This window comes from Salvelinus fontinalis, chromosome 30, assembly GCF_029448725.1.
Source record: "Salvelinus fontinalis isolate EN_2023a chromosome 30, ASM2944872v1, whole genome shotgun sequence".
Classification (NCBI taxonomy): domain Eukaryota; kingdom Metazoa; phylum Chordata; class Actinopteri; order Salmoniformes; family Salmonidae; genus Salvelinus; species Salvelinus fontinalis.
The window spans coordinates 32,404,337-32,692,694 of NC_074694.1; the positions used below are offsets into that span (position 1 = coordinate 32,404,337).

The 288,358-nt window shown below is 43.4% G+C and overlaps 8 protein-coding genes, 1 long non-coding RNA gene and 1 other non-coding gene across 22 annotated transcripts; 6 read left to right on the forward strand and 4 right to left on the reverse strand.

Moving 5' to 3' along the window:
- Window positions 1-7,943: 7,943 nt before the first annotated feature.
- On the reverse strand, window positions 7,944-8,016 carry trnaa-agc (transfer RNA alanine (anticodon AGC)). The gene has a single exon. It is a non-coding gene; the product is annotated as a tRNA-Ala (tRNA).
- Window positions 8,017-9,722: 1,706 nt separating this feature from the next.
- Window positions 9,723-13,928, forward strand: LOC129829056 (BTB/POZ domain-containing protein KCTD21-like). Its single transcript, XM_055890514.1, has 3 exons — window positions 9,723-9,901; window positions 10,036-11,426; window positions 11,557-13,928. The coding sequence occupies exons 2-3, from the start codon at window positions 11,007-11,009 to the stop codon at window positions 12,031-12,033; spliced, it is 897 nt and encodes a 298-aa protein (XP_055746489.1). The 5' UTR covers window positions 9,723-9,901; window positions 10,036-11,006; the 3' UTR covers window positions 12,034-13,928.
- Window positions 12,567-15,080, reverse strand: LOC129829057 (uncharacterized). The gene is made up of 2 exons (XR_008755330.1): window positions 14,804-15,080; window positions 12,567-14,072 (listed from the first exon to the last, which is right to left on the reverse strand). It is a non-coding gene; the product is annotated as an uncharacterized LOC129829057 (long non-coding RNA).
- On the forward strand, window positions 14,056-44,858 carry LOC129829055 (LLGL scribble cell polarity complex component 2-like). 4 transcript variants are annotated; one of them, XM_055890512.1, is made up of 27 exons: window positions 14,057-14,311; window positions 26,992-27,101; window positions 27,237-27,334; window positions 27,997-28,078; window positions 29,082-29,197; window positions 29,459-29,617; window positions 29,795-29,957; window positions 30,035-30,167; window positions 30,306-30,360; window positions 30,500-30,654; window positions 30,737-30,948; window positions 35,612-35,679; window positions 35,851-36,004; window positions 36,216-36,320; window positions 36,930-37,025; window positions 37,163-37,359; window positions 37,492-37,639; window positions 37,788-37,935; window positions 41,099-41,215; window positions 41,332-41,498; window positions 41,640-41,904; window positions 42,027-42,177; window positions 42,285-42,307; window positions 42,573-42,617; window positions 42,953-42,995; window positions 43,080-43,138; window positions 43,274-44,858. In XM_055890512.1, exons 2-26 carry the CDS (start codon window positions 27,027-27,029, stop codon window positions 43,135-43,137), a joined length of 3,033 nt encoding a protein of 1,010 aa, XP_055746487.1. In that variant the 5' UTR covers window positions 14,057-14,311; window positions 26,992-27,026; the 3' UTR covers window position 43,138; window positions 43,274-44,858. The 4 variants fall into 4 exon arrangements, 2 of the variants coding, with proteins under 2 accessions (XP_055746488.1, XP_055746487.1); XM_055890513.1 differs by lacking the exon at window positions 42,573-42,617 and having other exon boundaries at window positions 14,056-14,311; XR_008755328.1 differs by lacking the exon at window positions 43,274-44,858 and having other exon boundaries at window positions 14,056-14,311; window positions 42,573-42,995; window positions 43,080-43,136.
- A 1,969-nt stretch (window positions 44,859-46,827) lies between these two features.
- Window positions 46,828-84,817, forward strand: LOC129828509 (unconventional myosin-XV-like). Its single transcript, XM_055889536.1, has 59 exons — window positions 46,828-49,194; window positions 49,402-49,578; window positions 50,136-50,200; window positions 50,717-50,780; window positions 50,907-51,016; window positions 51,213-51,287; window positions 51,410-51,607; window positions 51,724-51,787; window positions 51,886-51,999; window positions 52,154-52,315; window positions 52,534-52,647; window positions 54,155-54,213; window positions 54,334-54,457; window positions 54,647-54,742; window positions 54,877-55,134; window positions 55,236-55,313; window positions 55,409-55,557; window positions 55,656-55,701; window positions 55,796-55,920; window positions 56,131-56,245; window positions 63,301-63,476; window positions 63,606-63,696; window positions 70,661-70,732; window positions 70,870-70,927; window positions 71,137-71,357; window positions 71,680-71,915; window positions 72,212-72,381; window positions 72,557-72,803; window positions 72,972-73,152; window positions 73,354-73,417; window positions 73,522-73,554; window positions 73,712-73,893; window positions 74,103-74,147; window positions 74,250-74,405; window positions 74,645-74,723; window positions 74,837-75,095; window positions 75,695-75,782; window positions 75,969-76,239; window positions 76,411-76,514; window positions 76,618-76,677; window positions 76,761-76,836; window positions 76,963-77,081; window positions 77,180-77,298; window positions 77,453-77,594; window positions 77,717-77,828; window positions 77,942-78,272; window positions 80,044-80,180; window positions 80,443-80,519; window positions 80,650-80,726; window positions 80,817-80,947; window positions 81,158-81,252; window positions 81,341-81,418; window positions 81,507-81,603; window positions 81,803-81,951; window positions 82,085-82,209; window positions 82,416-82,549; window positions 82,696-82,829; window positions 83,006-83,146; window positions 84,166-84,817. Exons 1-59 carry the CDS (start codon window positions 46,828-46,830, stop codon window positions 84,253-84,255), a joined length of 9,717 nt encoding a protein of 3,238 aa, XP_055745511.1. The 3' UTR covers window positions 84,256-84,817.
- Window positions 84,818-88,381: 3,564 nt separating this feature from the next.
- On the forward strand, window positions 88,382-123,549 carry LOC129829058 (transmembrane protein 94-like). 5 transcript variants are annotated; one of them, XM_055890517.1, is made up of 30 exons: window positions 88,382-88,525; window positions 89,603-89,987; window positions 100,504-100,623; window positions 100,957-101,084; window positions 105,868-106,004; window positions 106,182-106,396; window positions 107,173-107,324; window positions 107,845-107,947; window positions 108,043-108,129; window positions 108,296-108,412; window positions 108,505-108,561; window positions 109,817-109,921; window positions 113,923-114,099; window positions 114,529-114,729; window positions 114,850-115,159; window positions 115,273-115,446; window positions 115,640-115,742; window positions 116,064-116,272; window positions 116,962-117,143; window positions 117,437-117,652; window positions 117,761-117,860; window positions 119,195-119,303; window positions 119,503-119,692; window positions 119,761-119,838; window positions 120,015-120,100; window positions 120,194-120,275; window positions 120,675-120,933; window positions 121,120-121,213; window positions 121,353-121,523; window positions 121,780-123,549. In XM_055890517.1, the coding sequence occupies exons 2-30, from the start codon at window positions 89,964-89,966 to the stop codon at window positions 121,850-121,852; spliced, it is 4,059 nt and encodes a 1,352-aa protein (XP_055746492.1). In that variant the 5' UTR covers window positions 88,382-88,525; window positions 89,603-89,963; the 3' UTR covers window positions 121,853-123,549. The 5 variants fall into 5 exon arrangements, with proteins under 5 accessions (XP_055746492.1, XP_055746491.1, XP_055746494.1 ...); XM_055890516.1 differs by having other exon boundaries at window positions 88,382-88,521; XM_055890519.1 differs by lacking the exon at window positions 88,382-88,525 and adding an exon at window positions 88,572-88,959.
- Window positions 123,550-149,621: 26,072 nt separating this feature from the next.
- Window positions 149,622-172,819, forward strand: LOC129829059 (protein mono-ADP-ribosyltransferase PARP9-like). Of its 2 annotated transcripts, none has more exons than XM_055890521.1 (8): window positions 149,622-149,825; window positions 163,489-164,415; window positions 164,599-164,814; window positions 165,022-165,240; window positions 165,482-165,587; window positions 165,694-166,166; window positions 166,271-166,430; window positions 171,470-172,819. In XM_055890521.1, exons 2-8 carry the CDS (start codon window positions 163,528-163,530, stop codon window positions 171,748-171,750), a joined length of 2,343 nt encoding a protein of 780 aa, XP_055746496.1. In that variant the 5' UTR covers window positions 149,622-149,825; window positions 163,489-163,527; the 3' UTR covers window positions 171,751-172,819. The 2 variants fall into 2 exon arrangements, with proteins under 2 accessions (XP_055746496.1, XP_055746497.1); XM_055890522.1 differs by having other exon boundaries at window positions 149,623-149,825; window positions 165,482-165,557.
- A 17,546-nt stretch (window positions 172,820-190,365) lies between these two features.
- On the forward strand, window positions 190,366-209,157 carry LOC129829060 (MBT domain-containing protein 1-like). Of its 2 annotated transcripts, XM_055890523.1 has the most exons (17): window positions 190,366-190,651; window positions 191,623-191,824; window positions 192,143-192,276; window positions 192,441-192,561; window positions 192,727-192,809; window positions 192,954-193,071; window positions 193,290-193,424; window positions 193,567-193,655; window positions 196,437-196,662; window positions 196,769-196,824; window positions 196,944-197,048; window positions 197,563-197,710; window positions 197,942-198,024; window positions 201,027-201,261; window positions 202,947-203,018; window positions 203,721-203,882; window positions 204,382-209,157. In XM_055890523.1, exons 1-17 carry the CDS (start codon window positions 190,631-190,633, stop codon window positions 204,498-204,500), a joined length of 2,109 nt encoding a protein of 702 aa, XP_055746498.1. In that variant the 5' UTR covers window positions 190,366-190,630; the 3' UTR covers window positions 204,501-209,157. The 2 variants fall into 2 exon arrangements, with proteins under 2 accessions (XP_055746498.1, XP_055746499.1); XM_055890524.1 differs by lacking the exon at window positions 203,721-203,882.
- A 1,005-nt stretch (window positions 209,158-210,162) lies between these two features.
- Window positions 210,163-216,595, reverse strand: nme2a (NME/NM23 nucleoside diphosphate kinase 2a). Of its 4 annotated transcripts, none has more exons than XM_055890527.1 (5): window positions 216,389-216,595; window positions 212,090-212,219; window positions 211,078-211,179; window positions 210,678-210,790; window positions 210,163-210,462 (listed from the first exon to the last, which is right to left on the reverse strand). In XM_055890527.1, exons 2-5 carry the CDS (start codon window positions 212,213-212,215, stop codon window positions 210,348-210,350), a joined length of 456 nt encoding a protein of 151 aa, XP_055746502.1. In that variant the 5' UTR covers window positions 212,216-212,219; window positions 216,389-216,595; the 3' UTR covers window positions 210,163-210,347. The 4 variants fall into 4 exon arrangements, with proteins under 4 accessions (XP_055746502.1, XP_055746500.1, XP_055746504.1 ...); XM_055890525.1 differs by having other exon boundaries at window positions 212,090-212,262; window positions 216,389-216,592; XM_055890529.1 differs by lacking the exon at window positions 216,389-216,595 and adding an exon at window positions 212,987-213,119.
- A 34,560-nt stretch (window positions 216,596-251,155) lies between these two features.
- LOC129829062 (E3 ubiquitin-protein ligase TRIM39-like) lies at window positions 251,156-256,726 on the reverse strand. The gene is made up of 2 exons (XM_055890530.1): window positions 256,627-256,726; window positions 251,156-256,137 (listed from the first exon to the last, which is right to left on the reverse strand). The coding sequence occupies exons 1-2, from the start codon at window positions 256,718-256,720 to the stop codon at window positions 254,510-254,512; spliced, it is 1,722 nt and encodes a 573-aa protein (XP_055746505.1). The 5' UTR covers window positions 256,721-256,726; the 3' UTR covers window positions 251,156-254,509.
- Window positions 256,727-288,358: the final 31,632 nt, after the last annotated feature.

Genomic DNA, 288,358 nt, shown 5'->3' on the forward strand with positions numbered 1-288,358 from the left:
CAGCCAAGACAAAGGTCTTTTTTTGTGAGCGAAAGTGCCCTCTCTAAAAGGTTTTTGTGAGCATTCTTAAAAAGTTACATTTGACAATACAGTATTTTTTTCAGCAGACTCTTAGAGGGCACTTTCGCTCACAAAAAAAGTATAGTCCAATCATCTAGTCCTTTACAAAGCTTTGGGGAAACGTTGTGACGCACATGCAGCCCTGCAAAAATAAAGGCTTTTCAACGAGGGACGCCATTGGTGTTGCCTGGCAACCCAACAGATCGAGCCGTGGCCGAGACACATCATTAACCTTCAGGACAGGAGACATTTCCATGGCAACATGAGGTCTCTTTCTCACACCCAAACACAGCTTTGGTGGGAGGATAAAATGAGATCAAATGTAGCTCATTTTAGTTAACAGATAGCTGAGAGCAAAATCAAATGCTAAGGTTTAGGGCACCTTCTAAATTGCTACTTTTTATCTAAATCAAGCAAACAACTGTGTAAGAGTCTTTATTTTTATGTGCACATGCACTGTTAGCGCAGAGACACAATAGGCAAGTTCAATTGACTTCAACCTCCCAATTGTCCAACTATACTTATCTTGAGTGAGCACAGCCCACTGTGCACACGTCTTTTCAACATGGAAATGTTGGTCAAATTTGGTTGAGCCTTTGATCAATAAGATTTAAACCTTTGATTCACCCGCTCAAGAAGACAGGCAACAGTGGTTTTATTTCGCTACTATCGAGTTTGGAAACTACACTCAACTAATAAACTACGTTTAAATATTGGAGTGAAGTTCAGAACACATTGTGACCTGATTTGACCAAAACACACCATGAATTCAACAGGGATTATCACCAATCATGAAGTGTGTTGATTAGATGTTTAGAAGTAGTTGCCATTTTGTGATGTAGGCTTCTTACATTAAATGAGGATAAGAGCCTGAGGTAAGAATATGAAAACAAACTGTATCAACCAGGACTTTCTGTTGTTGCACACTTGAACAGCACCCTGATATGTATAATACAATTCTACTCATGGTGCAAAATGTATCTCCCAGACTTAGGGACTATACTACTGTTGGCTATTGTCATTCTGTGTAACACAATTAGAGCAGTAACTTGGAACAGCATTGTATAAACTTTTGCCCATGTCAAAACTGTTAAGCAAACAAAGTCAAGAATGGTTGAAATGAAAATGTATTGCAACACAAAAAAAGCTGATAAAAAAAAAAAAATAAAGGCAAAAAATTCATTTCTGGCACAGGCTTCGGGAAACACAAATTAGATAAACAAGAAAAGGCATGGTCAGAACAGGCTTTTCATTTCTTAAGGCAGGTTGACATCGCCTGTAGTATTTCTGCCCCTGTAGCCTTTGATTCGCCAAGACTCACACCTGCTGTAAAGGGGAAAAAGAAGATATTATCTAGAGAAGGTATTCAAATGTCATGTAAAATGTCATGATTTGAACTCCACTGTAGACATAATCACGCTGCAAAGGTTGGAGTCCTCAAAAGCCCTCTTCCCTTGGTTTCCATTCATATTCATCGTTGACATGAGGCTATTTCTCAGGGTTCTGTCTAGAACACAAAATATGTACTTTACAAGCAACCCACCATGACCTCATTTAAAGGTGAAACAAATATGGTAATAGTTTACCGGTGCTTTGCTCTCTTCACACGGTATGGGATGTCTTCCCCCTCAGAGACATGTCATTTTACACATGCACTGGATTTTTCCATCCAGTACTACATGGCAATATGCCATTCAACTCATACCAATGAAAATCATTCCCCATTAGCCATTCTTTCATCTTGAATGAATCTTCCTCCGTCTCATTCAGGTTGAAGTCAAATTTCCCCTAACCACCAGTACCTTGTGGCTTGCAGTTTTTTTTTGGGACTTTTGCTTCTTAGTGACACTGGCACAGGTTCTGGCGCTTGGGAGCAGAATTTAGTGGGAGTTGGGTAGGCCTAAAGACATAAGACACACAAGTGTAAAATAACATCCAGCATTTTTTTTCCCTAAACACATGTGTAAGCCAACCTAAAAGGCAATCTAAACACAATCTAATTTCTAACTGACATTAAAGCCAAAATTTTAAATGGAGAGTTTCATACTTGCGTCTCACAGGAAAAAGGGTCTGATCCTTTGCAGCGATTTGGTGAGGGCAATCCCTCAGTTAAGAAGGCAGAAGGAGACTTCGAACCCTCGTGCTCCAGGGTTAAGCCATGTGAGAAACCAAGATGATTCTCTGCAATAAAAGATTGGACAACATCATGCCAATAGTTCTTACAATTAGAATACCTTTCTCAATACAACGATCAAGAATAAAGAGTTGAGTTCCGTTGTGAAGGATGCTGCATTGTAGCCTTTTGCTTCTTGGTAGCAGTGGCACAGGTTTTCTGGTGCTTCTGGGCATATGTTGGTGGGGGCTTGTGTAGACCTTTGCCTGAAAATAAACATAAAAGTGTCAAATAACATCCAGACTTTTTCTACACACATTTGCCATTTGTTTACGTTTTATTGAAGTGGAAGAAGAACTTTAAAGTTTGGTAATGTGTTGAGGTAAAGTCAAATTCTAAAACATGCCAAAGGTCACCTCTCGAGCCCCTACCCCCTAGCTTCGAAATCCAGACTGATTTCAGTTCAGTTTCACATTTGTTTCACTACACTAACAATGGTGAAACATGGAGTGATTCCATCTGGGTTGAGGCTACCTTCCCACTAGCCACACTCGTCAATTTGAAAGGACCAGTTCAAGTAACACAGGAAATGGTCCTCCCAGTCGATCAAAAGGCAAGGTGGTTGTTCGGTGGCTAGGGTTTAAATGACTTGGAGGCAGTAGTGGCTGGAGGTGGGAGATTACATTCCTCATGCGATTCTAAACACACAATATACAGAATAAAACCATGCCAAGTGAATTGAATGTACGTAAACTGTCAATGTGTGTTTAAACATACCAGTTATACATTATTTGAATGTAATTCTCCTTCGGTTTCTCTTGGAGTTCTCCTCTGCTTCACTGGCTTCGGTAATTGACATCTTCACAATACTGTTTTGGTTCTGAATGGTAGGGTGAGGGTTCGAACAATTTAACAGTCATCTTTAACAACCAGCAGTTTATAGCATTTTCAGGTATAATGTATCTGCTATTTACCTGATGTCAGTTTTATCCTGAGAAGCTGAAATGACTTCAATTTCAGAGAAGGTGAGGACCAATCCTTTATTGCTTTGTAATATTTATTTGGGGGCCTTCACAGTTTGGTATTTGTTCCAGAGCTCTGGAGTAACACCTTTGACTTCCTCCTTTTTTCCATCCACATTGCTCTGGCCCACTTCTGAGATTATAACCTTTGGAAATAGATATTATTAGACAATATAATATAAGCCATAATTGCAAACCAAACTATTCCAATAGATCTGATCTTACTTGGCAAAACTGTGCAACAGAGGGATCAGTATGTATTGCCTTGCTGATGAGGTTCTCGGAGAAATAATTTATATTTTGCATTTGTGGATATTTTGAATACCTGCGATTTTGAAGTCTTTGGAGGCACATGAAAGAAAGTTGTCAGTTTGAGTATGGTGAATGGCATCACTGTCACGATCGTCTAAGGTGGAAACAGTAGACCAAGGTGCAGCGTGGTGAGCATACATACTTCTTTATTATAAGATGTCGCCAACAAAACAATAAACATCAAAACGAAAACGTGAAGCCAACGTAGTGCTCACAGGCAACTATACATGGACAACTACCCACAAATACAGGTGGGGAAAAGGCTACCTAAGTATGGTTCTCAATCAGAGACAACGATAGACAACTGCATCTGATTGAGAACCACACCCGGCCAAACACCAAGAAATACAAAACATAGAAAAAGGAACATAGAATGCCCACCCAAATCACACCCTGACCAAACCAAAATAGAGACATAAAAAGCTCTCTACGGTCAGGGCGTAGAGAGCGGAGGCGCCGGGCTGGAGGCCGTCTCTGGAGGCCCCGGGCTGGAGGCCGTCCCTGGAGGCCCCGGGCTGGAGGCCGTCCCTGGAGGCGCCGGGCTAGAGGCCGTCTCTGGAGGCGCCGGGCTGGAGGCCGTCTCTGGAGGCGCCGGGCTGGAGGCCGTCTCTGGAGGCCCCGGGCTGGAGGCCGTCTCTGGAGGCCCCGGGCTGGAGGCCGTCTCTGGAGGCGCCGGGCTGGAGGCCGTCTCTGGAGGCGCCGGGCTGGAGGCCGTCTCAGGAGGCGCCGGGCTGGAGGCCGTCTCTGGAGGCCCTGGGCTGGAGGCCGTCTCTGGAGGCCGTCTCTGGAATAAAACGTATCGGTGCTCATTAGCCATTGGACAAAAACATTACACAAGTTGTAAATCGCAAATTCAACAATGAACGCCTCGGGTTCGATCCCAGGCTGTGTCACAGCATTGTCTGGGTTAGGGGATGCAAGGACCGACGCTGGAGATGAGAAGCAGGTATGGGGAGTCAAACGTTTAATCAGGAACAGGCATGAAACAAGACATGAACAGCGTCAGCACACGGGTATACAAGGACATATGACAATCGATGCTGAAGCGGGGAACAGAGCAGGGGGAACCAGACAGATATCGGTGAGGTAATAACAGAGGTGATTGAGTCCTGAAGCGCATGACTGTGGGAGGCAGGTGTGCGTAATGATGGTGGCAGGAGTGCGTAATGCTGGGGAGCCTGGCGCCTTCAAGCGCCAGGGAGAAGGAGCGGGAGCAGGCGTGACAGGGGAGGGTTTGGCCGGCTGGGATTTAAGGAGCCCTTTGGACCTAGACTTGGCGTTCCGGTACCGCTTCCCTGTGCGATAGCAGAGAGAACAGTCTTTGACTTGGGGGACTGGAATCTTCTACTATTTTTGACACCGTCTTGGATGGCAGGAAGCTTGGCCCCAGCGAGGTACTGGGCCGTACGCACTACCCTCTGTAGCGCCTTACGGTCGTGTGCTCTTCAACTGTACTGAGCAGAAGGCAGACAGGGTGTATGGCGTTATGTGGGCGAGTGGCTTGCTGATGTCAATGTTGTGAACAGAGTGCCCCATGGTGGCAGTGTGGTTATGGTATGGGCAGGCATCAGCTATGGACAAAGAAGACAATTGCATTTTATTGATGGCAATTTCAATGCACAGAGATACAGTGATGAGATCCTAAGGCCCATTGTCGTGCCATTCATCCGCAACCATCACCTGACGTTTCACCATGATAAAGCACGGCCTCATGTCACAAGGATCTGTACACAATTCATGGAAGCTGAAAATGTCCCAGTTCTTCCATGGCCTGCATACTCACCAGACATGTCACCCATTGAGCCTGTTTGGGATGCTCTGGATCGACGTGTACGACAGTTGTTAATTGTTAATGTTGTAAATGACTATTGTAGCAGGAAGCTTGGCCCCAGTGATGTACTTGGCCGTTCGCACTACCCTCTGTAGTGCCTTGCGGTCGGAGGCCGAGCAGTTGCATACCAGGCAGTGATGCAACCAGTCAGAATGCTCTCGATGATGCAGCTGTAGAACCTTTTTAGGATCTGAGGACCCATGCCAAATATTTTCAGTCTTCTGAGGGGGGATAGGTTTTGTCGTGCCCTCTTCACAACTGCCCTCTTCACAACTGATGCTCTTAAATTACTTTTTACTTTAATTTCTTATTCTTATCTGTATTTTTTTTTTTAAATGCATGTTGATTAGGTTCTCGTAAGTAAGCATTTCACTGTAAGGTCTACACCTGTTGTATTTGGCGCATGTGACTAATAAAATTGGATTTGATTTAATATTGAGTTGCACCCCCTTTTGAATTCTGAACAGCTTAAATTCATTGGAGCATGGATTCTACAAGGTGTCGAAAGCGTTCCACAGGGATGCTGGCCCATGCTGAAGCCAATGCTTCCCACTGTTGTGTCAAGTTGGCTGCTAGTGGATCTCTAGCTCGTTCCTTCTCATCCCACAGATGCTCAGTTGGATTGAGATCTGGTGACTGGGCAGGCCACTGCACTAAGCTGAATTCACTGTCATGTTTGTGGAACCATTCCTGGACTATCCTAGCCTTTGTGCCATGGGGCATTATCCTGCTGAAGAAATCCATTCGCAGATGGATACACTGCTGCTATGAAGGGATGCACCTAATTGGCAATGATGTTCAGATATTCTGTGGCATTCAAACGTTTCTCCACTTTTATCAAGGGGCCCAATGTATGCCATGAAAATACACCCCACACCATCACACCACCACCAGTCTGAAATGTTGACATGTGGCATGATGGCTGCATGAACCCTAGTCCATACCCTTGTCCTCCCATCAGTGTGAAACAGCAGGAATCGGGATTCATCAGACCAGGCAATGTTTTTCCAATTCTCCAGTGTCCAGTGATTTCACTCCTTAGCCAACTGCAACTGCAGTTTCTTGTTTTTTGCTGAAAGAAGTGGAAGTCAGTAAGGCCGTCGGCTGCCATACCCCATTCGTGTCAAGGTACGACGAGTTATGGATTATTTTATGGGTCTTTGGACACCAATGTTGTACTGGACTGTAAGTTGACTAACTGTAGCCCATCTTTTGCTCTGCAAAATGTATGTCAGCCTCCTTTGTCCTCTTTCATCAATTACCCATTTTCAACAACTGGCCTGCTCTTGGCTGGATGTCCTTTGGGTGGTGGACCATTCTTGATACACATGGGAAACTGTTGAGCGTGAAAAATCCAGCAGCGTTGCAGTTCTTGACACACTCAAACAGGTGCGCCTTGCACCTACTACCATACCCCGTTCAAAGGCACTTAAATATTTTGTCTTACCAATTCACCCTCTGAATGGCACACATAAACAATCCATGTCTCAATTGTCTCAAGGCTTAAAAATCAATCTTTAACCTGTCTCTTCCCCTTCATCTACACTGATTGAAGTGAATTTAACAAGTGACATCAATAAGGGATCATAGCTTTCACCTGGTTGTCTATGTCATGGAAAGACCAGGTGTTCCTAATGTTTTGTATACTGTTGAATATAGGATGAAAACAGAAGGTGATTAAACAGTGAGAATAAGAAAAAATGTCAACGTCTAAAATATGATGAAAATGTGACATGGATCTGATGTTGCATGTTCAAGGTATTTACAACACCACATGACATGAATTGTGTTGCAGTTTCCACATAGATTCTATGTGAGATTTTTAATCATTCTAGGTGGAATATTCAACGCAATTTGAAATGAGATTGATGTAACGACCTGTTAGTCGGGTTCAGTCATTGTATTTAAATTGAAGTTTTACCCTAATTTCAGTGGGAACCTAGAACTCTTCCTCCTAGGCTACTGAATCCACTAGGCCAGATCTCTACATCCTGATTTAAACAAGTCCGAGCTTCACTTTAGAGAGGACCTTTCCAAGAACTTAAGTTGGTTTGTATTTGTACCAAATGTGTAATTTAGCTGGGGGAGTGTGTGTGTGTGCGTATGTTCATGTGTGTATTTAACATTCCAGACAGCATAGCAATGGTGAGAGACATACCCATGGCAATGGGACCTATTTGCGCCACTTCTTCTCTTTCCGTCCCTCTCCCTTTCTCCTTCTACTTAATTTTTTTTTGGTGCAATAACACTACTTTCCACAATCATACATTGTTTTAAGGGTTAATCATGAACTACCTGTTTATGAAAATACATTTGATATAGGCCTGAATAATGATCAACACTGGTCGAAATTGCACAGGTTCTATCGTTATTTTAGATTTCATGTAGTTGGATGAGAACATACCGCCCTCTACTGGAATAGAGCGTCGAGAGAGAAAGCAATGAAAGCAGTTGGACATTCATGCTGTAGAACATTGAAGGCAATGCAATTATATTCCAAGTAATAACTTTAGAATATTCCGTATTTATTGGACAGAAATATCCACCACACAAATATTGTCATTGAATAGACCACAGAAATCTCCTTAATAAATGCGAAAATTATTGGAGGATGCGGGCATCGATCCCGCTACCTCTCGCATGCTAAGCGAGCGCTCTACCATTTGAGCTAATCCCCCGGCTGAGCAACTTAAAGGAGGTTTAGAGTACTTAGACTCGGATGCAAATGCTTACAAAACTGTTACGTTTAGTCTATAACCATGGTTTCAACCAATTTTCATGCGAGTACAGTCATACAAACTGTGATGGAAACATGACATTTCGATAAAAAAATGTAAATGCCGACAGATATTTGTTCGTTCGACATGGTGGGATCTTTTTGTGTCGGTAACGCTGGAGGAAACGCCTTTGTACAAAAATATTGATAAAACAAACATCATATCTATACTGAACAAAAATATAAATGCAACATGCATCAGTTTCAACGATTTTACTGAGTTACAGTTCATAGAAGGAAATCAGTCAATTGAAATAAATTCATTTGGCTCTAATTTATGGATTTCACATAACTGGGCAGGGGCGCAGCCATGGGTGGGCCTGTGAGGACATAGGCCCACCCACTGGGGAGCCAGGCCGATTTTATGTATTTCTCTAAATCTCTAAAACAACGTTGGAGGCAGCTTATGGTAGAGAAATGAACATTCAATTATCTGGCAACAGCTGTGGTGGACATTCCTGCAGTCAGTATGCCAATTGCATGCTCCCTCCAAACTTGAGACATCTGTGGCATTGTGTTGTATAACAAAACTGCACATTTTAAAGTGGCCTTTTATTGTTCCAAGCACAAGTCGCACCTGTGTAATGATCATGCTGTTTAAACAGCTTCTTGATATGCCACACCTGTCAGGTGGATGAATTATCTTGGCAAAGAACATATGCTCACTAACAAGGATGTAAACAAATTCCAAAGGAGGCTTTCTGCTAATTCTGTTCTGAGGCATTTTATGAGCACCACCACAGTGAATGGGAAATTGATTCAAAGGGAACTCCCTCTGCTGGGGATTTGCTGAATGTGCAATCCTAAAGGAGGGCTATGATTGGTTAATGAAATATAACACGCACTTATGTATAAAAATGGGTCATGTCATTAAAAGTACCAGAGAGCAAGCACACTTTGACATTCCAAACACCAAGCTAAATCAAAAAATGTACTTTTGAGATATTCTCTTTATATGTTGAATAAATGAATGTGAAAATGTGTATAACATCTAGACATACTCCATATTTGAGATCACACTACAAGGAGTATACTGACACTAAGACATCTGTATCATGTATGGTTCACGGATCATAGGCTCTTACAGGAGGCAAAAGTGGCTAAAATTATGTGAGGATTGCCAGAACAATCTGAGATACCCAAAATATCTTCTGCCTACGCAGGTGTCGAATCGTCCTACAGGCCAGTGGTTCCCAAACTGTGGGGGGCACGGGATGTTCCCCAATGCTGGAAGGGGGGCCTGAGTGAAAAGGTTGGGAACCCCTGCTATAGGCATATGCTAATGGATTATGCTAAAGTAAAGCTAAAGCTTAACTGAAAGTGTTGTTTATTACTGTGTTATGACTGTATTATATACTCTTGTTGTTTCCTCACATCACTGGAGGCAACTCCTGTCCCTCTGTCTTACTCAGGCCTGGTCATCCTCATCCGTAATTACAACGTCAAACATTCTCTGATGGGCAGCGAGTACCATGGCAGATGAAGACAGTGTGAGGAGGCAGTCGCCATCTTGGAAAAGGCCAGCTTGAGAGATGCCACACTGAAGGACCAGGAGGGTGAGAACAAGAGGATATTATATTCTGTTCTAATCTGTTCTTATACATTCAAGCATTGTGTTATTTTTTTAATTGTTCCAGATGCTAAGAGCCGATTGGACGATGCAACCTATCGAGGGCTCGTCAAGTGATTGAGGAGATAGAGCTTACAGCTTAGGCAGCAGAGGCCCTGAAGAAAGGGGCCTACAAAGAATTTGGCAAACTCATGGTGGAAAGCCACAACTCAATCAGGTGAATAAAGAACACCCTTAAAGAAATCATCAAAGCAGTCAATGCACTGAGGGCAGATTCCTGTTTTAATCATCCACATGTAAAATATGATAGAAATGTAAAGTATCCATCCATAATGTGTTCCCTACTGTCAGGAACCTGTATGAGATGAGCTGTAAGGAACTGGATGAGCTGGTGTCTGCAGCTGTGGATGTGGAAGGTGTGTTCGGCAGCAGGATGACAGGTGGAGGTTTTGGAGGTTGTACTGTCACACTACTGCAGCCTGGAGCCATAGACAGAACCATGCAGCACATACAGGTGAGGAGGAATACACACACACACACACTGCGTGGAGGAGACTTGGGGACAAGATTGCACAAACTGGTCACCGTGGGTAAAAGAGCTTTTAGAATCTCTACTGTCACTTTAAGACAAACTGCTTAGTCCCCTGTGTCTTGCCCGAACAGCCTCCAGAGAGTACGTGTATGTGTGTGTGTGTGTGTGTGTGTGTGTGTGTGTGTGTGTGTGTGTGTGTGTGTGTGTGTGTGTGTGTGTGTGTGTGTGTGTGTGTGTGTGTGTGTGTGTGTGTGTGTGTGTGTGTGTGTGTGAGACAGTAGGGGTTACGGCAGAAGAATAAAAGCTAGCAGCGCCCCTTTATTAGCATTCCAGTCCTTCTCTCCCGCCTCGCTGTCCTTCTCTCCCGTCTCTCTCACTGCCAGCTGCTCAGACACAAACAGTCTTATGCAACTAACCAGGCCTCAGCTCACCAACAGGAATCCCACACAGCATAGGACCATGATGGGGAGAAACAAAACTACAGATAGATAAATCCACCTGCGCCGGCTTTTTACAGATCCAGCTTCCAATCTTTTCTGATATTTTTGTTATTTCATCCTTTTGGCGTCTTTTTGCTAGTATCCCGGTAACAACTTCGTCCTGACGCCTCTGAAAGGAAAGTCTCTTCAGGCTAAAAAAGACACTTGAAACGTATAACTTCCTTTGAACAGTCCGCTGAATTCCATAGAAAGGGACAGAGAAGTGATATGACAACAGTTCTACCATTTCCAATCTTGAGTGTTCTAATCTAGTGTTCTAGCCTGAGCAGAGGTCGTTTCAGTGCCTGAGGATGCTGAACCTAAACTCCTCGGACAGCAACACTAACAGCAACAGTAACTCCTTGTCGGACCCTGTGTCTCTCAACGTTGGCGGTGAGATCTACACCACGACTCTGGACACTCTGACTCGCTACCGAGACTCCATGCTGGGCGCCATGTTCACCGGACAGATCTCTACGCGTAGGGACAAACGTGGAAATGTTTTCATCGACCGCGACGGGAAGGTTTTCCGCTATATCCTGAACTTCCTACGTTCCAGCTCCCTGGACCTGCCGGACAGGTTCTCTGAGATGAGGCTGCTGAGGAGGGAAGCAGATTTCTTCCAGATCCGCCCCCTACTGGATGAGATACAGCGACACGTTGAGGCCGGACCGCTCAGCCTGAGAGATGCACCCAGAAGAGCCTTGCTGCTGGTGGACGTGGACTGCCAGGTGTGTGTGTGTATTGTTTGTGTGTTTGTTAGTATTATAGTGTAAGCATATCTGTTTGTTGTGGAATGCAGATGTTCTTTCACACATGCATCATTAGCACTGCAGCATCAGCTTGTTTGTCTCATTCCAGGTGCGCGTGCTACATTTCAACCTACGGCGTGCTCCCGAGAACTACGAACTCCACACATGCTCAGTGTGCATCCTCACCGTCGAAATCTTCTGTACCTGGTGTGCCTTTCTGGTTCTCCTCTGTGAGCGTTTCTCTTACCGCACAACCCAGGGTCTTACTTCCCCCCTCCCCAGTGACCAGCGCTACAACCGTCTCAAACTGGAGTGGGTTCCCCGGCCAGACGAACTTCCCCAGGACCAGTATGAGAAACAGCGGTACAGAGGACTCGTCGTCTCGGACTCTCGGGCCACACAGACCCACTTTGGTGACCTCTGTGATGCCATCATCCCATGCCGCAGCCCCTGTGAGGTCAAAGACATGCACAGGTTTTTGGAGGAGCTGCTGACGGTGTCTTTGGCAGAGGGTTTTAGGGTTGACTCCGTGACCCCTGACTCCATGGACGTTTTGAGCTGCCATACTCTGCAGCTTGTACGGTAGTAATGTAGCTCATTCCAGCTCACCACTGAATCACCAGTTATGGACTTAATCAGACTAAAATAACAAAGGTCACCCTATAATGTTTACAACCTACTGCACATGACTGCTTATGGATGGTCAATAATTAACATACTTTACTAATACTGTAAAGTTCAAAGGTCGCTCTATGATGTTTACAATCCTCCCTTTGGTGTGAAGCTGAGACTGATCCTGCCATCTGAACCCTCTAACGAATTCTAACCTGGGTAGCCCTGCAGTGGAACAGACTGTTCTTGACGTGTTGTAGGCTGTTCTAAAATGTAGGGTAGGCCTACATCTGGTTTTACAGAATAGACCCTGTCCCCAACGATAAGCAATGGTTGTCCGCTCATCCTGTTGATTATCAGTGCAATTCTTAAAGAGGCAGAGAGAGACGTAGACCGGGTGTGTGATTAGACTGAGTGTTTGGTGGGGTATCTGTGAGAATGTAGGAGGGGTGATCCAAACAGTCCAAAGAGTGGGTATCAGTACTTCTGCTGGTATTGTTTTGTTAAAAAAATGTGTTAGAGAACTGTGTAACAAACTGACCAGTCTGTAGAGTTGTTTACAGCACATCAAGTACACTTTAATACACACCACTAAATGAAAGGTATTACTCCCTGAACCCCTATCAGTCAGACTGGTGCAAGCTCCTGTCTGGTAGGCGGAAGCGGGATAAGATGTGTACTTTTTTAATGGAGGAAGGAGGGAAGAAATATGTGAGAGGAAAAGATGAGTATGGGAGAGCAACAAGGAGGACTGTAGTGCCCAAAAACCTGTTTTAGCATGGGCAGCACCACTGAGGACTTTCACAATTTTTAAGTAGTCAACTGGGTGGTACTTCTTATGTGTTAAGGAAGGATCACATGATTCCATACGGGTCATCAGGAGGGATCAGCCAATTAATTATATTCGTCAACCTTGGCTTTATACCTGTTCACAACATGCTCTAGGTGACAGTATGCACGCTTTCAGCTTGTTTGCCAACTCATAGAAGTAGAAGAACAAGAAAATGGACTACTTCAAAAATGGAGATGGCCTCAATGGCGCTGCCCATGCTCAAACAATTGCCAAAATGGGCCAGATGCAATAATGTGATGTCTATCTAAGTATATGGAGAGGAAAGATGCCCGGTTGGAAAACAACCTCTAGCCCCTTCCTCCTTCCCCCATCTACTCAGCTCGCAATGCATCTGTAACTTGCAGATCCAAAGGAAACATATAAAGTATGAGGTAGGATTATGGTCATGGCTTTACTATTATCCTTCCAATACTGTTTTCAGTGTTTTGAATGAACTCAAAAGCAAATGAATGAATTCACTAGCTGTATATTTATCTCTACATGGGCGATACAGTGGATCCCCAACTTTCTACATCACAACTCCCTCACAAGGAGCTGAGGTCCTGAGCTTATGAAGAGCAAACACTGTGCATTTTTCCATTATATACAACTTGACCACAAAAAAAGCACATTCCTATTGATTTGCAGGGTCTTTTGTTTGCGGATGTAGCAATGTTTAATCAAGCAGATGGGGTTGAAATGAGCAGGTAAAGCAATCTTTTGTATGACTTTTCTTCAGAGTGCCTTAAACTATCATGATTCTAATACAGTTAATTATTGCCAAGCACTAAATCAAGTGAAGTATAATCTCTTGTGGTTGCATCTCAAAGACTGTTATGTTGTATTATACAATTACTCCGAAAAGTGCCATCAATATGAGATTATTGTTTACACTAAGTAATTCTGCAAAATAAACAGAATGAGTTTGATACCTTATACTTCATGCAACATCTGTTCCCAATGTAACATTACTTTCTGAAAATGTACTAGGGGAAATTCCAAAGTTTACTTTAAATTAATAAACATCTGAATCTTTATATTTGGAGCCAAACCTATTTGTATGGTCATGCTTCACTCCCTTGCTGATTCGTATTGCGGAAGGGGATGTGAAGGGAGGAGTCTCAGCGGAGGCTAGCCAGTCAAGTTGCGCTTTGCGGGTCTGGGGCATCATCACCTCGAGGCTGCGGAGACAGGGCAAACGAAAGATAGGTGGACTAGCGAGCCTCCAAACAAACCAACACAGGATCTGCATTTACATACTTCAATACAAGCAGACGACGTGCTTCGGATTCTGATTTGAAATTGGTTTGGGAAGTTGAAACGTGGCAAACTGGACGCCGACCAAGCTTAGTGAATTAGCGGGCGAAAGCGTATTGCTAAGTTATTGGACACAGCTGGGGCAACGGCCGTTGGGAGTCAGGTGAGTTTCGAAGGGCCCGAGCGAGAGAGGAGTGTCGCTTCTACAGGTGTTGTAGCATGTCGTTAGTTAACCAGCTAAAATGCTAATACTTAACCTTACTGCTGAAGTTTAATTTAACTGGATAACACTCGCTAGTTAGCACGTCAACAGGGCAACGTTAACCTCTAGATATTAGTTACTGTGTTAACCTGACTAACGTTAGCTAGTTAGCTTGGCAGTGTTGTTGGTGAACCGCTGCCAAGCCTTTCAGATTAATTTCCTTTCGACCAGGAATTAAAGGGTCTATACACTTTAGACATAGATTAAATAATCATATTAACTTTTGGGTACACCGGACTGAAATACAAGTACCTATTAACGTTAACTTGCTGCACAAGTTTATGAAATAGCTAACGTTAGCTAGCTACCTAACGTTAGCTAACTCAGAACGCTACTGTAACAAACTCGCTAGCAGTCGCCATGTCTGTCTATTAGCCAACTAAAAATATTCACCGTTCAGGGCCATCAACATCATGAACCATTCACCACGTTTTTAGTCAGCTGAGCTAGCTAACTGTTGCATAATGATGGAAAGGTAAAACTTTGGCAACGGGAAAGAGTAGGTGGGAGTAAGGTGTCTTCCTCGTCTCGCAGGTAGTTTGAGGCAACGGTAGAGTAGGGTTTCATCAATGAGTAATTGTTTGGGGAGGGGGCGTATGGGTTTGTGGTAAGAAGTCATCTGTTAGACCGGTTTGACCGGTTTCGGGAAATTCACGACCAAAATAAGACAATATTGTCTTCTTTAGAAATGTAAACGACTGTTTTGGGTTGTCAAGTATTTAGTCAGTCAAGAGTATGAGGCTTACTGTACCCTTTGGACAGTGTTGGTTTCTGTCCAGGAAAAAAAGACTGGGACAGACCAGCTACTACTGAATGACAGACATTCCACTGACACTGCCCAGTCCTTCATTCCCACCTGCAACTGTGCTAGCCAAACAACACCCCTTTGTTCCCAGCAGACCTCTGCCATTGGGACATGATAAACTTCCACCTGAAACTACTCCCCGGTTTTGAGGCAAAACAAGCACCTGTCCCAAAATGTACAGGTAACTGCCAAAATAAAAAACACGAGTGATACAAAGTAAATTAAAAGCAGGTAAAGTCCCATAATGTTTAGGGTCATGTATAAAAATTCCCAGTATTTTGGTTGCCATGACTAGAAGGAGCATAGGGGGATTAGGCTGTGTGTGTCTGTCGCCAGTGTGTAGGTCAACGAGCCACTGGCATGACACTTTCTGTGAGGAATTGCATCTAGCCAACTCGAAGCATGGGTTGAAAGACTTACAAGCAAAATATGGCCCTCAGAGAGCCTTTTGTTGCCCTTGTGCTGTTGGTGAGACTAGACTTTAGGTTGTTTAGAGAATGAATCATGTGGTCACTGGTCAGTCAGTGTCTTGTAAAAATGCTGTAGCAGTCCCTTCATAACTTTATGCTTTTCCATCATTCTGTGCTTGGCTAAGCAGTAAGCACCCTTATCATGGCCTACTCTAATGAAAACAACTTAGCCAGAGCGATTCGATCTCAATACTTCTTTAGCTTTCCTTATCAAGACTGATCTACAGATAACTGCCAAAATAAAGGAAACACCAACAATGTCTTAATAAGGTGTTGGGCCACCACAAGCCTCCAGAACAGCTCCAAATGCACCTAGGCATAGGTTAATTATAGTGTCTGGAACTCCATTGGAGGGATGTGACACCATTGTTCACAAAATTATGGAATTTCTCATAGTGTTTTCCACCACCATCAACAAAACAGTCTCAGGCACCGCTCCGGAATCTCCCATAAGTGTTCAATCCGGTTGAGATCTGGAGACTGAAACACACACAGCCTAATCCCCCTATGCTCCTTCTAGTCATGACAACCAAAATACTGGGAATTTTATACATGACCCTAAGCATTATGGGGATTTATTTGTTTAACTCATGAATGACACCTACGTGGCAGCAGCTGCTTTTAATAAACTTTGTATCACTCGTGTTTTTATTTTGGCAGTTACCTGTACATTTTGGGACAGGTGCTTGTTTTGCTTAAAAACTGGGGAGTAGTTTCAGGTGGAAGTTTATCATGTCCCAATGGCAGAGGTCTGCTGGGAACAAAGGGGTGTTGTTTGGCTTGCACAGCTGCAGGTGGGAATGAAGGACTGGGCAGTGTCAGTAGAATGTCTGTCATTCAGTAGTAGCTGGTCTGTCCCAGTCTTTTTTCCTGGATAGAAACCAACACTGTCCAAAAGGTACAGTAAGCCTCATATTCTTGACTGAGTACGGTCTGCTATCTAGGCCTAATTCCTGTTTTACCTCTACCAATGTGGAACAGTTTACCTCGCAGGAGAAATAGACTAGTTAGCTAATGAGACAGGAGAGGAAGTAGAGTAGCTAACCCTTAACTTAATCTTCAACAGTAACATTAACTTCTCTCGCTTGTTTTACCAAGGCCTCTAGGTCATGTTTTAAGTAGCTAAGTAATAGGGGAGTCAATACAGTTACGTGACATCATTTTTTGGAACAATATTATATTAAGATTTGACTCCTGTGTGTACATGCATACAGTACTAGTCAAGTTTGGACACACCTACTCATTCAAGTGTTTTTATTTTTACTATTTTCTACAGGGTAGAATAATAGTTAAGACATAAACTATGAAATTACACATGGAATCATGTAGTAACCAAAAAAGTAATAAACAAATCTAAATATATTACATTTTTTAGTTTCTTCAAAGTAGACACCCTTTGCCTTGATGACAGCTTTGCACACACTTGGCATTCTCTCAACCAGCTTCACCTGGAATGCTTTTTCAACAGTCTTGAAGGAGTTCCCGCATATGCTGAGCACTTGTTGGCTGCTTTTCCTTCACTCTGCTGTCCAACTCATCCCAAACCATCTCAATTGGGTTGAGGTCAGGTGATTGTGGAAGCCAGGTCATCTGATGTAGCACTCATCACTCTCCTTGGTCACATAGCCCTTACACAGCCTGGAGGTGTGTTGGGTCATTGGCGTATCTCTGCAGAATGCTGTGGTAGCAATGCTGGTTAAGTGTGCCTTGAATTCTAAATAAATCAGTGTCGCCCGCGAAGCACAATCACACCACCACGCTTCATAGTGGGAACCACACATACAGCGATCATGCCTTCACCTACTCTGCTTCTCACAAAGACACTGCGGTTGAAACCAAAAATCTCAAATTTGGACTCATCAGACCAAAGGACAGTTTCCATTGCTTGTTTGTTTGTTCCAAGAAAGTCTCTTCTTATTATTGGTGTACTTTAGCAGTAGTTTCTTTGCAGCAATTCTACCACGCAGGTCTGATTCACACAGTCTCCTCTGAACAGTTGATGTCTGTTACTTGAACTCTGTGAGGCATTTATTTGGGCTGCAATTTCTGAGGCTGGTTTCTGGGGCTCTAATGAACTTATCCTCTGTAGCAGAGGTAACTCTGGGTCTTTTCCTGTGGCGCTCCTCATTAGAGCCAGTTTCTTCATCAGCGCTAGATGGTTTTTGCAACTGCACTTGAAGAAACTTTCAAAGTTCTTGAAATTTTCCACGTGGACTGACCTTCATGTCTTAAAGTAATGATGGACTTTTGTGTCTTTGCTTATTTGAGCTGCTCTTGCCATAATATGGACTTGTTTTTTTACTAAATAGGGCTATCTTCTGTATCCCACCCCTACCTTGTCACAACTGATTGGTTAAAATGCATTAAGAAGGAAAGAAATTCCACAAATTAACTTTCAAGGCACACCTGTTAATTGTATTGCAGGTGACCTCCTCATGAAGCTGGTTGAGAGAATGCCAAGAGTGCAAAGCTGTCAAGGCAAAGGGTGGCTATATAAAATATATTTAGATTTGTTACACTTTTTTTGGTTACTACATGATTCCAAATGTGTTATTTTCATAGTTTTGATGTTTTCACTATTATTCTACAATGTGTCAACTTTTGTCTGGTATTGTAAATATATATTTTTGCTACTCTAGGTAGCAGTAGTCAGCTGTACCTGCACTAAAACTCCAGTATTTGTCACCCTAAAACTTATTTTCTATCTTCTTTTTAAGTAGTGAGGCTGCATGTTTTAAGCATTTTTATTTCCTGGACTGATCCAAGCTCGTTTTCTCAGGCTCTCTGTCTCTCTGCAGTAGAGATATAGTGAGCAGTATGTTTGGCGTATCAAATCGCAATAGAATTACAGTATTGAATCATTATAGAATCGCAATACATATCATATCGTCACCTAAGCGTTGTGACAATATCGGACCTTGAGGCCCCTGGCAATTCCTAGCCCTAAGTAATGCATCAAAATGTATCCCAACAACAGTTAATAATGAACAACTAGGAAAGAATGTGACAACAATGTGTTGTTGCATAGACTTTATTTTTCTATTCAAGTCGGTGCACTTTGTATAGCTTTTGTCCTGACGGTTGCACAGCCTTAGGAGCTGCTTGAAACATGAAACCACAATAAATAAAATCCTCAAGGGGATGATGATAACAGAAAGTGCACTCTACTCCACACAGTAGGTTATGAGCAATAATACAACCAGTAGCATTGTATCTAAACAGCCGTGAGGCCAGTGTAAACTGTTGTCCTGTCTGTGTGATTACAGGAGAGAGGGAAATGACATCCTGTCGACCAGACCCCCAACAATATTTTATTTCTGTCCAGACAGTGGCAAGAAAAACATCTCTGCTCTGAGTCCCATGAATATATTCTTCCTTGAATCCCTGTAAGCAATTATCCTTATCACTGATTGTAGACGTGGAATTAAGGTTATGGTGTTATTGGTGTCACAAATCCAACCTTACTGGCAGATCAGTGATGAGATCCATTTCTAAAGTATTTGAGGAGTCCGGTCCCATCCGTTGATGCTGAGTGTGAGAGGAGTCATCCCTAAGAATAGGCCTAGCCCTGCAATGAGTGGTTATGGATCAGCCTGTACCAGCGTGACAGCCTACACAGCCGCCCTTCCCTTTTCTCTCTTATTCTCCTTTTTGGACGTTGAGGCCTAAATTTAATTTGTGTGCTGCATTGTCATGCAGGCCGACTCAGTATGAAGGTCTTCTAAACTTTCAGTCCTATGCTCTTGCGTCTTAGGACAAAGGTTAAGAGTCTGTTTGCAAATTCACTGAGAAGCGTGACTAAATTATTTGGGGTCAGTGAAACTCAAATGTCCCACTCTTCCATAGTGAGAGAGTGCAGGAGAGGAGGTAGCTGAGCCTCTGTATGCCATGAGCAAGGGAAGAGAGTGGGAGGAGGACGGGAGAGAGGTGTAGTCTCGTCTCAATGTTTTCATGATCACACCACGTTTGCCAACACAGCTAATTCTCCTTGGCTGTTTTGTCTCCTGCACTCGTCAGACAGGTTTTCTTATTGTTTGTGTGTGAGTGAATTAGGCTTTTTAGTTTTATAGACACACTTTTAACACCAAACATGAACTCCCTCTTCTCGGTTAATTAACTACCGGTACTTGTTTTTGCTTATCGGCCGGTTTCATGGGAGTGACTTATTAGTCTTTTTTTTTCTACAAGCTCTGACATAGCTGGTGATTGCATAAGAACATAAGTAGAATATTTCAGATGCCAGGCATTTTTCCTGGTCACTCGGTCTGAATTACAATGCCAGCTATGTTTAAAGACAGGGCTTAATGTAACTGTCCAGTGTTTCCAGAATTCTATGAAATATGACCTATAATTAATTACAATATGAGTGAAATGTTTTCCTTCCCAAAAAAATGGTAATTACATATGTTAAAGCAGCTTTTCTGTGTTGGAATTGTGTGAGCATACCCCAACAACAGAATACCGGTCATAGAAAAATATGAATGTGAGTAGACTGCTGATTGGTCATCCCTGATGAGGAATATTTTTTTTTAACGGTCTGTTTTGAGGTTGGGTTTTTGAAGTGTTTTCTCTCCAATTTATTTGTGATTTTTTTTGGGGGGGGGGATTGATGGTTACATATCTGGATATTCTTTTTTTACGGTATATCAACAATATCGCAATATTTTGGTGCTAGTTGGCTGTACCTGCACCAGAACTTCTTCATAGCTTGTTCTCCTTTTTAAATATGGAGACATTGTTTTCCGCCGTTTTATTTCCATGATTGAGCCAAACTTGTTTTCTCATGGCTCTCTTGTCCCTCTGCAGCAGATATATGGTGAGCAATATGTTTGGAACATCGAATCGTAATACAATCACAGTATCGAATTGCAATACATATAGAATCGTGAGAATCGCAATGCAGATCATATCGGCAGCTAGCCTATGTATCATGATAATATTGTATTGTGAGCTCTCTGGCAATTCCCAGCCCTACAATATATGGTTTGTCCACACATATGAGTATAGAATGAGTCAACAACTGTATTTGAGGACGAGTTAGCCTAACAGAATATGAACTTTTAAAATTGAGATTTTCACTGTAGCTCTAGCAGTAAGTTACTAAGTCTAGTTTACATCTGATGCCCTGTCCAGACACGTTTGTGTGTATTTTCTTCCCTCTGTACATCCCTCTCATCTCTGATGGTTTGAGTTGGTAGAATGCTGGGAGTTTGATGTCACAGGTGAGTGTTAACTTCTCTGGGATAGGTGGGACGGTAGCGTCCCACTTGGCCAAAATCCAGAAAAAATGTTGAGTGCCAAATTCAAATATACACTTCTCAAAAAAATAAAGGGAACACTAAAATAACACATCCTAGATCTGAATGAATGAAACATTCTTATTAAATACTTTTTTCTTTACATAGTTGAATGTGCTGACAACAAAATCACACAAAAATGATCAATGGAAATCAAATGTATCAACCCATGGAGGTCTGGATTTGGAGTCACACTCAAAATTAAAGTGGAAAACCACACTACAGGCTGATCCAACTTTGATGTAATGTCCTTAAAACAAGTCAAAATGAGGCTCAGTAGTGTGTGTGGCCTCCACGTGCCTGTATGACCTCCCTACAACGCCTGGGCATGCTCCTGATGAGGTGGCGGATGGTCCTGGGGGATCTCCTCCCAGACCTGGACTAAAGCATCCGCCAGCGAGACATGTTGTCCCAGATGTGCTCAATTGGATTCAGGTCTGGGGAACGGGCGGGCCAGTCCATAGCATCAATGCCTTCCTCTTGCAGGAACTGCTGACACACTCCAGCCACATGAGGTCTAGCATTGTCTTGCGTTAGGAGGAACCCAGGGCCAACCGCATCAGCATATGGTCTCACAAGGGGTCTGAGGATCTCATCTCGGTACCTAATGGCAGTCAGGCTACCTCTGGCGAGCTACCTCTGGCTGTGCGGCCCTCCCAAAGAAATGTCACCCCACGCCATGACTGACCCACCGCCAAACCGGTCATGCTGGAGGATGTTGCAGAACGTTCTCCACGGCGTCTCCAGACTCTGTCACGTCTGTCACATGTGCGTGTGAACCTGCTTTCATCGGTGAAGAGCACAGGGCGCCAGTGGCGAATTTGCCAATCTTGTTGTTCTCTGGCGAATGCCAAACGTCCTGCACGGTGTTGGGCTGTAAGCACAACCCCCACCTGTGGACGTCGGGCCCTCATACCACCCTCATGGAGTCTGTTTCTGACCGTTTGAGCAGACACATGCACATTTGTGGTCTGCTGGAGGTCATTTTGCAGGGCTCTGGCAGTGCTCCTCCTCCTCCTCCAAGCACAAAGGCGGAGGTAGCTGTCCTGCTACTGGGTTGTTGCCCTCCTACGGCCTCCTCCACGTCTCCTGGTGTACTGGCCTGTCTCCTTGTAGCGCCTCCATGCTCTGGACGCTACGCTGACAGACACAGCAAACCTTCTTGCCACAGCTCGCATTGATGTGCCATCCTGGATGAGCTGCACTACCTGAGCCACTTGTGTGGGTTGTAGACTCTGTCTCATGCTACCACTAGAGTGAAAGCACCGTCAGCATTCAAAAGTGACCAAAACATCAGCCAGGAAGCATAGGAACTGAAGTGGTCTGTGGTCACCACCTGCAGAACCACTCCTTTGTTGGGGGTGTCTTGCTAATTGCCTATAATTTCCACCTTTTGTCTATTCCATTTGCACAACAGCATGTGAAATTTTTTGTCAATCAGTGTTGCTTCCTAAGTGGACAGTTTGATTTCACAGAAGTGTGATTGACTTGGAGTTACATTGTGTTGTTTAAGTGTTCCCTATATTTTTTTGAGCAGTGTATTACTATAAAAATCAATCTTTCATGAAATCACACATGAAAGACACCAAATTAAAGCTACACATGTTGTGAATCCAGCCAACATGTCTGCTTTCAGAAAGGATTTACGGGGAAAGCACACCAAACAATTATGTTAGCTCAGTACATAGCCACAGAAAAACACAGCCATTTTCCCAGCAAAAGATAGTAGTCACAAAAAGCAGAAATAGAGATCAAATTAATCACTAACCTTTGATCTTCATCAGATGACACTCATAGGACATCATGTTACACAATACATTTATGTTTTGTTCGATAATGTGCATATTTATATCCACAAATCTCGGTTTACATTGGCGCCGTGTTCAGAAATGTCTCCAAAATATCCAGAGTAATTGCAGAGAGCCACGTGCAAATAACAGAAATACTCATCATTAACTTTGATGAAAGATCCATGTTTTACACAGAATTAAAGATACACTTGTTCTTAATGCAACCGCTGTGTCAGATAAAAAAAATAAAAAAAAATTTATGTAAAAAGCACACCATGCAATAATCTGAGGCGTCGCTCAGATTTACCAACATTTCTCCGCCATTTTGGAGTCCACAGAAATTACATCATAAATATTCCCTTTTGATTATGTTCATCAGAATGCACTGCCAGGAATCCTAGTTCCACAATAAATTGTTGTTTTGTTCGATAATGTCTTTTACTTATGTCCAATTAGCTACTTTTGCTAGCATGTGTAGTACACGTGTCCAAACGCTCGCGCCGATGCAGGCAAACGTCGGACGAAAACTTCAAGAAGTTATATTACAAGTCGAATAAACTGGTCAAACTTAGTAGAGAATCAATCGTCAGGATGTTGTTATCATTTATATCCAATAAGGTTTCAACCGGATAATTCTTTTCGGTCTGTATAAGTAATGGAACGCATTGCGATATCATGAGGAATGCGTGTGATCAAGAACTGGCAATCTGCCAGACCACTGACTCAAACACCTCCCATCTGGTCCCACATCACAGTATTGGCTTCATTCAGTGTTCTACAGACTGTTGACATCTAGTGGAAGGCGTAGGAAGTGCAAACATATCCATATATTACAGGGAATTGAATAGGCGATGAGTTTAACAATGACCAGTCTCAGAATTCTCACTTCCTGTTTGTATTTTTTCTCCGGTTTTTGCCTGCCATATGAGTTCTGTTATACTCACAGACATCATTCAAACAGTTTTAGAAACTTCTGAGTGTTTTATATCCAATAGTAATAATACTATGCATATTAGTATCTGGGACAGAGTAGGAGGCAGTTCACTATGGGCACGCAATTCATCCAAAAGTGAAAATGCTGCCTCCTATATCAAATAAGTAATCGAACCAGGAGTGTGATTTCCTCCGTAGCCAAGCATTTCTGAAGCATTTTAATATGAATTTTGTTGAAGCCATGACATGCAGCCATATCGCCCCCACTTAAAACAATGCTGCTCTCATTCAGTTTGTTTGATCTTTCATCAAGAATGACATCATTGTTGTATAAGAGCGAGGCCAGGTAATAAATTCACACCAATGTCAAAACTTAATTTTCTTGTAAATCCTTGACCAAGTTTCTTAACACTGTAAACGGCCCTTGCTGGTTAGGATAATTGCTGTGTGAGGTGGGTGTCTGTGTACCTATTTCTCAACAAAAGGTCATTGCCCTGCTCTGTCCAAATGGAATTCCTGGGAAAATCCATGTTGGATTTCGCTCAGTTAGTGTAATAGAATGGCTATACTGTCCACTCACTGACACAGTGGATGTTTGCCACTTAGTTTCTGTGTCACTGACTTCAGCATAGCTTTGTTTTTCCAAGTAATGAACAAATCACTGCCCTTTGGGGACTTCCCCTAAGCCTTATTGCCAGAATACTGTCCACAGGGTGTTATGAATGGAAATGTAGGCTATGTCTGTTTGGATATGTCATGTGACATACTGCACATGATTCCCTGGCTCCAAACCTGTCTAACTGTACTGTAGCCTTGAATAAGTCATTTTCAGTTTGCTCCATTTTCCAAGCCTTTTGTATTCTGAAGAAAAGAGCGCCGCAAGGAAGCAACAGGAAGAGGTGGAACTTGCTGTTTGAATTGACAGTTCTAAACACTACTGTTCTGATAGTGAGGTTCTAATGGGAGCGTATGGGATGCATAATCACTGGGTAGCCCTTGCCTAACTGTCACACTGGTTGAAATCCTACAATTAATCACCATGTTGTCTGTTTCAGTAATGATGTAGGCTATGGCTTCCTTGGGTCTGTGTTTACTTTGAGCACTGCCAAAAGACTGCCGGGTAGTCCTCATATGATGACGCCACGGTCCTGCTTTTCCATACTGCGGTGTGCCTGCATGTGCGTTGTGTGTTCCTCCTACAGCTACCCTCAGTTTTCGTCAGCAGAGCAGATTCTTGTCCGTGCCTAGGAAGCCATTCTGTGTGTGAAGCCCTGAAGAGGACCTCCCACCCAGCCTTTGTTAGCAGGCTTAGAGCACTGAGCTGCTTCTTTCTGCTCTGCTGGGCCCTTGGGTCTACATTGGCGGAGTCAGAGGAACAGAATGGGTACTAGACCAATGGGTACGACACACATTTAACATGGAACTCTCTTCCATGAAAAAAAAAGTATATTACATTTATTTAGCACAGATCTGGGCTCAACTAGGGTAAGCCTACCCTCCCCAAATCCTAAAGCATGCAACTTCATCCCACTCCCTTAGTCTGCAGGATCCAAACGAGGAAGTTTACTTGGTGAGGGTGTGAGTCAGTCCTCCACTATCCCATAATCCCTCACACGCCTAATGACATCTTGCCGCTGATATCAGGGTAATAATAACAAAAGTATGTCTCACTCTGTCTCGAAGACTGAGTCGGCCAAGACAGAAAATACGGTCTCATATCTTATCCCGGCTTGCAATATTATAATTTGTAGTTTTTTTATGAAATCATTGGTTACATTTTTTAACTGTTTACTTTAAAATCATCAAGGACTGAAACACTGGCCTGTTTTTGTGTAGTTTTTTTTTGTAGGTCTTTTGAGGGGAACATTTAATTTTGGTCATCACTTTGGGAGACACAGCTTTGAGGTTGAGTTCAGTCAGAGTAGACTGAGGCTTATATGCTAAACTCAACGCCTGCGTCGCAAAATAAATTTACACATACATGTTATTCAATCATTGCACCCACATTTCTCGCGCGTGGCTGTGTAGTCAGGCTCTAAAATAGAACATGGTTCTATTTGTGACGCTTGATGCACTGCAAGTCCCTCTCCCATCTCCTCGTTGGTTTTAAGGAGCATGTACCCAAAGATGAACTGCGCTCCACACTCCAGTTGATGGTGGTAATGCACCTTAAAGTTGGTTGCCATCCGCCATATCAAGTCTGAAGCAGAAGCCTGGAGGAGGAGAGCTAAAAACTTACTGGGTTTACCGTTTTATCTGTGGAATAATTGTCGGAGTAGAGGACCTTGTGCATTTCAGGTAAAATAACCCAATGTTTATATCCCAGGACAAATTAGCTAGCAACAGCAAGCTAGCTAGCTAAATTGCCAAAAATGTTTAAAGCTTTTTGACATATCCCCAAATTAATATAGTTGTTTCAGAGTTAGTTTAGATTTTTCAACCTGCGTGTCCTGATCGCGTCTGGTGTGGGTGGACAAAAACCAACACGCTGACCAGACCGCTCACGCATGTTGGACCACTGACATTTATGGTCTAACCAACCTGTGGCTTTAACCTCTCCTTCATGGAGTGGGCTAAGGGAATATGTTGGTATGTGTAGAGATTAAGAGAAAGCTATCCAGCACTCTTAGTGAAATGAAAGTCAGAGTCCAGGGATTTTAAATTGTCTGGAAAAGAGAGGAGAGTTGTTTTTAAAAGGTTGTGATCGGGTCATGGTTCGTTATGCCCTAAACGTCGCGCAAACGTTATTGATAAAGGAAAGAATGAAAAGCAGACACTCTTTCTCTCACCTTTCCTCTTTCTTTCTGAAGGGCCTATTTGTTAATGGCAGGTGTGACAGGTGTTTCCATCAGTGTGTAGGAGTAGAACAATGGTCTCTAGTTGAGCCTCCAGTGACCAACCCCTAGCTCTTGTCTGAGATGAGCCTCGCCCCCTCAGGCAGTGTGTGTTGACCATAAACAAGAAAGCGAAGAGTAGGCCATGCTCCTCCCATGGAATTCCTTTCTCTCATCTGCCCGTCTCTGTCAGTGGCCAACACACACCATCTGAGCTGAGTTTTTCCTGGAGCCCTGCTCTGTCTCTTCACTCTCTTTTTCTCCTTTTTGTTTTGCTCCAGGAAGTTTTCTCCATCTCTTCACCATCTCCACGACCACGTTCTTCAGATAGTCGAGTGACTGAGAGCGGAAGAGAGTGGAGACTTGTGAATGCCTGTCGTCCTATTAGGCTATTGCACTTCCCCCCCCCCCCCCTTCATGAATCTCCTCTCTCCCACTGTCTCTCTCTGTAGAGGTGTAGCAGTTGGGCCTGTGTGCTCCTGAGAGGATGAAGAGGTTTAGGAGACATGGCCAGGAGTCCCAGAGAGAGCGGATCAAACAGGAGCTCTACGGGTTCAACAAGGTAAGACCAGTGACAGTCAGTCTGATCTGACAAGGCTTTGGTCTCGACAGGAAGGCTATGATCCCAATTCCAGACAATTATCAGGGAATTTGTCTTGCCAGTTTCCATAATTCTCTCGCTCTCTCACCCACCCAGACAGTGGAGCATGGTTTTCCTCACCAACCCAGTGCTCTGGGCTTCAGCCCCAGTCTACAGCTCCTGGCCATCGGCACACGCTCCGGAGCCATCAAACTGTATCCTCTTCAATAGACACGGGAGAGGTCTGTCTGGTTGTGTAGGAGTGCAGGATTTAAGCGTTCACACGTTTGAACCAGTTTGTCTCAGTCTCCCCTCTGCTATAGCTGTCTGTGGTTAGTGTGTGGGTACATGTGGAGTCATTTTTATATTCCCAGGTTGTTGCTCAACTCTGACTACCAGACAGGCACAGTTGCTGTGTGTCTATCTATCTCTGTCGTAGTGTGTGTGTTTGATTCATCTTACACAATCGTACTCATTGACAGTGTGGAACCAGTCAGTACACTCCCACCATTCACTCCCAGTCACTATGATAACCCTTGTCTCTCTCTGTCATTATAATTAATTCACACAATAGGGGAAATTGTTCTTTTGGTAACACAATAAATTCTATGAATGAATGTATTATTAGCCAAGGGCAGGGCAGCCAGATAAGACACAAAGAAAGACAACAGAAAATCTCTTCTTTCTATAGATGCATGTGGACCGTTTCAGTACAGTAGAAAAATAAGAACCTGTGTCTATGAATGTGTTGGGGGGGGGGGGGGGGGCTGTGTACACATCATGCTTTGTGCGTGTCTGTGTTTGCTGCGCATGTGTGTACACTGTGTGTTGGTGTGCCATGCTGTGTGTGTGTGTCTGTTCTTTAACCCGTGGTCAGTTACGGTGGTCCAGGTGTAGAGTTCATGGGTCTACACGATGAGAACGCTGCTGTCACACAGGTCCACTTCCTGCCACACCAGGTGAGTGACTGCTCAACACACGTTGGCAGCACCTTATCACATGATCCATTCACACCTGCTACTGAAATTATCTTAAATCGAATCGGGCTGGGCGATATGACCAAAATATCATATTACAGTTAAAAATAATAATAATACAAATTACTATTTTATGTTTTTGAATAATTAAGAAACATGAGCTGGCACACACCCAGAAAAATAGTTTGTGTGGAGGTGCTGACTAATGGCGTATAAACTATCAAAATAAAGTCACACATACAAACTCTCAGTAATTTATTGCGTATTTACCACTGTTTCGGCATCACTGTGCCTTCCTCAGGGTAATGTCATGAATACTTGAACCAGGTTATGTAGACAAACAGCACTTTTACTAGCTACGTTTGCTCCGACTAAGTACATTTATTTGCTAACTAACAATTAGAATTAGCGGTAACAGGTTTTAGGCCCCCTTTCTAAGACACACTAGCCTTTTGCAGATGTAAGAAACACAAGCTAGTGGTGTAATTCTGGAATGTTAGTGGATTTATATTAAAAAGCAAAGTGAACATAGCATTGTTATCAACATTGTTGCGTGTTCTGTATTAACCATGCAGACTGAATGCAAGTGTCTTGTAGTTGAGAAACCACAAATGTGCTCCTTGAGTGACGGGACGGGCCTAGTTCTGTGTGGAGAGAGATGACTCAAGTAGCAACTTAAACTATAAAATGGACGTTACACACAGCGTATCACATTTAACAAACCGAACATTCAAATAATGTTATAGAAAGTAATATTAAAAACCCAAACCGGTCCGTGCATCAATATCGCAATATCATAAAATACAGTATACCGCCTAGCCCTAGAATCCAATATGTGGATCTAATCATTGCTGGAAAGGTTAGTAGTAAAGCTGTGGCTAACAGCCCCAAAACGTCCTCCTGACAGTCATAACGTGTTCCTAACATCCTCATAACGTGTTCCTAACGTCCTTTTTAACATCTCTAGTTGCTCTCTATTGAACAGGTGGAGCTGGTGACTCTGTTGGATGACAACAGTCTCCACATGTGGACCCTCAGAGCTCACCATGGTGTCTCTGAGCTGCTGGAGATAGGACGCTTCACACTCACTGGACCCCCGGGGTGAGAGACACACCACCACCACCCCACAACTTCTCTCCTACCCCTCAAGCTTTTTTATTTTCTTCACACACTAGCACTCATTGGATTGCCCCGGTAAGAGCGCCCACTGTGAGACATGCACAGAACTAGAACGAGATTCTATTTCTATGGTGACATGCACACTTCAGTGGCGAACACGTATGCACCTTAAATAGGATTTTTCTGTCTGCCACATTCAACCTGTTTAACTTCATCCCATCTTTCTCTCGTTCCCTCCATCAGTGCTCCCCCCAGTGTAACTCGTGTAACAGCGGTGCTAGCCCACTCTTCTGGGGACCTGTTGTTGCTAGGAACAGAGGGAGGACACGTGTTTGTAGTGAAGGTACCAGGCTTCAGAGAACTAGAGGAGAGGAACATCAGCCTGGAGAAAGTCACCAACAGGTACTAACACACACCACACACACTTCCTTTTCATTGAGTCACTAAATTGGAAATATTGGTATCCTAAACAGACGGAAACAACTATTGATTAATGTTTTAAATGCTTCCCACACACACACACGTCACAAACGTATTTGATAGATAATTGTGCTAAAACGGAACCCCCTCATTCCGTAGTGTACCAGAGGATTACGGAGGTCGTAGGAGCCTGGAGCATGTCGAGTCCTTACAGGAGAATCCCGTCAACCCACGCCAGGTTCTGATTGGCTACGGACGAGGCCTCATGGTCATCTGGGACCTGGACAGCCAATCAGCTGTCAAACACATCCCCGCTACACAGGTATACAATGTGTGTGTCTGTGTGTTGGTGTCTGGATGTTGAGAGCTCTGATCTTGACTCCCTGTTTGCGTCCGTAGCAACTGGAGAGCGTGTGGTGGACGGAGGACGGTGGCCATGTTCTCAGTTCCCATAGCGACGGCAGCTACTGCCGCTGGAAGGTGGCTGGGGATGACCCACAGAGCGAGCAGGAGAAGTCTGAAGTACCGTATGGTGAGGACCCCCAAAAAGTCAACAGCACGTTCCTCTCTGTGGAAGCTGACAAAACACAGCAACAAGGATGTTGTTATTGATTGAATGATGAATCGGTTAATTGATGATTTGATAAATTGATTTGTCTCCTTTGTGTAGGCCACTTCCCCTGTAAAGCCATCTCTAAAATCATCCAGCTGCCGACAGAACAGGGGTGAGTGAGTCTCTCTCTTTCTCCTCCCTCACTCTCGCTCTGCCTGCTCTGTCAATTCATATTTCACATCCTCCATTCTTACACATGAATCCATCTGTAATTGTCTTTTAACCTGGTTCTCCTGTATGTCTATATCCAGGCCTCCGTTCCTGTTCCTCAGTGGCGGCATGCCCCGGGCCAGCTACGGCGACAGACACTGTATCAGTGTTATCCACAGTAAAACACACGTGGCTCTGGACTTCACCTCCAGAATCATCGACTTCTTTGTCATCAGAGACGGACCAGACCATACAGGTAGAAAGGCAGGGGGATACGCGTGCACACACAGGTTCAGAAACACACACACACACAGGCTAACCCCTCTCCCTCTGTCCAGGCGAACCCAGTGCGTTGGTGGTCTTAGTAGAAGAGGAGTTGGTAGTGATAGATCTTCAGACTGAAGGGTGGCCAGTCATCCAGACTCCATACCTGGTGCCTCTCCACTGCTCTGCCATCACCTGCTCCCACCATGTCTCTGCTATACCCCTGAAGCTGTGGGAGAGGGTCCTGTCTGCCGGAGCACTGCAGAACACACACTACTCTAAGAAGGTTGGTGACACACACACTACCCAAGCAAGTTCCTGCACCACACACAAGATTTCACTCCACACTGCCTTCACCCAGGAATACTGATGTAAGAATGCTGTTCATTGACTGCAGCTCAGCGTTCAACACCATTGTTCCCTCGAAGCTCGTCACCAAGCTTAGAACCCTGGGACTGAACACCTTCCTCTGCAACTGTATCCTGGACTTCCTGATGGGCCGCCCCCAGGTGGTGAGGGTAGGCAACATCACCTCTGCCACGCTGACCCTCAACACGGGGGCCAGTCAGGGGTGCATGCTTATTCCCCTTCTGTAATCCCTGTTCACCCTCGACTGTGGCCACGCAAGACGCCAGTACAATTAAGTTTGCTGACGACACGGCTGTGGTAGACCTGATCACCGACGGCGACGAGACAGCCTACAGCAGGGACTTTCAACTATGTTCAGCCACGGGCCAATTTCTTCTTGAGCGTTTGGTCGTGTGGGGCCGGAACGCAATCACAAATTATTTGTGGACTGCAAATTAACCACAAGAAGCCCAAACAGAGATGTTTCCCTGAATCATAATACTTTAAAACTTTTCTAACATTTGTATATGATCACGAATACTTGGGAACAGATTTCTTAAATTGAAGTCACTTGGAGCTGATTTCCTGGTGTTTTTACAGTCCAATGCAAATCCTCCCACCCCCCACCGAAAACTTTGGGGGCCAAATAATACCACCGACGTCAGTGCCAGGACAACAACCCCTCCCTCAATGTCAAGACCAAGGAGCTGCAGTGTAGCGACGTCATTAGGACGACAGGGCTGCAGTAGAGCGGGTCTAGAGCTTCAAGTTCCTCTGTGTCCAAATCACTAAGGACTTAAAATGGTCCGCACACAGTCGTGAAGAAGACGCAACATCCCTCAAATCCTCAAAACGTTATACAGCGGCACCATTGAGAGCATCTTGACTGGCTGCATCACTGCTTGGTATGACAACTACACTGCCCTCAGTCACAGGGTGGTACGGACAGACCAGTACATCACTGGGACCAAGTTCCCTGCCGTCCAATACCTCTATCAAGTGGCGTGAAGGGGAGGACCGGAAAATTGTTCGACTCCAGCCACACACTTAATTTGCTCACACAAATTCATACTGACTCTACACACACTCACATACAATCATCATCATACACTGCCACCACACTGTTAATGATATTGTATATCCTGATGCCTAGTCACCTAACCCCTATACATACAGTACCATTTAAAAGTTTAGACACACCTACTCATTTTGCTGTGTTTTTTTCTGTGTGGTCCTACTGTTTTCTACATTGTAGAATAATAGTGAAGACATCAACTCAATGAAATAACACATATCGAATCATGTAGTAACCAAAAACGTATTTTAGATTCTTCAAAGTAGCCACCCTTTGCTGTGATCACAACTTTGCTCACTCTTGGCATTCTCGCAACCAGCTCCACCTGAAATGCTTTTCCAGTGGTCTTGAAGGAGTTCTCACATATGCTGAGCACTTGTTGGCTGCTTTTCCTTCACTCTGCGGTCCAACTCATCCCAAAACATCTCAATTGGCTTGAGGTCTGGTGATTGTGGAGGCCAGGTCATCTGACGCAGAATTCCATCACTCCTTCTTGGTCAAATAGCCCTTACACAGCCTGGAGGTGTGTTGGGTCATTGTCCTGTTTAAAAACAAATGATAGTCCCACTAAGCGCAAAACAGATGGGATGATGTAACGCTGCATAATGCTGTGATAGCCATGCTGGTTTAGTGGCCTTGAATTCTAAATAAATCACAGACCGTGTCACCAGCGAAGCACCATCACACCCCCACCTCCATGCTTCATGGTGGGAACCACCCATATGGAGATCATCCGTTCACCTACTCTGCACCTGAACAAAGACAAGGTGGTTGGAACCAAGAATCTCACATATAGACCAAAAGACAGATTTCCACTGGTCTAATGTCCATTGCTCATGTTTCTTGGCCCAAGCAAGTCTCTTCTTCTTATTGGTGTCCTTTAGTAGTGGTTTATATGCAGCAATTTGACCATGATGGCCTGATTCACACAGTCTCCTCTGAAAAATGTATGTTGATTTCTGTTACTTGAACTGTGAAGCATTTATTTGGGCTGGAATTTCTGCAGCAGAGGTAACTGGGTCTTCCTTTCCTGTGGCGGTCCTCATGAGAGCCAGTTTCATCACAGCGCATGATGGTTTTTGTGACTGCACTTGAAGAAACTTTGAAAGTTCTTGACATTTTCTGGATTGATTGAATTTCATGTCTTAAAGTACCGTAATTGCTGGACTATTAAGCGCACCTGAAAATAAGCCGCACCCACTGAATAAAAAAAAAAAATGTATTTTGTACATAAATAAGCCGCACGTGTCTATAAGCCGCAGGTGCCTACCGGTACATTGAAACAAATGAACTTTACACAGCCTTTAAACGAAACACGGCTTGTAACAAATAAATAGGCTTTAACGAAACACGTCTTGTAACAAAAATAAATAGGCTTTAACGAAACAGGCTTGTAACATTATTTTTTTTTTTAAATAGCAGTAAACGGTAGCCTACCAAGAAAGTCCTTGGTCACTATCTTCCTCCTGTGCACTGAAACCACTGTCATCTCCTTTGGTGTCGGAGTTGAATAGCCTCAGAATTGCTTCATCCGATGTTGGATCGTTTTCATTGTGCTCTCCTCACTTTCATCCGGAGGCAAATTCCCCGCTGAGTTTATGCTGCCCTCTTCAATACGCAGCAGCTCCACGCTGTCAGGACCCACTGGCAGACTTGACCATAAATCGCTCTTCGCATGCGGCCCGTTTTAGTGAAGGATTTCTCCCCACTTGTCACCCAAGCCTCATTTTCTAGTTTGGGCCATCTGCTTTTCTTTCCTCTGAAAGCTTTTGTTGTCTTTTTGCACTAAGTCATTTTCTCACGCTGCTGTTTCCAACGTCTTTTAATCGACTCATTAAGGCCAAGCTCCTGTGCAGCAGCTCTATTTCCTTTTCAAACAGCCAGATCGATCGCCTTCAAATTGAAAGCTGCATCATATGCAATTCTCCGTGTCTTTGCCATGATGAGGGTGACAAAATGACTACCGTAATCAGAATGATGGAAAGTTTGAGCGCGCTCGATTTACTTCACATTATGTGACGGTGCTCAGTTTTTTGGCGGCATGAATTTGTGAAAGCGGGAAAAATCCATAAATTAGCCGCGTCATTGTATAAAGCGCAAGGTTCATAGCGTGGGAAAAAAGTAGCGGCTTATAGTCCGGAAATTACGGTAATGATGGACTGTTTAGCTTTGCTTATTTGAGCTGTTGCCATAATCTGGACTTCGTCTTTTACCAAATTGTATTATAATTTATTTATTTTTTACTTTATTTAACTAGGCAAGCCAATAGGGCTATCTTCCGTATACCACCCCTACCTTTTCACAACACAACTGATTTGCGCAAATGCATTTACCTCTTAAGAATCGGACCCTTTTTTCAATTTTCTCCTAAAATGACATACTCAAATCTAACTGCTTGTAGCTAAGGACCTGAAGCAAGGTTATGCATATTCTTGATACCATTTGAAAGGAAACACTTTGAAGTTTGTGGTAATGTGAAATTAATGTAGGAGAATATAACACATTAGATCCACTAAAAGATAATACAAAGAAAAACGTGATTTATTTTTTTATCTAAAAAAGGCTATAATGTAAACTCAGCAAAAAAAGAAACATCCCTTTTTCAGGACCCTGTCTTTCAAAGATAATTCATAAAAATCCAAATAACTTCACAGATCTTCATTTGTAAAGGGTTTAAATACTGTTTCCCATGCTTGTTCAATGAACCATAAACAATTAATGAACATGCACCTGTGGAACGGTCGTTAAGACAGTAACAGCTTAGAGGGAGGCAATTAAGGTCACACTTATGAATACTTAGGACACTAGAGAGGTTATCTACTGACTCTGGAAAAACACCAAATGAAAGATGCCCAGAGTCCCTGCTCATCTGCGTGAACGTGCCCTAGGCATGCTGCAAGGAGGCATGAGGAATGCAGATGTGGCCAGGTCAATACATTTCAATGTCCGTACTGTGAGACGCCTAAGACAGCGCTACAGGGAGACTGGACGGACACCGATCCCGTAGAGTTTCAAAGAAGGAAAGACATTCCCCAAATTAACTTTTAACACAGCACACCTGTTAATTTAAATGTATTCCAGATGACTACCTCATGAAGCTGGTTATTACATGATTCCATATGTGTTATTTCATAGTTTTGATGTCTTCACTATTATGGAATGAATAGGTTTCCAAACTTTTGACTGGTACTGTATATAACCACTCCAGTATCCCTGCACATTGTAAATATGGTATTAGCTATATACAGGGTCAGTGCCATCTTACTTCGTGTTCTTCTTTCTATTTCTGTTTTTTTATATATATGTATATTTTAACTTTATTTTCTAGTTCTACTGATATTGATTACTGCATTGTTGGGAAAGCGCTTGCAAGAAAGGCATTTCACTGCATGTGAAAATACATTCTGGTAATTGGAAACTTGAATTGATGGAGCACAAATTGAATTGACTTAAATTCTTTCTCTTGCTTTCATCCTTTTTGTTTGTTTTTTTGCACCCCCTCTCCCTTCTCTCTCCCTCCGTCCAGCCGTGGCCTATGACAGGAGGACAGAACCTGGCCCCAGACCCCCCTCAGAGAGACTTACTGCTCACAGGGTCGGTAGACATTCACAGCTCGTTCATTTCTTTTCAGAGTCCTCATTTCAATCCAAGTTATGATCTACATTTTAATGTTGCTGTATGGGGACTGCGAACAGGGTTTCAAAGAGTCAGTCATGTTTTTGTTCCTCTGATTTGTTGATCCTCACATGTCTTCTCCTCTCACAGGCACGAGGACGGTACGGTGCGTTTCTGGGACGCGTCGGGGGTGTGTCTGTACCCCATGTACAAGCTGAGCACAGCAGGGGTGTTCCTCACTGACTCAGACCCCAATGACAACCTGAACCAGGGCACAGAGGGAGAGTGGCCACCTTTCAGAAAGGTGTGTATCTGTATAAGTAACATGTAAAGCGTTTCCACCATTCGGTTGTGTGTATAATCACATACAGGGAGCACAAAGGTAGAGTGGAGTCCCTGTAGACAAGGTGTAGGTGTGTTTTGTTAGAGAATGTGTCTAGTGAATCAGAATAGATGCACTGTCTCAGTGTGTGAATCGGCTATGAAACGTGTCCCCATCCTCTTCTTCCCTCCAGGTGGGTTGTTTTGACCCGTACAGTGACGACCCTCGTCTCGGCATTCAGAAAATCCACCTGTGTAAATACAGCGGCTACCTGACCGTAGCTGGCACTGCTGGACAGGTGAGTTTACCAGGGGAAAACCAACCACTACCCCCTCTGGTGGCCAGTTAGCCTAACTGCCCTGTCTGACTTTTTTGCACATTTCTGGTATAAATCCAGTCTGTTTTTGTCTTCATTTTACGTTCTTTGGCACGTTCATTTCCTGAGGGTATTTGGGTCACGGACGGTCACACATTCAGTGAACGACACATTTTCCAGACCAGGTCATGGCTGCATAGCTCTCTAGTCATTATATAATGTAGTGTGATGAATAAGCCACCTCCTTTAATCAGAATGTGTGGAAATTTAAAGTGATCTCATTCTTTATAGAGCCCCGGATCATCACCGGGAACTCTTATTCCCCTCTTTAAATTATCATCTGTTATTAATGAGGGTGGTCTGATTTAGTTGGCTGGCACATATATACAAACACACGTACACACAAGAATCAAACCCACTATTCTGGCATTGCAAGCGCCATGCTGAGCTACAGAGGTCCCCCCCCCCACACACACTAAGAGATGTGAATGTCTGAGTGGTTCATAAAAGTGTCCGATAAGACTGCCTGTTGGTCCAAAACATTACATGTGATGTTACGGTCTATCCGTCCCTCACCTCTCCCCTCCATAGATCCTGGTGTTAGAGCTGAATGATGAGGCAGCAGAACAGACTGTGGAGGCCACCGTAGCAGACCTGCTTCAGGGACAGGAGGGCTTCCGCTGGAAGGTAAACGACAACAAACAAAAAAATTACATTAGGAGTGTGTGTTTAAAAACTGCAGTGCAATTTTGATTTAATTGGATTTCGGTTAGCATAAAGAAAAGGGCGATCGATACCTTTCTGTAACAGTCTCTCCATGTCAGGGCCACACGCGTCTGGAGGTGAGGGAGGAGCCGGTGACGTTCCCCCCAGGTTTCCAGCCCTTTGCCCTGGTCCAGTGCCAGCCTCCGGCTGTGGTCACTGCCCTCACCCTGCACTCTGAGTGGAAACTAGTAACATTCGGGACCAGCCACGGCTTCGGACTCTACGACTACCAGCAGAAAAACAACGTTCTCGTCAGGTAAGTGTGTGTGGGGGGGGGGGGCGTGTTGTGTGTTTGCATGTTTCTGCCTGTATGACTTCAAAATAACGGAAGGTAATGGAGATCGTATATAGACATGTGTGTTAACCCTTTCCTGTCACTCTCCTGTAGGTGTACTCTGAACCCCAGTGACCAGCTGGCTATGGAAGGTCCTCTGTCCAGAGTGAAGAGCATTAAGAAGTCTCTCCGCCAGTCCTTCAGAAGGATAAGGCGCAGCCGTGTGTCCCTACGCAAACACCATGTCAACAACGCAGCTAAGGTAACCACTACAAAAATGTATTCTTGGGCCCCAAACATTTACTGCATAAATCTTAATAGAAAGTTCCTAAAGATCACCATTTTTTTGTGCGGTCTGGTTCTGCATTCATCACCAACCCAGTGTATCTAAAACGGGCTTCTGTCTCTAGTTGCAGCAGGCCAATGCTCGTCTAGAGGCGGAGCTAGCTGAGATGGAGTTGGCGCCCGTCCAGAGAAAAATAGAGCCTCGATCCCCTGACGACTCCTTCACCGGCCTCGTGCGCACGCTATACTTCGCTGATACCTTCCTTTCAGACAGTAAGTCACACTAATGATTTTGACTTGACTCTTGAGGTTAGTTTTGGTCAGTGGTACCCACTTTCACTTGAAAGTCACCCAGTAAAATGCTACTTGAGGAAAAATCTGACTTTTTTTGGTTTTAAATCTACTTAATTATCCAAAGTAAATGTAATTCCTGAAATATACCCAAGTATCAAAATAAGTTTAAATTCTTTATTAATTAAGCAAACCAGGCGGCATCGTTTTCTGTTTTTTATTTGATGTATAGCCAGGGATATTCAAACACTCATATCATTTACAAACGCCAGATCAGAGGCAGTAGATGGCCAGGGATGTTCACTTGGTAAGTGCTTGAATTGGAATGTTTTCTTGTCCTGCTAAGCATTCGAAATGTAATGAGTACTTTTGGGTGTCAGGGAAAATCTATGGAGTAAAAATGTCTTCTCTTTTTGAATATAGTGGAGTAAAAGTTGTCAAATTTAAATAGTGAAGTACACAGACCCCCAAAAACTACAAAAGTAGTACGAAAGGTAGTGCCTTAAAAAAAGGTGCAGTGCCTAAAGTATTTACACCCCTTGTATTTTTCCACATTGTTGTCTTACAGCGTGAATTTACACACACTACCCCGTAATGTCAGTGAACTTATGTTTTTCGAAATGCTTACAAATTAATAAAAAATGTAACGCTGGAATGTCTTGAGTCAAGTATTCAACCCCTTGCATGGACTCAGTGGTTAACATTAGTGATTTCTGAATCACTATCATCTATCTATCTGTAAGGTCCCTCATTCAAGCACTGAATTTCAAACACAGATTCAACCACATAGACCAGGGAGGGTTTCCAATGCCTTGCAAAGAAGGGCACCTATTGGTAGAGGGGTTAAAATAATAAAAAGCTGACATTAAATATCCCTTTGATGGTGAAGTTTTTAATTACACTTTGTATCAAAACACAGTCACTACAAAGATACAGGCGTCCTTCCTAACTCAGTTACGGTAGAGGAAGGAACCGCTCAGGGATTTTACCATAGATTTCTAGAAAACCGTAGACTATATTGACTGAAACTGGTGTTGAGAACAACGTGGTGTAGGCGGGTGGCAGCGGAGTGAGAGGAAAGGGAGGAAAACTCACCGTAGTTATGATAAACTGAATGGTGAAAATATTGGAGCTGGGGTTCACATACTTTTGGTTAGTTAGTGTATTTAGTTAATTGATCTCCGGCAGACAAGTAGAGGTGGTAGCTAATTAATTAGTTTGCTCATCTATCACCGATCAGAAACATTTAGCATGCGATACTGTAGCCTAAATCAAGTGTTATTTATCTATCGACTCACGAGCCTAGGCTATTTTCCTATAGTACCAATCCCACTGAATCCTGACTCTTGTTTCACAGGAAAATACCTAACTTTATTCTGTATTCCATAGGTTGCATTATCAAAGTACATCTCACCTATGCATGTCAAAATAATACTATAACTTTCCCCCGCTTCTGCGCTGTCTCGTATTGCTGCCCATGTGAGAGCTTCTGTAAAGAATGTGTGATCAACAAACGGTATAAGAGTACATATGGATATTTTTTTTTTTTTTTTTTTACTGTTACCTTGATATTTAAGCAATTTTCTCTCTTCTCCCCATTTATTCATGAGTTGATCTGATATATGTATAATCATCAACTTGATTTAGCCAAGTAGGAGATATTGTCATTCTTTGGAGGTTATCTAACAAGCTAGGCAACTTTGGTCATTTTTACTTTTGTTAGACTGCCGTTACAAAATTTGTATGAACACTAGCCTACTCTGGGTGCGCTCTGTGTCGCGATGTGGCGGCAGGTAGCCTAGTGGTTAAGAGCATTGGGCCAGTAACCGAAAGGTCGCTGGCTCGAAACGCCAAGCCGGCTCGATGAAAAATCCTTCAGCAAATTCGCTCTGGATAAGAGCGTCTGCTAAATGACTAAAATGAAAAATGCTCTGAATTCATAGAGGAACATAACGCTCTGAATTTATGATCAGCCTGTTTCGCAATTCACAAGAATGTCATAGTCTATCAAAGTTATTCATTACTAAGTATCAGTTTCATTTACTGTGAAATCTTTTCAAAGGGGCGCAGCCAAGCCAACGTTGTGGTGCAACACCAATCTTATTTTGGGAGAACCCTGGCACAGTAACCATATCTTGGGTTTAAACGCTTTAAATGGGCACTTCCAATTTCCGCTGTATTTCCTGGGACTCTGGATAAATATTAATTATTTCCTGTATTGAAACTTATAAAATATTCATCCCTATTGCTGCATACCACTCTCCATATTTTAAAGCATAGTTGTGGCTGCTTCATGTTATGGGTATTCTTGTAATCGTTTAGGACTGAGGAGTTTTCATGATCAAAAATAAACTGAATGGAGCTAAGCGCATGAAAAATCCTAGAGGAATACCTGGTTGTCTGCTTTCCACTAGACACTGGGAGATTAATTCACCTTTCTGCAGGACATTAACCTAAAACACAAGGCAAAATCTACACTGGAGTTGCTTACCAAGAAGACAGTGAATGTTCCTGAGTAGCCTAGTTAGCTTTGACTGCTTGAAAATCTATGGCAAGACCTGGAAATTGTCTAACAATGATCAACAACCAATTTGACAGAGCTTGAATAATTTTGAAAAGAATAATGGGTAGATTTTGCACAATCCAGGTGTGGAAAGCTCTTAGACTTACCTAGAAAGACTCACCGCTGTAATTGCTGCCAAAGGTGATTCTAATATGTATTGACTCAGGGTTGAATTCTTATCTAACTAAGATGGCTTTTATGAAAAATTAAAGCTAACCTTAGTAAAAAATTATTATTCCACTATGACAGAATATTTTGTGTAGACCGTTAACAGAAAATTATAATTACATCCATTTTAATCCCACTATGTAACACAACATGTTGAAAAAGTGAATGGGTGTGAATACTTTCTGAAAGCACTGTATGAACAAGCTTCAGAGCTGAGGGTTTGAAACCTTCCCCCCTCGCATCGCTGTTTTTCCACAGCTGATGCTGGCTATTTAATTGGGAGTTAAAGGGGAAGCGCAGCATCGAGACTCACTGAGGCGGTTCAGACTTAAATTTGGAGCTGTCACAACACACAAAGACAATGGGCAAAGAAACATTTTATGACATCTCATACTGCTCATTCCCCTCATACAGGCTCCCACAACACACCCTCTCTGTGGGCAGGGACCAATGGGGGATCAGTATTCGCCTACCAGCTCCGCCTACCGCCTGTGGAACGCAGAGGAGAGGACCCTGTCACAGCACACCCTGGTGAGAACACGCATGTTCTTACACATCGCTCTCTTGCCTCCCTCGTCCACACTTCCAAAACTCTGTTTTAACAACAGACAATGAAGCACAGATCCATTCTCCCACTCTCTCTCCAGCTAAGGAGATCCAGTTGATGCACCGGGCTCCAGTAGTGGGCATCTTGGTGTTGGACGGCCATGGTTCCCCTCTGCCTGAGCCCCTGGAGGTGGCACACGACCTGGCCCGCTCACCTGACATGCAGGGTTCACACAGCCTACTGGTCATATCAGAGGAACAGTTCAAGGTGAGAAGACACGCTACAGCGCGCGCACACACACACACATCTTACCCACACTCATCTGATGAGGGGACACCCCCCCCCCCAAGGGTTTATAAAGAAACACAATGTGTTTATCCTCCAAGACTATCATTTCTCTTTCTCCAGGTGTTCACCCTGCCTAAGGTGAGCGCCAAAATGAAGTTGAAGCTGACGGCCATTGACGGCTCACGCGTGCGCCGGGTGGGCGTGGCCTGGTTCGGCAGCACCCGTACGGACGACTACGGCGAGAGCGGCCTCACCGTCCTGACCAATCAGGGAGACCTCCACGTGGTGTCGTTGCCGGGGGTGAAATTACAGGTCCAGTACCCCTGTATACGTAGGGAGGACGTCAGCGGCATTGCATCCTGCGTCTTCACCAAGCATGGACAAGGTAGGACGAGAAAGACACACACACACAGTTTACATCTCACAAGCATTTGGCATTTCATGTATTCAGCTTTTTCATTCCTCTCATGCCATCCATTTTTCTTACTTGCGCTCTTTCTCCCTCAGGTTTCTACCTGATCTCTCCGTCAGAGTTTGAGCGTTTCTCTCTGTCTGCTCGCTGTGTGGTGGAGCCCCGGTCTCTAGTGGAGGTGTCCTCTCAGACACCCAGCACCACTCTGCCACGGGCGCCGCCGGACGGGGCCTCTGTGGAGCGCAGGTAGACACACTGTTTTTATAGCTGTATTCACCATCGACTTTGGAAGTACTGTTTTTGGCACAATTACCTTTTCATGTTTTACTGAACAGCTGTGTCTGTCATTCCAGAAATTCCACGAGGGATGGCGTGGGTAAGATAACATCCTGTTTGTACCGTTTTAAAGAGCTAATATAGTTCTATCTATAGCTATGCAAATAATACTAAAACATGCACGTGTCAATGCTTAACAGAGTTCTTCAGCAAGCGCACAGTATGAAATGCTCTGTTAGGCTGTCAACCTTTTTTTGCTTGTGCTGAACGGTCTGCGAACACGATCTACGCTCACTGTGTTGTCATGCCGTGTGCTTCTGTGCCCTGATGTGCTGACTGTGTGCTGCGATGCTGTTCATTTACAGAGAGCTCTAGACGTGTGATGGAGCATGCTTTGCTGAATGACGAGAGTGAGTACCTCAGGAACCACCAGACAACCTTAACAGAACTTAACCTTAACCAACGCCCAACATTTGTGCGAGTGATCCCTGCGCGGTTTGAACCCACAATCTTGACGTTGCTAGCGCTGTGCTCTTACCAACTGAGCCACATCGATATGTGTCTGCTTTGACTGTCCTGTTTGGCATCCGGATGTGTAAACCCGACCAGCAGTCTTGAGTGATTGTCTGCTACACAGTGAACCACAACCACCCCATTGCATGTTTCATGATGACCATCCCCAACTCATTGCAACTCATGTCAATCATCATTGTGCATCTGTGGTCTGACGTGGGTTTTCTTACAGCTGTGCTTCAGGAGATCCAGAAATCTCTAGAAGTAGATCAGACGTGAGTATTCACCTCTGAAACGCAACTACAAGCTCTATTTTTCAGTGTGTTATGCAGGGACTCATTTGTGTGTGTTTGCTACAGGACATTCCTGGAGAATGGGACGAGTGCTCTCGCTGGAGGGAAGGTGCTGAGCAATTGAGGTGAGTTTATGATCACTATCATCAACATGAATCTGCCGGATTATGATACATATCACTATGGTGATGGAATTCAGGTTGCTCATTGTTGGTTGGCTCATCTCTTGTTTTGTCTTTCTCTCTTTCCCTGTTCTTCAGACTGAGCCAGTCATCCCTGTGTCTGAGACATCGTGGAGTCTGCCTAGCGACTCCAGTCTCCTGCCTCGCAATCTACACAAACACTACTATTACTACCACTACTGACCACTTGGGCCCCTAGCCCCCGGAGACTCACCCCTGACCCCTAGCATGAGCGAGCGGCTGAACCCCGGCCCCTAACCCCAAAGACTGGCTTTGTCATAAATGGCACTCTATTCCCCAAGTAGTGCACTGCTTTTAACCAAAGCCCATTAAAGGGGGTTGGTGTAGTGTATGAGGAACAGGGTGTCATTTGAGGCCCACCGCTATAGAGAGATGGAGGGACCACCGCCTGTGCCTAGGGACCAACCACTGTACTGTAATACCCCTGCTACGCTTGGTACCTCTACACCTGCCACACATTAGTAATGATCGTATGGTCATTCCGCTGACGCGCTTATCCAAAGCCTCTTACAGTTCTCACACACAAGCCGTACTTGCATTAAACACACCCTAGTCACTCACCCACCCCGTCCTCACGTTCCCTCCTTATCCCAACCCCAGTCACGGCATTCAGCCTTTCACCCTTGAACTCAAGCTGGCCTGTGAAACTCTGATTCGTCCAGTAACAGCCCTGCCTCTGCACATCCTCGCTTGCCTTAGTCTCCTAGAGAGAGACACATAGGGGGGAGGGGGAAGATATAGGGAGGAGGGGGGATGGACTTGTTTTTTTTATTCCTGTGATTCTTTTATTTGTAATGTAATTTTACCTGTGATTTTGTAACCTTTTGTTTTGATTCTGTGTGATTATTGGAGACGTAAAATCTAAATGGATGAGAAACTTTACAAGGGAGCCAAGAATGTTTTTAGTTTGTTGCCTATGCTGACAAATCATCAAATGTATTTTGGCACTCTAAACAAGGCATTGTTTGTAGTGCGAGAGCAACATGGAGTATCAGTGGAATCAGTACTGTTAATTTTGAACCACACAATATGGTCGAACACCAGCCTGGTAGCCAGACCTATTGTTGTTTTAGCCAGCTTCTCTGCTTTAGCCAACTCAGAAACACATCTGACTACCAGACTAGCAGTTTAAGACCACTGTGCCGTAAAATGTCTCCCCAAGCTTTTGTTGCCAACTGACCTCCCTCCTTACCTCTCCTACCGTCCGCGCATTAATGTGTAATAACCAGTTATAACCTGACGTAGGTATTTGTCCTGTGTAGCACATGACGCTACAACTTTCTATGGTGGCTTGGTTTTTAAAATGTTATGTAAACCCTTTTTTGAACACAGCAATGAGTAATGTTATTTAGGAATGTAATTTTAAGATATTGTAGTCAAATGTTTAATATATATGTACTATATGATTCTCTGCCTGTTAACGGTTAGGTGTGTTTTTAATGGGGGTTGGCTGCTATAGTCGGATCTTGCAACAAAATATTTTGGTACTGTTTCTTGAAATGCTGGGTATTTTAGCATTTCTGTGGTCTCTAGAATATATTTTTGTAGTGAATGATGGAGTATGAGAACCCTACTTTTTTGATTGATAACTTTCACACTACATAATGTCCTGCTGGAAAATGAATACATGTTTTTCACAAGAGTTCACGTGTCTGTGTCTTTCTATGAAGTTCGACTTCATTCACTGCTTGATTGAACTACAGGGTTGCTGCTTCAAGCCTCGCTCTGACTGTTCCCCACTCAACAGTCAAAATAAAGTACATCTGATGGCTCTGCGCTTGGGTTCTATCCTGAGCCTTGTGAGTTTGGTGCTGGCAGGTCAAGTGGATAAATTAGGGATCAGTTGTCATACAAGCACAGCCAAGAGTTTTCAGCACCATTATGGAGCAGTGCTTTGTTCACTTATTGCCTGGGTCACAATCGCTTTGCTGGAACTTTACCTCTCTTATAGGAATGCCCTCAAACACCAGGCAGCTCAAAACAATCTATGTTGGTGGAAAAAGGGAGAAATGCATTTAATTTGTCTGTTCAAATGTGCCAGAAAGCACCTTAGCCAATAGGGACTATGATGATCTATGCCAGAATGCTCTGTTCAGAGTTTATTGTACACCTTGTAGCCAATATAGTGCCTTCACGTTGTTGATACATACCTTGATCATTATTATAATAAATAAAATGTTTGTATAGGTTTTTATAGATAAGTTATATAATGCTATTCAACTGGAAGATTATGAATTTAAGGTGAAATAGAGAAGTGGGAAAATGGAAGGAGAGCATAGCCCTAATTCCAGAGCACTGATGGAATCTCTTTTCTGAGAAGGCACTGCTCTTTCATTCTCCATCTCTCTCCCTTGTCTGTCACCACCTATTGTCAGTGTCTCCACACACCTGCTCTCACATTTCCTCTCCCTCATTCACCAGCTGCCCATATGAATAGCTGTATATCTGAACGGACTGCCAAAGACAGTTAAATTATTCAAATACTGTGTGTGTATGTTGTCTTTGTTTGGGGTTAAGTTGTGTGTGGTGGTTGGTCAGTGTGTGCGTTTGTCGTTATTGGTGGGTCAATGTGTGTGTAGGTGACACCAGTACTTGAGGACAAGCAGAAACACTTTCTGGACCCCCAGCCATGCCTGAGGATCACCTGAGAGGCCAGGTAAGCTATATCACCCTGATACATCCTCTCACTGCGCTACCCCTGCAGGGTAGAACCATTTAGATTGACCTACAGATAAAACATTGTTTAGATCTCTGCAGTGTAACTTTATCCATCTGAGATCAAACATTTATAGCCACTTAGGATGTTTCATTTGTGTTTTGTTTTTCTATATGATAATAATGGTTAACATAAACACAATAACCTTAAATTGTGTTATTGTGGTAGTTAGCCATAGCAAGTACTATGTTGTATTATAATATACTATCCACTATACGACAAGTATGCTAGTACTGTTGTGATACTGTAGCTTATGGGGTCAGCAGCTAATCTGTTTCTCTAACCTAAGACTTGTGTGTCAAGTGGCCCTCCAGGTGTAAAACGCCTGAAACCCTGTCCTAATGCTGACTGACTATGGTTGACAGACTCATTACTTGACCTGGTGCCCTTGCATTTATTTATTCATTGATCGATCTAAACCTTCATGTGTTACCACCAGAGTAATTATTGTGCTAACAGGCAAGTTGAAGGTTTTACTGGAAGTAGAGACATGATAAGAAATATTTAAATGTCAATGAAATCCAAACAGTCATTTCAGGCTATTTCTTATTAAAAGAAATGTATGTCTCATACGTTGTTATTCATTCCTGTACTGTGTAACTTGAACTTATCTACCATATTCTTAGTAGTTATGTTCCTATTCTACAGGTAATCATTTTATTCAAACCAAAGATGAATAATAGCTGATAGAGGACATCCTTCAGACATGTCACTTGTAAAAACCAAAGGTAGGACCAGTAGAGAAAATGAGAGAACCAACACAGGAAAGAAACCGAAGGAAAAAGGACAAAATAATTGTTACAAACCACCACCTGCAGTGACAAATGGAAAAGAAACAGTAGACCAGAAAGAAGAGGTCAATGGCAAAGGGAAGACTAAAAAGGGAGAGAGTAAAATGAAAAAGCAAGGGGAGAATAGCAAGAAAGGTAAAGAGCAGACTAAACAACAGCCGAAAGAGGAGAAAGGGAAGAAAACAGTGAATGGGAAAAGTCAGAATGGTAGATCATCCCCTCAGAAGGAGAAAAGCATGACAGTTGATGGCGGTACGAATAAAGCTATCAAATCTAAACCTGGATCAAAAATACCCCCAACCAAAGGAGGGAGGGCAGACACACCTACACCTATAACAAAGCCTGTGAAAAAAAGAGGTGTCATAGTGAGTGAAACAGAGGAGACTGAGGAATCTGAGAGCGAAGGAGAGAGTTCAGTGGAGGAGAGCGAGGAGGAGGAGGAGCTAGTTTGTATAGAGGAGACAACTGAGACAGAAGGGCTCGAGACAGAGGCGACACAGGATAGCAGCGAAGAGGAGGTTGAGGTGTCAGACACGGAGAGAAGCACAGGGGGGCAGGTAAAGGAAGAATCAGAAAAGGAACCTCCAGTGCAAATCAGGAAACGATGGGAACTTGAAGAGGAGCCAGTCAGTACCAGTGAGGAAGAGGAAGAATCAGTGGCAGTGACCAGCGATGGGGGTGAATCTGAGAAGGTAACTTCAAGGAAAAGAGGGTCGCCCAAGAAGGCCACCGCTGTGCCACCACTCAGTTTGACGACCAGCGTCACTGCACCGGTAGGGGGTCTGAAATCCAAGATGTTCATGAAAAAAAAGGGCCAAGCTCAAGAGAAGGTTGACAAACCTAAGAAAGCCCAGAAACCCACGAAAGCAGAGAAAAAGAAAGCAGAGAAAGCAAAGAAAGCTGAGAAAAAGAAAGCTGAAAAAGCTGAGGGAAAAAAAGGGAAAGGGAAACAGAAAGCTACTCCAGCAGAGGAAGAAGCCCAGCCTCTGAAAGATGTCTCCCTCAGCAAGGCTGACGCTGCAAAACACAAGGCCCAGATCCTGAAGCTAGCCAAACAAACAAAAACCTCCATCAAAGACAAGAATGCTTCTTCTTCCCCATTGGAGTCGCAGGAGGATGAGGCTGCCTCAACTTCATCCAAAGCCCCTAAAGGCCCATCACGGATGATGCTATTGAAATCAAAAGGAAATGACCTCAAAGCCTGTCTGGTTGAAGGAGAACAGGAACAAGCGGAAGAGGAGCAACAAGATGGTGAAGGAGAAACCAAACAGGGGAGCAGGAAAAACATTGGCCTGGTCCTGGGCAGAGTCAAGATGGCATCTGTTCGACAAAGGAGCAATACAATGCTGGTCAAGCCTGGAGAGGAAGCAACTACAGCCGGGTCTACAGATGCAGTCTCAGCCAAACCCACGGACAGTCTCGTTACTCGTAGGAAAGGTGTGACGACTCTACGCCATGTCTCGGGTTGGATCAGGGGGAAGATGCCCAAAGGGTTCAACCTGAGGAGTAAACTGAAAGTAGTGACCCAGGCCATTGGCTTCTCCCATTGGCTCCCTCTCCAAGCCATCAAACAGAGGGAGGGTGCCACTAGCTCCAAACACAGCCTGCTTAAACATCGGATGGCCATGCGTGTGGCTAGTAAGACCAGCCTAACCAGCAAGAAGAACCGAACCTCTGGAAACGGAGCCGAAGATAAGTCTGCTGTCACCCAGAAGAGGCAAGCGGGGGAGTCTGGTGACGACCCCCACTCCACCTCCCCTCCAGCAGCCATCGTGCTCCCCAGGATGAACAAGTTGGGCATGGGAAAGGCCAAAGGAATCCTACCAGCACAGCCATCCCAGACTGCTCAGCAAGCCTCCTCCTCCACCCCAGGCTCCAGCACTGCTGTGGGAGCCACCCTCGAAGCACCCAAGCCCCCCAAACCAGGAGCTAGACTGGTACTCCCGGTCAAACCGGACCTCACCCTCCTCAAGTCCATAAAGAAGCCTGTTCCTGGAGCAGCACCAGAGCTAAGGAGGACTGAAAGTACAAATGGGAGCACAGGAGCACAGAGACCCACACCGGAGACCAGCAACGAGGACAGGAAAAGGGAGGCGGCACTTAAAGGCAATGAGGGTTTCAGCATCCTCCAGGCAGCCAGGGGCAAACTGGGCAACGATCAATTCAAATTGACCAAGCTATCCAAGCCTCTTGCTACTGCTGCAATTGAAGTAGGACCCAGCCGTGGAGCTATAGTCCCAGACAGGGAGACAGGAGCTGCTTTTGCCGGACCCCCCACTGATGGTCCTGAGTCTGGAGAACCTGTCAGACTGACTGGAGAACCAGCCAGAGTTGAGTCTAGGGTGGGGTCGTACTATGAAGAAGAGGCTGATCGAGAGGTGGCCCAGCTGATGGGAGGGGGGGGGCTGTACCCCGTCGGCCCTCTGGAGGTGCACTGGGCTGGGACGACTCGCATGAGCGGAAACCCCCAGGTATGGATGACCTTTTGGTAATGAATTGTTTTCTTTTTATTATAATAATATCTAACAGAAAACATTTAAAATATGTGGATAGGAGGATAGCATTTCAGTTAACCAATTTCCGTAAGCCTCTCGGGTATCACGAAATGACTGATGTCGCGATACCGTCACAATTATAATTGTTACACAAAACTTCACTATGGTCCCCTCCCTCAACAGGACTGGCTGCGAGCGGATACCCTCCTGCCCCACCAGACAGTGGAGAAGCTGACCAAGTGGACGGTGTACGAGGATGGGAACCAGGCCAGGACTGTACCGACCCACAACGGGAGAGGACCCTGGGAATCTGAGGACCCTGCTCAGGACATGCTGGAGAGTCGTCTCAACAACACAACGGTACTGAGATTGTTCTGGCTTTATTTATTGAACTTACAGTATGTACCCGCGAAGCGCTGGACCAACGTCTTCACAGCACGGATAACTTCATTTGGACATGCTGTAGCTTCAGGGTAAGCATGTTTGAGAGCAAAACAGGCAATATAACTACTAACCCTTGTTCACTAAGCATCCCACTTCCTATTCACCGCTGTCAGTCTCTGTGTGTATTGACTAAAGCCTGTAACACAGACCTCTACTAGTTTATTTATTTTCTCGTCAGTACCAATACAATAGAGCATAGCACAGGCATACAGTGTATCAACTATCACAGTGACTCAGCCTTTCCCATGAATACAGATGTATTGGTTACCTGTGGTAGAGGGGCTCTGGGTGGGGTTACGGGACTGAGGGATATGGTTAGATTACAATGAAAAGAGAGAAAAACAGTTACTGCTAGACAAGAAATCTAGCTACAGAAAGAAGGCACAGTAAATGGGTTAGGAGAAAGATCCATTGTACATGGTTCTGGAGGGGGACGTGTGGCTGACATGTGCCTGCTCTGGCTGCACCTTCAGGTAGCGATGCCAGGGTCTGACCAGGCTGTGGAGGTGGACGAGGTGGAGGATCTATCCCAGCTTGAGTGAGTGAGAGAGAGCGCGTGCACACAGACAGGGTAATGGGAGTAACTGATTACATGTAATCTGATTGCATTTTGTTTTTTTGAACTGTGGACTTTACCTGCAAAAATATTGTAATCAGACTAGATACTTTTGAAAAACGAGATGAGTACTTCTTGGATGACTTATAATTCAGAAAGGATGTTTGCGGGAAAAAGATATGTTAGGACACCTTTCTGTTTTCATAATGACATTCAATTCACCATTGAAAGGTGGAAGTTTAAGTTTGTTCCACCTGAGCGAATCTGACAACCAGTCAGAGACACCAAATGTGTTTGATGGCTCCTTTGTCTTCTTCTAATGCTTCTTAAGGGAAAAGTCATCCTAAAGAAAGTAATCACGTTACCGATTTGGGGTAATCAAAAAAATTACGTTACTGATTACAATTATGGACAGGCAACTTGTAACTGTGATGGATTACATTTAGAAGGTACCCTACACACACACACCTCTCTTTGTTAACTGGTGTATGTCTCCAGGGAGGTGTGTGAGAGCTCTGTGCTGCTGAATCTGAAGAAGAGGTTTCACCGGGACTCCATCTACGTATGTAACCTTACAACTGAACACGAGGAAAAACTCAGACTGATCTCTCTCTCCATATAAACATGTATATCTCAGCTCTACCTCTCAGCCATATCAGATAACCATCATCTTCCCTGTGTGTCCCAGACGTACATAGGTAACATGCTGCTGTCACTTAACCCCTTCAAGCCCCTTAACCTCTACACAGAGGACCTCCGACAGCAGTACCAGGGCAAGGAGCAGAAACGCAACCCTCCGTGAGTAACAGCAGAGTAACCCAGGAGTAAATCAAGAGTAAACCCTAGAATTAACCAAAGCCACTGTAATGACAGAATAACACAATTATAACTATGTTGCCAATCTGAGTGACAGCAGAGTAACAAGCACAGAGTAACGCCTAAGGAATCCACCTGTTGCTAATGTAAGTCTGTGGGTGTGTATCTATTTGTGCAGCCATGTCTATGCCATCGCCGATGCAGCCTTCAGCCAATCTCAGAGCTCACCACAAGAACAGTGCATCGTCATAAGGTATGTCAGAGGCACCAGTCTCTTTCTTTCTCTCTTTCCTGTTCTCCTTCTCTCTTTAGAGGACTGTATTGACCTATCATCTTGTCTACAACTGTTCTGAAGTGTATTCTGTCTTTCTACAGTGGTCAGAGTGGATCAGGTAAGACTGAGGCCACCAAGCTTATAGTCCACTACCTCAGCTCCATGTACCAAGGCAGGAACAACAACCTCAGACAGCCCATGGAGGTGCTGCCGATTCTAGAGAGTTTTGGTAATGCCAAGACCATCCTCAACAACAACTCCAGTCGCTTTGGCAAATACCTTCACATCCACATTCTCCAGTATGTCCTCCTCTAGGAACCTCATCTCTTTCACTCTGTAGAGAAACAAAGTTGCGTTCAATTGGCATGGAACTGGAGGAAAAAAATGCATTTTAATCTTTTTAATTGCTCGACAGGGGTGTGGTGGTGGGGACTTCGCTGTCAAAGTACCTTCTTGAGAAGTCACGCGTGGTCTTCCAGGTGAGGTCTTCGTGTGAGACGACTGGGTGCATATTCCTCATAGCCACAGTCTGACACTTTACTCATGGTTTACCTAACTTGTACTGTCTCTGCATTAGTCCGATGAGGAGAGGAACTACCATGTGTTCTATGAGCTGCTGGCGGGGATGAACGACTGGGATAAACAGGAGCTCTATCTGCAGGGAGCAGAGACATACTACTACCTCAACCAAGTAAGCCCCAATTAGTAGAATCAGTAGGATCAAATGAATAGAATCCGTTAGTAGAATCAAAAAACCCTGGACATCCCAGGTGTTCCCTGGACCAGGATTGAGGGAACAATCAGTCGAGCTGAATAGATGACTTCGCCCTCCCTCTCTGTGTCAGGGCGGGTCCTGTGAGCTGAAGGGGAAGCTGGACAAACAGGACTTCCTGTTGTTGGTCCAGTGCTTTGAGACGATTGGTCTACATGCCGACCAGATCTCCACAGTCTGGGCCATCCTCTCCTCCATACTACAGCTGGGGAATATCTGCTTCAGTTCCTACGAGGTGTGTGTGAGAGAGTGGGTAAGGGAGGGTGAGTGTATTCTTAGGGGAGGAGGTATCTGTCTGTGCTCAAAGAGGATGTGAGTTGTTCAGAGTAGTATGCATTTTGAAGTTTGCACATGTTTTGGATGTTTTTCATTCATTTGTATGTTTGATATACCGTATATGTGAGAAACAGACACTAAAGAAATATCTAATACTGTACTTTTGTGTGTATCTAGAGTGAGTCGTTTGAGGTGGCCCGTATCTTCAGTGAGGCGGAGGCCAGGAGAGTAGGTTCTCTCTTGCAGGTGTCTTCAGAGGCCCTACAGACAGTCATCACACACAAAGTCACGGTCAGAACAAACCCTTCGCCATGCCTTCACCCTTTAATCTTCTTGAACTATTCATACATTAGCTGATCTACAGTGCCTTCAGAAAGTATTCGTACCCTTTGACTTATTACACATTTAGTTAGTGTGAATTCAAAATGGATTTAATGGATTTTCTTCTCACCTATCTACACACAACATTCATAAGAACAAAGTGAAAACATTTCCATTTATTGTAAAAGGAAATATAGAAATACAGTATCTAATTTCCAGAAGTATTCACACCCCTGAGACAATCATTTGTAGAAGCACTTTTGGCAGTGATTACAGCTTTGAGTCTTTCTGGGTCAGTCTCTGAGCTTTCCACACCTGGATTGTGCAACATTTGCCCATTATTATGTTTTACATTTTTTCAAGCTCTGTCAAATCGGTTGTTGATCATAGCTTGACAACAATTTTTAGGTCTTCCCGTAGATCTTCAAGTAGATTCAAGTCAAATTGTAACTTTGCCACTCAGGAACATTCACGGTCTTCATGGTAAGCAACTCCAGTTTAGATGTGGCCTTGTGTTTTAGGTTATTGTCCTGCTGAAAGGTGAATTCATCTCCCAGTGTCTGGTGAAAAGCAGACTTAACCAGGTTTTCCTCTAGGATTTTTCCTGTGCTTAGCTCCATTCAGTAAAATGTTTTATCCTGGAAAAACTCCCCAGTCCTTAACGATTACAAGCATACCCATAACATAATGCAGCCACCACTATGCTTGAAAATATGGAGGCTGGTACTCAGTAAAGTGTTGTATTGGATTTGCCCCATACAAAACTCTTTGTATACAGGACAAAAAGTTAATTGCATTGCCACATTTTTTGCAGTGTTACTTCAGTGCCTTGTTGCAAACATGAATGATGTTTTGGAAGATTTTTATTCTGTACTGGCTTCCCTTTCACTCTGTCAATTAGGTTAGTATTGTGGAATAACTACAATGTTGTTGAGCCATTCTCAGTTTTCTCCTATCACAGCCATTAAACTCTTCAACTGTTTCAAAGTCACCGTTTGTTTTTATTTTTACCCATCTACCAATAGGGACCCTTTGTGAGGCATTGGACAACCTCCTTGGTCTTTGTAGTTGAATCTGTGTCTGAAATTCACTGATCGCGTGAGGGACCTTACAGATAACTATGTGTGGGATACAGAGATGACGTAGTCATTCAAAAATCATGCTAAATACTTTATTTCACACAGAGCAACGTATTTTGTTCATTGTTAAGCAAATGGTTACTCCTGAACTTATTTATGCTTGCCATAACTAAGGGGTTGAATACTTATTGACTCAAGGCATTTCAGCTTTTCATTTTTAATTGATTTGTAAGAATGGGAAAAACATAATTCCACTTTGACATTATTGTGTGTAGGCCAGTGAAAAAAAATCATCTCAATTGAATTGAATTTAAATTCAGGCTGTAACACAACAGAACGTGGAAAAAGTCAAGGGGTGTGAATTTTTTTCTGAAGGCACTGTACCTGTCCCTCCTCAGGAGACAACCTATGACAGGATCTACTGCCCCCTGTCTGTGGAAAGTGCCATAGAATCCAGGTACTGACCGAGTCATGCACTGCGTGTGAGTGAGCTCCTCCACCTTATATTTGGAGTTAATCAATACTATCTAGAGCAGCATAGAAAAATAATTAGCTATTATCTATCCCTTTCTCCTAGAGATGCCATAGCCAAGGCCCTGTACTCTGTGTTGTTCGATTGGCTTTTGGAGCAGATCAATGATTGGCTGAGCCCTACAGAAATGGACAGCACCGTGGGGATAGTGGACATCTACGGCTTTGAGGTGGGCGGCAATGAGGACCACAGTAAATGTTTAATGGAGAATGTGCGATTTAATCTAATGATAATATGCTAGATTGTGTGCTAGATTAGGGTTGGAGCGAAAACCTCCAGAACTGCAGCTATCTAGGAACAGAGTTGGGCAGCCCTATTGTATGCATTTATTAAACATATATTTACCTGTGTGTTGTAGGACCTGGGAGTGAACAGCTTTGAACAGCTGTGTATTAACTTTGCCAACGAGCAGCTACAGCACTTTGTCAACAAGGCCGTGGTGACCCAGGAACAGGTCAGTGGGCTAGGGGTCAGAGTTCACAAGTCAAACAATCAGTCATTGTGCGTCTCTAATAGTTAATGGGGTTGACATTCATGAATCCTGATTAAAAATGGTGGCGCTTGTGCGTTCGTGTGTGTGTTCTCCAGGAAGAGTACAGTGCAGAGCAGATCCAGTGGTACCCCGTCCCACTGCAGGACTTCCACTCCTGTCTAGACCTCATCTCCTCCAGACCACATGGTATCCTCCGTATACTGGATGACCAGACCTGCCTACCCCAGGCCACCGACCACACCTTCCTCCAAAAGTGCCATTATCACCATGGGAACAGCCCATACTACACTAAACCCAAGATCCCTCTGCCTGTCTTCACTGTCTATCACTACGCCGGAGCTGTCACGTACCAGGTGGTTCTAGCTTCTTAAGTGTTTAGGAACCACTGAGTTAGGACATGTTTATATGGATGGACAGAGTGATTTTTTTTCTTTACATTCCTCTCTCTCCATAGGTCCATAACTTTCTGAATAAGAACCATGATCAGTTCCGTACAGAGGTAGTTGAGCTGTTTGCTCGGAGTAAACTGAAGGTGAACTTGTAATTCCTGTAGGCTTAAGGGGATTCAATCAATCAATCACTCACTCAATTACCCATTCAATCAATCAATCGATCTCTGTATCTCAGATGGTGTCAGGGCTGTTCCGTAAGGTGCAGGATAATTACCTGCAGCAGAGAGAGTTGGGCTGGAGGGGTAAAGGTCACAGACAACAGCCCTCCACGGTGGCAGCACACTTCCAACAGTCCCTGACTGAGCTCACCACACGACTAGAGAGGTCAGGGTCTTTTACAAGAAGGCAAAATATATTTTCATTTTGTTTGTTGAGAGAAGCAAGGCAGTGGTGGATGACCTGTGTTGTTTCCTTCCATCCAGGTGTAAAACCACCTTTATTCGGTGTTTCAAGCCAAATTATGTCAAGGTGGGTATGCAACATTAAATGTAGCCAATTGCACCTTTTCTAGGCCAAAAGTTACAAACCTATATGATCTCGTATCCTGTCCGTCTGCCCTCAGCTTCCCGGTATCTTTGATGTGGACTATGTGTCAACCCAGCTGAGGCATGCTGGGATACTTGAGACCATCACCATCAGGAAGGAGGGATTCCCCATCCGCATCCCCTTCTCCTTCTTTATGGAGAGGTACTGGACAAACCAACCAACGCAAACTAATATTCATTCACACGGTTTAACCCCCATCCACACACATACAGTACCAACCGTACAGTATACTAGCATCTCACTGGGAGATAGTCAAACTCAGAGCCAACCACCACTTGCTGCTTCATAGATCTAGGTGAGCTTCTCCTCAAATGGTTATTATCCCTCTTGTCCCATCTCCCTCTTACCCAGGTATGGGATCCTCCTGGTGGAGCGACCAGCCACCATGTCTGATAAGGAGCAGACCGTGGCGTTGCTGAACTTTGTAGGGGCTGATGAGGGACAGTACCAGCTAGGACTCACTAAGGTACCTAAGAAGCCACTGTAACGTTGTACAGTTGTTTCATAGAAGAAAAATAAGCTCTATCCAAGCAAGCCAAGTCTAGTATCTTAGACCAGGGTCTAAAGAGTAAACTTGATCGTGTGTGTGTGGTGTGTGTGTGTGGTGTGTGTGTGTGTGTGTGTGTGTGTGTGTGTGTGTGTGTGTGTGTGTGTGTGTGTGTGTGTGTGTGTGTGGCGCTAGCAAAGATCCAACATCTGCTTGCAAATGTGCATATCTCACAGGTTCTGAAGGGAATGAATAACAAAACTGTTCAAGCGGTGAGAAAGTGGGATATGCTTAAACACACACGTGACGTTATCTTCCTGAGCCTAAGAGAGGGGGGTTTGGGTGTCACGGATTTTGAGTGGATTTACACTGCTACCAGACTGACTCACCTGTTGAACATGCTCAACACTGACGACTCCACAGCTGGGGAGTTAGCCAGAGCTTCCCTCCTTCTACCCCTACAGAGGAGGAAGGTCCAACTGGCCACGGACACTGAAGACAACTTAATGGGCTTCAGGCGGAAGGCCAATGGAAAATTGGACACTTGTGCTGTGGCTTTTGGAGTCTGGTCAGACTAGCTGGACCTCAACGACCTGTGTAACAGGACTGGAGTGGAGCTCAGATGGACACGGTCTCATATGCAAACGGAGCCAGTGACTGCCTCTGTAGTTGTGTAAGACCCCTGTGTAGTTGTCTGACCCCTGTGTAGTTGTCTGACCCCTGTGTAGTTGTCTGACCCCTGTGTAGTTGTCTGACCCCTGTGTAGTTGTCTGACCCCTGTGTAGTTGTCTGACCCCTGTGTAGTTGTCTGACCCCTGTGTAGTTGTCTGACCCCTGTGTAGTTGTCAGACCCCTGTGTAGTTGTCAGACCCCTGTGTAGTTGTCAGAACCCTGTGTATTTGTCAGAACCCTGTGTATTTGTCAGACCCCTGTGTAGTTGTCAGACCCCTGTGTATTTGTCAGACCCCTGTGTAGTTGTCAGACCCCTGTGTAGTTGTCAGACCCCTGTGTAGTTGTCAGACCCCTGTGTAGTTGTCAGACCCCTGTGTAGTTGTCAGACCCCTGTGTAGTTGTCAGACCCCTGTGTTGTTGTGTCAGACCCCTGTGTTGTTGTGTCAGACCCCTGTGTTGTTGTGTCAGACCCCTGTGTAGTTGTGTCAGACCCCAGTGTTGTTGTGTATGACCCCAGTGTTGTTGTGTATGACCCCAGTGTTGTTGTGTATGACCCCTGTGTTGTTGTGTATGACCCCTGTGTTGTTGTGTCAGACCCCTGTGTTGTTGTGTCAGACCCCTGTGTTGTTGTGTCAGACCCCTGTGTTGTTGTGTCAGACCCCAGTGTAGTTGTGTCAGACCCCAGTGTAGTTGTGTCAGACCCCAGTGTAGTTGTGTCAGACCCCAGTGTAGTTGTGTCAGACCCCAGTGTAGTTGTGTCAGACCCCAGTGTAGTTGTGTCAGACCCCTGTGTTGTTGTGTCAGACCCTTGTGTTGTTGTGTCAGACCCCAGTGTAGTTGTGTCAGACCCCAGTGTAGTTGTGTCAGACCCCAGTGTAGTTGTGTCAGACCCCTGTGTTGTTGTGTCAGACCCCTGTGTTGTTGTGTCAGACCCCTGTGTTGTTGTGTCAGACCCCTGTGTTGTTGTGTCAGACCCCTGTGTTGTTGTGTCAGACCCCTGTGTTGTTGTGTCAGACCCCTGTGTTGTTGTGTCAGACCCCTGTGTTGTTGTGTCAGACCCCTGTGTTGTTGTGTCAGACCCCTGTGTTGTTGTGTCAGACCCCTGTGTTGCTGTGTCAGACCCCTGTGTTGTTGTGTCAGACCCCTGTGTTGTTGTGTCAGACCCCTGTGTTGTTGTGTCAGACCCCTGTGTTGTTGTGTCAGACCCCTGTGTTGTTGTGTCAGACCCCTGTGTTGTTGTGTCAGACCCCTGTGTTGTTGTGTCAGACCCCTGTGTTGTTGTGTCAGACCCCTGTGTTGTTGTGTCAGACCCCTGTGTTGTTGTGTCAGACCCCTGTGTTGTTGTGTAAGACCCCTGTGTTGTTGTGTAAGACCCCTGTGTAGGTGTCAGACCCCTGTGTTGTTGTGTATGACTCCTGTGTTGTTGTGTATGACCCCTGTGTTGTGTCAGACCCCTGTGTTGTTGTGTCAGACCCCTGTGTTGTTGTGTCAGACCCCTGTGTTGTTGTGTCAGACCCCTGTGTTGTTGTGTCAGACCCCTGTGTTGTTGTGTAAGACCCCTGTGTTGTTGTGTCAGACCCCTGTGTTGTTGTGTCAGACCCCTGTGTTGTTGTGTCAGACCCCTGTGTTGTTGTGTAAGACCCCAGTGGTGTTGTGTAAGACCCCAGTGTTGTTGTGTCAGACCCCAGTGTTGTTGTGTCAGACCCCAGTGTTGTTGTGTAAGACCCCAGTGTTGTTGTGTAAGACCCCAGTGTTGTTGTGTAAGACCCCAGTGTTGTTGTGTAAGACCCCAGTGTTGTTGTGTAAGACCCCAGTGTTGTTGTGTAAGACCCCAGTGTTGTTGTGTAAGACCCCAGTGTTGTTGTGTAAGACCCCAGTGTTGTTGTGTAAGACCCCAGTGTTGTTGTGTCAGACCCCAGTGTTGTTGTGTCAGACCCCAGTGTTGTTGTGTCAGACCCCAGTGTTGTTGTGTCAGACCCCTGTGTTGTTGTGTCAGACCCCTGTGTTGTTGTGTCAGACCCCTGTGTTGTTGTGTCAGACCCCTGTGTTGTTGTGTCAGACCCCTGTGTAGTTGTCAGACCCCTGTGTAGTTGTCAGACCCCTGTGTAGTTGTCAGACCCCTGTGTAGTTGTGTCAGACCCCTGTGTAGTTGTGTCAGACCCCTGTGTTGTTGTGTCAGACCCCTGTGTTGTTGTGTCAGACCCCTGTGTAGTTGTCAGACCCCTGTGTTGTTGTGTCAGACCCCTGTGTTGTTGTGTAAGACCCCTGTGTTGTTGTGTAAGACCCCTGTGTTGTTGTGTATGACCCCTGTGTAGTTGTGAATGACCCACGTGTTGTTGTGTATGACCCCTGTGTAGTTGTGTATGACCCCTGTGTAGTTGTGTCAGACCCCTGTGTTGTTGTGTCAGACCCCTGTGTTGTTGTGTCAGACCCCTGTGTAGTTGTGTCAGACCCCAGTGTTGTTGTGTATGACCCCAGTGTTGTTGTGTATGACCCCAGTGTTGTTGTGTATGACCCCTGTGTTGTTGTGTCAGACCCCTGTGTTGTTGTGTCAGACCCCTGTGTTGTTGTGTCAGACCCCTGTGTTGTTGTGTCAGACCCCTGTGTTGTTGTGTCAGACCCCAGTGTAGTTGTGTCAGACCCCAGTGTAGTTGTGTCAGACCCCTGTGTTGTTGTGTCAGACCCCAGTGTAGTTGTGTCAGACCCCAGTGTAGTTGTGTCAGACCCCAGTGTAGTTGTCAGACCCCAGTGTAGTTGTGTCAGACCCCAGTGTAGTTGTGTCAGACCCCAGTGTAGTTGTGTCAGACCCCAGTGTAGTTGTCAGACCCCTGTGTTGTTGTGTCAGACCCCTGTGTTGTTGTGTCAGACCCCTGTGTTGTTGTGTCAGACCCCTGTGTTGTTGTGTCAGACCCCTGTGTTGTTGTGTCAGACCCCTGTGTTGTTGTGTCAGACCCCTGTGTTGTTGTGTCAGACCCCTGTGTTGTTGTGTCAGACCCCTGTGTTGTTGTGTCAGACCCCTGTGTTGTTGTGTCAGACCCCTGTGTTGTTGTGTCAGACCCCTGTGTTGTTGTGTCAGACCCCTGTGTTGTTGTGTCAGACCCCTGTGTTGTTGTGTCAGACCCCTGTGTTGTTGTGTAAGACCCCTGTGTAGGTGTCAGACCCCTGTGTTGTTGTGTATGACTCATGTGTTGTTGTGTATGACCCCTGTGTTGTGTCAGATCCCTGTGTTGTTGTGTCAGACCCCTGTGTTGTTGTGTAAGACCCCTGTGTTGTTGTGTAAGACCCCTGTGTTGTTGTGTCAGACCCCAGTGTTGTTGTGTAAGACCCCTGTGTTGTTGTGTAAGACCCCTGTGTTGTTGTGTAAGACCCCAGTGTTGTTGTGTAAGACCCCAGTGTTGTTGTGTCAGACCCCAGTGTTGTTGTGTCAGACCCCAGTGTTGTTGTGTAAGACCCCAGTGTTGTTGTGTAAGACCCCAGTGTTGTTGTGTCAGACCCCAGTGTTGTTGTGTCAGACCCCAGTGTTGTTGTGTCAGACCCCAGTGTTGTTGTGTCAGACCCCTGTGTTGTTGTGTCAGACCCCTGTGTTGTTGTGTCAGACCCCTGTGTTGTTGTGTCAGACCCCTGTGTTGTTGTGTCAGACCCCTGTGTTGTTGTGTCAGACCCCTGTGTTGTTGTGTCAGACCCCTGTGTTGTTGTGTCAGACCCCTGTGTTGTTGTGTCAGACCCCTGTGTTGTTGTGTCAGACCCCTGTGTTGTTGTGTCAGACCCCTGTGTTGTTGTGTAAGACCCCTGTGTAGGTGTCAGACCCCTGTGTTGTTGTGTATGACTCATGTGTTGTTGTGTATGACCCCTGTGTTGTGTCAGATCCCTGTGTTGTTGTGTCAGACCCCTGTGTTGTTGTGTAAGACCCCTGTGTTGTTGTGTAAGACCCCTGTGTTGTTGTGTCAGACCCCAGTGTTGTTGTGTAAGACCCCTGTGTTGTTGTGTAAGACCCCTGTGTTGTTGTGTAAGACCCCAGTGTTGTTGTGTAAGACCCCAGTGTTGTTGTGTCAGACCCCAGTGTTGTTGTGTAAGACCCCAGTGTTGTTGTGTAAGACCCCAGTGTTGTTGTGTCAGACCCCAGTGTTGTTGTGTCAGACCCCAGTGTTGTTGTGTCAGACCCCAGTGTTGTTGTGTCAGACCCCTGTGTTGTTGTGTCAGACCCCTGTGTTGTTGTGTCAGACCCCTGTGTTGTTGTGTCAGACCCCTGTGTTGTTGTGTCAGACCCCTGTGTTGTCGTGTCAGACCCCTGTGTTGTCGTGTCAGACCCCTGTGTTGTCGTGTCAGACCCCTGTGTTGTCGTGTCAGACCCCTGTGTTGTCGTGTCAGACCCCTGTGTTGTCGTGTCAGACCCCTGTGTTGTCGTGTCAGACCCCTGTGTTGTCGTGTCAGACCCCTGTGTTGTCGTGTCAGACCCCTGTGTTGTCGTGTCAGACCCCTGTGTTGTCGTGTCAGACCCCTGTGTTGCCGTGTCAGACCCCTGTGTTGCCGTGTCAGACCCCTGTGTTGCCGTGTCAGACCCCTGTGTTGCCGTGTCAGACCCCTGTGTTGCCGTGTCAGACCCCTGTGTTGTCGTGTCAGACCCCTGTGTTGTCGTGTCAGACCCCTGTGTTGTCGTGTCAGACCCCTGTGTTGTCGTGTCAGACCCCTGTGTTGTCGTGTCAGACCCCTGTGTTGTCGTGTCAGACCCCTGTGTTGTCGTGTCAGACCCCTGTGTTGTCGTGTCAGACCCCTGTGTTGTCGTGTCAGACCCCTGTGTTGTCGTGTCAGACCCCTGTGTTGTCGTGTCAGACCCCTGTGTTGTCGTGTCAGACCCCTGTGCTGTCGTGTCAGACCCCTGTGCTGTCGTGTCAGACCCCTGTGCTGTCGTGTCAGACCCCTGTGCTGTCGTGTCAGACCCCTGTGCTGTCGTGTCAGACCCCTGTGTTGTCGTGTATGACCCCTGTGTTGTCGTGTATGACCCCTGTGTTGTCGTGTATGACCCCTGTGTTGTCGTGTAAGACCCCTGTGTTGTCGTGTAAGACCCCTGTGTTGTCGTGTAAGACCCCTGTGTTGTTGCGGAAGCTTCTGTTGCCCATGATGGAACATCTCATCCTACATCGAGGACAACACTCCTTGGTTTCAGATGGATGCAGCTACGACAGCACTGGACCGGCCTGCGTCCCTGATCTGGACTGTGCTGACCACTCTGTCTCCCATTCAATGTAGCACAATACTTTTACTGTTAAAGCGAGGCTGCAAATTTTACAAACAAAATATAATCTATCGCTCTGGTACCCTGCAAACCGTGATCCATTTTTTATTCTACATACATAAAATTCACTAAAGCTCTGAAGCTTATTAAAGATTACTGATACTATCAAGAGCAGTGTGCGGTTTCCTTTTTCATTCATCTTGTTCAACTGTTGCTATGCACCTGCAAAAAGTTTGCTCAGATGTGCGAGTGCCTTTTGAATCAAATGTAATGAAGTCTGTTGCCAATGTTGTGAATGGTTGCTGTTCGTTGATAGTCGTGACCGATTTCGCTACCTGATAGCCAGCGTTGTGAGACAAGTTGTCTCACCAATAGCACATATCCATAAATATTGCTGTCCCTGCTGGTCATCTATGAACGTTTGAACATCTTGGCCATGTTCTGTTATAATCTCCACTCAGCACAGCCAGAAGAGAACTGGCCATCCCTCAGAGCCTGGTTCCTCTCTAGGTTTCTTCCTGGGTTCTGGCCTTTCTAGGGAGTTTTTCCTGGTCACCCTACTTCTGCATTGCTTGCTGTTTGGGGTTTTAGGCTGGGTTTCTGTACAGTGCTTTGTGACATCATCTGATGTAAAAGAAGTGGGCTTTATAAATACATTTGATTGATTGATTGATTGTGTAAGAGGAACCTGGTTTAATGCTGATGTGTTTTCCTGTGTGCCAAATATGGCAGATGTTGTTGTGAGGGGAGGCGCTCATTTTGGAAGTTGGCTGCTCATTTGACGACTGCATGGAGCAGGCCATTGCTGACAAGCTTCTTAATTACCAGCCCCTCGTGGCACGCTCGGACAGCCTCGGGTGTAGGTGCAAGCTGCTGGCGCTGATATTTGGCCGTCTCGACCACGTACAGAGGCTTGCAGTGCGTGGCATCCAGATTGTGGGCCTGCCAAAAACTAGGGCAAAGCAATTGGCTAGATACTGCTCTGTTTCAGCTGTCGTGGTATGCTAGCTGTTTGGAGAAAGAGTACATTCTGTACACTTGAGTGCCGTTTGAAAAGTTTGGATCCTTTTTGAATGTAAATTGGATTGGTGGATTCAAATGAAGTATTTCATGTGTGGCGTGCATGCAGGTGTTTCTGAAGGAGGTGCTGTACCAGTGTGTGGAGGACAAGTGGAACAGCACTCAGACCTGGGCTGCGGTTACCATCCAGAGGAACATCAGAGGGTTCATTTGCAGACGTAACTTTAGGTTCTTCAAACAAAAGGCCATTGTCATCCAGAGCCACATACGAGGACATCAGGCCAGGTATGGAGAGATGAGAGAGAGAGAGAGATGTGTAAACAAGGGAGGAGACAGAAGAAAAAATAAAAATATTGAGATTGCAGTTTGTGTGTCCACCTGAAAGTGACTGACTGGCGCCCCGTCTGTGTACAGGCAGTATTACAAGCGTCTGAGACTGTCCTTCACTCAGTTCTGGGCTGCGATGATGATCACCAGGAACACAATCAAGAGACGACAGTGGAGGGTAAGATACATGTACATGTACACACACACACACACACACACACACACACACACACACACACACACACACACACACACACACACACACACACACACACACACACACACACACACAGTAATCAGCCTATCTATAACTGAGACAATTATTGTGTTACTTGGCAACCATATTATGTTTACAGCCTTTATAGATAGTGCTATAAATTCCTGCCTCAGTCCATTCTGTTGCACAACACCAGTGGTAAAGGATCCCTATCACAGGTGTAAAGAAGGAATGTTTTTCCCCCTTCCCTCTCTCCCACCCTGAAGTCATTACCTTCCATGTTTTGCCTGAATCCTCCTTGAATGCATCTTAATACTGTTGTTGTACCGTAATATAATACCTTACGTAGTCTACTACTGTAGTTTAATCCTATGGCCTTGGACCAGCGTGGGAGCCTGGCTGTTTTTACGTTTATTGTGCTATATTGTTGCCTTGGTAAAGTTTTACAAACTGTATGAATGTTGCTTTGGTATTACCTGTTGGTGTTTGTTACTCATGTTTATATTCACCCCTGCCATGGTTAAATAAATAGCCCGGGTTCCTTTTCAGATTCAGTAGACTTTGGACTCTGAGGAGTTGACTGTGTTGAGAACTTCAGTTTTGGAATAAGTTCAAGTATTTCTCATTGTGTTGACATAGTAACTGTTGGTTGAAACCCATATCTTTGTGTTTGGGGAGGGCCGAGGCGTCCATAGTTCCGATCCGTAAGTTACGATAGTCACTTCCTGTGAGGAGAGACCCTTATAAATACTACAAGGAGTGTTCTAGTTTCCACGGTTACTAAACTAGGATGTTAAGAAGTTGGGACTGATTTTATATCTACGTGTTAATACATATATGGGTGTGGATCCCTTCTGTTTTTAAAGAATATTACTTGACTAAGTAGTCCACTCACTTACCTGGCAAAAACGGGTGACTTTACCCATGTAGTTACAGGAATTGTGTACTTTTGATCCTATAACTGATTTTTGGGATGAAAGGCGTACGTGAATTGAAGTGAATGTGTCGCCAGGTAGCCTGCTGTGCCCTCAATGCGTCACTGCCAGGTAATGGGATGGAAATAGGGTGTGGTCACCCATGTAAATATTTCAGCTCTCTCCTCCTCCAATTTACCTACACTTACCACACCCATTCTCTCTCTGTTTCCTGTTACACACAGACACACACACACCTCTAGCCACATAGTCCTATTGTTTTCGGACTTCAACCCTTATTACTGAAATTAGAGGCTGTAGCATCTCTCGTTCTGCCGGTCGGTCTGTCTCACTCTGGAGTAACTCTTACACCTCAGGATTGTTAACAGGTAGGCTCTTCTATTTATAATTCGTTATCATGTCGTTTTTTTAATACTTTGATATTAGTTTTCTTCAGCTCAATGCTTTATTTATTATTTTGTCGAATGAAGACTGAATGAGAAGGGGGGATTGCGAGGGAAAAGGAGAGAGAGAGAGAGGGTGAAAGTGAGATGGAAGGGTATACTGTTGATAATAGGTTTATAGGTTTTGCTATGTTACCATGGATGCTTTATTGGGAATTTCTACTCTTCCTCTCTTTATACACTATATATACAAAAGTATGTGGACACCCCTTCAAATGAGTGAATTTGGCTATTTCAGCCACACCCGTTGCGTACAGTTGTAAAAAAAACAAATCGAGCACACCGCCATGCAATCTCCATAGACAAACACTGGCAGTAGAAAGGCCTTTTTTTTTTTGAAGAGCTCAGTGGCTTTCAATGTGGCACCGTCGTAGAATGCCACCTTTCCAACAAGTCAGTCACATTTCTGCCCTGCTAGAGCTGCCCCGGTCACCTATAAGTGCTGTTATTGTGAAGTGGAAACATCCAGGAGCAACAACAGCACAGCCGTGAAGTAGCAGCATGCCGAGTGCTGAAGCGTGTAGCGCGTAAAAATCATCTGTCCTCGGTTGCAACACTCACTACTGAGTTCCAAAATACCTCTAGAAGCAAGGTCAGCACAAGAACTGTTTGTCAGGAGCTTCATGAAATGGGTTTCCATGGCCGAGCAGCCGCACACAAGCCTAAGATCACCATGCACAATGCCAAATGTCGGCTGGAGTGTTGTAAAGCTCGCCACCATTGGCGCAGTGGAGATGCGTTCTCTGGAGTGATGAATCACGTTTCACCATCTGGCAGTCCGACTGACGAATCTGGGTTTGGCGGATGCCAGGAGAACGCTACCTGCCCGAATGTATAGGGCCAACTGTGAAGTTTGGTGGGGGAATAATGGTCTGGGGCTGTTTTTCATGGTTTGGGCTAGGCCTCGTAGTTCCAGTGAAGGGAAATCTTAACTCTACAGCATACAATGACATACTTGACAATTCTGTGCTTCCAACTTGTGGCAACAGTTTGGGGAAGGCCCCCATGTTTCAGTGTGACAATGCTCCAGTGCACAAAGCGAGGTCCATACAGAAATGGTTTGTCGAGATTGTTGTTGAAGAACTTGACTGGCCTGCACAGAGCCCTGACCTCAACCCCATCGAACATCTTTGGGGTGAATTGGAATGCAGACTGTGAGCCAGGCCTAATCACCCAACCTCAGTGCCCAACCTCACTAATGCTTTTGTGGCTGAATGGAAGCAAGTCCTTACAGCAACATCTAGTGTAAAGCCTTCCCAGAAGAGTGGAAGCTGTTATAGTAGCGAAGGGGGGACCAACTCCATATTAATGACCATGATTTTGGAATGAGATGTTTGACGAGCAAGTGTCCACATACTTTTGGTCATGTAGTGATCACTGCCTTGGTTTAAATTATTAATCCACATTCTTCTTTTAGTTTCCTTTAGTTTCCTTATTATGTGCTGTTCATTGAATTTCTTTCATTGGGTGTTATTGTTTTATGGAAATTGTACTATGGACGCTCTTGCCAGGCGAGAGAAAGAGAGGCTATTTGTCAGCACTTATCACCCGTTACTTAATACATGTATATTGTTTGATAAGTGATGTTTGAATTTAAACTTTTTTGTGTGTGGGGGGGGGGGGGAGATCAGCTTTAATATTGCAGATAGATTGTAGCTTCCATCAATGTAATTGTCTGCATCATTTCCAATCCCCATATATGCTTTTTGTAAATATATACAGAACCAGTCAAAAGTTTGGACACATCTACTCCAGAGTTCTTATTTATCTTTACTATTTTCTACATTGTAGAATAATAGTGAAAACATGAAAACTATGAAATAACACATGAAATCATGTAGTAACCAAAAAAGTGTTCAACAAATCAAAATATATGATATATTTGAGATTCTTCAAAGTAGCCAACCTTTGACTTGATGCCAGCTTTGCACACTCTTGACATTCTCTCAACCTGCTTCGTGAGGTAGTCACCTGGAATGCATTTCAATTAAAAGGTGTGCCTTGTTGAATTGTGCAATTCCGTTCCTTATTGTGTTTGAGCCAATCAGTTGTGTTATGACAAGGTAGGGGTGGTATACAGAAGATAGCCCTATTTGGTAAAAGACCAAGTCCATATTATGGCAAGAACAGCTCAAATAAGCAAAGAGAAACAACAGTCCATTACTTTAAGACATGAAGGTCAGTCAATGCTCAGCATATGTGGGAACTCCTTCAAAACAGTTAGTAAAGCATTCCAGGTGAAGCTGGTTGAGAGAATGCCAAGAGTGGGCAAAGCTATCAAGGCTTTTTCTCCTGTTTAACACTTTTTTGGTTAGTACGTGATTCCATATGTGTTATTTCATAGTTTTGATGTCTTCACTATTATTCTACAATGTAGAAATTAGTAAAGATAAAGAAAAACCCTTGAATGAGTAGGTGTGTCCAAACTTGACTGGTACTGTACATTTATTTTACAATAGTAATTTATTTTTTTGTTTTTAATCCCATCCTTCAGCTACCCTCAACCCCTCCCATCTATCTCTGAAGACCATATGTTTTTATTTCCATTTAACATATATTTTTAACTGTGCTGTTTCAGAAAAGTATATACATTTTACGGACCCAGTATATTTTACATGAGTTATCTTGTTGTTTTTAGTCCCTTCCTTCAGCTTCACACAACCCCTCTCTTCTCTCTTAACACCGTCCGGTTTTGATTTTCATTTGCCATATATTTTTCAAATGTGATGTTTCACAAGAGTTCTGAACCTTTCTATTATCATAGTTTCTACAGATTGTAAATTAAAGATAAATATTTTTGCTAAAAGTATTATTATATTATTGATTGATTGATGATGACTTTTCAAATCACCCAGCATTGCTATTTTCAGAGTTGGCTCCAAGAGTTGGCTCCAAGCTACATATGGAGAGGACCAAAACAAATGATCTAATGATTCTGTTTCTTTCGCAGCTAAATCTGTGGAGCTGGGATGGTTGTATCCCCCATATATATAACATTCTACTGGTTGCAAGAATTTAGTATAATAATTAAAAACTTCTACGTTTTGAATATGGTGTTTTGTGTATCAGCTCATAAACCATGTGCCATTTGAATTTTGTCGAATGGATGAATAGACATTACCCCCGTGTTACCATAAATGGTGGATTGCAGCAAAGTAATCAAGGATTAAGATAGTTATTGTAGTACACTATCGCTTTAAATCAGTCATCAATACAGACATAGCTGACATGTTTAGTAATCTACCACCCAGCAATCACATTAGTAAATCTCTTAATCAGGAAACTACATTCTATGTGTGTGTGTGCTGTCTAACCCACCCACACCCATCAATACACCTCAGTGAACCTACAGTTAGTCGGAAGTTTACATACACTTAGGTTGGAGTGATTAAAACTCATTTTTCAACCACTACACAAATGTCTTGTTAACAAACTATAGTTTTGGCAAGTCGGTTAGAACATTTGCTTTCTGCATGACACAAGTCATTTTTCCAACAATTGTTTACAGACTCATAATTCACTCATAATTCACTGTATCTCAATTCCAGTGGGTCAGAAGTTTACATACACTAAGTTGACTGTGCCTTTAAACAGCTTGGAAAATTCCAGAAAATGATGGCATGGCTTTAGAAGCTTCTGATAGGCTAATTGACATCATTTGAGTCAATTGGAGGTGTACCTGTGGATGTATTTCAAGGCCTACCTTCAAACTCAGTGCCTCTTTGCTTGATATAATGGGAAAATCAAAAGAAATCAGCCAAGACCTCAGAAAAAAGATTGTAGACCTCCACAAGTCTGGTTCATCCTTGGGAGCAATTTCCAAATGCCTGAAGGTACCACGTTCATCTGTACAAACAATAGTACGCAAGTATAAACACCATGGGACCACGCAGCCATCATACCGCTCGGGAAGGAGACGAGTTCTGTCTCCTAGAGATGAACGTACTTTGGTGCGAAAAGTGCAAATCAATCCCAGAACAACAGCAAAGGACCTTGTGAAGATGCTGGAGGAAACAGGTACAAAAGTATCTATATCCACAGTAAAACGTTTCCTATATCGACATGACTTGAAAGGCTGCTCATCAAGGAAGAAGCCACTGCTCCAAAACCGCCATAAAAAAGTCAGACTACGATTTGCAACTGCACATGGGGACAAAGATCGTACTTTTTGGAGAAATGTCCTCTGGTGGGATGAAACAAAAATATAACTGTTTGGACATAATGACCATCATTATGTATGGAGGAAAAAAGGGGAAAATTGCAAGCCGAAGAACACCATCCCGACCGTGAAGCGTGGAGGTGGCAGCATCATGTTGTGGGGGTGCTTTGCTGCAGGAGGAACTGGTGCACTTCACAAAATAGATGGCATCATGAGGAAGGAAAATTATGTGGATATATTGAAGCAACATCTCAAGACATCAGTCAGGAAGTTAAAGCTTGGTCGCAAATGGGGCTTCCAAATGGACAATGACCCCAAGCATACTTCCAAAGTTGTGGCAAAATTGCTTAAGGACAACAAAGTCAAGGTATTTGAGTGGCCATCACAAATCCCTGACCTCAATCCTACAGAAATTTGTTGGCAGAACTGAAAAAGCATGTATGAGCGAGGAGGCCTGCCAACCTGACTCAGTTACACCAGCTCTGTCAGGAGGAATGGACCACAATTCTTATTGAGGGAAGCTTGTGGAAGGCTACCTGAAATGTTTGACCCAAGTTAAACAATTTAAAGGAAATGCTACCAAATACTAGTTGTGTGTCTGTAAACTTCTGGCCCACTGGGAATGTGATGAAAGAAATAAAAGCTGAAATAAATCATTCTCTACTATTATTCTGACATTTCACATTCTTAGAATAAAGTGCTGATCCTAACTGGCCTAAAACAGGGATTTTTTTTTCTAGGATTAAATGACAGGAATTGTGAAAAACTAAGGTGTATGTAAACTTCTGTAATGTAAACTTCTGACTTCAACTGCACATACATACATTCATATTGCAAGAATACACTATGATACACTTACAGTGCAGTGATATGAGGCAGCACCTTTAGCTGTATGAAGCTCAGGCTGTAAACCATTAGATTAAGGTGTGCATTCTGGACTCTGGTATCTGTGTGGCCTGTTATGGGCGGAGCGATGGCAGCTGGGATTTATAACAGGTAGTGTTTCTAAGAATAGGACTGGACTTTCTCTCTCTCTCGGTCTGTTAACCTGACAGACCTCTAGATACCTGGCCTGAGCAGGTAGGACAAAAACACCTGAGAACAGGTACAGGAGAAACACTTTTAGAAAAAAGTGGAAGGTTTATTCAATACTTGAGAAAGTCTGGATATAATTGAATGGATTAAATGAATTTCAGATTCCTGTTTGTGTAAAGGTTTAGCAGGTCTGTGACCATGTGTTGTCTGTTTGTTTGTTGTGTTATTGAAAGGAGGGGTCCTCACTCCACATCAGTGCTCTGCATGTCCTGATTGTATGAAAACTAGTTAAGATGAGATGTAGATAGCTCAGGGCTGAACTCAGTCGAACCTGTGTGTGTGTTTGCTCTCAGGAACAAGAGAGGAACGAGAGGAGCACGGTGAAACCCACCACTGAGACTGAAGATCACACCTCCACAGGAATGGTAAGAGATCACTACACCTGTACAAAATCTATTCCAATTAAAAGGTATTAGTAGATGTAGAAATCAAAGCCAAATATTTAAAATGAGCCTCTGGTCCAATAAAGTATTCCTTCCTGATAATTCCCTGCCTTTTCCAGGATGTGGGAATGTTGGAGATCCCAGCTGAGCTCTCGGCCAGACTACGCAGCGCAGCAGGTGAGTATGAGCAGCGCTGGGTGGAGATGGGTTGAGGGCATCTGGTATTGGCAAAAAAAATGTATGTAGATAATAATGCTCATATTTAGATGTGTAAACACAGCAGTGGCAGGTAAAGGGTAGACTGTTGCTGGATTGGAACCAGGACTGCCATTGTTCTCTGGGGTCTTTTCTCTGTGTGTGACTGTAGTTATGTGTCCTTGCACAAGGGCGGCAGCATGGCTCTGGGGTAACAGAGGTGGCGCCTCCACAGGTGAAAGCAGGACACACCCTCACCCTGCCCCTCGATATAGACAGCTACCCCTTCTCACGATACGCCAACACTACGCTGAAGGATGGCTGGTGTCAGCCGCAGGGCTACTCCCTCCAGCGACCTCTGACCTATCTGGAGCCTGAAGACGCTTGCATCGCTCTGGAGATCTACAAACTGGTCAGTCCTACACACACACAGACACACACACACACACACAGAGACACACACACACACACACAGAGACACACACACACACACAGACACACACACACACAGACACACACACACACACAGACACACACACACACAGACACACACACACACAGACACAGACAGACACACACACACAGACAGACACACACACACAGACAGACACACACACACACAGACACAGACAGACACACACACACACACACACACACACACACACACACACACACACACACACACACACACACACAGACAATGTCTCATCTCTTTAACCCTTGTCTCTCTCCAGATCCTGCGCTTTGCAGGGGACAGTGATCTGAGTGACTGGCAGGAGCAGCTGTTGGGAAACTACATCGTGGAGCAGGGCCTCACCAGACCCCCCCTGAGGGATGAGATCCTAGCCCAGATAGCTTACACCACCTGGGGCAGGGAGTCAGAGGAGGGGTCCCTACGGGGCTGGTTGTTACTGGCCTGCTGCCTCAGTGCCTTCACCCCTTCCCCAGCCCTTGACAAATCCTTGCTCAAGTACGTAGCTTAGTGGGCAAAATCAGTTTTAAAGATGTCTTTTTTTGTAATTATTGAAAAAGTGTGTTGTGTAGGAATTGAGATTATTATTTTTTCAACTTTTTTAGTTTTAGATACCATAAAAATATGTCCTCTTTGTCGGCCATATTTGGTTATTTGGTTTTGTCTGACATGTGCAGGTATGTAAGTCTGTGTTTCTCTGTCTCACTTGTGGACAGGTATGTAAGTCTGTGTTTCTCTGTCTCACCTGTGGACAGGTATGTAAGTCTGTGTCTCTCTGTCTCACTTGTGGACAGGTATGTGTCTGACAAGGGTCCAGGTGAATATCGTTCTCTATGCCAGCACAAACTCCTCACCTCCCTCCACCTACCCTCCCCCACCTCCCGCCTCCACGCCCCCTCCCAGCTTGAGTGGACAGCCAATCAGAGGAGAGGAAAGATGGTGCTGGATGTACACACCTTCAACGGTGAGGGGGGTTATAACGTGTATAAGTCATCTCTGTGTCATGCTTGTCACTTTGTCTTTCTGATGTTGTGGTTCCATTTGCTCGGTGTAATCAGGATATTTCACCTGGCTGGAGTGGTTGCTGTTTGCAGCACCAGGGTTGTATGTTTTAGTCCCTCGCTTTCTCTCTCTTCCAGAGGAGAAGATTACAGCTGAGGTAGAGTCCTGGACCACAGGAGAGCAGCTGGCCTCGTGGCTGCTCCACTTCAGAGGGTTACCTGAGGCTCCTCGAGGCTGGTCTGTGTCTCTGCTGGCTGAAGAGGGCTGGTCTGACCTGCCTGGATGTGACTTTGTCATGGACCTGTTGGCTGGAGCAGAGACTGATACTACACTGGGGACCGCACACACACACACTGACTACCTGTTCAACAACGAGGGAAACCGGTGAGGCTGGCGGGCACACACACAGAGATGCACGTACGCGTTGCACACACACACACACACACACACACACACACACACACACACACACACACACACACACACACACACACACACACACACACACACACAGAGGACCCCAACTTCACTCTCCCTCTCTCTCGCCATTAGGATGATAACAGATCTAGATGGGTTCATCCCCCCGGCCCCCTCCATGCAGGCCCCTGGTCTCCCCCAGCAGGAGGCCCCATGGAACGGCGGAGACTACCAGCCGTCAGAGGGTTCTCGTGGTCGTCAGATGGATGCTTATCTGGATGACCTCTTTGACCCAGTGCTGGACCAGGGACCAGGGGTCAGCATCATTCAATGTTATATCTAATAGGATGTGCTCTGTAACTGTGATTATCTGTTACTGGTTGGATTGTGTCTTCTGTTCCTTTGTCTTGGATACAAGGCAAGGCTGGGGATTAGGTAACTACAATTTTGTGGACCGTATTACTGTATGTGATGTGTAGATTGTGTAACAAAATGTTCTGCTGTTGTGTGTGTGTAGGACAGGGAGCGTATGGCCATGTTGAACAGGAGGATGAAAGGAGGAGGAGGGATGTATGGAGCAGGTACTGTATCTCTCGCTTGCTCTGTCTCCCTCATCTCTCCGTTTCTCTCGTTATTGGGGCAATGGGTTTTCATTTTAATGTTAAATACAATACCTGTGTTGCAGGTGTCCCAATGACAATGCCAGGGTATTCTATGGGTGAGTGAGGGGAACAATGTAATTACACAAACATTCTAATCGTGTTTTTAAATATTTTTCCTCAACTATGGTCAAGTCATTTATTTTTCTCTATTCACCATTTTCACACTTTTTTCCCCTGCAATTCCAAAATGTCCCATATTTTTTGGTCTCCCAGGAATGCCGATGAACCCGGCCATGCAAGGCTACGGGGCTCAGATGATGCCAAGTATGATGCCAGCTGCCCCCATGCCTATGATGCCAACCATGATGATGCCCCAGCCAGCTGCACCAGCCGTGAACTCCCAGCAGATGGCAGCGCAGCAGCAGGCTTTCATCAACCAACAGGCCCTGCTCATGGTAAGGACAGGGAGACACTGGGGGAAAACTGGTATCCCACATGCCAGGGAAAACAAACCCACCATAACCCTGTCCTTGTTCAACAGTTCTTATGATATTGCCGCTTCTGTTCTAACATGACCACCTAGTGACTGCCCATCCTCTCTCTCCATCCCTCTCTCTCTCTCTCTCTCTCTCTCTCTCTCTCTCCTCTCACGCTCCCCTTCTAGGCCCAGCAGATGACAATGCAAGCCATGACCATGTCCCAGCAGCAGGCTCAGGAGCAGCAGCAGAGACAGCAGCAGCAGCAGCAGAGACAGGAGCAGCAGCAGCAGAGACAGGAGCAGCAGCAGCAGAGACAGGAGCAGCAGCAGCAGAGACAGGAGCAGAGACGCCAGGCTAACCGAACCGTCACACCCCCCCGCGCCCCATCACCCCCACCCCCACCCCACACAAATCCCCCCACCCCACCACCGCTACGCACACCCAGCCAGATGAAACCACAGCCACAGATACAGCACCATATACCTGAGGTGTGAGGGAGGGAGGGGTGTGGCAGTATTGTTTATTTGCTGCTCTGCTTGATTAGTGTCCTTTATGTACTTAGCCAAAAATGTGTAATTTAATTACAAAAGAAACAAATGAATCAACATTAACTTGCAAGCAGACTCAAATGTGTATTTGTCACATGCTTCGTAATCAACAGGTGTAGACTAACAGTGAAACGCAAACTTACCTGTGTCATGTTTTATGTGTACATCTGATTTTCCAGCCGGAGAGGGATGTGGACTTTGCCAGTCCAGGCCAGCTTGAGTCTTTCAAGGTGAAGAGAGAGTTTTTCCAGAAGATTGGTGAGTAGAGCTGAATAAACCTTCCAGATACCTAATCAGCATCCGAGAAGCTGATGTTGAGAGTCTTGTCTTGTTTATGACCCATCTGCCTGTGCTGTCATTCACTCTTTTAGGTTCTCAGCCCAAGCCAGCAGCCAAACCGTTAAAGCCTCGCCCTGCTCCCAGCAGCCCCCCCAAACAGACCCGTCCCCGCACCCCCTCTCCACCCCCAGCCCCCAGGACTTTGCAACCTCCCCCCTCTCCTCCTGCCAGAGACCCATACCCCCCCAGCCCCCCTGCCTCCCCGCCCCCGCCCACCACCAGCATCCGTGACATCATCAAACAATACCAGAACCGCCCCGCCAGTGACCCAAGACCCTTCGAGCCCGTCAGGTCAGTGGGACAGTGGATCCATCTAATTTCTCTCTATTGGGTCTTGTACCATCTATGTACCATATACCATCAACTTAATCTATGTACCATATACCATCAATTTAATCTATGTACCATATACCATCAACTTAATCTATGTACCATATACCATCAACTTCCTCTATGTACCATATACCATCAACTTCCTCTATGTACCATATACTATCAACTTCCTCTATGTACCATATACCATCAACTTCCTCTATGTACCATATACCATCAACTTCCTCTATGTACCATATACCATCAACTTCCTCTATGTACCATATACCATCAACTTCCTCTATGTACCATATACCATCAACTTCCTCTATGTACCATATACCATTAACTTCCTCTATGTACCATATACCATCAACTTCCTCTATGTACCATATACCATCAACTTAATCTATGTACCATATACCATCAACTTCCTCTATGTACCATCAACTTCCTCTATGTACCATCAACTTCCTCTATGTACCATATACCATCAACTTCATCTATGTACCATATACCATTAACTTCCTCTATGTACCTTATACCATCAACTTCCTCTATGTCTTGCTCCTCTCCAGGGTTCCAGCCCGGTCGTTTGTGAAGAAGAATGATCCTAAAGAGGAGGCCTTGGCGATCCTCATGAATAAAGGACCTGTACAACAGCAGGTCAGAGCTTGGCTGGGGTTTACAAAGGGCCAGAAACGCAAACTACAAATATTGATTTGGCAGACAGACTAGGAGTATTGCACACAGAAGAACAGTCTTGGCAATCACTTACTGATGGGTTCATTCATAATGAAAGGCTCTAGTCTTACACTTCTTTCGCTTCCTCTCTCCTCTCATCCCCTCCAGAGAAAGTGGGCCCCTCCTCCCCCGATCCAGAGGGAGCCCCCCCGTCAGAGACAGCCTCCCCCAGCGTGGCAATCCTCTCCTCCCTCCACCAGAGGGCCTCGCTCAATCTCCAACAGCATGAAGCAGAAACAGCGCTCCCTGGCCGACCTCTTTGGCACGCAGGGTCGTTCCAAGAACCTTCCGCCTGCTCCACCCAGGTCCACCCCTCCTTATCCCCCAGCCATCTTTGAAAGCTTGCCAGACCCTCCCGCCAAAGCTGCCCCCACACTCAGTAAGTCCAACTACCTGAAATGCAGGTGGAAAGGTACAGTACGGGTACACATGTTTGTGTTTGCACTGCCTGTCCAGCCGTAGCCTCCGATACACGTTCATAACTCATATACTACAGTAATAACTCCACAGAGAAGTAAAGTAACTCATATTGTTTGTTTGTCCTCCATAGATCTGTCTGGGGAGGAGAGTGTTCGCTCCCAGCTCCACAGGTTCTCTGCCAGCGTCTACTTCTCCAACTCTGCCATGCCTGGCAAACTGTTCCTACGCAAGGAGGTGAGCTGGAGCAGTAGGCGAGAGAACGTTGGTATCGTCTCTATTATTCTACGTGTTGTGTGTTCGCATCACAAGTGAATCCTTATAATCCCTCTGTGTTCAGGTGTTTTACCCCAGAGAGAGGTTCAACCACCCCTACACCCTCAACCTCCTTTGTGAGCAGGTAGGTACTGGTTATTTCCCCGTGGCCCTTTTTCTTCACTGGCTTATACATATCACACCGTCTATTACTATAAATCCTTTCAGATCATGAGAGACACGTACTCTGACACCTGTGTGAGGATCACCAGAGAGGATAGGAGAAAAATGAAAGACCTACTAGGTGAGTTTATTTGTCCTTTTTTTAACCAGGTGAGTCAGTTGGCGAGGCCAGGTTAAAAAATGACTGTTCCCCTCCTCCATCCCGCTCTTTCCTCATGTTCTTCCCATCCCTCCCCTCTCTCTCCAGCCAGTTTCCACGTGGGCACCAGTATCACCTCGCTTCAGGACGACACTATGAAGACGAGGATAGTGATGGCTGCCAGAGACAACTGGGAAAACTACTTCACACGACTGTTCCCTGTCAAAGTGAGTTAGCTTTCTCTCTCTCACTCTCTGACAGACAGACGGACGGACGGACGGACGGACGGACGGACGCTCATCTCCCCTGTGTGTGTGTGTGGTAGGGTGGTACCAGCGGGGACACCCAGCTGTTGGGCGTGTCTCATCGTGGGATTCGACTGATGAAGGTGGCCAGAGCATCAGGCATAAACCCCAAACATCTGCGCCTGCTACGGAGCTACAGGTGTGCCTATTCTTCAAACACAACACCGGAATTAGAGGAACTTTAGCCTTTAGAATTATTGAGTGAGAATATACATCTAGTGTGTGTGTGTGCATGTCCGTGTATGTTCTCTCTGTGTGTGTACCGTGTGTGCTGTGTCTCTTTCTCTGTGTAGCTATGCAGAGCTGCTGTCGGTGGAACTGCGGTCTGCAGACATCGTGGAATTGAGTCTAAAGGGAGAACAGCTACAGCTGCAGAGCAACAGGGCTCCACAGATCACTGCCATGGTCAGCCTGTTCCACCAAGAACTCCTCAATGTAACCACCCTCTTCCTCATCTTATATCGTACAAATGATTGTATACATGTGTTTTCTGGTACACTAAATCTTACTGTGTATGGTATCTTTGTTGTGTCTAACATCCTATCAAACCTTCTCAGGGCTCAGATCATGTGATTGCCCTGAAGAGCTTTGTGACCGACGACAAGAGCCTGCTCAGCTTCCGCAAGGGTGACATCATCAAACTGCTGCCCATTGACGGCCTCCAGCCAGGTGAGGTCATCACACTGACCTCTTTCCCCGCTCTTTCTTTCTCTCTCTCCCTCTGTCTCTGACTCTCTCTCTCTCTGTGACAGTCCTAAACCTGCTCTCTCCTGATTTCTCAGGTTGGTGTTTCGGTTCCATCGGGGGGCGCTCCGGCCTCTTCCCCATCGACGTCACTCAGCCGTCTGCCCCTCCTGACTATCACCACGTCCACCTTGACCGCCTCGACGAGAGGAGGAAGAGCATGAGAGCCCCCAAGCCGCCCGCTGCCACCAGACCCCCAGCTCCCAGGTCCACTCCCCACACTGGCTCAGCACAGCCCAGCCGAGAGAGCGCCATGCTGGGGTCAGCTCGTTCCGTCCAAGTATCGGTCCAGGGCAGTGAGATGAGTGAGGTCCAGACGTTCCTGATGACAGAGTTTGCCATGAAATACTTCAGAGACACTGCCACCAGGTGAGAGGGGTAACAAGGTTATACAATGTACACTGCTCAAAAAAATAAAGGGAACACTTAAACAACACAATGTAACTCCAAGTCAATCACACTTCTGTGAAATCAAACTGTCCGCTTAGGAAGCAACACTGATTGACAATAAATTTCACATGCTGTTGTGCAAATGGAATAGACAAAAGGTGGAAATTATAGGCAATTAGTAAGACACCCCCAAAAAAGGAATGGTTCTGCAGGTGGTGACCACAGACCACTTCTCAGTTCCTATGCTTCCTGGCTGATGTTTTGGTCACTTTTGAATGCTGGCGGTGCTCTCACTCTAGTGGTAGCATGAGACGGAGTCTACAACCCACACAAGTGGCTCAGGTAGTGCAGTTCATCCAGGATGGCACATCAATGCGAGCTGTGGCAAAAAGGTTTGCTGTGTCTGTCAGCGTAGTGTCCAGAGCATGGAGGCGCTACCAGGAGACCGGCCAGTACATCAGGAGACGTGGAGGAGGCCGTAGGAGGGCAACAACCCAGCAGCAGGACCGCTACCTCCGCCTTTGTGCAAGGAGGTGCACTGCCAGAGCCCTGCAAAATGACCTCCAGCAGGCCACAAATGTGCATGTGTCAGCATATGGTCTCACAAGGGGTCTGAGGATCTCATCTCGGTACCTATTGGCAGTCAGGCTACCTCTGGCGAGCACATGGAGGGCTGTGCGGCCCCACAAAGAAATGCCACCCCACACCATGACTGACCCATCGCCAAACCGGTCATGCTGGAGGATGTTGCAGGCAGCAGAACGTTCTCTACGGCATCTCCAGACTCTGTCACGTCTGTCACATGTGCTCATGTGCTCAGTGTGAACCTGCTTTCATCTGTGAAGAGCACAGGGCACCAGTGGCGAATTTGCCAATCTTGGTGTTCTCTGGCAAATGCCAAATGTCCTGCACGGTGTTGGGCTGTAAGCACAACCCCCACCTGTGGACGTCGGGCCCTCATACCACCCTCATGGAGTCTGTTTCTGACCGTTTGAGCAGACACATGCACATTTGTGGCCTGCTGGAGGTCATTTTGCAGGGCACTGGCAGTGCACCTCCTTGCACAAAGGCGGAGGTAGCGGTCCTGCTGCTGGGTTGTTGCCCTCCTACGGCCTCCTCCACGTCTCCTGATGTACTGGCCTGTCTCCTGGTAGCGCCTCCATGCTCTGGACACTACGCTGACAGACACAGCAAACCTTTTTGCCACAGCTCGCATTGATGTGCCATCCTGGATGAACTGCACTACCTGAGCCACTTGTGTGGGTTGTAGACTCCGTCTCATGCTACCACTAGAGTGAGAGCACCGCCAGCATTCAAAAGTGACCAAAACATCAGCCAGGAAGCATAGGAACTGAGAAGTGGTCTGTGATCACCACCTGCAGAATCACTCCTTTTTTGGGGGTGTCTTGCTAATTGCCTATAATTTCCACCTTTTGTCTATTCCATTTGCACAACAGCATGTGAAATGTATTGTCAATCAGTGTTGCTTCCTAAGTGGACAGTTTGATTTCACAGAAGTGTGATTGACTTGGAGTTATATTGTGTTGTTTAAGTGTTCCCTTTATTTTTTTGAGCAGTGTATGTAATCCTATATTTTCCTGAGTGTAATAACTGTCTTCCGTAACGACACATACTTACCTCTCTTTCTCCTTATGCACTTTCTCTTGGACTCTCTCTTCCTCGCTCCATCTCTCTCACTCTTTCATAATCGCCCCTCCTTCGTCTTTCTCCCTTTGTCTCTCTGTCACAGAATGGAGGGTAAAGGTCTGCTTAATGGAGGTAGAAACTTCTCAGAGATGCTTCAGTACACCGAGGTTCCTATTCAGGAATCCCTCATCCTGTACAATGATCCTGGGCTCAATGGCCTGGCTGTCCAGGCCTTCCTGAGTGAGTCCAAACACACACACACACACACACACACATCAGTGGAGGCTGCTGAGGAGAGGACGGCTCATAATAATGGCTGGAACGGCGCGAATGGAATGGCATCAAACACCTGGAAACCATCTGTTTTATGTTTTTGATACAATTCCACTTATCCTCCCCAGTTAAGGTGCCATCAACCTCCTGTGACGCACACTATTGAGGTGTACATTGCATCTCTTCATCTCAATTTCCCCCTTTCCCACTTCTCTTTCGCTCTCTGAAGGTGTGATGCAGTTCATGGGAGACCAGCCTCTTGGGAGGCACACGTCTGAGGGAGACTGTGTCAGCTATATCTTGATGGTGAGTCTCTCCCGTTACACACACACAGCTCACACACAAACACCATCGCTCACCTTGCACTCCTCATGAGGATACAGCTGCTTGAATGGAAACATGGAGTAACGTCTGTCCATTGTGCTTGTGTGTTCAGTTAGGGAAGGAGAAGGAGTTTCTGAGAGATGAGGTTTACTGCCAGGTGATCAAACAGACCACAAACAACACACACAAGTGAGTAGCTGGCAGATTGTGTACGAACCTTTACCTGTGAGTAGTGTACAGAGGGTCAATTCCTAACTTGTGTGTGCATGCGTTATACAGAGAGAGATGTACACGAGGTTGGCGTCTGTTGAACCTGGTAGCAGGGTTCTTCCCCTGCTCTGGCACCCTGAACCCCTACATCACATGTCATCTACAAAACATCAGCCAAGACCCCACACACCTCTACCAAGGTACGCACACACGCATTCTGAACACCTACGTCACACGCCACCTACAAAACATCAGCCAAGACCAACACACCCCTACTAAGGTACAGCCCTGCACCCCTCACACATTGGCGATGCCCCAGAAGAGATCCCTTCAAACATGTATCTGTGTCTGGTACCCCAGAGCTTTTCTGTATCTAATGCAATTATGTATGTGTCTATCCTTTATCTCAGAGCTGTCTCAAAACTGTATGGAGAACCTGTTCCGGACTCTGATCCACGGAGGTCGCAGACACATCCCCTCTCACGCGGAGATGGAAGCCATACTGGTAAGGCAGTGATTCCACATAAGTGTGGAAATCTTGTTGTTACGTAAGATAAGCAGTACAGCTGTCGCTGTGTGTCTGTTCTCTGCAGGCTGGGAGACAATCTCGTCGGTTCCCCATCAAGCTGCCAGGTGGAGTGGAGTTCATCTGTAAGATACGCAGCTTCAGCGTAAGTCAAGTCTCCTTCCCTTTACGTTTCTACTTTCCCCTCCTCCCTTTAATTATCATTATGATAAAGATTGACTCTGTGTAACTAGGTGGCTCTGGAGGTGGTGGAAGAGCTGTGTACAGATATGGGCATCCAGGACCCGTCAGAAGTCAAGGAGTTTTCTATCCATGCCAGCCGGGACAAGGGTAGGTGGACATACAGACATGCTCTATCTATTAACCCAAATGACTCCCCAAAACCCTTTACCTGCAATGCACAATAAGTTGATATTAATTGTGTGACAGCAAAACTAAGAAAATCCTAGTTTTCTATGGCTCTCTCTTCTTTTCATCCCTTCCTTATCACTACCTCCCTCCTGCCTCTCTTCTTCCTCTCCTACATCAGATGGGATGGTGCGGCCACTCCACTCAGATGAGTACCTGTTTGACTTCCTATTGGACGACGGCTCCATCTTCCTGTCCTTCCACCGCGTCATATGGACACACCCACTTCACTTTGACAACGACCTCTACCTGGAGTTCCACTTCCAACAGGTACCATAGTAACGGCCCCTAGAGTTCTGTTATAACCACTGAAACCACCTTGCGTTATGTCAGGCCCTGGGTGACAGCCCTTCTGTCCCCGTAATGAATTAACCCCATCTGGCCCTCTGTCTGTTGCGTGCAGGTCCTGGGTAACTACCTGGACGGCGAACTGCTGCTGCCAGGCAGTGGTGCCGCTGTCGTCCAGCAGACGGCAGAGCTGGCTGTCCTGCAGCACCTGGCACAGGGCCTCACTCAAGAGCCTTCCGTGTGAGTACTACCCCTTAACCCCTATACCCTAACCCCTAGCCTTTAGCCCCCCGCACTCTGCAGCACCTGCCCCAGTGTCTCACTCAGCAGCTCTCACTGTGAGCCACACTGTTGTTTTCAGACCGGACATAAGTGATTATTCTCTCTATCCTATGTTAAGAGTGATATAGTTTCTGATAGTTGTCTCTCTCTTATGTCCCTGTCAGGCTTGAACTGAAGGGGTACCTCCCCCAACAGGAAGGGGGCAGCACCAACCTGGAGCAGATCCACACTATCTCCCTCAGAGAGATAAGCGCCATGCGCTCCCTCAGCCCCCGCGACGCCAAGGCACGCTTCCTCGGTGAGGCACACACACATGCACGCACACAATTACATTTTTGCCTTGCTTGCTGGGAAGAACTTTGTGATAAATGTGTTTGTAACTAGATAATGCATTATAGATACAGTATGAATAAAATTGTATTGATTTGCTCTCTCTATCCCCAGAATGCCTGAGCTCCCTGCCTCTGTTCGGTTCTAATGTCTTCCTGGCTCAGAAGGTCAGCCATCGCAGCTGCCCCTCGCCCTGCCTGGTGGCTGTCAACCAAGAAGGAGTGCTGTTCTGCCATCCCAATACGCAGGTACCGCATTTACACCCAACAACACCATTTATGTAGGGAGGGACACCCCAAACATAGGAAATGCAGGCACCGTGTTTCCCAAAATATGGGTGAAATGATCGATCTTGACTGACTATATGGATCTATAGATGTCTGCTATTATGAATTCTTTATTATAATTTTCCTGTGTTGTTCAGGAGCGGGCATTAATGATCCCACTGGTGGAGGTGCAGTCACTGCGCTCAGTTAAACCCAAGAAAGACAAGAAGGTGCCTGGAGTGGAGATCAACTACGGCAACCCAGGACTCCTAAAAACCATCACCATCCACCTCAAACAGGTGAAGTACAATACACAGCAGTGAACGACGGGGCCACCAACCCCCGGTTGTGTGTAGAACTAGAACAAATTGCTGAACACCCCGTAACTTTCCAGGAACAAAGGTTGGTGACCACTGGTGGATGGGTTTGTTCTTTAGTGTCCGTAAAGTGTAAGGTTACACAGTGAAAGGGATATGGTCACTAAGGGCCATGCACATTACACACACATGCTACCTGGGAGATAAGATTTCAAGAAGACACTTAAACCGTGCATGGCTACTCTGTGGCATCATGCCCATAAGGGGGCACATGCTCCCTCAGATTTATCCTGTTTAAAAAAATAAAATAAAACATTTACTGTTTTTTCTCTGTAATACTAGTAACAGTTGTATTGAGTTGGCTTTAGCTAGCCTAAATAGGTTCCCAACCTCATAACTAGCTACCAAAAAGCCATTTCAGGCTATCAATCAAATTAGAGTATCTAGCTTGTCTAATTATCTTAGCAAGCAATTACTAGATGTACTGAATAAGACTCACAATCCTTTCAATATTTTACGCAGATTTTAGCAGAGATGCAGAGAAGCATGTTCCGTTTCTGAAAAAGGATTACCACCAGTCAGGCAGATACAGACAGCTCAAGAGGAATGCTTAGATAAGCAGAAAAATAAACCTGATTTTTCACATAGAATTAAGCATAATGATTATGGCTCTAGATTGCAGGAAAAGCTGCTTCAGGTGTTTGAGAAATGCTGATTTATCCAACTTACAGACATGGGGCCTAGCCCCCCTCCGGACCACCCCCTAGCCACCCTCACACACTTTGTGCCCCCTTAGATTTTGAGGTGCATGACGCCCCTGGCTACGCTGATACCTTTAGCCAAAGCAACTTCCGCAATAGTCAACTGATGGAAATGGAAATAATGTAGTCAAATGAAGTGAATTGTTCAAAGGCATGACAACACTATGCAGTACAGTACTGTCCTTGATAAAGTGTGCATTCCATTAATGTGTGTGTGTGTGTGTGTGCTCTGCCCTACAGGCCAAGAAGCTGTGCCACATCATTGCTGTCATCATGGAGGAGCTGGTGAGACCACCCATCAATAGCTCTGTCTCCAGCCGCAACCCCTAGACACACACACACACACACACACACACACACACACACACACACACACACACACACACACACACACACACACACACACACACACACACACACACACACACATCTGCAGTTGGATAGGAAATGAGTTCTACAACTGTCAATCATTGATTCATATAAGCAATGAAAGCGAATCCCTTTCCACATCTAACATTCCTTCTCCTGTGTCAGTGATACTTCAGTTGGTGATTGATTGATGAAAATGGTTGAGAAATGAATTCTATCCACTGCAGGTTTCATTTTCTCAATTTCCCAACAAACACGCACTCAGAGAGGGAGCCTATTGATAAGCGGACCTGCACTGACAAATATCAAAACAAATCAATGCCTTCAGATGTTTATCTAAAACATTTCATTATTAAAAAAAACATCACAGCCTTTGAATACCAATGAATGTCCAAATTTGAATATTGCTTAGTACGTGTTAGGTTTCCGTGCAATATATCTTTATATTACCAATTTATCAATGTGTTTCTTTGTAGTAAATATTTTTGTAATTTAAATAAAATTATTTTGTAGATGGATGAAACTGTTCTTGTTTACTTTGTGTATAACTTTTTTAAAGTATTGCTGAATAAGGTATTGTTTCAATTATATGTGGTTGGTTTATTGCTAATGGAAAAACTGTCATATGGAGGTACTGGTTTCCAGCTGTGTTTAATATGATAGGCCTACAAAACCACTCAGTGGCCTTGTGGTTTGATTGTATGCCTTGAAATTGGAAAGTTGGGAGTTTGTTCGCCAGCTGTCATACCAAACACTGTAAAAAACGGACCCAATGCACCTCTGCTTGGCACTCAGAATTAAGAAGCTAGATTGGGGTGAGGTCCTACAATAGACTAGCTTCCTGTCCAGGGGGTGTACTTGTACATCAAGCTCATAGGAGCATGGCTACTTAACTTTGCAAGGCTACTTAACTTTAGAAAACCACAAACTGTCCTTTCTCGTTCTGACTTGACTGATACAGCTAAGGAGTGCACCAACAGGATATTTGTAAGAATGGTGAGGACTGCACAGAAACCATTACAAACATGCATTATGCTAATTTAAAGTTACGAAACCTATAGTTTCCTAGTCATTTGGTTACCTAGTGTTGCAGTTACTATGCCTTGTACTGTAATCATCCAGCCCTGCCTTGAACTTTATGTTCTGAGACTTGTGATTGTTAGTCTTGTGAGTGTGTAGCCAATACAAGGCTGTAAACATAATTTTGATCATTTAATTCAATTGTATTCTATTCAGCCATCAGCCTGGATGAGTTAATTGAGGGGGCCCTGGATGACGAGGGCATACATGTTTGTTAGATGTGCCGTTGTATTCCATCCTCACTCTTTTAAAAAAAGATCATTAGTGTTTTCTAGCAGACACTTCTTTCACATTAGGAAGTTTTACTTTGTACACAATAGTTAGGCTATATCCTGAATTACACAGCTTGACTTTTCCACATTTTGTGTTACAGACAGAATTAAAAGTTGATTAAACACACATTTTGTGTCACTGGCCTACACCCAATACCCATAATGTCGAAGTGGAATTATAAAAAAATAAAAAATGTTTACAAATGTATAGAAATGAGAAACTGAAATGTCTTGAGTCCACAAGTATTCGACCCCTTTATGTCAAGCTTAAATAAGTTCAGGAGTAAAAATGTGCGTTAGTCAAATTAGTCGCATGGACTCACTCAGTGTGCAATAATAGTGTTTAACATGATTTTGGAATGACTTATCTCTGTACCCCACACAAATAATTATCTGTAAGGTCCCTCAGTCAAGCAGAGAACTTCAAACACAGATTCAACCATGTGTTCCTGAATGGCCAAGTAATTTTTAACTTAAATCTCTACTTGAATATTTATGGCAAGATCTGAAAATGGTTGTCAAGCAATGATCAACAACCAATATGACAGAGTTCAAAGAATTTTGAAAAGAATAATGGACAAATGTTGCACAATCCAGGTGTGGAAAGCTCTTAGAGAATTACCTAGAAAGAATCACAGCTGTTATTGCTGCCAAAGGTGTGCCTACAAAGTATTGACTCGGGTGTAGAATACTTATGTAAATTAGACATTTCTGTATTACATTTTCAATAGATTTGCTGAAATTTCTAAAAACATGTTTTCACTTTGTCATTATAGGGTATTGTGTAGATGGGTGATAATTCTGTCTGTAATAAAATGTGGAATAAGTCAAGGGGTATGAACACTTTCTGAAGGCTCTGTACATAAATCTGGATTTATTGTTTTAAGGCTTTTCATCTGTTAACCCACTACCCAGTATTACTCACCTGTGAAAAATATTACCTACAGAGAGAGTGGAGGGTAGGTGTCGTATTGATCGAATGAAGAGCCATGAGCATGGCGACGCAATCAAGGTAGAGGAAGGTGGAAGCAGAAGAGGAACTGGAATCGGATGGTGGTGGAAATGAAGATGAATGGACTTTTGTCCGAAAGATGGGAAAGGAAATGTCTTGTGTTGATAATACCCCTTCATATCTGGTAGGAGTACATTTTCTGGGAATGTTGGGGCCGACTTGTTGAATCTCTTGGAAATATTCAAAATGGTGGGGAAAGGTTTGGATAAAGTGAAGTTGATGAAGATCACGAGGAGTGGACTTATTTTAATTGCTTATGCTTCTGCTGCTCAGAAAAAGAGTATGGTGGGTCTCACTCGATTTGAAGATTATGCTGTGCGTGCTTTGAGCTACGGAGAAGGTCACCTGTCAAGGGAGTAATTTCTGGAGTCTCAGAAGAACTTGACATTGATATACTGAAGAATACTCCTGGAGTGGCTGATGCTTGTAGGATGAATCATTTTGTTAATGGCAGGAAAGAGAACAGTTTGTTTGTACCTTATGTTGTTTGATATGGAGTCCCTCCTGACCCGAGTGCAGATGGGATATGTGTACAATCTTGTCAGAGCTTTTGTATCCAGTCCTTTGCAGTGTCAGCGCTGTAAAATGTTTGACATGTAGTACGTGTCTGCAGAAGAAATAAGTAAAGATGTGGATGTGGGACGTGTAGGAAAGATCACTTTGAAGGAGATCCCGACTGTGTAGCATAAAATAATGGCCAAGCAGCAAAGGGTTGTAACTGTGGTGGAGAACATGAGGTGACATTCTTGGATTGCCCGAGTAGGGTATAAGAGAATGAGGTTGCTAAAATCAGGGCAGTGGTGAGTCTCCAATGCAGAGGCTGTCAAGAGGATAGAAAGAATGAGTATCTTTGAAAGTCCGGTGAATCACCAGTGGACCCAGCGATTGTTCATGTGAAGAAAGTGGACTCTGTCTTTTATAGCGATGGTGGTAAACGGCACTGCGCAAGCGGAAAATAAGTCAAGAAAGATAGACATGACATCATTGTTTCTGCGGCTGAAATATTTCTGGGATTAAAAGATTTCACATCTGAAGAGCTACATGGTGTTGTGTGTGTGCAGTCCCACCCTCTCAAGCCCTAAAGCATGAGCAGGGTAGTTGAGTTGTCGAATGACTGAAGGAATGGGGTATTTATTTTTTGTTAGTTTGTGTAGATTAATGTTATTTTTCCCTCCCCGTAATGGAATTACTCTTTGGAGAAATGTTTACCCTCGTCCAGTTGGTGGCGGCAACACGCCACTAAAGGATGTGGTCTGCCATAAAGCCTCAACGAAGAGGAAGTAGCTATCCTATTTCAAAATAGAACGGTTGACTTGGGCCATCGCCCCGTCCACACACGCCAATCAAAAGAGCAGGACTCCACCTATGGTGATCCCTTCAGGAATCCCAACCTATCACAACCGTGCTTCATCGCCCCCAACCAAAAATGCCACTCCCTCATCTGTTTTGCATATTTGATTAGGGTTGTTGACGTCAACCGCCTGTATTCAGTGGATATGCTATGCTACTAGCCTCATAACATGAATATGCATAGACATCTCGAAATAACTCCAATATAAAGTTTTTTTTCTTAAAGTTCCCGGGATGTCACGTGTCCTACTTATGTCAGTGCGCTTATAACAACTTAAGCATTATGAAACTGCTAATCGATCAAATAAACCTCATATAGCAAATAAGCCATAAACAAAATGTGACACTCTCATTGACCTTGCTTGGTGGGCGAAACAACGAAAAAACGCCACCTGCTGGAGGGAGAAAGATTTTCTGCCGAGTTGGTTCTCTTGCTTCCTCTCTGTACACTTGATATTTGAGAGATGATTTAGCTTTAAACGGGGTGACGAGATACAGATCGTGTTGCAACATGTACGTGAGTATGATAGATATGCGGATATATGGTACAATAATAGTGCTTAGTGTGTATGTTATCGCAGGCTGTTCTTGACATCGCGAAGAAGACGAACCTGGACGTTGGGTTGCAGATATGGAAACGTCAGCTAGCTAAGTTAGCGCGTACTATTCGCGAGATAGCAATGAGTGAGAAACAGTGCTTAAGTAAGGCGACATTGACACTTGTTTTTGTCACAAATGTAGATTGTGTGAAGTTTAGCTTAGTGCATTGCATGCTTTTCCATTGCAGAAAATATGAGCTCGCAACGATAGATTCCCAGTTAGCTAGTAAGCTAATTTGCTAGCATGTTAAACGATGATCTCGATATGCACACAAGAAAGTCACTATAATAACATCGTGTGGGATTTGGCTCCTCGCTTCTCTCCTGTAGACCAGACAGTCTAACAGTACAGGTAAAATCTGTAAATGAATCCAAGGATAAGCATACGCAGAAAGTGATGACATTAAATATGTTGTACGTCGTTCAGCCAGGTGGATTTAGCGATAGACGGGCATCGGACAAGTTTAGTTCTGTTTCTGACATAGGATGTTGTGACTGAGTTATATTAGTTCCAATGACATGTTTCCGTATATGTACTTTAGCTTGCCCCAGTTGCTTTTTGGGGTGTGGTTCCTGTACTACTAGTTCAGGGTGAAAGTGTCAAAGACTCTTGAATGTCTCTCTCCCTCTATATGTATGTCTGTTTCCCTCTGTCTGTCCTCTCTAGCTCTCTGTCTCTGGGTGTCTGTCTGGCTGGCTCTCTTTTTCTCTCTCTGCTGGTAACTTTAGGCACAATGTTGTGTAGTGTGAGCCAATAGAGCATGCTGACTCAGTTGTTTTTGTATAAAAGAGGAAGAAAGATGCTTATAGTGGTGGCGTGTTGTCAGTAGCTTTAGGGCTTCGGACTAACAATGTTTTCAACAGCACTATTGTTTTCACCTCATGTAGCCCACTAACCTATAGTCTACTGACCAACAGCCAATGTATAATATCACTGCAGACTGAATGCCATATGTCATGCCAACGGCATAATTATTTATCTCTTCCCAACCAAGATCTACCCAGCCATTCGTGTAATGAGGACGATTTCCTCAACACAACTTTGACTGAGCATCTAGCCCCAAACTACAGCTCCCAGTGTGCCCTGCTGTGAGTCCCAGTGGGCGTGCGTGGTCCTCCCCTCAGACTGGCAGAGCAGGCTGGCATAGCGGCACCGGCAGGGGGCCAGTGGGTGACGTTTTCCTCCAGCCTAAGTTGTGGTTGGAGGGGGCATCGAGGAAGAGCGTTGAGAAGACAAAGAGGCGTATCAAGACGACACCGAGAGTATCGAGGGGAGATCGAGAGGGTGAAGTCTCTGCCTAGCCTCGTCAGGTGTGTGTGAGGCTCGGAGCATGGTGAGAGGCAGCGCTGGTTGCCATGGAGCTACAGGATAAGAAGCAGGTGAGTTGCCTAGCGCCAAATGACGTCAGCTGGCTCCCTGGAGTGGCGCTAAACGGAGAGGCTCCTTGGGACGTGTGTGTCTCTGTGTGTGTGTCTCTGTGTGTGTGTCTCTGTGTGTGTGTCTCTGTGTGTGTGTCTCTGTGTGTGTGTCTCTGTGTGTGTGTCTCTGTGTGTGTGTCTCTGTGTGTGTGTCTCTGTGTGTGTGTCTCTGTGTGTGTGTCTCTGTGTGTGTGTCTCTGTGTGTGTGTCTCTGTGTGTGTGTCTCTGTGTGTGTGTCTCTGTGTGTGTGTCTCTGTGTGTGTGTCTCTGTGTGTGTGTCTCTGTGTGTGTGTCTCTGTGTGTGCGTCTCTGTGTGTGCGTCTCTGTGTGTGCGTCTCTGTGTGTGCGTCTCTGTGTGTGTGTGTGTACGTGTTTCTGTGTGTGTGTTGACTGATCCCCGCAAACTGCCTTCTAGCTGCTCCTGAGGGCTCCTCCTAGGTTTTTGATGTTGGTCAATAAATGTAGGCTATTCATGTCACACATTGAAACGGATGTTTTTGGTCAGGTGTTACAAAAAACTACTGTCAAGTCATTATCATGAGCTTGTACTTTAAAAGACGTGAGCTGAATGTTTATAAGTTAACAAGGGCCAGAAACCACGGCATCCACTTATTTTCACCTTCTTCATTCTCACCCTCTTCCCTCTCGATTTTCCCGGCGTGTGCTATCAGTTATTGTCAGGGTCAGTAATGCTTGTTAAACATAGAAGTCTAGGAGGAGAGGCATTTCACAGTGAGCTACTGATTCAACAGCAGCCAGGCGTAGGGTAGGGTAGGGATTGGAAAACTGCCAGCCAGTGCTCTTATTCAACAGGTTCAAAGAACACCTCTCCACTTTTATCTCTCTGGTCCCACATACAGTATGTGCTGTGGATTATGTAATGATTAGCTCTTAACAGTCCAGCCAGAAACAAAGCCTACTTTTCTTGACTACTCAAGGAGAGGAGACACACAGGGATGTTCTAGAGACAGTGGCGGTAGATTTGAATCTTCAGTGTTTTTACTGTTTTCCTTTAGGCCTATGCCTTTTGACAATATGCTGAAATGAATGGGACATTGGTGATGTCATGTATTGTAGTTTGAAATGGGGTGGTGGTGTGTATAAAGAGGATCTTCTGAGTGGGGAGTGACCAATGGGTGGGTTTTCCTGTGGTTCATACTTTTATTTTACATCCATGGGCTTATCAGCACTAAATATAACAGTTACATTTGAGAAAAACAATTGCTACACTAGTCCTTCTCTCATGGAATTTGAAAGTCCTTAATATTCCTATCAAGCGTTCCAGCTGGCTTGATATTCTAGTAAGAAACCAAAAGGACACACACAGAATAGTGAACCATTTTTACAAACCGTCTGCTTTTAACAGCCCCAAACAAAACTAAAGGTGTGAACATAATGATACAGAAGAAACTCAATCACCATTCTTGGTAAAGGCGAAGACCAAGAAGGGAGAATCACTTTCCTTAAATGTATCTTGAATGGAAAGAAAATTGCCTTCATGTGTACTTTCCAAATTCATATGATCCTATGTTTTTTGATTGTCTGAACAGCATATTGTTAGAATTAACTGAATTCCATCTGGTTATTGGGAAATAAATAAATGCCATTCTGGACAGATCTAATAAGGCCAAGTACTATCCACAGGCAATCAAAGCTCTCCAACATTATACTTTCTGATTACAACCTCATTAATGCCTGGCTAGCTTATAACCTAAAGCAAAAGAGTACACTTTATATTAAAATAGCACAAAACATTCTCCCGAATCAGCCTATCAAATCATACTTATTTGTCACATGCGCCAAATACAACAGCTGAGTATAAGCCTGTATCATCTGCATATAAATGGACTAGAGAGCTCCCTACTGCTTGAGCTATGTTGTTGATGTAAATTGAGAATCGCTTGGGACCTAGGATCGGGCCTTGGGGTACTCCCTTGGTGACAGGCAGTGGCTGAGACAGCAGATGTTCTGACTTTATACACTGCACTCTTTGAGAGAGGTAGTTAGAAAACCAGACCAAAGACCCCCCCAGAGACACCAATACTCCTTAGCCGGCCCACAAGAATGTAATGGTCTACCGTATCAAAAGCTTTGGCCAAGTCAATAAAAATAGCAGCACAACATTGCTTAGAATCAAGCGCCATGGTGACATAATTTAGGACCTTTAAGGTTACAGTGACACATCCATAACCTGAGCGGAAACCAGATTACATACCAGAGAGTACTATAGATGTCAAGAAAGCCAGTCAGTTGATTCTTGACATGTGTTTCCAACACTTTTGATTAACATGGCAAAATAGAAATTGGCCAATAACAGTTTGGATCAGCTTGATCTCCCCCTTTCAATAAAGGATGCACAGTGGCTGCCTTCCAAGCAATGGAAACCTCCCCAGAGAGGAGAGACAGGCTTGGCAATGATGGGGGCAGCAATCTTAACCTCTCTGGGATATGTGTGAAGCTAGCGTCCCACATGGCCAACATCCAGTGAAAATGCTGAGCGCCAAATTAAAATAAATTACCATAAAAATTTAACTTTCATGAAATCCCACATGCAATACACCAAATTAAAGCTACACTTGTTGTGAATCCAGCCAACGTGTCAGATTTCAAATAGGCTTTACGAAGAAAGCACACCAAACGATTATGTTAGGTCAGTACATAGCCACAGAAAAACAGCCATTTTTCCAGCCAAAGAGAGGAGTCACAAAAAGCATAAATAGAGGTAAAATGAATCACTAACCTTTTGATGATCTTCATCAGATGACACTCATAGGACTTCATGTTACATAATACATGTTCATATTTATATCCAAAAATCTCAGTTTACATTGGCGCGTTACGTTCAGTAATGTTTTGCTTCCAAAACATCCGGTGATTTTGCAGAGAGCCACATCAATTTACAGAAATACTCATTATAAATGTTGATGAAAATACAAGTGTTATGCATGGAATTAAAGATATACTTCTCCTTAATGCAACCGCTGTGTCAGACTTCAAAAAAGCTTTACTGAAAAAGCACACCATGCAATAATCTGAGTACAGCGCTCAGAGCCCAAACAAGCCAAAGAGATATCCGCCATGTTGTGGAGTCAACAAAGTCAGAAATAGCATTATAAATATTCACTTACCTTTGATGATCTTCATCAGAATGCCCTCCCAGGAATCCCAGTTCCACAATAAACGTTTGATTTGTTCGATAAAGTCCATTTATGTCCAAACACCTCCTTTTGTTTGCGCGTTTAGTACACAATCCAAACTGACGACGTGCTGGCAGGTCCAGGGGAAAGTTCAGACGAAAAGTCATATTACAGTTCGTACAAACATTTCAAACTAAGTATAGAATCAATCTTTAGGATGTTTTTATCATAAATCTTCAATAATGTTCCAACCGGAGAATTCCTTTGTCTTCAGAAATGCGATGGAACGCAAGCTACGTCTCATGTGAATGCGCGTGACCAGCTCGTGGCACTCTGCCAGACCTCTGACTCAATCCCCTCTCATTCCCCCCTCCTTTATACACTGCTCAAAACAATAAAGGGAACACTAAAATAACACATCCTAGATCTGAATTAATGAAATATTCTTATTAAATACTTTTTTCTTTACATAGTTGAATGTGCTGACAACAAAATCACACACAAAATATCAATGGAAATCAAATTTATCAACCCATGGAGATCTGGATTTGGTGTCACACTCAAAATTAAAGTGGAAAACCACACTACAGGCTGATCCAACTTTGATGTAATGTCCTTAAAACAAGTCAAAATGAGGCTCAGTAGTGTGTGTGGCCTCCACCTGCCTGTATGACCTCCCTACAACGCCTGGGCATGCTCCTGATGAGGTGGCAGATGGTCTCCTGAGGGATCTCCTCCCAGACCTGGACTAAAGCATCCGCCAACTCCTGGACAGTCTGTGGTGCAACGTGGCTTTTGTGGATGGAGCAAGACATGATGTCCCAGATGTGCTCAATTGGATTCAGGTCTGGGGAATGGGCGGGCCAGTCCATAGCATCAATGGCTTCCTCTTGCAGGAACTGCTGACACACTCCAGCCACATGAGGTCTAGCATTGTCTTGCATTAGGAGGAACCCAGGGCCAACCGCACCAGCATATGGTCTCACAAGGGGTCTGAGGATCTCATCTCGGTACCTAATGGCAGTCAGGCTACCTCTGGCGAGCACATGGAGGGCTGTGCGGCCCCCCCAAAGAAATGCCACCCCACACCATGACTGACCCACCGCCAAACCGGTCATGCTGGAGGATGTTGCAGGCAGCAGAACGTTCTCCACGGCTTCTCCAGACTCGTCTGTCACATGTGCTCATGTGCTCAGTGTGAACCTGCTGTCATCTGTGAAGAGCATCTTGGTGTTCTCTGGCAAATGCCAAACGTCCTGCACGGTGTTGGCCTGTAAGCACAACCCCCACCTGTGGACGTCGGGCCCTCATACCACCCTCATGGAGTCTGTTTCTGACCGTTTGAGCAGACACATGCACACATTTGTGGCCTGCTGGAGGTCATTTTGCAGGGCTCTGGCAGTGCTCCTCCTCCTTGCACAAAGGAAAGGTAGCGGTCCTGCTACTGGGTTGTTGCCCTCCTACGGCCTCCTCCACGTCTCCTGATGTACTGGCCTGTCTCCTGGTAGCGCCTCCATGCTCTGGACACTACGCTGACAGACACAGCAAACCTTCTTGCCACAGCTCGCATTGATGTGCCATCCTGGATGAGCTGCACTACCTGAGCCACTTGTGTGGGTTGTAGACTCCGTCTCATGCTACCACTAGAGTGAAAGCACCGCCAGCATTCAAAAGTGACCAAAACATCAGCCAGGAAGCATAGGAACTGAGAAGTGGTCTGTGGTCACCACCTGCAGAACCACTCCTTTGTTGGGGGTGTCTTGCTAATTGCCTATAATTTACACCTTTTGTCTATTCCATTTGCACAACAGCATGTGAAATTTATTGTCAATCAGTGTTGCTTCCTAAGTGGACAGTTTGATTTCACAGAAGTGTGATTGACTTGGAGTTACATTGTGTTGTTTAAGTGTTCCCTTTATTTTTTTGAGCAGTGTAGTAGAAGCATCAAACAAGGTTCTATAGACTGTTGACATCTAGTGGAAGCCTTAGGAAGTGCAACATGACCCCATTTCCACTGTATCTTGAATAGGCAACGAGTTGAAACACTACAAACCTCAGATTTCCCACTTCCTGGTTGGATTTTTTCTCAGGTGTTTGCCTGCCGTATGAGTTCTGTTATACTCACAGACATCATTCAAACAGTTTTAGAAACTTCGGAGTGTTTTCTATCCAAATCTACTAATTATATGCATATTCTAGCTTTTAGGACAGAGTAGCAGGCAGTTTACTCTGGACACCTTTTAATCCAAGCTACTCAATACTGCCCCCTTTCACAAAGAAGTTAAAGAAGGGTCTAAACCATCTGACCTAGATGTTTTTGGGGGTAAAGTTTAAGGAGCTCCTTTAACACCTCGGACTCGGTGACCTCCTGCAGGGATAAACTTTGTAGCAGGGCAGGGGAAAAAGAGGGAGGAGCATTGGGGCTAGTCCTGTTAGAGGGGTGGGAGATGAGGAAGTGTTGGACGGGCAAGGAGGCATGGCGGAGTCAAATAGGAATCCTGACTTAATGAAGTGGTGATTTAAAGAGTTCAGCCATGTGCTTCTTGTCAGTAACAACCACATCATCAACATTAAGGGACATGGGCAGCTGTGAGGAGGAGGGTTTATTCTACAGGTCTTTATTTGCACGGCAAAAAATAAAATAATTGTCTACATCTTCTGGCTATTGGAATAAAATACATAGTGTGATTTCAAAATGTACCCTGAACAAAAATATAAACGCAACATGTAAAGTGTTGGTCAAATGTTTTCACGAGCTGATATAAAAAAATCCCTGAAATTTTCCATACGCACAAAACGCTTATTTCTCTCATTTTGTGCACAAATTTGTTTACATCCCTGTTTGTGAGCATTTCTCATTTGACAATATAATCCATTCATCTGAAAGGTGTGGCATATCAAGAAGCTGATTTAAACATCATGATCATTACACAGGTGCAATTTAAGGCCACTCTAAAATGTGCACTTTTGTGACACACAAATGCCACAGATGTCTCAAGTTTTGAGGGAGCGTGCCATTTGCATGCTGACTGCAGGAATGTATACCAGAGCTGTTGTCAGAGAATTTAATGTTCATTTCTCTAACATATAAACCACCTCCAATGTCGTTTTAGAGAATTTGTCAGTACTTCCAACCGCAGACCATGTATATGGCGTCATGTGGGCGAGCAGTTTGCTGATGGCAACATTGTGAACAGAGTGCCACATTGTGGGGTTATGGTATGGGAAGGCATAAGCAACGAACACAATTTGCATTTTATCAATGGCAATTTGAATGCACCGAAATACCGTGACGAGATCCAGAGGCCCATTTTCTTTTAAGGTACGGTATGTGTGACCAACAGATGCATATCTGTATTCCCAGTCATGTGAAATCCATAGATTAGGGCCTAATGACTGATTTCCTCATATGAACTGTAACTCAGTCAAAACGTTCAAACTGTAGCGGGTTTGCTTTTTATATTTTTGTTCAGTACATATGGCAAGGTAAGCGAGCCCTATAAAATGAACAAACTTGTAAAGCGGAAAAGATGTAGGAGAACTAGCCATACTAAACTTTTTAAATTGTAATTCCTGGCACTAGCATTTCATCCCATCCTAAATTGGTTTAGACATGGTTCTTCTGGCCCTTGGCTGAGTGTATAGAGAGATATAGTATCTCCTATTGCCCTGGAAGAGGTGGTCTTCACTGGTATATCGATAAACAATGTAAACTATGCTTTGGTCCTATTAGTGTTCTCACAATTTCTATTTGGAGCAAAATTTCAAAACAACGTAACTGTGAATAAAAATGACATGCCCATGCTCCAGTATTTCACATTATACAACATGTGGTTTGGAATTCCCGTTGTTAGAGCCTCTCCTGTCCGTTATACAGTTAATTCAGAAAGTATTCAGACCCCTTGACTTTTTTCACATTTTGTTACATTACAGCCTTATTCTAAAATTGATTAAATATTGTTTCCCCCTCATCAATCTACACACACTACCCCATAATGACAGAGCAAAAACAAATTTGTAGTTTTTTTGTGCTAATTTATAAAAAATTGAATTATGAAATCACATTTACGTAAGTATTCAGAACCTTTGCTATGAGCTCAGGTTATCCTTGATGTTTCTACAACTTGATTGGAGTCCACATGTGGTAAATTCAATTGATTGGTAATGATTTGGAAAGGCACACACCTGGCTATATAAGGTTCCATAGTTGACAGTGCATGTCAGAGCCAAAACCAAGCCATGAGGTCGAAGGAATTGTCTGTAGAACTCCGAGACAGAATTGTGCCCGAGCCACAGATCTGGGGAAGGGTACCAAAACATTTCTGCAGCATTTAAGGTCCCCAAGAACACAGTGGCCTCCATCATTCTTAAATGGAAGAAGTTTGGAACCACCAAGACTTCCTAGATCTGGCCGCCCGGCCAAACTGAGCAATTGGGGCAGAAGGGCCTTGGTCAGGGAGGTGACCAAGAACCCGATGGTCCCTCTGACAGAGCTCCAGAGTTCCTGTGTGGAGATGGGAGAACCCTCCAGAAGGTAAGCCCGCTTGGAGTTTGCCAAAAGGTATCTAAAGGACTCTCAGACCATGAGAGAGAAGATTCTCTGGTCTGATGAAACCAAGATTAAACTATTTGTCCTGAATGCCAAGCGTCACGTCTGGAGGAAACCTGGCACCGTTCCTATGGTGAAGCATGGTGTTGTTTTTCAGCGGCAGGGACTGGGAGACTAGTCAGGATCGAGGGAAAGATGAACGGAGCAAAGTACAGAGAGGTCCTTGATGAAAACCTGCTCCAGAGTGCTCAGGACCTCAGACTGGGGCAAAGGTTCACCTTCTAACAGGACAACGACCCTAAGCACACAGCCAAGACAACGCAGGAGTGGCTTTGGGACACGTCTCTGAATGTCCTTGAGTGGCCCAGCCAGAGCCCAGACTTGAACCTGATCTAACATCTCTGGAGTGACCTGAAAATAGCTGTGCAGCAACTTTCCCCATCCAACCTGACACAGCTTGAGAGGATCTGCAGAGAAGAATGAGAGAAACTCCCCAAATACAGGTTTGCCAAAGGTGCTTCAACGAAGTACTAAGTAAAGTGTCTGAATAAATGTGATAGTATTTTTTTTATATATACATTAGCAAACATTTCTAGAAACCTGTTTTTGCTTTGTCATTATGGGGTATTTTGTTAAGATTGATGAGAAAAAACTAACAATTTAATCTATTTTAGAATAAGGCTGTAACGCAACAAAATGTGGAAAAAGTCAAGGGGTCTGAATACTTTCCGAATGCACTGAAATATGGAAAAACCAAAGCCTGTAACACATTTCAAACTTCACATTTCTCTATTAGGGCCCTATAGGTTGTTTATCGTAATGAACGATATCAGCAAAATGTCAATGATATTTTGGTTGGTTTGGCCAGTATCGATCATTTTTGGTTTGTCGTCCCATCTCTAACAAAGTGTGGAGACCAACAGTTTTTTGTTGTTGAAATATTTTCATTTTTTTAAAGGAAAGTGCAAGGGTGCCAATATATTTGGCCACAACTGTATGTTCTATGTACTCTGACTGTGTTTGACTCTCGTGTTTCTGTGGGTGTATTCGCACGGTTCTACTCTCTTCACCTCTCTGGATCAGAACCCAGGTTTACTGATGTCTCTCTGTCTGTCTCGTTTCTCTCCCTCCATCCCTCCACTGCTGCAGTGTTGAATTATGTGCTGTGTTGGCTGGAACGGAACAAAGCACAACCCTGGATGGGCCAGTTTCTCTCTCTCTCTTTTGCATCTCATTTTTCCTCTTCCTGCCCATGCACTCTTTTTATGTCTTCTGTTCTTTCAGCTTTCATCTGCCTCCCCCCTCTCTCTCTCTCTCTCTCTCTGTCTCTCTCTCTCTCTCTCTCTCTCTCTCTCTCTCTCTCTCTCTCTCTCTCTCTCTCTCTCTCTCTCTCTCTCTCTCTCTCTCTCTCTATTAATCAGTCTTTTTCTCTGGACCTGGGGCCAGGGTTCAGTGAGGCCAGTCTCTCTCCCCCTCCCCTTCTCTCTGTCTCTCTCTCTCTCTCATTCTCTCTGTTGGCAGACCTGGCTTGGTCACTCTCCTGTATCAGCAGTATCATCTAGCCAGCCACTGCACAGAAAGAGGGACATTCAGCCAGAAGAGTCCAGCCGGCACTCTGTATTGGGGTAGGGCTGGGCTAGACAGAGAAAAGCGCCAGATGAGACAGGCTAGGGAGGCATTAGGATGCTGAAGCAGTGTCACCCAGGCTCTAACGTCAGACTGACTAGTCCCCTGGGTGCACTTTCTCTCCGGTCATCAGACGCTCTCCTTCCCTGCAGATCTTTTCTGTCCTCTCCTCTGCTCACACACACACTTTCCACACCTGGATACACTATTGCTCGTTTTAGTAGATCGATGACAGGTTCACAGAGCAGACAACAGTAAGAGAAAGTGAGAAAGAAAAGGAACAATTGTATCATGGTCCTGGATCTGGAGCTGAGAACTTGGTTCCGGAAGAGGGGGACAGTAAGTAAGAAGTCCGAATGGGGATGAAAGGTCCGTAGAGCTGATGGGTGGGGAAGAGAAATGAGAGGGAAAGTGTCTGTGTGGTTTTGGTTAATCCAGGTCAATTTGCTGGTGGGCGTGTTGTCGGTGCTCTGCTTAAAACAGGGTTATGCGCAGGGTGCGTTGGTGTGTTTATCCATGTCTGGAGAATTTTCTGCAGGCTTCCTCACTCTGGAGAATTGTGAGTTATTTATAGCTGTGTGGGATGTAGAGCTTAAAACCAACGCAGAGATGAAGTTGTGTGGGAAAAGATTGGGTTCCCACTGACATGTAGATGTGGTTGTTTCTCTGCAGTTTGCGTCACTTCCGTTGTGCATAGATGAATCATGAAACGTACATCACATAGTCTCTGCTTTATTACGCTCATTAAAACCATACAATCCTATTGACAGCAGTGAGTTTAGCTCCTTAGTGATAGTAAAATTCAGTTTAGCTTATTAACGATTTAACAATGAGTTTTTTGCTTATTAAAACCATATAACAGAAGCGCAGAAAACCTTGGGGCAACAAATGTGAACTTGGGGTAATGGTTGATTATGCACATCTGTTTATTTTGATTGTTGTGCGTGTCTGTACGCCTGTGCGTAAGACCAAGGCAATGCAGCTAGCATGGTACTGCTGTGTCAGCTGTCATGGACCGCCTAGCTATATGGAGAAGGTGCTTTTTGTATCCAGTGTCCATGAATCTGTGGCCTTTTGAAATGTTTGAATCTTTCTTGACTGTAATGGGTTTTCAAAGTAGGTGTTTTTTGTCTGTGTGTGCGTGTCTGTTCCTGTGTGTTTTCAGGAGGGGGTGGGGACCCTTGGTTTGTCCACTGATCAGGCTCTGGGGACACTGAGAGACCAGCTCACCACTCTGCTTGACCAGCACCAGACCACAGGCCGTGGAAAACAACCAACTGCACAGGTAGTTACACACACACACACACGGGCGGACGCATGCGCACAACACACACGTTTGTTTTTCTGTCCTTGTGGGGACCAAACAATTGATTCCCATTCAAAATCATATTTTCCTTAACCCCAAACCCCTAAACCTAACCCTAATTGTAAATCTAACCCCTGAGCCTAAAGTAGCCTTTTTCCTTGTGGGGACCGGCGAAATGTCCCCGCAAATGTTCCTTGTTTTATTATCCTTGTGAGGACTTCTGGTCCCCACAAGGATAGTATAACCAAAAACGGACACACACGCGTATTGAGATGTGTCAAACACGTGTTTTGTTTGTTGATGTTATTATAGGAGCAGTGGGTGAAGAGCTTCCTTCACCATGGCAACCGACACTCCTGTCTCCATTGGCCAGGAGCTGCCCTTACACTGCTGGTGGTGGTGGGACTTCTCTGTTGTTACGGCGACCAGCCGCACGGCAGGTGTGTAACTGTGTGCTTGTGTTAATTAGGGCTCTGACAGTCATGGAATTTTAGTTGATACAGTCGTATGAAACAGTTTGGGCACCCCTCTGAGGCTGCATAATAATTTACTCTGTCGTCACAGAAAATGATCACAGTGGCATGCCATTCATTTTCTAATAAAAGCTGAGTACTGGGGTATTGTCCAGACAAAGATTTTTAGTGTAGCAATATTAAGTTGTATGAAATTAAATCAGATGTGAGAAATAGGCTATGCAAAAATCTGAGCACCCTTGTCATTCTGTTGATTTGAATACCTGTAACTACTTAGCACTGATTAATTGGAACACACAATTGGTTTCGTGAGCTCATTAAGCCTTGAACTTCATAGACAAGTGCATCCAATCATGAGAAAAGGTATTTAAGGTGGCCAATTGCAAGTTGTTGTTCTCTTTGACTCTCCTCTGAAGAGTGGCAACATGGGGGCCTCAAAACAACTCTCAAATGACCTGAAAACCATAATGTTGAACAATCTTTGTTTAGAGGAAGGCTACAAAAAGCTATCGCAGAGATTTAAGCTGTCAGTGTCCACTGTGAGGAACATAGTGAGGAAATGGAAGACCACAGGCACAGTTCTTGTTAAGGCCAGAAGTGGCAGGCCAAGTAAAATATCGGAGAGGCAAAGGCGAAGGATGGTGAGAACGGTCAAAAACAGCCCACAGACCACCTCCAAAGACCTACAACATCATCTTGCTGCAGATGGTGTCACTGTGCATCGTTCAACAATTCAGGGCACTTTGCACATGGAGAAGCTGTATGGGAGAGTGATGCGGAAGAAGCCTTTTCGGCAAACACGCCACAAACAGTCGCTTGAGGAATGCAAACGCACATTTGGACAAGCCAGCTTAATTTTGGAATAAGGTGCTGTGGACTGATGAAACAAAGATTGAGTTATTTGGTCATAACAAGGGACGTTATGCATGGCGGCAAAAGAACACAGCATTCCAAGAAAAACACTTGCTACCCACAGTAAAATTTGGTGGGGGTTCCATCATGCTGTGGGGCTGTGTGGCCAGTGCCGGTACTGGGAATCTTGTTAAAGTTGAGGGTCGCATGGATTCCACTCAATATCAGCAGATTCTTGGGAATAATGTTGAAGAATCAGTCACAAAGTTGAAGTTACGCCGGAGCTGGATATTTCAACAAGACAACGACCCAAAACACTGCTCAAAATCTACCCGGGCATTTATGCAGAGGAACAAGTAGAATGTTCTGGAATGGCCATCCCAGACCTGAATATCAGTGAGAATCTGTGGGATGATTTGAAGTGGGCTGTCCATGCTCGGCAACCATCAAACCTAACTGAACTGGAGATGTTTTGTAAGGAGGAATGGTCCAAAATATCTTCATTCAGAATCCAGACACTCATTAGAGGCTATGGGAAGAGTCTAGAGGCTGTTATTTTAGCAAAAGGAGGCTCTACTAAATATTGATGTGATTTTTCTATTGGGGTGCCCAAATTTATGCACCTGTTTAATTTTGTTTTGATGCGTATTGCACATTTTCTGTTAATCCAATAAACCTCATTTCACTACTGAAATATTACTGTGTCCATCAGTTATTTGATATATCAAAATGAAATTGCTGATCCAAACACCCAATTATTTATAAATGGAAATCATGGAAATTGTCAGGGGTGCCCAAACTTTTTCATACGACTGTAGTTATTGGCCATCCAAATGGCTGTAGTCACCGTAATAACACTTTACTTGATACCCAGTGTCATAACACGGTCATAACCATGTCATAATGTCTGACATAATTTGTCATAATACTCTTATGACCCATATTCCGTGCATTCGGAAAGTATTCAGACCCCTTGACTTTTTCCACATTTTGTTATGTTACAGCCTTATTCTAAAATTGATTAAATTGTTTTTTTCCCCTCATCAATGTACAAACAATACCCCATAATGACAAAGCAAGAAATTGTTTTGGGAAATCTTATGTGAAACTTAAGTAATCAGACCCTTTACTCAGTACTTTGTTGAAGCACCTTTGGCAGCGATTACAGCCTCGAGTCTTCTTGTGTATGACGCTAGTAGCTTGGCACACCTCTATTTGCAGAGTTTCTCCCATTCTTCTCTGCAGATCCTCTCAAGCTGTGTCAGGTTGGATGGGGAGAGTTGCTGCACAGCTATTTTCAGGTCTCTCCAGAGATGTTAGATCAGGTTCAAGTCCGGGCTCTGGCTGGGCCACTCAAAGATTTTCAGAGACTTGTCCTGAAGCCAATTCTGCGTTGTCTTGGCTGTGTGCTTAGGGTCGTTGTCCTGTTGGAAGGTGAACCTTCTCCCCCAGTCTGTCTTGAGCGCACTGGAGCAGGTTTTCATCAAGGATCTCTCTGTACTTTGCTCCGTTCATCTTTCCCTCGATCCTAACTGGTCTCCCAGTCCCTGCCGCTGAAAAATATCCCCACAGCATGATGCTGTCACCACCATGCTTCGCCGTAGTGATGGTATTGGTCAGGTGATTAGCGGTGCCTGGTTTCCTCCAGATGTGACTCTTGGCATTCAGGCCAAAGAGTTCAATCTTGGTTTCATCAGACCACAGAATCTTATTTCTCATGGTCAGAGTCCTTAAGGTGCCTTTTGGCAAACTCCGAAACGCTCTCATGCGTTTTACTGAGGAGTGGCTTCTGTCTGACCATTTTTTGTTGCCCTTCCCCAGATCTGTGCCTTGACACAATCCTGTCTCGGAGCTCTGCGGACAATTCCTTCGACCTCATGTCTTGGTCTTTGCTCTGACATGCACTGTCAACCGTGGTACCTTAATATAGACGGGTGTGTGTGCCTCTCCAAATCATATCCAATCAATTGAATTTACTACAGGTGGACTCCAATCAAGTTGTAGTAACATCTCAAGGATGATCAATGGGAACAGGATGCACCGGAGCTCAATTTCAAGTCTCATAGCAAAGCGTCTGAATACTTAGTAAGGTATTTCTGTTTATTTTTAATACATTTAAAAAAAAAAAAACATTTACAACCTGATTTCACGGTGTCATTAGGGGTATTGTGTATAGATTGAGAAAAATTATTAATTTAATCCATTTTAGAATAAGGCTGTAATGTAACAAAATGTGGAAAAGGTGAAGGGGTCTAAATCTGTTGTGGCATATTGTGTTATTTTATGTCTGGTTATGACACACACACAATTGTCAAAACACGCATTTATTCAAATTAGTTTTTTCCCTGACAAGCATTTTCCTTTCATTTGAACTTTTTTTTTCTTACATCCTTTGTTGTAATGAATTCTTTAGTCATGTTTTTTTAATCATATTTTTAAATAACTTGTAGAAAATACACTTTATGACACTGTTAAGAAGCATTATAACTATCATAGTAATATAAGCCAGATAGGCCTATCACATACATGCCCTTATGTTAGCCATCAGTCAAAAAAGAGGGTGTCTTTGTCCTGCTCCTGATATCTGCTCCTGCATTCTTCCCAGTCATCAGCAACAGAGCATTGGGGTAGGTGCATGTCTGACATCAATGTGTGTGCAATTACAATGAAAATGTAATATGGTAAATGTATATATTTAACATAGCATACCTGCCAACAGTATTTTTATGGTTTAATGGAGTGTTTTGCCTTGTGGTAGGTTTTGTGGGTTTTCACGCTCTTATGTAGGTGTCATAACCAGCCATAAAATAACACAATATATGCCACAAGTGTTATGACCATATTACAGGTTATGTCAGCTGTTATGACATGGTTATGACCTTTATGACGCTGGGTGTCAAGGAAAGTGTTACTGTTTTTTTAAGACACACATTTTTTCCTCCTCCGCTCCTGATTGCTTGTGCTGCCTTAGGAATAGAACCGGCGTCCCCATTCAAGTCAATTGTGGCATAATGGGTGGACTGGTGGCCATTGCCGAATCTGCCCATGAGAGCAAAGCAGGAAGTAAAAGCAAGAAGTGTACTAATGCGATGCACCTCAAAATGTGCTGTGATTTGTTGATTCAACTGTATATACAAAAAGTACATTCCATTGCGTGAGCCACATCGGTATTCACTTGAATGAACATTCTACATTACCAATGAAAATTATTGCATCATAATACCAGGCAGCCATTGTGAGTTTACCAGTCAAATTGCCAGGGTTAGAGCTTCCATGCCTGTTTTATTCATTATTTTCTATGTGTGCTGCTGCTGAAGGGAGAGTTGCATTGCCTAGGACAGTGTTTCCCAACTCCGGTCCTCGAGTACCCATAAGTACACACACACACACATTTATTGTAGCACCGGACAAAAACACCTGATTCAACTTGTCAAGGGCTTGATGATTAGTTGACAAGTACAATCAGGTGTGCTTGTCCACAACATAAAAATGTGCTGTTTGGGGGTCCCCGAGGTTCAGAGTTGGGAAACACTGGCCTAGGCAACCGAAGACTACAAGGCTACAACACGGAGTAAAACAAAGTGCAGCAAGGAGCAACAAAGTTTCATCACGTTAAGAGTCCATGTTACTGCAGAAACAGACTCAACCTTACGAATTCCTGGCGGTCCCGTCTTCAGTCAGCTGTTCGTTTTTTTTTACGGTTATTTTATTTTCAGGATGTTCTTCATCCGTAACCGTCGGTTACACGATTATAGGGCAATTGTGGCGGCCTTAGTGTTTATTAGGTAGACGGCTCCTCTAACTGCAACCCAAATATTCCTATCAGAGATACTTCAAGGTGAACTAAGGTTGTGAAACACAGGAAGACAAAACATTGCTCCTCCTCTCCTCTCTCTAGTTCTGGGATCGAGTTGGTGAACGCTGCAGCCCTCCTCCTGCTCTTCACGCTGAGCTTCATGCTGATTGGTCGACAGCAGAGGCTGAGGAGGACTGAGATGGTGCACCGGCTCAACAGCATCATCAATCAGCTCAACGGTGAACGGAAGAGCAGAGATTGGGATGGAGGGAGGAGATATAGAGGAGAATAGTTGACAATGGGACAGTTGTAGGGAAAACATTGTGAAATAAACACTACTTGAGGTTGGCAAGTTTCCACCATTTTTGTTTTGTGGTGCTATCTTTTAAGTTACCCTCCGCACTCTCTCCCTCCAGACTACCTGTCGGGCTGGGCAGATTTTGGTAATGGGGTGAGGTGGTCTCCCTCCCTCTACCCTGACCTGTACACCCCCTCCTCCCCCTCCTGGTCGCTCCACTGGGCTTACCGCGACTCCAAGCTGGTCAACCTGCCTGTGTCCCTACTGGTGGAGGGAGACGTCATAGCACTACGGCCAGGAAAGGAGGCCTTCGCTTCCCTCAGAGGCATCAAGGTACGAAGAGAGGGGTGAAGAGGGTGGAGAAAGAGGGATGGAGGGAGGAGAGGATGGGTAGAGGGAGACATCATAGCACTGAGACTGGGACAGGAGGGCTTTGCTTTCCTCAGAGACATCAGTCATTTTTTTTCTTCTTCCTGGCTCGGAAGTAGAAGAGAGATTGACTTCATCACTACTTGTATTTTGTGAGAGGTATTGACAAGCTGCATGCACCGAGCTGTCTGTTTTAAACTAACACACAGCTCGGACCCCCATGCATACCACACAAGACATGCCACCAGAGGTCTCTTCACAATCCCTAAGTCCAGCACAGTACTACATAGAGCCATGACTACATGGAACTCTATTCCACATCAGGTAACTCATGCAAGCGGTAAAATTTGATTTTTAAAAAACGAATCAAAATGCACCTTACGGAACAGTGGGGACTGTGACGCACACACACACGTTACATTGTTTTAATATAACCTTTATTTAACTAGGCAAGTGAGTTAAGAACAAATTCTTATTTACAATGACTGCCTACACATGATAACATATGCACTATACACACACGTACACATGGATTTTGTATTGTAGATATGTGGTAGTAGAGTAGTGGCCTGAGGGCACACACTTAGTGTATTGTCATGTTTTAAAAGTTGTATAACTGCCTTAATTTAGCTGGATCCCAGGAAATTGGGATCCATAATACATACAAAATCAAGGATGAGGTATGTGTATGTCTCTCACCTGTATTCACTCCCTGTGTCCTCAACATCTCCCTTCTCTAGGATGATGAGCATATAGTTCTGGAGCCTGGTGACCTTTTCCCACCTCTCTCCCCTCCTCCCTCCCCCCGGGGGGACCAGAAGAGGGGTCCCCAGAGCCCCCAGCAGCACCGCCTCTTCAGGGTGGTCCGCACCCCCATCCTCGACAGTGTCAGGTCGGTAATGCTTCCACTCAAGTCCACCTTTGAGGCTGGACCGTCTGACATACTTTGACTTGAGGTGAACGAGTTTGAGGTAATAATTCACCACTAGCTAGTTTGCTATCCAACAATTGCCGAGGAGGAGGAGCCATCTTTCTTCATTCTCCTTTCTCCCGTCTTTGTTTCTTTGTTAGTGCTTTTATTTTATAATGTGAAGCATTTTGTTATTTATATTGAAAAGTGCTACACAAATGAAGTTTATTGTTATTGGAGAAAGTCCAAGAATTGAACTCAAGGATAAAGTTTGCGCAAATCATGAAACTAGAGTCGAAGGAAGCCTGAAATTGTCACTTGTGACGGCTCAGTGTGTCCTTTTTAAGTAGTCTCCCATACCCAGATTAAGCCTACGCTTGAACTAAACATCATGCTTTTCTCTCCAGGATTAGGCTTGATCTGCATGGGTCCAGTAAACTGTCCCATAAAGTTATCTAAAATGACTGACACCCCTGGCTGAATTCCACTCTGTACTGTACAGGAACAGTCTTGACCTGGCTCTGTCTCGACCAATCACAGCCCTGGATAATGAGAGGTTCACCGTGCAGTCGATTATGGCCAAGTTCGCCTGCCCTATAGTACTGGTGAGACACAAGCGCGCACACACACACGGATGCACAGTTAATTCTTTATATCTACTGGATGCGGTCCCTCATATGTCAGGCATCTCCTTCTATAGGTGGCGTTCTTGGTCGTGAATACAGTGCGTTATTTCTGTGATGCCCCCGGCCTCACTCCTGGACGCTTCAACTTCATCCAGCTGCAGGTATGGAGACTCAACACATCTTCTTGGTCGTGCCTCTTCTCCTTATTTTTCATATATGATATGTCACGGTAGGTTTAACCTGTGGGGACAGAATCTCATCCAGAGATGATGTGCAATAAGATGTAGCAGATTCTCCTTATTGTAGTAAGTGTTGTGTGTATTCCAGCTGATGGGAGTGCTGCCCATCCTTCCCCTGCTGTTTCCTGTCATGTGGGTGCTGGTCAATGCCTATGGAGAGGCTAGTGTCCTGGCTGAGTCCAGCAGAGCTTCTCCTACTGGCCTGGTGAGACACGCGCGTACACACACACACTCGCGTGCCATGTGAGAGACAGAGAGGCTCCTGTGTGGTTTAACTAGCCTCTTCTCTCACCCCAGCTTGCTAAATTCTCTGAGGACACTCTAAGCAGCTACACTGAAGCGGTGTCCTCCCAGGTATAAACTCTCAACTCGTGCTCCCTCGCCCTCCCCCTGTCCTCACGCTGCCCACTCTCGCCACTGCACCACCCACCATGAAACCCTGTACGCAGCTCACACTCTCACGTATTTTCTTTTGTTGTTCGAGTTTAGTACTCCAATCATGTATTTAGTTTTGCATTGTTTCTCTTATTTTGTTGATTTTCTTCATCTGGCATGACGATATCTTTCTATCAATTCTATTTGTCAGCCAATCAGATCTTCCCTGATGGGAGGGCAAATTTGACTAATCTTGTTTTGGTCATTTGTCCTCATACCATTTCTTCACCTGATCACGTACCGCTTCGACACCCACAAACCCCAGTCCCCACCAGCCCCTGCTGCGCTACTGACATATTGGCCCAGTCATGAACTAACCCCCAGCCCCCTCCCCGCTAGAAGGGGAAGGGCTTGAGCTTGGTTCTGGATTGGCCCCTACCCTGAGCCTGTGACTGCCGACTTTGCCCGCCTGCTTGTAATGCATGATGGGAAAATCAGCCCCACTAGCTGTCTCCTTTTACTCTCAAACACCCTCCTTTCCTCAAGTGCCTTACTTGATGAACACTAATCTGAAAAGGACCTAATTGGTGGGAGCAATATGATTTCATAAGGAAAGGAGTTAAGGAAAGGAAGCATCTGAGTGTGTACGGTCAGACTCAAGACATCTAAAGGAGGTCTACCAATGTAGTGTTTACTCGCATTGAGGTTCCAAACCTTTTGGGAAAGTTTGAGGTGTTCTCACTTTGCCACTAGTATATAGCTAGTAGAATATATGCTGTAGAATAGATGCTACCGACTGCAATCGAGCATAAAGGCTATTTGCAGGGTTAGATGAAGCACCTTAGTCTGTAATTCTGCAGTCTGTAATTCTGCAGTCGGTCCTCCCATACTATGGTAGCAGCTCTACTCAATCGCCTTAGCAGCAAGTCTTGACTGATTCTTTTGAAGACATTATGGATTTCAGTATGTCCATAGCGTTCATAGTCTTTGGAATTTCAGCAGTTTTTTTTATTGAGGAATGTAATGACAGTCTTACTGCGTTAATCTTCACCATTCATTTCGGGGGGTGCGATCTACACAAGCAATGTTGAGGGTTGTCCACTCCTTTCAACATTAGACCAGATTTGTGTTCTTATAATGTCTGACAAACGTAAGATTTAGTCAACTATGACTTGTTTATCTTTTTCCCCAGTAGTGGGTGTAAATGTGATGTAGCGTAACTGTGTGTGTGCAGGAGATGCTGCGGTGTGTGTGGAGACACCTGGTGGGCGTGCTGAAGGGAGAATCCCAGACTCTCTGCTACACCTCCAGCCTGCTACACACACTCGGCTCTGTCACTGTAAGTACTAGTTTGTATGTGTGCGTGTGACCCTTGCTCTCGCTCTCTCTGTGTTGTTTTGACAATCATGGTATGTTATCCTGCCTAACCCCAGTCCGGAGACAGTGTTATTGTTCTGTGTGTGTGTATAACAGTGTTCATTTTGGCACTCTTTTTATAATTTGTTTGTCTATTTAGTTTAGTAAAAATAAAAAGGGGGTTTATAGGTACAAAAACAATCAAATAAATGTTTCCCACCCTGCCTAGCCCAGCAGTAATCTTCTCAGATTGATTGAGAGATTAGTTTGAGTCATTTTGACTAAAATATAATTAAGTCTTAGTCACATTTTTGTTATTTAAATAATGATTTAGTCTAGTTGGACATTTTTGTGAACTAAATGCCCTTTCATTTTAGTCACATCACATTTTTATTGCCTCAATAACCTTTAGTAAACATAAATGACTGACTTCCATGTGCACAAACATACATATCCTTGTCCTACCGACATGTTTTTCTGCGTAACATCCTATTGCATGAGTCTCCCGAGTGCCGCAGCGATCGAAGGTACTGCATCGCAGTGCTATCTGCGTTACTACAGATTCTGGTTCGATACTGGGCTGTGTCGTAGCCGGTTGCCCCTGGGAGACCCATGAGGAGAAGCACAGTTGGCCCAGCGTCGTCCGGGTTAGGGGAGGGTTTGGCCGGCCGGGATGTCCTTGTCCCATCGCGCTCTAGCAACTTCCGTGGCACGCCGGGCGCATGCACGCTGACACAATCACCAGGTGTACAGTGTTTCCTCCGACACATTGGTGCGCCTGGCTTCCGGGTTAAGCGTGCATTGTGTCAAGAAGCAGTGCGGCTTGGCGGGGTTGTGTGTCAGAGGATGCACGACATTCGCCTCTCCCGAGTCCGTACGGGAGTTGCAGCGATTGGACAAGACAATCAATTGCACATGACGAAATTGGGGAGAAAAAATTGTAAATAAAATATATTCAATTTGCTTTATTGGCATGACGTAACAATGTACATATTGCCATATATATATATCGTATCGCATGATTCTCTTCCCAACAGCCAAATTGGCAGAAGAACACATTACTCTGCAGCTGATAAAGAATCACACCCCTTGACAGGGCTCCAAGCTAACTTTTTCAGTTGGTGGCACCAGCCCATGATTTGGTCTCACCAATTATTTTCTGTGGTGTCACACAGTATAAAAAATGTTTAATCACCTCAATAAAGTGATTCATAGTGCTTTTGACTACTGAGATGGTATGCTTTTGACTATGTAATAGACTACTGAGATGGTATGCTTTTCAAGAAATATATTTTCATCTAACATGTCCAAACAGAATAATCCAGTATGTTTTGATGTACAACCTAATCCAGTGATTGTCATGAAAAGTGATTGTTGGTTGACAAGGTATTGTTAAATTAGAATTTTAAAATAGGGTTCCAGAATTTTATGAATTTTGTTCAATAGAGATGAATTTGCTTCCAGCTTTATCAGGGTTTGCATTAGGTAAATGTGGCGCAGGACATTTGACCAGGAACATTTGAACTTACCCGGACCGATATACATTGTGTGTGTAACCTGATTAGTAAACTGTAAACTGTCCACATTTACATTTCCTCAGCCAACAACACCAATAACGAACAGCAACATCACTAGCCTATGTCAAGCTACTGTCCCCATAGTAGAACATTTGAACTATTCTATTGGTCAGATTGTGGAGAAAGAAATAGCCTATTCTGAACAGACTCTGGGACAGTTGTGGGAGGATAGATCCCAAATTCAACCAGTAGGCCTAGGTTACATTAAAAAAAGGCAAGTGCAACAGATCAGAACGTTTTGCTTAAAGTGTTCAAGTATTATTTCTTATTTTGGGGGGGGCTAATTGCCCCCCCAAAAACGTTGCACTTCCTGCTACCTTATGCACTTGCAATGGCCGATGCGCATTTCATACACAATGATCTTAAAGCCATATCAAATATCTTGGTTGTAAAATAGTTGCTATTGAGCTCAATATTAAGATATGACAAATAAAAATTATACCCACAGAAAGCTGAGAACAACAGTTGCTTCCAAAGCTATGTATCTGCCACAAATGGATTTTGAAATGTTATACAATCAATCACAAGCCTTTTTTATCTCTCGGAGAGTGGCTCGCTCATCACAGAAGCAGGTCCCAGTGAAACAAGTCCAGGGGCTGGGCAGACACTTTCATTAATGGAGTCATGAAGATAATGCACTTTACTGTTGGACCAAATCAAGTTTTGAAACTTTTGAGTGAGGTGACCATTATAATGAATGTTCAGATCGCACTGATGAGACCAAATAAATTGTTTTACTCGTACAGCCAAGTCAAAAGGTCACAAAATGCTACTAAATGGTCATAGTCTGGAGCCCTGCCCCTTGACACGCTGTAGCTATATTATAATCGAAGTTCTGTCGTAAGTAGTCAAATTCCTTGTGACTGTCTAGTCACGGTAACTAAGCTTCTCCGAATTAGTAGCCTAAACGTTTTGTAAAATAAACATTTTGACTCTAGGGGCTGGTGATCACTAACGGTAGGTCACAGGCAGACAATTAAGATATCCTCATGATCTGTGGAGTGCTGGCTTTTGGTGTATATCAACGTATTTTGTTTATGCTTCACAACGTTAACTGGAATGTAGGTAGCAGCCATCTTGAAATGAGGTCATCGGCTCGGCCTGCTCTAATAAATGTGTATGCCCATATATGGTAGTAAGTCACACAAGCTTTGAAGGCACCGATCAATAACCAAGATACTCAGCTTTCCGCAGACACCCTGCTTTTGCAGATAGGGGCTACTGTTCTCATACCAGACTAAATAAAATTTAAAAAATCTAATAGGCGTCCCAAATATGGGGGCTTTACATTTTAAGATGTTAACTTTCCAAATTTTAGACATTAGCAAACCTTTTTCTTAAATGCGATAAATTATAGGGTAGCCTACTCTGCTGACACTGACAAATGGATCAATAAAAACGACATTGTCCATATAATAGGCCTATGAGAAGGGGAGACAGAATAAGACGTCCATCTAAACTGCAGGAGGAAATGATTGTCCAAAAACAAGCTTTTAAGTAGCACTTACCCAACAATGATAAATAGTGAATATACACAGTGAGCACTCACTGGGGATATTGTCGATGCTGGTGCCAATAAGATAGGCTATACTGTTGTTCGCTCAATTAAGTTGATCATTTTTATAACTAAAAGACAGATTTGTTTTTTCATTGTCTTCTCTTGTGAATAACTCACCAAAGGTTAATGAGAAGGGTGTGCTTGAAAGGATGCACATAACTCTGCAATGTTGGGTTGTATTGGAGAGAGTCTCAGTCTGAAATCATTTTCCACACACAGTCTGTGCCCGTATTTAGCTTTCATGCTAGTGAGGGCCGAGAATCCACTCTCACATAGGTACGTGGTTGCAAAGGGCATCAGTGTCTTAACAGCGCAATTTGCCAAGGCAGGATACTCTGAGCGCAGCCCAATTCAGAAATCTGACAGTGGCTTCTGATTTAAATTACATTTTCACAGAACCGCTTGTTGCAATTTCAATGAGTCTCTCTTGTTCAGATATCGGTAAGTGGACTGGAGGCAGGTCATGAAAGGGATAACTCACTCAGGTGCTTCGCTCTATCACATTGGACATTGTCCGTAAGCTTGAGTTCATTTGCACACACAAAAAAATCATACAATGATGGAAAGACCTGTGTGTTGTCCTTGTTAATGCAGACAGAGAAGAGCTCCAAGTTCTTAATCATAGCCTCAATTTTGTCCCGCACATTTAATATAGTTGCGGAGAGTGCCTGTAATCCTAGATTCAGATCATTCATGTGAGAAAAAACATCACCCAGATAGGCCAGTCGTGTGATTTAGTCTTATCGTCCTGTCAATCGCCACTGTAATGTAGGTGTTTGACGAATATTTTCGTCGCTATTTTCGTCGTCGAAATGAACTGGTATAACTCTCTTCTCTCTCTCTCGCCAGGTGTTGTGTTGTGTGGACAAACAGGGTGTATTATCCTGGCCTAACCCCAGTCCAGAGACCGTGCTGTTCTTCAGTGGTCGCGTGGAGCCGCCTCACAACGACAGTCAGCAGGACCTGCGAGACGACCTGTCAGTCAACTCCTTCTGCCGCATGGAGACCGATGATGACCGTGACGAGGTGCGTGTTTGTGTTTGAGTAGACGAGAGGGTGTGTATTTGTGGGGGAGGGTATAGGTCTGTAAATTCCTACTTTTTCATCAATTGCTCTTCATCTTCTCCTGTTCTTGCATACTAAAATCAGATGTGTCGTTCGGTTACGTATAAGGGCTCTTATTGTCTACGAGTTCCTGTAAGTCTCATTTTAAACCTCTGTAGTAATAGAATATAGAACGTCAATGATGATAGTATTGCTCTCTTTTTTAGTATCTAGTTTCCATTGTCTTCTGTCAGATGGCGTCATTCTACCGCGACGCGACCGTTATCTGACGTGAGACCATGATCTAGTTCCTTTTAAGCATCTGAGGTAGTGACTGAGACACGTTTTGATGGTTGGTAGAATCTTTTCAGTGATAGAAAGTCTGATTTGGCTGTTCATCCTGTCTGTCAGACCCAGGAGGGGGAGGCTCTGCTGTGTATGCCAGTGATTGATGGGATGGGGGACGGGCATGAACCCAGTGAGACTTCACATGACACCGGCCGTTCCGAGGACACAGTTCAGCCTCGGCGGGAGACACGCACCAAACACCCCTCAGGATCTAATGTCAGCTTCAGCCACAACACCGAGGGAGGGGACCAGGGCCCTGAACAGGTAAGGCGCGCGTGCACACACGCGTCCTAAATATATCAATCTCTTGTCATCACTATCTTACTACACAGTATTCGTTCCCCTCCTTTTTCCCCTGCCTCTCTTTTGCCACCCCTCTCTCAGGACATGGTGGGTTGCTGTGACAACGACGCGGAGGACTACGTGTGTGACTACCACCTGGAGATGCTGAGTCTGTCTCAGGACCAGCAGAACCCGGTGAGTATCCAGTTTGACGAGCAGGGCTGGCAGTGCCACCTGCCCAGCCTCAAGCCCCTGGGCCTCAACATCCTGCTCAACCTGTGCAACGCCAGCGTCACCCAGCAGCTCTGCCGCTTCTCCGACCACCTCAGTAACCTGGCGCTGCAGGAGAGCCACGGGGCTGTGCTGCCCGTCCACGTGCCCTGGGGACTGTGTGAGCTCTCCAGGCTTATAGGTGAGGAGAAGGAAGAGACTCACGCACGCACATAAACACACTCGCACGTACGCATGTATACACACACACTGACCCCTTCTCTTCCACTCTTTTTCCTCCTGTGTGTTTCTCAGGGTTCACCCCCGGGGCGAGGGAGCTGTTCAAACAGGAGAACCACCTAGCTCTGTACCAGCTGCCCTGTGGGGAGAAGGCCAAGGAGTCTGTCCCTCGACGCCTACACAACTTCACCAAGAGACAACCTCCCATCAGCCACCTCATCTCCCTCTTCATCAGAGACTCCTCTTCCAGTGAGAATATCTCGCGTTTTCTTTCTCTATAGCTCATTTATTCTTTGTCTTTCTTCCCTCTCTCTCACTTTCACTCCATCTCTCTGGTTTCACACTCGCTCTCTCCATCTCTTACCCTCCTTTTCTTTAGCCTCGACCTCTTTCTTGGAATTGTTTTGTTGCACCTCTGTGACCCCTGACCTCTCACCCCTAGATAACGTCCAGATGTTGTCTCACGGCTCGGCTGACCTCATCCTGGAGGCCTGCACTGACGTCTGGGACGGATCCGACATCTATCCCCTCTCTGGCTCCGACAGGTCAGAACAGTTATAGCAGCCTGATGACAACCTTATTGCAGCCTTATGTAGTCTTATCACAGCCTTATTGCAGCCTTATGTAGTCTTGTCACAGTCTTATTGCAGCCTTATGTAGACTTATCAGTCTTATTGCAGCCTTATAATAACCTAATGAGCAGACCCGGCGCCAGGATTACGTGGCTAAGGGGGCTGTTGAAATCAGTGAGGGGGCACAATTTTGGGGGGTTCTTGCATTTGAATTATATTGAATTCTGCTTATATCACAATAAACATAAACATCTACATGCATTATTAACTCGTTATATGGCTACACCCCTACAGGAAGAAAGTTCTGGACTTCTACCAGCGGGCCTGTCTGTCGGGATACTGCTCTGCCTTTGCCTACAAGCCCATGCAGGTGTCCCTGTCCAACCAGCTCAATGGGAAATGTGTTGAGCTAGCCCCCGGACCCAACATCTTCTCTGGGGTAGAACTGCCCTCCACCACCCCTATCAAACACGACTCCCGCAGGAACTCCTGGAGCTCTGATGGTAAGGGAGGAGAGGGTGGGAAGGGAAGGGAGGAGAGGGTGGGAAGGGAAGGGAGGAGAGGGTGGGAAGGGAAGAGAAGAGAGGGTGGGAAGGGAAGAGAAGCGAGGGTGGGAAGGGAAGAGAAGCGAGGGTGGGAAGGGAAGAGAAGCGAGGGTGGGAAGGGAAGAGAAGCGAGGGTGGGAAGGGAAGAGAAGCGAGGGTGGGAAGGGAAGAGAAGCGAGGGTGGGAAGGGAAGAGAAGCGAGGGTGGGAAGGGAAGAGAAGCGAGGGTGGGAAGGGAAGAGAAGAGAGGGTGGGAAGGGAAGAGAAGAGAGGGTGGGAAGGGAAGAGAAGAGAGGGTGGGAAGGGAAGAGAAGAGAGGGTGGGAAGGGAAGAGAAGAGAGGGTGGGAAGGGAAGAGAAGAGAGGGTGGGAAGGGAAGAGAGGAGCGGGTGGGAAGGGGAGAGGAGCGGGTGGGAAGAGGAGAGGAGCGGGTGAGGAGAGGAGAAGGAGGGAGGGTGGGAGGAGAGGGAGGGAGGGAGGGAAGGAGGGAAGGGTGGGAGGGAAGAGAGGAGAGGGTGGGGAGAGAGGATGATGCAGCTACACTTACAATATGTGTTTTGTGTTGTACCTGGGTGTGACTTTTGCTTATATTTATTTTAATGTCTTGTCCCCCTCATTTCTCTCTCTCTCCCCTTACATCTCTCCATAGAGGGTATAGGAGAAGGTGTGGAGAAGGATGACTGTGTTCAGGCTCTGAGTGGTCAGATCTTCATGGGAATGGTGTCATCCCAGTTCCAGGCTCGTCTGGACACGGTCAGGCTCATAGACGCTCTGGTCACCGCCTGCATACGCTTCGTCTACTTCTCTATGGAGGACGAACTACGCAGCAAGGTGGGTGTGTTTGCTGAGATGTTTGTGGTGGTGACGATGTGGTGCTGTATGGTGTGTTTGCTGAGATGTTTGTGGTGGTGCTGTATGGTGTGTTTGCTGAGACGTTTGTGGTGGTGACGATGTGGTGCTGTATGGTGTGTTTGCTGAGATGTTTGTGGTGGTGCTGTATGGTGTGTTTGCTGAGACGTTTGTGGTGGTGACGATGTGGTGCTGTATGGTGTGTTTGTGGTGGTAAAGCTGATGACAATGGTGACAATCTGCCTGTCTGTCTGTTTTTCCTGTGTATGTGTAAGGTGTTTGCAGAGAAGATGGGCCTGGAGACAGGGTGGAACTGTCACATCTCTCTGACCCCAAACAGGGACAGTCCCTGTGACGGTGCCCCCAACAGCCCAGGCCAGGACTCCCTACATGATGACCTGCACCAAGACTCCCGAGATGAGGCAGAGGGGCCGTTGTTACCAGAGGAGGAGACTGCTGATGTTCCCAGCTTCCTGGAGGACTGCAACAGAGTACAGGACGAATACTGTTTGTCTTTCCTTCTCTCTTTTCTTTTTGTTTTCTCTTCTCAACTGTGACTGACACCTGTTTCTTGCTAACCCTTCTCTCTCTCTCTCTAGGCGAAGCTACCTCGTGGTATCCACCAGGTTCGTCCTCACCTGAAGAACATTGACAACGTGCCTCTGTTGGTGCCTCTCTTCACCGACTGTACCCCAGAGAGTGAGTCTGAACATCTTACAGTTTCACTTCACGTACATGAATCAACCCTTTCTGCTTTAGACTATGCTTAGTATTTGGTACAGAGACATTCCTATGTTTTCAATATACAAATCAATTGATCATGGTATATAAGTTAATTTTATCTCAAGATTTGCAATGTAGCTATGCTTGTTACAGCTACACTGAACAAAAATATAAATGCAGCATGTGAAGTCTTGGTCCCATGTTTCATGATCTGAAATAAAAGATCCCCGAAATTTTCCATAAGCACAAAAAGCTTATTTCTCTGAATTTTTTTTGCACAAATTTGTTCACATCCCTGTTAGTGAGCATGTCTCCTAATCCATCCACCTGACAGGTGTGGCATATCAAGAAGCTGATTAAACAGCATGATCATTACACAGGTGCACCTTGTGCTGGGGACAATAAAAGGTCACTCTAAAATATGCAGTTTTGTCACACAATGCCACAGATGTCTCAAGTTTTGAGGGAGTGTGTTATTGGCATGCTGACTGCAGTAATGTCCACCAGAGCTGTTGCCAGAGAATTGAATGTTAATTTATCTACCATAAGCCGCCTCAACATTGTTTTCGAGACTTTGGCAATACGTCCAACCGGCCTCACAACCACAGACCACGTGTATGACGACTTGTGGGCGAGCAGATTGCTGATGTCAATGTTGTGAACAGAGTGCCCCATGGTGGCGGTGGGGTTATGGTATGGGCAGGCATAAGCTGTGGACAACAAACACAATTGCATTTTACTGATGGCAATTTGAATGCACAGAGATACCGTGATGAGATCCTGAGGCCCATTGTCGTGCCATTCATCCGCCGCCATCACCTCATGTTTCAGCATGATAATGCACGGGTCCATGTCCCAAGGATCTGTACACAATTCCAGGAAGCTGAAAATGTCCCAGTTCTTCCATGGCCTGCATGCTCACCAGACATGTCACCCATTGAGCCTGTTTGGGATACTCTGGATTGACGTGTACGACCGCGTTCCAGTTCCCGCCAATATCCAGAAACTTCGCACAGCCCTTGAAGAGGAGTGGGATAAATTCAACAGGCCACATTTAACAGCCTGATCAACTCACTGCAAAGGACGAGGCAAATGGCGGTCACACTAAATACTGACTGGTTTTCTGATCCACGGCCCTGCCTTCTGTATTCCCAGTCATGTGAAATCCATAGATCAGTGCCTAATTAATTTATTTCAGTTGACTGATTCCTGTATATGAACTGGAACTCAGTAAAATCTTAGAAATTGTTGGGTTCATATTTTTGCTCAGTGTACATGTGTGAGAGTGTTCTACATCTTTGTGTGTGTAGCCATGTGTGAGATGATAAAGATCATGCAGGAGAACAGAGAGGTGACGTGCTGCCTGGGGAGCTCTGCCAACTTCCGCAATAGCTGCCTCTTCCTACAGAGCGACCTCAGGTACACGCTAAAACAAACGCATGTCACAAACACAGCAGCCTTTGCCTAGTTAATTTATAAATAGTCTTCATATCATCCATACATTCACTTACAACCACATAACATGACTGCTTCAGGCCTTAATGAAATTATGAAGAGTCACACACTGTTCCTCATAAACAAAGATAAATAACAACAAAACCTCGTGTCCTTCCCCCAGCATCGCCCTGGACCCCCTGTACCCGTCGCGGTGTTCGTGGGAGACGTTTGGCTACGCTACAGGAGCAGGGCTGAACGGGGAGGTGGAGGGTCTGTCTCCTCTCAGTCTGTCTGGTCAACTCAACACCCTGGCCTGTTCTGTCACCTTCCACCAGGGGGAGTCTGTCAGCATGGTCAAACTCATAGAACAGGTGAGACGCATACACTTGTGCACACAGAGATGCAATATATTTATTTTACGTGTACGATTCCCTTCAAGGCGCGTCACACCACGTACGGCATCCGCAAGAGCTTCCTGTTCCTGTTGCAGTGTCAGCTGACCCTGGTCCTCATCCAGGTGAGAGAGGACATGACTATCCTTAGCCTCGCAAAAGCATTCTTGAAATACTAATGCTCTTTTATCACCCCAGTTTCTCATACCAGCCTATTTCCTATTTATTTTTGATATAATAAAAGAGCTGAGGATGCAGAATATTTGATGAAAGTGTTGTTTGTTTCCCTGCCGTTGTGTAGTTTCTGGCCTGCCTAGCCCAGCTCCCCCCTCCCATGAACATCACTGATATCCTCTGGCTGTCCTGCTTCAGCTGTCCACTGCTCAGGTATCACTGCTACTAACCATATGGGTTTCAAACTCAAAATGTTATATAGTAGAACAGCATTACACACGATAACCATGTGTGTTGTGTTGGCAGTGTGTCATTCTTAGGAAAGCCACCAGAAAGTTCTGTGATGAACGTGGCCACGGGGAAGAACCAAGATGCCATCCCCAGAAAGGTACGTATTGTAGTTTACCCACACCGGCCCAGTTTTAGACATATTACTTTACACTAGACCGGGGCTGTTCCTGGAGAGCTACCGCCCTGTAGGTTTTCACTCCGACCCTAATCTAGCACACCTGATTCTAATAATTAGCTGGTTGATAAGCTGAATCAGGTTAGTTACAGCTTGGGTTGGAGCGAACCTACAGGAGGGGAGCTCTCCAGGAACAGGGTTAGAGAGCCCTGCTTTAGACTATGCTAAGTTTATATTGATTTTCATGATTGGCCAACTCTAAATATGCTCCCTTCACCTCTTCCAGTTCTGAATCAGATGTGTGTTATCTATCTTAGTCATGACATGTGTACCATGGCAGTCCATTTAACATTTAGATTTGTGTGTATCTACTTCCTGCAGACGCAGAACTACTTCCTGGGTTGTTTCCTTTTGAGGTTTGGCCTGACCGTGTGTGCCTACCTGCTGGGTTTCGGCTTCACGCTGCACGAGGTCTGCCTGAGGGCCAACAACCTGACCCTGGCAGAGAACACCACCATCAGCTGTACTGATATCCTCAGGGTCAGTTCGGCTCAGGACGCTCCCCATTGGTTCAGGGAGCTGTCCAACGGCCTGCTGCTCACTCAGAAAGTCATGGCTGGGTTCCTGGCCCTGCACACAGGTAGGCGGAGCTTTCTGTGTCACTCTCACCCCTGCATCTATCAAGTCCGGTATCCCAAATAGCACCTTATTTCCTATATAGTGCACTACTTTTGACCAGGGCCCTGTATAGAGAGCCACGGTTCATGTGTCTATCTTTACGTTTTATTTGATCTATTCTATTTCTCTCGCCCTCCTTCTTTCCCAGTGGTCATCTCTCTGAGCTATGTCCATCGTTCCCAGCCGCTGTGGAAGAAGAACCCCTTCAGTAACACCTGGTGGTGCCTCACTGTCCCCGTTGTGTAAGTGCGTGTGTAGCCTAACTGTTTCTGACAAATATTAAACGGCAGCTGCAATGGAGAAGGTCCAGCTTTTTTTGGCATCAACTGATACTCTTTTCTCACTCTTTCGGTCTTCCCCGCCCTTCCTCCCCACCTCCAGTCTGCTGGGTCAGTTGGTGCAGGCCACGGTGGACTACCAGCTGTGGCAGGACCGGTCGGCACATTTGACCTTTGACCTGAAGGACATCCCCATGCTGGCCTGGCTGCTGGTCTCCCTGTCCTCCCTGGTGGTGGTGCTGCTCAATGAGGCTGTCAAACTACACGAGATACGGTACGATAGAGGGGAGGAGGGAGAGGGGAGGAGGAGTGAAGTAGGAAGGGGAAAGGATGAGTCTTTTTATTGTTTTATTTAGCCTTTATTTATCTAGGCAAGTCGAGTAGGAGTGGTATGATAGGAGGGAGAGAGAAAGGCAGAATATTGTGGATGACCGAATGGTTGGTTGAGAGAAGAGGATTAGGGAAGGGACAGTCATGTGGGGCGAAAAACTGTTCCTATGTGTTGATCTGTCCATTCCTTCTGGCTGCAGGGTGAGGGTTCGCTACCAGAAGAGACAGAAGCTACAGTTTGAGACCAAACTAGGGATGAACTCTCCCTTCTGATTGGCTCAGACAATGAACAGAGGGGCGTGGCAATACATGCTGGGAACCAATCAGCCCTCTGGAAAATTGGAGGCACCAGAATCTGGAGTAGGTCGAAGTTGGTTCTAACTGCTGACACTGGGTCAGATCGTTTCTCATCCCTCTTGCTTGTTAGGATTGGAGAAAGGGTAATATGATCCTAGATCTGTGGTTGAGGGGAACTTCTACCTCAAGCTCATAATCGCACTCCTCCTCAGTGCCCATTGACCTAAACCCAGCACTGGCTCCTAGCAGGTAGCGCTAACCTCAACCAGACTGCCACACATGCTGGGTGGTTTATCACTGCGGTAATCCAATCTTTTTTGGGGGTGGGGGGGATCCTTGTTTAAATTGTATTATGGTATAATAGATTTTTTCTTTTTATATATAAAAGAAAGATCCCAAAGCATTTTTCTTTTTTACTTTTAAAAGAAAGGCAAACAAAAACTGAGAAGTATTTATAATATTGTGGAATGTTGCTGAAGGCCTAGGGAATGTTTTACTGTAGTCCCTGCTTGGGGATGGGGGGTATGCTCCTCCACTGTCACTGATCTATGAGATTGTCTCACACTGTATCACATAGGGATTATCACACTTCAGCGTGTTCCTCTTTTCTTTTGCCCCAATACCAGACAGGGTTTCCCCTAGGATTTTTTTCAGCAGCGGTGGCTAAGTAAACGTGGGGGGGTAGTTGGCTTGGCCAATGGTGTGGATTTAGAGGCCCTCCTCTTGGCCGCAGAGGCAACATTTAGCTGTTTTAAAGCAAATTTCCTGCAATTTTACAAATTTTGCCGCGGAGCGGAGAGAACATGTTACAGTTTTAAAGCTAATTTCCTATGGCTTATGCCATGTTCTTACGCTGAGTGACTCAGATAACTATAACAAAATCAAAGCCATGACATTTTGGGAATTTTATATTCTAGTTTTATTTTGGTGATTGTTAGTCCTCAAAGATGATCTATGTAAAATAATATTGCTCCATTATTATTTCTACATACATTATATCTGGTTTTAGTCGTTTAAGTTTACACTGAAAATATTTGACCATCCCAAAAATTATATACACTACCGTTCAAAAGTTTGGGGTCACTTAGAAATAAATGTCCTTGTTTTTGAAAGAAAAGCAACAAAATAAATAGTCCATTTAAAATAACATCAAATTGAACAGAAATACAATGTAGACATGTTGTAAATGACTATTGTAGCTGGAAACGGCAGATTTTTTTATGGAATATCTACGTAGGCGTACAGAGGCCCATTATCAGCAAGCATCACTCCTGTGTTCCAATGGCACGTTGTGTTGGCTAATCCAAGTTTATCATTTTAAAAGGCTAACTGATCATTAGGCTAAAACCCTTTTGCAATTATGTTAGCACAGCTGAAAACCGTTGTCTGAATAAAGGAGCCATAAAACTGGCCTTCTTTAGACTAGTGTATCTGGAGCATCAGCATTTGTGGGTTCGATGACAGGCTCAAAATGACCAGAAACAAAGAACTTTTTTCTGAAACTCGTCAGTCTATTCTTGTTCTGAGAAATGAAGGCTATTCCATGCGAGAAATTGCCAAGAAACTGAACATCTCGTACAATGCTGTGTACTACTACCTTCACAGAACATTGCAAACTGGCCCTAACCAGAATAGAAAGAGGAGTGGGAGGCCCCGGTGCACAACTGAGCAAGAGGACAAGTACATTAGTGTCTAGTTTGAGAAACAGACGCCTCACAAGTCCTCAAATGGCAGCTTCATTAAATAGTACCCACAAAACACCAGTCTCAACGTCAACAGTGAAGAGACGACTCCGGGATGCTGGCCTTCTAGTCAGAGTTGCAAAGAAAAAGCCATATCTCAGACTGGCCAATAAAAAGAAAAGATGAAGATTGGCAAAAGAACACGGACACTGGACAGAGGAACTCTGCCTAGAAGGCCAGCATCCCGGAGTCGCCTTTTCACTGTTGACGTTGAGACTGGTGTTTTGTGGGTACTATTTAATGAAGCTGCCAGTTGAGGACTTGAGGCGTCTGTTTCTCAAACTAGACACTCTAATGTACTTGTCCTCTTGCTCAGTTGTGCACCGGGGCCTCCCACTCCTCTTTCTATTCTAGGGAAACACACTAAGCATTTCTCAACAAGCAATCTCAAGGCTACTCTCTATAACCCAGCCTTTTAGCCAGATAATGAACATGGCATTTTCTAAACCAGAATGTAAGAGAATATATTTTGTGAATTTATTTTCTTTCTAACAAATACTTTCTTTGTTTCACACACATGCTCCGACTCCCGAGCTAAGCCAAGGGCAATCCTCCTGCTGTAATGCAATAAAGAATACATATTAATATAATGTACTTTGAAAAAGTACAACTGAATTAGTCTTGTTCAGGTCAGTTGTATTTGAAGAATGTGCTAGCATGCCACTTTGAAACTCATGTACTGTAGGAAAGTTTTGTTGTTTTATAATCATCAATCATCATAGACTGGTTTGATCCCTGTGTACATTCTCCCATCCTATTCTTCCCACCAGAGAACTGTAGTAAAGAGGGGACTCTCTTCAACTGTAGCTAACAAGGTTTTGTCTGTGGTGTTCTCGATTACAATACCTTCTAGAGCGTCCCAGGGTATTCTGAAGGTGCTTCATATCATTCAGTTGCCTTTTTACTAGCCCGGGTGCATGTTTCTGTATTGACATCAACAACGCACAAGCTGACTAAGTCCGGGATTCAATCAGATCACGCTTGTAGACAATGCTGCTTTCAAAGGCAATTTTACTGGGTTCGTGGAGTTTGCGTTTAAGGTAAACGCTGTCGATGTTGGCTCAATTGGAAATGACCAATGTCAAGCGCGCTAAAGCACGGTTTTGGATTGAATCCCGGCCTAAAAGCAGAAAGACTCACCCACCAGGCTTACCTGTCTGTTGGGTGATCAAATCAGTAGATCCGTTTGAACTTTTTTATCCCTGATTACGACTTTCGCTGTGTCCGAAATGGCACCCTTTGTACTACTTTCGACCATGGCCCCATAATGTTCTGGTCAAAAGTAGGGCACTATAGAGAATAGGGTGCCATTTGGGAAGCAGATTGTCATGAGTTGCCATTGCCCATGCAGCTTTTCCCTTTTATTTCTTTCTATCCTGTGTATTTATACGTTGTATTTATTTATTTGTTGATGCCTTCATTATAGCTGATGTATGTATCGTGTGCTGTCAGACAAACTGTCATGCTGCACAAACCGGCCTTTTCCACCGTGCTCTGGTGAATTACCTATTCAGGGCCAGGAGTTTTTTCTGACCATGTCATCTGACCGTGAGACCCAGAGTTGTTGCCTGGTTGGCTCACTGGGTCAGGAAAACCTCCCATCCCAAGTCATACTGTATATATAAATGGATACATTTTATCATGTGTACGCCATACCTGCTCTCTCTATTTTGATTGTGGGCTACAATGAAGGTAAAATGCTAAGTTGACTAGGAGTCTGTTCCAGGCCTATGATAGCACAAAAACATTGTGCCTAGGATTAACACCTTGACTCAGGGCGCTCGCACACTTGTTCCCTTCATAGGCTCCCTTTGATTGGAGTGTACCACAGGAGGTTGGTGGCACCTTAATTTGGGAGGACGGGCTCATGGTAATGGATTGTGCAGAATAGGTGGAATGGTATCAAATATGGTTTCCATGTGTTTGATGCCATTTACACCGTTCTGGCCATTTATTATGAGCCGTCCTCGCCTCAGCAGCCTCCACAGGAGTGTACGTACTTACTTTTTAAGTACACTATTTCATAGGGTAGTTAGTAGTTGCATAATCTGATAAGAGATGTGTGTGAGGAAGATATCATGTAAAAACACTGATCTAATATGTATCCTAGATACGGTCGTCTGGTAACCGATTTTGTCTTTTATTTTATTGCTCGGAGACCACTTGAACTAAGCCAGTCATTTTTTATAAATAGTAAACTTACATCTGTCTCCTAATCATTCATACCAGGGGGCAATGAACTGTGAACTCTTGTATATATTGTGTAGCATGCTAGCCGCTAATTGTATCCTATCAGGTCCAGATGGCGAATGCAGGGCTGCTGTTGGATCAGCCGATGGCGTTGGGACTGGGACTGGAGCGTAGTCGGCCGGTGGGTTTAGGACAGGGCCAGACGCTGTGGCGAGGTCAGGGCTAGTTCTTGAGGACTGCAGTTGATGCTGGCATCAGGATCAGGGTCAGCCGACTGCAGGTCCAGAGAGTACATGGCGCTGGAGGCTCTTGTGCTGGATGGGATGCCAACTGGGACTCTTGCTGGAGAGTCGTCGTGGGTGTCAGGTCCAGGCCGAGCAGGTCTACAAGGGCAGCAGGTAGTGTAGGGACCAGCACCAGAGTTGAGTCCGGTTATGGCTGTCCCAGGAGTGACAGTAACCTGGTCCCTAGCACATAGGTGTGAAGTGGCCTTCTGCAGCAGGACAATAGATGGGTTGGTTGTTTAGCAACAAAACTGACGCGTGCAGCTATGGGTCAAAACAGACAGGATTGACTTAGGTTGTTGACAACATGTAAACTAGATTTTGTCTACGATGTTTGTTGAAAACCTAAATAAATGTTGCACAATGAGCACTCGTTACAGTTGTTGGTTAGTTAATTTTAGCCATATTAGCATTCAAATTAAATCAGTCAAAACACCTCAAAACAAGACATGGTAACAAGAACAAGATGAAACTAGCTGAAACGAGTCACGTACGACTCCCCACGTGGCAGTTTCTTGTCATTGTTAGTAGCCATCTGTCCATCCAGAATCACAACCTCTCACAGATTTCTGCCCCATTTGAAGCGTGCGCATCGTTTTCATGACGTTGTTCGCTAGTCCATCTATAGACTCAGGCTGAGGTCGAGGGTTGGTAGCCTATCTCAGCTGTAAGAAGTCAAAGGTTGTCTCCAAGTACCAGGGCCAGAAATATGTTTAACAGTAGCTGGGGTCAAATGTAACACCTAAAAAATAAACCAAATTCACTTATTTCATAAACATTCATGTTTTTTTAAGATATCATAAACGTATGTAATGATTTTGCAACAAATGAGTATTTCTATGTACGTAACCAATAATTACAGTATGTTTGAGCATGTCCATTCAGTTCCTCTCAAAACATCTAAATAGTCTGATCGTTCCTAGACTACTGTTTACAACTTCTTTGGTACGCTAGTTAGTATTTGTATAATGCATGTAAAAATCACTTGTTTTCATAATTTGGCTGCTTGGCTCAGGGTCATTTTTAACACTGCTTTACATTTGCCCCCCACCTAGCAACCATGACAAAACCTCATGTGCCTATCAAGAGACAACAATAGTGTCACATGTCAATGTTCAGCCAGTATATAGTGATGAAAATGATGCTAGTTTGAATTATTGGACCGTAAAAGAAAAATACAGCCGATTGGGGTGGGGGGAAACTACATTCACCCCTAAAAAAAAGAAATTTGCCCATAAAATGTGCAATGAGTGAGATATTTCGCTGTGACTTTTCAAGCAGGGAGAGACCTTGCATGGGCATGCACTGTGTGAGTTTCATCACAGCAAGCTTGTTTCTGTTTGGAGAAATGCAAGGTGTTACAATTGACCCCCGTTACAACTGCCCCCAGTTTATCCTACCGTTATTGAATGAACCTAGCTTACGAGGGAAAACAGATGTCTGAAGTAAGCAGCTGAATATGTCGATTTTTATACACTACAGTAGAATGCATCCACACGTTGCACATACAGTACATTTCAATGCATTGTTTTAATTTTCCATTTGATATCATTGCTTTGAATATATGCATGAATAAGACCTTATGGATGCCCAGTCTTGGTCATGATAATATTGTTTCAGTTTGAGTATGTAATGTGAACTCAGTGGAACTTGGGACTGCAGGTGTCGCTAGTGTTTTTTCACCACACTGACCGACCTAGACACCTACCTACTTAACCCTCTTCTTCGGCCCAGCTCCAAATCTACCCCTAGGCACGTGTAGATCTGAAAGGATTGGATCGGCATGAGCAACACGGCGAAAAAAATCCATGTTGCTCATACCTATCCAATCTTTTAGAAAGTTCACACCCCTTTTTCCACATTTTGTTACAAAGTGTGATTTAAATTTTTTGTTTTTGTCACAGATCTGCACAAAATACTCTGTTAAAGTGGAAGAAAAATGATTATAAAAGAAAAAGAAACCCTATTAAATCGTGATTAGATTCAACTGACTGAGTCTTTCTGGGAAAGTTTCTAAGAGCTTTCCACACCTGTATTGTGCAACGTTTGCCCATTTTATTATTTAAAAAATTCTTCAAGCTCTGTCAAATTGGTTGTTTATCATTGCTAGAAAATCATTTTCAGTTCATGCCATATGCAGATTTTAGTCAAAACTGTAACTCTGCCACTCAGGAACATTCACTGTCTCCTTGGGACTCCCGAGTGGGGCAGTGGTCCAAGGCACTGCATCTCAGTGCAAGAGGCTATAGTACCTGGTTCGAATCCAGGCTGTATCACATCCGGCCGTGATTGGTAGTCCCATATGGCGGCGCACAATTGGCCCAGCGTCGTTTGTGTTTGGCCAGAGTCTGTCATTGTAAATAAGAATTTGTTCTTAACTGATTTGCCTAGTAAAATTTCAATAAGCAATTCATGTAGATTTGGCCTTGTGTTTTTGGTTATTGTCCTGCTGAAAGGTGAATTCATCTCCCAGTATCTGGTGGAAAAGGAGACTGAATCATGGTTTCCTCTTAGATTTTGCCTATACTTAGCTCCGTTTCTTTTTTTTAATCCAGAAAAACAACGCAGTCTTTAACAATTACAAGACTACCTAATAAGATGACACAGCCACCACTATGCTTGAAAATATGGAGAGTGGTTCTCAGTAATGTGATGTGTTGGATTTGCCCCACACATAGCAAGCTCTTTGTATTCAGGACAAAAAGTTAATTGCTTTGGCACATTTTTTGCAGATTACTTTAGTGCCTTGTTGCAACCGATGCATGTTTTGAAATACATTTATTCTGTAAAAACGTCCTTTTCACTCTGCCAATTAGGTTAGTACTGTCGAGTAACTACAATGTTGTTGATCCATCGTCAGTTTTTTCCTATTACAGCCATTAAACTCAGTTTTAAAGTCACCATTGGCCTCATGGTAAAATACCTGAGTGGTTTCCTTCCTCTACCGTAACAGAGTTCGAAAGGACTCCTGTATCTTTGTAGTGACTGGGTGTATTGCTACACCATCCAAAGTGTAATTAATAAACTTCACCATGCTAAAAGGGATATTCAATTTATTTATTTTTTGCGCATCTACCAACCTGTGCCCTTTGTGAGGCATTGGAATATCTCCCTGGTCTTTGTGGTTGAATCTGTGTTTGAAATTCACTGCTCAACTGAGGGACCTTATAAATATCTGTATGTGTGGGGTGCAGAGATGATGTAGTCATTCAAAATCATGTTAAACACTTATTGCACACAGAGTGAGTCCATACAACTTATGTGACTTAACCTAATGTTTACTCCTGAACTTATTTAGGCTTGCCATAGCAAAGGGGTTGAATAGTTACCTCAATACAATTTTTTTATTAATTTGTGTTAAAAAAAAAAAATCCACTATGACATTATAGGTTGTGTAGGACAGTGTTGAAAAACATCTCAATTTTAATCTATTAAATTCAGTGTAACACAAAATGTGGAACAAGTCTAGGGGTGTGAATTCTGGAACTCTGTCCATGTTCATACAAATGCTTGAAGCTGAACCCTGTGTCGATTGACTTGCTGTGATTGATTATTTGTTGTGGTTCACAAATGTATATTTTGTCTTTTTTTTTTTAAAGGTCTATTAATGTAAAATGATTTAAGATTTTTTTTTCAAAAGTTGATTTGTGAATCGATTGTCAATAAATATGGTATTTTAAAATAAAACAGTAGGCCTATATGAGTTTATTGATTCCACCTAGCTTTGTATACCACATGAATTACAAGCATACAATGCCCGTAGCGATACAAAGGGACGTTGTGGTGTTCAGATAAAGGTGGCTGCTTGAGGCTTAGAGAAGGACATTTTGAGATTTGGATAGAAGGCACTTATTCAAAATGTCTTTGAATAACAATACATGGGAGTGCAACTATTTTATTCAACACAACAAAACTAGATAAATGTATAAGTTCAATATACTACACTGACCCTATAAATCAGAGCTGTGGCCTATACAGCCTTCAGAGTACAGTCAGATTTGCCTCTTCTCCCATGATACAGGACACACATTAGACAGAGTAACCTAATGGGGTTTAAAGGTCTTGGATGGAACGTCACTGTCCAATTATCTACAGTCCGGTCCAAAAGTGTTGGCACCCTTGATAAAGGGGAGGAAAAATGACAAAGAAATGACACAAATAGGGAGCTATATTGTATGCAAAAAAATATTATTATACTAATACAATTGCTCAGAAAAATGTATTTCTCAAAGACAGGGGTCATAATTATTGGCACCTGTTTTCAATACCTCACCTTGTGAGGGTAATGGCACTGAGCCTTTTTCTAAAGTGTTTTATGAGATTGGGGAACACATTGTCTGTGTGTCTGTGTGTGGAATTGTTTGTTTGTTACGTGTGGTTCGCATCAGGCTGGTTTGCGCCGGGTATGTGTTTGACCCGGGTGTTTTGTTTATTGTACCGTTTGTGTACTTTGGGCGTTATCGCCGTTTTCCTTGGGCATGAATAAAGTGCGCCTGTTATCACCCATCTCTGCTCTCCTGCACCTGACTTACCTTCAACCAGTTGCGCACATCGTGACAGGGGACATATAAGCAGACAATGAAACCTCTTACAATATTTGATGATTACATTTCTCTAAAACAGGCTATATGTGCACCACCAAGTCAGAAGTTCAATTTGGCTAAGTTATGAGGAGGAAAGGGACTAAATTATTAGGGACTTACTACACAACATACACTTAGTATTGCTTTCTTAGCAACAGTATGCAGCAGCATACAATACATTTTTGGACTCACCTTGGTGTGCTGTGCTCACTTGAACAGGAAGGTGGCACGGCAGTCCATCTTGTGGGCAAATTTTGTAATCGAACTTTGTTATCAAAGTCTGTTATTCTCTGGATTTATGGCACTTTCAAGACAACTGGGAACTCTGGGGAAAAAAACAAGGTTGAATCATGACGTCAGGTCGGAGCTCTAGTAAGAGGCCCGAGTTCCTGACTTGGAATTCCAAGTTGGATGACCGTTCAAAACACTTTTTCCCAGTTGGAGCTAGTTTTTCCAGAGCTCCCAGTTTTCTTCAACTCACTGAAGTATGAGAGTTCCGAGTTATAGATTGTTTTAAACGCAGCATGCTGGATTGAGAGTAAGGCCAAGGCATTCAAACTTTTCTGGCCCATGGTGTTGAATGTTTATCCTTTTAAGCTTGGAAAAGAGACCCTTAAACCCAGACTTGGACCACACGCCCAATCCACTGAATAGCAGGCTAGTGATTGCTTTGCAACAGTTGCAGTTAGCCACTGATTCCTTCATAACCACTCGTTGTTGAATTTGTGATTTCCCACTTGTGTAATGTTTTTGTCCAATGGCTGATGAGCACCGATACATTTTATCTATAATTTCTCTTCATATGACAAGGATTGAAAAAGATTTGCCAGTATATTGTTGACTTGATTCATGACTGCTTGTCTAGTATGCTAGCTAAGATTTTGAAAGTATGATGTTGACAAGATCAGTATAATTAAAGCTTACGGAAAATAGCTTTAATTGATCATTAATATGTCATTTTATCAGCCTTGAGCCTTCTTGGATTAGCACTTCTAATGTAACTCTATGGCAGCACACAAGGCGCTTGAATTTTCGAGCTCCCCGTAGATTTTGCAGTGATGTAGTGACAGAACACTGAGCCAATCATTACCAACCCCTACGCTCTGTATTTTCTGCTGGCTGCCCCAACACCGCCACAGAAAGCACTGAGCTAGGCTGAAACACCTGCATTTTTTAACTTCCTTACTCAAGAAAGCCAAAAAGAGAACATGTTTGTATGCGGCTTTATTAACTCAATGATAAAATTTAAAAAATGATTACATTGTTTGCAAACTGATATGTGACATGTATTAATGCCAAAATAACATGCAAAACAGGCAACAACAACAACAACAAAAGATTTTTGCTGAACAGTTGGGGCTCAAAACAGGCTCTCTCTCACCTGCCCTGAATGACGGGTCGCCACCGTCATTCGATTTTGACGCTCCATGCACTTCAGCACTCACAGTTCTGTACGCTTGTGTGGCCTGACACTTAACGGATGAGCCGTTGTTGCTCCTAGACATTTACACTTCACAATAACAGCACTTACAAGATGGCGCCGGAAGAAATGGCAGCCGTTTTATGGCGCCTAACCAATTGTGCTATTATGTGGAGTTTTTTTTGTACATACTGTTTCTGCCACCCTATCTTATGGCAAAAAAAGAGCTTCTGGATATCGGGACAGCGATCACTCACCTCGGATTAGACGAAGACAGGATGTACTTCAGACACCCGACAAGGCCAAAATCCCTGTCACTGGCAAGAGAAAGAGACACAGGTATAGAGGACACAGGGCGGGGTGCCTCGTAAGGATCCGCCGATGGCGAGTGGGAAATCTGCCCTTACCATCAATATTACTTGCCAACATACAATCATTGGACAATAAATTAGATGGTACGATCACGAATATCCTACCAACGGGACATCAAAAACTGTAATATCTTATGTTTCACCGAATCGTGGCTGAATGACGACATGGAAAACATTCAGATAGCGACATATACGCTGCACCGGCTAGACAGAACAGCACACTGTTCTGTATATATTTATAAACAACAGCTGGGGCACGAAATCTAAGTGTCTCTAGATTTCGCTCGCCTGAAGTAGAGTGTCTCAGGATAAGCTGTAGACCACACTATTTGCCAGGAGAGTTTATTTAAAACATTTGTGGCTGTTTATTTACCACCACAGACATTTTTTCGTGGCTGTTTATTTACCACCACAGACGGGCGCTGGCACTAAGACCACACTGAGTCAGCTGTATAAGGAAATAAGCAAACAGGAAACCGCTCAACCAGAGGCGGTGCGTCTAGTGGCCGGGGACTTTAATGCAGGGAAACTTACATCAGTATTACCTCATTTCTATCAGCGTGTTAAATGCGCAACCAGAGGGGAAAATATTCTAGACCACCTTTACTCCACACACAGAGACACATACAAAGCTCTCCCTCACCCTCCATTTGGCAAATCTGACCATAATTATATCCTTCTGATTCCTGCTTACAAGCAAAAATTAAAGCAGGAAGCACCAGTGACTCAGTCTATAAAAAAGTGGTCAGATGAAGCAGATGCTAAACTACAGGACTGTTTTGCTAGCACAGACTGGAATATATTCCCGGAATTTTTCTGATGGCATTGAGGAGTACACCACATCAGTCACTGGCTTTATCAATAAGTGCATCGAGGACGTCGTCCCCATAGTGACTGTGGCAACATTCGCACTGAGCTAAAGGGTAGAGCTGCCGCTTTCAAGGTGCAGGACTCCAACCCGGAAGCTTATAAGAAATCCTGCTATGCCCTCAGATGAACCATCAAACAGGCAAAGCGCCAATATAAGACTAAGATTGAATCGTACAACACCGGCTCCGACGATCGTCGGATGTGCCAGGGCTTGCAAACCATTACAGACTACAAAGGGAAGCACAGCCGCGAGCTGCACAGTGACACGAGCCTACCAGACGAGCTAAATCACTTCTATGCTCGCTTCGAGGCAAGCAACATTGCGGCATGTATGAGAGCATCAGCTGTTCCGGACGACTGTGTGATCACGCTCTCCGTAGCCTACATGAGTGAGACCTTTAAACAGGTCAACATTCACAAGGCCGCAGGGCCAGACGGATTACCAGGATGTGTGCTCCGGGCATGTGCTTACCAACTGGCAGGTGTCTTCACTGACATTTTCAACATGTCCCTGATTGAGTCTAATACCAACATGCTTCAAGCAGACGACCATAGTCCCTGTGCCCAAGAGCACTAAGGTAACCTGCCAAAATGACTACAGACCCGTAGCACTCAAGTCCATAGCCATGAAGTGCGATGAAAGGCTGGTAATGGCTCACATTAACACCATTATCCCAGAAACCCTTGACCCACTCCAATTTGCATACTGCTCAAACAGATCCACAGATGATGCAATCTCTATTGCACTCCACACTGCCCTTTCCCACCTAGACAAGAGGAACACCTACATGATAATGATATTCATTCATTACAGCTCAGCGTTCAACACCATAGTGCCCTCAAAGCTCATCACTAAGCTAAGGATCCTGGGACTAAACACCTCCCTCTACAACTGGATCCTGGACTTCCTGACGGGCTGCCCCCAGGTGGTGAGGGTAGGTAGCAACTCATCTGCCACACTGATCCTCAACACTGGAGCCCCTCAGGAGTGCGTGCTCAGTCCCCTCCTGTACTCCCTGTTCACCCACCATGGCATGGACAGGCCCGACTCCAACACCATCATTAAGTTTGCAGATGACACAACAGTGGTAGGCCTGATCACCGACAATGACAAGACAGCCTATCGGAGGAGGTCAGAGACCTGGCCGGGTGGTGCCCTTAACGTAATCAAGACAAAGGAGATGATTGTGGACTACAGGAAAAGGAGGACCGAGCACGCCCCCATTCTCATCGACGGGGCTGTAGTGGAGCAGTTGAGAGCTTCATGTTCCTCAAACCAACAAACTAGAATGGTCTAAACACACCAAGACAGTTGTGAAGAGTGCATGACAAACCCTATTCTCCCTCAGGAGACTGAAAAGATTTGGCATGGGTCCTCAGATCCTCAAAAGGTTCTACAGCTGCATCATCGAGAGCATCCTGACTGGTTGTATCACTGCCTGGAACGGCAACTGCTAAGCCTCCGACCACAGGGCACTACAGAGGGTAGTGCGTACAGCCCAGTACATCACTGGGGCTAAGCTGCCTGCCACCCAGGACCTCTACACCAGGCGGTGTCAGAGGAAGACCCTAAAAATTGTCAAAGACCCCAGCCACCCCAGTCATAGACTGTTCTCTATGCTACCTCATCGCAAACAGTACCAGAGCGACAAGTCTAGAACCCAAGTCTAATTATACATTCATGTACATATTACCTCAATTAGCTCGTCTAACCGGTGCCCCTGCACATTTGCTACCCGGACTATTTGCATTGTGTTCCGCCACCCCCTCTTTAACGCTGCTGCTACTCTCTGTTTATCATCTATACATAGTCCATTGAACTATACCTACATGTACATATTACCTCAATTAGCCAGACTAACCTGTGCCCCTGCACATTGACTCTCTACCGGTACCACCTGTATATAGCCTATTTTTTATATATTTTTTAAAATCTGTTGTTTACTTTATACCAATTTTTTACTTAAAGATTGCACTGTTGGTTAGGGCTTGTAAGTAAGAATTTCACTGTAAGTTCTACACCTGTTGTATTTTGCGCACGTGACAAAAACTTTGATTTGATACAGTTGACCTAGGCAGATCTAGGAGGGCAGAAATGTTACAAACTGAGTTGTTGGAAACCTGGCATCCTATGATGGCGCCACGTTGAAAGTCACTGAGCTCTTCAGCAAGGCCATTCTACTGACAATGTTTTTCTATGGAAATTGCTGTGTGCTCGATTTTATACACATGTCAGCAACGGGTGTGGCTGAAATAGCCGAATTCACTCATTTAAAGGGTGAATTATACTTTTGTATATATAGTGTATTTTACCAACTTGTTTTTCAGTTTGGGAATATTGGGGTTCCCCTCCTGCTCAACAAGCATCTGCCATTGCAGCCTGAATAACCTCAACTGGCAGACAACAAATATATTCACTGTAGGTGTGGTAGCCTGTATCAGTTTAGTTTCACTTTTGATTCGTGTGAAATTCTATTATATAAATTACATTGAAACTTGATCGGTATCGATCGTTCGTCTGTATATTTGCTTTATTTTTTGTTGACATCAATACATTAACACACTGACTGTACACATGCGTTTTCTTACAGTTTGTATGCATCAAGTCTTACATTTATTTTTTGAATTTATATTCTGCCAGCAGCACAAACGACGACATCACGTTTGTATGGTAATGTCGAAACCTTCAAAATAACAGCCCGTATTTCAAAACTCCTTTAAAAGATATAGAATTTTAATCAATTGACACCTTTATTGTGCCAACAAGAAAAGGCAATAAGACATTTTTGAAAACAAATACAAAATATGGTTAATAAAAACTAAAATCAATAATGATAAAATACAATGTTGACTCTGGTATGTTGAGATTATTGAAAGAGAACTTTTCTATCTGTCTCAGCTAAAGTGGGATGGGAAGTACGGTAAGATTTGGTTAGTAAGGTCTCTCTAATAACCAAATATGTGTAGTTTTGGAGGGGGGCTATGTAGCACGGCCTGCTGCTGGCTTTTCACTCTGCCCACTAAATAGTCTCCAATGCAATTATACACTATAATAGTCAGTACATGGGATCGATATTGGCTTGGAGAGAGAACTTTTTGACCTCTCAGCTAAAGTGTGTTGGAAAATAATCCAGTAGGGTCTATACTGTATGTGTAGTTTTGGAGGGGGATTGTGTCCTATATATCCATCAGCACTTTATTGTACAACCCCTCCATAGCCCACAATGCAATACACATTGGCTTGTAGAGATCTTTGGAGTTTGAAATAGTCAGTAGATAAAATGCTAAACTTGTAAACCAGAGAACATGCACTACAAAAGAGAACATCCTTATTTGCATGATGTATATATTTTTTGGGCGTTTACACAGTTATGCCAATTAAACCACTGTAGGCCTGTACATTTTGAATGACTAACATTAACAAAGAAACAAGCTTTTGATAGCTATGTCTACTTGAACACAGAGTGAACCTGGAAATGGAAGTGACTTGGGTAGCCTATGAAACCGTAATGCATCGAGTGCAGTAGGATCCTCATCTCATTTGAGTGTTGGATTTGGGCCTCAGGATTGGGATCAATTTGAATTTAAGGCAATCAATTCAGAAAGATAAACTATATTCCAATGCAATAATTGAAAAGAGGTAGTCATATCTATATTCATTTACTTCTTAATAAGCTGATAAGGAAAAGCTATTTATGTCAAGTTCTCTCCATTTTGTAAATTCAAAGAACTTCTTCAATTGACCCCAACTCAAGTAGGACTATTAAATTACCAACACATATGCCTACATACGCAAACAGTAATAGTAACAACAACATTGACCAACAACAACAAAAGCATTGTTGCCTACCTGATAAAGCAACGAGGTCTCTCACCAATAGTCTCGAAATAGATCGAGTTGAAGAAGGTTGAATCACCAAGCTGAGTCAATCAAGGTGTCCAACCAAGGGGTGTGTAAATATCCATTGTCCCATTTCTCTTGTTGGGGGGCTATGACACCTCTCCTCTTTTACAGCTAGGCCTATCAAATGAGAGATTTCTGGAAGAAATGCTATCCAGCAATTGGAAGGAAGGTTGGAAGGAGCGCAAGTTAAAACAACCATTGCTTAGGACTTTAAGACAGGAGTTATAATAAGACGAAGGCCAAGTAATAAAATTTTATTTTCACACAAAAGACAATTTGGAGAAATGGGCGATGATTCATGAATCAGTCCAAAACCCACATCCAAGAGGCAAACCACGGGTTTAAGAAACTCGTTGGAAAGCTATGCATAATTGGGGTGATATAAACCTATAGCAAGATGATTTTATTAGGATACTACTTCAAAAATATTTATTTGTCATTCCAAGACCTGATGCATTTTTAGGCACATTTCAAAGTTGGCCTTGGGCTGATTTACATGTGTAAAGGTGCAGCAATTACCATCACCATTAGGTTAATCTAGGTCGTTAACAGGTATCAAATCCAATTTTATTTGTCACATGCCTGGAATACAACAGGTATTCACCTTACAGTGAAATGCTTACTTACAAGCCCTTAACCAACAATGCAGTTTTAAGAAGAAAAAAAAGAAAAGTGAGATAAGAAAAACAAATACACTGCTCAAAAAAATAAAGGGAACACTTAAACAACATGTAACTCCAAGTCAATCACACTTCTGTGAAATCAAACTGTCCACTTAGGAAGCAACACTGATTGACAATAAATTTCACATGCTGTTGTGCAAATGGAATAGACAAAAGGTGGAAATTATAGGCAATTAGCAAGACACCCCCAAAAAAGGAGTGATTCTGCAGGTGGTGACCACAGACCACTTCTCAGTTCCTATGCTTCCTGGCTGATGTTTTGGTCACTTTTGAATGCTGGCGGTGCTCTCACTCTAGTGGTAGCATGAGACGGAGTCTACAACCCACACAAGTGGCTCAGGTAGTGCAGTTCATCCAGGATGGCACATCAATGCGAACTGTGGCAAAAAGGTTTGCTGTGTCTGTCAGCGTAGTGTCCAGAGCATGGAGGCGCTACCAGGAGACAGGCCAGTACATCAGGAGACGTGGAGGAGGCCGTAGGAGGGCAACAACCCAGCAGCAGGACCGCTACCTCCGCCTTTGTGCAAGGAGGTGCACTGCCAGAGCCCTGCAAAATGACCTCCAGCAGGCCACATTATGTACATACAGGTAGGGTTTTTAAAGTGGCTATGCATAGATGATAACAGAGAGTAGCAGCAGCGTATGGGGGGTGGGGGGGTCGGTGCAAATAGTCTGGGTAGCCATTTGATTAGCTGTTCAGGAGTCTTATGGCTTGGGTGTAGAAGCTGTTTAGAAACCTTTGGAACTAGACTTGGCGCTCCGGTACCGCTTGCCATGCGGTAGCATAGAGAACAGTCTATGACTGGGGTGGCTGGAGTCTGAAAATTTTTAGGGCCTTCCTCTGACACCGCCTGGTATAGAGGTCCTGGATGGCAGGAAGTTTGGCCCTGGTGATGTACCAGGCCATACGCACTACCCTCTGTAGGTTTTGTCATGCCCTTTTCACGACTGTCTTGGTGTGCTTGGACCATGTTAGTTTGTTGGTGATGTGGACACCAAGGAACATGAAGCTCTCAACCTACTCCACTACAGCCCCATCAATGAGAATGGGGGCGTGCTCGTTCCTCCTTTTCCTGTAGTCCACAATCACCTCCTTTGTCTTGATCACATTGAGGGAGAGGTTGTTGTCCTGGCACCACACTGTCAGGTCTCTGACCTTCTCCCTATAGACTGTCTCGTCATTGTCGGTGATCAGGCCTACCACTGTTGTGTCATCGGCAAACTTGATGATGGTGTTGGAGTTGTGCCTGGCCATGCAGTCATGAGTGAACAGGGAGTACTTGAGGGGACTGAGCACGCACCCCTGAGGGGCCCCTATGTTGAGGATCAGTGTGGCGGATTTTTTGTTTTTGCCTACCCTTACCACCTGGGGGCGGCCCGTCAGGAAGTCCAGGATCCAGTTGCATAGGGAGGTGTTTAGTCCCAGGATCCTTAGCTTAGTGATGAGCTTTGAGGGCAATAGGGTGTTGAACGCTGAGCTGTAGTCAATGAATAGCATTCTGTACATATGTGTTCCTTTTGTCCAGGTGGGAAAGGGCAGTGTGGAGTGCAATAGAGATTGCATCCTCTGTGGATCTGTTTGGCCGGTATGCAAATTGGAGTGGGTCTAGGGTTTCTAGATTATGGTGTTGATATAAGCCATGACCAGCCTGTCAAAGCACTTCATGGCTACAGACGTGAGTGCTACGGGTCGGTAGTAATTTACGCAGGTTACCTTTGTGTTCTTGGGCACACGGACAATTGTGGTATGTGTGAAACATGTTGGTATTACAGACTCAGTCAGGGACAGGTTGAAAATGTCGTGAAGACACTTGCCAGTTGGTCAGTGCATTCTCGGAATAGATGTCCTGGTTATCTGTCTGGCCCTGCGGCCTTATGAATGTTGACCTGTTTAAAGGTCTCACTCACATCGGCTACGGAGAGCGTGATCACACAGTCGTCCGGAACAGCTGATGCTCTCATGCATGTTTCAGTGTTACTTGCGGCGAAGCGAGCAGAGAAGTAATTTAGCTCGTCTGGTAAGCTTCTGTAGCTGGGCAGCTCGCGGCTGTGCTTCCCTTTGTAGTCTGTAATAGTTTGCAAGCCCTGCCACATCCGACGAGCGTTGGAAACGGTGTAGTATGATTCAATCTTAGTCCTGTATTGACGCTTTGCCTGTTTGATGGTTTGCTGGCGGGGATAGCGGGATTTCTTATAAGCTTCTGGGTTAGAGACCCGCTCCTTGAAAACTGCAGCTCTACCCTTTAGCTCAGTACGGATGTTGCCTGTAATCATTGGCTTCTGGTTGGGGTAGGTGCGTAGTCATTGTGGGGATGTCGTCCTCTATGCACTTATTGATGAATCCAGTGACTGATGTGGTATACTCCTCAATGCCATCGGAAGAATCCCAGAACATATTCCAGTCTGTGCTAGCAAAACAGTCCTGTAGCTTTCATCTGACCATTTTTATTGACCGAGAGACTGGTGCATCCTATTTTAGTTTTTGCTTGTAAGCAGGAACCAGGAAGATAGCATTATGTTCAGATTTGCCAAATGGAGGACGAGGGAAAGCCTTGTGTGCGTCTCTGTGTGTGGAGTAAAAGTGGTCTAGAGTTTTTTCCCTCCTGTTTCACCTTTAACATCCATGGGATCGGTGTCCCTCCCCTGAAACGGTTGAGCTAACGTGGGTAAATGTGATTAGCATGACATTATAAGTAACAAGAACATTTCCCAGGACATAGACATATCTTATATGGACAGAAAGCTTAAATTCTTGTTAATCTAACTACACTGTCCAATTTACGGTAGCTATTACAGTGAAAAAATGCCATGCTATTGTTTGAGGAGAGTGCACAACAACAAAAAACTTATCACGGCAACTGGTTTGATACATTTACCTCTGAAGGTAAATAATGTACTTACATTCAGTAATGTAATCCTGTTTCCATTGAGCTCAGATGCATCCTGTTTCCATTGCTCATCCTTCAAGGGCGGCTGAACAGTTTGTTTGTGTGTTTAACTCTGCCCGTAAACACGCTGGATGATTCAGAATCCATTGAAGAGCTTGAACGATTCATCGACGAGAGATACTTACGAACTCAAAGAAACATGTCGATGGTTTCGGAGGATTCAAGCATTGTTAAGGACAACAACCCCAATCAACAAAACAAACCAAAACCAGGTTGGCCAATAGCTTTCAAAGATGGGACCAAACCATCCCCTAGTAAGAGGTGTGGCGAGTGGGGAGAGGTTTACTGATATGGATGTTGACTTGTTAAAATCCATCAATGAAAGGCTTTCCAAACTTGATATCTTGGATATATTACGAGAGGACATCAATGCATTATGTGCTAGTCTAGAATTCAGCCAACGTCAGATTGATGATCTAAGGAAAGAGAACATGGAGCTGAAAGGTACTGTAGACTCTATTCATAGCAAGGTGGAGGTGATGCAAAGGGAGAACAAACAACTTAAAGAAAAGTTGCTTGATGTACAGTGTCGATCAATGCGAGACAATCTAATATTCTCAGGGATACCGGAGAATGACAACAGCAGAGGCTGTGAGGACACAGTCCGAGACTTTGTCAACTCAACTAAAACTGCCCACTGATGTTGTGCGTAATGTCACTATATCCCATCATGAAGGAAAAGCGTTGCCTGAATCAACGAGTCTCCATGGTAATGGATAAACTTTATATCAACGGGCAATTGTATCGGGACTCTGGAGTAACTCCCTGGCTATTTTAATCCAATGTTCAAATCTGAGTTTGTGTGTTGTGTATCATGACAACTTCAACGATAATGAGTACATGCTCTATTGATTTCCACTTGATAAGGAAAGGGTTTCATATAGCTCAGGTTAATGTATGTAGCCTTCCTAACAAAATACATGAGGTTTTTTAACTTGGTCAACACAAATAATATTCATATTTTGGCTTTGACCGAAATGCATTTAGATGCATCTGTAAATGATGGGCAAATTAACATTCATGGATATAGTCTACTGAGAAGGGACAGGAATCATGGATATAGTCTACTGAGAAGGGACAGGAATAGGACTGGTGGGGGTGTAGCACTGTACATTCAGAATCATATACCTTTTAATGCATGTCGTCAAGTAGAGGCACTATGGGCTCAGGTACATCTGCCTTACCAGGCACCCATATTGGTAGGATGTGTGTATAGACCTCCTAGCTCTAAGGTGTCCTATTTGGATGACTTATGTACTGGGTTTGACCAGGCCACAGATAGCAACAGAGATGTATTTATCTTGGGTGATTTTAATATAAATGGGAAGGATCACAATAATTAGAATAGAACAAAATTGATGAGATATGCCAAGAACTGTGGTTTGAAACAAATGGTTAATGATACTACTAGATCTTCAATTAAGTTGGATCATCGTTCAGACACATGCATTGATCTGATTTTCTGTAATATACCATTACAATGCTTTAAAGCCAGATCAATGCCAGTGGGCTGGACAGACCATAATATTGTGACCATAACCATGAACACCAAGGTTCCAAAGAAACCCCCTAGGATTGTGGTCAAGAGACATTTTAAAACATTTAATCATGAGCTATTTCTAAATGATTTGGCTGCTGTACCCTGGGAGCTGATTTATCTAGAGGATGATTTAAAATACGCTACAGAATGTGCTATTGATTTGCTCACTGAGGTAATGGACCATCATGCCCCTATAAGAAAGAGTACAGTTGGTGCTCGTCCATCTCCATGGATTGATGATGAACTGGGTGAGGCTTTTTCTCAAAGAAATATGGCAAAAGACTTAGCAGCCAAGTCAAAATTGGAAATTGATGAACAGAATTATAGAACATTACGTAAATATGCAGTTAAATTGAATCGAAAGAAAAAAACGTTTTTTACAACAATGCTTTTATTGATCGTAAAAATGATTCTAAAAAGGTATGGAACACAGTTAAGGGCTTAGGTACATCTATCTCATCATGCCCATCTAGTGTGGAGGTTGACGGGAGAATAATAACAAAACCAGTTGATATTGCCAATCATTTTGCAGATTTTTTTTACAAAGAAAATGTATTTACTGAGCAACAATGTAAACATACATTCTTCCAAACAAGCTATTGTCCAAAGGTTTGATGATCATATTATGAGCAACAAGACCTGCTCTTTTATTCTGCAAACGGTGTCAGTGGAGGAGGTGTTAAACCTATTGAAGTCATTACCTGATGGTAAGTCTACAGGTTATGGTCTTATGGACAATTTTTTGCTTCGCTGTGCTGCTCCCCAGATTGCAGTTCCACTGAGATACATATTTAATTGGTCACTGGAAAAGGGGATGTTTGCAAATGTATGGAAGCATGCAAAACTGTGTCCTATTCCGAAAGACTGCAAAGAACCCATTACTCCTGCCAATAGTCGACCAATTAGTCTACTCCCTACACTCAGTAAGATATTGGAGGGTATTGTGAGTAGACAAATACGGGAGTACATGGAAAATAATGATCTGATTACAGCCAATCAGCATGCTTATCGCAAAAACCATTCCACTACCACTGAATTGGTTGACATGACTGATCAGTGGCTCAATGCTATGGATAATGGCAAGTTTGTGGGTGTACTATTTTTAGATTTCAGTGCAGCATTTGATTTAGTGGATCATGAAATCATTTTGACAAAATTAATTAATTATGGTTTTAAGGAGGTAGCATTGAATTGGGTACAGTCATATCTAACTGACAGGAAACAGTCCACCTATATCAATGGTTCATTTTCTTCCCCTCATGTGTTAAACTGTGGAATACCGCAGGGCAGCTGCCTTGGGCCACTTCTCTATTTAATATATACCAACGACCTTTCCTATGCCTTAGCTGAAACTCAAGCTACTATATTTGCAGATGATACTACAATTTATGCAGCAAGACAATCAGTTCAACAGGTACAGCAAGCTTTACAAGGAGATTTGGAGAATATCAGGGAGTGGGTTTGCCAGAACAAACTTGTTTTAAACACCAAGAAAACCAAAGTTATGTTGGTCTGTTCCACTAGGAAAAGGCCAAAACAGCATGGGATACAATTAAGTATGGGAGGAGTACAAATTGAAGAAGTGGCAAAAACCAAACTATTGGAAGTGCAGCTAGACAACTGCTTATCACGGTCATCTCAAATAACTAATCTATGTAAAAGAAAATATTAAAACAGCATGCATAATCAGAAGGATAGCTAAATATTTACCAGGAAAAATTCTTCAGCAAATAACCCAAGCATTAATTGAGAGTCAGGTGAACTACTGTTCTGTGGTCTGGGGAAATGCATCATCAAGTGAAGTTAGGAGGCTGCAGAATGCACAGAACAAAGCAGCAAGGATTGTTTTAAGGTGGAGATATGGTTCTTCTGTTGTATTCATGCGCAATGTTCTTGGTTGGTCATCAATCGATAAGATAATTGAAAGGAACATGCTTATTTTATTTCATAATATACATCATTTAAAACGGCCAAGTTCTATTCACAACGGTATTCAGTTGGTAAGAGACAGACATTCCGTAAATACTAGGAATAGATTGTCCACCATCTATGCGTTATCCAGACAGAAAAGAGAAATTGGCAAAAGAACATTTAGATTTAGAGCAATAAAGAAATGGAATAAATTAACTGAGCAAACCAGAAACTTTTCAACATATAAATTTAAACATTATTTAAAAAAAATTTAAACATAATACATAGAAATGTTGTGGGACTATAGTAGATGAAGAATCAATATTTTTTAGATTGAGTATTTATTGGGTCATTATGTTAGTATATTATGTGTGTTTGTAATAGTGTGTTATATGTGAAAATGTGTTCATATTATAAATTGTATTTTAATGTTAAAGGACTCTTGGAAGATTAGTCCAAATGGGGACTAAAAGAGATACAAATAAAATAAAATAAAATCTTGCTCTGATTTGTCATCCTGAGGGTCCCGAGATAAAATGTACTATAGTTTTGTTTGTTAAAATCCATTTTTAAATTCAAATGTAGGAACTGGGTTCTACAGTTTGAACCCTTGCTGTCTCTGGCTCCACACCCACCCCGCCCGGCCATCTAGATGTGTGAAAGTTTGTGTATAAGCTAATGCATGTATGACATTCCTGGGAGTGTGTAAACTTAAATTGTGTATTACCATATAATTTTTGTTTGTTCTCTATAGTTATGTACTTAAATGTATCAATTGACCAATTCAGCACATTTGGGCAGACTTGATACAAAATATTGTCCAGTATTTAAATGCTTCACCTGATCAATCTGAAACTTCGCACACACACTGCCGCCATCTAGTGGCAAAATTTGGGCCTAAACTCCAATAATACATTATGGCCTTTCCTTTGCATTTCAAAGATGATGGAACAAAAATTAAAAAAAACATGTTTTTTTGTTTGCATTATCTTTTACCAGATCTAATGTGTTATATTATTCTACATTAATTTCACATTTCCACAAACTTCAAAGTGTTTACTTTCAAATTGTATCAAGAATATGCATATCCTTGCTTCAGGTCCTGAGCTAGTTAGAATATGGGTATGTCATTTTTGGTGAAAATTGACAACAAGTGTCTGATGCTTAAGATGTTTAATATGCTGGTAGAAATGAGGTAAAAACGATTTTATTTACCCTTCATTAAAGTCCCCAGCCTCTGGATTAGCGTTTTCCTGTTTGTTTATGGCCGTATACTGCTCATTGAGTGTGGTCCAAGTTTCAGAATCGGTTTGTTGTGGTAAATAGACAGCTACGAAGAATATTGATGAAAACTCTCTTGGTAAATAGTGTGGTCAACACGTTATCATGAGATACTCTAACTCAAGCGAGCAAAACCTCAAAACTTCCTTAGATTTAATGTACCATCTTTTTTTTTTTTTTACAAATATACAGAGACCGCCAGCCCTTGTCATACTGGAGGCAGCTGTTCTATCCTGCCAAAAAAGCGTAAAACCGGCAGCTGTATGTTACTCATGTCGTCGTTCAGCCACAACTCGGTGAAACATAAGATATTACAGATAATGTCCCGTTGGTAGGATATACGTGCTCGTAGTTCGTCTATTTTATTATCCAATGATTGTACGTTGGCTAATAAGACCGATGGTAAAGGCAGATTACCCACTCGCCGTCGTATCCTTACAAGGCACCCAGACTTATGTCCCCGATATCGCAGTCGCTTTCTCCTGTAAATGACGGGATGAGGGCCTTGTCGGGCGTCTAAAGTAAATCCTTCACGTCCGACTCGTTAAAGAAAAAATCTTCGTCCAGTAGGGGGTGACTAATCGCTGTCCTGATATCTAGAAGCTCTATTTGGTCATAGGAGACGGTGGCAGAAACAATATGTACAAAATAAGTTACAAATAACGTGAAAAAACAAACACACACAATAGCACAATTGGTTAGGGGACTGTAAAATGGCAGCCATCTCCTCTGGCGCCATTATTTTTCATCAAATCAAAGTTTATTGGTCACATACACATGGTTAGCAGATGTTGTTGCGAGTGTAGCAAAATGGTTGTGCTTCTAGTTCCGACTTGTGCAGCAATATCTAACAAGTAATATCTAACAATTCCAAAACAAATACCTAATGCACACACATCTAAGTAAAGGAATGGAATAAGAATATATAAATATATGGATGAGCAATGTCAGAGCGGCATAGGCTAAGATGCAATAGATAGTATACAAAATACTGCAAAGTTTCCTAAGGACTAGAAGCGAGGCAGCCCTCTCTTTCAGCGCCATTTCCATCCTAATGCCTGAATGTCAGTTCATTATAACATATGTCTGAAAGTTATCAAAGTAACAGTAAGTAATTAGTGGAAATTACCTATTATTACACAGCATGTAAAACTCCCACTAAATCCGCCTGCAACTTACATTTCGATGGTGCACAACATTCAGACATTCGTGTTACTGTCGACAAAAAGTCCTCTGAAAAATTCTCTCTTCTCCCTTTGGTGACGATAACACTCTGACCTCAGTGGGCGGGTGCAGTGTCTAGATGCGCATTTCTAAGCGCTCTGATTGGTTGGGAATGGCAGGTCTACGATGGGTGAGGGATACCTAAGGTAGGCTGAGCAGACAAACTAACGGGATTTAAGGGAAACTGAAGGGACTGTGAGGGGACTCTAGGTAGGGCACGCCCTGATCTGTTTCACCTGTCCTTGTGATTGTCTCCACCCCCTCCAGGTGTCGCCCATTTTCCCTGTGTTCTCTGTCTGTTTCCAGTTCGTCTTGTTTGTCAAGTCAACAAGCGTTTTGTCTCAGCTCCTGTTTTTTCCCAGTCTCTTTTTTCTCGCCCTCCTGGTTTTGACCCTTGCCTGTCCTGACTCGGAGCCCGCCTGCCTGACCACTCTGCCTGCCCCTGATTCTGCCTGCCGTCCTGTACCGTTGCCCCTACTCTGGATTTCCGACCACTGCCTGACCTGACCCTGAACCTGCCTGCCGTCCTGTACCTTTGCCCCACCACTCTGGATTATCGACCCCTGCCTGCCTTGACCTGTCATTTGCCTGCCCCGGTTGCTGTAGTAAACATTGTTACTTCAACACAGTCTGCACTTGGGTCTTACCTGAAACGTTATAGGTCAATAGGAGAGGAACAGGACTGCCTTTTTTTACATCCTGGATGATCATCAAGACTCTTGGATGAATGTTCTATCGACAGATGATTCTAAGGTATACCTTTTTAGAGTCGGAAATGTAAAACAGTTCGGGAGTCTTTCAAAACAGGGTTGAGTGAAGTTGCAAATATGTTGTATGAGAAAGTAATGAGCATGGGCATGGAGAGCCTCACGAGTTTGACGAAATTACCTTATATATTTTGGTATAATATGGCTATTTACTTAACTTTGTAGCTCTTTGAAGGAAGCACACTTTTTGCAAGTATATAGTTAATCCTTACTGTCCTCTCCAAATTATGGACATTGACCTACGATCGTCTTGCGCTGCGCAGAATATCAAATTTCAACAACAACTATTGGAGAAGTGTTTAACATCACCAGTACCCAGTGGGGATTTTAGCACAAAAAAAAGTGGGATTACACAACACTAAACAATACATTACTTGCACTCTAACTGTGACAAACAGTGCCCACAAACTGTTAGGGCCTACACAAAGCTGTCTCAACAGCAGAGCCCCAACAGCACTCCCAACATCTTACCACTGCTACACCTGGCTAACAGTGTAGCCTTGTCTGGCAGTGAAACAGTTCATTTAGCCTCATTAACTGCCTTTTAAAAAACATAGCGGATATGGCTGACTTGCTTAAACAAATGTGCTTTCTACTGACAATTGAGATGTGCAAACTATTTTATTAGGGGACGACAAGCGGATTAGAGGCAATCCGTAATTTCGATTAAGACATTAATGACCGAGCCACAACGGACTAGTCAATATAGCTACTTGTTCAGCACTGTTGGAATATACAGCAACAGACTTCAGAACGTGGGCCGTTGTTACAGTGTTACTTTCTTAGCTGCAGTATACATATCTCCCTGGCATATTACATAATTTCTGCAGCAGCATATAAGACATTTTTGGACTCACGTTGCTGTAATGTGCTCACTTGAACAGGAAGGTGACGTGGCGGTCCTTCGTGGGCAAATTTTGTCATCAACGAAAGATAAAGGATTTACAATTCCAAGATGGATGAAAAAGTATTTTGAGCTTGTTTATTCCCGACTTACCAGTTGCAATGCTTGCAGTTAGCCACTGTCACTGATTCCATGCAAACCACTTTTTCAAACCACCATTTTTTTTGCGATTTCCAACTTATTGTGTAATGTTTATGTCCAATGACCGATGAGCACCGATACATTTTCTATAAATTCTCTTCATATGACAAGGATTAAAAAAAGATTTGGCAGTATATTGTCTACTTGATTCATGATGATGACTGCTAGCTAAGATTTTGAAAGTAAGACGTTGACATGATCAATCCAATCAAAGCTACTGTAGATATAAAGTGATTTGATGTAATTGTATCTGTGGCCAATGACCTTGAGCCTTCTTGGAAGGGCACGTCTATGGCAGGACACAAAGTCTATGGCAGGACACAAAGGGCTTACATTTTTGATGTCGACTAAGGGCCGGGTGACCTAGTGTCCCCATGAGTGACAGAACACTGAGCCAATCACAGTGCAATGCTCATATTTTCTGCTGGCCAGCACCACCACCACATAAAGCACTGAGCTAGGCTGAACACCTGCATTTTGGAGCTACCTGTTTGTATTCGACTTTATTAACTCAATTGTATTTTTTTTTATACATTGTTTGCAAACTGATATGTGACACGTATTAATGCCAAAATAACATGCAAAACAGGCAAGCCCCCAATTTTTATATATATATATATATATATATATATATATATATATATATACTTTTTTTGCTAAAAATGTGGGGCTCAAACCAGGTGGGGCTCTGAATGACAGGTCGCCATTGCCAGTACCACATCCGTATGGTATATCTGTCCATAACGTGACTCCAAGAGACAGGTTGGAATGTCTGACTAGAATACGGGAATGTGTTTGAATTTGTTGTTAAAATGCGGACATGATTGCGAGACGCAGGACAAAGGGCCAAAATTCGTGACTGTCCCGCACAATACGGAACATGTGGTCACCCTAGACCGCCCAAAAAATCGGCACTACCAAAGTTTAGCATGTCTTTGCAGGGGAACTCTTATTTTGAAGAAAACATATCCGCGATCGTGTTGCCAGCATAATATCCTGCTGCTAAGAGAACGGTAGCCTAATTATGTTTCGCTTCCAAGACGGGGGCGTGTTTAAATGTCATTTTACTGATCATTTCTTTCAGTTTTGAGCTTTGTCGACGACGACTCGATGCATTGAATTCCATATTTTTTAATATCCAGTCGACTCGTCAGTTGCCTTTGCTATAAACATTAGCTGCCGTCAGGTGAGTAGACTACGCAGCTTCACTATTTCTTTGCAACTTTGCTGGTTGGTTCGATTGATGTAAAAGTACAGCAGATACGCTGTGACAATGTACGTTAGTTGGGAGGGATATTGTCGTCTGGAAACTGATTGTTAGATTAAGCTCGTTTTAAAGATAGCCCGTTTCTGTATTAGGCTAGTGAGTGTGTGTTTTGGATGCATGGATAGTAGGCTATTTGTTGTCCATTTATGGCGCACGTGCAGGATTTTTATTTTGACATGTAAGCAGAGAGGAAGTGTGTCTAACAAAACCGACATTTGGAAAGTGTTTAAAGTTGCTTCACATTGTGCGTTCATAAATTCACTCATTCACTCAACTCTACTCCGATGTCATGCGCTCACATCCGAGTGCTAGAGCACAGAATAACTGAGGAATTTACGAACTGGCAACACCCGTTGAATATGACCATGTCAGTAAACGTAATTAAATTGCCTGCAGCACAGGACCAATCACCAACGCTCTAGATAACATAAACAGGCAAACCGGCTTTGCTATAGGGCGAGCAGAATGGTCAGAGTGCGGTGTTCTCATTAGTGTCTGGAAGTAGTTAGTTTGGGTGTTGTTGATGTCAGAACGCTCGGATCAACACTCCTCGGCCAGAGCTTCCAGTGTGTGCCTTTGAACGCTCTCTGAGCGTTATGTATTTACGAACGCTAAGAGCGCACTCAAACATTCCAGAGTGAATTTACGAACACACCCATAGAATTTCTCAGGATTTCACCCTGTGAAGAAGCTAGGTGAATTGAAACAGAACTGTATTCCAAAACAATCTCCCCTCCCCCGTATCTTATTTCCTGTAACTTGGCAAAGACTCGCGCTTGAGTCTTTCTCTTTCGGTTTTGGTCCACCAGCTTCAAACGACTAAAACAAAATATTTTTGCTTATTGAAAATATTACATTGCGATTTAGATGATTCCCAGCAGCACCAGTTAGTGCTTGTTCTCTCTCAAACTGAAATTGAGCGAACAGTGTATAACTTTAGCAACCATGACAGAGCATTACATACACACCTGCGATTGAAACGCTTGAGTGCTCACATTCTGACGATATAAAAAGTAAACTGGAACTGTGGTAAAGTTGGAACATCTTCTACGATGGTTTAACGGCGTTTGGCATCCAATAAATGTTGCATTACCGCCACCTACTAGACTGGCGTAAAACTCCCGTATACTTTGCTCAAAAAAATTAAATACAATCAACAAATACCCTACCATCTAACCATACTCACTAAATTATTTATCTTTTTTAACCCACCACCCTACTCCACATTTCAAATATATTGCCCTACCTCAGGCCAACAGCCTGAACGGACACTACCACTTAACACACCATGTAACTTTTCAAATCAAAATGTATTTGTCACGTAGGACAAATACGACAGGTGTAGTAGACCTTACAGGGAAATACTTACAAGCCCCTAACCAACAATGCTTTAAGAAGTTAAGAAACAATTTGTTAAGTATTCTGATGTCAAGTCTCGCAAAATACCTCTGCAGCTGCCACCACAACCTACATTTTCTGCGACCTACGTTCCATCCCTGCAGTACAGTTGATAACCATTGCTAAAAATACAATCTTACTGAAACATATCACTTGTTGGCCTATCCCTCTGTACTGGTACAGATCTACTACTCACACCACTCCTCTCAGGAGCCTACCAGACAAGCTAAACTACTTTTATGCTCGCTACGAGGCAAGTAACACTGAAACATGCATGAAAGCACCAGCTGCTCTGGAAGACTGTGTGATCACGCTCTCCGCAGCCGATGTGAGTAAGACCTTTAAGCAGGTCAACATTCACAAGGCCGCAAGGCCAGACGGATTACCAGGATGTGTACTACGAGCATGTGCTGACCAACTGGCAAGTGTCTTCACTGACATTTTCAACCTCTCCCTGTCCGAGTCTGTAATACCAACATGTTTTAAGCAGACCACCATAGTGCCTGTGCCCAAGAACACTAAGGTACCTGCCTAAATGACTACTGACCCGTAGCACTCACATCTGTAGCCCTGAAGTGCTTTGAAAGGCTGGTCATGGCTCACATCAACACCATTATCCCAGAAACCCTAGACCCACTCAAATTTGCATACGGCTCAAACAGATCCACAGATGATGCAATCTCTATTGCGCTCCACACTGCCCTTTCCCACCTGGGCAAAAGGAAAACTTACATGAGAATGCTATTCATTGACTAGAGCTCAGCGTTCAAAACCATATTACCCTCAAAGCTCATCACTAAGCTAAGGATCCTGGGACTAAACACCTCCCTCTGCAACTGGATCCTGGACTTCCTGACGGGCCGCCACCAGGTAGTAAGGGTAGGTAACAAAACATGTGCCACGCTGATCCTCAACACAGGGGCCTCTCAGGGGTGTGTGCTCAGTCCCCTCCTGTACTCCCTGTTCACTCATGACTGCATGGCCAAGCACGACTCCAACACCATTAAGTTTGCAGACGACACAACCGTGATAGGCCTGATCACCAACAACGATGAGACAGCCTATAGGGAGGAGGTCAGAGACCTGGCCATGGGGTGCCAGGACAACAACCTTTCCCTCAACGTGATCAAGACAAAGGAGATGATTGTGGACTACAGGAAAAGGTGGGCCGAACATGCCCCCATTCTCATTGACTGGGCTGCAGTGGAGCAGGTTGAGAGCTTCAAGTTCCTTGGTGTCCAGATCACCAACAAACTAACATGGTCCAAGCACAACAAGACAGTCGTGAAGAGGGCACGACAAAACCTATTCCCCCTCAGGAGACTGAAAAGATTTGGCATGGGTCCACAGATCCTCAACAAGTTTTTACAGCTGCACCATCGAGAGCATCCTGACTGGTTGCATCACTGACTGTTATGACAACTGCTCCCGCCTCTGACCGCAAGGCACTACAGAGGGTAGTGCGTATGGCCCAGTACATCACCAGGGCCAAACTTCCTGCCATCCAGGACCTCTATACCAGGCGTGTCAGAGGAAGGCCTTAAAAATTATCAGACTCCAGCCACCCCAGTCATAGACTGTTTTCTCTGCTACCGCACGGCTAGCGATACTGGAGCACCAAGTCTAGGTCCAAGAGGCTTCTAAACAACTTCTACCCCCATGCCATAAGACTCCTGAACACCTAATCAAATGGCTACCCAGACTATTTGCATTGCCCTCTCCCCCTCTTTTACACCACTGCTATTCTCTGTCATCTATGCATAGTCACGTTAATGACTCTACCTTAATGACATATTACCTCAACTAACCGGTGCCCCCGCACATTGACTCTGTAACGGTACCCCTCCCTGTATATAGTCTCGCTATTGCTACTTTACTGCTGCTCTTTAATGACTTGATACTTTTATTTCTTATTCTTATCCATGTTTTTTTTTAAACTGCATTGTTGGTTATGGGCTCGTAAGTAAGCATTTCACTGTGAGGTCACCTGTTGTATTCGGCGCATGTGACTAATAAAATTTGATTTGATCCCTCCCCCTTGACCCATCTTCCTTCATTGCCTCAGCATGACAACTTCTGCACTACTCAAACCCTGGAAACCTCAACCTGCCTCTCTTCCACCGGCCATTTCTGATCCCCAGCCCCATGGGCACCCCTACAATTAACACATACCACTACTTTCCCCAATGCTACACAATCCTTTGTCTCATCGCCTTCTGCACACTTCTCACACCTAAGAACCTCCCTCCTACACACTGCTGCCACATGCCCATAAGCTTAACACTTGTAACAATGTAATGTATTTGGCACAAAAGCTCGTACAGGATAATTTATATCCAAACATCACCTTGTCAAGCAAAGACTCATCAGAACTCAAAAGAACAGACAACGACTCTCTGTTTCAACACTCACGCCACCCTGTCTGCGTCGCACCAAACGACGAGCATCACAAACACCGGTAATTAGTAATGCACCGATATGACATTGTTGGCCGATACCGATATCCGATATTTTCCTTGCCAAAAAAAAAAACGATGCCGATATTTAACATTTTAGCGACCATTTTAAGCATTCTGGTACAGTTAAATAGTTAACACATACACATGGATGCTGCGGTCTAAGGCACTGCATCTCAGTGCAAGAGGCGTCACTACAGTCCCTGGATCAAATCCAGGCTGTATCACATCCGGCCGTGACTGGGAGTCCCATAGGGCGGCGCACAATTGGCCCAGCGTCGTCAGGGCCATCATTGTAAATATGTTCTTTGTTTCAGTAGTCATTTAGTTCTTAAGACTTGCCTAGTTAAATAAAGGTTACACACACACACACCACACTGACCAAAAAGTAATTTTGTTGGCATTTACGTATGTCCCCATTTACCAGTAAAACATAATCAAAACCTATTTCTTTTACTTACTTGCTGTGCTGTTTCGTTGTTCATTTGTTCAGTCGTTTCATTCTCAACCAGGATTTCTATGGAATGCCGTTTGGGTCTTTGCGTGTCAAAAAAGATACATGTCAAATAACACAACATAATCTGTTTCAGTAGCTATAGTTCTGCCCACAAATTTTCTATAGGATTGAGGTCAGGGCTTTGCCACTCCAATAGCTTGACTTTGTTGTCCTTAAGCCATTTTGCAACAACTTTGGAAGTATGCTTGGGGTCATTGTCCATTTGGAAGACCCATTTGCGACCAAGCTTTAACTTACTGACTGATGTCTTGAGATGTTGCTTCAATATATCCACATAATTTCCTGCCTCATGATGCCATCTATTTTGTGAATGGAACCAGTCCCTCCTGCAGCAAAGCACCCCCACAACATGATGCTGCCACCCCCGTGCTTCACATTTGGGATGCTGTTCTTCGGTTTCCAAGCCTCCCCCTTTTTCCTCCAAACATAAAGATGGTCATTATGGCCAAACAGTTATATTTTTGTTTCATCAGACCAGAGGACATTTCTCCAAAAAGTCGATCTTTGTCCCCATGTGCAGTTGCAATCCGTAGTCTGGCTTTTTTATGACGGTTTTAGAGCAGTGGCTTCTTCCTTGCTGAGCGGCCTTTCAGGTTATGTCGATATAGGACTCGTTTTACTGTGGATATAGATACTTTTGTACCTGTTTCCTCCAGCGTCTTCAAGGTCCTTTGCTGTTGTTCTGAGATTTGATTTGCAATTTTCGCACCAAAGTACGTTCATCTCTAGGAGACAGAACTCGTCTCCTTCCTGAGCGTTATGACGGCTGCGTGGTCCCATGGTGTTTATACTTGCATACTATTGTTTGAACAGATGAACATGGTACCTTCAGGCGTTTGGAAATTGCTCCCAAGGATGAACCAGACTTGTGGAGGTCTACAATTTATTTTCTGAGGTCTTGGCTGATTTCTTTTGATTTTCCCATGATGTCAAGCAAAGAGGCACTGAGTTTGAAGGTAGGCCTTGAAATACATCCACAGGTACACCTCCAATTGACTCAAATGATGTCAATTAGCCTATCAGAAGCTTCTAAAGCCATGACATCATTTTCTGGAATTTTCCAAGCTGTTTAACCTCTACTTCCTCACAAACCCGGGTCCGGGAGCACCCCCACCAGTAAAAAAGCTGACTAGCATAGGCTAGCATAGTGTCACAAGTAAATAGTAGCATCTAAATATCATTAAATCACAAGTCCAAGACACCAGATGAAAGATAAACATCTTGGTAATCAAGCCATCATTTCTGATTTTTAAAATGTTTTACAGGGAAGAAACTATGTAAATCTATTAGCTAACCACGTTAGCAAAAGACTCCACTTTTATTACTCCATCAGTAGCTATCACAAATTTGGCCAAATAAAGATATAAATAGCCACTAACCAAGAAACAACCCCATCAGATGACAGTCTGATAACATATTTATTGTATAGCATATGTTTTGTTAGAAAAATGTGCATATTTCAGGTATAAATCATAGTTTACCATTGCAGCCACCATCACAAATCGACTAGAATAACTACAGAGAGCAACGTGTATTACCTAATTACTCATAAAACATTTCTTAAAAATACACAGCGTACAGCAATGGAAAGACAGATCTTGTGAATCCAGACAATATTTCAGATTTTCTAAGTGTCTTACAGCGAAAACACAATATAGCGTTATATTAGCTTAGCACAGTAGCAAACCAAACAACAGCATTGATTCCAGCCAAACATAGCGATAACGTTTTCACCACCAAAATATATTAATTTTCACTAACCTTCTCAGAATTCTTCAGATGACAGTCCTGTAACATCATATTACACAATGCATATAGAGTTTGTTCGAAAATGTGCATATTTAGCGGCACAAATCGTGCTTATACAATGAGAAAAGTTGCCAAGCTCCCCAGAAAATTTCGGGCGCCATCTTGGAGAGTCACCTAGTCTAATCAATAAATAATCATAAACTTGACTAAAAAATACAGGATGGACAGCAATTGAAAGACAAATTAGTTCGTAATGCAATCGCTGAATTACATTTTTTAAATTAACCTAACTGCGCAATACTGGGTGCAATACAGGGTGCGATAGCGCAAGGCTACACGGAAAATAATGGCGTCCGATGCATTTTACTTTTTCAACAGAACAACGAATTATCAGCATAAATAGTACTTACTATTAGCTGAACTCCCATCAGAATCTTGGGAAAGGTGTCCGTTGGCCAAAAGAATCGTTGCTGGGTTGGAGAATGTTTCCTTCGACGTTGCAATTAGCAGTACACAATGGCATTCGAGAGAGAGAGATACCCAACTCAATACAACATCAGAAAATAAAATGCCCGAAAATCGCAATATACTGACATAAACTGATATAAATCGGTTTAAAATAACAAGATTATGATGTCTTTAAAGCCTATATCGAATAAAAACAGAGCCGGATATATCTAGTTTCTAAAACCAGAGCTTCTAAAAAGACATTCCAAGGCCCTTTCTGCGTCAGCGCGAAGATCCATAAGGGTGGACACTTCGATTCCAATCCATTTATCAACTTTCTGAACTGCGTAGAGACTCCATTTCAACTCTCCCTATTCGCTAACAACCAGGGGAAGGCGTATGCAGTGCATCTCAACCAATAGAGGACAGGCAAATGAATACACAGGTCTGGGGACAGCCAGCAAAATTCTGCACTCTGACATATACATAGGAAAATTGCTCTAAGTCGAGTTCTGTTTCACCCACAGATATAATTCAAACGGTTTTAGAAACTAGAGAGTGTTTTCTATCCAATAGTAATAATAATATGCATATTGTACGAGCAAGAATTGAGTACGAGGCAGTTTAATTTGGATACGAATTTGTGCTATGTCGAAATGGCACCCCCCTAGTGGCAAGAATTTAAAGGCACAGTCAACTTAGTGTATGTAAACTTCTGACCCACTGGAATTGTGATACAGTGAAATAATCTGTCTGTAAACAATTGAGCATGACACAAGTAATTTTTCCAACAAAGCAACCGACTTGCCAAAACTATAGTTTGTTAACCTGTTGAGGATGGGGGCGCTGTTGTGACTATTTATGCTAATCGTGTAATTTTTGAAACGGCTTCCCACAAAGTTCTTGATCGTACAATATGCATATTATTATTGGATAGAAAACAGTCTATAGTTTCTATAGGAGCTGAAATTTTGTCTAAGTGGAACAGAACCCATTCTACAGCAATTTCCCTGACATGGAGTCAGATTTCAGAAATTTTGGCCACTGTTCTGGAGTCAGTTAAAAGGGCACTGTTATTGCTATGACTATACGGACACTGCTTACGTCTTCCCCTGGATGCCTTTACGTGATGACGATTTGAATGGGGTCGATTGCGCGTTCACAGGCACTATAAATTAAAAAAACCTGTAGCTAGCAAGTCTTTTCTTGCTGCGTAATGCGCGTGGAGGACATCGACCCGCACTTGTTCCAAGCATTAGTGGAGGGAGTAATATTACTCTGGTCATGTTTCTACTCGTTATGGGAGTTAAAAACATCATAAGGTAGTTAATTTAAAGCGTTTTATAGCAATTTATATCCGTTTAGTGCGATTTTGGGACATTTATTTATGAAACGCTGTGAATTGCTGGGCACGCTTCCAGTTCATCCCGAACGCAGTTGGCATTTCCACATGGCAAGAGGACAGCTTTCCACCAAAAGACGATTGGACCCAAGAAAGGATCCTTTGCCCAAGATACTGATGGAAGAACAGCTCAAAGTAGGACATTTTTATTATGATAAATCGTGTTTCTGTCAAAAGTAGTAGCTTAGGACGCCATGTTTTTTGACGTAGCTTCGCTTGGCGCAAACTGTATTGAAAAGTAAGGATAATTTAAAAAATGTAATTCCGCGATTGTATTAAGAATTAAATTGTCTATCAATCCCTGTCCACCCTATATTTTTTAGTCACGTTTATGAGTATTTATGTATAAGAGTAGATCACTGTCTAAGTGGCGCAAGGACATTTTCTGACCAGCTGAGCTACATTTCACATTGTCTAACCATGATTTTGGTGGCTAAATATAAACATTTTCGATCAAACTCTATATGGATTGTGTAATATGATGTTACAGGAGTGTCATCTGAAGAATTCTGAGAAGGTTAGTGAAAAAATTAATATATTTTGGCGATGTTGACTTTTATCGCTCACTTTGGCTAGAATCAATGCTGGGCTGCTATGTGCTATGTGCTATGCTAATATAACGATTTATTGTGTTTTCGCTGTAAGACACTTAGAAAATCTGAAATATTGTCTGTATTCACAGGATCTGTGTCTTTCGATTCGTGTATGCTGTGTATTTTTACGAAATGTTTGATGATTAGTAAGTAGGTAAACACGTTGCTCTAAGTAGTTTTTCTATTCCATTTGTGACGGTGGGTGCAATTGTAACCTATGCCATCTACCTGAAATATGCACTTTTTTCTAACAAAACCTATCCCATACCATAAATATGTTATCAGACTGTCATCTGAGTTTTTTTCTTGGTTAGGGGCTATAAATATCTTAGTTTAGCCGAATTGGTGATAGCTACTGGTGTTGGTGGACAAATAAAAGATGGTGGATTATGCTAATGTATTTTTAGGTAATAGATGTACATCTTTACATATTGTGTCTTCCCTGTAAAACATTTTAAAAATCGGACATATTGGCTGGATTCACAAGATCTGTGTCTTTCATTAGCTGTATTGGACTTTAATGTGTGAAAGTTAAATATTTAAAAATATATCTTTTTTGAATTTCGCGGCACTGGTTTTTCAGTGGGGGTGGGGGGGGAGTGCCGCTAGCGGCACTCTCATCCTAGACAGGTTAACAAGACATTTGTGGAGTGGTTGAAAAACGAGTTTTAATGAGTCCAACTTAAGTGTATGTAAACTTCCGACTTCAACTGTACGTACGTTTTTATATAGGTATGTATGCACTGTAGCTTTGACATCAGTTATTAATGTCGGCATTAAACTAGACGTTGGGCTTATAATAATGTTGGCATTTTTGTTATATTGTCCGATTCCAATATGTTCACTGATATATCGTGCATCCCTACCGGTAATCTTCCCCTTCAGTTGGTCAACTTTCACATTTACTGCTACCCCAATAATTACTCCTTTCAATGGCACCCTTTTCTTGAGAGCAAAACAATTCCCATCTCTTGCCACCATTCGTTTAAGGTGGAGCGCCTGCTCCTTCTGATCAGCATAAACAAACTATCACAAACCACTTCTGGTTACCTTCGCCGATTCCACAGCACCCAACTCTGTTTTCATCCACCCTGAAACCACAAATGGATCAGCCAACTGCTTTATTCTAAAATCGATTAAATAATGTTTTTCCCCCAATCAATCTACACACAATAGCCAATAAAAACAGAAATACCTTACTTACACAAGTATTCAGGCCCTTTGCTGTGAGACTCGAAATTGAGCTCCGGTGCATCCTGTTTCTACAACTTGATTGGAGTCCACCTGTGGTCAATTATGTTGATTGGACATGATTTGGAAAGGCACACACCTGTCTATGTAAGGTCCCACAGTTGACAGTGCATGGTCAGAGCAAAAACCAAGCCATGAGGTCGAAGGAATTGTCCGTAGAGCTCCAAGACAGGATAACAGAAGGGTAACGCAACATTTCTTCATTATTGAAGGTCCCCAAGGACACAGTGGCTTCCATCATTCTTAAATGGAAGAAATTTGGAACCACCAAGACAGTTCCTAGAGCTGGCCGCCCGGCTAAACTGAGCAATCGGGGGAGAAGGGCCTTGGTCAGGGATGGTCACTGACAGAGCTCCAGAGTTTTTCTGTGGAGATGGAGCAATCATCTCTGCAGCACTCCACCAATCAGGCCTTATGGTAGAATGGCCAGACGGAAGCCACTCCTCAGTAAAATGCACATGACAGCCCGCTTGGAGTTTGCCAAAAGGCACCTAAAGACTCTCAGACCATGAGGAAACAATTTTCTCTAGTCTGATGAAATGCTAAGTATCGCATCTGGAGTAAACCTGGCACCATCCTTATGGTGAAGTTTGATGGTGGCAGCATCATGCTGTGGGTATGTTTTTTTTCAGTGGCAGGGACTGGGAGACTAGTCAGGATCAAGGGAAAGATGAATGGAGCAAAGTACAGAGCTCCTTGATGAAAACCTGCTCCAGAGCACTCAGGATCTCAGACTGGGGCAAAGGTTCACCTAACAGGACAAAGACCCTAAGCACACAGCCAAGACATCACAGAAGTGGCTTCAGGACAAGTCTTTGAATGTCCTTGAGTGGCCCAGCCAGAGCCCAGACTTGAACCAAATCTAACATCTCTGGATAGACCTGCAAATAGCTGTGCAGCGACGCTCCCTATCCAACCTGACAGAGCTTGAGAGGATCTGTAGAGAAGAATGGGAGAAACTCCCCAAATACAATGTTTTTTGCAAACATTTCTAAAAACCTGTTTTTGCTTTGTGTGTAGGTTGGGAGGATGAAATAAATATCAATTTTAGAATACGGCTGTAACATAAAAATGCGAAAATAGTCAAGTCTAAATACTTTATTTCCAAATGCACTGTATATGCTGTCTCAAGTAAATAAATGAAACTATCTCCAGTAGGCTAATTTGAGTGTGAACTGTGTTATTGTATTGGAATTACACACACAGATCAAACCACCATTCTGTGGCAGCCCACAAAGTTACAAGTATAGGCTAGCGAATTTGATTTTAAAATACACTGCTCAAAAAAAAAAAGGGAACACTTAAACAACACAATATAACTCCAAGTCAATCACACTTCTGTGAAATCAAACAGTCCACTTAGGAAGCAACATTGATTGACAATAAATTTCACATGCTGTTGTGCAAATGGAATAGACAAAAGGTGGAAATTATAGGCAATTAGCAAGACACCCCCAAAACAGGAGTGATTCTGCAGGTGGTGACCACAGACCACTTCTCGGTTCCTATGCTTCCTGGCTGATGTTTTGGTCACTTTTGAATGCTGGCGGTGCTTTCACTCTAGCGGTAACATGAGACGGAGTCTACAACCCACACAAGTGGCTCAGGTAGTGCAGCTCATCCAGGATGGCACATCAATGCGAGCTGTGGCAAGAAGGTTTCCTGTGTCTGTCAGCGTAGTGTCCAGAGCATGGAGGCGCTACCAGGAGACAGGCCAGTACATCAGGAGACGTGGAGGAGGCCGTTGGAGGGCAACAACCCAGCAGCAGGACCACTACCTCCGCCTTTGTGCAAGGAGAAGGAGGAGGAGCACTGCCAGAGCCCTGCAAAATGACCCGCCATTCAACCCTAATTTACAACCTGCAATTATTTGTGCTTTACTCGAATGTAATATTACAATCAATAGTGTTGAGCTTGTGAGTGATTATTGACTATTGTGTATTTTCTTATTTAACCAGATCAGTCAAGTAAGTTTACTTTCAGTTTTGATTATAGCCTAGTCCTCAAGGTCAGTGTTGTTCCAGCAAAACAGCTTGATCTGATGTCCCAGCCTATAGAGTTCCTCTGATGTGAATAAAGTATTGTTTTCATAATTATCAAATGATTATGTGAGAATCATATTTAGTTATTATAACAACATGCACATTGATAGGGTGTTGGTAATAGAAAAAAAAGCCGATACCGACTAAATCGGCAGATTTTTATATATATTTTTATATATATAAATATAGATTTGTAATAATGACAATTACAACAATACTCAATAAACACTTTAGCTTAATATAGTACATCAATAAAATCTATTTAGTCTCAAATAAATAATGAAACATGTTCCATTTGGTTTAAATAATGCAAAAACAAAGTGTTGGAGAAGAATGTAAAAGTGCAATATATGCCATGTAAAAAAAAAAAAAAAAAGCTAGCATTTAAGTTTCTTGCTCAGAACATGAGAACATATGCTGGTTCCTTTTAACATGAGACTTCAGTATTCCCAGGTAAGAAGTTTTAGGTTGTAGTTATTATAGGAATTATAGGACTATTTATCTCTATGCCATTTGTATTTCATATACCTTTGACTATTCGATGTTCTAATAGGTACTTTAGTATTGCCAGCCTAATCTCGGGAGTTGATAGTCATAAACAGCGCAATGCTTGAAGCATTGTGAAGGAGCTGCTGGCAAACGCAGGAAAGTGCTGTTTGAATGAATGCTTACGAGCCTGCTGCTGCCTACCTTCGCTCAGTCAGACTGCTCTATCAAATCATACTTAATTATAATATAATAACACACAAATATGAGCCTTAGGTCATTAATATGGTCAAATCCGGAAACTATAATTTTGAAAACGAAACGTTTATTCTTTCAGTGAAATACGGAACCGTTCCGTATTTTATCTAACGGGTGGCATCCATAAGCCTAAATATTGCTGTTACATTGCACAACCTTCAATGTTATGTCATAATTATGTAAGATTCTGGCAAATTAGTTCACAACGAGCCAGGCGGCCCAAACTGTTGCATATACCCTGACTCTGCGTGCAATGAACGCAAGAGAAGTCACACAATTTCCCTAGATAATATTGCCTGCTAACATGAATTTCTTAACTAAATATGCAGGTTTAAAAATATATACTTGTGTATTGATTTTAAGAAAGGCGTTGATGTTTATGGTTAGGTACACATTGGTGCAATGACAGTGCTTTTTTCGCGAATGCGCTTGTTAAATCACCCGTTTGGCGAAGTAGGCTGTGATTCAATGATAAATAAACAGGCACCGCATCGATTATATGCAACGCAGGACAAGCTATATAAAATAGTAATATCCTCAACCATGTGTAGTTAACTAGTAATTATGTTAAGATTGATTGTTTTTATAAGATAAGTTTAATGCTAGCTAGCACCTTACCTTGGCTCCTTGCTGCACTCGCATAACAGGTAGTCAGCCTGCCACGCAGTCTCCTCGTGGAGTGCAATGTTATCGGCCATAATCGGTGTCCAAAAATGCCGATTTACCGATTGTTATGAAAACTAGAAATTGGCCCTTCCAATTAATCGGTCGACCTCTAGTTGGTAATGTAAGCTAGGCCATGTGAATCATCTATGAATGAAAAAAGAAAAATCCAATCAGGATTACATGATGTAGGCTATTACAAACAAACATAATAACAATTAATATATAAAAGGTTGTCATGTTCATAAGAGGCTAATTTGACTTTGTGTAATGTATGTGTTAATTGCATATGACGTCTTAAACGCAAATGTTTTCCTCAGTCCTCAGAACAACATTGGATACCCTGTATTGTGTGAGCCATGGCCAAGTCAGTGAATATCCCTCTGGATGAGAAGATGGTGAGCATCGTGGGCCAATGTGGACAAGCTCTGATTTATGCCCTGCAAAGCAAGTTTGGATGCACTGCCGTGCTCCATGGTGTGGATGCTGCCAGTGCAGGACAGTCCAAGAAGCCTGAGATGAGGTTTTCTACCCTGCTGTCCAAGGGCCTCAGGGTGTCTGTATGGAGGGATGACCTTACCACTCATCGTGGCGTAGATGCTGTGGTCAACGCGGCCAATGTGCACCTCAGTCATGGGGGAGGTCTCGCCAAGGCGCTTAGCGATGCCGGTGGCCCAGTTATCCAGCAAGAGAGTGACCAGTACATAAACGATTTCGGAAAGTTGTTTACGGGAGAAGCCATCGTCGCCCTACCTGGCAACCTTCCATGCAAGAAGATCATTCATGCCGTCGGTCCAAACCTACCATACAAGCCCTCAAAATCTGATGTTGATAAAGCCACACCACAACTTGGAAATACTGTTAAAAACATTCTGGAGGTGATGAAGAAACATCATCTGAAGTCTGTTGCCATTCCTGCCATAAGTTCTGGCCTGTTCAACTTTCCCTTGCCACTCTGTGCAGACGTCATTGTTAAAACCCTGAAACAGTACCATGATCACAATTACTCCGGAGCTCCTTTAGAGGTTCGCCTGGTCAATCACGATGACTTATCGGTCGGGGAGATGGAGCGCGCATGCCGTGAAATACTGGGGTCATCAGGTTCACACAGTCAACCAGCGGCGGCTCCGGGGCAGCCACCTAAGGCTTCATACAGTACAGTTGTAACTCACGGAAAAACTTCAACTTCGATGAAAATCAACAATGTCACTCTGCACCTCATAAAAGGATACATTGAGAGACAGAAGGTACAAATAGTAGAAAATGGAGCATAAAAATTATAAATAATCAGAATTGAATGGTAGACATGATTGATGGAGGAATGTGTATGGATATTTGGCTCTGGTTCAGCATTTTGAACATAAGCTTTTCATATATTTGGAAATATATCTATGATCTGATATTCTGTCTTGCTTGTCTTTTATTGACAGACAGGCGGCATTGTGAACACAATTTCTTCCAACCTTGATTTGTCATCCGGGGCAATATCCAAAGCAATTCTGGGAAAGGCTGGAAAAGGCATACAGGAGGAGATATCCAAATGCTACAACAAATATAGTGACGTTATTGAGACCACTGGACACAAATTATCATGCAATTACGTGTACCACACGATATGTCCTGACAGAAATCAATCATTTGAAAAGGTAAATACAAATAAGGCTTTAAGCTATTCAACTACACTAAGATGTACTGTTGAGATCAAACATAAAATTGTTATCCTACCTTGTTCCTAGCAATATGTTAAGGGTAGTATATCAAATATCTAACTATATTTTACTATGACTGTCCATCAATATAACATATAGATTAAGGAAATTACAAATTCGTTTTCTGTTTTCTTCTCATGACAGAGTTTTGGGAACATCATCTCAAAGTGTCTGGGCATGGCCCAAAAAAGACAGCTGTCGTCAATCTCCTTCCCAGCCATTGGTACTGGTGTGCTGGGCTTCAACAAGCAAAAGGTTGCGCAGATTATGATGGACACAGCAGTGGAATTTGCCCAGAAGAACAATGGAACGAACATGGATATCTATTATGTTATATATCCAGCGGACACTGAGACATATAGGGTATGTGTACGATCAAAGTATTATCAGTCACTTTCATACGAATCCTTAGTGGCCTAGTAATAGTCCCACAGGTCTTTGACGATTTCACTCTTTTGAAATTACTTATCCGTTTTTAAACTGAAGAGTTGCGAATATCATGTATTTCTAAACCAAAGACTTTAGTTATTTGCTGTCTTCTAATGACACCAGAGCTGATATAGCCTAGTTACCGGTGATCACATATTTCTGCTCTTTTCCACAGGCTTTTGAAGACAAACTGAAATCTATTCAAGTTGCAATACAATATCCTATCTCCTCCAACAGTGCCTCCGCTCAAGGTGAGATCCCAGTCAAAAGAAGTAGAAGTGGTATGTTGTTATCATTTGTGTGTTAACAGAACTCTTGATACAACGGTTTTTGCACTATGCATACACTATTTTGGATTAAATTATTATTTTGTGTCTCGTCTGCAAGGTTTTGAGCCCACAGCTGGCTATTTTGACTCCAGATATACAAGCGAAAGTGCACAACCATATATCGAGCTCAGCAGTGCCGTTGATGAGACGTTGATAGAGGCCAGAAACTGGTTTTCTCTTTTATATCCTGCCTTCAAGAATGGCACCATTCGCAACAATTTCATCCAGCACTTTGGTCAACATGAGTTTGAAAAGCTGCTGACCTTTCAGACCAAGTGGGACATTTCCATTGAGGTGTTCTTTAAAGATGGTTGTGCCGGCATGAACATCCAGGGGGCTTCTAGAGATGTCACAGCTGCTGTATTAGAGGTGGAAGCCATGTGCTGCAAAGTCCAAGAGGATTTCGCAAAAGATGAGGAGCGTGACATGGGCCTGAGAATTTCCACCAGTTCCCCAAGGAAGCCTGTCGACGAGAGCAGTTCTGACTATAGACAAAGAAAGCTGAATTTTTCCGGGCATAAAATTGTCAGGGTGAGTGTCTGCACAAGAAACAACAGATTTAACAATAAAGGTGCAATCTGTGATATTAACTGCTTGATAACCAATAAAATATGGTTATGGCAAATATGTTACAGGTTGAGAAAGTGGAGAACAGTGCCCTGAAGCAGGTCTTCGAGCTTAAAAAGAAGCAGTTGGACGTGTCTACCTCTCAGCGAATGTACCAGCGCCTGCCAGCGCAATACTGTCATCTGCTCAACAGAGTGGGCTTCCAGAGGGAATTTGCACCACCTGACAGTAAGAGAGAAGCCACCTATTCATGGGTTGCACGTTGCGTCACAATATTGCAACTGCATATTCTGCTTAATGCATTCTCAATTGGAGCTGATGAACTCTGCCCACTAAAGGCAACATTGCTGTCTAAAGTAAATTTGAAGACATCATAATGATGGTAAAGTTGTTTCCGACTAATTATTTGCCTACTTTAGCAATGTCATCGTATTACCTGGCCGCTATAGTGTAATTTAGACCAAACAGTCACTAGCCCCCGTTCAGAATGACTGGTCACGACTCGACTTTTGGGCGCAACTATGGCTGAGGCGTCTGTAGAACTTTGATAACAATGGCATGACGCAACCGATTGACGGAGGTGCAACCCTTGAATAAAAACAAATTACATTCTATTCATTCTAATGACATTCTTTGTGTTCTATTTTTATGGGACCAGCACTGTGTTTGGAGAATAGCTCTGAAATAATTGTTGTGAAGCAATTAATTTAATGTATTACTGCAATATGTAACCTTTTGGGTGACCCAACTAGGGTTGCAAAAGGTCGGAAACTTTCTGGAATTTTTCAGGAAATTTTCCGTGGGAACTTAAGCCTGGGATTTTGGGGAATTTTGCTTACCCTCTGCACGCACAGTGCATTCTTCCATCACATGTTTAGCTGATTCTCAAGATACACTAATACACTAATGAGATGCTATTGAGCCCACACTTCTACACTGTCTGAGCCAAGGACTACATGCTTTCTGGTAAGTCTTGATTATAATACTGGGTGGGTGAATATATTTTATATGACATATATGATTTTTTTGTTAACTAGTAAATAGTAGCCTACAGCAAATTGTGTTTAAATCATTTCTAACTTGTTAACAATTTCTGCTAGTTAGTTTTTGCTACCATGTGGATTTTAGCTTGTTTGAGCCTGCTGAGGAGTGTTAATTCACCTGTTTCCATACATGCGTCATTTTAAAACATTTATCGTACAAAGGAGGAGTTTAATCTAACTGCTTAACAATTTATCTGTACATGGAATTGTATTTTTTTATTTTTTATTTACTCATCACCCCCCTTATCTCTACAGGAAAATTGCACGTGCACCACCTGATGTGTGGAGAAATTTCACTGCAGCAAATGTAGAAGGAGAAGCTGTGTACATACTGTGTCCAATCATATGTGAAGAATGCAACAAAGATGCAGAATCATCTGGCCAAGTGCATAAAGTTCCCTCAGCGCTCTCAGCAAGCAACCTCTGACAAAAGTCCCTATACTTCTATTCGAGGTGAAAATTATGAATCGGACACCTTATCGATAGCAACAGCTCATGGTCCTCCTGGAATCAGACATTTTTTTGACTCAATGGAGGAACGTAGTCAAAGAAATGCCGATGAATTTCTTGCTCGAGCTGTGTATGCAACTGGTTCACCTCTGCTCACAGGCAATGTGTATTGGAAGATATTTCTGAATTTTCTTCGACCCAGCATACACCCCCCTCCAACCAGAGATGCTTAATCTACTCATTTACTGGTTGCAGAGTTCAAGTGAAGGTCAAACAAAGCAGACTGTATTGCAATCATCTCTGATGGGTGGTCGAATGTTCGTGGGCAAGGAACAATTAACTACATCTCCACCCCTCAACCAGTATTCTACAAGAGCACAGACACAAGGGACAACAGACACCGGTCTCTACATTGCAGATGAGCTGAAGACAATCAATGACCTTGTACCACAGAAGGTATTTGAACTGGTGACAGACAATGCTGTGAACATGAGGCTGCTTGGTCTAAAGTGGAGGTGTCCTACCCTCACATCACACCCATTGACTGTGCTGCTCATGCATTGAATCTGCTCCTCAAGGACATCATGGCACTGAAAACAATAGATACACTCTACAAGAGAGCCAATGAAATGGTTAGGTATGTGAAGGGTCATCAAGTTATAGCAGCAATCTACCTCACCAAGCAAAGTGAGAAGAATAAGAGCACCACATTGATGCTGCCCAGCAACACACGTTGGGGTGGTGTTGTCATCATGTTTGACAGTCTCATGGACGGGAAGGAGTCTCTCCAAGAAATGGCCATATCACAGTCTGCCGATTATGGACAGCCCCATCAAGAGGATCCTCCTGGATGATGTATTTTGGGAGAGAGTGGTAAGCAGCCTGAAACTCCTGAAACATATAGCAGTAGCCATTGCACGGATTGAGGGAGACGATGCCATCCTGTCTGATGTTCAGACTCTGCTTGCAGATGTAAGAGAGATCCGTACTGCCCTGCCCACTTCACTGTTGCTCCAAGCAGATGAAACTGCAGTTCTGAAATACATTCAAAAAGCGTGAAGACTTCTGCCTGAAGCCCATGCACAGCCGCAGCGTACATGTTGGACCCCAGGTATGCTGGCAAGAGCATCCTGTCTGGTGCAGAGATCAACAAGGCCTATGGTGTCATCACTACTGTGTCTCGCCACCTTGGCCTGGATGAGGGCAAGGTTCTTGGCAGTCTAGCGAAGTACACTTCCAAGCAAGGGCTTTGGGATGGAGATGCAATATGCTAGTCGTGCCAACATATCTCATCAGCCACCTGGTGGAAGGGACTTTGTGGATCTGAGGCTCTTTCCCCTATTGCCTCCATCCTCCAAATCCCACCAACATCAGCCGCCTCAGAGCGCAACTGGTTCTTGTTTTGGAACACACACCAAAACACGCAACAGGTTGACCAATACAAGGGTTGAAAAATTGGTGGTCATCCGGGCAAATTTGAGGCTTTTTGATCCCGATGAGCCATCCTCAACAAGGTTGGAAAGTGACAGTGAAGATGCGGCCTCAGAATCTGATGTTCAAAAGGTGGCCATTGAGGTCCAAGGAGAAGACATGGAAGCCTGAGAGGAAGACAACCAAAGCTTTAGTTTCTAGACTATCATTTTACAGATGTATGTTGAAAACATTTTTGGGAGATGTGATTGAGCATTGGGGATCATTCAATAATTTATTTTGTTCAGTGAAATCAATTAATTAAAGTTCAATTTGTAACTAAATTGTTTTTTGTTTTTTTTCTATTGGAAGGATTTAATCATTTGCAATTATGTCTACTTATGATAAGGTACAATGTTTATGTTTCTGTCTCCATATGGTAAATAAACTCAACAAAAAAAGAAACTGACATTTTCCAGGACCCTGTCTTTCAAAGATAATTCGTAAAAATCAGAATAACTTCACAGATCTTCATTGTAAAGGGTTTAAAAACTGTTTCCCATGCTTGTTCAATGAACCATAAACAATTAATGAACATGCACCTGTGGAACGGTTGTTAAGACACTAACAGCTTACAGACGGTAGGCAATTAAGGTCACACTTATGAAAACTTAGGACACTAAAGAGGCCTTTTTACTGACTGAAAAACACCAAAAGAAAGATGCCCAGGGTCCCTGCTCATCTGCGTGAACGTGCCTTTGGCATGCTGCAAGGAGGCATGAGGACTGCAGATGTGGCCAGGGCAATAAATTGCAATGTCCGTACTGTGAGACGCCTAAGACAGTGCTACAGAGAGACCAGACAGACAGCTGATCGTTCTCGCAGTGGCAGACCACGTGTAACAACACCTGCACAGGATCGGTACATCTGAACATCACACCTACAGGACAGGTACAGGATGGCAACAACTGCCCGAGTTACACCAGGAATGCACTATCCCTCCATCAGTGTTCAGATTGTCCGCAATAGGCTGAGAGAGGCTGGACTGAGGACTTGTAGGCCTGTTGTAAGGCAGGTTCTCACCAGCCATCACCGGCAACAACGTCGCCTATGGGCACAAACCCATCGTTGCTGGACCAGACAGGACTGGCAAAAAGTGCTCTTCTCTGACGACGACTCTCGGTTTTGTCTTACATGGGGTGATGGTCAGATTCACGTTTATCGTTGAAGGAATGAGCGTTACACCGAGGCCTGTACTCTGGAGCGGGATCGATTTGGAGGTGGAGTGTCCGACATGGTCTGGGGTGGTGTGTCACAGCATCATAGGACTGAGCTTGTTGTCATTGCAGGCAATCTCAACGCTGTGCGTTACAGGGAAGACATCTTCCTCCCTCATGTGGTTCCCTTCCTGCAGGCTCATCCTGACATGACCCTCCAGCATGACAATGCCACCAGCCATGCTGCTCGTTCTGTGCGTGATTTCCTGCAAGACAGCAATGTCAGTGTTCTGCCATGGCCAGCGAAGATCCCGGATCTCAATCCCATTGAGCACGTCTGGGACTTGTTGGATCGGAGGGTGAGGGCTAGGGCCATTCCCCCCCAGAAATGTCTGGGAACTTGTAGGTGCCTTGGTGGAAGAGTGGGGTAACATCTCACAGCAAGAACTGGCAAACCTGGTGCAGTCCATGAGGAGGAGATGCACTGCAGTACTTAATGCAGCTGGTAGCCACACCAGATACTGACTGTTACTTTTGATTTTGACCCCCCTTTGTTCAGGGACACATTATTCCATTTCTGTCAGTCACATGTCTGTGGAACTTGTTCAGTTTATGTCTCAGTTGTTGAATCTTATGTTCATACAAATATTTACACATGTTAAGTTTGCTGAAGACAAACGCAGTTGACAGTGCGAGGACGTTTCTTTTTTGCTGAGTTTATATCCAATGCAAAAAAACATCTACATTTAACATGTTAATTCCAACAAAATTTCCACCTCTGAATATTCCCAAAAATGTGCAACCCTAGACCCAACCCAAATTCACATAAAAATGTGTGTTTTATAGATCTGTCACTCATCGAAAGCAAGTCTAAGAAGTGGTAGATCTGTTCTATTTCTGTGCTTCCGGTTCTTAAGTTTAGTTTTTGTATACCAGCTTCGAACAACTGAAAATACAATATTTTTGGTTGTGGAAAATATATTTCAGTGGTTTAGATGTTACAATGATTCTCTACACTATACTTGCTTGTTTTGTCACAAACTGAAATTAGGCTAACTATTCCAATTTTAGCAACCAGGAAATGGAGGAGCGATTTCTGGATAGTGCATCTTTAATTTCATTATTGATGTGTTTCTTTCATCTGTAGAGCTAGCCTACGGAGAGGGGATCTACTTCAGTGGCAGCGTGGATGGGGCAAAGAAGCAGTGGAAAGGCTTGGCAGACGAGGCATACCTGTACTTCGTTGAGGCGCAAGTGCTGACAGGGAAGTCCACACATGGCTCATCAGATCTTATTGTGCCACCGGTGATGCCCAGTGGAGACCCCATCACTCTTTATGACAGCGTGAAAGGGGGTGTGGACACCTGTGTCATCTTCAATGGTCACCAGGCCCTACCTGAATATCTGATCATCTGCAAAAAAGAATGAAGTTGATAATGGGTGAAAAATTGTCATGAAGTAATTTTGTTTTAAAATAACCATATGTATCTTTATTTTGTGCTTTACCCTAGACTATGCAGGAAAACTGGATATAGATCCACTTTATTATCCCATCGGGGAAATTAATTTGGTCATGTGCTGAAGACTGTACATGAAAACCGAGAAACTACACAATATAATTAATTCAAAGTGATATAGCTACACATTTAAAGTGAAAGTGCAATATGCTGAATACTCGAGGGACCAACAGGCTATTATACAGCCTAATGACTGTTGGAGTAAAAGAGTCCCCATATCTATCTGTTTTGATCTTCTTTATGAAGAAGTCTCCCCTTGTCCGGCTGCTGCTGCGACTGAGTTTGGAGTGAAGGGGATGTGTACTGTCCTGTAAAATGCTTTCAAGTTTTAGTTTTGTGTATAGGTTGGTGACTGATTCTTGATCTATACCAATTATCCTTCCCGCCGTCTTAATCAAGCGCTGAAGCTTGACTTGGTCTTGCACTCGCATGTTTCCAAACACGCATGTCAGACCAATGGACGGCACGCGCTGCGGGACAGATTTCTTGAGGCTTGGTCTGGGTGGAGGGAAATTCAATTCAGACATGTTTGCATCACATTTATATTGTTTTTTTTTGTCATGGTTTTGTTTCAATTTCTGCTTCAGTATCAAAGCACTATGGTTTCAGTTTATAACCAACAAAATGAATGCAATTGTTGAATAAATGTTCTCAGCAATGGGTTGTAAATGTTATGTAATTTTTATTGATAATACTGACAATCCTTTGCTTGTTTTGTAATGAGTTCGTATTGTGATAGCATTATGTAAAAGTATAGCAACATGCTTTGGTAGACAGTAATTTGCTTTTATTACACTGGATGATACTGTTACATAAAAAACAGAACTCTACACTAGCCATCAATGAACAATGCAATAAACTATTTTATTAGATGCATGTTAAAAGGTTATGGTTCACAATATTCTGGCAATGAGTGTAACAGATGTATAGTGTACTCTCCATGCGTTGTGTTTTATAATAATAAATAACTTCGGCCAGTGGTCCCAGTTGAGCATCATTTATTTCTGCTGTTGTTAAATGGGAAACAGCACGTTAGTTGTGCAGGGCTTAACAGTGTTGATGGCTGTCGATGACAAAATCTGTAGCATGAAGACAACTGTGTTAGCCGTGGCTTATGTGACCATGACATCGGTGTATGCTAGCTAACACAATTATTTACAGCAATCATATGCCAAAGCACATCCCAGAAAGCCCCTCAATCCCTAACAGGTACCATATACCCACACATGTATAAAATCAGTAACGTACAGCAAACTTGTACACATTGTAAAATAGAAAACAGTATTCAGAACGTGACCTACCCCTTGCATCACATTTTCATACTGGGAAGACCTGACGTTCGCGATCTCCCCCTATCTGCAAGTGGGGCCAATCACAACACCCCTTATTGTCATCAGAATTGAACTAACCAATAAGAATGCTTGAACATCAAATACACATTTCTTTAGAGGCAAGTGGAAACATAACCAACCCTGTTACATGAGCAACTTGGAAGGACTACAGAGTAGGATTTTGCCATATTGCGTTAAACAATTAAATATACTGTAACTGCTTACATACTGATACTGTACTTCCACCTAGTACATAAATCATTAAAATATGATTTGAGGTTTAACCAGACTCCCTTTGCTTTCACTTGTTATGGAATGTACACTGAACAAAAATATAGACGCAATATGCAACAATTTCAAAGATCTTACTGAGTTACAGATCATTTAAGGAAATCAGTAAATTGAAACGCATTCATTAGGCCCTAATCTATGGATTTCACATGACTGGGAATAAAGATGTGCATCTTGGTCACAGATACCTTAAAAAAGACGTGGATTGGCAAACCAGTCAGTATCTGGTGTGACCACCATTTGCCTCATGCCACGCAACATCTGCTTCTCATAGAGTTGATCAGGCTGTTGCTTGTGGAATGTTGTCCACTCTTCAATGGCTGTGCGAAGTTGCCGGATATTGGCGGGAACTGGAACGCTGACCTACCAGAGCATCCCAAACATTATCAATGGGTGACAACTAGGACTTTTTCACATTCCAGGAATGGGGGCGTGCTGAAACGTGATGGCGGCGGATGAATGGCACGACAGTGGGCCTCAGGATCTCGTCACGGTATCTGCATTCAAAGTGTCATCGATCAAATGCAATTGTGTTTGTTGTCCGTAGCTTATGCCTGCCCATACCATAACCCCACCCCCACAATGGGGCACTCCGTTCACAACGTTGACATCAGCAAACAGCTCGCCCACACAACAATAACACAGTCTGCCTTCTGCCCGGTACAGTTGAAACTGGGATTCATCCATGAAGAGCAGTCAGGTCAAGACCCTGGTGAGGATGACGAGCAAGCAGATGGCCTTGCCTGAGATGGTTTCTGACAGTTTGTGCAGAAATTATTCGGTTGTGCAAACCCACAGTTTCATCAGCTGTCCGGGTGGCTTGTCTCAGACCATCACGTAAGTGAAGAAGACAGATGTGGAAGTCCTGGGCTGGCGTGGTTACATGCTGTCTGTAGCCGGTTGGACGTACTGCCAAATGCTCTAAAATGACGTTGGAGGCGGCTTAAGGTAGCGAAATGAACATTCAATTCTCTGGCAATAGCTCTGGTGGACATTCCGGCTGTCAGCATGCCAATTGTACGCTCCCTCAACACTTGAAACATCGGTGGCATTGTGTTGTGTGACAAAACTGCACATTTTAGAGTGGCCTTTTATTGTCCCCAGCATAAGGTGCACCGGTGTATTGATCATGCTGTTTAAACGGCTTCATGATATGCCACACCTGTCAGGAGGATGGATTATCTTGGTAAAGGAGAAATGCTCACTAACAGGGATGTAAAAAATATTGTGCACTTAATTTGAAAGGAATAAGCTTTTTGTGCTTATGGAACATTCCTGGGATCTTTTATTTCAGCTCATAAAACATGGGACCAACACTTTACATGTTGCGTTAATATTTTCGTTCAGTATAGGATAACTGGTTAGCCATTCCAAGGATGAACTCTATTCTAGGTAATTACATGTTCCTCCACCCAACAGCTAGCAACAGCAAATTGTGATACAGGTTGGCAAAGCCAAACACTTTCTGTTCAAATGAAGCCAATGCTTTTTAACATTCAAATCCTCTTAATGTATACACTTAATATGATCACATCTCTATATGTATCAGATCTTAGCGAATGTGGAAGTAGGCCAAGTGTTTAACATTGATTGAGTGAACCCCATGAGTATGATAATTGATTACAAGATCAACTGATAGTATTTGCAATGCCACAACAATGTAGGTGGGCGGCCTGGAACGTGGCTATTGACGGCATGCAGCACATCAAAACAAGAATCGCAGCAATCATTGGTCCACTTAGACTATGTGATGTTCTTGGACAGGGGTATTCAACTCTTAACCCGAGAAGGTCCGGAGCCTGCTGGTTTTCTGTTCTACCTGATAATTAATTGCACACACGGTACCAGGTCTAAATCTGTCCCTGATTATAGGGGAACAATAAAAAAAAAATGCAGTGGAACTGGCTTCGAGGTCCAGAGTTAAGTTTGAAGGTTCTAGGATGAGGGTGTGTCACTCATAGAAATATAATGAATAGAAAGGATGTCGCCATTCAAGTCAATGATGGCATAATGGGTGGACTGGCAGGAATTAAAAGCGCTGTATCACATTAGTGGAAACCAAGACTGTTCTCAGAGCAGGACTGCCAGTTTTGACTAGCAGAAGTGACTTTTCGTAGAAGGTTAGGAGAAATGCCGTGGCAAGTTAAGAGAAGTAGGTTAAGGTTAGGGAAAGAGTTAGCTAAAATGCTCAAATTGTCCCTCATTGCGACTTGAACATATCTAGCTACAACCCGGCCTGCCTTGAGAACAATCTTGGTTTCCACTAATGCGTTGCTGTGGTAAAAGCATGAAGTGTAGGCCTACCCTTCAATCTGTGCTGTGATTTGAGTCAATTTAACTGACATTACAAAAAATAGATTCTATTGCATGAGCCAACCAGTTAGCATGATTTGAATGAACATTCTACATTACCATGACAATCCAGCATCAGTTGATAGAACATTCCAAAATACCATGAAATTTATTGCAGGCAGCCATTTAAGTGATAATGCCTAAGAAGCCGATGTTTGCGGATATATTGGCATGGGTGTTGTTAGGCAAACCGTGCCAATATATCCTCCAAACACCGGCTTCGAGGGCATTATCACTTTTATACAACGGGTTACCAACATATTCAAATAATTGTTGACATATTTTTATTAAATGTTATTTTTATTAATTTATTCATAGCATTTCATCCACGAGATATAGTCCCGAAACAAATGTAGGGTTGCTACCCAAACCGGCTGGTTGTTCGTTCTATTGATTCGGTTGCCAGAGACACGACCCAGTCGTTCAGTCTTTTTGTTCTGTATCTATGGATGCGACCCAGTCGTTCGTTCTAAATGTTCCATTGCCATATTGGCTGGCAATGTTCTTATCCTTTGCTTGCTAGCTATTCAACTACGGCTAATTTAAGGTCACGTCAAACAGTCCAGACAGAATAACAACAGTAGCTGCATTTGTTTAAGCTGTTTTCTAGTGACATTTATTTGGATACATCCATAACAGTGAGCTAATGAGTCACGATTTCGCCTGGAAAAGAAAATGTGCTCTCTCATTGTATAAACCTTGCTGTCTGTCTATCCGAGGCCCAGGACTTCCACATCTGTCTTCTTCACTTACGGGATGGTCTGAGACAAGCCACCCGGACAGCTGATGAAACTGTGGGTTTGCACAACCGAATAATTTCTGCACAAACTGTCAGAAACCATCTCAGGCAAGGCCATCTGCTTGCTCGTCATCCTCACCAGGGTCTTGACCTGACTGCTCTTCATAAATGAATCCCAAATTCCATCTCCAACTGTCCCGTAGTAAGGAATGTGTAGGGGTCGGGACGAGAGTGAGGCACGCAGTGTTTCTCAGCCAGTCGAAATCATGAATCAGCTGGCATCATTTTTATGTATATAACGTTATACAAAGATGTCAATTGAAAAAAAGTTAAACGAAACAAAGTGCAGCTAGTTTGCAGTCTTTCCAGCTTCAGTTTGAAGTTATTGTGTTAGCTGGGTTGTTAGCTACCTCCTCTGAACAACAGTGGCCTAACGAGACAGTACCGAGTCGATGTGCAGGGGTACGAAGTAATTGAGGTATCTTTGTACTGCACGTACAGGTAGGGGTAAAGTGAGTAGGCAACAGGATAGCTAATAGACAGTAGTGTGTGTGTGGGCTTATGTAGTGTGTGTTTATAAGTGTTTGCTATTTAGCAATCTTGTTTAGAAATCTTATGTGTTGGGGATAGATGGTGGGTGGGCGAGCTCGGCAAATCGGTTTCCTGTAATCCATGATCAGCTCCTTTGTTTTATTGACATTGAGGGAGAGGTTGTTGTCATGGCACCACGCTGCCAGGTCTCTGACCTCCTCCCTATAGGCTGTCTCATCGTCGTCAGTGATCAGGCCAACCACTGTCGTGTCTTCGACAAACTTTGCGCGGCCTCGCAGTCGGAAGTTTACATACACTTAGGTTGGAGTCATTAAAACTCGTTTTTCAACCACTCCACAAATTTCTTGTTAACAAACTATAGTTTTGGCAAGTTGGTTAGGACATCTACTTTGTGCATGACGCAAGTAATTTTTCCAACAATTGTTTACAGACAGATTATTTCACTTATAATTCACTGTATCACAATTCCAGTGGGTCAGAAGTTTACATACACTAAATTGACTGTGCCTTTAAACAGCTTGGAAAATTCCAGAAAATTATGTCATGGCTTTAGAAGCTTCTGATAGGCTAATTAACATCATTCGAGTCAATTGGAGGTGTACCTGTGGATGTATTTCAAGGCCTACCTTCAGTCTCAGTAACTCGTTGCTTGACATCGTGGGAAAATCAAGAGAAATCAGCCAAGACCTCAGAAAAAAAATTGTAGACCTCCACAAGTCTGATTCATCCTTGGGAGCAATTTCCAAATGCCTGAAGGTACCACGTTCATCTGTACAAACAATAGCACGCAAGTATAAACACCATGAGACCACGCAGCCGTCATACCGCTCAGGAAGGAGACACATTCTGTCTCCTAGAGATTAACGTACTTTGGTGCAAAAAGTGCAGATCAATCCCAGAACAACAGCAAAGGACCTTGTGAAGATGCTGGAGGGGACAGGTACAAAAGTATCTTTATCCACAGTAAAACGAGTCCTATATCGATATAACCTGAAAGGCCGCTCAGCAAGGAAGAAGCCACTGCTCCAAAACCGCCATAAAAAAGCCAGACTACGCTTTACAACTGCAAATGGGGACAAAGATCGTACTTTTTGGAGAAATGTCCTCTGGTTTGATGAAACAAAAATAGAACTGTTTGGCCATAATGACCATCGTTATGTTTGGAGAAAAAAGGGGGAGGCTTGCAAGCCGACGAACACCATCCCAACCATGAAGCACGGGGTGGCAGCATCATGTTGTGGGGTTGCTTTGCTGCAGGAGGGACTGGTTCCATTCACGAAATAGATGGCATCATGAGGAGGGGAATTATGTGGATATATTGAAGCAACATCTCAAGACATCAGTCAGGAAGTTAAAGCTTGTTCGCAAATGGGTCTTCCAAATGGACAATGACCCCAAGCATACTTCCAAAGTTGTGGCAAAATGGCTTAAGGACAACAAAGTAAAGGTATTGGAGTGGCCATCACAAAGCCCTGACCTCAAACCTATAGAAACTTTGTGGGCAGAACTGAAATAGCGTGTGTGAGCAAAAAGGCCTACAAACCTGACTCATTTACACCAGCTCTGTCAGGAGGAATGGACCAATATTAAACCCAAATTATTGTGGGACGCTTATAGAAGGCTACCCAAAACGTTTGACCCAAGTTAAACAATTTAAAGGCAATGCTACCAAATACTAATTGAGTGTATGTAAACTTCTGACCCAATGGGAATGTGATGAAAAAAATAAAAGCTGAAATAAATCATTCTCTCTACTATTATTCTGACATTTCACATTCTTAAAATAAAGTGGTGATCCTAACTGACCTAAAACATGGAGTTTTTACTAGGACTAAATGTCAGGAATTGTGAAAAACGGAGTTTAAATGTATTGTATTTGTATTTGTATGTATTTGGCTAAGGTGTGTGTAAACTTCCGACTTCAACTGTACATGAGGTGACTAAGCACACACCCCTGAGGGGCCCCCGTGTTGAGAGTCAGCTTGACGGATGTGTTGTTGCCTACCCTCCCCACCAGGGGACGGCCCGCCAGGATTAAGTTCCAGAGGGAGGTGTTCAGTCTCAGGGACCTTAGTTTAGTGAACGCTGAGCTGTACTCAATGAACAGTATTCTCACATAGGTATTTATTTTGTTCAAGTGGGAAAGGGCAGTGTGGAGTGCAATAGAGACTCTGTCATCTGTGGATCTTTTGGGGTGACATGCAAATTGGAGTGGGTCCAGGTTATCTGGGATGTTGGTGTTGATCATTTTGTGGCTACAGATGTGAGTGCTACATGACGATAGTAATTTAACAGGTTACCTTGGCTTTCTTGGGCCCAGGGCTATGGTGGTCTGCTTGAAACAGGTAGGTATTACAGACTGGATGTAGTAGGATTGGATCTTAGTCCTGTATTGATGCTTTACTTGTTTGATGGTTCGTCTGAGAGCGTAGCGGGATTCCTTATAAGCGTTTCGGGTTAGTGTCCCGCTCCTTGAAGGCGTCAGCTCCAGGGCCTAAAATGTATTTTTTTGGCCAACACGCCCCTGGCAGGTAGATGAAAAAATCTACCAGCCACTCAGATTTTTTACCAGACCAAATTTTTGTTCGCCATAATTTCAACCAGCAGACTCAAACTAATATTGAAAAACAACCGAGCTTGTGAACAAAACAATGTAAATACCCAAGAAACAGAAGGACCAAGTCCTAAAGTTATAGACTCTCAAGTAAATTAGACCAACTGGAAATTGACCACCCGCCAACATGGCTGGTACCCACCAATACCTAAATCTACCTTCATTTGGCAGGTGGCGGGTGTTAATTTTATGCCCTGGTCAACTCTAGCCTTTAGCTCAGTGAGGATGTTGTCTGTAATCCATGGCTTTTGGTTGGAATATGTACGTATGGCCACTGTGGGGACGTCAATGCACGTATTAATGAAGCCAGTGACTGATGTGGTAGACTCCTCAATACTATCGATGAATCCCAGAAAATATTCCAGTCTGTCTAAGCAAAACAGTCCTGTAGCTTAGCATCCACGTCATCGGACCACTTCTGAATTGAGCATGTCATTGGTAGTTCCTGTTTGAGTGGTTGCTTGTAAGCAGGAATCAGGAGGATAGAGTTCTGGTCAGATTTGCCAAATGGAGGACGAGGGAGAGCTTTGTGTGTCTCTGTGTGTGGAGTAAAGGTGCTCTAGAGTTTTTCCCCTCTGGTTGCACAGGTGACATGCTGGTAGAAAATGAAATAAAACGGATTTCAGTTTCCCTGCATTAAAATCACTGGCCACTAGGAGCTCTGTCTCTGGATGAGCATTTTGTAGTTGGCTTATGGCCCTACATAGTTTGTTGATTGTGGTCTTAGTGCCAGCATCAGTTTGTGGTGGTAAGTAGATGTCTACGAAAAATATAGATGAAAACTCTTGGTAAATGGTATGGTCTATACTGCTCTATGACACTACGCAAATGGGATGAAATGCATGCAATGCATTATTATAAAGGTTATTAATTTTGGAAAAATTATGCATTCCGGTACCTCAGAGCTCCTCAGGTCAACCCCTCTTGCGCTAATTTTTTGTTCCGTTATCTCCAGATTTACAAATTAAGCACTGTGAAGAGCCTTGTTTTATACTAATACAATTGCTCAGAGAAAGAGATTTTGTTTACCAACTAATCTTTTTTTCTGAACAGGTAACGTTAGCTGTCTTCTGGAAGCTGCTTTCTTCTGGGAAATGTGAAGTCCAAGATGGACAAAAGGGGGCATTGTTGGGGCTGTGTTTCTGGACCTAAGGAAGGCTTTTGATACTGTTAACCATGAGATTCTCATCACAAAATTGTCCAAGTTCAACTTTTCCCCCGATGCCTTGAGATGGATGAAATCATACCTTGAAGGCAGAACTCAGTGTGTCAGTGCAATGAGCTGTCGCCCATTTTTAGCTATGATGTGGGCGTGCCCCAAGGGTCAATACTGGGCACCCTCCTGTTTAGCCTGTACATTAATGATCTGCCTTCTGTCTGTACTGGGTCTGAAGTTCAAATGTATGCAGATGATACAGTGATATATGTGCATGCAAAGAGCAAACAACAAGCTGCATAAGAACTCACTACTGTAATGGTCCAGATTTCAAAGTGGCTCAGTGACTCGTGTTTGCATCTCAATGTGAAAAAAAAACGGCATGTTTTTCACAAAGAGGGCAACAGATGCTACTGTGTCAGGGGAGAAGCTCCAGGTGGTATCTGATTTTAAGTACCTTGTATGAGTACCTCATACTTGATTCCAACCTCTCTTTTAAAAAGCATGTGAAAAGGTGATTCAAATAACCAAATTCAACCTAGCTAATTTCCGATTTATACGAAATTGTTTGACTACAGAGGTAGCAAAACTGTACTTCAAATCTATCATACTCGCCCACTTAACATACTGCTCGACAAGTTGGGCCCAAGCTTACTGTACAACATTAAAACCTTTTCAGTCTGTCTACAAAGAGGCTCTCAAAGTGCTTGATAGGAAGCCCAATAGCCATCATCACTGTTACATCCTCAGAAAGCATGAGCTCCTGAGTTGGGAAAATCTTGTGCAATACACCGACTGATGTCTTGTATTCAAGATCCTAAATGGCCTGGCTCCCCCTCCACTCAGTATTTTTGTTAAACAGAAAACCAAAACATATGGCAGCAGATCCACAAGGTCTGCCATGAGAGGTGACTGTATAGTTCCCTTAAGGAAAAGCACCTTTAGGAAATCCGCTTTCTCTGTGAGAGCTTCCCTTGTTGGAATACACTGCCATCAGACACACATAACTGCACCACCTATCACACTTTCACAAAAAACATGAAGACATGGCTAAAGGTCAATCAGATTTGTGAACATAATCCCTAGCTGTGTATTGTCGCTTTCCATGTTGTCTGTTGTCTGTAGCTTGTGAGGTGTGGAAACACTTTGTTGCTTTTATGGATTTTGTCTTGTTGCTTTTTGTTCTATATTGCTCTGTCTGTAAGCTACGTCTTGCTTGTCCTATGGTGCTCTGCGTGTGCTCACTGCTCAATGATTGTCTATATTGTAATTGTTTTTAATAACCTTCCCAGGGACTGTGGTTGAAAATTAGCCGGCTGGCTAAAACCGACACTTTTACTGAAACGTTGATTAATGTGGACTGTCCCTGTAAAAATAAAATAAATAAACTCAAACTAAACTCAAAATTATTGACAACCCCAAAGATTCGTATAAATAAAGTAGTCAAAAGTGTAGATGTGTTTTAACAGTTTCTTTTGGTTGTGTTTTAGATTATTTTGTGCCCAATAGAAATGCCTGGCTACACAAACTCCTTGCTCCGGCCAAACGCTAAGCCACGGATGTTAGTTTCTTCTCCGCAATGAGTCTGGTTCTGAGTACCTCCACTATGATTTCTAGAATGGAAATACATTCTAGACCATTTGATTGGTCCCAGAAACTGATTGGTTGGGCCAGAGCCAGAACACAGTGGGTAAAGCAACATTTTGAAAAGATCATACCCCCAAGACATGCTAACCTCTCACCATTACCAATAACAGGAGAGGTTAGCATGTCTTGAGGGTATGATCTTTGACCCTGTGGTGGTTAATTTCTTTACTCTCAAATGAGGAGAGACAAACTTATCGCACAAGTCAGAGCTATACTTAAACAAAATCTTTAATCACTTATTAACAAGGGAGCAGGTCAATACAACGCACACATATAAAGTGAATCGATTGAGTGCTTTACGATAATAATGACTGGTCATGGCTGGTCGACAATTCATGCTCAAATGATTCGTTGAGAGCCCCGAGACCAAAGTACAAAGGTCTTTTATAGCCAAGATACACCCCTTTCAACCTACATGACGAACAACAGATGTATTGGATGGGTCATAAGGGTAAGATATGTATGAAAGATACATACAATTCACAGCAGACAGTATCTGCTGTGTCAACAGTTTTCATTGTATAGACCAGAGTCTGGCCCTCCGACTCCAAACTGGAACCATCTCTCCCTGGTACAGTATAGAACAGAAACATTAACTCATGCTCTGGAATGCTCTTTTGGTTTTATCACCCAAAAGACACCATAAATCTCCTCTGTCAGTGTTATCTTCTAGAGGCCCATCCTCAGTAGAACACACACACATTAGTTAACAGAATACTCTATTCTGTTGCATAACACAACCATTTGATGCAATAAATGTATTATAACATAGTCTTGCAGTTTTGCTTTCACAACCCTTTATAACTTTCTAATTTCTCATTATTCACGTTTCATTCAGGATTATCCGTAAATTTGTAGAGTCACAAGCTTGATGTAGTCATTACGTACTAAGAATATGGAACCAAATACATTTTTGACTACTTTATTTATAAGAATCTTTAGGGGTGTCAATCATTAATCACCCCTATAAAAAAAATACTTAAAACAATCAATTTTTCAGAGCAATTGTATTAGTATAAAATAATATAATTTCCCCTTTCTTTTGCTTACAATATACTGTAGCATAGTATTAGATATTTTTTTTAACATTTTATACAGTCATTATTGTTCATATTCATCAATGGTGTCAATAATGTCGGAACCCACTGTATGTATAAGAGCATCTGGGTGTGTGGACCCTACTCTGTTACTACAAAGTTCAGAGGTAACTGAAATCAAACCCACACAGGAGCTGGAGCCGGAGCAGGCTCCACGATATTTCATCGCGAAGGAAGAGTGGCTGGTCCAGGCTAACGGAACCTCTGCCCAGGCAGCAGGAGAGGAGTTACAGCTGGCTAGAGAGGCACGAGAGGAGGAGATGGAGGAGGATGAAATCGTCTCACCTGGCTCCCTATCAGACGTTTTCAAATTCTAAAGTAGGTTTAGAAGTTCTGAAAAAGTGGCTTTTTGAATAGTTGTACCCATTTGAAATTGGCTGTACAATACTGAGATTAATACAGGTGCGCTGTCATTGATACTAAACATTTTCCTTTTCTCTGCACCACAATGCAATGGTGTGCATGTTGATATTTTCACTCAAATATATCTCCCTTTCTCTTGTCCTGTCCAGTTCCCAGTCCAGACCTGAGCTTCCAGCCAGATGAGCACCTGGAAGTGCATGTGTCAACGTCAGAGAACTTCTACCACTTCTGGATCCAGATTCTGGGGCTGGACCAACTTACTGCTGAGATGAGCCACTTCTACAGCAAAGGAACCCGGCAGGTCAGTCATACCTTGCTTGTGTTCTATAGACACCAAACAGACAAATGGATTGAAACAGGGAGGGACTATTTGGTATTTTCCTATAAATGCGCTCATTTTTGTTGCTAAATGTTTTCTGTTGCTACATATTTTATGTTGCTAAATATTATCTTTTGCTAAATGTTTTCCGTTGTGTGCCCTAATGAACATGACTTTCTAGATTCCATCTACAATGAACCACTGAAATAGAATGGCGTCTAGAGCTGACTCTATTATTTTATTCTCCATTACAGAGAAACACAATATGTTTCTATAGTGTTGAACTTTAGTGTTGAGCCCTATGTGTGACGTCTCCAGGAGCAGCGAGTGGAGATCTTCATGGTGGGGGACATTGTGGCTGCTCCGTACCGGGACTATAGCACCTGGAACAGGGCGAGGGTCCTGGGGGTTATGTGCTCTGGTTTGGTGGACCTCGACTATGTCGACTTTGGAGACAATACAGAACAACCCAGGGACAGTCTACGGTTTATGAGGTGAGAGGTCAGGGTTATGAGGTTAGGGCTCTGAAATAAATCATTTTGTTTCCAAGAAAGAGCTGGACAATACATTCCAGCACTCCTCGTTGTATTGCAAACGTGATAAATAATAGATGAAAGCTGTTACTCTAATAGCTGTTAGCTATTTGGCTAATGGTTTGTCTTTTCTTCTCTCATACCCCTTTTAGGAGTGACTTCCTCAGCCTACCATTCCAGGCCATTGAGTGCAGCTTAGCTGGAGTCAACCCAGCAGGCAGGTGTGGAGAGAAGAAGTCCTGGAGAGAGAAGAAGTCCTTTGACCGCCTGACATATGCTGCCTAGTGGAGACCCCTGCTGGCCAAACTGTGCAGCTACACCCCCTCTGGCCCAGTGTACTGTACAGCTCTACGACAACACAGAGGGCAAGATCAGTACTAAACTGGACTGGGGTGGAAAATGGCACTGTATGTCTCGCCTATCTCTCTCTCTCTGGAAGATGCCTTGTCATTTGTCTCTTACCGTGATCTCTCCCTTTGTGTGTGACTGGTCTCTCGTTCTCCCTCTGTCAGATTGTGGATCTAGGAGAGGAGCTGGTGAGTCTTGGCCATGCTGTGCCTAGCCAGGATAATTGGAACGGTAGGGGCGACAGGGACGACCCCGGATCACCACAGAGGATGTTGGTAAGAGCACAAGGCAGAGGAGAGGGACAATGAATTAGAGTGATTTAGAGATACAAATGTAAAGTATGTAACTATATCAGGGTTTCCGTTAGCTGGTAATAGACGGCTTTTGAATGATATATTTTGTTTGTTGAAAAACCAATAAATAAAATCAGGTTTGTGCAGATTTATACAATATTACGACGTTCAGAATAAGACTGATATGAGGTAATAATAATTAATGGATGACTAATACGATAACGATATGTTCTGATATTCTTGAGTTTATTTGGGGAAACGGTAACTCATGAAACAAATTTTTTCTGTGGTGCCCCAAGATTGCTAATTAGTTCATTGTTACATGATTAATTTAACCATCGTATTAATTAAACATAGTTAATTGATTTGATAAAATAATCATCATCACATTAATGATATTCACATTATGTACAAAATAAGTTACAGATAACGCGAAAAACATCCACAATAGCACAATTGGTTACAGGATCGTAAAATCATCTCAATCGGCGCCAAAATCAGACCATATCCGTGGAGGCAATTATTTTATATTAACTTTCTTTCATTTTCCAGTAGCCAAAGGCACAATCCTAGTCATATTAGCAACCCATGCTAGTTGTTGATAATCCTAGTCATATTAGCTACCCATGCTAGTTGTTGATAATCCTAGTCATATTAGCAACCCATGCTAGTTGTTGAATATTAGATCTCCCCTCTCTCAAATTTTTGAAAGGATATTTTCATCTTGGTCACATGAAACCGCTCACATGTGCGGTGCACTTTTGACAGTTGTGTTTTCCTGCTAATTGAATTATTGTGCTCATTGCTGCCCTCATAATGTCATGAAATAGTACACTGAACAAGAATATAAACACAACATGCAACAATTTCTAATATTTTTATGAGTTACAGTTCATATAAGGAAATCAGTCAGTTGAAATACATTGGATTTCATATTAATACAGATATGCTTTTGTTGGCCACAGATACCTTAAAAAAAGGCAAGGGCATGGATCAGAAAACCAGTCAGTATCTGGTGTGACCACCATTTTCCTCATGCAGCGCGACACATCTCCTTCACATAGAGTTGATCAGGCTGTTGATTGCGGCCTGTGGGATGTTGTCCGACTCCTCTTCAATGGCTGAGCGAAGTTGCTGGATATTGGCGGGAACTGGAACACACTGTCGTACACGTCGATCCAGAACATCCAAAACATGCTCAGTGGGTGACATGTCTGGTGAGATTGCAGGTCAATAACTGGGATATTTTCAGCTTCCAGGAATTGTGTACAGATCCTTGCGACATGGGGTCGTGCATTATCATGCTGAAACATGAGGTGATGGTGGCGGATGAATGGCACGACAATGGGCCTCAGGATCTCGTCACGGTATCTGTGTGCATTCAAATTGCTATCGAAAAAATGCAATTGTGTTCGTTGTCCGTAGTTTATTGCTACCCATACCATAACCCCAGCACCCCCATGGGACACTGTTCACAACGTTGACGTCAGCAAACCGCTCACCCACACCACGAAGCTGTACACGTTATCTGCCATCTGCCCGGTACAGTTGAACCTGGGATTCATCCGTGAAGAGCACACTTCTCCAGCGTGCCAGTGGCCATCGAAGGTGAGAATTTGCCCACTGACCCTGGTGTTTGTACAGAACTTCTTTGATTGTGCAAACCCACAGTTTAATCAGCTGTCCAGGTGGCTGGAACAAAAACAACAAATTTGTTCCCAACATTTTAGAGAAACAAGGTTTTTGTGTGTATGAAACATGTTGCGTATATATTTTTGTTCAGTATAGTTTATCAACATTTTTAAGCTAAACGTTCTGATCAGTTGCATCAGACATTGCTTTTTCACTTTTTTAATGTAGCCTAGGCCTACTGGTTGAATGAATTTGGGATCTATCCTCCCATAACTGTCCCAGAGTCTGTTTGGAATACGATAATAGAATAGGTCAACTTTTCTACTATGGGGGATAGTAGATTGAAAGGCTGGGTATTTTGCTGTTCGTTACTGTCTTGTTGGCTGAGGAAAAGTAAATGTGGACAGTTATTGTAACATCTTCAAAGTGCGCATCAGAATTCGTTAAGAAGGACCGCACATCGTTGCTTCCTCAACTTGCATGTTCTGTGAAGATTCATTACCATAAACTAAATGTGATTTCTGTCATTCTGAGCACCATGGGTGGATGCCCTAATCAGGTTACACACACAATGCATATGGGTCTGGTAAATTTGTAAAATGTCTGGTAAATTAAAATGCTGCCGGTCAAATGTCCAGCGCCACATTTTCCTAACAGAAACCCTGAACTATGTATGACTTAAAACTGTGTCTGTGTTCCGTTAGGATGATGTGACGGAAGCCTGTCCTGCATCAGCTTATCAGGTGGGTTTACACTGAGAAGGGTTACATTCAGTAGCTAAGAAATTGACTAATTGTTTTGAAATGGATGAATGGATTATGTTCTACCTGAATGTGTGAAATCACTTACTTTCATTTTCTGTTTCAATGCATTTTCCACATTTATGCTTTATTGAACATTACATTAATATTAAACACAGTTGTCCCCAGGTGTTTTCTCTCTTTCGCTGTCTGACCAACTCCTTTTGGCGGCACATGTCTTGATTAAAGTACAGGCCCTCATAATGGAGAGTGGGTGTCAGAACTGGCCACAACATCATCTCTGTTCCCATTGTCTTCAGGTTCTTTGAGGCCTCTGGAGCTGCAGCGGGCTGACGTTGAAGACAGCCCCTCCACTCCCCAGACCCCCAGGTCCCAGGCCAGCGCTTTCACACGCTCAACCGAACCACCAACCTCTACAGCATCTCGGTGCCCCAGCTGCCGCTCACACACACTTACTTTAATGTATTATTATTTTATTTTGTGGAATATTAAATCATACAATCTACTTGCAGTGAAGCCGCACAACATCTACATCACATTCACTCATCTATCAGACTCCCGTCCAGAGCGATCCACAGAAGCAACCAGGGTCAACACCCTGCTCAAGGTCACGTCGACAGATCTCCCACAAGATCAAAAACGGGGACCCGAACCAGTGACCTATCAGCCACCGGCCCAAGCTCCCAACCGCCAGGACACCAGCCCTCCAAAATGTAATCATTCCATTCCCCACCCCACCCCCAAGACCGCCCATCCCCCCAAGCCCCCGTCGCCCAATGCACCAACAACCCAAAAAATAAACAAAAGAGAAAAAAGACAAAGACAAAGAAAAACAATAGACATCAAGGACAACAAAAATCATAACAGCAAGGCCAACTGAATATGTTTGAGTGCATGTATGGCACTATTTACCTGTGTGTGTCCATGTATGTGCACATGTGTGCATTTGAATGAGAGTGTGTGTATATGCATGTGTACAAACACATGCACGGCATCAGCCTCATACAAAACGGCATTAGCTATAAAAATGCTGCACCTCAGTTTCATTCAAATATACTTTTTGTTATGTTTTATTTATGACTTTATTTAATTTTTTTAATACTTTTATCTTTGACAGTCATTCTATCCCCGCCCAGCAACTCCACTCCCTCTTGTCTCCAATTCCACATCCCAACCCTCAGCCCCTCCCATCTATCTCTGCTGGCCACCCTCTTCGAATTTCTACGCACCATATATCTTTCAACTATGCTGTGATGTTTAACATACAATTTCAATCTATCTAATCGAATCCACAGATTGCGAGTTGAAGATAAATACTTTTACTAAGAGTATTAGTATATTATTAATTGACTGACCCGGTCTCTCCAGATCTCCCAACAGTAGTATTTCTAGGGTCAATTTTAGATCAATGTTCTGCATTTTTATCCATTTCTGAACCTGAGACCAGAAACAGGCTACCTGAGGGCAATACCGAATAAATGGTCTATTGATTCTGCATCCTCACAACATTATCTGCAGAGCTTCGATGATTGAATGCCCCAAATATTCAACTTTTTGTTGGTGGCAAGAATTCTATAAAATAATTTTTGCTGAAAATCTTGAATCTTGCATTGTTTTATATATCAACTCATACATGGAATTGGTACATCAAAAATCTATTTTGTTATCTGTATGGCACAGCTGTCAACATCCTGGTCCTCAAATGAAACTGGTATACTTTCCTGTTTATGAATATTTTTATTCCTCTGCCATTTTTGATCCTTTATATTGGGCAGACAGACCAGTTCCCTGTACCTCCTCCTACAGGTATTTTATTAACCAGGTTTTATCAATAGGTGCCCTTCTTTGCGAGTTATTGGAAAACCTCACTGGTCTTTGTGGTTGAATCTGTGTTTGAAATTCACTGCTCGACTGAGGGACCTTACAGATAATTGTATTTTGTGGTGTACAGAGATGAGGTAGTCGTTCAAAAGTCATGTTAACCACTATTATTGCACACAGAGTGAGTCCATGCAACTTATGTGACTTGTTAAGCAACTTTTTACTCATGAACTTATTTAGGCTTGCCATAACAATGGGGTTGAATATGACATTTCAGCTTTTAATTTTATATTAATTTGTGTATAGGCCAGTGACACAAAATCTAAATGTAATCCATTTTAAATTCAGGCTGTAACACAACAAAATTCAGAAAAAGTCTAGGGGTGTGAATACTTTCTGAAGGCACTATATGTAATTGTGGCTAATGTTTGGATTGTGTTGTTTGGTTTTCACTTATTTTCTATCTGTATGGAAATGCAAATGTAAGCCTCTGTAATATTGTGCTTCACATGTTTATGTTGTGAGAAAGAATTAAGAGTTAAGGGTTTTCTGATTTTATTTCAAAGTACATTACAAATTCCTTTTAAATTATCTTGAATCTGAACCTTTTTGCCAGTTTACTTTGATCCTTTTACTTTTATGATCAAAGATTGTGGTAATTTAGTAATCCATTAACTGGAAGGAGGGTAAGCCATTTACATGACATGAGGGATGGTCTGTTTTGTTTTCTACAACTCTCGTTCAACTCTGACCAATCACAGCAAAGTGGGTTAAATTCGCGCGTGCGCTTTTGATACATTGTGTTTTTGTTGATATCCTGATATTATTAGGCTCCGAGTTTAGCTTTCTGAAGCTAATAAACCTCCCCTTCTTTGGGGGGTTTTACTATTATAGCCAATTGAGACAATAATAAAATACCATAGCTAGCTATATGAAGGGCTGATGGAGAACACAAGGAATTTGGTGAGTTCATTTCCCCGATATGGTCCGTCCGCTTCCGACTTGTTGTGTAGCTAGCTACGTTAGCTAGCTCGCTAACGTCGTTAGTTGGCTAACATTAGCTAGCTAGCGCTCCCCCTTCGTTATCAGATTGTAGTAAGAACAGCTGATTGAATCACCAAACATGCTAGATAATATCCATTAGCCCTGATGTGAAAATGAATATACGGATGCTTTGTGCGTTTTTTACACGATAACGGTCTACTTGTTTATTGAAAAATGTATTGCAAGCGGTCTTGTAACTAGTCAACGTTAGCTAGATAGGTCTGGCTAGCTAACTAACGCTATGGTAGAACTGGAATAACAGATATGCTAAGGCCTCAGCTCTCACATTCATTCTACACAAGTCGGTTAGTTACTTAGCCAGCTAAGTGTGCTAACTAGAACATTATAAATGGCTAGCCAGTAACGTAGTGCAAAACAGATAATAGGGAAATCATTTTACAGTAACGTTACTGTCATATGCAGAAGAGGAAGTGGTCAATAAATGCATACTCTGAGACGGCTTTGTAGTTGTATAGGAAGGTAACTGCTATTATATATGCTAACTATGTGGCTAAGACTCAGTCATTGCTCAGTAAAATGTTATATCATACTATTAACGTTAGCTCTATTGGTATGGATGTTGTTTCTCATCTCATTGATTCCGGTAGCTATGTACAATGCATAGCCATGTAACTATCTGTATCTGTCACATATGTGCGACTGTTGTATCACATTGTTTACCATACCCAGTTTCCAAGTATACCAGTTTTCAAGTCAATATTCTATTATGACTATGCCATAATAAAACATGTGGTTACGAAAGTTATAATGACTTACTTTTTGAAAGAAAAACCAAAGTCATAATAACGAATGATAGCTCTCTTAGTCTAACTCTCCACAAAAATCTAGCACAACATTATAGACTCACTCCCTCTCTCTGCTCCTTCCAGGCTGAGCGCACCCCGCGTTCGGAGCGTAAGCGTCAGGACTCTTTCGGTATGTTTGATGGGTACGACAGCTGCAGTGAGGAGAGCACCAGTAGCTCCAGCTCAGAGGACAGTGAGGACGAGGTGCCATCCATCCCTGCCAGCCTGCCCATCATTAAGAACAATGGACAGGTTTACACCTATCCCGACGGCAAGGCCGGCATGGGTCAGTACGGACAAATATTGATATAGAATCTGAAGATATATATCGAAATTGGTCAGGAATATCTATGGGTCAGTCAGTGTCACTCTGGGGTGATCACACAAAGCAGTTGGGGATTGGTGGATGGAGCCGGTGGAAGAGATTGTGAATTAAATGGCTGCCTGTAATTGAGGTTAGACTATAGAGTGTGTATTGACATGTATCCCGGCCTGCAACTGAGAAGAAGAACTGATAAAAGAATAGATTACTTTGAATGAATTGGAATTTCCTGCTGTATTCTGAGTTTCCTGTGAATGTTTATGTGTTGCCTCTGTTCTCCAGCCACCTGTGAGATGTGTGGGATGGTTGGAGTGCGAGACGCCTTCTACTCCAAAACAAAACGCTTCTGCAGCGTCTCCTGCTCTAGAAGTTATTCCTCCAACTCTAAAAAAGCCAGTATAATGGCTAGACTCCAGGTAAGCATGATATGCCCAACTATGTTCTGCATTTTGTTTTAGCCAGATGGTAGAATGAGAATATTTTCTTATATTTCCTTTAGAAATGCAAGAAAACATCAGTACGATTTGTGAACATATTTACCTATTTTCATTCTTTATTGTTATGTGCTTTTTACTCGAAGGGTAAACCACCTACGAAAAAGGCCAAGGTCTTACAGAAACAGCCTCTCATGGCGAAGTTGGCAGCTTACGCCCAGTACCAAGCAAGTCAACAACAACAAAACCTGGCTAAATCAAAAGCGGGTGAGTCCCACTGTAGACCAAACATACAGTCTCTCATATTGTTGTAATGGAGAAGAATGACCTTGAATGGAAAGTTATTTCAGTCAAAAGAATACACGTTCTCTGTATTTTCTTGACCCAGTATAGTGAACATGTGATGTTGACCTTGTTCCTTCTCCCATACAGTAGTTCCTGTTGAGTGCTTTGATTGGGGAAGATACATCTGTAGCAATAACCTGGTTGGAGCACCAGTCAGCTGCTTCAAGCACGTACGTTTAAACAATAGCCAGACATTCAAATGGTCTATTACAGATGCGAAGGTTATACATCAGTAAATCTACGCTGTTTTGATCAAAACAATTGTCCCTTGTGGTAAATAATATGAAGTCGTGTCATATTTCTCTGTGTCTTAGGTCCCTATGGGTACGTGCTGGGGAGACCTAGCTGAAGGAGTGAGGGTGGAGGTGCTCAACTCCGATACTATCCTCTCTACTAAAGTCTACTGGATAGCAGGGATTGTCAAACTTGCAGGTAAGAATACATCTAAACACATGGAGGATTTTATAAATATTGTACCTGGGGTACAATAGAAGTAGTACGTGGCTTTTTGGCACTATGATCAGACTATACTTGTATGACAAGTATAAGGTATTCCTCTTAGAAGAATGCACGGTAATGAGGTTGTAATGATGTCACGTCAAACATTCTGTTTTATCTGTTGTCGCTTTCTGTTTTGTTCTCTTCCCAAGGGTTCAAGGCTCTGCTCCGGTACGAGGGTTTTGACAACGACACCATCAGGGACTTCTGGTGTAACCTCTGTGTTCCAGAGATCCACCCCGTGGGGTGGTGCGCCTCCAGTGGGAAACCCCTCGTACCTCCCAAATGTAAACGTCACTCTAATAATGATCATAGTAATACGCTTTGTTTTGAACTTGCCTTTGATAAAATAGTCACATATTCCCTAACAGAAGATGAAAAACCAGGTTGATAGACTGATGGCGGATATGTTTTCGTATTCTCTCTCAGCGATACAGAATAAGTACTCTAACTGGAAAGCTTTTCTTGTGAAGCGACTCACTGGAGCCAAGACACTGCCACCGGACTTTGCTGCAAAGGTAAGATTTCATAATTACGAGCTGCAGAGGCAAGGATGATAGCCTAAGCACACCAGTATTTCTACTTGCACATCATCATCTGCACACCTATCACTCCAGTGTTCATTTGCTAAATTGTAATTACTTCGCTACTATGGCCTATTTATTGCCTTACCTCCTTACTCCATTTGCACACACTGTATATAGATTTTTCTATTGTGTTATTGACTGTACTTTTGTTTATCCCATGTGTAACTCTGTTGTTTTTTGTTGCACTGCTTTGCTTTATCTTGGCCAGGTCACAGTTGTAAATGAGAACTTGTTCTCAACTGGCCTACCTGGTTAAATAAAGGTAAAATAAAAAATAGAGCTCTAAAAGCTCCCACTCTAAACCAGGGGTTGGAACCGGTTCAGGGAACAGAACCAAAAACTGGAAAATAATGTACATTTTTCAAAGAACAGAAACGGAACAGGGAATGAAAGTGACCTCTACTGCTCCGGTACAAAACCGTTATTTTTAAAAGCATGGAACCGGTTAATAACGTTCTTCTTTTACATACAGTGCTTTCGGGAAGTATTCAGACCCCTTGACTTTTTACACATTTTGTTAGGTTACAACCTTATTCTAAAATTGATTGTTGTTTTTTCCCCTCATCAATCTACACATAATACCCCATAATGAGAAAGCAAAAACAGTTTCAGAAATTGTTGCTAATATAATGAAATATCACATTTACGTAAGTATTCAGACCCTTCTCAGTACTTTGTTGAAGCACATTTGGCAGCGATTACAGCCTTGAGTCTTCTTGAGTATGACACTACAAGCTTGGCACCTGTATTTGGGGAGTTTCTTCCGTTCTCTGCAGATGCTCTCATGCTCTGTCAGGTTGAATGGGGAGCGTTGCTGCACAGCTATTTTCAGGTCTCCGGAGATGTTAGATCGGGTTCAAGTCCGGACCTAGGCTGGGCCACTCAAGGTCATTTAGAGACTTGTCCCGAAGCCACTTCTGCGTTTCTTGGCTGTGTGCTTAGCGCCGTGGTCCTGTTGGAAGTTGAACCTTTGTCCCCCCCAGTCTGAGTTCCTGAGTGCTCTGGAGCAGGTTTTCATCAAGGATCTCTCTGTACTTTGGTCCGTTGATCTTTCCCTTGATCCTGACTAGTCTCCCAGTCGCTGCCACTGACAAATGTTCCTACAACATGATGCTGACACCACCATGCTTCACTGTAGGGATGGTACCAGGTTTCTTCCAGAAGTGACGGCATTCAGGCCAAGGAGTTCGGTCTTGGTTTCATCAGATCAGAGAATCTTGTTTCTCATGGTATGTAAGTCTTTAGGTGCCTTTTGGCAAACTCTAAGCGGGCTGTCATGTGCCTTTTACTAAGGAGTGGCTTCCGTCTGGTCACTACCATAAAGGCCTGATTGGTGGAGTGCCGCAGAGATGGTTGTCCTTTCTCCACAGAGAAACTCTAGAGCTCTGTCAGGGACCATCAAGTTCTTGGTCACCTCCCTGACCAAGGCCCTCCTCCCCCGATTGCTCAGTTTGGCCGGGTAGCCAGCTCAAGGAAGAGTCTTGGTGGTTCCAAACTTCTTCCATTTAAGAATGATGGAGGCCACTGTGTTCTTGGGGACCTTTAATGCCGCAGAATTATTTTGCCACCCTTTCCCAGACCTGTGCCTAGACACAATCCTGTCTCGGAGCTCTATAGACAATTCCTTCGACCGCATGGCTTGGTTTTTACTCTGACATGCACTGTCAACTGTGGGACCTTATATAGACAGGTGTGTGCCTTTCCTAATCATGTCCAATCAATTGAATTTACCACAGGTGGATTCCAATCAAGTTGTAGAAACATCTCAATGATGATCAATGGAAACAGGATGCACCTGGGCTCAATTTCGAGTCTCATAGCAAAGGGTCTGAATACTTGTGTAAATAAGGTATCTGTTTTTTTATTTGTAATAAATTAGCAAAAATATCAAACCTTTTTCACTTTGTCGTTATGGGTTATTGTGTGTAGATTGCTAAGGATTTTTGAACAATGAATACTTTCCGAAGGCACTGTATTTCCAGTCCCCCCAAAAAAAAAAAAAATAAGGGCTTATGGCCTACTGACACCCAGTGTGATTCACAAGATAAGGGGACAGGGATGTTTTATTAGAGAAGAACAGATTAACCTTTTCAATGCTAGTTAAGGATACTATAGTTATCACATTTCACATTGGATTTATTAGCTACAAAAAGGTAATACGTGTTTTTAGTTCTGGTGCCGCTCTGCACACACAAGCTTGTTAGATAGCTCTGGTCCAGTGTTAAACCTACTCCGTTCAAAGGACTTTGAAAGTTCCTCCATAGAAGCCGCTCCTCCGTAGATGGGCTATATTCTGTGGTCCTAATTCGGGTAATGCATGTCATAACAAGATTCCCAGCGCTTCAAGCCAAGCCTCCTCCTCCGCTCTCTCCCCAACCGCACAATTTCAGTCGTATCTCATACCCTACACTTGTCTGTCCATTACGTATGTTAACAACTAGCTTGCCCGCTCCATAGCAAGTTGCTCTATCCGCATTGATTGGTGTAGTAATTTAATGAGCTAAATGTAAAAAAAAAAAACTGTCAATTTTCACATGTTAAAGGGAACAGAAAAGAACAATATTTGTTTTGAACTGGTTCATAAATTTATTTTGCTGGTCGGAACAGTGGGGGAAAAAATGTGTGGTTCTGTTCAGATCGAAATAGTTGTAAAAATATTTTTTGTTTCCAGTTCCTGCACTAAACACCTTCCATTCCACCCTCTCTAACCAGGTCCATGAGAACATGCAGTTCCCTTTTAAGAAGCTGATGCGAGTGGAGGTGGTGGATAAGACGCACCTGTGCCGAACTCGGGTGGCTCTGGTGGAGCAGGTGATCGGGGGAAGGCTGAGGCTCGTCTACGAGGAGAGCGCCGACGACTTCTGGTGTCACATGTACTCCCCGCTCATACACGCCATCGGATGGTCCAGGAGCATCGGACACCGCTTCAAACGATCCGGTCAGTCAAGTTAGTTGGTTTGGGTAGTTAAGTTGTCAGTGAGTTAGTTAGTTGGTTACTCCAATGTGTTTGTTTTCTGGCTCTGATGGCAATGATTGTTTTCCAGATGTGTCAAAGAAAATCGATGGTCAGATGGACGCCCCCGCCCCGCTGTTTGCCAAGGTAATGTAATACGCCAAGTGGAGTTACAGTGGCCCAAGTCTTTGTGCCTCTGTGGTTTCTATTGATATTTTCCTATGTATGGATCCGGAATGAAGGATGTGTCTGTGATGTCTCCTTAGGTGAAGGATGTGGACCAGAGTGGTGAATGGTTCAAGGACGGGATGAAACTAGAGGCCATCGACCCTCTAAACCTCTCAGCTATATGTGTAGCCACTGTAAGAAAGGTAACTGTCTCACCCCTCAGCTATATGTGTAGCCACTGTAAGAAAGGTAACTGTCTCACCCCTCAGCTATATGTGTAGCCACTGTAAGAAAGGTCACTGTCTCACCCCTCAGCTATATGTGTAGCCACTGTAAGAAAGATAACTGTCTCACCCCTCAGCTATATGTGTAGCCACTGTAAGAAAGTTATGGCAACAGTTTGGATTGTTACCAATGGAAAACTTTCATATAGGGCAAATTCAAGGGGCATTTAGCCCAATCATACTTCTCCACTGTTGGTACCCCTGGATTGGGGATTCCATGTTCTTATTTTCAGTCCCCTGTAACCTGTTCAGGTGTTCCGTTGTATACGTCTTGTCTTGATGTTTGCTGTCTGTTTCAGGTGTTGAGTTGTATACATCTTGTGTTGATGTTTGCTGTCTGTTTCCGGTGTTCAGTTGTAGACGTCTTGATGTTTGCTGTCTGTTCAGGTGTTGAGTTGTATTCATCTTGTCTTGATGTTTAATTGTGTCTCAGGTGTTGGCAGACGGGTACCTCATGATCGCCATCGATGGGTCGGAGGCAGCTGATGGCTCAGACTGGTTTTGCTACCACTCCACTTCTCCCTCCATCTTCCCTGCTGGCTTCTGTGGAATCAACAACATTGAACTCACGCCCCCTAGAGGTACATTTCTATAGCCCCTTTTTCTTTCACAGACTACAACATTACTTCACTCCCATTTAATTTTTTCATTCAACCATTGTTTATTTGATTAAGGATAGTCTCATTTAGATAAAAACTATTGGGACAAAGAGATACTAAGGTAGTTTTCCTTCCTCTTCCTTTCCTTCTCTCTGGCCTCTATGGTCGGGGGTTATATGTTAACCCAGCCTTACCACTGACTTTGCCCCACAGGGTACACTAAACTGCCATTTAAATGGTTTGACTACCTCAGAGAAGCGAGTTCAATAGCCGCTCCTGTGAAGCTCTTTAACAAGGTAGGACTGATTCCTGACATCGTGGATTTGTTGTTTTATTGTTTCGCCCGGTCCTGTAGTTCTGTGTTGTCAGTTACACGATGCCAACATGCGTTTTGTTCTTCTATGATCACATGAAATATACAAATGAAAAATATATGTTGATATGTTGAGTATTCACCCCCCCCCCTGGATTCTTTCCACATTTTGTTGCATTACAAAGTGAGATTAAATTATATGTAATTGTGATTTTCTGTCATTGATCTTCACAAAATACTCCATAATGTCAAAGTGAAAAGAACATTCCACACATTTTCACAAATTAATAAAAACAAAAATACTAGAATATAGTAGTTTCGTAAGTATTCACCCATTTGTTTAGGCAAGCCTAAATTAGTTCAGGAGTAAAATGTGGTTAAACAAATCACATAAGTTACATGGACTCAGTTTGTGTGAAATAATAGGCATGACATTATTTCAACTACAAAAGACCAGGGAGCTTTTCGAAAGTCTCAAAGAAGGGCAGTGATTGGTAGATGGGTAACAATAGCAAATCAGACATTGAATGTCACTTTAAGCACGGTCAAGTTAATAATTCTGCTGTGGATGATGTATTAAACCACTCAGACACAGTTGTTCTTCTGAAATGAGGTGCAGGACAGGAAGGAAACTGCTCAGGGATGTCACCATGAGGCCATTGGTGATTTTAAAACAGCTACAGAGTTCAATGGCTGTGATAGGAGGATCAAAAACATTGTGACGCTGCAATAATGACCAAAAAGACAAGAAGTATAAAAACATATACTGAATATGCATCCTGTATGCAACAAGGCACTAAAGCAATACTGCAAAAAAACAAAACGGCAAAGGAATAAACTTTGTGGCCGAAATGCAAAGCCTTCGGTTTGGGGCAAATCCAACACATCACTAAAGTCCTCATTTTTTTGCATGGTGGTGACTGTATCATGGTATGGGTATGCTTGATATCAGCAAAGACTGGGGAGTTTTTCCGGTTAAAAAGAAACAGGATGTAGCTAAGCACAGCTAAAATCCTCGAGGAAACCTGCTTCAGGCTGCTTTACACCAGACACTGGAAGAGGAATTCACATTTCAGCAGGACAATAACCTAAAACACAAGTCCAAATCTAAACTGGAGTTGCTTACCATGAAGACCGTGAATGTTCCTGAGGAGCCAAGTTACAGTTGTGGCTTAAATCTGCTTGAGAATCTATAGCGAGACTTGAAAATCACTGTCTAGCCATGATTCCCAACACCTTGACAAAGCTTGGAAGAATTTTGAAAAGAATAATGAGCAAGTGTTAAACTATCCAGGTGTGGAAATCTCATAGAGGGCGATTTCCACCTGAGTTAAGCGAGCCTAAATGGATTGTAAATCCCTTAATGCACTTTTCTCTCTCCGCGTATTCTGACCTTGAACTTGTTCATGAGAATAGCATGCTATTCACCCTCTATTCGTTTGGGGTGGAGATCAGATAAATGAAGGTGTGGCGGAGGTGTGTCTACAGATTACTTAATTTCCCAATATTTCCACCACCTTTATGCACAAGGAAACCAGGAATAAGGTTTAGCGAACCTACCGGTTCCAAGTGAGGAAAAAACATCGACTTAATTTTTCTTGATAGAAGTAACACCATTCTCCATGCACTGTAATGTACAACTTGATAAGAGCTAGGTTAAATGAGGAATCAGTTTGGATAAGGAATTGTAAAAAATATTTTACCTTGTAATCGCTGGAGACAAGTGAAACCAGTCACATGGCAGCAAACTGAAGCATATCAACATATCTTTCCCGCTGTAAAGTTGATGAAATACTGTGCCAGTATGTACAATTTAAATTGTACAGCCTTTTAACTTGCAGCCAGGGATGTGCACTCTCGAATGTCTTAATTACAGGCTACCAAGACATTCTCTATTTCCTGTTTCTATCATGTTAAAAATGTGTCACTATCAGTATCGACCATCGGTAGGCCTAATAACCACATATATTCAACTGCCAATTTACTGTTGGTTCCCTTCAGTTTGTATAGCCTACATTATCATTCCATTTAATTACATTGTTTCGTTTACTTTCATTTGCTTCCTCTGTAAACATCATCACGGCTGTGTGATTTATTACTGAGGATCATTAGTAACCGTTGATAATATAAGAAAAAAGAAATGTAGGCTAATTAAATCGGATCGCAGGCCAAGCCGTAACAGTGTGGCATAATACTTGGCCGTGTCATCACACAGTTCCATGGTTAGTGCTGGCAATAAAAGAGGAGGGTATAGCCTAACATTGTGCACTATTCTCCCTATTATAATTTGACGTAGACTAATCTTTCAACATTACCAAGAGTTGAAGAACTCAACGTGGCAATTTTCTGAATGAGTGAAACCGTTTTTTTCTTCTTTCGTGTGTAAAGTCTCTCCAAACCATTTTTTTTTTAAATGATTCATAAATACTTTCCTAAACTTAAATCATCTGAAATAACCTTAAAAATGAAATGTAGCCGAATGTGCATATATTTAGATGGCTTTCTTTCATCGATCCCTAATATTCTGAGCCTGTTTTCTCTATATATTCTAGTCTGTCGACAAAAGGTACAACGTATTTAACGGGATGTCTTAAGATAAATGTACTGAAAACCCTATTGAATAAAAACTCCACGAGGAAATCTGTTGGCCAGCAAGTGGGAGGGATTTCAGCGGTTGTATGAAGTTTATTCAGAGCGTGCAAGGTAGCCACACCTGCAGAGCATGTTACGTGACTGAATAATGTAAGTCTGAATACCAAATACTGAAGTCTGTAGGAAAGGCATAAATTCCTAGGTCTTTGTAACACAATAAAATGTGAAGAAATCCAAGGGGGGTGAATACTTACGATACCCACTGTACATCTTTGTTGTAAGAAAATGCTTCAAAATTGTCATGGAAAAAGAAAGGAGAAAAACACTGGATTGAGCCTTTAACCTAAAAATATCTCTCCTCTTTGCCTCCGCTATCTTGTTGCCCCTGCCCAGGATGTTCCAAACCACGGGTTCCGCCAGGGCATGAAGCTGGAGGCCGTGGACCTGATGGATCCCAGGCTGGTGTGTGTTGCCACAGTGACTCGGATCGTCCACCGCCTGCTGCGCATCCACTTTGACGGCTGGGAGGATGAGTATGACCAATGGGTGGACTGCCAATCACCTGACCTCTACCCCGTGGGCTGGTGTCAGCTGACCGGCTACCAGCTACAGCCCCCCGCCGCACAGAGTGAGATCAAGCACTATAGTTCTACCCAAATATAACACACTAACATGCTCAGACATAAACCAACCTCTACCCTTAGGTTCTCGTTGATGGATTGGATTAGGTTCCAGTGATATGTCGCCAATTACTCGATAACATTCAATTGGATTCCCAACTAGGGTTTAGTATTTTCCTTCCCCGGAAAATTGCTAACACACCTGGGGCATCCCGGTGTTCCTGTTCAAACCAGAAATGCTATTTATTCTCTAGAGTCTAGGGGGAGGGGGGTCTTTAGTACCAAATCCCACAGAAACGCATTGAAAAACACATTCATAAATGGCAAAAAAGACAGTCCAAAAATAGATCATAAGGTTTTGAAGTGTCTGTCCTATATCTAGGAGATATAAAGCTCAGGAAATATATATATATATTTTTTGACACATTTAACCCTTTTTTCTGGGGGTAGGCACAAAACTCCATACTTCCATTCATTTTATTTTTAAGTACCGATTACCTTCAGATGAGTCCCATGACACTTGTGGGGGTCGTAGAGCAAAACGGAGAACACCGTCGTGTTCATGAGAATCTCCCCTTTCCACTGTGAATTTCTGTAGGCGGATGCGGTGGATTGAGACGCAGCTCTTACAACAAACAAAACATGTCTCTAGCTTAAAAGAGCATGTAATAAGAGCATGTAATACCAGCGAAAAAATCTGACCTGATAATACCACTGTAAATGGAGAAATAAATACACATGAATATGATGGTGTCAAGATGTACTGTATTTGTTGCCATTTAATAACTCCAAAGTTCTCTGTCACCGCCCTATTTCGTTGAAGCGCTGTTGGCCGACTGGTAAAATATTATAAGGTTACCTTTGACTGAAATATGTCAGACAGCTTGTTTGTCCTTTTCTCTCCCCTTGCACTTGGCTATCAGGGGGAATTTGGGAGGGTTGTGGCTGTTTTTACTTAATGCTAACCGACTTATTGTGGCGACTTTGTCACAGGGAATATATATGATTCTTTGCTGAACAAACAAATAAGCAAGTAGAGGAGATTCAACACTATGGATAGCGCAGTGGTTGATCAATTTCCTGCTAATCTGACTAGTAAGCCCGATGTGCTTCCGCTTTTTAAGTTTAACATCATGGAACAATGTTGTAAATGTCTCTTTCGTACCCAGTGTAGCTGCTGTTTTGTTAACAGTGAGTAGACTAGCACATGTTGAACCTCTGCCAATGCCACACAGCTAGTTTGGAGATTGTTTGTGAATGTAAGATGGAGATTTTCTACTGTAATGAGAGGTCGCATGTAACCTACACATGATAGTCAGCAATTCAATTTATAAAAACCAAGTGTTTCTGTAATTGGGGACTTTATATTGAGTAAATATGGTAGGCTGCTAGCGTTGTGATGACTGGTTTGATTTATGAACGAAGCCAGAGAGTAGGTATGTCCGTTTCATGGAGCTATTTGGACGTGCATATTTAATATTTTTGCATTAGTTAGCCATATCATTTGTATATTATTGGTCCACGGTACCGTTCATTTTCTTTCTCAGGAATCAGGAAGGAGCTAGGTCGGGAAATCTTGTGATACCGGTTACCGGAATTACACCCTAGTCCCGAACTAATAGGCAGAAATGTACCTTTGTGTCAGTAAAACAATAGGCAACTGTTTATTTACTGCTAATTTATGTAATTTCAGTGGCCAGAGAAATCCCACCTGCTGTACCTAAGCAGAAGAAGAAAGCTCAACAGTACAAAGGCCAAAAGAAAAGTGAGTTTTCACTTCTTTCCTCTTTTTCCCCCTCTGTTGGTCCACACTCTGGTGGGGTCAATCTATCTACCCTTTCTCTTATTGGTTAGTTTTTTTCTTGTCTGTTCCTTGGGTTCTGATTGGTTGGCATGAGTCACATGAAAGGAAACTGTGGTACTCGGGGTAAAAGCCAAAGAGGTGGGGAAGGTGCTTGTAACACCAGGTGTGACGGTCCAAACACAGCTTGTTTCACACTTCAGGGAGTGGTTTAGCAGGGATATGTGCAGAAACGTGGTCACACACACCACCAACGCTAGCTGATTTACTTGAGTCTGGCTTACCTGGTAGCTTACCTGGGGTGTATTCAGATTATGTAAGGTTCTAGAAAGTTTCATAATGGAACAGAGATCATTCTCTGAACCGTTTGAAAGGTTTTGCAACAAAACAATTCATTGGGGCCTGGTGATTGGTGTTTTGAAATATTATATGAAAGGACTTGGAATATGTACATGTTATGTAATCTCATTAAAGCATGGTGTTATCTAGGCCTTTGCCTAATACACACAATATTATCTATGATGAATAAATGAATGCATTTACTAGATTTTTCCAAATACATATAAAGCAACACTGTGCAACCAAACATTCAAATCTATACTGTTGGGAGCGCTAGCATCCTGAAAACACCCCTGGTAGCTTACCTGAGTCTGACTTGGTGTCTAGAGCGGAAGATTCCGGTTGGTCGACGGCCCTTCAGTCAGGCAGGCAGGAGGAGGAGCCTATCAGGGGAGGAGGAAGAGCAGAGTCCGCCCCCTTACTCCAGCCAGGGCCCCACTATGGTCCCCCGGCCCCGCACCCACCACCACCACCACACCCACAAACCAGGTAACACACTAACAATGAATAACAACTGAGACCTCCACACAGACAGAGGGCGGTAACAGGGGCCAGTCCTCATCCACTCTAGGTCCTGACCTTCATGTGTGATCGCTGTGTGTCGGATGCAACTGCAGGAAAGAAAAATCTATTTGATCTATTTCTGTGTCATGTTATTGAAGTGGAAGTATTAATGTGGAAAATGTAATTTTCTCTTCCCACCTCATGATGTGTACTAGGTGAGCAAAAGTGGTAATATGATTTACTGTGTATGTCTGTTCGTATTACAGGAACTGCAGGCTCAGATGGAAGGCTAGGTATTAAGTCAGCTGCTCCTGTGTTGCAAAGGGTTTTGTGAATAACAATTGTTTTGCTATTTTGTTCTCTTGGAGTTGAAAAATGAATGCCCTGTCTTGGTATGCTGGAAAGAGTTTTGCCTATAATTTTGAGATTCATCTAAACCTCAATTTGGCTAACGCTCTCTCCCCCTCTCTCTCCTGCTCTCCAGAGTCTCTGTTGCGTCTGAAGGAGGAGCCGGCTGAGGTGGATGAGTTCACCTTCTCCCAGGGCATCTCAGATCAGGAGAGCAACGGCTCGGGTAGCTACTACATCAAACAGGAGCCCTGATGATCCGGGGGACAGGGGCCTCGGGCTAGGCCTGGGAGGCCAGGGGGAAGCCGGGTAGGACAGGCCAATGGGAACCTCCTACATCCCCCCCAACTAGGATAAGACATCTTTAAACCAAGACAAGAACAACAGGGCAGGGAGCATGGGGTGCTCTAAAAAAAAACATATCCAGAGAAGCCAGCTTCTTCCACCCCAATCAGGAGAGAATGCTACCGGGGTACAAAACACTGAGTGACTTCATGCCTTGAAACCCCAACCCTCACCCCACAAATTAAGCTACTTGGGGCTCCCCAAAACCACCGAGGGGCGAGAACCCTTCTGAGCAGCTACAGCCTCAAACCCTGGCGCTCTGATAGACAGTCACTCATTCACTGAGACAGACATACCATATGAACAAGGCTAACGGGTAACTGGACACTTCCCAAAGCCACCGGCCCGGAAGAGGCCTCTTATGATACCTGGACAATCTGATTTAAAATCCCAATTCCCTGGATGATTGGATACGACTGTGGCTCTCTCTCTTCCTCCCTAAATGCATCTATCTAGGGTGCATTAAGAGCCTCTCATTTGGGTAGTCTCTCTCCCCCTACCTGCCAGGCAGGATCTCTGACTCAAAACTTGGGGCCCAAACACACAGTCACCTGGACTAACTGTGACAGATATTTCTGAGCCAGGTCTTGGTTTATTTCTTTCAGGTAAGAAGGCTAGCCGCACATGGTGGGATTTAATTTCACACGGTCTTGAGAGGGAGGGAACAAGTTGTATAAAGCAGGATGATTATTATTATTTTTCAAACATGTTGCCAGGTGGACTTGCTTTGATTTGTTAATAGTACTTGAAGTTTTCAGTTGATATTTGTAAAGTTTCTGTTTTTTGTTTGTTTTTGCCCTTTTTAATTGGAGGGTTGTTGTTATTTTGACTTAAACGCTGATTTGTTATCAACCTCTCTTTTGGGGGGGAGATACCGTCGTGGTGTAGATATTATGAGGATCCATATTCATAGATGTGACTATTCAATATAGAACTATATAGATATTAAGAATTGTGATTTGACGAGAGTGGGTTTTGAAAAGGTGTTGTATAAATCCGAAACCTTGCTGGTGTGATAGGACTGACACTCTCAAACTAGATGGTGTTTATGTCTTAATAGGGTAACTTGCGTACTACTTAGTATTGGCTATGCATACTAGGTAGCGCTAATGTGTCTATTGGGATACACTAGATAAACACTGTCACAGATTGCACTACAGGAACAAACAACCAGTCTCTGGGTTGTTGGAACCACCCATTACCATGTCAGCAGCTTTAGAATAGAAGGACCGGACTTAGCTAATGTGTGCATCTGTTTTCTTAAGTACAGGATACTACTCCAGAAACAAAGCTAAACCATGATATACTCTTTATTTTACTCTACCATAATGTCGTAACCTATTTTCCTCGAAGAAAACAAGTGTAAACTTAGTACGTCTGGCCCTAAAAGACAGAAATTATTTTAGTAATCAAGCAAAGTTGAATCCTAAAATGACGTTGTAAAGCAGGCTGAGAAACAACGTAGGCGACATTTCATGGATGACTTCCGAGATATGCAAAACCGGTAATTTTATTTCAGTGGTGTTTTTCCTCCTGTGTATGGGTAGTTCTTTATTTCAGAGCCATATTGATGCGTACTGGTTAAGTATTCAACCGAGCCACTGGATAACAACTTTATTGTTGGTATTAATGTCTTTTATTAAACACTGCTTTGTTGATAGTCTGTAAGTGTACGTTCATAAAACCAATGGGATCAGAGTGGAGTAGGCTATAGCAGGAGAACCTTTCCCATTGGCTTCTTTATTCACCAGTTAGCGGTCATACATTTTTATACGATTCCTGATTGGTTGGAGATCCTCCTGAATCTGCTTGTGTGTTGCAGCTGGTACTGAGTGGTGGCGTATCTGTATCTAGACTTCCTTTCTATCTTTGTACTACCTCCTGGTGAGCTTGGCAGTCAAATAGACAGGGTTGGGGCTCATTGTGAATTCATAATGGGTCTCAAATTTGAAATGCAGGTTTGGGCAACCTGATATACCATATGCAAATAAAATAATTATATCCTCATATGTTTGACTTTAAGACTAGACCGCAAACACCGATATTTGTAACATAGCACATTTGAGGTAGTCCTCGAAATGGAATAATATGCAATAATGTTTTCTGTATTATTTTGCTATGTCACATCCATGAATTATAACACCCTAAAGTGATATTAAGATACATAAAATATATTATACTTACATCGGTTTACCTAAATTCTATTGCATAACTGTGAGCTATGGTCTATAATCAGAATAGAATGCTTAGGTTTGTTAGAACCACACGCTATATACACTTGAGTGTACAAAACCTTAAGGACACCTTCCTAATATTGAGTTGCCCCCCGCCCCCCACAAACCAGTGCGCCTGGCACCTACCCCGTTCAAAGGCACTTAAATATTTTGTCTTGCCCATTCAACCCCTGAATGGCACATGTACACAATCCATGTCTCAAGGCTTAAAAATCCTTATTTAACCTGTCTCCTCCTTTTCATCTACACTGATTTGAAGTGGATTTAACAAGTGACATCAATAAGGGATCATAGCGTTCACCTGGTCAGTCTGTCATGGAAAGAGCAGGTGTCCGTAATGTTTTGTACACTCAGTGTAGAAATAGACTAGTACAGAAAAATGGGTCTAGCTCAGTGATCGTCGCAGTTGTTGTGAAATTACCTATAATCTCTCTATACCAGTAAGGTTGACGATTAACTTCTCAGGAAATGTTTGCTTTTTCTTGTCTGCAAGGGTCAAGCAAAGCACATTAGTTAAAATCAAACAGAACGTCATTGCGTAAAGTTACTTAAAAGAAAAGTCTTAATGGAACAACTTGCTCACAAATTGTTTCTTCTTGTCCATGTCTGAATGTTGATTTCTCCCGTTTTGATATGGTTTGTTGTGTTCAGTGATTTACTGTTCAGTTGGTTGGTAAGGTATTTTATATAAACCCTTCATGTACTAATGTTCTAACAGTAACAATTAAGATCCCTTGGATCAGCTTTCAGTTTGACGCCGTGCTTTGTGTAGATAGGTATGTGTTATCCTCGTTGTTTCCATGTGTTCCTTTTCCAAGGGATGTATAGTTTCATACTTTCTGCCAATATGCATTTCCTCTCTCTGTTGATTTAGATTGAATTGTTCATCATATTAATTAAGGTTATATACAATGTCCAGCAGAGCAATAAAACGGAGTGTCTCGCTATACCCTTATGTGTAAAAGGTTTGGAGTTCAGGATTTGCTTTTTTTCGGTGATTCACTTGATGAAATTCGATCTGGCACAGACTTTGACTAACTAGATGAGAACGAAGCATTAAAGGATGATGGTCATCTTAACCAATTTACTGACCAAATTACATTGTCGCCGTAAGGAAAATAAAGACACGGATGTTTATAGACTAACTTTGCTGCTACTTTCCAAATAACCCAAATGATTCCTAACGCACAATCAAACACAGCAAACCGTTTCTGCATTTTGAAGAAAGGTTTCTACTTTTTCAGTGATACTATGCCTCTTTCTTTCTTTATTCTTAGAAATGTATGTCAGAATATCCCAATATCACCTAGAAGCCCAATCCAAAGTCAACACCTTGCCTCTCCATCTAGACACTTCTGAATCCTTCTTACAGATCTGAAAGAACAGTTTGGGTATAAGCAATGACATTATAGGCTCACATCTATCCGATCTGTTCAGATGGTACAAGGGGCAATTCAGGAAGTGTGTAGATCTGAGGGGCTGATTTGGGGGTGGGTGCACTGATCAAGTTAAGAGTGCATGCAGAATAGTGAGGTCTTTCTGTGGTCCTGTACTGAGCTTTTTTTTTGCTGTTATGGTCTTTGGTCGTGCTACCGCCCGCTAAATCGACCTCTAGCCCATAACCCTAAGTATCTCCTACAGATCTGAAATGATTTGATAGGTATGAGAAACATGGTAATACCTCCAATTTGCCCTTTTGGTAAGCTTGGTGGAATTTGAGCCATATTGCTTACACCTATCCAAACCTTTTCAGACTCAAACATGGTTTCTAGTGGTGGTAGGGGCTAGGGAGTCAATCTAGAATGCGGTGTCTGTTCATTGAATACTAACACGGGTCTCTTTTTGTATGCGACAAACCCTCTATATTCAGCCATTATATCATGGTGCTACATATATTTGATAACGTGATTATTAGTTATTTTATTGGGGAAATAATTCTCAATTGTAATTATGAATGGAGGGGCTTAAGTTGTTTTGATTTATTTTGGATAAATAAATGATTTGTTAAAAAGATTGATGAAATTATTAACACTGGCCCTTGTGATACATATTAAGTTGCAGTGTAGGGTTTGTAAATTTTTTTGATATTGTGTCTATAAAAATTAGGTTTCCTTTAATCATTATGGTAATTTTGTGCTGTGATCAAAGTTTGATAGACAATTCCTTGAATTTGTAAATATACCAAATGTTTGGGGACAATATTGGTTGTATTATTTGTTTCTTTGTTTACAATCATTGAAAACTGTTTCCGCATGGCTGTGAAAAGGTATATCTGTTGGTGATTTTTGTAAGAACTAACTTTTTACACTGAATAAAATGATACTTATGAATTACTATATTTGTTGATGCATATTTTGTCCAATCTTTGTAGTTAAGATTTCCCTTCACTGGAACTAAGGGGCCTAGTCTGGACCATGAAAAACAGCCACACATTATTCCTCCACCAACTTTTACAGTTGGCACTATGCATTGGGGAAGGTAGCATTCTCCTGGCATCCGCCAAACCCAGATTCATGCGTCAGACTGGCAGATGGTGAAGCGGGATTAATCACGCCAGAGAACGCGTTTCCACTGCTCCAGAGTTGGTGAGCTTTACACCACTCCAGCCCATGCTTGGCATTGCGCGTGGTGATCTTAGGCTTGTATGCGGCTGCTAACGATTGTAACTCAGATGTAACTTACCCATGCAGTGGACCCAGTGCGTCTCCAGAGTCCTGCAATGAGTGACTACAGAGATCCGCCAGGCTCAGGTGTTCCAGTGCACACATCACATGCACGTCTGATAGACATCTTGGGTCAAATCTTCCCCAGTGACACAGGTACTATTCTAAGCATACAGTATGTGTGTGATACCTCCTTTGAGCCTTTGTGTCATCCCAGGTCCCAAAATGCTCGTCCACCATTAGGTTGACCGTTTACTCACCTGAGCAAGGCAGCAGATCCACAGTTAATCCCAACCTAAGATTATGGTGCCGGCTAATCCCTCTTAATGTTGGCAGTGACCTGACCAGGCCTGCTAATGTTTGAACTGTCAATGTGGCCAGCAGGACTGAGGCCCACAAGACGTTGATGCACCAATAAACCCTATCAACCTACTGTAGGCCATGTCAGGTCACGAGCAATTCACTGGGTGGCTGTTGAAAGAAAAGGGTTTTCATGATGTGAGGTAGATCAAATAAAATCCCTGGTTTCCACAAAACACGGTTGGAAGTTTCCCTGAATCACGAAGGAATAAGCAAGAAATCCAGAATCCTCCAACCAGGATTTCTGGAAAAGCTGTGAATTTCGGTAAGGTTACCAGATTTTGGCAACCCCTAGCAACAAGAAAAAAGATGGGGTTGTGCCTTTTTTTATTGGAAAGCTCAGTTGAACAAAACAGACAGTCAAACACACATTTACCATAGTAAATGGTCCTCAGTCGCTAGCTAGAGTAGGATGAAGTTGTCTCTGATCTAAGACCAGTTTTACAAGCCCCCTCCTAGTCCTAATGGTTAGGGTTTGTGGATGGTAAACTGATCCTAGATCAGTAGAGCCAGCTGGTAGAGCAGCTAGTGTAGCTGCAAAGCTCCTCAGGTTTGAACCACAGGTTGATCTCTGTGTTGGCACTCTCTATGGAGTCACTGCCATGGATGATGTTCCTGAAAACAACAAGGGAAGAAAGATGGAGACTTAACGATGGGTTAATTAGTGTCTCTGGATAGTTTAGCAAGTACTGGACTTCACCGATGCAGAGGTTTTAAAATATCAACACACGTTACTTAGTAAATGCTTTTGTGTGTTATCTGTTGTGTGTGTGTAACTAAACGCTGCTTTCTTTTCTCGTATCATGTGCAGTGGTGTGATGAATTTTCACCTGCCCACTTGGATGCAGTAGTCCCCTCGGATGGTGCCGGGTTTGGAGTCCGCAGGGTTGGTCTCTCCCAGCATTACTCTGCCGGTCTTCACCACGTTGAACCCTTCCCACACCTGGCACACACACACAGATGGATAACACTGTACTAACCAAGTATTCTTTATGATCTTCCATTTCGAGGCACAGCGGTCAAATACATTTCAAAATACGAGTACTAATGTGAATATGTTCAAGCCTGGCGGCTCAAAGCTATAATCTGACAGTGGTACAGGTAGTGAACGCATGCACTGCGAAATGGTATTAGAAGCATTACAGCGTGCAGGCTTTTCTGTGTTCTTGTAGGAGAAACTAGACCATTGCACCACTTGTCAATGAACACATCAAGGAAAGTCTGTCCTACCATGGCCACCACTGGTCCTGAAGTCATGTAGCTGACAAGGCCTGGGAAGAAAGGTCTGTCCTCCAGGTCAGCGTAGTGCTCCCTCAGCAGAGATTCCGGGGCCTGGGTTAGTCAGACACAACAGGCAGTCAGAACCATCAATAATCCACCATAACCATAGACACACACGAGGCAGATCACAGCAAAATACAGCGGGCCATGTTTGAACACCAGTGGTAGAATAGCAGAAGTAAAGCAGTGGAGGCTGCTGAGGTGAGGACAGTTCATCATAATGGCCGGAACGGAGCTAATGGAATGCTATGAACACATGGAAACCATGTGTTTGATGTATTTGATACCATTGCACCTATTCCGCTCCAGCCATTACCACGAGCCCGTCCTCCCCAATTAAGGTGCCATCAACCGCCTGTGAAGTAAAGGAACCTGTAACAGTCACGTCGCAACAAAACAAGGGTTTCGTAAAGCTAGAGCCTAAATCTGGATACACTCTGCTATAGTGTATATAGCATCAATCACATGAAGTCACTAGAGTTTATAACTAGGTAACCGTTGAGTGCATGTGTTTAACCTTTAAACAGCCCATTGCAAACAGTGACTATTATCGGTGGGCACTTCTGATCCCTGGGTTCGTAGGTCACAGGCAGCCCTCTTGGCCACAGACCAACGCAGACAGGATCAGGAGACCTATGCTAAACATACATGTGGTTAAGAAAAGCCAGCAAGCTAATCTGCTCACTAGGACCTACCTCAAGGACTAGATGAGGCCCCACTGTACTGCACTGTATGTCCAAACAATGTGTATTGTATGCCCAAACAATGTGTATTGGCAGTTATTGCTTAGATGATTTGTGTGCTTATTTAGAAAAGCTGTCAGCCTGTTTACATAACAGACAGGCCTGCCATTCAGTTCTACTTATTGGCTATACCATTTTGTCTAGTAATGCGCTGAAAGTGTATAGGACTACAGCCTACATATAAAATAATAGAGATTCCAGTAAGTAGAATAACGTACCTGGACGAATTTCATCCCCACCATTTTGAAGCCCTTTTGCTCAAATCTCTTGATGATTTCTCCAACAAGCCTCCTCTGAACTCCGTCTGGCTTGATGGCAATGAAAGTCCGCTCCTCGTTCGACATGGCGCTATGAGGATAGAAGATAAGGAATAGAGAGAAGAGGGAGAAAGCTACACAGTGACAGAGGAGAGTGTGATATGAGACAGAAAGAGAGGGAAGGAGGGGATGGAAGAGAGAGAGGATAGAAAAGAGAGAGAGGCGAATTCCACCGACTATAAGAAAACGCGATGCACATTTGGCACATTCAGCTTGGGGTCGCGGTGCCGAGGCCCCTGACTCCCATCATGGGACATTCTCATGAACGGAGCCAATGACACTGAGCACACTGGACCCCCTCTGCCTTCCATTTGAAGCCTGAACTGTCATGCTCCGTGGCGTCTTTCACCCGCTGCCAGAAGGTAATCTACCTAATCACCCGCATCAAAATCACCTTAGTGGATGATTTGTTCCAACACTGCGCAAATAACAACACTGCGCAAATAAAATGTAATAAAATACCACAGCACTAAATGTTGATTCACAACTACTGGTAGGACAATATCCCGAGTGGCGACCATGTGCCTCTCCAGGTAAAACTATGCAGAAAATTACTCACCAAAATGAAATGCATTCACACCAGATGACATATCGCCATAGGAGAGGGTATAGGCTAGGCTATACGACACCTAACAAGAGCTACAAATAGCCTAAAACGTGTTTGCCGCGATATTAAACGACTAAATATCCCAAATTAAACAAGGTTCCAACTATCCCAGTAAGATATAGACATATAATATCAGTTAAATAGGTCACAAACAGGTAGACTATACTATAGCTACAATAGTTTTACTATACCTGGACAACTGAGCCTCCGGGTTAGTGACTGACAGGGAGCTGGGCAGGTTATTTTCGCTAATGCGGTGCTTTCAGTAATCCAATGCAGATTGCAGGAGCGCTACTGGGTTTTACACATGGAGGCGCCCACTGGGCAAAAACTGGTTGACTCAACATTGCTTTCACATCATGCAAAAAAGCAATGTGATGACGTTGAATCAACATGGATTTGCAAAAGGTCATCAACTCAAGGGATTTATTTCATTTTTTTAACCTAAATACAATGACATGTCATTTTTTGTTGATTTCACGTTTAATTCACATTAGTTGACAACTCAACCAAATATATGTGATCAAGACAAAGGAGCTGATCGTGGACTACAGGAAAAGGAGGGCCGAACAGGCCCCCATTAACATCGACGGGTGGATGCGGGTCCAGAGTTAAGTTCCTTGGTGTCCACATCCCCAACAAACTATTATGGTCCAAACACACCAAGAAAAGTTGTGAAGAGGGCACGACAACACCGTTTCCCTCTCAGGAGACTGAAAAGATTTGGCATGGGTCCCCAGATCCTCAAAAAGTTCTACAGCTGCACCATCGAGAGCATCCTGACCAGTTGCATCACCGCCTGGTATGGCAACTGCTCTTCATCTGACTGTAAGGCGCTACAGAGGGTAGTGCATACTAGAGGTCGACCGATTAATCAGAATGGTCGACTAATTAGGGCCATTTTCAAGTTTTCATAATAATTGGTAATTGGTATATTTGGACACCGATTGAAGCCGTTTTTGAAAGTTTTTTTTTAACCTTTATTTAACTAAGCAAGTCAGTTAAGAACACATTCTTATTTTCAATGACGGCCTAGGAATGGTGGGTAAACTGCCATGTTGAGGGGCAGAACGACAGATTTTTACCTTGTCAGCTCGGGGATTTGATCTTGCAACCTTCCGGTTACTAGTCCAACGCTCTAACCACCTGCCTTACATTGCATTCCACGAGGAGCATGTGTGCCAGGCTGACTACCTGTTACCCGAGTGCAGCAAGAAGCCAAGGTAAGTTGCTAGCTAGCATTAAACTTATCTTATAAAAAACAATCAATCTTAACATAATCACTAGTTAACTACACATGGTTGATGATATTACATGTTTATCTAGTGTGTCCTGCGTTGCATATAATCGATCCGGTGCATACTAATTTCTCATCGAATCACCAAACGGTGATGATTTAACAAGCGCATTCGCGAAAAAAGCACTGTCGTTGCACCAATGTACCTAACCATAAACATCAATGCCTTTCTTAAAATCAATACACAAGTACATATTTTTAAACCTGCATATTTAGTTAATATTGCCTGCTAACATGAATTTCTTTAAACTTGGGAAATTGTGTCACTTCTCTTGCATTCTGTGCAAGCAGTCAGGGTATATGCAGCAGTTTGGGCCACCTGGCTCGTTGTGAACTGTGTGAAGACCATTTATTCCTAACAAAGACCGTAATTAATTTGCCAGAATTGTACATAATTATGACATAACATTGAAGGTTGTACAATGTAACAGCAATATTTAGACTTCGGGATCCCACCCGTTAGATAAAATACGAAACGGTTCTCTATTTCACTGAAAGAATAAACGTTTTGTTTTCGAAATGATAGTTTCCAGATTTGACCATATTAATGACCTAAGGCTCGTATTTCTGTGTGTTACTATGTTATAATTAAGTCTATGATTTGATATTTGATACAGCAGTCTGACTGAGCGGTGGTATGCAGCAGCAGGCTCGTACGCATTCATTCAAACAGCACTGTCGTGCGTTTGCCAGCAGCTCTTCGCTGTGCTTCAAACATTGAGCTGTTTATGACTTCAAGCCTATCAACTCCCGAGATTAGGCTGGTGTAACTGATGTGAAATGGTTAGCTAGTTAGCGGGGTGCGCGCTAATAGCGTTTCAATCGGTGACGTCACTCGCTCTGAGACCTTGAAGTAGTTGTTCCCCTTGCTCTGTGGAGCGATGGTTAACGCTGCTTCGAGGGTGGCTGTTGTTGATGTGTTCCTGGTTCGAGCCCAGGTCGGCGCGAGGAGAGGGACCGAGGCTATACTGTTACACTGGCAATACTAAAGTGCCTATAAGAACATCCAATAGTCAAAGGTATATGAAATACAAATGGTATAGAGAGAAATAGTCCTATAATTCCTAAAATAACTGAAACATTAAACTTCTTACCTGGGAATATTGAAGACTCATGTTAAAAGGAACCACCAGCTTTCATATGTTCTCATGTTCTGAGCAAGGAACTTAAACGTTAGCTTTTTTACATGGCACATATTGCACTTTTACTTTCTTCTCCAACACTTTGTTTTTGCATTATTTAAACCGAATGGAACATGTTTCATTATTTATTTGATGCTAAATTGATTTTATTGATGTATTATATTAAGTTAAAATAAGTGTTCATTGTTCATTCAGTATTGTTGTAATTGTCATTATTACAAATATATATATATCATTTTTTTTTTTTAAATCGGCCGATTAATCGGTATTGGCTTTTTTTGGTCCTCCAATAAATCGGTATCATTGGCGTTGAAAAATCATAATCGGTCGACCTCTAATACATAAAGTAAGGCCAATATTACAAATAGACTTACATAATGCTGCGACCCTGGTTTATAAAAGCAGATATCAACTCTGCCACATGAGCATGCTTTAGTGGCACAGTATATGGTGCGCTGGGCTTTCGGCTAGAAGGTTGTGGGTTTGAGCCGCTCTCAGTGCCTGTTTCATTACATTGGTGTAAGAAGTGGGAGTGATGTAATGAAACAGGCAAGGATTCCTGCCTGCTTCATGGTAGAATTGCAGGAAATTAGCTTTAAAAATGCCAAAGTTTCTCTCAGCTTTTTTGGCCCACCCAAATTGCTGCAGGCCCACCCACCAACTAATTACTGGCTATGCTACTGCAATGAGTGATTATACAGAAATAATAATAATGCCCATAACCACTGTGGACACAAGCAGTACAATTAACAGGGCTAAACAAGCAGGTTTGTACATACAGGCTTCAATTAACAAAATGGCGCGCGCACCTGCAAGCACAACCACACTGCCATGAGGCAAAGGCATGCACACTAGCATGATGTAGCATATTACACTTAGTTGTAGCACTAACAAAGCAATGCCTCTGCATTTGCATGCAACCACATAATGTCACAACTAAGTAATAACAATGTAGGTAATATTCATGAGGCAAACAATGTGACCAAATAGTAGGCTTTGGACCTATACAAACATCAAAGAGAAGCCATATCAGACTAACAGCTCGTCTAGAAATCTACCATTACTCAACAGATAAAGGTGAAATGAACACTACTAATGGCAATTAACACTCGGGCTTTCAATAGAATTACGATATAACCTCAAACAATACTCACTAGTATCTGAACGCACACAAAACAGTTGTAGAAAAGTTGGGAGCCACTCTTCAGTTGGTCACCCACACTCAGTACGCGATCTCAGCAAAGATTTTTTATAACTAAACCTCAAGGAGTGAGATGCGTGAACAGCTAAACTGTGATTGGCTGGGATCAAATTAACCATATAATGGTTAAAAAAGTAAACTGCCTGAGTGGCGAGCAGTGTTTCCATGTGTCTGAAGCTGCAAACTTTGCCTTCCCGGCAGTCCCAGAGAGCAAATCAAGTGCACTAGGCCTACTGCTGGCCAATCAGATGGCTTAGATGACCGTGTCTGCGTTAACGTATCAGGCATAAAATAACCATGGCTAGAGAGTGTCAACGAATACAGCAAAGAGATGCTGTTTACTGAGTGTGTTCATGCTTAAGTTCTTTCTCAGCACTGTCAACACTTTTAAAAGGCATACCATGGGCATTCTTCCTATTTCCACTCGGCTCTACAACAAGCACTGCAGCAGTAACGAGGAGGAAAGTGTATCTAGGCTTGCATTGTTGTTATTATCAGCGGCTTGGGTCTTTTTTAATATCAAGGAATATTTCACTTTCTCTGTTCATAGGAGTAACAACAGAAGTTTGTGCATGAGGCAGAAATAATGAGATGCGACTCGAGTTTTGCAATCAGCTGGAAGACGGTCAGTGTCAGTGCAGAAAAAGGAGAGCTGAGGGATGTTGAGAGACCGACCCTCAGCCCTAATCTATGGATTTCACATGACTGAGAATACAGATAAGCATCTGTTGGTCACATATACTTGAAAGAAAATGGGCCTCACAATGGGTCTCAGGATCTCGTCACGGTATTTCTGTGCATTCAAATTGCCATCAATAAAATACAATTGTGTTTGTTGTCGGTAGCTTATGCCTGCCCATTGCATAACCCCACCGCCACCATGGCGTACTCTGTTCACAACATTGACATCAGCAAACCGCTCGCCCACATGACGCCATCCATGTGGTCTGCGGTTGTGAGGCCGGTTGGACATACTGCCAAATTCTCTAAAACGACATTGGAGGCGGCTGACCAACAGATGCTCTCTGGCAACAACAGAGCTGTTGCCAGAGAAGTGAACATTCAATTCTCTGGCAACAGCTCTGGTGGACATTCCTGCAGTCAGCATGGCAATTGCACGCTCCCTCAAAACTTGAGACATCTGGGGCATTGTGTTGTGTGACGAAACCTTTTATTGTCCCCAGCACAAAGTGCACCTGTGTAATGATCATTTTGTTTAATCAGCTTCCTGATATGCCACACCTGTCACGTGGATGGATTATTTTGGCAAAGAAGAAATGCTTTGTAAACAAATTTGTGCACAAAATTTGAAAGATTGTGCCTATGGAACATTTCTGTGATCTTTTATTTCAGTTCATGAAACATGGGACCAACACTTTACATGTTGCGTTCATATTTTTGATCAGTGTAATAGGCTAAATGTTTGACTCAATCTGTATAATGTTTTTTACTATAGACTACACATTGATGAATTAACTTGAGTCAAAGATAATTGGGTGAAAATTTTGGAATTTAATTCAAAAATGTATTCTCAGGCAAGGAAAAGAAACAAAAACTGAGTTTGGAAAAAGGTAGCCTACTACAGACAGTAGAGTCTATGTGTACAAAGCATACTTGTAATGACCTGTTGGGATTGGCATAGTTTGGTTATCACTCACAATGAAGGATGTGTCACCATGCAGCAACAACACTGCAGACACCAGACTAGTATGCTAAACCGGTTTGCCTGCTAGGCTACACCGACAGCCACATTGCATTTTGGTATGCCAGAATTATAATAATTTCCAATGAAATGCTGCGTTTGCCTTGCAGCATTGCATTGCAGAGACAGTTGCAGTGCGTTCTGTGGGGTGCATATGTTGGATTTGTCGAATGTATGCGTCAAACTGTATGAGTCAAACTGTATGAGTAGACGGCTTGACAGAACTGGTAGCAGAAGGTGAATGTTGAACTTTTGTTGCATACATATCCAGATGATGCTGCGTAACATTTTGCGCAAAGATGCTATCGCAGTTGCAGTAGGTGACTGACAAACAGCCATAGTTGCTAAGGAAGGGGGGTGACAGGAGGTGGGTGGTTTGATGGAGAGATGTTGGATGGGTGGGATTGGGGCAATGGGATGGGAGGTTAGGGGTGGAGGCTCACTTCTTGCTTCCAAAGTAAAATGATCAATACTTTGTACCTACAGTACATAAAAAGTGACTGTTAGTAGGATAAAAAAACAATCAATGTACATGCAAAAACACAGGTATTGGAACAAACAATTCTGAAAATCAATCTGCAATTGAGCATGCTGGGAAATATGATAATGATGGGTGAGGTTTTGAGTGGTTTTGAGCAAACATTCATTTGTAATTTTACTCAACAAGCTTGTTCAAATTCAGCTCACTTCGAGCAGAGTTTGTTGATTCAACATATAATTTTTAGGCAACCAGCTGCAATAGGATTCTGAGTCTATGCAACCAACATAGTGTTGCCTTCCAAAGACAAACATGAATTTTTAAAACGACTCAACAAGTAATATGCATTCAGCTAACTGTGAGGAATTTTGTTGAGTAAACAAACGTTCACGTATTAACTCAATTTCTCTTCTCTTTTCTCTGTGTACATCAATGATATCACTCTTGCTGCTGGTGAGTCTCTGATCCACCTCTACGCAGACAACACCATTCTGTATACTTCTGGCCCTTCTTTGGACAGTGTTAACTAACCTCCAGACAAGCTTCAATGCCATACAACTCTCCTTCCAAGGCCTGCAACTGCTCTTAAATGCAAGTAAAACTAAATGTATGCTCTTCAACCGATCGCTGCCCACACCTACCCGCCTGTCCAGCATCACTACTCTGGACGGTTCTGACTTAAAATGTGGACAACTACAAATACTTAGGTGTCTGGTTAGACTGTAAAACTCTACTTCCAGAATCACATTAAGCATCTCCAATCCAAAATTAAATCTAGAATCGGCTTCCTATTTTGCAACAAAGCCTCCTTCACTCATTCTGCCAAACATACCATCGTAAAACGAACTATCCTACCGGTCCTTGACTTCGACGATGTCATTTACAAAATAGTCTCCAACACTCTACTCAGCAAATTGGATGCAGTCTATCACAGTGCCATCCGTTTTGTCACCAAAGCCCCATATACTACCCACCACTGCGACCTGTATACTCTCGTTGGCTGGCCCTCGCTTCATATTCGTCGCCAAACCCACTGGCTCCTGGTCATCTATGGTCATCTAAGTCTTTGCTAGGTAAAGCCCCGCCTTATCTCAGCTCACTGGTCACCATAGCAGCACCCACCTGTAGCACGCACTCCAGCAGGTATATTTCACTGGTCATCCCCAATGCCAATTCCTCCTTTGGCTGCCTTTCCTTACAGTTATCTGCTGTCAATGACTGGAATGAACTGCAAAAATCACTGAAGATTAAGACTCATATCTCCCTCACTAGCTTTAAGCACCAGCTGTCAGAGCAGCTCACAGTTCACTGCACATAGCTCATCTGTAAATAGCCCATCCAACTACCTCATCCCCATACTGTTATTTATTGTGCTCCTTTGCACCCCAGTATCTCTACTTGCACACTCTTCTTCTGCACATCTATCACTCCAGTGTTTAATTGCTATATTGTAATTATTTCGCCACCATGGCCTATTTATTGCCTTACCTCCCTTGTCCTACCTCATTTGCACACATTGTATATAGACTTTTTCTATTGTGATATTGACTGTATGTTTGTTTATTCCATGTGTAACTCTGTGTTGTTGTTTGTGTCACACTGCTTTGCTTTATCTTGGCCAGGTCGCAGTTGTAAATGAGAACTTGTTCTCAACTAGCCTACCTGGTTAAATAAAGGTGAAATAAATCAAATTAAATAAAAATGATTGTCCTTCTGAAGTCCACCCAACTCACAGAATAACACTGATTAAGCAATTGTTTTTTGTATTTTTTTACAGTGTAGTTCAGCACTCCTACTCTGAGACACTTTGTGGATATGGGCCCAAATCACAAACCTGTTTGGGGTAGTCTGGTGGAATGCTAATGGGTGCATCTCAATAGTCTAATGTGGCATCCCCTCCTCATCTCCTTCCCTAAAGAACATTACACTGGTGTGAAAGAGTTGGACAGGTGAAACCAGGAAGGCCATATTAGACTATTGAGATGCATCGCTGCTATACATCCGATTCAAACCTAAAAGGTGCTGGCTGACCTCTCTGACTTCAGTCAGGTGATGGTGTGAATTACATCACTGTTGAGACTAAAACAGACTCACCACTTAAGAATGTACCTGTAAACATAGTACATGTTCATCACATCTTATAAATGTTTTTTTATCCCGTTTAGTTACATATACACAGCTGCAGGGCTCTCCAGACGGTGGTGCGGTCAGCCCAACACATCACTGGGGGCACACTGCCTGCCCTCGAGGACATCTACCGCACTTGGTGTCACAGAAAGGCCAAGAAGATCGTCAAGGACCTCAGCCACCCGAGCCACGGCCTTTTCACCCTGCTACCATCTAGAAGGCGGAGACAGTACAGGTGCATCAAAGTTGGGACCGAGAGACTTAGAAACAGCTTCTATCTCCAGGCAATCAGACTGTTTAACTGTCACCACTAGCCTTAGTAACTGTTCTAGTCGGCTACCAACTGGTATTCTACCCTGCACCTTAGAGACTGCTGCCCTATATCTATAGAGTCATTGAACACTTTTCACTTTAATAATGTTTACATACTTTTCCCCCCACTTTATATGTATATACTGTATTCTAGTCATTGAACACTGGTCACTGTAATAATGGTTACATACAAAACACACCATTATTATTATATGTAAGTCAAATTATATTATTTGTAAGTCGCTCTGGATAAGAGCGTCTGCTAAATGACTTAAATGTAAATGTAAAATATGTACTGTATATATATTTATAGTCCAGTCTCTGACATTGCTCGTTCTGATATTTCTTTAATTTCTTTATTTTTCTGGATTATGTGTGTATATATATATTTTATTCTTGCTAGGTATTACTGCACTGTTGGAGCTAGAAACACAAGCATTTCATTGCACCTGCGATAACATCTGCGAATCTGTGTACGTGACCAACACCATTTGATTTGAGTGCTGTAATGCTGAATGTAATGGGTACCGCTGTTACAGTTTACACACCTGAATAAACTTGTCAATTAACACAAGAAGAACACCTATGGAATTATAACAATATAATATGGCTAACCAGAATTTTAAAAACTTTATGGTTTTTCTTAAGGATCTACAAAGAACTTTTGAGAAAAATAAAATGTTATTTATAGAACCATTCGCCATAAAGGTTCTTTAAAGAACCATTAAAAATAGTTCTATATAGTCCCAAAAAGGGTTGTTGTAACCATAGCGGAACCTTTTTTTTGGTGTTTTGTAGAACCTTAGGAAAGGGTTCTTTAATAGCACCATGAAGATTCCATTTAGAACCTCATGAACATTATAGAACCTTACATTTAAAAAAAAATATATAGCACCAAAAAGAAACCTGCTATGGTTACAAGCCAAACAACCCTTATTTGGCACTATGTAGAAGCGTTTTTATTGTGTATGACCTACATACTCATCTCCTCTCCCTGTGACTTAAACTTAATTCTGTGAAAATGGACTGAGAATTTTAGAGCAACTCCCCTGAAGCTTTTTAGTATGAAAACATTTGAAATCTCAACACTGACTCAAATCTCCCTCAGATGGAATCTACTTCATCCCAGAGCTCTTGGCCTGTGTCCCAGTCAGTGTTTACTACTAAGACCAGTCTCTTTCTGCAAGCTGGCTGACCATTACACAAGGAAAGCAACTTCTGCAGACAGAAGTAATTGTAGAGAAGCTCCCTGTTTATTAGTGTGAGCATTAGACAGGTAGGGGAAGTGTAGTTCTACAGAAACATGGGGTGATGCTTCACTGGTTCTTTACACTCTCTCACACACACAACCATATGAGGAAGTCTCACTAGTCACTGTCTTGTCCTCCCTCCTATCTCCATGCATCCTTAAACCATGATTCATCATTCATCACCCTTTCAGCTTCTCCTCTCCTATGTGCTCCCTCTCTCTCATCTCAGTGTGTCTAATTGAATAACAAGCACCAGCTTGCCAGGCCTGCCACACGAGCTGAACAGCGCACCAGCAGCCAGAACCCCCCCCCCCCCCCCCAACACACACACACACACACACACACACACACACACACACAGAAAAACATACGAGGACGTCTCACTAGTCACTGTCTTGTCCTCCCTCCTATCTCCATGCATCCCTAAACCATGATTCATCATTCATCACCCTTTCAGCTTCTCCTTTTCTATGTGCTCCCTCTCTCTCAGCTCAGTGTGTCTAATGGAATAACAAGCACTAGCTTGCCAGAACCTCTTCAAGCCTTTCCCTTCCCTCTCCTCCCCAATCCACAGCTCTCACCGAATGGATAGCTAATCCCTTCCTCTAATTTCCTGACTCTCTGCTGCCTGGATGACTGTTAGACCCAGTCCTATTTTTACCAGGGGTTAAGACCAGGATTAGGAGCCTCGGCAGCCAAGTGGTACTGTTTAATACCCATGTTTTAATATGGAGCTATTCCGGAGCGGCTGTTGATCGTAAACGTTATTCACTCAACTCCTGAAATCTGGTTAGGCTGCTCTGTGTGTGTGTGCATGCAGATTGTAGTTCTGTTGTATGGGGCTACTATAAAGTTCCTCTGGGGAGGTGGAGTAGACAGACTAGGTGGTATAGTGGTTGTACTTAAGTGTGTGTCAGCTTAGGGTTTTTATGGCCGTGTCTCTGTATGTGGAGTTCATGTTTCATTGAGAATGTGGTGCGCTGTGTGGAAGCAGGGAGTTCTTTGTGCTGTAATAGCTTGTAATGGTGTGTGATCATTCTATACTGCAGCAGAGGCATCACCATTCATAATAGGAAGGGTGAAAATGGCACAGATCCACCCAGAGAGAAATGTATAGATATTGAGTTGTCAGGGGAAAAGGTTGGTCTAATGGTAGTTGCAGATCGCCTGGAAGGCAGGGTTAAGCTCAATTCAGAATTGACTCCCATTCAACTCATGAGTTGAATTTCTAATTAAACCTGCCACTACCCACAGAATGTCAAATTGAAGTTTGAGTGACAGGAAATATTTAATTCAGTGCAATTCAAAGAAATTCCATAGAATCTGACCGGTCACACTTCCAGATACCAAAAAATATATCACTTTTTCTATAAAACAATGTTCATATATTATTTTAACCTTTGTGCTTAGATGCTTAGAATAGCCAACTACATTTCCACCAACAATTTAATCTGTTTGGCTTCTTTTTGAAGGCCTCAGGATCAACTGGTTAAATTAATGCATTCTGGGAAGTGTAGTATTTTCCCCATATTGAACAAAATGTAAATGATTAATGAAATACACAGAGTGTACAAAACATTAGGAACACCGTCCTAATATTGAGTTGCACCCCCTTTTGCCCTCAGAACAGCCTCAATTTGTTGGGTCATGGACTACAAGGTGTCGAAAGCGTTCCACAGGGATGCTGGCCCATGTTGACTCCAATGCTTCCCACAGACGTGGCAAGTTGGCTGGATGTCCTTTAGGTGGAGGACCATCCTTAAAGTAATTTTCACCCCCTTTCTCTCCCCAATTTCGTGATTACGATCTTGTCTCATTGCTGCAACTCCACAATGGGCACTGGAGAAGCGAAGGTCGAGTCATGCATCCTCCGAAACATGACCCGCCAAGCTGCGCTTCTTAACACCTGCACGCTTAACCACGCTTAACCTGGAAGCCAACTGCACCAATGTGTTGTAGAAAACACTATTCAACTGACGACGACAGTCAGCCTGCAGGCGCCCTGCCCGCCACAAGGAATCACTAGAGTGCAATGAGCCAAGTAAAGCCACCCCAGCTGGGCCAATTGTGAGCCGCCCTATGGGACTCTCGATCACGGCTGGTTGTGCCACAGCCAGGGATCAAACCCCAGGCTGTAGTGACGCTGCAACACTACGATGCAGTGCCTTAAACTCGGGAGGCCCGCGATGGACCATTCTTAATACACACAAGAAACCGTTGAGCGTGAAAAACCCAGCAGCATTGCAGTTCTTGAAACACTCAAACGGGTGCGCCTGAAACCTACTACCATACCCCATTCAAAAGCAATTAAATATTTTGTCTTGCCTATTCACCCTCTGAATGGCACACATACACAATCCATATCTCCAGGCTTAAAAATCCTTATTTAACCTGTCTCCTCCCTTTCATCTACATTGATTGAAGTGGATTTAATAAGTAACATCAATAAGGAATCAAACTGTAGCTTTCCCCTGGATTCACATGGTCAGTCTGTCATGGAAATGTTTTGTACACTCAATGTACATCTTCGAATACAGGTTTTGATTTCATTTTAATAGTTTGCCTGGAAAATCAATTGTTTCAACAATTGCATGTATAAATGACATGTATGATGTTTTATGTACACAATGTATATTTGTATAAACACAACATGTAAAGTGTTGGTCCCATGTTTCATGAGCTGAAATAAAAAAATCCCAGAAATGTTCCACACGCGTCTCTCAAATTTTGTGCACATATTTGTTTACATCCCTGTTAGTGAGCATTTCTCCTTTCCCAAGATAATCCATCCACCTGACAGGTGTGGCATATAAATAAGCTGATTAAACTGTATGATCATTACACAGGTGCACATTGTGCTGGGGACAATTAAAAGACACTTTAATATGTGCAGTTTCATTACACAACCCAATGCCACAGATGTCTGAAGTTTTGAGGGAGAGTGTAATTGGCAGGCTGACTGCAGGAATGTCCACCAGAGCTGTTGCCAGAGAATTGGATGTTCATTTCTGTACCTTAAGCTTCCTCCAACATAATTTTAGAGAATTTGGCAGTATGTCCAACCGACCTCACAACAGCAGACCACGTGTAACCACACCAGCCCAGAACCTGTGAAGGGGTGCTGAGTATTTCTGTCTGTAACAAAGCCATTTTTGTTCAGTATAGAATAGAAGAGGCATTTGAATTTCAATGAATTAAATTATATTTCCTTTTAACATGATACAAATAAATAAATAATAATAATTACTAATTCAATTCAAATTTAAGAATTTAATTGGAATTGATGAGGCATTCTCAATTAAATTCTGGTGACATTTAAAAGGCCTGAGAGGGACAGCTATTGCATTAGGAAGATTTAACTACTCTATATTCTCTTCTAGGGGGCCAGACTAAATGTCTGGAGACAGATATTTTCTCATGCCACCAGAATGAATGATCTGCAACAAAAGCGATTACATTTTTGGTCAGTTTTACCACAATATTTTCCTGTTATCCAAACACCTCTGCCTGTCCAAAGGGGATGGAGTCATTGTTGTAGTAGACTGCCCATTGGGATCAAAGTTGTAGCCCTCCTCTACAGCCCATTGCCCCTCATAAGCAGTATATGTAGTGTGGATTCAGAAGGGCACACATTACCTCAGAAATGCAGTAGTTTATGAATCCATAATTTAACAGCTTTGTCGAAAGAGATCTGTTTTCTTGTCAGTTCGAATGAGTTTCACCCCTGTTTTCAGTGTTTTTTTGCAGTGAATATTTATCAAGATGTCTGAAATGAACTTGTAATCACACACACACACACTTCGATCTGTGACTCCCACAATATCACCATAAACCGAGGGTCATTGAGTCGAGGTAAGGAGCATTCTCAGCATACTTAAGAATTCCATAAAATGTTCACATCTCCGTGTACATGATTTAAAACTTAAGCACTCATAACCTTCTAAAACAAGAGTAGTGTACTTTTAGGAACAAAATAGGACGGCATATGAACTCCTTCAAACATCTGAATTATGGATGATATCTACATCTGCCTGACATCTATTTGTACACAACACTCTATTGCTATGACTCATAAAAACCGCCCTTGCTTTAGGATGGTTGGGTGATAGGGTCCATCTCAACACTCTAAAGTAACTTCCACTCCTTGTCTCCTCTCCTTAATGTACACTAATTCAAAGCCACAGGAAAAGAAGCCACTTAAGATAATGGAGATGCACCCAAGGAGAGGATGCATTTAGATTTGTGGCTCAGCCCATTGCAACAATCCCCCGCATGCCATTATATCTACCTCAACAAGATGGCAGTGTGGCAGTGTGAATGAGTTAGAGTGGAACCATAGACATCATGGACTAAGTAGTAACAAGCTGAAATAATCTTCTATCAATATGGTGGAAGAGTTCGAGTAATGACATGTTACACCTGTGTCAAAGTTGTTACTTGGAGAGCACAAGTAGTTCCCTGAACATCTCTTCAGCTGCAAAACAAAACAGTAAACATGTCGTCTCCCACGAATGATGCAAATTAATGTCAAACAGACAATACAGAACTACTACAGAATATCCAATATTAATGTTCTAGACACATTTCACGAGAACATTGCAAGAACATCCATGTGTACAGTTTTCTGTGGATTAGGAGAATATCCCATCAACATCCCGCCAAACATACACAGAACATGGCTGCCATGTTCTCAGAACATAAGATATGAATGTTCTAGACACGTTTCATGGGAAAGTTGCAAGAGAATTTCTGTGTATCAGTTGTCACGACGTCACCTGATGGTCCTGAAGAAACGTTCTCCCCAAAAAGTGGTTAATTACACATCACGCCTTGTTACTGTTGCCAATCAAGGCCCTAATTGGTGAACCACTGATGCATTCATAGCTCGTTGTCTGTTGGCATGGTCAGGGAACATATATTAATAAGAATATGAGAGTAGAGCAGGGCTCTTCAACCCTGTTCCTGCAGAGCTACCCTCCTGTAGGTTTTCACTCCAACCCTGTTCCTGCAGAGCTACCCTCCTGTAGGTTTTCACTCCAAAGAAATTGTATTGGAGCTAATCTGCTTCAATTTATCAACCAGCTAATTGTTAGAATCAGGTGTGCTAGATTAGGATTTGAGTGAAAACCTACAGGACAGTAGCTCTCCAGGAACAGGGTTGAAGAGCTCTGGAGTAATGTGACTCACCTAGCATTTTTCAAACCCAGGCCACCAGCACCAATGATGAACACCCTAACCCAGGGGTGTCAAACTCATTCCACGGAGGGCCTAGTGTCTGCAGGTTTTTGGTTTTTCCTTTCAATAAAGCCCTAGACAACCAGGTGTGGGGAGTTCCTAACTAATTAGTGATGTTAATTCATCAATCAAGTACAAGGGTGGAGCGAAAACCCGCAGACACTCGGCCCTCCGTGGAATGAGTTTGACACCTGTGCCCTAACCACTAGCCTAATAAGGGATATCTCTAAGAAATGTGCTTATTGGGCCAGTATAGTTAGGCCCTGTCCAGAAGAAAACCTAACCCCTTCTCCCTAGGAACTTATGTAGATGAAACAACTTAATAGGTGTAAGCAATAGGGTGAATCCACTTTAAAGTAAAACTCAGCTCCGTTAAAAAAAACACAATAAAAAATATGTCAGGCGTTCAGGTGTGTCATTAAAACAGGCCAACATGCCCCACCAACATTAGACAACAATACAGAAAGCCGTTAAATTGCTGAAATAAGTCACTTAAATCAACGATGAGAATAGAATATCCAATACTTGACAGGGTCGCACAGTGGGAAGATCAAAGTACAGTGTATGTTTGGTTAGAAGTTGATGGCATATTCTCCTAAACCTCAGAAAACTGGAGACATGACTGTTCATGCAACGTTTCCATGAAACGTGTCTAGAACATTAATATCTTATATTCTGCGAACATGGCAACCATGTTCTGTGTATACATATTTTGTGGGAATTATTTAGTCATTTGAATTACACTGGGCTGAACTACACTGCAATTTATTTGACATTTTCAAAATACCAAAAACATGTTCTAAAACAGTTCACATTTTGTGGCCCCCCCTTTCACCCTGCATTGGTATCAGAAGTCTGCTAGCACTATGGTGTGATAAAAGCATCTGCTAAATACACATTTACAGTGCATTCGGAAAGTATTCAGACCGCTTCCCTTTTTCCACATTTTGTTACGTTACAGCCTTATTCTAAAATGGATAAAAAAAATAAAAAAGCCTCATCAATCGACACACAATACCCCATAATGACAAAGCAAAAACAGGAATATCACATTTACATAAGTATTCAGACCTTTTACTTAGTACTTTGTTGAAGCACCTTTGGCAGCGATTACAGCCTCAAGTCTTCTTGGGTATAACGTTACAAGCTTGGCACACCTATATTTGGGGAGTTTCTCCCATTCTTCTCTGCAGATCCTCTCAAGCTCTGTCAGGTTGCATGGGGAGTGTTGCTGCCCAGGTATTTTCAGGTCTCTCCAGAGATGTTTGATCGGGTTCAGTCCGGGCTCTGGCTGGGCCACTCAAGGACATTCAGAGACTTTGTCTTGGCGTTGTCTTGGCTGTGTGCTTAGGGCCGATGTCCTGTTGGAAGGTGAACCTTCGCCCGAGTCTGAGGTCCTGAGCGATCTGGAGCAGGTTTTCATCAAGGATCTCTCTGTATTTTGCTCCGTTCATCTTTCCCTCGATCCTGACTAGTCTCCCAGTCCCTGCCGCTAAAAAACATCCCCACAGCATGATTCTGCCACCATCGTGCCTCACCGTAGGGATTGTGCCAGGTTTCTTCCAGACGTGACGCTTGACATTCAGGCCAAAGAGTTCAATCTTGGTTTCATCAGACCAGAGAATCTTGTTTTTCATGGTCTGAGAATCCTTTAGATGCCTTTTGGCAAACCCCAAGCGGGCTGTCATGTGCCTTTTACTGAGAAGTGGCTTCCGTCTGGCCACTCTACCATAAAAACCTGATTGCTGCAGAGTGCTGCAGATATGGTTGTTCTTCTGGAAGGTTCTCCCATCTCCACAGAGAAACTCTAGAGCTCTGTCAGAGTGACCATTGTGTTCTTGGTCACCTCCCTGACCAAGGCCCTTCTCCACCGATTGCTCATTTTGGCCGGGCGTCCAACTCTAGGAAGTCTTAGTGGTTCCAAACTTCTTCCATTTAAAAATGATGGAGGCCAATGTGTTCTTGGGGACCTTCAATGCTGCAGACATTTTTTGGTGCCATTCCCCAGATCTGTGCAGCGGCACAATCCTGTCTTGGCGTTCTACGGAGAATTCCTTCAACCTCATGGCTTTTTTTTTTCTTTTTTTTTTTTCTTCGACCTCATGGCTTGGTTTTGGCTCTGACGTGCACTGTCAGCTGTGTGCCTTTCCAAATCATGTCCAATAAATAGAATTTACCACAGGTGGACTCCAATCAAGTTGTAGAAACATCACAAGGATTATCAATGGAAACAGGATGCACCGGAGCTCAATTTCGAGTCTCATAGCAAAGGGTCTGAATATTTGTTTTTAAAATAAATTTTCCAAAATAAAAACTGTTTTCACTTTGTCATTATGGGGTATTGTGTGTAGATTGACGAGGGAATAAATGTATTTAATCAATTTTAGAATAAGGCTGTAATGTAACAAAATGTGGAAAAAGTCAAGGGGTCTGAATACTTTCCGAATGCACTGTATATGTTCAAATTAGCAATTGCAAAGCATGCTGAGTACTCTTCTAATGAGCTCTGTCCCTTTGCAGTTCATTTTGGTATGTTCATCATTTTCACATATTTACATTTTGGTCATTTAGACACACGCTTATCCAGAGTGACTTGCTCAACAACATATCACAGTCATAGAAAGCATGTTGTTGCTGTTCGGACCTGCTGTTCGGACCTAAAGCTTATTAAAGAGCAGTGATACTATCAAGAGCAGTGTGCGGGTTTCTTCTTTTTTCTCATCACACTCAACTGTTACCGTGCACCTGCAACAAAGATAGCTCAGATGTGCGAGTGCCTTTTGAATTTTGTATTGTAAAAAACAAAATATACCGAACAAAAATATAAACCCAACAATTTCAAAGACTTTACTGAGTTACAGTTCATATAAGGAAATCAATCAATTGAAATAAATGAATTAGGCCCTAATCTTAGGATTTCACATGCCTTGGAATACAGATATGCATCTGCACAGATACCTTAAAAAAAATGGGCCTCACAATGGGCCTCAGGATCTCATCACGGTATCTCTGTGCATTCAAATTGCCATCGATAAAATGCAATTGTGTTTTTTGGCTGTGGCTTATATGCCTGCCCATACCATAACCCCACCACCATCATGGGGCACTCTGTCCACACGATACCATACACGTGGTCTGCGGTTGTGAGGCCAGTTGGACGTACTGCCAAATTCTATAAAACAATGTTGGAGGTGGCTTATGGTAGAGAAATGAACATTAAATTCTCTGGCAACAGCTCTGGTTTACATTCCTGAAGTACGCAGGCGAATTGCACTCTCCCTCAAAACTTGAGACATCTGAGGCATTGTCTTGTGTGACAAAACCACACATTTTAAGGTGGCCTTTTATTGTCTCCAGCGCAAGGTGCACCTGTGTAATGATCATGCTGTTTAATCAGCTTCTTGATACCTGTCAAGTGAATATCTTGGTAAAGGAGAAATGCTTACTAAAATGGATGTAAACACATTTTTGCAAAACATTTTAGAGAAATATGCTTTTTGTGCGAATGGAAACTTTCTGGGATCTTTTATTTCAGCTCATGAAACATGGGACCAACACTTACATGTTGCGTTTATATTTTTGTTCAGTGTACATGTATTTTAATTGAATACATTACAAAAGTATTTTGTAATACAAGTATTTTGTAGTTTATTTTGATACATTGAACTCTATTGTATTTTACATCTGTATTTTGTAATTTTTGCCCATCCCTGGGCTTATTAGGTCCATCCTAGCCAATATTTGCCTTTACAATTGTATTGTAGGGGCGGCTCCTCAGTGAAAGAGAGGTCAGGTTTGTTGTCTGTGACGACCACTTCTAGGAGATGGACAGGGTGAATGATGCTGGCCTGACACACACAAACACACACACACACACACACGCACGCACGCACGCACGCACGCGCGCACGCACGCACGCACGCACGCACGCACGCACGCACGCACGCACGCACACACACACACACACACACACACACACACACACACACACACACACACACACACACACACACACACAGAGTGAGTGATGCTGGGCTGTCAGACTGTGAGATCTAGTGGTGTCTCAGGTATATCTTTACAACTTTGTGATACAGCGTTTCCTCTTTCAGCCTCTTGGCAGATATCAATGGAGCTAATGGTCTGTTCTCCTTTACAACCCTCCATCACTCTAACTCGACCTACGATCTGGGCCAAAGAAAAGCTGGGAGTGGAGGGGTGTGTGTGTGTGCGTGCATGACGCAACTGTGTGTGTGTGTGTGTGTGTGTGTGTGTGTGTGTGTGTGTGTGTGTGTGTGTGTGTGTGTGTGTGTGTGTGTGTGTGTGTGTGTGTGTGTGTGTGTGTGTGTGTGTGTGTGTGTGCGTGTGTGTGTGTGTGTGTGTCTGAGTGAGAACGTGTTTATTGGTGTGAAATAGAGTATGACTCCAAAATCAATGATCCTCTATCTGTTGCAATACCTTTTCAATGATCTTCCTTCACTCCCTATCTATACCAGGGATGGGCTACTTTGATGGGTGTGGGGGCCAAAAAAAAGCCTTGCGAGCGAAACATTTTAGCAGCCCCCCCTTCACAGCAAAGAGAAAATAATTAAAGTTAATTTCCTGCAATTCTGCTCATTTTGCCATGGTGCGTAGAGAAGATGTAGCATTTTTAAAGCAAGTTTCCTGAAACTCTACACATTGCCATGGGGCAGAGAGAAGATTTAGCAATTTTATAACTAATTTCAATCAATCCTACTCATTTTTTTAATGTATTTTTATTTTTTATTTCACCTTTATTTAACCAGGTAGGCTAGTTGAGAACAAGTTCTCATTTACAACTGCGACCTGGCCAAGATAAAGCAAAGCAGTGTGACACAGACAACAACACAGAGTTACACATGGAGTAAACAATTAACAAGCCAATAACACAATAAACAAGTCAATGACACAGTAGAAAAAAGAAAGTCTATATATAGTGTGTGCAAAAGGCATGAGGAGGTAGGCCATAAATAGGCCATAGGAGTGAATAATTACAATTTAGCAGATTAACACTGGAGTGATAAATGAGCAGATGATGATGTGCAAGTAGAGATACCGGTGTGCAAAAGAGCAGAAAAGTAAATAAAATAAAAACAGTATGGGGATGAGGTAGGTAGATTGGGTGGGCTAATTACAGATGGACGATGTACAGCTGCAGCGATCGGTTAGCTGCTCAGAAAGCTGATGTTTAAAATTGGTGAGGGAAATGAAAGTCTCCAACTTCAGCGATTTTTGCAATTCATTCCAGTCACTGGCAGCAGAGAAATGGAAGGAAAGGCGGCCAAATGAGGTGTTGGCTTTGGGGATGATCAGTGAGATATACCTGCTGGAGCGCGTGCTAAGGGTGGGTGTTGTTATCGTGACCAGTGAACTGAGATAAGGCGGAGCTTTAACTAGCATAGACTTATAGATGACCTGGAGCCAGGTTTTGACCTGGAGCCCATTTTGCCATGGGGCGGAGAGAAAAGTTAGCAGCAAATTTAGAAGTTGCACCTTGCGTATTCTATTATTCTAACTCTCAACAGTAAGTTGCGACTCCTACTGAGTTTGTATTTATTTTTTATATATTAATTGGTCCACGGGCCTACAAAAGTGGAGCTGTGGGCCTCCAGTTACCCATCCCTGCTCTATACCATTACACATTAAAATCCAACCATTGGTAAACACAGGGACATTACTACCCATGTCCCAGTTACAGTAATAATTCTGGGGAGAGAGAACGTTTTTGCAATGTTACCCGTAATGTTCCCGTAATGTTTGTGTCCAGTTTTCCATTAGTTAGGCGAACATTCTATCAATGTCAGCAAAAACTTTCTGAGAACCTTTTTAGAATGTTTTGGTGTTAAAGTTAGGAAAACATTCCCTTACTGTCAAACGGAACTTGTCTATAACATGGTTACAATGTTCTCAGAATATACAACACTAAAGGTTTATGGGACATTGCAAGAACATGCATGTGTCCAGTTTCCTGAGGGTTAGGAGAATATTCCATCAACGTTCACAGAATATAAGATATTAATGTTCAAGACACTTTTCATGAGAATTTTGCAAGGGTTGATATGATAACTGATGATCAATGGACCCCACCCCAGTCGATAATTCGACCATGCTTACTACAGGTCCAGATAGCTGGCCGCTAGACTAATTTACCAATCTAAAAAAATGTAGCTGACATGGGCTAATTGATTGACTGCTGATGCACAACCCCATTTTGAAATTGCACCTTGTGTATTCTATTGTTCTAACTATCAACAGTAAATTGAGACTCTGACTAAATACATTTTTATTTTATTTTTATATCCTTGATATAAAATTTGACTGTTCTAGACTCCTTTCATGACAATTTTGAGGGTTAGGAGAATATTCCATTAACGTCCCACCAAACATAAACAGAACATGGTTGCCATGTTCTCAGAATATACAATAGGAATGTTCTAGACACGTTTCAAGAACATTTCTGTCACCTGATGACCACATAGAAACATGACTATTGACAAACCAATCAAGGCCCTGATTGGTCTGTTGGCAAGGTTAGGGATACTCACAGACAGTGCTTTAAACTTACTTATTTGGCATATTGTACATGATTGCATTGCACAGTAATTCTTATTCATTATGTCATCACTTGGAATTTGAACTCACAACCTCTCAGTTCACAGCATTCAGATGGTCATGCTACACCACCATATCCGTGTCAGTCATAATTTATTTGGACTGTTCTCTCATCAGGGATTTGATTTACTTATTTCAACAATGGGCTTTCTGTATAATTATTGTCTAATGTTGGTGGGGCATATTAACCTGTTTAAATTATACTTCTGGCTATTAAGTCCATGTCTGGTAACAGTAATGATAATGTTAATGAATTACCGTCATGTGTATTGAAGGACTTTGTTGCTGTATATGACAAAACTGAAATGCTGAATTGTTTCAATGAGCACTTTGTATGATCTGGTAGGCTGATTGATTCAGTGTCCTCTGTCTCTGTACAACACTGTGTGGATGAACCAGTGTCCTCTGTCTCTGTACAACCCTGTGTGGATGAACCAGTGAGAGCTGGTCAAACTTTTAGCTTTTTGCCATTCTCTGTGCAGGTAGTACATAAAGCCCTGAAATCCTTAGATCAGAGAAAACCTGCAGGTCCTGATCTTTTGGATCCCTGCTTTTTAAATCTGGCAGCTGATTTCATAGCTGAAGCATTTACATATCTGTTCAATCTAACCCTGGAATGTAATGAAATTCCAAAGATCTGGAAATCAGCATTTGTCCTACCACTTTTAAAAGGGGGAGATCCAACTCTTTTAAATAATTGTAGGCCAATCTCATAGCTGTCACCACTGGTGAAAATACTTGAAACCCTTGTGAGTGAACAGCTAAAAGAGTTTTTATTTACTAACTCTATTTTATCAATGTACCAATCGGGCTTCAGGAAGAAGCATAGCACAATTACAGCAGCCATGAAGGTTTTAAATGATATCACTGAAGCCCTTGACAAAAAACAGCACTGTGTCTCACTTTTTATTGATCTCTCTAAGGCTTTTGATACAGTTGATCATGCTATACTAAGGCAGAGATTGTCGAGTGTAGGTCTTTCGGAGCATGCAGTTGCATGGTTTGCTAACTATCTGTCTGATAGAACTCAGTGCACTCAATTTGATGGGCTCATGTCTGTTAAATTGTGTGTCTGTAATGGTGTTTCCCAAGGTTCTGTACTAGGTTCTCTCTTATTCACTATTTATAGAAATAATTTAAACAAAAATGTCCAAAATGCGCAACTTGATACTGTTATTTACTGTTGTGCCTGTTGATGATACTGTTATTTACTGTTGTGCCTCGTCTCTTACAAAAACTTTCCAGAACTTGCAAAATGCTTTTTATACTGTTCAACATACCTTGTGTCAATTGAAGCTTATCCTCAATACTGACAAAACTAAACTAATTTCTAAAGCAAGATATAGACCTCTGAACTTTTCACCTATTATTACCTGTCAGGGCATTGAGATTGAGACTGTAACCTCATATAAATATCTTAGAATTTTAATTGATGACGGCCTCTCTTTTAAATTGCATATTCAACAACTTACAAAAAAATTGAAGCTGAACTTGGGATTTTATTTTAGGAATAAGGCCGGTTTATCTTTTGAAGCCAGGAGGAGGCTATTATCAGCTACATTTATGCCTTTACTAGACTATGGGGATATTTTATATATGAATGCTTCCGCTCAGTGTTTGAGATCAATTGACACCCTTTACCATGGCACTTTGAGATTTATTTTAAACTGCAAAACCCTTACGCACCACTGCACTTTGTATACCAGGGTTGACTGGCCTTCTCTAGTCACTCGTAGGCGCAGTCACTGGTATACTTTTATTAAAAAATACATTTTGGGTTTCCTACCTTTTTATTTGGGCATTTTTATTGTTCAGAAATTTGTTGGGTACTCTCTTCATTCGCTGGACTTTATCCTGCTAACTGTTCCAAATGTCCAAACTGAATTTGGTAAAAGGGCTTTTATGTACTCTGCGCCATCGTCTTGGAACGCCTTACAAAATACTTTTAAACTGGAAGAACTTGTCCCGATTGGTATTTTTAAATCACTGATGAATGATCTTGAGACTGATTCCCTGACCTGTCAATGATTTTAATTTGCTGTTTGTGATTTTGTTATACTGTGTTTTTTTCTAGATTACTTGTAGTTTTTCATGTTGTTTGTCTGTCATTTTTGTAATGACTTGGTGCTGCCTATCTTGGCCAGGACGCTCTTGAAAAAAGATTTTAAATCTCAATGAGCCCTTCCTGGTTAAATAAAGGTTTAATTAAAAAATAATTAATTAAAATACTTCTGAATCACTATGATCAATAAAGCCTTTTTTTGTGTGTATTTTTAACAGGAATGAGATGTACTTCCAAGTGTCTTCACTCTATTGCTTACACCTATTAAGTTGTTTCAGATGTACACAAGTGCCTAGAGAGGAGAGGTTAGGGTTTCTTCTGGACAGGGCCTAACGATACTGGCCCAATAAGCACATACCTTAAAAATACGTCCCTTGTTGGGACAGTGGTTAGGGTGCTAGTCATTGGTTCTGGTGGCCTGTGTTCGAGACCTGTTAGAGGAGTCACCCTACTCTGTCTTTCTTAGCAATATATGTTGTTGTTTGGCAACAGTTACAACACACCTATGTGATCTAATTAAGATTAGTTTTTCATTAAAAGATGGGAATCGGTAGAATTCTACGTAGCTCAGCATCTCAGTGAGAACGTGCTATCGTCTTTTGAAATCCACAGCACATATACCACGTAGCACTAAACACGTCTCTGATAAGGAATCACATCAGCTCTCGTCATTGCCATCATGGTCACCTAATAATCCCCACTTTACAATTGGCTCATTCATCCCCCTCCTCTCCCCTGTAACTATTCCCCAGGTCGTTGCTGCAAATGAGAACGTGTTCTCAGTCAACTTACCTGGTAAAATAACGGTAAAATAAATTAAATAAAAATAAATTGTATTTCTACCTGTAACATTGCTAATTTGTTGCCGAAACACGGCCCAGGTGGCGATGTTGCTTCTGATAGAAACGTACCCAGAACATGGTTGCCATATTCTCAGAATATCAGAAATGGGTTTATTTACAGTAGCATGTCTGTACTTTCTTACATTTGCCATTTAAACAACAATGATGGTAGCTACACCAAAACAATATACAACAGTTTTATCTCCCAGTTTTCATGCGGAAATATAGACAATTTCAACAGAATACTTGGGACCAGTGTTGGGGATCAAATATTAATTACAGTAATTACTTTTATCAGTAACAGAGTAATATAATGAGTTACTGTCTTCAAATATTGTATCATGCTGCAGGCTAACTTGTTTCAAATAGAGTATCATAAAGCCAAAAATCAAAGAAAGATGGCAGCTGTGTTGTTACCCCACTTAACCTTTTCATTGTGGAAATGCTCCCATTATTTTAAGTTATTAGTGGAGAAAGAGAACAACATTTTAGTCAAATGCAAACTCTGCAAAGGCAGCGTTGATCTCTTCGTCCAGAAACACCACATCAAACCTGAAAAAGCATCTGGAGGATATGCACAAAGGCACAAAGCTGGTAGCCAAAGTTCCAGAAATGCACATTATGGTAACAAAGATTTCCAAGTGTTCTAATGAAATGTCCATACAAACAATCGAGATGTCTGATGAATGCAATTTAAAATGGCAATAATGACATTAACATACAGTATATTTGTACGAATGTGAGAGAAGGCTAACTCCGCTAGCGGGTCTTGAACCTAGGCCACCAGCACCAACGATAAAAGCTCTAACCACAATCCCAATAAGGCGTATCTCCAGGAGGTGTGCTTATTGGGCCAGTATAGTTAGGCCCTGTCCAGAAGAAAACTGAACCCCTTCTCCCTAGGCACTGATGTGGATGAAACAACTTAATAGGTGTAAGCAATAGCGTGAATGCACTTTAAAGTAAAACTCAGCTCTGTTAAAAGCACACTCAATAAAATAATTTATTGATCATAGAGATTCAGGAGTAACATTAAAACAGATTAAAATATGCTCCACCAACATTAGGCAGCTATACAAAAAAACTGAAAAAAGTCAATAAAATGATACCTGACACGGCCATGGTAGTGATACCTGACACGACCATGGTAGTGATGATACCTCTGAGTATGATGACCCAAGAGGTTGTGAGTTCAAATCTCAGGTGTGGACATGTGTAATAATAATTTCTGTATAATTTAAGATACACATGTGTTGAAGATGGAGGTTTACATACACTTAAGTTGGAGTCATTAAAACTCATTTTTCAACCACTCCACAAACTAGAGTTTTGGCACGCCAGTTAGGACATCTACTTTGTGCATGACACAAGTCATTTTTCCAACAATTGTTTACAGACAGATTATTTCACTTATAACTCACTGTATCACAATTCCAGTGGGTCAGAAGTTTACATACACTAAGTTGACTGTGCCTTTAAACAGCTTGGAAAATTCCCCTAAATGATGTCATGGCTTCAGCAGCTTCTGATAGGCTAATTGACATCATTTGAGTCAATTGGAGGTGTACCTGTGGATGTATTTCAAGGCCTACCTTCAAACTCAGTGCCTCTTTGCTTGACATCATGGGGAAATCAAAAGAAATCAGCCAAGACCTCAGAAAATAAATTGTAGTCTGGTTCAAGTCTGGTTCATCCTTGGGAGCAATTTCCAAACGCCTGAAGGTACCACGTTCATCAGTACAAACAATAGTACGCAAGTATAAACACCATGGGACCACGCAGCCATCGTACCGCTCAGGAAGGAGACATGTTCTGTCTCCTAGAGATGAACATACTTTGATGTGAAAAGTGAAAATCAATCACAGAACAACAGCAAAGGACCTTGTGAAGATGCTGGAGAAAACAGGTACAAAAGTATCTATATCCACAGTAAAACGTTTCCTATATCGACATAACTTGAAAGGCCACTCAGCAAGGAAGAAGCCACTGCTCCAAAACCGCCATAAAAAAGCCAGACTACGATTTGCAACTGCACATGGGGACAAAGATCATACTTTTTGAAGAAATGTCCCCTGGTGTGATGAAACAGAAATAGAACTGTTTGGCCATAATGACCACCGTTATGTATGGAGGAAAAAGGGGGAAGATTGCAAGCCGAAGAACACCATCCCGACCGTGAAGCGTGGGGGTGGCAGCATCATGTTGTGGGGGTGCTTTGCTGCTGGAGGGACTGGTGCACTTCCCAAAATAGATGGCATCATGAGGGAGGAAAATTATGTGGATATATTGTAGCAACATCTCAAGACATCAGTCAGGAAGTTAAAGCTTGGTCGCAAATGGGTCTTCCAAATGGACAATGACCCCAAGCATACTTCCAAAGTTGTGGCAAAATGGCTTAAGGACAACAAAGTCAAGGTATTGGAGTGGCCAACACAAAGCCCTGACCTCAATCCTATAGAAAATTTGTTGGCAGAACTGAAAAAGCGTGTGCGAGCGAGGAGGCCTACAAATCTGACGCAGTTACACCAGCTCTGTAAGGTGGAATGGGCGAAAATTCACCCAACTTATTGTGGGAAGCTTGTGGAAGGCTACCCGAAACGTTTGACCCAAGTTGAACAATTTAAAGGCAATGCTACCAAATACTAATTGAGTGTATGTAAACTTCTGACCCACTGGGAATGTGATAAATGAAATTTAAGCTGAAATAAATCATTCTCTCTAGTATTATTCTGACATTTCACATTCTTAAAATAAAGTGGTGATCCTAACTGACCTAAGACAGGGAACGTTTACTAGGATTAAATGTCAGGAATTGTGAAAAACTGAGTTTAAATGTATTTGGCTAAGGTGTATGTCATCTTTCGACTTCATGTTGAGAAGTACTGCATGTTAAAAGTACTGTGTGTGAGTTGCCCTGAACATGCCAACAGAAAAAGAGCTTCAAATAAATCAGTGACTGACTCTGCAGAAGTAACAAGACGTGATGCATAATACATTTTCTTGGGACACGTAAATGTTCTTGCAACGTTCCCATGAAACGTGTCTAGAACATTAATATCTTATGTTCTGAAAACAAGTCAACCATGTTCTGTATATGTTTGGTAGGACGTTGAGGGAATATTCTCCTGAGTTCTGAGAACACGGTAACCAAGTTCTATTTGACATTTAGGGAATGGTCTCTTGGAAACATTCCTTGCACATCACGGGAACAGTCCTATGAAAATGTTAGTTAATGACCCAAATGAGACTATTAAGGGAGCGTTCTCGAACGTTGTGGGAATGTTTGTTGTTTGCTGGGTTAGCAGTTTAATATCTAAATCACCATCTTCTCAAATAGCTTTAAATCAATGAATCTCAAAGTGTATTAAACTGGTGTTGGATAATGCATATCTAATAGAACAACTCACCCTAGGATCCACAGTCAGTCAATTTATAGCTCTGCTCACCCTCTCAGAACTCTTTAGAGCCATTTCAGTGCAGACAAGGATGGGTAACTATCACTACAGAGCGAGGGAGGGAGAGACAGAGAGAGGGAGGGAGAGGGGATTTAACTATTTGCACATTGTTACAACACTGTATATAGACATAATATGACATTGGAAATTTCGTTATTCTTTTGGAACTTGTGTGAGTATAATATTTGCCATTCACTTTTTATTGTTAATTTCATTTGCTTCGGTAATGTTAACATATGTTTCCCATGCCAATAAAGCACCTTGAATTTAATTGAGAGTGTGGAGGGGGGAGGGTTGGGGAGTCTGACTGAGACTGAGGGAGAGGGAGACAGAGGGAGAGTTGTAGAAAGGGGGGGGGGGTCTCAATATAGCACTTCCCTTGATGTCATTGGATGTCATTGAATCTAAATAATGTACCTCTCCTTCCTTGTGAACTGAACGCAACACCACTTTACACATCCAATAATAACGTTATGTTGGACTACCTGCAGTGCTGTACACTGCAACACATATAACTAGTCATGTTTTGATGTCTCAGAGGATTGTTGTTTTGGGGGTGTTCAGGGTCCTCAACTGAGCTGTTAACACTTTATAGTCATGCTAAGGGGAACTCAGGCGGTGTCCAAAATAGCACTCTATTCCCTATGTAGTGCACTACTTTTGACCAGAGGGCCTGCTGAAAAGGAGTGCACTACATAGGGAATAGTGTGCCATTTGGATGCAGACCATTTTAAGCATCCGTGTTGTGGGAACGCTACATTCCCCTGAACTAGGCAATGTGGGTACGATGTGTCATTTTGACATTAATTTCCCACCATGGAACGTGACCACTTCTTTTAAACGGGATGTGGAGAGATAAAAAGAGACGATGTTATGCTGATGAGAGGATATGTACATCCACAAATGCCGCTCATTACTACTCTAACTGAGTTTGTACATAGTGGCATTTTGATAAGTGCTTAGAGTGGGTGCATGTGGCGGGTCTACTGTGGAGGAGGATCTGTGTATGTGTGTTCTCTCATTGTGTGTGTGACTACTGTGTGTACACTACAGTGTGTATGTCTACAGTGTACACTACAGTGTGTATGCCTGTGCACGTGCACATGTGTTGTGTGTGTGTGTGTGTGTGTGTGTGTGTGTGTGTGTGTCTATGTGTGTGTCAAAGACTTCTGGAGGTGATTTGTCAAGGACAGTGGAGGTCCCCATTAATGCCACATTAGCCTCCCCCATCCTCACCCACTCCCACCCTCTTCTAACCCCTCCCCAACCACGCTCAACCCAAGGCTTTGTCTTCATTAGGCCACCCTGACAAGCTCCCTAGGCCACTCAGAGAGGCCCCTAACTGTCCACTACTAACACCACAACACCCTGTGCTAACTACCAATCGCTATCTGCTGTCTCCTGTCTGCCATCTCAGTCTGTACCACAGGGCAGAGGTAGGGTATACAGTCAGCCAGATGGGGATAGATAGATAAGATGTCTCATAAATGTTATTTATACGTAGCTCTGCTCTGGTGAGCTCCTACTTCTACCGTAGCCACTTAGGAGTCCTTTGGCCACTTCTAATGCTGAAAGGTGGGTTTATGTACTCTTCTTTCCTCTCTCTATCTTGCACTTCCGTTGTAACCATTAAGAGATGATGCATACGGTATGAACCACTTATGTTGGAGAACAAGATTTTATGAGTCACACTGCAGCCCTACAGGACCAGGTCTAGAGAAAACCAATCTCTTCCCTCAGGTGCTACCAGCTAGATAAGAGAAAAAGAGTTTCGTCAAAAACGCGAGAAGCTTTTTTGTTTGTTTCCTGTTAGCAATTGTAATGAAAAACAATCACAGTAGGGTCCCATAAATGATTTCGGATTGACATACAAATGGCTTCATTGGACCTTTAAGAGGAAAGGAGAGGAGCAGTACAGAGCTCCCAAAAGGCGAGAGTTCCATACTTCTTAACATACAATCTACCTGAGTTCAGTAAATAAGATATAGGTGGGAGAGGAGAAAAGCAACAGAATACATGCATGGGTCTTGGTATGGGCAAAAGGTGAGCAGTAGCTCTAGGATACCACATAAGAGGAGAGGTGCTAATTCACAGTATAACTATGAATAGTGGCGACCCACGATTCTGTGCAGGTGGAGGCAGTGTCTGTTATTTTGGCATTAATACGTGTCACATATCAGTTTGCAAACAATGTAAAAAAATATATATCATTGAGTTAATAAAGCTGCATACAAACATGGTCTCTTTTTTGTTTTCTTGAGTAAGGCAGCTCCAAAATGGAGGTGTTTCAGCCTAGCTCAGTGCTTTCTGTGGTGGTGGGGCAAGCCAGCAGAAAATACGTAGTGTTGCGCCGTGATTAGCTCAGTGTTCTGTCCCTCATGGGGACACTACTTCACAGCCAAGTCTAAGGGTGGAGCTCGAAAATTCAAGGTGCTGCCATAGAGTTACATTAGAAGTGCCCAACGAAGAAGGCTCAAGGTCATTGGCCACAGATAAAATTACGTCAAATCACGTTATATCTACAGTAGTTGGGATTGGACTGATCATGTCAACATCATACTTTCAAAATCTTAGCTAGCAGTCATCATCATGAATCAAGTCGACAATCTACTGGCAAATCCTTTTAAATCCTTGTCATATGAAGATAAATAATGAAGAGAAATTATAGATAAAACATATCGATGCTCATCGGCCATTGGACATAAACATTACACAACAAGTTGGAAATCGCAAATTCAACAATGAGTGGTTTGGAAGGAATCAATGGCTAACTGCAAGCATTGCAAAGCAATCATTAGCCTACTATTCCCTAGTTTAAAATGATAAACATTCCACATTGGCCATGCGGTCAATAAAGCATGATTTGTGCCGCACTCAAAACAACGGTTAACTTGGAATGGCAAAATCTGAGTTCAAGACAACTGTGAACTCTGGAAAAAATATGTTTTGAACTCTCATCCAACTAGAAATTGTAAATCGGGAACTCGGTCCTCTTTCTAGCTACGACCTGAAGATCACTGACGTCGTCATGATTCTACCTTTTTTTTTACCCCTTTATTTATCCTACGGTTCTGACTTGGTGTACAGGGAGAACACTGTAAAAACGGCCCATGTTCTGAATTCTGTCGCTGTACATTTCAAAAGTGCTGAACAAATAGTTATATTGATTAGGTCCGTCCCAGCTCACTCATTAATGTCTTAATCGATTTCCTCTTATTCACGTGTTGTCCCTTTATGCCATAGTTTGTACATCTCATTGTCATTAGAAACCACATTTGTTTAAACAAGTCAGCCATATCAGCTATGTTTTTTTTAAAGGCAGTAAATGAGGCTGAATGAACTGTTTCGCTGCCAGACAAGGCTCTGCTGATAGCCAGTTGTAGTAGTGGAATATTGCCATTAATGTATTGTTTAGTGTTTTGTAGTGGCTTTGCTGGCATGTATCCCACTTTTCTTTTTGCCCCACCAAGATTTGCATGCTAAAATCGCCACTGGTAGACACAGTGGCGATAAGACATTGGGAGATCACAAAGGAGTGTTGTCAAGGGGTGCATGATGATGATCACACAGTAACAGGACAAGAATAAAAGCCAGAACAGGAGTACAGTAGTTAGTATTCACGTCCGTTCATGTCCTTGTAACAGTATAACAGAATCCTGATCTTATCTCATTGGACTATCTCATCAATTATTAAACCTCTACAGGATCTATGGATCCCCTACGGGACGGTTGAGCTAAAGTAGGCTAATGCAATTAGCATGAGGTTGTAAGTAACAAGACAAATTCCCAGGACATAGACATATCTGATATTGGCAGAAAGCTTACATTCCTCTTAATCTAGCTGCACTGTCCAATTTACAGTGGCTATTACAGTGAAAGAATACCATGCTATTGTTTGAGGAGAGTGCACAGTTTTGAACTTGAAAAGTTATTAATAAACCAATTAGGCACATTTTGGCAGTCTTAATACAACATTTTGAACAGAAATGCAATGGTTCATTGGATCAGTCTGAAAAGGTGCACATACACTGCTGCCATCTAGTGGCCAAAATCTAAATTGTGCCTGGGCTGGGATAATACATGATGGCCTTTCTCTTGCATTTCAAAGATGACGGTACAAAAAAAATACAAAAAGTTATTTCTTTGTATTGTCTTTTAGCAGATATAATGTGTTATATTATTCTACATTCCCTTCACATTTCCACAAACGTCAACATGTTTCCTTTCAAATGGTATCAAGAATATGCATATCCTTGCTTCAGGTCCTGAGCTACAGGCAGTTAGTTTTGGGTATGTCATTTTAGGCGAAAATTGAAAAAGAAGGTCAGATTCTTAAGAGGTTTTAAAAAAGTGGCGGACGGCCTGCTCTGCTCTCCTACCCTCTCCTCCACTCTCTCCCCTTTCTATTCCCAAGGTGGTTCTCACTGGCTCTCTAACCCAACCAGCCAACCACGGCTTTCAGCAGAGCATGCAGTGCCAGGATTTGGAATGCCGAGTAGTAAATGTAGATATACAGGGCAGGAAGGAGCGAGGGGGGGAGGGGAGAGACAGAGAGAGGAGGTAGAGGGAAGGAGGAATGGAGGGAAGATAGGGAAAGAGAAAGGTAGAGTGAGAAAGAGAGAGAGGGGGATAGAGGGGGATTGGGAAGGAGGAAGGGAGGGAAGATAGAGTAAGGTAGAGGGGGAGGAGAATGAGGAATATAGGGAGCTGCCAGGAAAGCAGCAGCGATGTGAAAAAGTGGATGCTCGTTTATTAATTTCCTCATGATATTTTATTCATGTGTGATTTGTGTATGAACTGGGGACCGCTGCCTGCCCCACTTCCACAGACCACTCACTGATTTGACATATATGTAGTATCCTGCCATGCGGAAGGAAGCCTTGAGATGGCAGAAACTTATTCACACATTGAGCATTCCTCTTTCATCTTATCATGCAGATGAGGATTATCTGATATTACAATGTTAATCAGTGGATTTACTGGGATGAGATTGTCATTATAAATTGTGTACCGCACAGATCTGAAGCTGTGTGACGAAATGTATTATTATCCACAATGTAATACATGCCAAGAACCTGTCGTGTTGTTACATGGTTAGGCCAACAGAGGGCAGTGTTGTTCCAGAGAGGAGTCATGGGTGTGTCTCAATAGTCTCCAGGGGCTTCCTTTACTCGTCTCCTCTGCTTTATCCAGAAACGAGGGTGAAATCCATAATGGATGCCTACTAGGAATATGCGTTCATCTGTATAGTTGATTCACATCAAGGTATATGAAAGTAAGAAGACAAGAACAGCAGAATAGAAGAAACTTTACAAAAAGAAAACCAGCCCCGTCGCGGACCAGGATGTCTTGCTCCCAGTCTGCTGTTCCCACATGCTTCAAGAGGGCCACCATTGTTCCTGTTCCCAAGAAAGCTAAGGTAACTGAGCTAAATGACTACCGCCCCGTAGCACTCACTTCCGTCATCATGAAGTGCTTTGAGAGACTAGTCAAGGACCATATCACCTCCACCCTACCTGACACCCTAGACCCACTCCAATTTGCTTACCGACCCAATAGGTCCACAGACGACTTAATTGCAACCACACTGCACACTGCCCTAACCCATCTGGACAAGAGGAATACCTATGTGAGAATGCTGTTCATCGACTACAGCTCAGCATTTAACACCATAGTACCCTCCAAACTCGTCATCAAGCTCGAGACCCTGGGTCTCGACCCCGCCCTGTGCAACTGGGTACTGGACTTCCTGACGGGCCGCCCCCAGGTGGTGAGGGTAGGTAACAACATCTCCACCCCGCTGATCCTCAACACTGGGGCCCCACAAGGCCAAGGCAACTCAATCATCAAGTTTGCGGACGACACTACAGTGGTAGGCTTGATTACCAACAACAACGAGACGGCCTACAGGGAGGAGGTGAGGGCCCTCGGAGTGTGGTGTCAGGAAAATAACCTCACACTCAACGTCAACAAAACAAAGGAGATGATCGTGGACTTCAGGAGAGGGAGCACCCCCCTATCCATAGCAGAGGGAGCCCCCCCTATCCACATCGACGGGACAGTAGTGGAGAGGGTAGTAAGTTTTAAGTTCCTCGGTGTACACATCACGGACAAACTGAATTGGTCCACCCACACAGACAGCGTTGTGAAGAAGGCGCAGCAGCGCCTCTTCAACCTCAGGGGGCTGAAGAAATTCGGCTTGTCACCAAAAGCACTCACAAACTTCTACAGATGCACAATCGAGAGCATCCTGTCGGGCTGTATCACCGCCTGGTACGGCAACTGCTCCGCCCACAACCATAAGGCTCTCCAGAGGGTAGTGAGGTCTGCACAACGCATCACCGGGGGCAAACTACCTGCCCTCCAGGACACCTACACCACCCGATGTCACAGGAAGGCCATAATGATCATCAAGGACAACCAACAGCCACTGCCTGTTCACCCCGCTATCATCCAGAAGGCGAGGTCAGTACAGGTGCATCAAAGCAGGGACCGAGAGACTGAAAAACAGCTTCTATCTCAAGGCCATCAGACTGTTAAACAGCCACCACTAACATTTAGTGGCCGCTGCCAACATACTGACTCAACTCCAGCCACTTTAATAATGGGAATTGATGGAAATGTATGCAAAAATGTATCACTAGCCACTTTAAACAATGCCACTTAATATACTGTTTACATACCCTACATTACTCATCTCATATGTATATGTATATACTGTACTCTATACCATCTACTGCATCTTGCCTATGCCGTTCTCTACCATCACTCATTCATATATCTTTATGTACATATTCTTTATCCCTTTACACTTGTGTGTGTAAGGTAGTAGTTGTGGAATTGTTAGGTTAGATTACTCGTTGGTTATTACTGCATTGTCGGAACTAGAAGCACAAGCATTTCGCTACACTCGCATTAACATCTGCTAACCATGTGTATGTGACAAATAAAATTTGATTTGATTTGAATTGACAAGAGGGGCCCATTTTAGACCTATGACACACATCCCTTTAGGCTTTCCCACTAATGTTACAAGACAGTGGAATAGCGCCAAGTCTCCAGTGGAGCTGCATGTGGTTGTTGAGTTAGAGGACGAACTGGAGGTTCTGTGGTACAGAGAGGTACATTATATGAGATGATTTACAGTAGGACTGGAGGTGTGGTACAGAGAGGTATATGATGTCATTTACAATAGGACTGAAGGTGTACAGAAAGGTATATGAGGTCATTTACAGTAGGACTGAAGGTGTACAGAGAGGTATATGAGGTAATTTACAGTAGGACTGAAGGTGTACAGAGAGGTATATGAGGTCATTTACAGTAGGACTGAAGGTGTACAGAGAGGTATATGAGGTCATTTACAGTAGGACTGAAGGTGTACAGAGAGGTATATGAGGTCATTTACAATAGGACTGAAGGTGTACAGAGAGGTATATGAGGTCATTTACAGTAGGACTGAAGGTGTACAGAGAGGTATATGAGGTCATTTACAGTAGGACTGAAGGTGTACAGAGAGGTATATGAGGTCATTTACAGTAGGACTGAAGGTGTACAGAGAGGTATATGAGGTCATTTACAATAGGACTGAAGGTGTACAGAGGTATATGAGGTCATTTACAGTAGGACTGAAGTTGTACAGGGAGGTACAGAGAGTTATAGAGAGGTATATCAAATTGTATTTGTCACATGCGCTGAATACAACAGGTTACAGTGAAATGCTTACTTACAAGCCCTCAGCCCATAACCAACAATGCAGTTTTAAGAAATACCCCCCCAAAAAAGTAAGAGATAAGAATAACAAATAATTAAAGAGCAGCAGTAAATAACAATAGCGGGGCTATATACAGGGGGTAAAGGTACAGAGTAAATGTGCGGGGGCACCGGTGTCGAGGTAATTGAGGTAATATGTACATGTAGGTAGAGTAATTAAAGTGACTATGCATAGATAATAACAGAGAGTAGCAGCAGCGTAGAAGAGGGTGTGTGTGTGTGTGTATGGGGGGGGGGGGCAATGCAAATAGTCTGGGTAGCCATTTGATTAGCTGTTCAGGAGTCTTATGGCTTGGGGGTAGAAGCTGTTTCGAAGCCTCTTGGACCTAGACTTGGCGCTCCGGTACCGCTTGCTGTGCGGTAGCAGAGAGAACAGTCTATGACCAGGGTGGCTGAAGTCCTTGACAATTTTTAGGGCCTTCCTCTGACACCGCCTGGTATAGGGGTCCTGGATGGCAGGAACCCGATGATGTACTGGGCCGTACGCACTACCCTCTGTAGTACCTTGCGGTCGGAAGCCGAGCAGTTGCCATACCAGGCAGTAATGCAACCAGTTAGGATGCTCTCGATGGTGCAGATGTAAAACCTTTTGAGGATCTGAAAGATTTGACCCATGCCAAATCTTTTCAGTCTCCTAAGGAGGAATAGGTTTTGTCGTGCCCTTTTCACAACTGTCTTGGTGTGCTTGGTTTGTTGATGATGTGGACGCCAAGGAACTTGAAGCTCTCAACCTGCTCCACTACAGCCCCGTCGATGAGAATGGGGGCGTGCTCGGTCCTCCTTTTCCTGTAGTCCACAATCATCTCCTTTGTCTTGATCACGTTGAGGGAGAGGTTGTTGTCCTTGCACCTCACGGTCAGGTCTCTGACCTCCTCCCTATAGGCTGTCTCATCGTTGTCGTGATCAGGCCTACCACTGTTGTGTCATCAGCAAACCTAATGATGGTGTTGGAGTCGTGCCTGGCCGTACAGTCATGCGTGAACAGGGGTACAGAGAGGTACAGAGAGGTGTAGAGAGGAACGGAAAGGTACGGAAAGGTACGGAGAGGTACAGAGAGGTATAGAGAGGTATAGAGGGGTACAGAGAGGTGTAGAGAGAAACGGAGAGGTACGGAGAGGTACAAAGAGGTACAGAGAGGCATAGAGAGGTACAGAGAGGTATAGAGAGGTGTAGAGAGGTGTAGGACTCTTTAATAGGAGGTATTGTATCTGATACAGCAGCTCACCTGACATGCATTGTTAATCACTCCCTTGGCTACATTGATTTCAGCTACTCTACATAAAAAACAATTAGCAAGTTAGCCAAGTGAGAGACACACAGCAGGTCCATTTAGGTAGAGCCAAAGCAATGTGTACAAAACGTTATGCACATTATGCTCTTTCCATGACATAGGTGAATCCTGTTGAAAGCTATGATCCCTTATTGATGTCACTTATTAAATCCACTTCAATCAGTGTAGATTTTTAAGCCTTGAGACAATTTAGACATGGATTGTGTATGTGTGCGTGAATGGGCAAGACAAAAGATTGAAGTGCCTTTTAACGGGGTATGGTAGTAGGTGCCAGGCGCACTGATTGGTGTCAAGAACTGCAAAGCTGCTGGGATTTTCACGCTCAACAGTTTCCTGTTTTTTTCAAGAATGGTCCACCATTCAAAGGACATCCAGCCAACTTGACACAACTGTGACACCTTGTAGAGGCTATGCCCAAACAACAAATTGAGGATTTTGGGTGTGGGTGCAACTCAGTATTAGAAAGGTGTTCTTAATGATTTGTACACTCAGTGTAGATTAACTAAATTTGGCAAGGCTAGTTAAGATTTAGAATAGGTTCAGTTGGTATCAACAGCTTCAATACGATAATGTCCTAGTTAGGCTAATTGGTGAGAGAAAGAGAGAGAGAGAGAGAGCTAGCTGTCTCAGGGCAGGTTTCAACCATCTTGACTGACTGCTTACAAATTGCACAGCTCTGGTGACTGAAAACAAACTATTATATCACCCACAGAATAACAGATCTCACTCACAACGCTTGCTCATGGGTTAAGTTGACCCCTATGACCTATGAGAGCTGTTGATGGGTTAAGTTGACCCCTATGACCTATGAGAGCTGTTGATGGGTTAAGTTGACCCCTATGACCTATGAGAGCTGTTGATGGGTTAAGTTGACCCCTATGACCTATGAGAGCTGTTGATGGGTTAAGTTGACCCCTATGACCTATGAGAGCTGTTGATGGGTTAAGTTGACCCCTATGACCTATGAGAGCTGTTGATGGGTTAAGTTGACCCCTATGACCTATGAGAGCTGTTGATGGGTTAAGTTGACCCCTATGACCTATGAGAGCTGTTGATGGGTTAAGTTGACCCCTATGACCTATGAGAGCTGTTGATGGGTTAAGTTGACCCCTATGACCTATGAGAGCTGTTGATGGGTTAAGTTGACCCCTATGACCTATGAGAGCTGTTGATGAGTTGAGCTAACCTTAATGACATATTTTATACTCTAGTGGATATAACTGAGAATTGGCTATCTATTGCTCAGAAATATACATTTATAGGTATAATTATACTGTACTCTTATAAGTATAATTATATACTTATAAATACACTATATCTAAATGTAAAGAATTTAGAATAAATTCCTATTTACCGGATGCTGCCTGGCTTCTAATCTGTATGATTGTCATAAGATGTTTTGTCTTAAACGTTGTTTAGGGAGACACTGTGACATTAAACAACTATTAGTAATATCAGTGAGGATGATGTTGGCAGATGGATCCCTTCTCTGGAGAAAAACAAGCAGACACAAACAAGTAGCATGTGTTCATTTTATTACTGTGAATATATCAAGAGCTCTTGTTAATAGGATTCAGTACTAAACAGCTTTCATCTACAAGTTGTTGACCTATTTTATTATGCCACATGGTCTGGCTATTTCATAGGTGGAGACAGAGAAACTCACTTTAGATTTCTCTGTAATTATTATTTTATGATATATTTTTCATTAATAGCCCACCACCAACCCCCACGTTTGGGGGACTAAACTATTCTTTTTTTTTTTTTTTTTACAAATATTAAATATATGTTTTACAATGGTCTTTGAGGGTCTTTCTTTCCTTACAAATAACCATCCCACAATAGAGAAGTGGGACCTTAAGGTTCATGGTCCCCCAGATGAGTCGCCACACCTCCACCAGAACTCCCAAGCCCTTCAACCCACTATCCATGGTGTGGTAGACATACAAAGCAAACCAACACCCTCACAACAAAACACACCCACACAGAAAAACAACTATCACCCTAACAAACTACAAAAGGACAAAAACAGAAAAAACATACAGAAAATCATCACAAGTAAATATATTAACTCAACAGAAAAAACAACACATAGAATCGCCATATGACTGACAATCAGGAAAACGTTTAACTTGCAACCTTTCCTTTGCCTATCATCCCTCTTGATGTATTATTTGGTCCCCTTTGGTCCCATTTGTCAATCCTTCGAGTTTAGAAACTCAGCAAAAAAAGAAACGTCCCCTTTTCAGGACCCTGTCTTTCAAAGATCATTCGTAAAAATCCAAATAACTTCACAGATATTCATTGTAAAAGATTTAGACACTGTTTCCCTTTTTTGTTCAAGGAACTATAAACAATTAATGAACATGCACCTGTGGAACGGTCGTTAAGACACTAACAGCTTACAGACGGTAGGCAATTAAGGTCACAGTTAAGAAGAATTAGGACACTAAAGAGACCTTTCTACTAACTCTGAAAAACACCAAAAGAAAGATGCCCAGGGTCCCTACTCATCTGCGTGAACGTGCCTTAGGCATGCTGCAAGGAGGCATTAGGACTGCAGATGTGGCCAGGGCTATAAATTACAATGTCCGTACTGTGAGACACCTAAGACAGCGCTAAAGGAAGACAGGACGGACAGCTGATCGTCCTCGCAGTGGCAGACCACGTGTAACAAGATCGGTACATCCGAACATCACACCTGCGGGACAGGTACAGGATGGCAACAACAATTGCCCGAGTTACACCAGGAACGCACTATCTTTCCATCAGTGCTCAGACTGTCCGCAATAGGCTGAGAGGGGCTAGACTAACATCACCGGCAACAACGTCGCCTTTGGGCACAAACCCACCGTCGCTGGACCAGACAGGACTGGCAAAAAGTGCTCTTCACTGACGAGTCACGGTGTTGTCTCAGGGGTGATGGTCGGATTCGCGTTTATCGTCGAAAGAATGAGCGTTACACCGAGGCCTGCACTCTGGAGCGGGATCGATTTGGAGTTGGAGGGTTCGTCATGGTCTGGGGCGGTGTGTCACAGCATCATCGGACTGAGCTTGTTGTCACTGCAGGCAATCTCAACGCTGTGAGTTACAGGGAAGACATCCTCCTCCCTCTCTGGTACCCTTCCTGCAGGCTCATCCTGACAATGTCAACAGCCATACTGCTCGTTCTGTGCGTGATTTCCTGTAAGACAGGAATGTCAGTGCCATGGCCAGCAAAGAGCCCGGATCTCAATCCCATTAAGCACGTCTGGGACCTGTTGGATCAGAGGGTGAGGGCTAGGGCCATTCCCGCCAGAAATGTCCGTGACCTTGCAGTTTCCTTGGTGGAAGGGTGGGGTAACATCTCACAGCAAGAACTGGCAAATCTGCTGCAGTCCATGAGGAGGAGATGCACTGCAGTACTTAATGCAGCTGGTGGCCACACCAGATACTGACTGTTACTTTTGATTTTGACCCCCCCCCCCCCCGTTCAGGGACACGTTATTCAATTTCTGTTAGTCACATGTCTGTGGAACTTGTTCAGTTTATGTCTCAGTTGTTGAATCTTGTTGTTTAAATGTTTGTATGAACATATGTTAAGTTTGCTGAAAATAAACGCAGTTGACAGTGAGAGGACGTTTCTTTTTTTGCTGAGTTTAGTAGTGTTTGACAGTTATTTTTGAAAGAACCCAATAGCATATTTGTTTTCTGACTTTCAAAAATGAAAACCTCCCCCAGCAGAATTAAAACATTGTATATAGTGTTGCATCTGTCCCTTAAGTCTCCCAATATATCTGTTTGTGGCGACATAACAAAATCATGTAAAACAGAGAGAGAGTAACAGAGAGAGAGTAACCATTCTTGTACTTTTTTTCCAAATATTAGCCACTATGTGATAATACCAGAAAATATGTAACAAATCCTCCACTTCTCTGTAAATTCAAATATTTCAATTATATATGGGGAGATTTCTCTGTGATGAAGATTTAGATACTTGATTTTTGATGATTCAACGATTGAGTCTGTTTAAGTCTGTTTAAGTCTTGAAGTTGAAGTTGAAAGGTAGATTTCTTGATTGGGACCTATAATTCAACCAGTTAAATCAACCAACTTCAACACTCACCCTCATGGGCCAGCATTCAATCCGATCACGGGTTGCTGACAATCTGGCATTTAAAGGCAACTTCCGACTGAGCCGACATACACAACGTTTACCAGATGTGATCTCTGCGAACCCGGGAACATTGATTTTAAAAAGCTGCAGGTAACACTTTATTTGGATAGTCCCAAGTAGATGTTCAGTAGATGTTCAATAACTGTCAACATTTCAACTAACTATCCACTAATCCTAACCCTAGCCCTAACTCTAACCTTAACCCGTATCCAAACCCTAACCCCAACCCTTATTCTGAACCTAACCTTAACAGTAACCTTAGCAAGCAGTTGCTTATCAACATATAGTTTGTTGATAGTATGAACATCTGTAGATCATCTATGTGGGACTATCCAAATAAAGTGTGACCAAGCCCTGATGTCAATACTCCACTGTTTGTAAACAATATATTTGTCAACAAACAATGCTCAGCTTCAAAATAAGTTGAATACTATAATTGTGATCTTATGAACTGTCAGTCAATCTATGAATTTGAGAGTGGTTACATTTCTCCAGGCCATCCCTCAGCTTTAGCAAACCAAGTGGCAGGGCTACTATTAGGCAGAACAATTTATTAAGGCTGGGATTCAATAAGATGGCTCTATTCGACAATGTGGCTTTTAAAGGCAATGTTACCGCGTTCATGGAGTTCGCATTCAAGGTAAAAACTACAGATGTCGAGTAGTCGATTGGAAATTACCTTTAAATGTCAAGCGCACTATAGCGAGGTTTCATATTGAATCCCAGCCTTAGTATTGTGCCCTGTAACTTTAATGTGCCCTAATTCAGTCTGTATGACTGACAGGGCAGATGATCAATGCTTGATTGTTATTATCATAAAACCCACAGTCAAAGAATGGATAGAGTTTCTCAGTGAAGTTGCAGCCAGTGAAAGAGAAGATATGAACTTTGGTCTCCACATTATAGAAGGACACCTGACCTTCCTCATAATCCACAAACACCCCCACCTTCTGGGGCATTTTCAAGGTGAGGACTACAGAAGGAGAGGTGTTGGCCTCATAGGTACTCCCATAAGTATTATATTTCTGTCCCACTGTCCAGAATCCACCCTCAGGGGTCAGTGGAAGCCCTGAATTGCACCTAACCTCTAAGCGTGTCCTCTCAATTGACCTATTAATGGACTCTCTGGCCACTCCTAACTCCCAGCAAGCCCTCCCCTCCACCTGCACCTCATAGTAGAATCTCCCTGAGGAGAAGCTCTCCTTTCCCAGGATACATCGACTAACAAACCTCTTTGGGTTGTCAGGGCGAACGTTCCATGTCTGTCCAATACTCACTTGTTTCCCATCCGCAGACAGGCCGAGAAAGGGATTTGCTGTATCAGGGTCCAGAGTCACATCCACTGCATACTGCTGCATACTCTTCAGATTGTCAGGAATCTTCAGCTTGTCAGGAATCTTCAGCTTATCAGGAATCTTCAGCGTATCAGGAAACTTCTCCATTGCTTTATTGCATTTTTCCATAAGCTCAGAAAATGCTTTCCTCGTCTTCTCCTCCAGCTCCGACACAGAGCTCCTCAAAACTCTCATCACATTCATCAGCTCAGTGTGAATACTGATCTCAGACCAGTTCTTGGCATTTGGAGGGGTACATAGGGATGGGGAGCTCTGGAGGAGGTGAAGGTGGTCCTCAGTGTGTGAGAGCTGCTTCAGCTCAGTGCTTCTCCTCAGTAGCTCATTAATTTCCTGCTCCAGCTCTTTAATGAACCCTTCAGCCTGCCTCTCTGCTGCTTTCTGCTTCTCCTCAACCACCTCAATGAGCTCAGCCTGGCTTCTCTCAATGGAGCACACCAGATCAGTGAAGACCTGCACGCTGTCTGTTATCTCTCTCTCTGCGTCTCTCTTGCTGAGCTCTACTGAATGTTTGATTTCCCAACCCTTTTGCATTCGCTCCTGGATCATCTGCTGCACTTGTGCCTCTGTCTTTCCCAGCTGAGCCTTCCTCTCTCCACACTCTTCCTCTAGATGGACGATGTGGTGAGTCTTGTGGTCTGTCTCAAAACAGAACTGACAAACACACATTTGGTCAGTTTTACAAAACAGCTCAAGGAGTGTGTTGTGTTTCTTACACATGATTCTGTCCCCCAGGTTCTCCATGTAGACGTCACAGACCCCTTTCCCAGCCCTGTGAAGAGATTCATCTCTGGCTCTCTTCCTCTTAAAATGATCTGCAACATCTCTGAGTGTCGTGTTGGTCTTTAGCTCTGGTCTTATGTAGAAACTATGCTTACACATTGGACACTGGCACAGGCTAGTGGTATCCCAGTATCCAATGATACAGGCCTTGCAGAAGTTGTGTCCACATGGAATGGAGACTGGCTCAGTGAACACATCCCGACAGATGGAGCACTGGAACTGATCTTCAGACAGGAGACTGCTGTAGGACGCCATTTCTGGAACACAATATAAATGATAAGAATACTTCCTGGAATGAGTCAGCATTATACAGTAATTCATTATCTGAATACTATGTATTGATTTTTGTAGTGATAACAATCTTGATTGACAGTCTCTCTCTCTCTCGCTCGCTCGCTCGCTCGCTCGCTGCTGAAGGGAGGACGGATCATAATAATGGCTGGAATGCTATCAACCACATGGAAACCGTGTGTTTGATACCATTCCATTGACCCCATTCCAGCCATTATTATAAACCATCCTCTCATCAGCAGCCTCCACTGCTCTCACTCTCAATTCAATTCAATTGACTTTACTGACATGGCAAGTTCATTATTACTTACATTGTCAAAGAATACATAGAGAAAAATACAAATAAAATATTTATATATATATCATATATATTTATAAATAAATGGTGGGACCAACAGCAGCAATAGTAGTAGTGTAGTAGTAGTAGTAGTAGCTCTCTCTCTCTCTCTACTCACCTGCGTGTTTATTCCTTGTTGACTTGACGAAAGGTAGACTTTGTGTATCTGGGTTGTTATTTTTTGCAAAGAGTAGAAGAGAGTTTGTTACCATGTGTGATTTCCTTCTCCCAAGATAACTTTCATTTCAGCATAGTGACAAGCCCTCAACTCCTCCCTGCTTGCCGCTCTTAAAGAGACACAGCTCGGTTTACTCGGTTGTCTAAAGTCCAATCATCATCATCACCTCCATCTTCACAGGCTTCATCATCACCACCCTCATCACCTTCCTCATCCTCATCAAAACCTACAATGTTAATATGAAGTGCTTTGTAACACCAAAACTGATGGCAACAGAGCTGCCACGAAGGCAAAGGAGACAAAACCTTAACTTTGCTGGAGCATGAAAACACATAATTCGTAGACGTTTTGAAACATGACACGGTGTTGTAAAACCCCTTCATCAAGTGTTGTGCAACACCTTGCCAGGGCCTGGGATCACTACCGGAAAATGTTGAAAGCACTATTTTGGTGTTTCAAGTTCTAAGTGCAGAATTGTACTGGACAAAAATATAAATACAACAATTTTACTGAGCAACAGTTCATATAAGGAAATCAGTCAATTTAAATAAATAAACCCTAATGTATGGATGGGCATGGGGGGCCTGGGAGGGTATAGGCCCACCCACTTGGGAGCAAGGCCCACCCACTTGGGAGCCAAGCCCATCCAATCAGAATAATCCCCCCAAAAAAGGGCATCATTACAGACGTAAATACTCCTCAGTTTCATCAGCTGTCTGAGTGGCTGGTCTCAGACGTTACCGCAGGTGAAGAAGCCGGATTTGGAGGTCCTGGGCTGGTGTGGTTACACGTGGTCTGCGGTTGTGAGGCCAGTTAGAAGTACTGCCAAATTCTCTAAAACCACGTTGGAGGTGGCTTATGGTAGAGAAATTAACACTGAATTCTCTGGCAACAGCTCTGTTGGACATTCCTGCAAGTCAGCATGCCAATTGCACGCTCCCTCAAAACTTGAGACATCTGTGGCATTGTGTTGTGTGACAAAACTGCACATTTTAAAGTGGCCTTTCATTGTCCCCAGCACAAGGTGCACCTGTATAATGATCACGCTGTTTAATCAACTTCTTGAAATGCCACACCTGTCAGGTGGATGGATTATCTTGGCAAAGGGGAAATACTCACTAACAGGGATTTAAGCAAATTTGTGCACAAAATATAAGAAAAATAAGCTTTTAAGAAATGTCTTGGATCTTTTATTTCAGCTCAAGAAACATGGGACCAACACTTTAAATGTTGCGTTTATATTTTTGTTCAGTGTAGATACCTTCTCTTCTGGTGTGGTTTCCTCTCTCTGTAGCTTCTCAACACTATTATGGTGTTTCCCATCCTGTCTAGCGCAGAATTAGATACCTTCTACTGGAGTATCTTCACTGATTTATGTCATTTATCATTTACCAGCTTAAACCACTTCAGCAGGCATAGTTAATCACAGTATCCAATCCAGTAACAGTAACTGGTGGTTTTACAGCAAGTAATTACAGGATACTGCATTTGCCTCTACCATTAATAGTTAAACTTTTCGGGAATGGGTTGTCTCATCATTTAATGTAATTTTCCGTGACGGTTTTGATATCCGTGCATCATGATCCATTACACCTCATGGCACAACAAGCTGCTTAATACTAATATAGAAGTCTACTTTCTTCAAACATGCATACAACGGAATTACCCACAATCCCCTAAAAACAGAGCCACGTGGCAAGATAAGAAGTACAAGGAGATTATAACCAGACTTCTAATTAGTTACATTTCTCTATCTTTGGTTATCCTCATATAAAATAGACTTACACTTTGAAAAACATATTAAGTTGGATTTTTTCTTACATTTTTACGAAGTACATGTTGGTTGTTTTCTTGAGTCAAATTTCAATTCACACCAGAATCATTTTTTACACTGTGGTTGTGTCGTTGAATATGTAAAATTCCATTGAAATTCCCATGAAATGCATCATCTTACTGCCCCAGAAGTTGGGCGTCCAATTCCCGCTTCAGCCTGTCCCAATTTGACTACTTCTCTGAATCCTCCTGTTTGTAATCTGTCTAAATAAAGCGATGAAAGTGGATTTAAACAAATAACTTCTCCATAGGTCCATAGCATGAATCAATATTTAGGCTATAAACCATTTTAATTTCTAAACCATTTGATTGTATGAGGGACTACCTTTTACATGCACTGAAAGCCCCCAAAAGTGTTTTCAAACACCAATATTCAGATTGAAGAACCACTTTGGGTGTTTTGGTGTACTTATTTTCTGTTTTAAAACACTGTGTATCAATACACTTACACTGGGTTTACATTCAAACAACCTCCAAACACCAGATATCAGGTTAGATGCACTACTTATAAAGATTGCATTACACAATCATGATGTTTTGAATCTTTCTATTTTTACAGTATATTGCATCTTTCTGCTATCCCCTTTCTACTATCCCTCAATAGGTGTGTGTTTCAGCTAGAGCTGGCTACTGAGCCTGTCTCTCTCTCAGAGCTCTCAGTGTTTAGCCTATCTCTCTCTCTTGCTTTGTCTCTCTCTCAGAGCTCTCAGTGTTTAGCCGCTCTCTCTCTTGCTTTCTCTCTCTCTCAGAGCTCTCAGTGTTTAGCCTCTATCTCTCTTGCTTTCTCTCTCTCTCAGAGCTCTCAGTGTTTAGCCTCTCTCTCTCTCTCTTGCTTTCTCTCTCTCTCAGAGCTCTCAGTGTTTAGCCTCTCTCTCTCTCTCTTGCTTTCTCTCTCTCTCAGAGCTCTCAGTGTTTAGCCGCTCTCTCTCTTGCTTTCTCTCTCTCTCAGAGCTCTCAGTGTTTAGCCGCTCTCTCTCTCTTGCTTTCTCTCTCTCAGAGCTCTCAGTGTTTAGCTGTTCTCTCTCTTGCTTTGTCTCTCTCTCAGAGCTCTCAGTGTTTAGCTGCTCTCTCTCTTGCTTTCTCTCTCTCTCAGAGCTCTCAGTGTTTAGCCCCTCTCTCTCTCGCTCTTGCTTTCTCTCTCTCTCAAAGTGTTTAGAGCCTTTCACAAATGAATGATGACATGCTAATACACAAAAGCTCAGCACAGCAGACAGCTCTGCAGAAGAGAGTGAGAAGGAGAGGGAAAGAGAGAAAGAGAGAGAAAGAGAAGGAGGGGAACGGGAACTGGGATGTGAGGGTATTAAAATGCATTAAAAGCAAATCAGGTCGAGCCCCTACTGCCTGCGTTACTTTAAAGAGAGAGAGTGTGAGGACAGGAAGGGACAGGGGTAGGGACAAGCATAGAGTAGGAGAGAGAGGTGGGGTGTGTGGGGAGAGGGACCAGGAGAGCATGTATGGAAAGAGATGAGACAGGAAAAGAGTGAAGGAGACCGGGGAGAAAGCGAAAGAAGGAAAGGGAGACACGAAGGGAGGGAGAGTCTGGAATAAAGGAGATTACACTGTGTTATTATGGAGGTGGGGAGGCAGCTCCCAAAATTGTGCCCTGAGTGACGGAAGCATTTCGCTACACCCGCAATAACATCTGCTAAATATGTGCATGTGACCAATAACATTGGATTTAATTTGAAGAACTCTAGGGAGGTGGAAATGAGAGAGAGGGAGGAGAGAGGAGGGTGTGGAGGGAGAAAAGGAAACGAGAGAGAGGGGAGGAATGGCACGCTGACTGAGAATATAGACGGCGAGAGAGAGGGGAGGAATGACACGCTGACTGAGAATATAGACGTCGAGAGAGAGGGGAGGAATAGCACGCTGACTGAGAATATAGACGGCGAGAGAGAGGGGAGGAATGACACGCTGACTGAGAATTTAGACAGCGAGAGAGAGGGGAGGAATGACACGCTGACTGAGAATATAGACGTCGAGAGAGAGGGGAGGAATAGCACGCTGACTCAGAATATAGACGGCGAGAGAGAGGGGAGGAATGGCACGCTGACTGAGAATATAGACGGCGAGAAAGAGGGGAGGAATGACACGCTGACTGAGAATATGGACGTCGAGAGAGAGGGGAGGAATAGCACGCTGACTCAGAATATAGACGGCGAGAGAGAGGGGAGGAATGGCACGCTGACTGAGAATATAGACGGCGCGAGAGAGGGGAGGAATGACACGCTGACTGAGAATATAGACGTCGAGAGAGAGGGGAGGAATAGCACGCTGACTCAGAATATAGACGGCGAGAGAGAGGGGAGGAATGGCACGCTGACTGAGAATATAGACGGCGAGAGAGAGGGGAGGAATGGCACGCTGACTGAGAATATAGACGGCGAGAGAGAGGGGAGGAATGGCACGCTGACTCAGAATATAGACGGCGAGAGAGAGGGGAGGAATGGCACGCTGACTGAGAATATAGACGGCGAGAGAGAGGGGAGGAATGGCACGCTGACTCAGATTATAGACGCGAGAGAGAGGGGAGGAATGACACGCTGACTCAAATTATAGACGAGAGAGAGAGGGGAGGAATAGCACGCTGACTCAGAATATAGACGGCGAGAGAGAGGGGAGGAATGGCACGCTGACTCAGATTATAGACGCGAGAGAGAGGGGAGGAATGACACGCTGACTCAAATTATAGACGAGAGAGAGAGGGGAGGAATGGCACGCTGACTCAAATTATAGACGAGAGAGAGAGGGGAGGAATGACACGCTGACTGAGAATATAGACGTCGAGAGAGAGGGGAGGAATAGCACGCTGACTCAGAATATAGACGGCGAGAGAGAGGGGAGGAATGGCACGCTGACTGAGAATATAGACGGCGAGAAAGAGGGGAGGAATGACACGCTGACTGAGAATATGGACATCGAGAGAGAGGGGAGGAATAGCACGCTGACTCAGAATATAGACGGCGAGAGAGAGGGGAGGAATGGCACGCTGACTGAGAATATAGACGGCGCGAGAGAGGGGAGGAATGACACGCTGACTGAGAATATAGACGGCGAGAGAGAGAGAAAAGGCAGAGAGAGAGAGAAAAAGTAGAGAGAGAGAAAAGGTAGAGAGAGAGAAAAGGTAGAGAGAGAGATAAAAGGTAGAGAGAGAGATAAAAGGTACAGAGAGAGAAAAGGTAGAAAGAAAAGGCAGAGAGAGAGAGAAAAGGCAGAGAGAGAGAGAAAAGGCAGAGAGACAGAGAAAAGGCAGAGAGAGAGAGAAAAGGCAGAGAGAGAGAAAAGGTAGAGAGAGAGAGAAAAGGTAGAGAGAGAGATAAAAGGTAGAGAGAGAGATAAAAGGTACAGAGAGAGAAAAGGTAGAGAGAAAAGGTAGAGAGAGAGAGAAAAGGTACAGAGAGAGAGAAAAGGCAGAGAGAGAGAGAAAAGGTGGAGAGAGAGAGAAAAGGCAGAGAGAGAGAGAGAGAAAAGGCAGAGAGAGAGAGAAAAGGTAGAAAGAAAAGGTACAGAGAGAGAGAAAAGGTACAGAGAGAGAGAAAAGGCAGAGAGAGAGAGAAAAGGTGGAGAGAGAGAGAGAGAAAAGGCAGAGAGAGAGAGAAAAGGCAGAGAGAGAGAGAAAAGGCAGAGAGACAGAGAAAAGGCAGAGAGACAGAGAAAAGGCAGAGAGAGAGAGAAAAGGCAGAGAGACAGAGAAAAGGCAGAGAGAGAGAAAAGGCAAAGAGAGAGAAAAAAGGTGGAGAAAGAGAGAAAAGGCAGAGAGACAGAGAAAAGGCAGAGAGAGAGAGAAAAAGTAGAGAGAGAGAAAAGGTAGAGAGAGAGAAAAGGTAGAGAGAGAGATAAAAGGTAGAGAGAGAGATAAAAGGTACAGAGAGAGAAAAGGTAGAAAGAAAAGGCAGAGAGAGAGAGAAAAGGCAGAGAGAGAGAGAAAAGGCAGAGAGAGAGAGAAAAGGCAGAGAGAGAGAGAAAAGGCAGAGAGAGAGAGAAAAGGCAGAGAGAGAGAAAAGGTAGAGAGAGAGAGAAAATGTAGAGAGAGAGATAAAAGGTAGAGAGAGAGATAAAAGGTACAGAGAGAGAAAAGGTAGAGAGAAAAGGTAGAGAGAGAGAGAAAAGGTACAGAGAGAGAGAAAAGGCAGAGAGAGAGAGAAAAGGTGGAGAGAGAGAGAAAAGGCAGAGAGAGAGAGAGAGAAAAGGCAGAGAGAGAGAGAAAAGGTAGAAAGAAAAGGTAGAGAGAGAGAGAAAAGGTACAGAGAGAGAGAAAAGGCAGAGAGAGAGAGAAAAGGTGGAGAGAGAGAGAAAAGGCAGAGAGAGAGAGAGAGAAAAGGCAGAGAGAGAGAAAAGGTGGAGAGAGAGAGAAAAGGCAGAGAGACAGAGAAAAGGCAGAGAGAGAGAGAAAAGGCAGAGAGACAGAGAAAAGGCAGAGAGAGAGAAAAGGCAAAGAGAGAGAAAAAAGGTGGAGAAAGAGAGAAAAGGCAGAGAGACAGAGAAAAGGCAGAGAGAGAGAAAAGGCAGAGAGACAGAGAAAAGGCAGAGAGAGAGAGAAAAGGCAGAGAGACAGAGAAAAGGCAGAGAGAGAGAGAAAAGGCAGAGAGACAGAGAAAAGGCAGAGAGAGAGAGAAAAGGCAGAGAGACAGAGAAAAGGCAAAGAGAGAGAGAAAAGGCAGAGAGAGAGAAAAGGCAAAGAGAGAGAAAAAAGGTGGAGAAAGAGAGAAAAGGCAGAGAGACAGAGAAAAGGCAGAGAGAGAGAGAAAAGGCAGAGAGACAGAGAAAAGGCAGAGAGAGAGAGAAAAGGCAGAGAGACAGAGAAAAGGCAGAGAGACAGAGAAAAGGCAGAGAGAGAAAAGGCAGAGAGAGAGAGAAAAGGCAGAGAGAGAGAAAAGGCAGAGAGAGAGAAAAGGCAGAGAGAGAGAGAAAAGGCAGAGAGACAGAGAAAAGGCAGAGAGAGAGAAAAGGTATAGAGAAAAGGTACAGAGAGAGAGAGAAAAGGCAGAGAGAGAGAGAGAGAAAAGGCAGAGAGAGAGAAAAGATGGAGAGAGAGAGAGAGAAAAGGCAGCGAGAGAGAGAAAAGGTGGAGAGAGAGAGAGAAAAGTCAGAGAGAAAGAGAAAAGGTGGAGAGAGAGAGAAAAGGTGGAGAGAGAGAGAAAAGGTAGAGAGAGAGAAAAGGTGGAGAGAGAGAGAAAAGGCAGAGAGAGAGAGAAAAGGCAGAGAGAGAGAGAAAAGGTAGAGAGAGAGAGAAAAGGTAGAGCGAGAGAGAAAAGGCAGAGCGAGAGAGAAAAGGTAGAGAGAGAGAGAAAAGGCAGAGCGAGAGAGAAAAGGCAGAGCGAGAGAGAGAGAAAAGGCAGAGAGAGAGAGAAAAGGTGGAGAGAGAGAAAAGGCAGAGTCACTCAGGGCACAGTAACCTAACACAAACCTGATATCTTTGATACCTCCTCCTCCCCTCCCTAAAAATCAGCTCGGCGGTGAAAATGTCATGCGTCGGGAAGCCATGTTTGAGCAAGACCCCTTGCTGTGCCTGAAGAGCCCACGGTTACGTCTGAGACTATAATTAACAATACTTCAGAGAGGGTGAGACCTGCGAGGAGGGCTGGAATCAAACCCTACGCCGGCACCGCCGCCTCACTTCTAACTGCATCAAATGAGCCTGTCTCTGGCTTCCAGCCAACTGCAGGAGCATCATATATATATACAAATATATTTGGATGTGTGTGTGTAATTGAGATGAGAGGGTTGTAATTACTTTTCAATTAGTCGTCCAACACGGCTTCACAGTGTGAGTCTGCATTCAGAGCGTCTATTAGGAACCCGTCTAGCAGAGAGATACACCAGCCTCTGTTGTTCCCTGGTCTAATCCTGCTACATACGAGATGGGACCATTACACTTCCATGCCTCCCTCTCTCCCTCCCTCTCTTTCTTCAATCAATCAATCAATTTTATTTTATATAGCCCTTCGTACATCAGATAATATCTCGAAGTGCTGTACAGAAACCCAGCCTAAAACCCCAAACAGCTAGAATGCAGGTGTAGAAGCACGGTGGCTAGGAAAAACTCCCTAGAAAGGCCAAAACCTAGGAAGAAACCTAGAGAGGAACCAGGCTATGAGGGGTGGCCAGTCCTCTTCTGGCTGTGCCGGGTGGAGATTATAACAGAACTATGCCAAGATGTTCAAAAATGTTCATAAGTGACAAGCATGGTCAAATAATAATCAGGAATAAATCTCAGTTGGCTTTTCATAGCCGATCATTAAGAGTTGAAAAACAACAGGTCTGGGACAGGTGGCGTTTCCATAACCGCAGGCAGAACAGCTGAAACTGGAATAGCAGCAAGGCCAGGCGGACTGGGGACAGCAAGGAGTCACCACGGGCGGCAGTCCCGACGCATGGTCCTAGGGCCCAGGTCCTCCGAGAGAAAGAAAGAGAGAAGGAGAAAATTAGAGAGAGCCAAGATTTTCAAAATGTTCATAAATGACAAGCATGGTCAAATAATAATCAGGAATAAATCTCAGTTGGCTTTTCATAGCCGATCATTAAGAGTTGAAAACAGCAGGTCTGGGACAGGTAGTGGTTCCATAACCGCAGGCAGAAGAGTTGAAACTGGAATAGCAGCAAGGCCAGGCGGACTGGGGGCAGCAAGGAGTCACCACGGCCGGTAGTCCCGACGTATGGTCCTAGGGCTCAGGTCCTCCGAGAGAAAGAGAGAAGGAGAAAATTAGAGAGAGCCAAGATTTTCAAAATGTTCATAAATGACAAGCATGGTCAAATAATAATCAGGAATAAATCTCAGTTGGCTTTTCATAGCCGATCATTAAGAGTTGAAAACAGCAGGTCTGGGACAGGTAGTGGTTCCATAACCGCAGGCAGAAGAGTTGAAACTGGAATAGCAGCAAGGCCAGGCGGACTGGGGACAGCAAGGTGTCAGCATGCCCGGTAGTCCTGACGTATGGTCCTAGGGCTCAGGTTCTCAGAGAGAAAGAGAGAACGAGAGAATTAGAGAGAGCATACTTAAATTCACACAGGACACTGGATAAGACAGGAGAAGTACTCCAGGTATAACCAACTGACCCTAGCCCCCCGACACATAAACTACTGCAGCATAAATACTGGAGGCTGAGACAGGAGCGGTCAGGAGACACTGTGGCCCCATCCGAAGAAACCCCCGGACAGGGCCAAACAGGAAGGATATAACCCCACCCACTCTGCCAAAGCACAGCCCCCACACCACTAGAGGGATATCCTCAACCACCAACTTACAATCCTGAGACAAGGCCGAGTATAGCCCACAAAGGTCTCCACCACAGCACAACCAAGGGGGGGCGCCAACCCAGACAGGAAGTTCACGTCAGTAACTCAACCCACTCAAGTGACGCACCCCTCCTAGGGACGGCATGAAAGAGCACCAGCAAGCCAGTGACTCAGCCCCAGTAACAGGGTTAGAGGCAGAGAATCCCAGTGGAGAGAGGGGAACCGGCCCTGGAGAGACAGCAAGGGCGGTTCGTTGCTCCAGAGCCTTTCCGTTCACCTTCACACTCCTGGGCCAGACTACACTCAATCATATGACCTACTGAAGAGATAAGTCTTCAGTAAAGACTTGAAGGTTGAGACCGAGTCTGCGTCTCTCACATGGGTAGGCAGACTGTTCCATAAAAATGGAGATCTATAGGAGAAAGCCCTGCCTCCAGCTGTTTGCTTAGAAATTTTAGGGACAATTAGGAGGCCTGCGTCTTGTGACCGTAGCGTACGTGTAGGTATGTACGGCAGGACCAACTCGGAAAGATAGGTAGGAGCAAGCCCATGTAACGCTTTATAGGTTAACAGTAAAACCTTGAAATCAGCCCTTGCCTTAACGGGAAGCCAGTGTAGGGAAGCTAGCACTGGAGTAATATGATCAAATTTCTTGGTTCTAGTCAGGATTCTAGCAGCCGTATTTAGCACTAACTGAAGTTTATTTAGTGCTTTATCCGGGTAGCCGGAAAGTAGAGCATTGCAGTAGTCTAACCTAGAAGTAACAAATGCATGGATTAATTTTTCAGCATCATTTTTGGACAGAAAATTTCTGATTTTTGCAATGTTACGTAGATGGAAAAAAGCTGTCCTTGAAACAGTCTTGATATGTTCGTCAAAAGAGAGATCAGGGTCAAGAGTAACGCCGAGGTCCTTCACAGTTTTATTTGAGACGACTTTACAACCATCAAGATGAATTGTCAGATTTAACAGAAGATCTCTTTGTTTCTTGGGACCTAGAACAAGCATCTCTGTTTTGTCCGAGTTTAAAAGTAGAAAGTTTTCAGCCATCCACTTCCTTATGTCTGAAACACAGGCTTCTAGCGAGGGCAATTTTGGGGCTTCACCATGTTTCATTGAAATGTACAGCTGTGTGTCATCCGCATAGCAGTGAAAGTTAACATTATGTTTTCGAATAACATCCCCAAGAGGTAAAATATATAGTGAAAACAATAGTGGTCCTAAAACGGAACCTTGAGGAACACCGAAATGTACAGTTGATTTGTCAGAGGACAGACCATTCACAGAGACAAACTGATATCTTTCCGACAGGTAAGATCTAAACCAGGCCAGAACTTGTCCGTGTAGACCAATTTGGGTTTCCAGTCTCTCCAAAAGAATGTGGTGATCGATGGTGTCAAAGGCAGCACTAAGGTCTAGTAGCACGAGGACAGATGCAGAGCCTCGGTCTGACGCCATTAAAAGGTCATTTACCACCTTCACAAGTGCAGTCTCAGTGCTATGATGGGGTCTAAAACCAGACTGAAGCATTTCGTATACATTGTTTGTCTTCAGAAAGGCAGTGAGTTGCTGCGCAACAGCTTTTTCTAAAATTTTTGAGAGGAATGGAAGATTCGATATAGGCCGATAGTTTTTTATATTTTCCGGGTCAAGGTTTGGCTTTTTCAAGAGAGGCTTTATCACTGCCACTTTTAGTGAGTTTGGTACACATCCGGTGGATAGAGAGCTGTTTATTATGTTCAACATAGGAGGGCCAAGCACAGGAAGCAGCTCCTTCAGCAGTTTAGTAGGAATAGGATCCAGTATGCAGCTTGAAGGTTTAGAGGCCATGATTATTTTCATCATTGTGTCAAGAGATATAGTACTAAAACACTTAAGTGTCTCTCCCGATCCCAGGCCCTCGCAGAGCTGTGCAGATCCAGGACAGCTAAGCCCTGGAGGAATACGCAGATTCAAAGAGGAGTCCGTAATTTGCTTTCTAATGGTCATTATCTTTTCCTCAAAGAAGTTCATGAATTTATTACTGCTGAAGTGAAAGCCATCCTCTCTTGGGGAATGCTGCTTTTTAGTTAGCTTTGCAACAGTATCAAAAAGAAATTTTGGATTGTTCTTATTTTCCTCGATTAAGTTGGAAAAGTAGGATGATCGAGCAGCAGTGAGGGCTCTTCGGTACTGCACGGTAGTGTCTTTCCAAGCTAGTCGGAAGACTTCCAGTTTTGTGTGGCGCCATTTCCGTTCCAATTTCCTGGAAGCTTGCTTCAAAGCTCGGGTATTTTCTGTATACCAGGGAGCTAGTTTCTTATGACAAATGTTTTTCGTTTTTAGGGGTGCAACTGCATCTAGGGTACTGCGCAAGGTTAAATTGAGTTCCTCAGTTAAGTGGTTAACTGATTTTTGTCCTCTGACGTCCTTGGGTAGGCAGAAGGAGTCTGGAAGGGCATCAAGGAATTTTTGTGTTGTCTGAGAATTTATAGCACGACTTTTGATGCTCCTTGGTTGGGGTCTGAGCAGATTATTTGTTGCGATTGCAAACGTAATAAAATGGTGGTCCGATAGTCCAGGATTATGTGGAAAAACATTAAGATCTACAACATTTATTCCATGGGACAAAACTAGGTCCAGAGTATGACTGTGGCAGTGAGTAGGTCCAGAGACATGTTGGACAAAACCCACTGAGTCAATGATGGCTCCGAAAGACTTTTGGAGTGGGTCTGTGGACTTCTCCATGTGAATATTAAAATCACCAAAAATTAGAATATGATCTGCTATGACTACAAGGTCTGATAGGAATTCAGGAAACTCAGAGAGGAACGCTGTATATGGCCCAGGAGGCCTGTAAACAGTAGCTATAAAAAGTGATTGAGTAGGCTGCATAGATTTCATGACTAGAAGCTCAAAAGACGAAAACGCCATTTTTTTTTTTGTAAATTGAAATTTGCTATCGTAGATGTTAGCAACACCTCCGCCTTTGCGGGATGCACGGGGGATATGGTCACTAGTGTAACCAGGAGGTGAGGCCTCATTTAACACAGTAAATTCATCAGGCTTAAGCCATGTTTCAGTCAGGCCAATCACATCAAGATTATGATCAGTGATTAGTTCATTGACTATGACTGCCTTTGAAGTGAGGGATCTAACATTAAGTAACCCTATTTTGAGATGTGATGTATCACGATCTCTTTCAATAATGGCAGGAATGGAGGAGGTCTTTATCCTAATAAGATTGCTAAGGCGAACACCGCCATGTTTAGTTTTGCCCAACCTAGGTCGAGGCACAGACACAGTCTCAATGGGTATGGCTGAGCTGACTACACTGACTGTGCTATTGGCAGACTCCACTAAGCTGGCAGGTTGGCTAAACAGCCTGCTGCCTGGCCTGCACCCTATTTCATTGTGGGGCTAAAGGAGTTAGAGCCCTATCTATGTTGGTAGATAAGATGAGAGCACCCCTCCAGGTAGGATGGAGTCCGTCACTCCTTAGCAGGTCAGGCTTGGTCCTGTTTGTGGGTGAGTCCCAGAAAGAGGGCCAATTATCTACAAATTCTATCTTTTGGGAGGGGCAGAAAACAGTTTTCAACCAGCGATTGAGTGCTGAGACTCTGCTGTAGAGCTCGTCACTCCCCCTAACTGGGAGGGGGCCAGAGACAATTATTCGATGCCGACACATCTTTCTAGCTGATTTACACGCTGAAGCTATGTTGCACTTGGTGACCTCTGACTGTTTCATCCTAACATCGTTGGTGCCGACGTGGATAACAATATCTCTATACTCTCTACACTCGCCAGATTTAGCTTTAGCCAGCACCATCTTAAGATTAGCCTTAACGTCGGTAGCCCTGCCCCCTGGTAAACAGTGTATGATCGCTGGGTGATTCGTTTTAAGTCTAATACTGCGGGTAATGGAGTCGCCAATGACTAGGGTTTTCAATTTGTCAGAGCTAACGGTGGGAGCCTTCGGCGTCTCAGACCCCGTAACGGGAGGAGTAGAGACAAGAGAAGACTCAGACTCCGACTCGCTACATAATGGGGAAAACCGGTTGAAAGTTTCTGTCGGCTGAATGAGCGACACCGGTTGAGCATTCCAACAGTATTTCCCTCCAGAAGCCATGAGAAAGTTGTCCGGCTGCGGGGACTGTGCGGGGGGATTTATACTAACGTTACTATCTGTACTTACTGGTGGCACAGACGCTGTTTCTTCCTTTCCTACACTGAAATTACCCTTGCCTAACGATTGCGTCTGAAGCTGGGCTTGCAGCACAGCTATTTTCGCCGTAAGGCGATCGTTCTCCTGTATATTATGAGTACAGCGACTGCAATTAGAAGACATCATGTTAATGTTACTACTTAGCTTCGGCTGTTGAAGGTGTTGACGAACCATGTCCAGATAAAGCGTCCGGAGTGAAAAAGTTGAATGAGGGAAAAAAAGTTGCGATGGAAAAACAAAAAATATAAACGGTACTTAAAAACAGAAACAAAACAAAAAACGTAAAGTTGTCAGCTAGCAAAGTAAAGTAAAGTTGGCAGCAAAACGCACAGCAACAAAACGCACAGCAACACAAAACACACAGCAACACTTCTTCCTCCTTTCATCCCTCCATCCCTTCTTTTCTCTGTATCCTCAGTCTATTTAATGGCATAACGGCCCAACGGGCAATAAGGCCTCCTTTCACCGATGAAGGCCAGATTAGCAGGGTTAACTCTCTCTGTGTTTACTAAGCTGTGTCACTGTCACCTTAATGTAAATGCCAAGGTCACATTTAACTTGTGTCACCTTGGGCCGGGAAATGAGAGGTTTAGTGGATGCAATTGAGGTGGGAGAGAGATATCTGGGTTCTGTCTATTGGGTAAATCTGTTCTTCCCTGTATGTGTGTCACTTGGTGTTTGTAGTGGTTGTTTATCCAGGGTGATACCTAGAGATTTCCTCCTCCCAAGGAAGGACATCAGTCTATCAGCATTGTAGGGTCAGTTAGTCAGGAGGCTGCTGATGGGAGAACAGTTCATAATAATGGCCGGAACAGAGCTAATGGAATGGCATCAAACACATGGAAATCAAGTGTTTGACGTATTTGATACCGTTCCAGTAATTCCGCTCCAGCCATTACCACGAGCCTGTCTTCCCCAATGGAGGTGCCACCAACCTATAGACTGTGCCACTCTTTCCCTCCTGGCGCTGTTATCAGCATATATAGTACCAATCAAAAGTTAGTACCAATCAATTGGCCCAGACGACACTGGGCCAGTAGTGCTCCGCCCAATGGGACTCCCAATCACAGCCAGATGTGACACAGCCTGGATTCAAACCAGGGACTGTAGTTACACCTCTTGCACTGAGGTGCAGTGCCTTAGACCACAGCACCACTCAGGAGCCTTTTAACAAGGCACATCTGTTAGTTGAAATGCAATTCAGGTGACTACCTCATGAAGTTAATTTAGAGAATGCCAAGAGTGTGCAAAGCTGTCATCAAGGCAAAGAGTTGCTACTTTGAAGAATCTCAAATATATTTGATTTGTTTAACACTTTTTTGGTTACTAGATGATTCCGTATGTGTTATTTAATAGTTATGATGTCGTCGCTATTATTCTACAATGTAGAAAATAGTAAAATAAAGAAAACCCTTTGACTGGTACTGTACACTCCCCAGTACAGAATTCACTGTGAGTTCACAATGAGTCCCATCCACTTTGACAGTATTTTCCTTGCAGAGGTATCAGTTATTAGTGTACTCGCTCAGTTATCACAAGGTCAGAGTGAGTCTCTCTCTGTCTCTCGTTTTACAACCCCCCTCTGCCCCCCCCCCCCCATCTGAACACTGTCACAGCACTCCGTTCTCTCTCTCTAATGGCTAATCTCCTACGACACCGTTTGAACAGCGAGACGGTTACTCCCCCAGAACACACGGGCACTGAGTGACAGAGGCATCGCTGAGACTGACAGTGGTGTTAGCTGCCTGTATCCTCCCAGGGGTCTCTACCCATGCTACATCCCCTCTGTCTGTCAGTGATGTGATAGGATTCCTAGGTAAGGGCAAATGGATAATAACACTGATATGTAACCAAGTGTATAAACCATTTGTTTTCGGAGTATACCGCTGTCTTAGCTCTGTGATGTGATAGGATTCCCATCTCTTCTATACATGTACTGTACGTCTACAGCCGCTAGAGTTCAATCGAGGCTTGACTGACGGACAACAGAGGCAGAATACATTATGGAATTGTATTGAATAGTTTGGGGTATGGCCTTGTCTCCGAGGAATGCTCCTCAGAGCCAGATGCTGATGACAGGTTGCCCTATGCTGGGCAGCTGGCATCGAAACCCTCTGGGAGAACGGGGATCCGATGACGGGCCTTCAGTCGTTGGTGGTTTCGAGGTGGAAGGTTGTTGGAAGACTGTTGCTGCGAAACAGCAAGTGGGAGACAAGAGGTTTGAGTTGACATATGAGTACTCCCCTAGATTCATAACCAATTGGTTGAAAGAAAGGAAAGTGATAATTGCACAAGTGAGCCTATAGGTAAATCAGCAACCGTCGTCAAATTGCCTTAGAGTGCCATGCTCATAGGCTGAAGTTAATAGGAGAATGACATTCCACACGCTTGCTAATGTTAAAGGAGGAGGAAAGACGTGATGCTATGCTGACGAGGGGAAGTTATAATCATTACCATAGACACCTGCTTATGGTTATGTGGTAATGTTATAATCGTTACCATATAAATACCTGCTATGCTGATGAGGTATCATTATGACCACTACCACATAAATACATACCTGCTATGCTGATGAGGTATCATTATGACCACTACAGTATAAATACATACCTGCTATGCTGATGAGTAAGATAGGAAGCAATGTGAATTACACGAGTTTACTAGATGAATAAAAGTGACGAGCCGTCCCGACCAGCCTGGAATGAACTTTCATAAACTACATTACTCAACTGTAACCAGCAGTATGTCAGCGTGATGGCGATGGTAGAGTAGGAGTGATATCTTATGTATTATGAAGAATGCAGAGATTCTTCCCCATGGCTGATTCCATGTAGTGACGCCTCCACAGTATGCACATGTGAAGTTGAGTGTGCCCAACATTCACTCAGCATGAATGTCTTACTAGAATACTATTGCATTGCGCCACCAGAGTCTCTGGGTTCGCGCCCAGGCTCTGTCGCAGCCGGCCGCGACCGGGAGGTTCGGGGGCGACGCACAATTGGCATAGCGTCGTCCGGGGTAGGGAGGGTTTGGCCGGTAGGGATATCCTTGTCTCATCGCGCTCCAGCGACTCCTGTGGCGGGCCGGGCGCAGTGCGCGCCAACCAAGGGGGACCAGGTACACGGTGTTTCGTGCGGCTGGCTTCCGGGTTGGAGGCGCGCTGTGTTAAGAAGCAGTACGGCTGGTTGGGTTGTGCTTCGGAGGACGCATGGCTTATGACCTTCGTCTCTCCCGTGCCCGTACGGGAGTTGTAGCGATGAGACAAGGTAGTAATTACTAGCGATTGGATACCACGAAAATTGGGGAGAAAATGGGATAAAATGTAAAAAAAAAAAAAAAAAGAATAAAAAAAAAAGAATACTATTGCATGTTGTGGGCTAATGTGTGCCACCGGTGCTGTATAAACTGATCATATACATATTCAAGTTACGTATACTAGGCGCAGGGCCGGACTACCGGACTACACACTATCTGTCACGTTCCTGACCTATTGTTCCTTTTCCTTTTATTTATTTAGTTGGTCAGGGCGTGAGTTGGGGTGGGTTGTCTTTGTGTGTTTTGTTTAGTCTATGGGTGTTGTATGTGTATGGGGTAGAGAAGAGTGAGGTTGTCTAGTTATGTCTATGGCTGCCTAGATTGGGTCTCAATCAGAGACAGCTGTCATTCATTGTCTCTGATTGGGAGCCATATTTAAGGCAGCCATAGGCAGTAGGCTTTTGTGGGTAGTTGTCTATGTCTAGTCTATGTTGCATGTTTGCACTTAGTCATGTATAGCTTCACGTTCGTCATTTTGTTTTTCGTTTGTTCTTCTTCAAAATAAAGAGAAGATGTATTTTGCACACGCTGCGCCTTGGTCCACTCTCTCTAAAGAAGACAATCGTGACACTATCATTTCAAGTTCATCAAACTCTATCTGTGGTAAACAGAAGCTTCTGGCGGTTTCTGAATCCAACGTGGCATGTTGAATTTATTTTCTTCCTATGAATTTTGTCTCTAGCGTTTGAACCATTTTGGCTATAAGCTGTTATGAGCTGTTATAACCTGTTCCGGGAAGCTAAGACTCTCTGGAACGTAGACGTGCATTCTGCCCAGTCGTCGGCATTTTTACCTTCTGTTGCTGTGTTAGCTGACTAGCTGCTGTTATCTGACCTGCTGTTTTAGCTAGCTCTCCCAATCATGACCTGCAATCACTTTATGCCTTATTGTATGTCTCTCTCAAATATCAATATGCCTTGCATACTGTTGTTCAGGCTAGTTATCATTGTTTTGGTTTGCTATGGACCCCGTAGTTCCACTCTCCGTACCTCTGATACCTCCTTTGTCCCACCCCCCACACATGCGGTGACCTCACCCATTGAGACCAGCATGTCCAGAGATACAACCTCTCTTATCATCACCCAGTGCCTGGGCTTGCCTCCGCTGTACCCGTGCCCCACCATACCCTGGTCTGCACATTATGCCCAGAATCTATTCTACCACGCCCATAAATCTGCTCCTTTTATTCCTTGTCCCCAACGCTCTAGGCGACCAGTTTTGATAGCCTTTAGCCGCACCCTCATCCTACTACTCCTCTGTTCCTCGGGTGATGTGGAGGTAAACCCAGGCCCTGCATGTCCCCAGTCACCCTCATTTGTTGACTTCTGTGATCGAAAAAGCCTTGGCCTCATGCATGTCAACATCAGAAGCCTCCTCCCTAAGTTTGCCTTACTCACCGCTTTAGCACACTCTGCCAACCCTGATGTCCTTGCCGTGTCTGAATCCTGGCTTAGGAAGGCCACCAAAAACTCTGAGATTTCCATACCCAACTATAACACTTTCCGTCAAGATAGAACTGCCAAAGGGGGAGGAGTTGCAATCTACTGCAGAGATAGCCTGCAAAGTTCTGTCATACTTTCCAAGTCTATGCCCAAACAGTTCGAACTTCTAATTTTAAAAATTAATCTCTCCAGAAATAAGTCTCTCACTGTTGCCGCCTGCTACCGACCCCCCTCAGCTCCCAGCTGTGCCCTGGACACCATCTGTGAATTGATCGCTCCCCATCTAGCTTCAGAGTTTGTTCTGTTAGGTGACCTAAACTGGGATATGCTTAACACCCCGGCAGTCCTACAATCTAAGCTTGATGCCCTCAATCTCACACAAATCATCAAGGAACCCACCAGGTACAACCCTAAATCCGTAAACATGGGCACCCTAATAGACATTATCCTGACCAACTTGCCCTCCAAATACACCTCTGCTGTCTTCAATCAAGATCTCAGCGATCACTGCCTCATTGCCTGTATCCGCCACGGGTCCACGGTCAAACGACCACCCCTCATCACTGTCAAACGCTCCCTGAAACATTTCTGCGAGCAGGCCTTTCTAATCGACCTGGCCCGGGTACCCTGGAAGGATATTGACCTCATCCCGTCAGTTGAGGATGCCTGGTCATTCTTTAAAAGTTACTTCCTCATCATATTAGACAAGCATGCTCCGTTCAAAAAATGCAGAACCAAGAACAGATATAGCCCTTGGTTCACTCCAGACCTGACTGCCCTCGACCAGCACAAAAACATCCTGTGGCGAACTGCAATAGCATCGAAGAGCCCCCGTGATATGCAACTGTTCAGGGAAGTCAGGAACCAATACACGCAGTCAGTCAGGAAAGCAAAGGCCAGCTTTTTCAAGCAGAAATTTGCATCCTGTAGCTCTAGCTCCAAAAAGTTCTGGGATACTGTAAAGTCCATGGAAAACAAGAGCACCTCCTCCCAGCTGCCCACTGCACTGAGGCTAGATAACACGGTCACCACTGATAAGTCCGTGATAATCGAAAACTTCAACAAACATTTCTCAATGGCTGGCCATGTCTTCCACCTGGCGACTCCAACCTTGGCCAGCAGCCCCGCCCCCCCCGCTGCTACTCGCCCAAGCCTCCCCAGCTTCTCCTTTACCCATATCCAGATAGCAGATGTTCTGAAAGAGCTGGAAAACCTGGACCCATACAAATCAGCTGGGCTTGACAATCTGGACCCCTTTTTCTGAAACTGTCCGCCGTCATTGTCGCACCCCCTATTACCAGCCTGTTCAACCTCTCCTTCGTATCATCTGAGATCCCCAAGGATTGGAAAGCTGCCGCTGTCATTCCCCTCTTCAAAGGGGGAGACACCCTGGACCCAAACTGTTACAGACCTATATCCATCCTGCCCTGCCTAGCTAAGGTCTTCGAAAGCCAAGTCAACAAACAGATCACTGACCATGTCGAATCCCACCGTACCTTCTCCGCTGTGCAATCCGGTTTCCGAGCCGGTCACGGGTGCACCTCAGCCACGCTCAAGGTACTAAACGATATCATAACCGCCATCGATAAAAGACATTACTGTGCAGCCGTCTTCATCGACCTGGCCAAGGCTTTCGACTCTGTCAATCACCATATTCTTATCGGCAGACTCAATAGCCTCGGTTTTTCTAATGACTGCCTTGCCTGGTTCACCAACTACTTTGCAGACAGAGTTCAGTGTGTCAAATCGGAGGGCATGTTGTCCGGTCCTCTGGCAGTCTCTATGGGGGTACCACAGGGTTCAATTCTCGGGCCGACTCTTTTCTCTGTATACATCAATGATGTTGCTCTTGCTGCGGGCGATTCCCTGATCCACCTCTACACAGACGACACCATTCTGTATACTTCCGGCCCTTCCCTGGACACTGTGCTATCTAACCTCCAAATGAGCTTCAATGCCATACAACACTCCTTCCGTGGCCTCCAACTGCTCTTAAATGCTAGTAAAACCAAATGCATGCTTTTCAACCGTTCGCTGCCTGCACCCGCACGCCCGACTAGCATCACCACCCTGGACGGTTCCGACCTAGAATATGTGGACATCTATAAGTACCTAGGTGTCTGGCTAGACTGCAAACTCTCCTTCCAGACTCATATCCAACATCTCCAATCCAAAATCAAATCTAGAGTCGGCATTCTATTCCGGAACAAAGCCCCCTTCACTCACGCCGCCAAACTTACCCTAGTGAAACTGACTATCCTACCGATCCTCGACTTCGGCGATGTCATCTACAAAATAGCTTCCAATACTCTACTCAGCAAACTGGATGCAGTTTATCACAGTGCCATCCGTTTTGTTACTAAAGCACCTTATACGACCCACCACTGCGACCTGTATGCCCTAGTCGGCTGGCCCTCGCTACATGTTCGTCGTCAGACCCACTGGCTCCAGGTCATCTACAAGGCTATGCTAGGTAAAGTGCCGCCTTATCTCAGTTCACTGGTCACGATGGCTACACCCACCCGTAGCACGCGCTCCAGCAGGTGTATCTCACTGATCATCCCTAAAGCCAAAACCTCGTTTGGACGCCTTTCCTTCCAGTTCTCTGCTGCCTGCGACTGGAACGAATTGCAAAAATCTCTGAAGTTGGAGACTTTTATCTCCCTCAACAACTTTAAAAATCTGCTATCCGAGCAGCTAACCGATCGCTGCAGCTGTACATAGTCCATCTGTAAACTACCCACCCAATTTACCTACCTCACCCCCATACTGCTTTTATTTATTTACTTTTCTGCTCTTTTGCACACCAGTATCTCTTCTTGCACATGATCATCTGATGATTTATCACTCCAGTGTTAATCTGCTAAATTGTAATTATTCGATTTATTGCCTACCGCATGCCTTTTGCACACATTGTATATAGATTCTCTTTTTCCTACCATGTTATTGACTTGTTTATTGTTTACTCCATGTGTAACTCTGTGTTGTTGTCTGTTCACACTGCTATGCTTTATCTTGGCCAGGTCGCAGTTGCAAATGAGAACTTGTTCTCAACTAGCCTACCTGGTTAAATAAAGGTGAAAAAATAAATAAATAAATAAATAAATAAAATTCTGTTCCCCTCTGTGACAATCACAGGCCTTGCTGGACACGCCTCTGGACACGCCTCTGGACACGCCTCTGGACATGCCTGTCACACACTTAACTCTCCTCTCTCTCCTCTCTTTAAAACCACTAGCTCTCCTATAATGATCTGACTGGCAGAAGAGGAGGCATGAAGCTAATTGAGCACCTTTATAAACATCACCATCACCTGATGGTGAACACATAACAACTTTGTGGAAGAATCAACATTTTCCCCTGCATTATTGAAAGGTTAAATCGTTCTTAGTTGGCTTGCTAATATTTCCAGGTTCATGAGCAAATTCGTGCGGTAGCGCTCGCACCAGGAGCCGCTTTCTAATGGAACATTTTAATGAGACGTAGGTATTTAGAATACATTGTTCAGCCCTGAAAGCTTTGCAATCAGTCTGTTAGACTGAAGTCAATAGCAAAATGATTTTTATTTTATTTGCATGACTTCATTGGAATCAGCCCCAAAAACAACTTTTTAATAACCTGTTTTTTTCCCCAATGAATATTAAGAGTTTGTAGCTATCGCTACATAGTTGAATATTAAAAATACAATACTGCTTGTCCTTTTTGCATACAGATTACATTAACAATGCATATTCAGCCAGGTCACCCATGAGGGTATTGGACCCCCAGGACTCCAAGAGGGACACAGATACTGTAAAAATATCATATTATATTTATGTATTATTGTATTTATTTAACCAGGTAGGCAAGTTGAGAACAAGTTCTCATTTACAATTGAGACCTGGCCAAGATAAAGCAAAGCAGTTCGACACATACAACAACACAGAGTTACACATGGAGTAAAACAAACATACAGTCAATAATACAGTAGAAAAATAAGTCGATATACAATGTGAGCAAATGAGGTGAGATAAGGGAGGTAAAGGCAAAAAAAAGGCCATGGTGGTGAAGTAAATACAATATAGCAAGTAAAACACTGGAATGGTAGATTTGCAGTGGAAGAATGTGCAAAGTAGAGATAGAAATAAAGGGGTGCAAAGGAGCAAAATAAATAAATAAATACAGTAGGGGAAGAGGTAGTTGTTTGGGCTAAATTATAGATGGGCTATGTACAGGTGCAGTAATCTGTGAGCTGCTCTGATAGCTGGCGCTTAAAGCTAGTGAGGGAGATAAGTGTTTCCAGTTTCAGAGATTTTTGTAGTTCGTTCTAGTCATTGGCAGCAGAGAACTGGAAGGAGAGGCGGCCAAAGGAAGAATTGGTTTTGCGGGTGACCAGAGAGATATACCTGCTGGAGCATGTTCTACAAGTGGGTGCTGCTATGGTGACGAGCTGAGATAAGGGGGGACTTTACCTAGTAGGGTCTTATAGATGACCTGGAGCCAGTGGGTTTGGCGACGAGTATGAAGCGAGGGCCAGCCAACGAGAGCGTACGTATTGAGTGGATGTATTAGGGGAATGTTATGTCTGTATATTTGGTTACGTTGCTATGTTTGATTACCGGAGCTCTGAGGCATGCGTCGAAATTGCTAAGCAGCTAACTTCGAAGCAGCATGCCGATGAGTGTATCAATTGAAAGTAAGTTGAAAATGAGGTCCGAAGCTTCATTTGATCACATGCTTTTTCAAGCAGTGTGTTCCAAAATGTGAGATTCCGCTGATTTCACTGTGGTTCCGGTACTTTCTTCGATTCCAAGCTGCTTTCAAACACCGGCCTCTACTGGACACCGTATTTACAATTATAGTTAGCATTTTGTACAAAAAGTTTCACCTGGCTGGTAGCTTAGCAGGTGGAGTAGGGAACTATAGAACATTCAGCGACGTGAGGGCATGAGGTGGAATTCTGTTGAAGGCACACTATTTTGAAAATTGTTTTATGTGAAACCACACTTTCTGCAGCACTGTTGTTCAAATCATTCGTTTTATTTATACTGAACAAAAATATAAACGTAATGTGTAAATTGTTGATCTGTTTTGTACTCACAAAAAGCTTATTTATCTCAAATTTGTTTACATCCCTGTTCGTGAGCATTTCTCCTTTGCAAAGATAATCTATCCACCTGACAAGTGTGGCATATCAAGAAGCTGATTAAACAGCATAATCATTACACAAGTGCACCTTGTGCTGGGGACAATAAAAGGCCACTCTAAAATGTGCAGTTTTGTCACACAACAAAATGCCACAGATGTCTCAATTTGGAGGGAGCGTGCAATTGGCATGCTGACTGCAGGAATGTCCAGCAGAACTGTTGCCAAAAAATTGAATGTTAATTTCTCTACCATAAGCAACCTCCAATGTCGTTTTAGAGAATTTGGCAGTATGTCCAACCGGCCTCACAACCGCAGACCACGAGTAACCACGCCAGCCCAGGACCTCCACAATTGGCTACTTCACCTGTGGGATCATCTGAGACCAGCCACCTGGACAGCTGATGAAACTGATGAGTATTTATGTCTATAAAAAATTATTTTGTGTGGAAAAACTCATTCTTATTGGGTGGGCCTGGCTCTCAAGTGGGGCCTATGCCCTCCCAGGCCCACCAATGGCTGCACCCCGGCCCAGTCATGTGAAATCCATAGATTAGGGCCTAATTTATTTATTTCAATTCACTGATTTCCTTATATGAACTGTAACTCAGTAAAATCTTTGAAATTGTTGCATGTTGCAGTTATATTTTTGTTCAGTATAGTATAGTATAAGCATATTAAGCATCCTAAATAATGCCATAGATTCCGTTGTTTTTAAATATAAAACTTGAAGGCAAAAAACAGAAGCATGACTTAAACCATGTATTCCAACTAATTATAGGCTACTAAAGACAACAATTTACCGCTGCGCCACAGATTTTTGATGAAAACAGTGGGGGGAAAAATATACGCTGATTTTTATTGCTCACCAGCAGATGCCACTAATGTGCATCGTGAACCGATAATAAAGCCCCAAGTAATGAACCATTTTTCTTCACAATTGGATGACTGTGCTGAAGACTTCAGAAAGCCTCGCTTTCCAATCACCGCAAAATACTGAAAGAGCTGATTTTCCATAACCTGTAGGTAGGACTGAGGTTCTGCTCTTTTTTATAACCTGTAGGGAACACAATATATGGTCTATACTGATGTATACGGTCTGGTAACTAGCCTTATGTGCCTTTGTGTCAAAAGGATTCTCAGCCAAAGTGTGAGCAGTACTGTTTACCTATCTGTCCCCTCCACTCCCCCTCTGGAAAAGGAGGGACAGAACATTCTAATGACTGAACCACGCCGAAGATGTGGATGTGGATTAAGGCAGCCCGCCGCACCTCTCTGATTCAGAAGGGTTGGGTTAAATGCGGAAGACACATTTCAGTTGACGGCATTCAGTTGTACAACTGACTAGGTATCCCCCTTTCCCTTTCCCTTTCCCCCAGACAGGGAAGACTGAAACCCCTGGCGCCAACAGAGCTCCAGTACCAGGACTAGTTATGCTGAGATATCATAAAAGTGGGGATTGTGGAAGAGGGCAATTTAATTTGTTATCTTATATGGCCCGAAGAAGGGACAGGTCATCCTGTTCCTCTTAGTTTTTGTAAGATTGCTCTGTTCCCTGATATGCTCTCAATCGCGTGTCCTTGGTATGATTGATCTGCTTTGTGTGAGAATGCCTCTGGGGCTGCTGACGAATGATACGCAGAAGTACCTGACTCATACGAATGGCATGTGAAACACCCATCCTGGGTCAATATAAAATGTCTGTGAGAACAAAGAGCGAGGTGAATTAGTTTTCCCATGCATGTTCAAATAAAGATTTACTGTATTCTTTTTCCACACTTGGCATGTAGGTTTCTTACTTATGGGTGGCACAATATATGCAAATTAAATACTGTAGTCTTTTTGCGGACATTACTGTGGTATTTACTGCTGTGTTTTTGCGGACTGTAGTGTTTTTGCGAACATTACTATAGTATTTACTGTAGTGTTTTTGTGGTCTGTAGTACACTGTAGAATCCACAGTATTCTACAGTTTACTACAGAATTATATAGTACATGCTGCAGTACTCTATAGTAAACTGTAGCATTTTCTTATGGGGGGAGAAATAAAGAACAATTCATTCCAACATTGCTCTCACAAAATAGGGAGGAGTTGTTATATTGTGTAAACATAAAGCTCCTATTGTTTCGTGCTGACCTTAAGTAAGTAATTCATTTGCATGGATTCATGTGAAATAACAAAGTACATCAGCTTGTCGTGTACAGCATCTGCAGTGGCTGATGAATGTCTAATGAGTTTTATAATTGACTATGGTGGAAAATAAACACTCAATATTGTGTGTATTCATAAGTGTGTGTATCTGTGTGTTTGCACACAGACCTTTGTGGTGATTATACTGTACGTTTGTGTTCGGCTGAATGAATGACGCAATCTGTATGTTCCCTGTTTTAATTCAATCTAGTATGACTCACAGAATCAGATCTAGGGCTAGATTCATTCCGAAGTGCGGAAGATCAGTGTTATAACACGATTGAAATTGAATGGCTTTTTCCAATTGAGCCGACGACTCAATTGACCATTTATTGTGAATGCAGTCTCTGCAAATGCGTGTCACGATCGTCAAAAGGATTGGACCAAGGCGCGTAGAGTTCCACATGATTTAATTAATAGAAACTCACCAAACGAAAAAAACTAAACGTGACGCTACTGGTGTGCACACAGGCAACTATCTGTAGACAAGATCCCACAAATCACAAATGAGGAAATGGCTACCTAAATATGATCCCCAATCAGAGACAACAATAAACAGCTGCCCCTGATTGGGAACCATATCAGGCCACCATAGAAATACAAAAAACACCTAGATGACCCACCAAAGTCACTATCACGCACCACCCAACATAGAGAATAAACAGTTCTCTATGGTCAGGGCATGACAATGCGGGAACATTGTCTTTCAATTTCAATCACGTTATAGCTATTCGGTGCTACAGATTGAATCTAGGCCATAGGCATCAATAACCGTGATACCATTCTTGTTGCGAAAGCATCATAATGTGATGCTTTTAAACTGATACCAGGCTGACATAGCAGCCTATTAGCAGATGTTAGCTACTCTTTACTCTCTGTTCTGGTCCACATAAATTATTACGAATTGTTGTTCATGAGTCTCCATAGCTGTCACTGATCCCTCCGGAACTGTGTCATTACGCACACCTGGTCCCCATTCCCACTGATTGTAATTGTATAAATGGGCACTTTGGTTCACCATTGGGCTGTCGATTATTGTTCTAATGTCCGTTGGTCGTGTGCGTACCTGTGCTGTGTTGTTTTGGCTTTCGTGCCGTGTGTATTGAGCAGATGATTACGGGTCTCGTCCCGTGTGGTATCATTGTGCGCTCGTGCATTTACTCGAGGTACTCCTCGCCTGTTCGTTTGGGTCTCAACCCTGTGTTTTGTATAGGTGTTTGTTTGGTCTTCGTCCCCGTGCCTTTACATGGCACGCTGTACTTTGGATACATTTTTTAAAAACTATTACGCATTCCTGCGCCTGTCTCCCGATCCCTCTATACCAACGTGACAATAGCGACTGATCAAAACAACAGTTATACCCGTACAAGTGTATTCTCTTTTAAAACTCATCTGAAAATGTCAAACAATGTTTGGGAAAAAAATTGTAGAGGTGAGAATAGAATAAAAGTGAGTCAAGAATATATTTGTATTGCAGCGTCTTGGCAGTGTGCCCGTTGTCTGCCTCTTTCATAGAAGCTGACAAAGACAGAAGTTTGAAAAATCCCTCTATTTGCTTTTTGTTAAAGCTCCCCCCCAAAATGCTCTATTCTCTGTGATGCCACCTGTCTACTATACAGTAGGTGTTGGTAGTCTAGTCATTGGTGCTGAGTTCAAAGCTTTTCTCCAGCTGGGTCATATTCATTTGTTCAACTGCTGTGTATATTCCACTGTATTTTAAGCCTTTTAGCAGCAAGATCATTGCACATTTGGATACCCTTCATATACAGTACTGAAGTGAAAATCACATGATATAGTTGGTATATTTGGCAAGTGAAATATCCCCCCAGGTGTGATGAATTCATGTATGAAACCAATTACCTTAGTGCTCAGACGGTGTATATTTGTTATCAGCAACCTGCTATAAACACACTGTGCCTGTTTATTTCCCATGATGATTACAACACAATGACTGTGTAGAGCTACCGCTGACTGTAACCTTGACGGAGGGAGGGATGTGACTGTCAGCACACATTAGAGAAAGATTGTGGGGCACTGTGCAGCAGAGTTCTATGAACACTTTCATCATACTAAATCAATCCTGACATTATTTACAAGGTTCTGTTTGTAAATCAGTATGAAAGTGATTAACTATTGAAAACACTTTTTTTTTTTTTGCAGCCGTTACTGAAATGATTGTCCAGTTTGAATGGGTTAGGTAGTCTCCTACCAGCATTCTCACTGATGAGTGTCATTAAGAATGCAGTTGAATGAAAAAGTCTAACTGTTGTCTAGCCTATCTCTGGCTGGAATCCAATAGGAACTACAAGTTACTTTTCAAGCCAGCATGATGTGAACAGTAGGTGGGTTGCAAGGTTCAGGTGGTAATCTTCCCAAATTTCCCAGGTTTTCTAGAAGGCCACTGTATTAGAGAAAAACTAAGCCTCAAAGTAAGGCCTTCTGAAATATGTGACATCCTGGAATAAAATAAATACAAATAAATATACACCTGGGGGTCTCACTTGTTGGAGGCCACTTTACAAAAAAAAGAGAGAATTAAACGATCATGTCTCTGTCACTAATAAATACTATCATGGGTGGTAACTCACTCAAAAAGACAAGGCACACTGGGAAATTATTCATGAGGCGTGGCTTGGTGGGGGAGTGGCTTTAAGATAGTTTCTTTTGGCCAACCGTGAGTGGGTGTGCTGTACTATGCTACAGATTTTACTACCTTCAAAAGAGTACATTATTTTGACTCTGTGGTGGTACAACATAAAGACTAAAAGCTTGGTTTTATATTTGTGGAGAGAAGTATTATCTGAGGTGTGAACTGGGGTACAAGTATGTACCTAGAACTTAAAGTAGAAAGAAGGACCTTACAGTGTACCACCCCACTGACAAGCAGTTGTACCCCTTTCTGGTAGTGTAGATACAGTCTAAAATAACCCTGTGACCTAAACAAGCAGATACATACTGTATCTGTTTACCTCTTCCTGTTGACTACCCTGCATGGCGATATATAAAACCACAACACTCAAATTCCAGTTTAATCGCCAACAAGGTACTTTTTGGGTTGAGCCAGACGGTTTCTACAAACTGAATATAAAATGAGAGAAAATAAAGGAACACAACGCCAGGGGCCTTTAATTTTTGGGGGGCAATAAGCAGTATTACTAAACATAGTTGCTCTGGTTTGAATAGAGGAAACAACATGTAGAGGTTTTAAATCTGTGGATATGTCAAGCTATGATAACGTAAATGTATTTACAGCTAACACTAGCCAACAAAGGAACCATCTTGCACATATACTATGCTTATTTCTATTTACATTTCACTCAAGAGCATCTGGAAACCCCCTTCACCTGTATTAGGCTAATGACTGATATGGTAGGTGAACATCTCCACGATATGATATGCTTACACCAAAGCAACCAGGCCTATTCTAGTGCTGGTCTCTATTTTATTTGAAGTATCAATACATTTTCCTTACTCCACTGAAGTTAAGGTCTAGGGTCACCAATGACGTTAAGAAGCTGTGTAATAGAATTTAACCAGCTCGTCTGCGTGTTAATCTTCCAGGCATTTGATATGGTACATTCAACAACCACCATTCAAATGGTAATTACAACAAAGGAAACGTTGGAACATTTTCAAGAGTCTTTCCTGTCCGTTCTTCATGTGAGTGAGCAGCCCCCATTTACAGGTAATAATATTGTATTCATCACTGAGGCTCTGAGCTGTCACCATCCAAGAACTGCTACTATTGCCCCTGATCAGCACCATGGATTTAATTACGCTCAACAGTACTGAATGCTCTCTTTACATCTCACACCTTCTCAACTGGACAACCATTCATGAGGATTGAGACATGCTGAAACTGTCTGCCTGTTCTTTTGCTCAGCACATCGCTTCAGTGAAAAGCGTTTTTTCTTCTCTCTAATGTTCTTTTCCTCTTCTTCCAGGTGATGAACAGCTACTCATTGGATTGGTGAGACGTAAGAAGCACTTCTGGCAGCCGTTCTACACTTTGTCGAATAATTGGCTGATCTGTGGTCTTTTGCATACTTTCATTGTAGCATTTACTCTTCTGCTCCAACATACTGTGGATGGTGCGTGACGTAATTTAGTGTTATGACTACCATCCTTGTAAGCTCTCTGATGACCCTGGCCTTCATGGCGATAGAAATGTATGTGTTAAATTGCCACAGCATCCACGACCTGAGCATAATGACTCCCATGTCTGTGCAGCTTGCCTTGGGGCTAGTCTGGGTGCTGAACACCACTGTTGGTAGTAATCACTTGATCCAGCTCAACATAGGACACGGTGCATTTAACAGAGCCACTGCAGGGCTGCTCTGTGGGCCTGGAATAGTGACAGCATCTGTGAGCTTTGGTACTGTGCAAAAGGTACTTTTCCAAGGCCCTCCCAACATTGTCTTGACTCTTTCAATCGTCATTTTTTTGCAGCTGTTATGGCCTTATGTACAATGAGGCACACAGGGCTGCTGTGGCCCTCCAACTAAACAACCTCTGTGCTTGTAGAACTGTGGCCTTCTTCTGTATGTTTATACTGCATCTGGTGCCAATGTTCTACTGTCGAACCTGTTTGCAACTACAAGCACAAACTGTGCCCTTTCTCAGAAAAGGAGAATTCAGGATGTCACATTGCTGGTGTTACTCATGGTGCCACCATGTACCGAACCCTGTTGTATTTACCATCCGTAACCAAGAGGCGAACCGTGTACTGATACGTCTGTACCAAAGGAAGCAAGTGGAAAGAGCGCGTTCAGGAGGAGGAGGAGGAGGAGGAGGAGGAGGAGGAGGAGGAGGAGGAGGAGGAGGAGGAGGAGGAGGAGGAGGAGGAGGAGGAGGAGGAGGAGGAGGAGAAGAAGAAGAAGAAGAAGAAGAAGAATAATGAGGGCTGGACATGATGCCTCTAGGGGAGAGAGGAGAGGCGTGGGATGGGATGGAAGGAGAGCAAGAGAATGCAACCAGAGCCCTCTGTCCTTCCTCCTTCTCTTCCTCTTCCTTTCCCTCGGGTTAAGGTATGATACAATGATATGATTAATCTTTCAAATAATTTTCAAATATTTCCATTATACTATTTGTATATTTATATTTTTCAACGGTGTTTTGTAAACTATAAATATTTGATGGAAGATGGAAGAATATGTAAGACTGCGAGAATACAGATGAACATGGTTGATAATGTGATAATGTACTGGTGCTGTGTCTTAATTTAATCTTTCTGGTTTATATTTTTTCCACTGCTTTTGTTGTGTTAATTTATATTTTATTTCATGTGAATATATGGAAGTAAAGCAACAATGTAGAACAGTGTGAAAATGATTGTGTGTTGGGGTGGATGTAATACATACCAACCCTGCAATGATCCAATATTAGGAGAGGGAGATAGATTGTGTAACAATGGCCATGGTGGAAATGACACAACAGCACCTGTTGTCCAAGTTTGGAAGGGTTGCAAAGGAAGCATGTTCAAGAATACCCTGTTGAGTGGTGACTATCTGAGTGCACACACGCACGCTCACACACACAGCATCTGCCAGGCCTACCTCCATGGCGTGAGAAGTATACTGCGTCTCCGGAAGATATTTTGGTCCACTGAGTGCTCCGTTACCTTGGAGGACCCTCTGCTCGCCGTCAGAAAACAACAGCAACAACAACAGCCGAGGCAACAAGGCCGGTGCCCATGGGAGACCACTGGAGACTGGGAACTTTTAATGTGAGGGATTCTCCGTAGCCAGTTATTCAGCCCTGTTTAAAATGCTGCTGGAGCATCTCCTAGTCTGCTCTGTGTCTGTTTTCTTTCTCTAGTCTCTCTTAGTAAAGCAGCTACTGGCCATCTAACTTCTTCCTGAGGAATTACACTGAACTGACAAGGCATTTTGGTGAAAAGGAGATATTTGTGATGAACATCAGGATGGAAAGGACATGTCCTTGTGCTGGAGCTGTTCAGTGGGACTCTGGAAATGGTGATAGTGGAAAGGACTGAGGGAGAGAGGGGGTGATTTACTTTGTGAATGACAACAGTAATGGACAGAGACAGAGAGAGACAGAGAGAAAGAGAGGTATACTGTACATTAGCATGGATTGAGACAGATATGCAGGCCATTCTCCTCTCTACACCAGCCTTCACTTTTCTTGTCTGTCCATCTCCCTCCCTATCTTACATTGTGCTCTTTTTCCATCACCCCACTATCTTTTCTTTCTACCCCCCCTCCCCCCTTTCTCTTTCTCACTCTCCCTCTCCTAGATTGTGAATGGGGTTGAATAATTCCCTTTGTGGAACATAAAGCTCTTCTCTTCAGAAGAGGTTACAGAAAT

What these genes read in the sequence shown, in the direction of transcription:
- LOC129829056 (XM_055890514.1), top strand. Translation starts at nt 11,007, where the DNA reads ATGCTGAACCTAAACTCCTCGGACAGCAACACTAACAGCAACAGTAAC. An exon ending in TGGTGGACGTGGACTGCCAG is followed by an intron (nt 11,427 to 11,556) that starts GTGTGTGTGTGT and finishes GTCTCATTCCAG; the next exon opens with GTGCGCGTGCTACATTTCAA.
- LOC129829055 (XM_055890512.1), top strand. Translation starts at nt 27,027, where the DNA reads ATGAAGAGGTTTAGGAGACATGGCCAGGAGTCCCAGAGAGAGCGGATC. An exon ending in CTTCACCAAGCATGGACAAG is followed by an intron (nt 41,905 to 42,026) that starts GTAGGACGAGAA and finishes TTTCTCCCTCAG; the next exon opens with GTTTCTACCTGATCTCTCCG. An exon ending in TTCCACGAGGGATGGCGTGG is followed by an intron (nt 42,308 to 42,572) that starts GTAAGATAACAT and finishes GTTCATTTACAG; the next exon opens with AGAGCTCTAGACGTGTGATG.
- LOC129828509 (XM_055889536.1), top strand. Translation starts at nt 46,828, where the DNA reads ATGAAAAAGCAAGGGGAGAATAGCAAGAAAGGTAAAGAGCAGACTAAA. An exon ending in CATACTACTACCTCAACCAA is followed by an intron (nt 52,000 to 52,153) that starts GTAAGCCCCAAT and finishes TCTCTGTGTCAG; the next exon opens with GGCGGGTCCTGTGAGCTGAA. An exon ending in ACCAGCTAGGACTCACTAAG is followed by an intron (nt 56,246 to 63,300) that starts GTACCTAAGAAG and finishes GCGTGCATGCAG; the next exon opens with GTGTTTCTGAAGGAGGTGCT.
- LOC129829058 (XM_055890515.1), top strand. Translation starts at nt 99,630, where the DNA reads ATGGTCCTGGATCTGGAGCTGAGAACTTGGTTCCGGAAGAGGGGGACA. An exon ending in TTCCTACAGAGCGACCTCAG is followed by an intron (nt 119,304 to 119,502) that starts GTACACGCTAAA and finishes TCCTTCCCCCAG; the next exon opens with CATCGCCCTGGACCCCCTGT. An exon ending in TGCCTCACTGTCCCCGTTGT is followed by an intron (nt 121,214 to 121,352) that starts GTAAGTGCGTGT and finishes CCCCACCTCCAG; the next exon opens with TCTGCTGGGTCAGTTGGTGC.
- LOC129829059 (XM_055890521.1), top strand. Translation starts at nt 163,528, where the DNA reads ATGGCCAAGTCAGTGAATATCCCTCTGGATGAGAAGATGGTGAGCATC. An exon ending in AGTCAAAAGAAGTAGAAGTG is followed by an intron (nt 165,588 to 165,693) that starts GTATGTTGTTAT and finishes CTCGTCTGCAAG; the next exon opens with GTTTTGAGCCCACAGCTGGC. An exon ending in CCGGGCATAAAATTGTCAGG is followed by an intron (nt 166,167 to 166,270) that starts GTGAGTGTCTGC and finishes AATATGTTACAG; the next exon opens with GTTGAGAAAGTGGAGAACAG.
- LOC129829060 (XM_055890523.1), top strand. Translation starts at nt 190,631, where the DNA reads ATGGAGAACACAAGGAATTTG. An exon ending in CGACGGCAAGGCCGGCATGG is followed by an intron (nt 191,825 to 192,142) that starts GTCAGTACGGAC and finishes TCTGTTCTCCAG; the next exon opens with CCACCTGTGAGATGTGTGGG. An exon ending in CCGCCCCGCTGTTTGCCAAG is followed by an intron (nt 196,825 to 196,943) that starts GTAATGTAATAC and finishes ATGTCTCCTTAG; the next exon opens with GTGAAGGATGTGGACCAGAG.
- nme2a (XM_055890527.1), bottom strand. Translation starts at nt 212,215, where the DNA reads ATGTCGAACGAGGAGCGGACTTTCATTGCCATCAAGCCAGACGGAGTT. An exon ending in TGGGGATGAAATTCGTCCAG is followed by an intron (nt 211,180 to 212,089) that starts GTACGTTATTCT and finishes TGACTAACCCAG; the next exon opens with GCCCCGGAATCTCTGCTGAG. An exon ending in TACTGCATCCAAGTGGGCAG is followed by an intron (nt 210,463 to 210,677) that starts GTGAAAATTCAT and finishes TGTTGTTTTCAG; the next exon opens with GAACATCATCCATGGCAGTG.
- LOC129829062 (XM_055890530.1), bottom strand. Translation starts at nt 256,720, where the DNA reads ATGGTAACAAACTCTCTTCTACTCTTTGCAAAAAATAACAACCCAGAT. An exon ending in AACAAGGAATAAACACGCAG is followed by an intron (nt 256,138 to 256,626) that starts GTGAGTAGAGAG and finishes ATTGTGTTCCAG; the next exon opens with AAATGGCGTCCTACAGCAGT.